General features: G+C 39.0%; 2 protein-coding genes across 2 annotated transcripts; both read left to right on the forward strand.

The window, feature by feature from the left end:
* Positions 1 to 18,234: 18,234 nt before the first annotated feature.
* On the forward strand, positions 18,235 to 146,445 carry COL21A1 (collagen type XXI alpha 1 chain). The gene is made up of 30 exons (XM_068398204.1): positions 18,235 to 18,317; positions 51,320 to 51,439; positions 53,375 to 53,926; positions 58,002 to 58,170; positions 58,305 to 58,521; positions 61,245 to 61,418; positions 64,646 to 64,723; positions 67,080 to 67,088; positions 69,212 to 69,295; positions 71,578 to 71,640; positions 81,349 to 81,402; positions 82,332 to 82,385; positions 85,851 to 85,904; positions 86,777 to 86,830; positions 88,411 to 88,464; positions 88,543 to 88,596; positions 102,845 to 102,898; positions 120,171 to 120,215; positions 120,575 to 120,628; positions 129,581 to 129,634; positions 130,946 to 130,999; positions 131,513 to 131,584; positions 135,507 to 135,542; positions 136,504 to 136,548; positions 138,612 to 138,644; positions 142,244 to 142,390; positions 142,487 to 142,541; positions 142,813 to 143,013; positions 144,468 to 144,545; positions 145,303 to 146,445. Exons 2-30 carry the CDS (start codon positions 51,352 to 51,354, stop codon positions 145,488 to 145,490), a joined length of 2,874 nt encoding a protein of 957 aa, XP_068254305.1. The 5' UTR covers positions 18,235 to 18,317; positions 51,320 to 51,351; the 3' UTR covers positions 145,491 to 146,445.
* Positions 146,446 to 214,229: 67,784 nt separating this feature from the next.
* Positions 214,230 to 270,214, forward strand: BMP5 (bone morphogenetic protein 5). The gene is made up of 7 exons (XM_068402656.1): positions 214,230 to 215,397; positions 237,904 to 238,096; positions 245,149 to 245,297; positions 255,741 to 255,938; positions 264,028 to 264,104; positions 265,950 to 266,060; positions 269,611 to 270,214. The coding sequence occupies exons 1-7, from the start codon at positions 214,914 to 214,916 to the stop codon at positions 269,758 to 269,760; spliced, it is 1,362 nt and encodes a 453-aa protein (XP_068258757.1). The 5' UTR covers positions 214,230 to 214,913; the 3' UTR covers positions 269,761 to 270,214.
* The last annotated feature ends 18,144 nt before the right edge of the window (positions 270,215 to 288,358 follow it).

Consider the following 288,358-nt stretch of genomic DNA (forward strand, 5'->3'; position numbering starts at 1 on the left):
GAGGTAGGTTTTGTTCTTGAAATTTTGATAGTTGAGGGAATAAACAGACTTGTACAACAAGGAATTTTCTTTGCTTTGCAAAACGATGTCTAAGATGAGAGATATAAAAATAACATCAGAATACATATATATATATATGCATTCTTAGTATACATGCATGCACTAAGAAGAGCCTTGTATGATGTTACCAAAGCCACAAGATATATTCAGTTTACAGTGAAACCAGAGTTTTCCCAGATTCACCTCAAACATGGCCCTGTTTTTCTCATGCATTTTTTGGTCAACATTTTTTGTCTTCTTTCCCCCCTTTTTTTTTCAGGAAAGATGCCTTTTTTTTTTTTTAAGCAAAGCCTGCTTCCTTTAAAAAAAAAAAAACAGATTTTTTTTCCCAGTTAAGTCCTAGCACAGGACTGCCATTAAGAATAAGAAATGTGAAGAGACCACGCTGAGTGTATTTACCTTGGCATTCTTTGTTCTGAGCTTCCCACATTGTCCTTTGTATCACTTTACCCGGGATACTGGGGAGGAATCAACAGCAAAATTGACTATTTGAGTGACCATTTGCTCTATTTACTTCATGAAACCCTAGGACAGAGATCTTCTTTCTTGCTTGTGGTGTTTATTTTTATGGGACTGTATCGCTTATGCTGCTTGCCATGCTCTAACTGTGGTGCAAAGAGCACTCCAGGAGACAGCTCTGCAACAGGCATACCCTAACATTTACAGCAATGTCATCTTACAAGGCTGGTTGCATTTGCCTGCTGGATCATATATTTCCTATAAGAATATATTTTATCTGTGATGCTTTCCAGTAACAGTAAAATAAACAGCTTGTACACTGGGCTGGAACATTTTAAATGAGTATGCATATATGAAAAGTTAATTTCACTGCTTATGTAATACAGCTTTTGTACCCTTGCATCCTTAAAGAAAATGGTTTAGTGTTTTCAGCTCTGTTCCTTTTTCTGTTCTCCATAGCAGCTGTGAGCCACTAGCTCCTCCTGCAAGCCGTTGGAAAGGTCATGTCTGCCAAGCTGTTCACAGGGCCCTGACCCTAGCAGCCCCTCCTGGGTGTGGGTAGCTTGGAGAGGAACACAGTACGTGTTGCGGCAGGGAGGGAGGTATTTTGGGGAAGCTTTATAGTCTAGAACACGGGACTGGAAAGCAGAAAATCTGTTAACATTCCTAATTGTCATGTACCAGATACAATCCAGCAAATTATGGCTTTAGGTAAGTTATTACCAATTATTGGCCTCCCTTTCCTTGTCTATAAGGTTAAGTTTATGTGATAAGTTCCTATGGATCTTCACAGGAGGCAGAATATAAAAGTGCAGAACAGCTACTTTCCCCCAGCTCTTGTATAAAGTAATCTTTTGACTCTCAGTTACAGCTGTAAGGAAAGTACTTACATACAGGAGAATATGTACGTATTCAATATAATATTCTTATATCTCCAGAAGGACAAATCTGTCTGTGTGTCCACTTTGTATGCCTTGGTTGGAGTTCATTCTTATTTGAATTATTGACTTCTGACTCTCCCACTTTCTTTTCCTTACTGTTTATCACATACAGAACATCAAAGCTGCTCTTCCTGTTGGTCTTTGAAAGCTTGCACAGCCTGATTACTATGACCCTGGTGTGGAACAAAACAGCAAACACAAAAGAAAAGGTCATTCCTTGGTTGCAAGGTGCACCAGACTTCCTCCAATCTCCCCTACATCTCCTGCTATATAACAGTGGAACAAGACACGATTCATGCTTATTACTGTAACATGGGTGTATGAGATCGGGAGAAACAGGACCATTCAGGAAGGGTTAAGTTCATACAGCTTCATTCACTGTTTTGGCTGCCAGACCTGTTGCTGTGGAAATGATAGCTGAGATACTGCATTTTTTAGATCTATCTTCCAGCTTGAGTTAAGATTTTCCCTGATGAACCATAAATTTGAAGCTACTGGACAAAGGGAAATGGCAGTTTAATCCTTTTAAGCCACTAGCAGACATCTCTCTGTTCTGGTCTTATTAGCATCCCTCTCTGCAGTGAGACTATCAAGGGAGAGAGGAAGCTGGGAATAACAACCATCCCCAAACTTTCCCCTTGGGATGCAAGACAAACTGGAGACACATGTCTGTGAATACCATGAGACTGAGTTATGAGCATTAGGAGCAAACGGGCAGGAAGGATCAGCTGGTTCAGGAAGGTCCAGGAGGGGATCGGATGTTGGTGAGTGCAGGGTTTTTAAAGCTGCTTTAACAAGACAGATGAGGATATTTCCGTGTTTTTCCAAAGTTATCTTATCTGTTTTGGAGATTTTTATTTCCGAGTCAAGCAGAAGTCAGAGAAGCAACTAATAAAAGTGTAGTCTGCTCTGAACTGCTGCATGTGTGCTAGCACTGTCCAGGACTGAATGCCATCTATTCCAGAAATAATGTATTTCATTATCTTAACCTCACCTCAGCAATGCTGCAGGAGCAATTCCTTCTGCTTTGGAGGCAAAAATTACAAATGAGTCAAACTGAATGATGTGATGGTTGGCTGAAGAAAATAAGATGAAAAATTATTTGTTAACATGGATGCACCTTGAAGGTGTGCAGTATAACCATGATCTTCTGCAAAACTATCACAACCTGTTCAACTGACTGATGATAAACAGCTAGTGAAAATAAAGCTGCATTAAGCGATTCCGCTTTTGTAGGAATATATATGTATATATATATACATTAGAGCTTTGTCAATGATTTCTCCTAAAAGGGTTGTCTTCTATTATTCATTTGGGAGAATGGGAGTGAGAGTGACATGCATTTATTATTTTAGTTTAATAGTAGTCTTAATATCTCCATTTTCCCCATCTTAGTGAAGAAAAGTTCAGCCCATAGACTGGCCTCTGTCTGAATGTGTAATGGGTGGATATATGAGAGACTTAAAATAAGCTTTCTTCTGAGTCCTAGTCCTGTAAACACGAAATTGGTCACACAACAACTGTTATGGCTAGTGACGCATAAAGATTTGCTGAGCTAGGTAATGATTTCAGAGCCTGACCTTGTTCAGAGTCTTTTGTAATGCCTTCCCTTTTTACATCTGGTATTTGTGGGGGAAGATAAAGTAACAGCTAGGATTGTTCCATTGATTTATATGAGTTTTAGTAAGTTTCAAGACTTTTAGATGGAAGATGAATTTAATTTCTATTTTAACACAAAATGTCCTTCTTAAGAATATTTTCCATGTTGGAAATTAAAATTTTCCAATGTTAGGAAAAGCCCAATTCAAGCCTCTTTGTATTTATTATGGTACAGCTTTGCTTCAGTTAATTGCTCAAAGCACAGAATAGATAATGCTACCTTAGGAATAGCTTTTAGATCTTTTGTTCACTTCAGTATGTGGCTCTAGGTGTTCTTATTTGATGATATTTGACCTGCTGTTAGAAAAAAAAATCATTTATCTTCAGAAGGGCTTTTATCAGGCAGCTGTTGCTGGAGTGTCTTCTCTGCTTCACAAAGATGAGTTAGTTTTATCTGATGTTCCATTGCATGGCAAAGGAACATTTTCATCTCTCCTTCACAGACGTGAAACTGAGGAATAAAAGGACTATGGTGGGGAAAAAAATGCCACTACTATGATATTAAAAAACACAGCAAACTCCTGAAATTTGTGTTGCAGAGTACTTAGCTTTACACAACCCATTCTCCCTGATCTGTCAATTCGATCTGATACTCACCCTAGGAAGCTCATGCTTGGTGGCTGCTCACAGAGACCCTGGTGTTAGCTACCTGCTCAGAACCACGCAGACAAGGACGTGATTTCTAGGACATCTTTTAAAATAAACCCTAAGGGGAGTTTACATATGAGCTATCCACTGGGTGGCAGAAGTAGATCAGAAAAATCTTACTTAAACATAAAGAATGTAAGAGGGATGTATAAACCTAGCCATTATTTAAAATATTTTGTAACAGCTCTATATGAATCTTCTACCTGAGTTGGATGTATTTGAAAATAACGTATCTCATGAGGTAATAAATTGGAAAGGCTTTTTTTACTCTTTTCCCCTTTCCATATGTGAGCAGAAATAAACTTCTACATGCCCATGTATTTTTTTGTTTCCTTACTAACAACAGGGGAGCATTTTCAGAGGGGAAGAGGGCTTGGGCTGCCCTGCCACCTCATCCTTTTCTTCCCATCCCTTTTGGTGGAGAACGCTGCTGCTGAAGCTGAAGGCTTTGCTGTGCTCTCTGCCCCAGCTGCTGTTCTCCCACTCCTTTATGAGGAACTTGCTGCCTTGGAAAAATGACATGAGGATGTGTCTTAAACCTTCTCACGCTCCAGTGTTGCTACAGCTAAAAGAAATGGTCAGTATTGAGGATATCAAGATCCCTTTCCAAGATACATGTTGTCAGGTGATCCCAGCCCTTGAGCTGGTCTCTTTTACCAGTAGCTCTCCCTTTGTCTTGCCTGGGTTTGTAACTCAAGGCGGATTTGCTAGCTTAAGGGAGGAGTCGAACCAGTTGTAAAATAGTGGGTGACTACTTAAGAGACTGAGGGGGAGCCGGTAATTTTAATAGTGATTAAAAAAACTCAGTATGATTAGCACCCCACAAATGTTAGTTGAGCATGGTGAAAATGGAGGTGAAGGGGCAGAGGTTATGGACTATAACCTTCACCTGGCTTTGAGGTCAACCAAGATCCAAGAGGTACGTTTTCTTCTTGAAATTTTTCCTGCTAGAGATACATTTAAAACACAGTCTATATGATTGCTTTTGTATCTGTAATTCTGTCAGAAGCAGATCAGCCTAAGTTAAGACTGTGATCCAGTATGATTCCCCATGGGTGTGTGCGTGCATCCTGTTGTGAAAACTGAACACCATTCCTCTTTGGAAAATAACTTGAAATACATAATCTGTCCACTGTAAAGCCCCAAAATCCTCAAACTGACCCAGGAGATCCTGAAGGTTTAAAAGAATATACTATTTCATTTCACCTCCTGTTTTTCGTTTGTTTGTTGTTTTTTTTATATGCCTTCTCTACAATATATGTGAGAAAGAAATACAACTAGTGTTGTCACTGCTTAGGATTTTTTTACAGTGGATTTGGCCTTGTTGCCAAAACTTGTCCTTTACATCCACCTGTTCCTCTGCCCTCCAAATAGCCCTGCTTCAAAACTCCCTCTATTCCCCTTCTCTACTCTTTCTGGCGCTCTTGGCTTCTTCCACTGCCTGGGCAGGAGAAAGATGCAGTAACCAGTACGGTTAGTCCCCATGAATATTTTTGTGCTATTAAACTCCACGTCCAAGAACGTCTTTATTATGTGTTTTATTATTCTGAGACTGTGAGGACTGTGGCTCTTTGAAAGACATACCACCTTGCAGGTGGGCAGAGCATGTGGTGGAATGGGTTGAGCTCGGCATCTGGAGGATTATGTCTAAATATGTGTAGGGCGATTGATCTGGAATGCTTTTAATTTGCAAGGGTAGTTCCCAATAGTGTGTTTCTAGCATTCTTTCTTTAGAGGAAAATGAATGCCAAGTTGTAATAACTAAAATGAGGTCAGCTATATCAGGCCCAAGCTATTCGACAGCACACTTTGAAATCTCTGCAATGAATTGGATGAAAGAAATAAGCTGTTGAATCTTGTTCCTGCATGACTCTTACTCCCTTTTTTTAACTAATTATGGCAGTATTATTCCACTTTGAACGCCACTGCTAGATGTGCAAAACATTCTGAAAGTTTGTGTTTTTTCTGACATGCATGGTATAGATGCTTATAGCTATATTTTATATAATCTTTGAGTTAAAATCTGAAGATATGATACCACTGAACATGCATGGTGGAATACACAAAATTCTGTATTCTATACAAATTTTATACACAACTTTCTTTATCCATATTTGAAGATCAGTAGAAGCTGGTAAGTAAAAGTAAGCACTCTGCAAACAGATGTGATATGTGCAAAGAGTGTGTTTGGTATGTTGGGGTTTTTTACTGAATAGTAACAATCCTGGTACAAACAGACAAGAGCAGTAGGGAAAAGAAAGAATGTTTTCCAATTTGGGTTATTGCCAGATGTAAAATAAGAAAGGTAGTTTGCTGGGCACGCTCACTGAAGCCTTGCACATTAACCAGGTCCAAGTTTACTGGAAGGAGTAACTTTTCCCAGCCAGTCTGAGTTCTGGGAGTTCTGGCACAGAGAGACCAAAGCACTGCTCAAAAGAAATAAATATTCATACATATCGTATTAGATGCATTGAATAGTTTTAGATATAACTTTAATATTTTATGTCTATACATCAATGCTAGGTTCATGTATCAGGTCACCACTTTTCTTGTCCAGCGCAGAGCCAAGAAGATGATTAAGGGAGTGGAACATCTCCCTTATGAGGAGAGGCTGAGGGAACTGGGTCTCTTTAGCTTAGAGAAGAGGAGACTGAGGGGTGACCTCATTAATGTTTATAAATATGTAAAGGGCAAGTGTCATGAGGATGGAGCCAGGCTCTTCTCAGTGACATCCATTGACAGGACAAGGGGCAATGGGTGCAAGCTGGAACACAGGAGGTTCCACATAAATATGAGGAAAAACTTCTTTACGGTGAGGGTGACCGAACACTGGAACAGGCTGCCCAGAGAGGTTGTGGAGTCTTCTTCTCTGGAGACATTCAAAACCCGCCTGGACGCGTTCCTTTGTGATATGGTCTAGGCAATCCTGCTCCGGCAGGGGGATTGGACTAGATGATCTTTCGAGGTCCCTTCCAATCCCTAACATTCTGTGATTCTGTGATTCTTGGATATCACTTAGAAAATGCCCAGTTTTAAAATCTGAATGAAAATTGGAATATTATTTAAATACCTCAGAAAATTAACTCCAAGCACATCTTGTCAATACTTATTTTTGAGGATGCATAAAATGCTCATCACAAAATTTGCTTGAAGCAAAAGGAGCATGCCAACTTAACAGACTTAAAAATAAAGAAAAACCCCTTGAAGACATTAAATACACAAGAAGAGAGCTCTGGTATTGTGGTTTGTTTTTTTTTTTTTAAATTCTAAACATATAGCTGGGGATACTCAAAGTGCCCTACTGTATTTAAATATCACATGGTAAAAATATGTTTACTTTTCTCCCTTGCTTTCTTTGGTAAGGAAAATTAGACTTTAAGACACACTGCACTTAGTTATTGGGATGGAAATATTTTTTTATTTGTGGAACACATATAATTATCTTTATTATCCTCTGTGCTATTTTTGTTTTTGTTTCCTTCACTACTTAAAGAAACAGCAGAAACTTAAGACAAAAGTTTAGCCAAATTGGAATGCAATTCATTTATACAGAAGCTGTATAGAGTACTCATGGGCTAATGCAATTAGCCCAGGAGAAGTTATGGTCTTAATGACATTGTATGATGCTGACATGGGCTTAGGATGTGCAGTGGTTTACAAAACTGCTTCTAGTAACTTGAGCATATACATTTTCCAAGGAAATAGTCCAAATTTTCCAAATAAAAATTGTTGAGTGAAAGGACATGCTGGAATGAGAGAAAAAAAGCCGGGGTGTGGGAAATGTTAACTCACAGAGCAATTGAGTAATGCTGGTTGGTCCCTGTCCTGTTCCCCACTGACCTTTCAGTAAATGAACCCTGGGATGACTCACCCTGCAGTCCCACCTCGGCACCTTGTCTGCCCTCCCTCCCTTTGGGGCTGCTGAGAGGTTGCAATGGCAGTCACCTTCATTTGGCTCACTCATAACAGCATTCTGGTGTTTGAGTTTTTTTTTCCCAGCTCCTATGCAAAAACATCCCTTCCCTTTCCTTGGGTTAAGGTAGAATTCAGTATATTGCAATGTAAAATTCCACCCTTTCAAAAAGAAGCTCATTCTCAGTTCTGTTCTTCTCTAAGGTTCATCTTAACACATTTTTTTGAAGTTTCTTCAACTGAGTTTTGACTTCTCAACTACGACCCCTTTAATTATTTGATGCCAGTTTACTGTGATGTGGGTACTATCAAGGAAAAACGGCTCACTGTCACACAAAACATAATCTGTCATCTTTTTCTCATATGCCAACGGGCAGCAACCAGTGATGATGACAAGAATATTAATATTTGTTGATCTTGAAGGAAAGTATTATTGTTGCTTCACTTGCTAAGTTTCCAGAAATCAAGTTCCCAAAGACACTGGAATCAGATTTTATGCTACAGTCACAATTTTATTGCACCAGTTTATTGCCGAACCTTGTGTAATAACAGGATGGACTTGATTATACTTAGAGCAGTAGCAATTGAAAGTACAGAACTGGAAAGAAAATTCATGCCTGTTCTCTGGACTACCCCGGGTCCAGCAGACTTGGCAAGGAGTCAGAAAATCATCGAGACGTTGCAGAGAGCTATTGGGGATCAGGCAAGCCTTGCGGCACTGAGTCAGCATGTCACTTTAGGAGTCTGTATTTTCTCAAATGCAATTCAATTTTATGTACCCTTTCCTGATTTTTCCCCCCATGCTTTCCATGTTTTCCTGGCTCTGTGTTCACATTTTAGCTCTTGAAAGAGAAGGGGGAATAATCCATTTACTTAGTGGGAATTTGTGTGCGTTAGGCAGACTGAGAGGGGAAAAATTGCCATTTCTGGAGATGCCACAAGGCTGATATGATGGAGTTGTTCCAGGTATCTCTGTTAAAAATATGCATTGAATCTTAGACTCGCTTTGAGCATTTCTGATTAACTGAAATCTATAACATCCTTTGACAAAAATCTCCATTATCTAGTTGTTGTAACATAGTTATTCCCTTGTTTATTGTCCTTTGACAGTTGTGTTTATATTTATTAAATTACATTAACTGAATGGTTGACAAATTGTTAGGAATAGAGGTAATCAGTATAAAATTAATGTACAGTGGCTGTTTCTTGGAGCTGGCAAGAGAAGCCTAATAAAAACTGGGTGCTTAAATATGTAGTATTAGAATAACGGAATAAGAATAAAAAGCCTGTGTTTCAGTTATAAAATCTTCTACTGGAAAACAATGCAAACCTTGAATAATTCCCAGCACTATTATCTATAGTACTGGAAATCATGAGTTGTACTTTATTTGATATAAACTTATAGATATATATGAATTTTCAGTAGAAAGTAAATATATAATAACTTAATCTGACAGATTGTACAATATGATGGGAGTACTTTTCACACAGTTCTATTATACTTTAGTAATTATAAAACTTTAATATGGAAGGCTAGAACATGAACTAGAGAGTTTACTTAGGTAGCAATGTGATGCTGCTTAACATTATTTTCTCACTTGCTTACAACTTACAGATATTTGAAAAACCTGAACAAAGGCAAAAGCAGGAGAATAATACACACGGAAGAGGGACTGCCTGAAAAAAAAAAAAAGATGGAGAGGGAGGAAAGAGAGTGGAAGATGACCCTTTGTTTAAATCAAGTCATTGACAGGGAAATACATCCCCCTGCTTGAAGTCCTTAAGGAAACCTATGGCAGTTCTGTCCCTGTTTTTCAACAGGACCGGATTTCATCCATACAAATTCTTTCTCTACATCAAGAATCAGTTCCTAGTGTCGACCCAGCTGTTGCACAGATGCAGTATTTTTCAATGTCTGACATTGACTTTACTCCATTTGGCTTCTGTAGCTTTAATGACAGTGGCACATAGGTTATGGTAAGAACTTAGATGTTATTAATTCCTAATTAACATGAGAAAAATGTTGCTTTTAAAGTGCAAACCAGGTTTTTAGTCGATATTTGCAAAGGCATGTAGCAAATAGGACTATTTTATTGGTCTTAAAAATGGGAAACTGAAAAAAAAAGTATTAAAGATGATCTGCTCTTTAAGTCAAAAGTGGATAAAATAATAGTAGTGGGCATAACATGTAATACAAGAAAAAATAAGGTTAGATAAGAAGAAAAGCTTTTAACATACTGGTAAGTAAAGTTGATAAGAGATTGCCTGGACAAAGTAGGAATTCTTTATTGTTGGACATCTTTAAGAGTAAATTTGGCAAACACCTTGTGGAAAGGATTTAGGACAGGGACTATGATTTCCTGAGGCTCCTGAGAGCCTCTTTTTTTTTTTTTTTTTCTTTTTTTTTTTTTCCTGTTTATGATTCATTGACTTCCATGCCCTCAGCTTGCCTTAAGCTATCATTTTTAGGAATTAACAGTAATGGATGATCTTTTCATTGACTTTCACCTAACTATTTTAATAATTAGTGGAAATTTATTTTTCAAACTGATTTTTTTCTGTAACCCTTAGGAATGCACATGGTCTACCATCTGACACATGCAGCCACGTTCATCTGCCCAGTCAGGTTCAGCATTTCATTACAGGTTTTACCTGTTGTTGGACTGAGACTGATGTGATCTAGCTTGATATTCTTTGAATGCTTCCATTTGCTTTGTGGAATTTTCTATAGAGGAGACAGAGTACAGCTGCTCAGGTAGCACATCTGACTTTGTCAGCTGAAAGCCTTCTCCAGTGCTGCTGAAAAGCCACTTATACAAAGCAACTGTCATTCTTAGAAGTCATTCCAAGATAGCAATGAAGTCACTTTCACCGGGTCTGTAGCTGAATCTAAATAAATAAACACTTTTCCCTTTCCAGCACTGTGGTGTTATTTGAATGCACGTTTAGGCAGCTTGTGAATTTGCAAACATCCTTGGAGTCACTCCACAGTCTGTGGTCCATGTACCTGTGAGTTCTGTTTCCAGTATGTGAATTTATGACAAAAATGGAGGATCTTCATTTCATAGTAATCAAATAAATGAACTTTTGTGGTTCTTTAATTTTTGGCCTTCGATAATTTTTCTTCTGTGCCTGTTGAACTTGACCTTTTTTAAATTTTTTTCAAAGTACAAACTTCACAGAAAACTTTGACTTATAACAGGTCTATGGCAAGTAGTTGGGATGATTCAGGCACAACATAATTTAGAAGTCCATCTCTCCTTTAGGATTAATCTTTTCACTCTTTCTCAGTCCAGAAGAGTAGCTTGTATTTTCTGCTCTGTAAAAATTTTGTACAAAGCTGCTGTAGAAGTCACCGTGCCTTCCTCACATATGTAGGAACTTTCCATTATTTTAGTCTCCCATGTTTTTGGACATAAGGCTCCAGCCCACCATCACTGACTTTTTGTCCCAGGAAAATTGTGTGATCCTTTGTAAATTAGCATTATTTCTTACAAATTTAAACCCTGGCTCTTAAAAAGTTTTGGAGTACTTTCCACTTCTACCAGATGTTCCACCCATGTTTTATGGGAACAGATGAAGTCATTTAAGGATGTGAGGATATTTTTTGATCCTCAGAACTTGGGCTATACTCTTGACAAACATCTGAAATGTCCCTGGTGCATTCAAGAGTCTAAAAGGAATTCTGCACCACTGAAGTAATCCACAGGTTATCGTAACAGCTGTTTTTATTTCCCCCTCCATCTCTGAATGATAATTCAACCTGAAGGATATTCATGTATTGGATGAGTTAAAACTGTGAATATATTCTGCTCCTTACCTTTTTTCCAAAGTGTCTCTTGTATAATAAGGTGGATGATCTTGGCCTTTCTGTGAATGAAGACTTTTATAAACAGAAATCTTTATGTCCCTTCATGTCTGTATCAGATGTTTGATAGAATTACAAGTGTGGAAAATCATGGTGATTGTTGCTTCAAGCCATCCTCTAGCATGAAATTTTATTTCTTTTTGACTACTATGTGAAATGCTAGGAAATCCAATGGGAGCAGGGCTGCTGCATCCCAGCAATATTCCATGAATTATGCTTCACTGCTGCTCTTCATCGTATGTGCTCAGTTCTTCATTATACTTGGAGAAAACAAGGTACAAAATAATTGCTCTATTCACTTCCTTTCATTGCTTTCTATAGACATTTCTGTTGGGTCTGTTCCTAGATTTTTTGATTCTTGGGTTGCTCCACTGCTTTTGAGTTCTGTCTTTCTAAGAAGCTCTGAACCACCAGCCCCATTGTATACTCTCCCCATGACTGGCTTTTTCTTTAGCTGCACTTTCTCCTAGTCATTCCTTTCTTTTGGGGCTCAACCCTTTATCTAGCTTGAATCAAAGTTCTGCAAAACAGCAGTCCCAGTTTCAAACAGTGGTTCTTAATCTTACAGAGGTACTTGCAATTGCTCAGAAGAGAGAGTAATGAGAGAATGTCCTCCTTGTCACCCTGCAGGCAAGGCCATCGCTTCAGGAGGTCACACTTCTTCCTGTTGACATTGAGCGCCCAAATATTATCCAGAAACCACCTTATTCTATTAGTGCCCTGTGGAGTCTCAAGACTTGGATCAAATCCCTTACCAAAACATCTTGATTAGAAATGTTAATACTGTAACAGCACAAAACAATTTACTGCGAGAGGAAGCATGCAAAGTAAGTTGCATTTCTCTTTTCTGCAGTGGCAGAGGATTACTATTAAGCACAACTTCTTCAGCCCAACCACCTAAGCACTGCTTCTCTTGTGCAGGTCAGTAACCAGTCCAACAGCTCTGCCACTTCCCAGCCATGGCTGGCTGTAAAGAAGTGGTGCAGGAAACCCAGAAGGTGTGGCATTGCCCAGGTTCTTCCAAAAACTGCCACCAGCCCTCCAGTAACACTAGATTTTGTTCTCCTGGAAGGAAGGTGGTACTCCTCAGCAAAGGCTGTTCTACTATCCGATGCCTCTGAAGTCTACTTCACCTGTAATTACCGTGTGGCTTGGAGCCAGCTAAGAAACTAATTTTCTCACTCATCTGGCCAGTGACGTTTTTGTGAGATTTCTGCACCTTGACATTTTTCAGTACTTTCTGATTACATTGACAATCACTCGTGTTTTGCTTCTGGAAAAAAATTGCTTCCATGAAGTTTCCATGACAGTTTCTGCTCATTGCTTGCAACTCTTGATCATTGTTTTATGCACTGTCTTCTCTTTCTTCATCAGGAGCCATCTACAAAATTACTTTTCACTGAAGCTTCAGAGTCTATCTCTTGAGCAGACTGTTACAGGAATTGCCCAATCAGCCAGCTGCCTTCCTTTGCATCTTGTCTTCTACTTGCAGTGACAATGGCAAGCTAGGCAATTATTAAAGTTACAGCCTTTCCATATTGAGAATAATCTATAAATTAAGATTAAAAAGGACTAATACTTAAACACATTCCTTATATATAGTACTTTCTAAATGCTGCTTATTGCTTCAGTTCTTGAATGTTCTAGATCAGAAATCCTGTGCTGACCTGACTTGTTTTTTTCTTTTTTGTGCAGAAGTTACCAGCCATAACTGTTGTGAATGGCAGGGCAGCATTTTAAGGCAGGACTGAACTTTCTTCTTGCTCCCCTTATATCCAAAGCAACAACAGTGAAACCACTGCTAAAATGAAGCACTTCTCCATGGAGGTTAGATAGGGCTCCTAAAGTGGACACCCAGCTTAGGTGTTTGTATCTGCCCTGAGTGCTTACATTATCATCATTAAACTATGAAGAGCTATCACTTTAACTATGGAAATGCGACTTTCCAAACATCAAGTTTTTTTAAGCAATGGCTTAAATGACAGGCATTGTGGAAACTTCTGTTTTGCAAATCCTGGGCTCCAACTACTATTTTCCAGTTGTTTATTTCTCATGCATTAGCTCTAGTTTCTCTTTTCCCAGCCCCAGTCCTTGCTCTCATAATGATAATGCAGAATTCATTTCAGAATCTTGGCTATGCCAATTTGGTAAACCAAAGTATATTTATTGGAGAAGGGATGTAAAATACAAAAATGCTGGTATGCAATAAGGTTGTCAAACTTCTGTCCCTTAAAAAATAACCTGATCTTGAAGACATGGTTTCAGAATATGGTGTGGTTGCTGACAGCAGAATTAAGTAAATGACTTGCATTGCTAGTTTTCTATAGCATAAATTCTAAGATGTGTTCTTACTACAGCTCCTGTATTTACTGAGATTTCATATACAGCTTAAAGTTACATCTGTCTAAAATGCGCTGGACCTCTTTAGGGTGCAAAGTGTGATCCTGGTGTCCTAAACTCTTACTAAATATTGCCATTCACAGGCAAACATATGTTTTTCAGAAGTGTAAATATTTATTAGGCATCTGCTGAGGTTAAAAGAAGTATTCTATTTACCAAGAGTGGGATTGGTCCCATGAAATTTATCTGTCATACCTGGGTGTAAATTGAGCTGGTCCAGCATTAACACTTACCTCTGAGCTTACTGGTTCCTGCCTGGATTCCTACTATTTATTGCAAACTTGTAGGGATGGCTAAAAGTAATCATCGGCACAGAATTTCACCGAACTTCAAGCCAGACAAACCTGAAAACTAGAAATTATGTTTGAAGCTAGCAGAAAATATTCTTAACCATTCTGAAGGACAGTTTATGAATTTAAAAGATGCTGTTTCATGACCAGTCTTTCATGCCCCACCGTTTCATGTGCTCCATTTGTCCCACACCAAAGGGCATGGGAGAGGGCCTTGTGTTGCTGCTGCGAGGGAAGGAGAAGGGGAATTTGTGGCTGGTGAAATGGGTCTTGGGAGAATTGACCTTCATATGATTTCCACAATGATGAGTCATTGCACCTCCATGACTCACATTCTCACGACTATGCCCTGCAAACGCTAATATACAAACACGCACACCATATAATTCTTTTGAGTAAAGCTACTAGTGAGCAAGTCGTTACAGAAGCAGACCTATGTAATAAAGAACTGTTTATTAATGTACATTTTACCTTTTCCAAATATTTCTCTTCAGTTAGGACAGCAAAGTTATGTTCCTGTTTATTCTGTCCTTTAAAACTTCACTGAGGAAAAAATGGCAAAATAAGATTTTTCTTGAGTGAGGAAGAATAAGGGCTGCAGAATGTGATTTCTGATTCAGGAGGAGAAAAATGGACATAGAAGAATAGGTTTTGAAAGGTACTTTTCTTAATCCCAGTCAGTAAAGCTTGAATCTTCAATATATTTAGGTAATAGGGATTTAGCTCAGTGTAACTCCTGAGAGTTTCCACAAGGAAGCAGTTTTCTGTCCACACAGACTTGGCTAATGTAACTTGTTTGTAGAATAACCAGAAACTTCATTTGAAACCACAGAATCCTGAGACAAAGAAGGACATCGAGAGCTTTCACAGTGTGGGAGGAGGATGACACAATTTCTGATAGCCTGAAGCAAGAACAAGAATGTAGCAGAGACCTTAAAATGACTAATTTGGACACAATTCGTGCTTAGATTTCAGACTGGATTTTTAATTTAATTTCTCTTTCATATGGCCCCTCTGGGCACCATATCTTTTTTATGCTTTACATAAGAATTTTTTTTTCCCTCTTCACACTTGGCATCTAACAAATAATATCAAATATTATTGATAAATAATCAGCCAAAAATTCACCATTTTCATAATTTAATGGTAGGAGCATCTTAATGGGTGAATAAACATCATAATGGCAAAACAATGGTCTACTGGGGGCTGTGTTCACACCCACTTTCGTGCGTAATTTCTTCTAATATGACCAGCCTAAGGGCTAACAAGACTTACCTTTTTGCATACGTTAAACAAAAAAAATCATTAGTGAAGCCTGGGTGGTCACTGGTGGATTTAAGTCATATGACAGCTAATTGTGATTGAGACTGTTGCTTTATTACTCTAATTTTTCAGACTTCATTGTAGATTCTGTTAAAGGCAAAGTTTATCTATATGGCATTATAATGTTTCTGAATTGATTCCCGGGAAGCAGATTTGTTAAACAGAGCATCATCAAAACTTGCAAATGATTCACGTTTAAGGCATCACAATACTTTGACCTTGAATGGTAGAAAATTGTTCATGCTTTTAACAGAAATATTCTCTTCATACGAACAATAGCCCAGAGGTGTTACATACTGAAAAATACTGATTCTGTTAGATTTAAGCCCTCTTAGAGCTGGCATTTGCCATTATGTTCTCTGTCCATGGTATAGTTAAACGCTATTAATTTTTTTTCTTCTTGAACTTTTTCAGCCAAAATAGGTACTGTCTACTCTATGACAGTTCATACACAGAATCCCTTAAATATCTTTCTTCTAGAGGCTCTTCTTTTAATAGGAAAAAAAAATACACAAAATACACATACCTGCGTGTCTTTAGGTATGTATATATGCATATTTATGGATGAATTCACTGACAGCAATCAAACTGCATCATCGCAAACTGAGATATACATCGCTTCATTGCTGAGCTGCTCGGTTTTCCGACTGTGTGGTCAGAGCGAGGATGGGAAACATGGAATTGTTATCAAAGACGTTCCTTTCAGATGTTCCCAAATAGTGCCTTCCTGGGATACGATTTAGAACGAAAAGCAACTTTTGATCCTTTGCTGTGTTTGGATAGCCAGACAACAGCAGGGTTGATTTTTTAATTTCTTTCTTATTTGCACTTAACTGGAAGGCTTTTTCTGTCAAGCATGGAGATGTTCGCCTGAACTTTGTCTCTGTGTATGAGCATGCAACACAGACACGTACCACCTTGTTCATTCACAAAAAGCTCCTGCTGTTAAATGATCCTTAAAAGAGGCTACGTGTTAAAGCATATCGAGCCTATGTCTGAACCCAGATTTGCCTCCTGGCTGAATGAACTATGCAAACACAAGCTTGTACTCAGGCATGGGTATAAGGCAAGCCTGAAAGATCTGCGGGAAGAGAAGCTGACGTCTCTTAGTAATGTGTGCCCTGACTACAAAATAGGTGAACTGGTCATGGGTACTGCTGTGCTCACAGTACAAATAGCCCACAACATCTTGGAAAAGCACGTTTAGCATCAAGAAGACAAGCTGGCCTCAGATCCTCAAAATGGCAGTGGCAGAGGGGGTGAGGACCTTGAGTACGAGAGAAAGGAGCCTCCATTTGGGACTACTGGCATCCATAACCCATACTGCTTTCTAATGTAGGTGTCTGTTATGTTTGGGAGAACATATATATTCTTCACAGAGAACTAGTGAAGCTCTATTCCCCTTCCTCCCTGCCAGCCTCGGATCCCTGTTAGCCAGGCTTCCAGGCTGATGAAAGCTGCCACTTCCATGTTGTTTAATTAATGTTTTTCTCCATATGCATTCCTTCACAGCAGGACAGGGCCTACGTGGCACAGCTCTGAGGTTCCTCCAGGACCTTCATGGACATATAGGGGAAGACATGAGGAACATCACCGAGGTACAACCTGTGACTAAAGAATAATTGGGGAATGGCCCCAAAGGTCTTAAATACTGCTTTGCCTGTGCCAGGTTTGCCACACCTCTCTCAAGTGTGGGGGTTCTTGAAGTTTGTGTAAAGGCAGCAAAGGACACCAGCTCCTGGCTTTGTTGACACCTCTCTGAGTGTGAAAGTCATGCACTCACTGTCTGGTCATCCAATTCCCAAAGCCAAAGTGTTCCCACTAAACTGTTTTCTGGACACAGCAGTCACTGAGGTCAGGGCTTGCAAAAATCATCTGTCCCATCACCTGGAAAAAGAAGTGCCAGATGATGGGCAGGAATTTATTCAAGGTGTACATCTAGGCATTGCCTTTGTAGCTGCAGGATTAGATCTATTCTTGACAACTTCTTGCAGAGTGTGTTGTCCAAAGGGGTAAGGGGGCGGGAGGCATTTGGGTAACAAGTGCCGATAGTTTTGCATGGGCAGAAGAAGGGCTGCTGCACCTGAGCTCTAGTATGGGTCGTGGTACCACAAGTGTGGATGAAAGGGTTGTGTGGTGATTCCTGGAGGTTTGTGGGACAGCTTCACTTCAGAAACTGTGAAACCTCATGTGCAAGAGAAGCGCTGAGGTGCATGGCCAAATAATATCTAATCTCGCAGTAAGCTCCCCAAACCAAGTACTTCCTTTGAAATGAAAGGTGCGTCATCACCAAGTTACTTCGAACTACTGCTCTGTCCCTCTTGTATCAGAAGATTTGCTAATCCCAGATGCTGCCCGGGGTGGGGATGCTGTTCCAGACCGGAGAAAGCCTGTCCGACCCCTCACCGGGGACCGCGTGGGATGGCAGAGGGCGCGCATTTTGGGGAGCAGGGGTGCACAGGAGGCGCAGGAGGGGAGCAGCAAAGCAGCTGGCTCGGCTCGCCTCCTGCGCTGCTCAGCGGCCAAGGCGGGGCGGTGCGAGGGCGCGGGGCCGGGCGGGGGGTAGCCCCCCGCCGCCGCGTAAGGCGGGCAGGCGGGCGGGGGGCGGTGCTGCCGGCGGGGCGGGCTCCCGCTGGCGGCGCGGGTCGGCGCCGCCGCCGCCGAGCTGGCGTGGGGCAGAGGCGGGCCGCAGCGAGCAGTGCCCTGCGGCAGGTGGACACCGCGGCGGGCGGAGCGAGGGTGTGCGGCCGCCGGCAGGTCAGCGGGGGCTCCCGGGGGGAGAGGCGGGTTCCCGGGGGCGCTTCAGCCCGGCGGGGCTCCCCTCACTCGGGGGCGGGGGGGGGGCGGCGCGGCTGGAGGGGCGGCGGAGTGGGGACAGGCAGGTGCTGCTATCAGGGCAGCCTCGGCCCCCGCCTCGCAGCCGGTGTGCCCCCGCGGGAGCCCGGGCGTGGGGACGGTGGGCGCCAGACAGCCGTGGGTCTGAGGTAGGGAAATCTGTGCCTCCTTTTTAACAGGGAGCTGAACGTGGTCTGTGTCACTGATGTGGGTTTTTTGCAGTGCGATTGCAGTTTATTGGCACGAGGTGAAATTATTTATATCACGCTTTATCATTCTGTGCCATGCAGAAATCTGCTTTATTCTCGCACCACGGGTGAAACGAGTTACTGACTTTGTGTATTAACTTCTTTGATAGTTTGTGGCATGAGAGTTCAGACGTTATGATAGTAGGTAAAGTAGAAGCGTTCATAATAACTGTAATTATACTTGTTTCCTTACCTGGAAAGAAAAGTCTGCTCTGTGGGCTGCTTCTGATTACTGCTATTCAGTTGTGTAATGCTTAGATGTGTATGGTACTTACTGTGCTGAAAGGATCTGGTCTCCGATTCAAGGATTTCACAGGCTGGAAGACCAGTCCACGGGTTGATTCTGAAAGTCTTCCAGCATTCAGGCACCTATGAAAGCCTTGTGGGTTTATTAGACTTAGTAAACTTCCAAGTAAGTTTTCCCCAAACCTTATTGATTGTGGGGGTGCTTATTGTATATCTCTCAAGTATTTATCTAAATACATAATACTTGAACTAAAGAATGGGTACAAAATATTTACTTGAAGAACTGTTCTAAGTAGGAGATTTCCTAAATTAGGAGATTTAGTTTTCAGCATGAAGACTTTTTGATAGGATACAGCATATTAGAGATGTGCAAAATCAAGACAAACATCATCCTGGGATGCATAACAGGAGTGCTGCAGATGTGTGATGGCATCTCTTGGTAGTTGTGACTTTGGGGTCTGCGACTGGTATCAGCACTGGCTGGGATTTTGGACACCATAGTTCGAGCAGAGTCTTACCAGTTAGGCAGGAGATGAATAGCAAAGGTGATCAGAGATTTAGAAAACATAACCTATGAGAAAATAGTGAAAGAACTGGAATGTTATAGTCTAGGGAAGCAAAGACTGATGAGAGATGTGATAACAATCTTCAACTGTGTAATTGGTTGCTGCAGAGTGTCGGGAAGCAAACTGTTCTCCGCATCCAGTGGAGATGTAACAAGAACCAGCATGCTGAACTGCCGCAGGAGAGAGCAGGTTAAATGGTAGGGAAAGTCCTGTCTGATTGTACAGGTAATTGAGCATTGGATTGTCCAGGTAAGGTGTGGAATCTCCTTCAGCGGAGCTTTTAACGATCAGGTGTAACAAACATTTACCAGAAGTGCTTAAGGCAAGGGTGGCTGTGCCTTCCTGTTGTTGGAGACACTACGTGACCTCTCCAGGTCCCTTACAGGCTCCAGGGGTGGTAGAGGCTACCAGGAGGCCAGGCTGTGAACTCAAACTCGTGGTGACAATCATGCATATCAAAGAAGTGGCTTTGTAAGGTAAATGCAGCTCAGTAATCCATTTATAATATTTCACTCACATGCCTGATTTTTATACTAGAATTTGTGATTCTTCTTCCTTCTGCTCAAACTGAATTTACAGTTGAAGTCTAAGAGCAGTGGTGGATCTGCTAAACAACATCACATCTTGATTTGGCACCATCACAACCAGTAAATTGGCTTGTTGGTAAATGTTAGGAAATTTGAGCTTAGTTTCAAAGTACAGTTCTGTAAACTGTGTCACATTGTTCCCTTCAGGTCATCAGGAATACAGGTGTGTCTCAGGCAGCCCATGAGGCAAAACTACCTCGGTTTAATTTAGCTCTATCTTGGCTATGATCATCATCTTTTAAATTACTTGGATTATAATTCAGTTCTTAAACACACTTTGAAAAGTGTAGCTTGTCCTACTGCATTAAATGAGTCCCATTATTAGCCCAGCTAATTACAGAAATAGCTGGATGTAATGAGACTTGGTGTTTTTCTTCCCTTACCTCCATTACCTAGAGATTTTTGCTGCTTTGCTCAAGTTTTATTGTTTTATTGTGTTATTCTTTCTGTTGTTATTATCAATTTACATAGTAATTATTTTTAAAATTCTACCACATTCTTTGCTTCCAGTAACTGCTTGTGAAATTAGCTTCACAGTCCAAAAAAGGATCACTTAAGTTTTTTGAACATCCCTGTTTTATAAGAGTAGGAAGAGACAAGGCCTAACCTCTCTTTCTAGGTTATTTGTTATTATTTCGTGTTCCTGTGTTCTGCCCTTACTATTTTAGAGAGGCATTGAATAAAGCTGATCCAATTTTTCCAGTGTCTCTTTATAAGACAGGCCTTTTTAATGCTCTTAGTCATCTGTATTATTAAGATGTCTTTGCTTCTGCCTTTTTTCTCTTCTTTGAGCTGGCATGACAAGAGCTGAGCCCAGTAACCCCACTGAAGACACGCTGTTCACACAGCATCTTCTGCTGCTGCTTCCCCCTCAGCTGCTTCGCTTGCTTCCCATCGCATGTGCTGTGACACAGTGGTGTAGAGTGCTTGACGAGACCAAAATGCGCCTTATAAAAGGCATTATCTTGCATTTAGTTTCTCTGATGTTGCTTTGTTGCATTGTACGCTGTCAGAGTTTCTCTGAATCATCTGAAAGGACACACTTTGTCAGGGCACAGCAGTGGCAGCTCCCCACGGAGGGGCGGCAGGGCAGGGCCTAGTGGCCGGGGGGCGCCGGGGCAGACCCAACCCCACACACTGGGCACCTCCCTGGGGACAGGGACAGGCTGAGGCCGGGCCAGGCCATGGGCCTGCAGGTGGGCCCAGCTTGGCAAGGCCCATGGCTGTGCAGGGCAGGGCTGTGGGGAGCTGGAGACTGGCCCTGCTGCGGTGTTACTGGGGCAGGGGCTGATGACCCCGCGGAAGTGAAATGGGGTCCTGGGCCGTGGGCAGAGGCCAGTAAAGGCCTGTCAGTGCCATGAGGGCCCTGACACATTTCAAAGCTTCACTGATTGATAGAAATTTTGTGTTGAAAATGTGTGAAATCATAGAATCATCTTTGTTGGAAAAGACCTTCAAGATCATCAAGTCCAACCGTTAACCCAGCACTGCCAAGTCTACCACTAAACCATGTCCCTAAGCACCACATTTACATGTCTATTAAATACCTCCAGGAATGGTGGCTCCACCACTTACCTGGGCAGCCTATTCCAATGTTTCATAACCCTTTCAGTGAAGAAATTTTTCCTGATATCTAATCTAAACCTCCCCTGGCACAACTTGAGGCCATTTCCTCTCGTCCTATAATTTGTTACTTGGGAGCAGAGACCAACGCCTGCCTCGCTAGAAATCTACCCATTAGCACAGTCGTGGGTGTCTGTAGTATCCAAAGATGTGGGCTTTAGGAAGGGCAAGCCTACAGAGCCTGGAAGGCAAACTTCGCTATCTATCCCAGGGTGACAGTCACAGTGAGATTGCCGAAGAGTTTATCTGTCTCCCCCAATGACACAAAACAGCAAGGTCTCTAGAAGAGTTTTTTGCAGTAGAGATGTGTGTGGTTCAGCAGCCTGTCCTTCTGCAGCACGTCCTTGGCTTGCCTGTGCTGGAGCATGTCGGGGCCTAGGGTTTGCTGCCCCATGTGCATCCTCTGCCTGAAGAATCCAGTGTACCTCCTTGAGCACCAGCGGTGACCGAGCACAGGTCTTTGCATTGGAGATGGCTCCATCAGCTCACATCTGCTTGTAAGTAGCCAACTCCACTAGTCCGGAGTAAAATTTACGGGTAAGCAGAAAAATGTTGAGGTTGCTACACCATGGCAATACATATTGCTTTGTTAAATAAAAAAAAAAATCAAGGCTTGGCATTTCTTCCCTGCTTTTGCCCATGAAAATAGGCTGAGACCTGCTTCATTTAGAACTGGACTGGCTGTGGAAAAAAGCAATATATGGTAGAAGAAAACTTAGACCCATGGGGGCATAGATAAAATGGCTTGAGCAGCTTTTTTTCCTCTCTCTTGTTTCTATGGTACTGGGGTACTGTGAGACTTACAAAAGAAACTTTTATAAGTTACCATTAATCTGCACAGACATTGTTTTAAAGCAGCGCTGATTGATTTGGCCTTCCAGGGTAGATGTCAGGCTCACTATTCGTGATTAAGAGCAGATAGAAACCAGGGAGATGAGCACTGTTGATCATACTGAATAATGTTATGAATGGAAATAAGAGTACAAAGTAAATACATGTCAACCTTTTGGAATTTTGTGTGATTTATATCATCTCAATGTTGGATTGAGTAATTGATCTTTTTATCAGTGTGTTTTATGCTGTAATAAAACAGGATTTAAATAGGGAGAAGTTAATAGCTGCTCTAAGTAAAACACACAGGCACTGGAATGAGACACATTCTCTATAACTAAGAACATGCAAAAATTGCAGGGAAGTTTGTTTGAACTTGATGTGGTGAAAAATAAAACTATCATTCATGCCAGTGAGAGATTTACATTTTTCCTTGAATTCTCTGTCAGTTTAAAGTAAGCCTGTTAAGAGTACTGCATTAGCACATAGGAAATCTAAATTTCCGCCTTGTATATTAGTACTTTAAGGCCTCTTCATAATTCAGACTTTTATATTCCAAGATTTTTCTCTTTCCTGTGATTAGTTCCAGTAGCTTGCTCTGAAGCTCTGGTTTGAGGCATGAGACACTGAACTAATAACAAAGAGAGGCTGGAGGCTTCTTAGCGACATAGACGGAAATAAATACTGATGTGGCAAAATGAGTGGGTTCTGGAGATGGTGGGGGAAAGACGAGGGGCTGGGATCAGTCGTAGCTCTTCTGAGAAGTGGCTGGAAGGGCCACCTACCTTTGGCTGTGGGAGTAGGGGCGGGGGTCTTCTGGGAACTGACACCGGAACAGAGGTATGAGGAGGGCTTAGGGCATTTTTAGGACAGGGAGGGTTTGGGGGAGCTTTCTGGCAGCAGGATCTCTCTTATTGCCTCACACTTTTCATCCAGACCAGTTCTCCTCATTGTCTTCTCCACTGTCCTGTGTTGTGGCTGCCTCTTATCACCTCTGAAGCTATCCATTTTTCTCAGGCTAACAGTTTTCCTTTCCCTCTTCATTGGCCCCTGCAAACTCTCCTCTCCCTCCTAGGCTTTGGGAAAAGGGCTGGGGTCTCAGAGTCACTTGTTCTGGCCGTTGGGAAGGGGATAAAGGGAGGTATGAAGAGAGATGAGGGGACTTTGCAGAGGTGACGCCAGCACTTCAGTAACCTTGAAGAGCAAGGTTTGCTTCTCTTGCAGTCCTGCACGACGTGAGAGACACGTACGGCAGAGGGGTATGCCAGGTCCTGCTACTGCCTCATGTACACTCATCTCTGTCCTTAGAGGTGGTGGCAGAAGTACGGTGTAAATAGGAGGTGCTAATCAATGGTTTGGGAATTAGCTCTGCCATCCCCATCTTCTTTGGCATAGGTGAAATCTGCTGGTGGAAGTGGACTACTTGCTTACAAGCGTGCAGGTTTGTGTGTGGGTGTAAAAGACCTTTACAAAGAAGTGATTGTTGTTTTTTTTGTATGTTTTAATTGGGAAGTTAAGATTATCTGGGAGGGCTCTAAATGTGTCTGTCTGGGCATGGCATATCCACAGCTGAAGCGGCTGTAGCATGCTGTGTATTTGCTGATGTGACAAAACTTGTAGGGTTTTAAAAAAGATTTTATCTGTGGAACATGCTAGAAAAGCATCTTTATCCAAGCTGTCTTTGAAAGGGAGAAATTGAGTTGTTGGAATGAAGAGTGTCCCAACTTCTTTGGTTGGAGTGTACATTAACACTGATATTTGGTTAGCTCAGAACATTTTTGTATATTTTAAAGATGATTTACTCCACCCAAAGCTCTGTATTTTTTTGTATTTAGTCCAACTTATCAAATGTACAATGCTGATTTGTGTTATCCAAACTGTCAATTCTTTTCCCCTTTCTTTTGTGTAAATCTTCAGACACATGGTGATGACAAAACATCTTCTAACTTGCCTGAACTCATTTGTATCCTACATCAACAGAAAGTGGAAAAAAACCCTCCTGAGCTCTAGTTTGAGATTAAGCCAAAAACTGTTAAAGCGTGCCAGCTTGTATTTTCCAAAATATTTTATAACAATCTGTACTTTCTTCGTTAAGTATAGTTAATGATTTCCAAAAGTTTTCTTTTTAGTCAAAACTGTTGCAGCATATAAATATGAGCCCGATTAAGGTGATTTGAAGACATGTAAGAGAAGAGTGCTGCAGCTGGTATAACAGCAGGAGTATGTGTAGGCTCAGCCTTTAGCAGACACTTGGGAAGACTTTGTTGTCAAGAGTATCTTGTGCTTCTTTTGGTCTCAGTAGGTAATTCCAGTTCTCACCCCCTTATGAGTTCCCTAATTCCACAACAGCTTGCAGTATCTTACGTGGCGAGGTCAAGATAACATTACATAGTTGTATCAACAGTACATTTTATTAAAATGCCAGATTATTGAGTTCAGTTTAAAATCTTGTGGTATAACCATTGCTTCACTAAAGTGTGCAAAACTGTGTGAACTTTTGCCAAACCAGCAGGGGAGCTGCCAGAGAGGGACCACATGGTCCCATGATGAGCTTTCTAGACTACCAGCGTCACGTGTACATTTGAGGGAAGATGTATGAGGTGGTACTTTAACTCTTTTCCTGATATCAGACACTTAAAAGGTTCAAATTATAGGTGCAGTTAGAAAAGCACCTACTGCCTTCAGTGTCCCCAAATGTAATAGTTTCTTTTTCTTAGTCTTTTAACCACCTGGGGTCTCCTGGATGGCTTTCTTGGAGCTCTGGCCTAGACAGACTCCATTAGACAGAGATCTAAGCAAGGCTGTTTAAATAAATGTCTCTTCCTTTCATTGCAGCTCTTTTTGACCAGATCAGCATGTTCCTACTTACTTGCACTTGGGATCTGACCCTGGTTTCCTACTATTTCCCCTTTCCTCATTGCAAGTAGGGAAGATTGAATCATATTCCCAGTTAAATATAAAGGCAGAGTAGAAAATAAGCACTGTGAGTGTAGCTACAGTGTCCTATGTGGAGAAGAGGAGGCAGGCACATCTGTGCAATAACGTAAAGGGTGAGTGAATTATGCGGAATACGACTTGAAGTTGGAAGAATCGGGAGTGGACTGTTGCTGGACTGTTAGGGTCATGAATTCATTCCTTTCTCAGCTGTGGGAAATGTTTCAAAAAAAAAAGCAGTCTGTGGGGAGTGGTGCTCTGAGATTAGTCTTTATGCCCACGTCAGAAACCTGGGGGAAAGTTATATAATGTGGAACTTCCATTTAATCGGAGGATTGCTTGCTTATGGGAGGTGGACATGGGAGTCTCCAACTCCTAAAATCTTGGCCTTGATAGCACAGGACTGAAAGATAAAGTAGATCACTCCTGGCAGAATATAAGCTGAACTGAAAGTCAGTATCTTGGGAAAGGAGGGCACACAGTTCCTTACCAAGTGGAATGGTATCTGCCTAGTTATCGCATTTTGTTTAAAAGATTTCCATTAGGAGAGGGCAAAACTGGGCCAGCAAAAGTGAGAGAACTTTTGACATACACCATGAGATTCACCATCAACTCGTGAGATAGAACAATGTGGAAAAGTACAGCCAAGAGCGTTAGAGCTATGTAAAGAGTGGAGCCCTTTACTTCATAGCAACTTAAAACAAAGGAAATGCAAAAATAAAAGGTGTTAATATGTTGAGGGGAATTTTCAGAGACAACCTCCCCTAATTATCTTACTGAAGGGAAACTGAGACTTTCACCTACTGCAAAAAGAGTGCTCTTTGTCCTTCAGAAGCTCTGTAACTTGTAGAGAAAGTGAGGTTCAAGTGGCAACTCTAAGCAAACCAACCAAATAAATGGCTTTTTGAATAGCCCTGGCTAGAAGTTGACAGAAAAAGAACAGGGAAATAACGGCAATTAAGAGACCTGGAGGAGATTCTTCCTATGCTGAAAAGTAAAATTGAGAATCCTTCAGGTCCTGTGTAGAATTGCACAGATCATGCGAAATCACTGATGATAAAATGTATCTAAATGCTGGCAATCTATTACACTGTGAAAAAGATACTCCTGCAATATAATAGAAGATAAAGTCATGAAGGAGTTTCTTGCTTTTTTACTGCCATGGAAAAGAATGAGGGGTGGGAAAGAGGAGGAAGATTTGCTGAATAGGAATAACAGCGATTTTTTTTAAGGTCCTAGACAATGGAGTTTTATGTTTGCTATTCCCTGATGAATTTGCAATGAGGAGAAAGGAATGTAATTGTATGCCCCTGTGATTAAGTCCATTTGCTGTGCAAAGAGGCCCACATGGTCATGGTGTGCTCGTGACTCAGCTGAAACGAACATTGACAACTTTTGCCAAAAAGGGGAGGGAAGCCAGGATGCAGAGGATTTCATTAAGGAACTCAAAAGAGAGGACAGCTGCACCTAATTTTCAGAAGCACAGTTGTCTTCGAGGAAGCCAAGCAGTACCAAGAAAAAAAGCCTAATTTTTGTTTCTTAAAGAGTAAAGGCATTCCATTTATTTTATCTCTTATTTTCTTTTCCGATCTGGATTTAAATAAGGTATCTGCCCTCAGAAGAGGTGTTTCTAGCAAAGGAGAATTTCTTCTTTGTGTATGCATGCATATACCTACTTATGCTAAGTAATCACTATAGGTAATAGGTAGTTCATGCTTTGATGGTACCTGACAGTAGTAGCAAGAAAAAGGCATTCAACAAAACCGTCCTGGAGCTGTCCAATACAGAGCATTTCCCTTGCAAAAGTTTTGGTGCTTTGCAGAGGACCCGATTACAGAATCACAGAATGTTAGGGATTGGAAGGGACCTCGAAAGATCATCTAGTCCAATCCCCCTGCCGGAGCAGGATTACCTAGACCATATCACACAGGAACACGTCCAGGCGGGTTTTGAATGTCTCCAGAGAAGGAGACTCCACAACCTCTCTGGGCAGCCTGTTCCAGTGTTCGGTCACCCTCACCGTAAAGAAGTTTTTCCTCATATTTATGTGGAACCTCCTGTGTTCCAGCTTGCACCCATTGCCCCTTGTCCTGTCAAGGGATGTCACTGAGAAGAGCCTGGCTCCATCCTCATGACACTTGCCCTTTACATATTTATAAACATTAATGAGGTCACCCCTCAATCTCCTCTTCTCTAAGCTAAAGAGACCCAGCTCCCTCAGCCTCTCCTCATAAGGGAGATGTTCCACTCCCTTAATCATCTTCGTGGCTCTGCGCTGGACTCTCTCTAGCAGTTCCCTGTCCTTCTTGAACTGAGGGGCCCAGAACTGGACACAATATTCCAGATGCGGCCTCACCAGGGCAGAGTAGAGGGGGAGGAGAACCTCTCTTGACCTGCTAACCACACCCCTTCTAATACACCCCAGGATGCCATTGGCCTTCTTGGCCACAAGGGCACACTGCTGGCTCATGGTCATCCTGCTGTCCACTAGGACCCCCAGGTCCCTTTCCCCTACGCTGGTCTCCAACAGGTCTGCCCCCAACTTGTACTGGTACATGGGGTTGTTCTTGCCCAGATGCAGGACTCTACACTTGCCCTTGTTATATTTCATTAAATTTCTCCCCGCCCAACTCTCCAGCCTGTCCAGGTCCCTCTGAATGGCTGCGCAGCCTTCCGGCGCGTCAGCCACTCCTCCCAGTTTTGTGTCATCAGCGAACTTGCTGACAGTGCACTCTATTCCCTCATCCAAGTCATTAATGAATATATTGAATAGAACTGGTCCCAGTACCGACCCTTGAGGGACTCCGCTAGACACAGGCCTCCAACTGGACTCTGTCCCATTGACCACCACTCTCTGGCTTCTTTCCTTCAGCCAGTTCACAATCCACCTCACTACCCGATCATCCAGACCACACTTCCTCAGTTTAGCTGCGAGGATGCTGTGGGAGACCGTGTCAAACTCTTTACTGAAGGTCTTCAACCAGACCCTCCTTGTTAGTGAGGATAAGATCCAGCGATGCTCCTCTCCTAGTTGGCTCATCCACCATTTGCATCAGAAAGTTATCATCAATGCACTGGAGGGACCTCCTGGACTGAGGATGGCTGGCTGAGTAGTCCTCCCAGCAAATATCAGGGTAGTTGAAATCCCCCATGACAACCAGGCCCTGTAATTTAGAGACTGCTCTCAGCTGCCTGTAGAAGGCCTCATCACCCTCCTCATCCTGATCCGGTGGCCTGTAATAGACACCCACAACAGTATCACCCCTGCCAGCCTGCCCCTTAATTCGCACCCACAAACTCTCAACTCGCTCCTGATCTGCCTCTGGACAGAACTCAATACATTCTAGCTGCTCACTCACATAAAGAGCAACTCTACCACCTCTCCTTAGCGGCCTGTCTTTCCTGAATAGGACATAGCCATCCATGACCACATTCCAGTCATGCGAGGCGTCCCACCAAGTCTCTGTAATTACCACTAGATCATAGCCCCCCGACCGAACACGGATTTCTAACTCCTCCTGTTTATTCCCCATGCTGCGTGCATTGGTGTACAGGCATTTCAGGGAGCGAGCTGAGCACACCGATTTCACCCCAGGGGGATGGGAGGCCTCCTGGTCTGCCTCAACACTAGAGCGTTGCCCCAGTGGTGCAAGCCCAGCTACTACCCCATCCCCCTTCGAATCTAGTTTAAAGCTCTCCGAATGAGCCCTGCTAATTCCTGTCCCAGAACCCTTTTACCCCTACGACATAAACCTTTCCCATGTATTACCGTCACGCCTGGTGTCTTATAAAACCAGCCATTATCAAAGAACCCGAAGCCCTGCCTGTAGCACCAGTCTCGTAGCCAGGCATTAATAGAGAGAATCCTACCATTCCATCCCACGTCATCACCTGAAAATGGAAGGAGGGAGGAGAAAACAACTTGTGCCCCAGACTCTTTCACCAACCGTCCTAGGGCCTTGTAGTCTTTCTTCATCCCCCTCAGACTAGGGGATGCAGCTTCTTCCCCACCTGTCTGGAAGATCAGCAGGGGGTAGTAGTCTGTGGCCTTCAGACCACAGGAGTTGGGGAGTTGCCTGGTGATATCCCTGATTCGGGCTCCAGGCAGGCTGCAGACCTCCCTGTGATGGGGGTCAGCTCTGCATATTGGGCCCTCAGATGCCTTTAGGAAGGAGTCTCCAACCACTAAAACTCTTCTCTTCTTCCTTGTGGAGGAGGTAGCTATACGCCTGTCAGGTTTTTCTGACTGTGGTGGGACCTCTGATATAGGTTGCCTCTCCACCACATCCCCATTGGACCGGCTGTATTCCACTAGGGCTTCATATCTATTGCTCAGAGGCACCTGTGGAGGCAAGGTAGGCAAGGAGGACACTCGCCTTTTGCCACAGCCATAGACTTGCCTCCACTCACTCCTCTCCTCTAGGTTATTGTTCTCCTCTAGGTTATTGTTTTCCACCTGAGAGGGGCAGAGTACAGGGGTCCCTTGATCCTGGGAGCTCTCTGGCAGGTGCTCCCATTTTTGTTGCAGGGAGGGCAGAGCCTGGCTCCACCAGTCTATCTCCATTTCAGCCTCCCGAATGCTCCTTATGATTCTCTCTGCTTGTCAACAGTTGGCCACATACAGTGTTGGATTTGTTTCCTGGTTCACTCTACCTGATTTTTTAATAGAGCTGTGGTAATGTATGTCTTCTACCCCTGCAGAGGTATTTATAGGATGCCTTTGGAAAGCTGGGCAATTGCAGGCAATGAAATCTTGCTCAAAGCAAAGTGATGTGAAAGTTCTGTTATATGGTGATTTCATCCTGGAAACTCCACTACACTACCACCAAAATAGGACTCAAGCGTGGATGATTGACACCTGAAGTAAATACATAATCACTTTAAATAATGAACTTATTTTCTTGTTTGAATAAACAGGAGGCAGCCTTTCTTTCCTGAAAATGAGTAGGCCAAGATGTAAAGAATATTTTGATACCATGGAAAATATTCATAATTTTTATGATAATTATTATGAAATAATCCTGTTATCTTTTGTGACATAGACATTTTGCCACCTTTTTCCTGAGATGGTTATTTTCTGGTCTCATCTGCTTATACATTTTTGCTGGTTGATATTTTAAATCTATTTTAATTGTCATGGAAGCATATTTTATAATATGGCTGAAAGGGAATTGGCGTTCTGTGTTTGTGTATGTGTTTTTTTTCACCTTTAATACTATTTGAGAACCAATAAACATGTGTCTAGATATAGAGTTCATCTTTAACAAGCATTCCAAAACACACATGACAGCATTTGATTTTAAAGATCTAAGATATAAAGCAATGACTGTGGATTATGATATAGTTGCTAGTTATTATGGCTAAATTATAGCTAAATTCTGTTACTTGCAAGTTGATTGTGAATCTTGATGAATTATACAGCCCATATAAGAACAGAGGATATAATCACACAACTTGCAATAAGGCAAGAAAATCCACTTTAGTCAAACTGTGGATCAATTTCTTGTAGCTTAAGTAAGAGAACAGTGTATGGTATTATACACACCATCTTTGGATGTTGATACTATACACCAGAGATTCCTCTGATGAGACTTTTTGGAGGGGATGACATTTTTATAAAATCATTCTGAAGTGGTAAATAAATATATGAAATTAATTAACTTGTTGTGTGGAGTAACTAGAATTCACAGACCACTTTTATAACTATTGTGGTCTTAAAGTACTTGCAAATACCACCATTGTTGCACTGGCAAATATAGCTTCTATGAAATGTGCCTGAACATATTAAGTTAGTGTTCTCATAGTATTCAATATTTCAGTAGTTTTGTATTTTGTAAATATAGTATCAAAATAGGAGGAATAGAATTTCAAAGAATGCTTTTTGAATTGTGGTTGTTTCTTTTACATGAAAAGCAATGTTAGGTGGAGGTTAGAGCATGGTTTATCATTCTGTAACTGGAAATAGAATAGCTGTTATTTAGAGTTTCAAGTTGTACAATGTAATGTGTCCGTGTATTTGTTTTGTTAACTTCCTTACTTGTTTCATTTGGAGGCCCAGTCCTACAGACAGTGCTGTGTTTATTTAGGCCTGAATGCAACAAATTACAGTCCAGGTATAGATTTTATGTTCCATTGAGATCACCGTTAATTTATTTGGGGTTTTTTTTTTGAGTGGAAACAGCAGTCCTCTTGGTCATTTTAAGTTAAAGGAGTGACACTGTCTCTGCGATGATTGCTTTTGTCTAAACCCACAGGTTCTGGTTTTACAACTTGCAGGTAAATGCTATATTTATTTTACATTTTTATTTTATAGTTTGCATATTTTTTATACTTCAGCATAGAATGGAGACTATAGTATACTTCCTTATATAAAGATACATTGAACTTTACTGAAAAGGAATTTGTCTGTCTCTCCCTTAGTATTACATTCTGTACAAAATTTTCTATATACTTTGGTGCAGGTCAGGTACTATTTCTATTGGCTTGTGCTAATGAATGAAATATTAATGAATGGACCATCAAAATCTGTATAGAACTGAAACCAGTGAAGTGTTTTGGGTGGGTGGTTACAAATTTCTAAAAACTGGTCTTACTTGTGGGCAGACAGTGAGGAGCGTAGTGATGCAGTTGAAGGTAAATGAGTGATATTTGCCAAGTCACAGTAAAGAAACTTGATTTTCAGGTTTCCGTGGGACACATGGAAACACAGAAAAATTGGAAGAATGAACCTGAGAAGGAGAGACCAGTGAAATCAGGATTTCTGGCAATGTAGCTTCAGCAAACAACACCTAAGTTAAATTTTACATCTCTGTTTCGAAGCACAGAATCTACTGCAGAGCATCTGCGTTCTGCATTACTATGTTCTGGCTTACTTAGATGAGGCTGCTCTCAGGTACAGAAATGAGTCTTGAGTATATCATTCCTCAAAGGCCTAAGGACTTTGGTATGTGACTTCTACTCCAGATGCCTAGGTCAAACATTTAAATGCCATAGAGACTCTTGCTTCTACTCAACCCCAGGGGTAACTGAAGTCATTATGCCTACGTTTCTGTCAATAAAAATTCCTACACACCTACATGTCTGATGCTAGGCATGCCTAGAACTGTGTGGTACAGTAGGCACCTAGAACAAGCCCAATTCCTAGAAAGATTTACAGGGTAGGAATTCCTCTGTCTCACCTGTGGATCCTGATCCATCAGGAATTTTTAAGACATGTTTTTGAAACAAGCTCTGTGAAAAGCAGTATTTTTTACTCTTTGTCATGTGCTTAGAGCATTAGTCAGAAAAGACCGGGGTTTAGTTCCTTCCTCAGTCTGAAGCAGTTTGAACCATTTACCTTGACATTTCTGGTAAATGTTTAAATGGTGAGCTTCTGGGTAGAGGTGAAATGGGAGAGGAGAAGTATGAGATATGGTGTAACTATGGGTAGTAGTAACCATGGGCAGGGACACCTTCCACTAGACCAAGTTACTCAAAGCCACATCCAGCCTGGCCTTAAACACTGCCAGGGAGGGGGCAGCCACAGCCTCTCTGTGCAGCCTGTTCCAGTGTCTCACCACCCTCCCAGTAAAGAATTTCTTCCTAATATCTCATCTAAATCAGTTTAAAACTATTACCCCTCGTTCTGTCACTACACGCCCTTGTAAAAAGTCCCTCTCCAGCTTTCCTGTAGGCCCCCTTCAGGTACTGGAAGGCTGCTATAAGGTGTCCCCAGAGCCTTCTCTTCTCCAGGCTGAGGAGCCCCAACTCTCTCAGCCTGTCTTCATAGGAGAGGAGCTCCAGCCCTCTGATCATCTTCGTGGCCCTCCTCTGGAGTTGCTCCAACACGTCTATGTCCTTCTTATGTTGGGGCCCCCAGAGCTGGATGCAGTACTCCAGGTGGGATCTCACAAGAGCAGAGTAGAGAGGCAGAATCACCTCTCTTGACCTGCTGGCCACACTTCTTTTGATGCAGCCCAGGATATGGTTGGCTTTCTGGGCTGCAAGTGCACATTGCCAGCTCATAGAATCATAGAATGGTTTCAGTTGGAAGGGACCTTAAAGATCATCTGGTTCCACCCCCCCTGCCACAGGCAGAGACACCTTTCCGCTAGACCAGGTTGCTCAAAGCCTCATCCAATCTGGCCTTAAACACTGCCAGGGAGGGGGAATCCACAACTTCTCTGGGCAACCTGTTCCAGTGTCTCACCACCCTCACAGTGAAGAATTTCTTCCTAATTCTTCATCTTGAGCTTCTCATCAACCATCACCTCCAAGTCTTTCTCCTCAGGGCTGCTCTCAATCCGCCCAGCCTGTATTTGTGCTTGGGATTGCCCCGACCCACGTACTGGAGCTTATAAAAGGCAATACATTTTGAAACTCTTCATCTGGATCCATTATGATCTCTTTTTGTGTATGTTGTCTAACATAAATTATTTATTGCTATATGTTGGATAAGTTGGGAATAGAACTTTTTTTTTCTTTATTTTGTTCTGTGTTTGTTTCATGATTGTTCTTGCCGCTGGCTTACTATATTTTTGACGGTTTATGGATCCCACAATTTAAAAGCTAATAGATATTTTATAATAACACTATAGCAATGAACATGAATCTTGTGCATCATGGAGAGCAAATACAGAGCAAATGATTTTATGTTGGTGCTCCATAGCATAAATGCAGGCACTGAACTCTGCTGAATCTGGAGGTTTTGGTTTGTACCATGACAGGCACTAGCAGCACCTCATTTTGTAAATAACTACTTTGCACCTAGTATTTCAGAATTAACTGGAGCAAAAAATGTAAAAAACCTGCCATTATTACCTCCAGCATCTTTAGTGTTCTAGTGATAAATGGTCAACCTCTTAGAAGTGCTTGCAGAAGGCTAAGGATTGCATATAATTAAAAAGGATCACTCCCAGAAGGGAGGCTGTGGAACCCCATGGTCTGAAGAATCTGTGCTAATAATGCTTCTAAACCATGGCTTTTCATTTACTGTAAGAAATACAAATTGGAACTGACATTTAACAGATGAATTTATCTCCACAAGCCTTCTTTATAATGAAGTCACTAAGACTGCATGCATAGTGCTTTTGTCCAGCTGTATAATCCTTAGCTTCAAGTGCCAGAATAAACCTTGGAAACACTGTAAGTGTTTGCTCTGAAACACTCTTAAGTGATGCTCGAGATTTTGTGTTCTTGGGAACACAAAATATATTAGAATTCTCTCTTGTATATAAATTCAGTTTTTTAAAACAAGCAAACAACCAACCAAACCAACCAACACCAAATCTACCCATTTTTCTAAGACCACCAGTTTGACATTTAAAAAAAAAAGCCCTTCTCCACTTGAATAACTCTGGAATATGTCTGAAAATGCATCTGGCATCTTTAGAAATGTCAAATTTCTGGCACGAATAATAACATATTGTATTCCTTTCACTTTTTTTGAAAGCCAAGTATTAGAATTTATGACAATATAAAATCTGCCTTTTTAATTTGTGTGATTTCTCTGAAAGGTAAGCTATACACCTCTTTATGCAAGAAAGCATGACCTGTACTTTGTTCAGGCCTATCCCATAGCGTCAATATACAGTGTAAGCAATTTGTCAAAGGTGCTAGCAAGTGTGCCACGTTGTTTTATGCTGTATTTTGCAACCTATGTTGGTGACAGTAGACATTTCTTAATGGACTCTACGGAAAATAAGTTAAACATGTTTTCTATGTTTTGAGAGACTGGAACTACTTTGGAAAAATTCATCTGCGCTTTTGAAAGAAAAAATGTTGCCTGAACTGCTCTGACCTCTAATGGTGATTTAATTCACCTGTTGCTAATTTAAATCAAGCTGGCTGATTCAGAAATGTGATACTCCTGAATTATTAACACATTCTAGGCCCCTTAATGTCAAAAAAAACCCCAAAGGGCAGAACTGTTTACTCTGTTCTCTTGAACACGAAAGTTGCAAGTGGAATGGCATGAAGAAGGCGGAATAGGAAAGCCTTTGGCTATTTACTGTGTCAGCTATAATATTGTAAAAGATATAAAGTGTGAGAGTAGTCTGAGGTAGCATGCTATTTATGCTAAATAATATTTAATTATTGCGCAAAAGAGGGAAAAAAAAGTGCCTTATTTCTTCTGGTTCCTTGGTGGAAAACTAAGAGGTGTGTGGGTGAGGACTGCTTATGACTGGGATCACTGCTGAGTATAGTAGCAAATCTCATCCCTGGGGCCCAGATGACTCTCTGACCCATATGTTAAAGATTTCTTCATAAACATAGAGTGGGAGGAAAGAATTTGCCTTCTTCCCATGTGCTGTAATGTGGCAAGATGGAACAGGATGCTGCCCTCCACCCCCACTCCATCCTTGCAGTGCCAGCTTGTGGGGAATTGTTTGGGACAGCTGAGGAATAATTTTCCGCAGTTTTGAACATTGAGATTTCTGAGAATTTCCAAGTACATAACAAACTTGCATGGCCCTGACTGTTGTAATTGTTGTAAAAAGAAACACCTCTCAGACTTGAGGGTAGTTCTCATGGTATGCTGGAGATTTGGAGTTGTACTCCTATTGTACTGTTAAATCCTGATTAGTGAATATCTGAAGATTAACCAAGTGGCCAATAGCACAGGTTGTCTGGAGTGAGAGAAAAGAAGTAAAGACATTGGATGTAGATGGTTATACCAGTATTACAGGGTTCAGGAACTTTTTCATAGGGAGAGATGAGATGGTACTTACGGTTCTGCTAGCTTAGTAGTGGGAGAATCACTCCCCAGCATCACAAGGGCATGGCTTATCATAAAACAAGAATGCGATAGCTAGACAGTTATGATACAGATATGGAGCTATGTATCCAACTACAAAGTATCACATGTAAAAATGCAAGCACACAAAGACATGTAGGGAACATTTTTAAAATGTAATACAAGCATTAACCCCTAAACAACAAAAGAGAAGAGCTGGAGTTACTCATGGAAGGGGAAAAGCCACCACTACTTGTTGAAAAATCACAGGCAATAAAAGGCCACTTTGAAAGTTGAAAGCTGAAGAGCTGGTGGATGTCTGCTACAAAGGCTCCTATTCCCTCTGAGCACAAGATTAATTTCTTCTTAAGCACCTCTGAGGTGTCATAATAAAAAAAAAGTACTATTTTGTTATTGCTGACTTCAAACTGGAAGACATTTGGTAGACGTCTCATGTGCAGGAATATGGGTGTATATTCTGTGCATGTGGTGGGGGAGATTTGGAGTAGCTGCTGTAGTGTGGGGTGTACTCCAAATACCCAAACCTTGTCTGCTGGTTAATCAGTTATCTGCTGGTCTTGTTGCCAAGAGGAGAGGTAAAGGTATGAGAGGTGGCAGTGGCTACCCCTGAAGTCCCGTTCGGCCCTCTGGGGCAGCAGGAGGGCAGGGCTGCCTGGGCATGCTTTCGTCACCCTGTCCCACCTCTTCCTCCTGTCTGCTCTTTATCACACTCTCCTCTTACCTTCCTAGGCCCTGTTCTGCAGCAGAATAGCTCAGAAAAGCAAACGGCTTGGAGAAGAGTGATGTGCATGAGGGATGGTGGCCGTACACCTTGAGGGCAAGTGCCCTAGAAATTGTACTCTGAAGAGTGAGAAGGAAGGGTACTGGAAAGGGACTGCAGAGATACAGAAACATGGAGGTTGGAAGGGACATCCTGGGATTATCTGGTCGAGCTTCTGGTCAAAGCAGACCCAGTTAGTGTAGGCTGGCTAGGGTCTTGTTCAGTCCGGGTTTGAATAACACCAAAGATGAAGACTTCGCCACCTCTTCTAGTGTCTGGCCATCTTCTTGGTAGAAAATGTTTCCCTTACATTGAGTTGGCATTTCCTCTGTTGCCACGTGTGCCCATTTCCCCATGTCCTCCCACCGTACGGCTGTGGGGAGAGTCTGCCTCCATCTCCTCTACACCTTCCCTCTAGGTAATTGCAGTGTGCACTGAGATCTCCCTGCAGCTTTCTCTGCATTTACAGAATCACAGACTGGTTAGGGTTGGAAGGGAGGCTGGGGATGGGGAGAGAGGAAGAGACCCTGATTTTATTCCTGTCTCCCACTTACACTGCCACAGCCCTGGAACAATATTGACCAGGACTGCATGCAGCTTCCCCACTCCCCAGGAGTCCTACAGAGTCATTCCAGACATCTGACCTTCCCCTCGGTTCTCTCTTAGTGACTTGTAGCAATGCTGCCCCTCCCCCAAGGAGCTAAATTGCTTCAGCAAAGTCGGTTCTTTAAATAGTTAGAAACAAGTTCATTAGCAGATGCTGAGGGATACCTACAAACAGCAGTACTTCTGAGATCATCCTGAATAATTATTGTCATCAGTTTATTCTTTGTTGGTTACTTAAGAGATGATGGTATTTTTGATGTCACTATTCAGTAGATAATCACCTCAATATGTGCTGTTGCTCCAGGGCTGGGACAAAACAGACCAGCATGTTTGGATGTGAAGTACAAGGCTTTTGAGTAGAAAGAGGGAATTAATCTGGGATCTTACAAGAACAAGCACGCTAAAATATTGTGCCCTGTTCTATGTCCATGCCTCAACAACATTATGTCAAAACGAGAGTTCAAAGGAAAGGAACAAAAAGTAGAAGGGATTTGGAAAACAAGTATAGCAGTGTGAATCTTATGAGTCAAGTTATGAAGGACAGGACTGAGTGGTGGCTTGGACTGTGTATACATATAGATAGAAAGGAGTTAGGGGGGGACCTTTTGTTTTTGCTGAGAAAGTCACAGGCAGAACTAATGGCTGGAAATTCAGGCAAATTCATCTTTGAAATAAGATGCGGTTTCTTAAAAGTGGGACTGATTAAACAGTGGAAGAGATTAAGGGGGTTAAGGAGAGGAGGGATGCACCTGGGTCATTAAAACAAGATTAGATATTTTTCTTAAAAATGCAGTTTAATCTGGTTTCTTGTAAACAGTCCATAATTTATGCATACAGGGGTGAAACTAGATGACAACAATATCCTGGGTGAGCCTTTCTCTTCCTGAGATCACACAGAATGACTTTGACAAAGCAGATGAACTTTCACTTAACTGTATGGATGTTGAAATGGCATTTCTCTTCTAAATGTGTGTGCTTTCATGTACACCTTAAACCAGCTTCTTTTTTGGATGCCCATCCAGGGGACTGGGAAATACTGGTGTTTTTCCTGTGTCAGAAAGTGATTTGCAACATCCACGGTGAGGTTTGTATAGTATCTACCGGCTTACTTCATACTTTTTCTTAATGCTATTTACTAGTATGAAACAAAGCTGAAAGCAGAGAGGAATACACAGGAGTTTTTTGGGGAGAGAGTAACACAGAGACACGGGTTGTGTAGTGCTGGACGGCCCTGGCCTTCTCCCCACCCTGCACCTTTGCAAAACCTTCTTGGTGTGGTTTGTCCGTTCGGTAGTTTCTCAACTCTGCAGCTGCTGTGTCCTTAGTTGCTTAGTGGACTGAAGAAAAACGTGGGGTAGGGACCAGGAAGGAGTTTTATACTTTATGAACGTAATAAAAATAATTGTCTTCATATAATAGGCTATAAGAGTCATCGCATTGTAAAGAAAGTGAGCTTGAATATTTGCTGGAATATCCTTAGTCTTCTTCCAGGTGAAAACCAGCTAAGCGTGTAAATTTTGCATGGTTTTAATTTTTGCTTGGGATCATACAGTATCTGGAACTGCGAGTGTTTCTCAAAGTACCAAATTTTGGATATACTTGAAAAAGAAGATGTTTATGTTTTCCTGTTTGAGCATGAATGTGCTGAAGTTCTGTTTTCTTCCGTCGAAAAACTGTTTAAAATATTAAGGGTCTGATTTAGCTCCACTGAAGACAACTGGAGTTGTTTCAAAGTTTTCACTAGTTCAGGTCCTAAATTCCTCTAGAATTTCTACTGTTTCCATTCCTTCAGCAATCACAGCCTCCTTTGAATGACTTGTCAATATTTTCAGTAAAAACAAGACCAAGTAAAAAAAAGCTATAATTTTAAAAACATAGAATTGGAAAACCTAAAATTCTTTTTTGTCTGATTACCTCATATGGCTCTTCTTGGTTTAATGTCAGTGAGTTTATATATCATTGTCAAAATGCTAACATATAATCAAATGTTTTAAAGACCAGTCTGCTTCATGATACCTTTATATGTAGTCTAAAGGCTATTGTACTAGGTTAAATGGAATAAACATCCATTCATTCTATAGCATAAAAAAATAAAATCACGTTTTGAAGCTTGAACAGAGACTTTAATCATCTTTTCCCATGGCTACGGATTGCTATTAAAAAAAAAAAGAAGAAAACATGAATGTGTTTTGCCTTTTATTGAATGTTTCTGAAAATGTGGGGGAAAAGAGGGAAGACAGTTAAAGAATTGTAAAGGACTATGCTTTCAAATAAAGTTTTGAAACTTTCAAGTAGGGGTCCATGTCAACATTCTTATCCTCTCCAGCATTTGGCAGTACTTAAATGAACACTGAGAATAGCATTAAGTATAATTTGTGGAAAAAGACAATCAATAACACTAATGGGCTTGATCCGTTGTGCTTGATGCTGGAATCCAAACCTGTTTGAGGGATAAACAAGACAAATGAATAGAAGAAAAAGATAGGAAGACAGAAAATGTAACTTCTGTTTCTGATGCTGGCCCTTGCTTGCAGGAGGCAAACAGAGCTCATAGACTTATTCTTTCCTTCACATAGCGAACTTATTTTAAGTCACCTGTTGTGTATTTCTTACTGCTTCTCTCTTATTTTCACAGCAAATGTTGCAGTAATCACATTGCAAATAACATCTTAGCTAAGCCAGCCCTACCCTCCCTTTTTTAAAAGTGGAGAACAAAAATAAAAAAATAGGAAAAAAAATATTAGGGGAAAAGAAAGATGTGAGTGAGGAGCTATTGTCAGAAATGTGTATCTGATGTATCAGGACCTAGCTGAATTTGGTAGCACTGACAGTGTTTCTGAATCCTTGTCTGGCTTGCTTTTCTGAGGACTTTGAGACCACAGCAGTAATAGAAGAGCAGTTCTGTGTATCTCTTGTCAACTTGGCATGATCGTAACATAGTCTTTAAATTGCATTAGAAGTTCTTACTTGGATTGGTTCTGTTTTTGTGTTGCCTTTATGCCTCTTTCTATCAACATTCATTGTTAGAGATTGTTGTATGTTTCTCTCAGACTTGAGCCAGTTTCTATAGTGGTTTCATTGCTAAATTATACATGATAATATGTGATTATATATAATTATTACATATAATTTCCAGTTATTGCATTATGTGCCCCAATGGCTGTTTTCCTTCTGTTTACCAACAATTGTCACTGGCCCAATTGAACCCTATATTCCTTAGCTCAGACAAAATGGTCTCCCAAACTATTGTCTGGGTGGTCATTTGTATTCAATTGTTTTCTGTTTCGCTGTTTGGTAACATAGATACATATATATGTACACACTCAAAATTCCAACTTTTGGATTTCCTGTAGGAGTAGGTTCAAACATTTCTTACGCAGAATCCCGTTATCGTATACTAGGTTAATTTCAACTGTATAATTTGAGTGTCAGATTTTATCCTATTGATTAGCTGGTTTGTTTTCCTTGGGTCCGTTCAAGGAGGGAAAATTCTATGGAATCTCAAGTTGCTTGATAAAGAGAGAAATAACAGCATGGGCTTTTCACAGATGGGATGAAATCATGGTTTCCAGGGAGACCTCAGATTCAATTGTTGCAGCCAGAATGTGGAGCTGCCAGCTGTGGTTGCTTACATAAGTTGCCCATCCTATATTGTTTTCCAGTCGTGTATCAGTCAGTCCAGCAGCTCAAATGCTGTGGTAAGCCTCCTTTTTCTTTAACCCGTAATAACTAATTGCCGGCACCTGGCACAGGGTCCTCTTAGAGTGGGAACAAATCCAGCAAAGTGCAAAGTGCCAGAATAAATTGGATTTAAAAATACAAGCCTTCTGTGACTTCAGATGTTGGAGCATGAATACAAACTTTCTCTGCTGTAGACTGGAGGAGTCTGTGGGTTTGCTGTGTTTTACTGAATCGGATGAAAAATAAACAGTCAGCCCATCCCACTAACAGGATTCTTAGCTTTCAGAAATATGTATCTTCTTGCTTGGATTATAATATATATCAACTGCTTGTGTTGGTCTTCGATGTACAGCATCAAAGTTGGTATAAAGCCTTTATTCAGTTGATACGAAGCCTTCTTTCCGAAATCTGCTGAAAATATGGTAATTTCTTTAATCCTCTGCTCCTTTATATAATCTGCATAGTACTTTATGGAGTATATATATCAAAGCTGTAAATATGAAGTGTAATCTTACCATGTAGTACTAATTCCTGTGAGTTTATTTTGTTTATATTGAATACCTCTAGTAGTGGAAATTGTAATCATGTTGCAGAATAGTTTCATTTAAACTAACGGTCCATTTTTTTCTTCTTACCTATCCCTAAAATGCCTTCTGGAGTGAAGACTGAAATGCTTTGCTTTGTCAGTAGTTTGGGCAATGCTCTTTTGACTATTAAGTCAGCCATTTTTAATGAGAGATTTAAATTGTGGCTGTGGCACAAATGAAAGAAATATGAAACATAAACTTGAAGTAGTTGTTAGTGCCTTTACTAAGCTTTGGGGGAGAAATCCAAAATACCGTTTGAGCAGCAGGAACAGATCCCACTAGTGCATACTTGAGGAACCACAGATGTACATGCAGAGACAAGCGAGACTGATTTGTGAGAATGCAGGCAAGATGTGATGCTACTGTGGCATGAGCGAGACATGTGGTATGTCAGGAGTTATCCTGTGTGATCTTACACGGGGAAATAACTGGAATAAATTTTACGGTGTGGAGCTTGCATGTTTATTTGTGTGCCTTTTGTAGCCTCTGGAGTGCTACTCACCTGAACGCTCACAGAAGCCCAACTGATGCGGGTGCACTTCCATTTCACTGACCTTTCTGAATGGTCTACTGCTGCTTCTCTGAGGTCTCCAATATTCATTCACTTTCTGCAGGCACTTGGACATTCACCTTCAGCTAAGCCAAGTCGCTTTGCCATCAACGCTGCGCAGCTCCCGTTGCTGCAGTTGTGAACTTGATATACTCACTTACTCAGCTGCAGTAGGTCTTTGCCTCCATCTCTTCTCCCTTCTTTAATGTGTTTCTCCAGCTCTGTCTGGAGACCTCTGTTCTTTAGTCTGTCTATCAGGTAGGCTTTTAGACTTTTAGCGGGAGGGGAAACAAAACTGTGCCTCTTATCCTTGCCACTGTTGTAAAAAGAAAGACAGCAAAGGCAATGGGAATGGTGGGGAGAGCCCAAACAAAAGCCCCTTTAGCCTTTTCTTTTTAAGGGAGTCCAGGCAATGCTTTCTGCTTGATTTCAGGATTAGGAAGTAAAATGTCTCTAACTGTGTGCTCTGTGTACTTTGTGTAGCCATGTACTCTTACATAAAATAAGTATGGATGGTTATTAGCCAGAACAGAACCATTTTACAACTACTTGTTGCACTAAATACTAACTATAATAAAAAAAGAAAACTCACAATATGTGTAACTTAAATACATAATTCTCTTTCTTGACCCCTCAATAAAAACTCATCTGAACTACTCTATAATCATATATTCAATGCTGTAGAACACTCCTGCTATGAATGTAATTATACTGGTGATTGTGCCAGGAGTTCATTCCAACATAGCAATAGAAAGAGATGGTATGGGGAATACTAATGTACTTGTCACTGTAGGAGATATTATCTATATACAACCTTGCATTATGTACATATATGTACGCGTAAACCAAGCTTAAATTAATGATGTCTTCACAGCCTCGCCCTTCCCAGGAAATGCTGTTACTCTTTTAAATGTTTGCAAGTATAATAACCTCATCAGTTATGCCCACCAAGAAAAATAAATGAAGAAGAAGAATATGTGGAAAACATGAATGCAGAACTGGACTGACATCCAAGTGGAAATACATACAGATTCAGATGTATTACTTGTTAAAAGTAACTGACCTGGAGTAACCTCATAGACTTTTTGAATGTTTAGGACTGGTAGTATAAGGTAGAGATAGGAATGAATAGTTAAATGTAAATTGCCTTAACATTTTATTTGTAAAACCCATTAATTTGGAAAACAGAGAGAACAAATATAAAGAGAAGGTCATGCAATGTTGCGTTACTTTTCCACATTATTTAATGCATATAAATCAGGATTTTCAGGTTGCTTTTCTCTTGCTGTACAGTTTCTGTAGTATTGCATAAGTTTTGGAAATGCAAAGAATCTCCTGTATGTCCTTTCAGTCATTATTATTGTAATGTTTTAATATTTGTTCCTTTGTAGGCCAAACCTAACGATCTCTAGATGAATCAAGAGATGTTTATACAGTGATGTAATATGAGAGAAGTGTTAATTTATACTTGGAAGGCGAGATAATATATATAACCTTTAGTCTGGTTATTTTCTTGGAATGCTGGAAAAGGTTAAAATCATACCCTTCCTGGCTTCCTTCTTAGGAGTAACTAGCAATGGGAAGAAGTGAAGGAAGGAACTCCTCCTTTCAGTAGAGTTCTTTGGTGTAGTTCTTCAGCAAGAAATCTTCATGCAGCAGAGAAGCCAGGGTTTTCACAGAACAGAAATAATCGCTATCTTTCCATCCCCCAGTTTGAATAGTGACAAAATTGCACTAAAGAGCAAATATTTTTTTTATTCTGGAAGATTCCAAATTGCTCTGAAAGGAAGGTTTATTCAGAGAGACTTCCTGAGAAGAGTAAAATGATATGCTTATCTGGGTGCTGGAAAGATGGGTATGGAAAGACTGCGTCAGTAAACTGCCCTTTGAGATACAGAAGGTGTTGCTTTTAGGCATCTTAAATGCAAAGTGGAAATACTGCCTGACCTGCTTAGGCACTTAAATTTCCTACTGAAATCTTAATTTGGATGTGAAATTATTCTGCTGTGTATGCATACAGGAGATGCTGTTGTTTGAACCTCTGTGCACTTCTGTGTAGCAAAGCTGTTCTGGGAGTTGCATGCCTTTGCCATCTAACACACTGGCAGCCTTGAATTCATTCAAAAATTGAGTAGAGGCTATCGGTTTCATTAGTGGCTGTAGCAGATGTCCGCTGTGTAGGAAACCTGAGCTGAATTTCCTTCCCAGTCAGAGGTGTTCTGTGGCCCTGTTTGTGCAAATGCTGCTGCACAGCAAAATTGCAGCACCCAGAAGCAAGCAAGCAAGATACTGCAGGAACTGTCGAGTTGGTTAAAGCTGCCTAAAATGACACAGCATGTAGGTGCGTCCACATGTCACCAATTTCCAAACTTCACTGCGTTTTCCTCCTATGTATGACAAAAACTGAATATACATTGGGGAGGCTGCCTCTGACCGTGCACTTATAGGGCATGGGCTGATGCAGCAAAGCTTTATTGTACCCCCTTTCTGTCCTGCCTTTGGTGAACATAGAACTAATACTCTGCTAACTCCTCTGTGGTGGTGAACAGAGTAACTCATACTACTGCACTGCGGGTCATGGTTCAAAGGGCTGATGCTTAGTAGCACTGCTATGGTTTTGCCTTTCATTTACTTTGAGATGCACAGAAACTTCCCTGAGTCTTGATGCAAGTCTCAAAGATACTCAAAAATATCTGGTGTACTCTGTAACCCCTCATTTCAGGGGCTCAGAGCGGGGGCTTTTACATAAGATGTTTGGGATCCCTCTGTGCAAGACAGACCATTTTACCACAGGGTACTACTCCCAGTTTCCACTCACTCTAAACATCCCTTTTGCTATCAAAGTGGCCTGTAAAAAAACAAGATAAAAAGCATACAGTGAAGAATGGAAGAATGGCCATAATGACTCACACTAAAGGTCCACCCAACCCAGTATCCTGTCTCAGTTAATGTCTGATAGGCCCTTGCAGCTTTAATTTAAACAGTTTTGTGGAGCTGGGAGATAGCCAAAGGCTTCTCCTGCCACCCTGTGCATCACCAGAATTACAAAGCCTCCGGGTGCAGTGCACTGTCCCATTTAAGGTGGAAAAATGAAATAACCATGGGGGATGCCTTGAAAAATAAAGTACCACATATGCTATTTCTCCACGAATGCTCTCTGAGTTTGCAACCCTTTACTTGAGCTGGATGCAATATATGTATATTTATTTAGTAAACCTGTATGGATTTCTCTTCCATGAGCTTCCATATACTAAAAGTGCTTTGGTATAACTGAGAGGTGGGAAAGCAGTTTGATAAATGTGTTTTCCTGGTTACGTTTGGTAAAACCACAAACTAATCGCAACAGATAATTTGGAAGAAGACAGGGGCTAAAAGTTTATTTAAAATATTCTTTTCTGTTTTTTTTTATTTTTCACATAGCTTAGCGTAATATCATAGAATGATAGAATATCTCGTTGGAAGGGACCCATAAGGATTGAGTCCTGGCTGCTGTTTGCAGATGCAGAGGAAATAAGGAGCAAGCATGAATCCCGTGTCCCTCTGCCTGTGCAGTGCTGGGACAGATTTACCATCGCTTAGTGCTTCATTGAACAATCTGACCCAGCTTCTACAGCTCCAGCAGCAGAAGTTTGGCATGAGGACCCTGACTTCTTGTAGCAGCCAGCAGAGCTCTCGGGGCAGAGTAGAAAGCAGTGAGCACTTCCATGGACTACCATAGAGGCAACTTCCTCTTAAAAAAACATGGAGATAAAAAGGGCATGATCAGCAGTGATGAATTTTGGCTTTTGACAATGTCAATGCAGAGGTCCTAAACTGATATTAATGGTGGCCTCTTCATGGTAGCAATAAGGCACTTGGGCAAGTGTTTTCTGCAAGTACTTTCAAGTACATTTCTGTTGGCTGTGCTATAATTACTGTGTTGACAAGACACAGAAGTTTGGTCTCTGGAGTTGTTGGTTTGGCATCTCTTTTGACTCTTAAAAGTGCAGTGCTATATTATTTTATTTCAAATAAATTGAACACTGGATAATTCCTGGAATCCTCGTTGGCTGATTGCTTAAGTCTTGGGTTTATCCTTTTAATTTTGGTTTCTGTTAATAAGTCCATTTTGGACTACCAAATAGTTATTTGGCTTTATACTTATACTGAAGTTCTGAAGTTCAGTATCTCATATTTTTCTTACTTTGTTGTAAATGAAATACAGAAGGACTCTCGCAAATAGATGGAAAAATTGATCCATTGAGGGAATACAATTTGATTCTGCAAATCAGATAAGCCTGTTTTGCCAATTATTTTACTGATTCTTTTTAAGTAATCTAAGTTGGAGCATGGTTTTCACCAAAAGAAATCTTGCTGTGATGTGATAGTTTCATTACTTTAATGTGTTTCAAGATTAAAGATGTACACTGAAGGCTGCTGTAGCATTCGCTAGTGAAGAATGGGAACTCTTCACTGTGAGAAGTGAGACGTATAAGATGCCTGCCTTGTAATTCCCTCCCATGCTCCCCCACACTGATGCCTGATGGCTTGTGAAGGTATTCCCAGTATTATTTCTTTTACCAGTAGAGCGAGAGCGAGTTTGGATGTGCCCCTCATGCGAGGTCAGGGCTGCACGGTGAACAGCAGTTCTCTCTTGTTTGGGTAGGTGGGGCTGGGGCCAAGAGGAACTTGCAAATGTTTCTTCTTTCTTCTACCTTTTTTCTTCTGGGACTCCTTTTTCACAGAGTTTTAAGACAACTTGATGAGAGCTGACCAGTGGGGTCATAGGAGGGGTGTGCCATTAAGTTTTGCCTGTTGTTTAAAAAATATACATGAGTGAGATGAATGCAAATGAATGCTAGAAGGAGAACACAGAAGTGAAAAGTTCAGAGGACAGCACGTTTCTTTCGGGTGTGTGCATGGAACACAGAATATCCCTATGAATTTTCCTTTCCTTACTTCTGGTTCCCTTATACCATCTCTAATGTGCAGTGGTTTTGACATGACCTTTCCCATCTGCTCCTAAACCAGGCTCCCTGATGCTGTCTGTACTCCAGGACAGCCAGTAAATGCTGCTTTCACACATACCTCTCCCACGGTGAAGTGTTAGTGCTTCTGCGGAGCAACTCCTTCCTCAAGGGCACAGGGCCTCCTTGCAGCCCCCTGCTCTCCCCTTCCTACCCAGCCAGCTCTGAGCATCTTCCTCTTCCCTGTAGCTTCCCTTATTCCTGCTGATCTGGGGCCTTCATCCCTGAAGGTACCAGTGGGTAAGTGTTTGTGGAAAGATGAGCAGAGATGAAAGGGGGTGGTGCAGTTTAAGGAAGGCGTTAATGGCTTCTGCAGGGGTTGGTGAAAGGAAAGCTGTGCCAGTGAGCAGGATCCCGGTGTCCCCGCCTGACCTGAAGTGCTTGCGCTCATGGTATGGAGCACATACAAGTTTTCTGCTGCAGGGAGTGTGTTGTTAAAATAGTTCTGTAGATTTAGTGTGCTGTTTTATTTTCAAAAAAAAGATGCAATATGACTGGTAGCAGTCCCTGTACTCTTTTTAGTGAGGACTGGTGCAGTGAAGTCACTAAGTTGCTTTATTTTCCTTTTACATAAATTCTATGGATTTTACATTAAATAACCATTTAGACAACCACAGAGATGACAAACACCAAAAAATTAGTTAAGGTACTGTTGTGATATTTTACTCAGTTGTCTTTTATCTATTATTATATATTTTAACTATTCCTTACAAATTTTTTGGACCTTTTTCTTTTGGGGTTGTTGCTGGGAGGAATCTATGTAATTTTATAGTTTGTTGGAGCCAGCATTGTGTTTTTTTTATACATATCAGCTCTCTGTACAGTAGTCTGTCTTTTTTTTTCAGTTATAGGCTGACATTTTTCTGATATTCTCAAAGAATGCAGTTGTCTGTCTTTGGTTACCTGCTGTTCAAATTCCCACATAGATTTATTTAATATGTTGTTCTTTGGTATCACTCAATTTGGTCTTGTGAGAGATATGTTTTACCCTTCAGTAAACACTTGCCATGGAAAAGGCTGAAAGTGATTTTAAAATGCTGAATCTTACAAACCATCAAGTCTGAAATAATTCATGTAAATTGTCCACTGCTACTATGGTAAGATTTTCTCGTGTGTTACATACCTATTACTTATACACTTAATTTCATAGTTCAAACAGATCTTTTTCAAATAGCTGGGACAAGAAACTGCCACTTAATCTATTAATCTTCATTAAATGAAGTTGACATCCCAGTATTTGTGTAGCATTGTTGGAACAATGCATCTTATGTCCTATCCCATAGACCCCAAAGTGCTTCATCTGGTTTCCCACTCATTCTGATGTATGGTGATATGAATAACAATGTATGGCGTTACCTTGGAACTACCTCTAATCTGAAGGTGATTATTTAGTAACATAATAATTATGTTTTTTGCATTGTTAACTTTGAGGGATTATATTAGGTAGGAGTAGCATTTTCTGGAAATTGACTTTTGTGCATCTGTTGAGATTGTTTGTGGAGATTAATTTTTTTTTTTGGTTTTAATGGAGTGAGTGCTTTATAAGCAGTGGAAAAAGCAAAGCAGCTGACTGAAAAGCCAGAGTAAATCAACTTACTGATTTTAGTGGCACATCTTCTATTTGGCAATTACAGATCATGAATGTACTAGAAATAAACCTGATATTGAAATTGCTACCTCTCTACTAGTTATTGTCTTGCCCCTCAACTCTGTAATCTGTTTTTCCCATATCATTTTCCTAAAACCATCATGTCAAGTATATACATCTTTAGAGAGAAAGGTCTACATTTAATTGCTGCAGAATTTTGTTGCTGTTAACAGCTTACTGGCTGCTTGATGGCTGCTCAGTATGTTATAGTGATTAAATGGCATTCTCTTCAGTTTACTCCCTTGACTGGTGTTGGAAAAGAAAATGGTCACTTATTTCCATTTACCTATTTCTTCTCCTAAGAGGCACTTGCAATAGGCATGCTGAATTGTGTTTTGATGTATTTTTGGAGAACAGTATTTTCCACCACTACAGAAGTTTCAGAACATCTGCCAGTACCTTATTACTGGTAGTGTGGTGGACACCTTGCCTCCTTGAAGAGTTCAAAATTAAAGGTTAGCAATATAAGAAGGACAAATACACACAGCTTTCACCCCATCCCCAATATATTGACTTTTATTTTTGTTGTGTAATGAATATTTTCATTTACATTTGACCTTTTAGTTGAGTGTGTACTTCATTTTGGTGTGGGCATAAGTAAAGGTTTATGATGACTAGAAGAAAAAGATATGAAAAGGGGAAGAGTCTTGGCCTTATTCAAGGAAGGCATTTCAATTCTAGGAAATGGGCTGAAAATAGCAAGAATGTTAGTGATAAACTGGCGTGTAATAGATAAAGACTAGCATGACTGACAAAGCAAAGCCTGTAGAGAGAAGAATTTTTAGTCTTCTGGCTAGATGTAGAATACTTTAATTAGTGACACTGAAGGGTAGTACAATGAGTTGGCACTGAGCTGCTACTGAAAATTTGTCCGGAATTTAGCTTCTTTTTTTTTCATGGTTTAGAGGTTATCTCATAAATATGGGAAAATTTAAAAGCAGTAGGCTGGTTGTCCGATTACTGAGCATCACAAAGACGATGTTGTTCTGAATGCAAATCAAATAACTCAATGGGGAAAAAAGTTTCTGTTAAAATATGCAAAGATAGACATAAGCTATTGTAAAATTCTATTCTCTGTTATATTCATGACATTTGATCGACCAAATCTCTGCTTACATGGACAAGTACCACTTCACAGATTTTAGTAGAAATCAAAGGGTCACAGAATGGTTGAGGTTGAAAGGGACCTGATCATCTGGTCCAAACCCTAGAGCCAGTTGCCCAGGTCTATGTCCAGAAGGCTTTTGAGTATCTCCAAGGATGGGGACTCCACAGCCTCTCTGCGCAACTCATACCAGTTCTCAGTCACCAGTGCATGCACTTACTCAGACCAGCAGTTAATTCTCCCTTTTTCTGTCAGGGTATTCATGTTTTGTAGTGGCGGATAAAATGTAGTTAGAAAAATTGCATTTCGCATTGGAGGATAAGACAGAACACAAGAGATTCAGTATACTTTTTTCCTTTTTCAGAGTCTTGAAATGAATGGATCTCTAATACAGTACTCCAAAAATGTATCTTGTCCTATTATGATTCTATTTTTTTGCAATAAACATAAGTAATAAATATGGCTTAATTTAAGTAAATTTGTCAAATAATATTTATGATAGCAACATGAGACCAAAATTACATGTTTACTTCAAGACCCTTCTGGGGATATTCTGGGGAGACCATGAAAACAAAGGAGACATAAATAGAGGAAAAACCCAAAAATTGCAGATGCATGCAGTTTATGTAACCTTTGATGTTACGGTGCCCAGTCTTCAGCCCTTGGCTCTGCTGGGAGAGGGCTGGGGCTCGCTGAGACCCTGACCCCTGGTGGCAGTCTCGGCCCTGGAGTAGAGGAGTGGGAAGTGTCCCAGATGCTCTGAAGTAGCCAGGTGTGTGGGTTGAGACTGAAGTAACATCTCCCCACCAGTACCTGATACATAAACACTTGCCATATTTTGGAGCAGTAGCTGTCAAGTCTTTGGATAATGGCTGCAGAGTGGGGTAGTAGTTGGACAGGTGTGACTGGGGCTGGGAATGTAACCTACTCATGCATGTACCTAGCAGGAGAAATACATAAATGTGTCTTGGTGACAACTGAGCTTCCACAGAAAGACTGGTGCGTGTTGTTGAGTTTTGAATCTCAGTTTTGGACTTTCGTGCCTGACTGACACTTTTGGGGTCTGTGGTCCGTTGCAGGCTGGCCTTACATCTGGGCTTGCAGATTCAACTCAAAGTTGTTCCTCATGCACAGGTTTTAAAACACAGCAGTTTGGATTTGTATTGAAATAAAATGACACTGTATTTTCTTTTCATTTCTTCCCCATCTAGTTTAATCTCAAGACTTTGAAAATACAATACACATGGCACAGATTGTAACATTTTTTCAGATGCTATTAATTCTGCTACTTCATGATTACATCTCAACTGAAGATGAGGAAACAAGAGCAAGTAAGTCTTAATTTTTATGTTTCACATAAGGGCAACTTCAAAGCATGCCTTGAATTTATAGTATCCATTTTCAAGTCCACATGTACACTTCTGTTAATGGTGATTTTTTTCCAGTATAATTTTCCTGGTGAAAATGCTATAATATATGATAAGTAACTTAAATATCTTATTTCTCCTTTAGGAAGGGAATATCTTTATTTCTTTTTGTGTCTTGGGAATGCCAAAGGGGGCAGATGGAATTGTAAAGCTCTAGTCTTGATTTAAACCTGTGTCTTGAGTATTTATGTTTTCATTTCTTCAGGAGTCATGTTTTGAATAGCTTAATGTTATGTGAGAAATTAAATATGTAAAATAAAGTTCTGTGAGAGGAAGCTGAGATAACCACAGCTTTGGGACAGACCTTCTTGCATATTCTTCAAAATTAGCATCTCAAACCCCACCAAAACAAGTTTTATACTCTAAATCTGGTTTATGGAAAAGTTAAAGCAAGGTAGCGTTTTGAAAGACAAAGTGGCTGAATTAAAAAGTGTGGAAAACTTTCTTCTGGCCACAGTGATACTTTCAGGGTAGGTCTTTTTTCTCCAGTTTTGCTCTTAATCCAGATATTTTCAGTGTTTTACAACAAACTCCATAAAATTCCTTTAGGTCCCTAGAAAGACAATTTTTTTTCAGTCCACCTGCTCTAAGTTGGGCCTGCTTTCAGCAGGGTCCAATGATGTCCAAAGTTCCTTCCAACTGAAATTACCTTGTGATTCATATCTACAGACCACAGAGTGACACACTCTACTCACCCCTTGATCCTTCTCCCAATGTCTTTTCTCTTCTCCACCAGCTGCATTGCAAAAGCATCTCTCCAGCAGACTGTGGTCACTTGCTTTCAAGGAAGGTGAAATCCTGACCTGGCCAGAAGTGTCCATAGGCAGAGGTCAGGACAAGGCAAAGCTCTCCTTCCTGTGGTGGAGCTGCAGCCTTTCACAAAACAGAAAACACAGTAATACATAGCAACCCCTATGGCCCCATGTACCATGGGATCAAATTAATCTCCTGGTTTGGCCATCTCCTTGGCACCTCGTGTGTCAGTTATCTGAGCTCCTTTCACAGTCAATGGAAGGTGATTCTCTCTTCTAGAGAGTTACTCCCTCCATCTGAGGATGTGCATATAAAATGAATAGGACTGTCCTGTAGAAGTGCTTGTGTAAGCACATGGCCTGTAGTGGCAATTTAGTCTAAAAGCTCCATTTATAAGTGGCTACACCTAGGAGAGCTGAATCCATGCCTCAGTCATCATGCAGTTACATTATATTTGTTAAATGCTTATGTGATCCTATATTCTGGAGGTTGAGCTCATTCACTGAGAATTTTTCTTCTACTAAAATCAGAATATGTTACTAGCAACATTCAATCGAGACTCAGAACTTTATAATAACTAGTTCTATAAGTGCCATGTAGAAGTGTCAGAAATCAATTAAAATATATTTGTAAAAGGATTGGATATTGATGCTGAATTCTGGAGTATTCAGACTATAGCCTTCCTCTGCAGTGTGCATGGTTTGCTAACAAAAATGAGATTTTATGTTTATCATCTCTGCAGAGAGAGAGATATGGAAAAAAACAAAATATATTCCTTTCTGCTGATTACATGAAATGTAGTTGCCAGCTAAGGAGGAACTGAATTCCAGATTTTTTCATAGTTGTTTCTGGTGATAATGTAAAAAACAGAAAATGGTATGGTTTTCAGATACCAAGTTAGATCTGTGTGGCTTACAGAAACAATCTTGTTTTCTCTGATAAACTTGACTGACTTTTTTTTAGTTATTTGCCAAAACAGATTCTAATAGAAACAGTAATTGATACGATAAATACTTTAATGAAGTCTTCCATTTTCCTCTTCCACAGGAAATTATTTGTTTGATTTTTTTTGTTGTTTTTTTTTAGGTTGTAGAACAGCTCCGGCAGATTTAGTCTTTATCTTAGATGGCTCTTATAGTGTTGGCCCTGAAAACTTTGAAATAATCAAAAGCTGGCTTGTCAATATTACAAGAAATTTTGACATAGGGCCAAAGTTTATTCAAGTTGGAGTTGTTCAGTACAGCGATTACCCCGTACTTGAAATTCCCCTTGGAACTCATGAATCCACTGAGAACCTTGTCAGGGAAATGGAGTCCATACACTACTTGGGAGGAAATACAAGAACAGGAAGAGCTATTCAGTTTGCCTTTGACCATCTTTTTGCAAAATCTTCGAGATTTTTAACAAAAATAGCAGTTGTTCTCACTGATGGAAAGTCCCAAGATGAAGTCAAAGATGTAGCAGCAGAAGCAAGGAAAAATAAAATCACTTTGTTTGCTATTGGTGTTGGCTCAGAAATTGAGGAGGATGAACTTAAAGCTATTGCCAACAAGCCTTCATCAACTTACGTATTTTATGTTGAAGATTATATTGCAATATCAAGAATTAAAGAAGTTATAAAGCAGAAACTCTGTGAAGGTAAGAAGTGATCATAAAATATTTCAGAAGGTGTGCAGAACATAGTTCTGTACCCGTATTTATTTATATCACCAGTAGAATGTATCAGTAATGTAACCTAAGGCACCTGATCATCTTTGCTATGATCTTCTTTCATTTGATGTTGTTTGCAGAAATCCCTCCCAAAATGTTATTTTCTCCATTAAACACAGAGTTATATTTGGGAAATATATGGTGTATTAACACAGCGTGTGTTTAATTTTGGTATATAGGATTTTGCCCTAAGCCCCACATTTTTTTCATTGATAAAGTTTGGAAACCCTAAAATAGGTGAGGAATTCTCGTAGTGCTGAGAATATAGGGCCTACCTTATCCTTTTCCTAGGTACAGCTGACACTCATCCACAATCCAGCATTTCTTCTTGACAGCTGAGAGGATAGCCTCTCATTGCAAACAGGAGTTCTTCCGCTAGTATGCATTAAAAAACCCAGAAGAAAGACTCTTGGCAAAAGCACCTGGAGTTGTAATAAGCTGTTATGATCTTTTTTAGAAGGATTTTATGGAAGAATTAGCCAAGACCAACATTGTAAAATGACTTTTTAGCTTTAGAATGCTAGTGGCATTACTGCCTTGATTTTTCTGATAGTTCTGTAAAACAATGGCTTTCCCATATACATAAAAAAGATAGCAAATTGCTTCTACAATATATCACTCAGGACTCTATTATACAGCAAACATTTATCAGTGTTATTTTGTACATGTTTTATTACCAAGAAGTGATGCAAGTCATATTTCAGTTGTACCATATTTCTGCACTTAGTAAGAATGAAAAACAGTTTTCATTTGCTCTCACTTTGAGTGTGGGACTTCATTGAAAAAATATAGTGATATTTATGTTGAGCATAATAGTATTTATTTCTCGATACACTTATGAAAATCATAATAATTCCTTGTGTCTGATGTACTAAGGTGGTCAATCCAAAAACTAAATCAGCTAAGTGCAGCTAAATTCTTTAATAAAAGTTCAGGCAGGGAGAAATTCTCTAAAATAAACACAATATTTTCTTTAAATAAAGTTTAGAAGAAGTGACATATTTCATCAAGATGGATTTTCTGCTTTCAGAATTCAGTTAACTAGTATCCTTTAAGATACTGCTGTGATATTTGACACGACTCTTACAGCAGTAATCTGCTAATGTTGACTACATATACAAAGTGTACTTACTGTTTTACTTTAAGTGACCCTTTGCTTCCACTCTGACGTTGCGCTCTTCCCTTGCATTAGCATTGAGATCCCTCTCTCAAAGAGCAATCAGAGCCAGTTGGCAGCTTCTTTTCTAACCGCGATGTCTTTAGCAGGTGAACTGAAAGACTAGTAAACTGGAAATTTTATATCTGAGTGGTGGATTATTTTATTCATGTTGTTAATATTCACTTTGACTCTGGGAGAGGAAGTTCCATGAGGGCAAAGCAGCAATGATTTGGCTGTGATTAAGCACGTGAAACTGCCTGAAAATTTTGCAGTTCTCTCTTGACTGTTTTTGTTTTAATGTCTAAAAAAATGCTAGCCTTTCACAGAATCACAGAATGGTTAGGGTTGGAAGGGACCTCTGGAGATCATCTAGTACTCTATGGCATTTTTAACTTCATTATTACGTGAACATAGATATAAGAGCATAGGGGCAGTATTTCTTTTCTGGAGAAAGGAGGCTGAGGTTTGGTGGTTTGTGTGGCAAGCAGTGCTATTAGAAACTGTCTTGGGGATGGAGGGCTCTGGTGTGCCTTTTGGGAACTCTAGTATTCGTTTTAGTGTATGGCAGGGTGAAAAAACCTACTGAACCTGTCATCCAGAAAGGACAGTGTGGCTAAAAGAGTCCCCAAATATTTAAGGAATATTTAATATTTATTCTGGAAGTCAAATATTCCTGTAGTATTAATATTCTCTAGCAAAAACATAGAAAAGATTGTATGTCAGGAATGCATTTAAAAACAATACTCAATGCAGACTTCAGAAGTATGTCTGGAGGATGCTGATAAAAGTTCCTTTGCATTAGGTAACAGGATTTAACATCAAAAAGTTATTCCATACTTCAGGATAGGAAAAACAAAGCATCATAAAACTATATATAAAGCACTAAAAGGGAACAAGATTTCAGTATAGGCTAGAGAGTTGCTGTGACTGGTACTATGGACTGGAAACACAACCCCATTTCCCTTGGAAGATAGTTCTTAATTTTGCCACTGACTTCTACACCCTGTATAATGGCTCAGTTTGTTATCAAAATAGTCCTGCCAGAAGATGATCCAGAAGACCCAAAAAAGATCTACCTTACTAAGAATGTTTTTAGGTAGGTCTTCAATGTGCCACTGCAAATAAAGAATAGTTTCTTAATGTATAATATTACACATGCTTAATTTATATTGTGTTGATTTGAAATAGTTACTTTGGCAGTGATCCAGAATAATGGCCCTCTCACATAAAGTAATCCTATTTCTGTATTTAGGTTTTGATTTTACACCAGATTTCTAATACTGTAACCGATAAGAGGTTCATGCGTTCATTGTCTTGTCAGTGTGTATGACTATCTGTAATCTGTATTAATGGCTATACGACCGTTATCCAGCTTTGAAACAAATAAGTTTAGAACATGCTTCCATGGTAACACTGCACAGTGAAGAAACCTGAAAAAAAGAAAGTATTATTCTTAATATTGTAAGTATGTTGACTTAAATCCTGCATCTGTGTTTTGAGAAGAGTAAGAAGGAAAGTTGTGTTGGACTTTGTATTTTCTTTTCTTTTTTTTTTTTATTTTTTAAGCATTCAGAAGTTAGACATTTTAGTTTCCATAATGTAGGCAGGGAGTTCTTGCACTTCTTTCTTATAGAACCAGACAGATAACTTTTAATATATTTTTAATTTGGGAGTCAGGTGTCATTTAGCTGTGGGGAGGAAAAGAAAACCAAGGGGAGTGTATGTGGCTGCCCCAAGTACCTGTGGCATGTCACCTTAGGATGGATTGTCCTTTCCCACTATAGATAGTTTGTGCAGACACTTAGCTGAGTTTTCTTAGATTTTATATATCCTGCCTCCCCAAACAGAACAGGGTAGCTTCTGGCTGCCCTTGGGTTGGCTAGAAGGAGCAGCTGTGCAGTGTTGCTTGTATTATAAAGAGAAGCCAGTCTAGACCTTTGAGCTGATAATTCCCTGGCACTGAAACATGAGTTTTCCATCCCGTGGCTGGTCCAGATGGAGATGAGAGGGCTCTCCACCCCTTCTTTGGAATGTATTCCTAGCCTCTTCCCTTTCTATGAACTGATGCTTCTCTGGAGAAACAATGGAAAATGAATAATGAAAATGTATTTATTGTAATTAGTTTAGCATAATGTTACTAAAACAAAAAGTCGTCTGCTTTCTTTTTACTGATTTATTACTCTAATACAATGTCGACTTTAGCATTAAATTTCACTCTGTCTCACTTTTGTTTTACAACAACTTAGGTCCGCTGCCTAGTATTGTTTTTGTTTAAAGAGAATTAAACAGAGATAACATTCAGCTAACTTTAGTTTCCACAGAAAATATATCACACAATATTTGTCCACTGAGAATAGCTTCAATCAGATTTCAGTGTAACAGGCAAAATAGATCAGAGTCCATTTTGAGCAAAAGAAGGTGAAAAAATAGTTGTAGATTATTCTACCTTTATCCATTTTCAACCTGATTTTATAGTTGGGAGGAATGCTGGGTTAATCCCAATTGTTAGTGCATTGTGGACATTAACATCTATAATTTTGTGGCACTTTGAGACCATGCATTTTTTAGAAATTAAATCCAATATATTTTTAGTCAAATATTGTAATACCTTTTAACTACCATTAGTCATGATTCAAAATAGTATGTGAACCTGGTAAAATATGACATCTCAGTATTCTTGCTTCATGTCTCTTAGGATTCTGCATGTCACCTCTCTTGTTCTAAACTGGCAATTCTCAATTCTCTTATTTCTTGAAAGGCAGCTACAAAAAACTAGGTAGGTGGGAGGTTACTTTTTGAAGGTTTTAAATCATGTTTTGAACTATTGCATTTATTACTTTGCAGAATCTGTTTGTCCGACAAGAATTCCAGTGGCAGCTCGAGATGAAAAAGGATTTGACATTCTTGTAGGATTAGGTGTGAAGAAAAAGGTCAAAAAGAGAATTCAAATACCAACGACTAATGCAAAAGCTTATGAAGTAACTTCACGTGTTGATCTGTCAGAACTGACAAGGTATTTCCATTTGTAAATACACCTCTAAATTTAGTAAGGTGGTTTTTTTGTTTGTTTAAAGTGAGAGAAACTTGTTTTAAGATTTATAGAAATGTTCAAGTATTCTCTTTTTTTCCCCCTTCCCTCTTATTTAGGAATGTGTTTCCAGAAGGTCTGCCTCCATCCTATGTGTTTGTTTCCACTCAAAGATTTAAAGTAAAGAAGACATGGGATTTGTGGCGAATTCTAAGTCTGGATAAGAGACCACAAATAGCAGTCACTATTAATGGAGAAGAGAAGACACTATCATTCACTACAACAAGTTTAATAAATGGCACACAAGTTATTACTTTTGCTGCACCTCATGTAAAGGTAAGGAGCAGGTCATCATCATGCTGGAATACTCCAGTGTCCACAGTGGTCATTGGTGTAAGTGCTTTGCAGGTGGTTTCTACTCAGCACTTTCCAGCAGGTGCTTGTGAAGATCACAGAGACTTTTTTCACACAGCTCTTTGCTTAACATAGGCTGGGAAGTATTTTCTGCCTTTGATATGGAGACTAGAAAATGTGAATGAAAATAGTCCATTTTTGGAGATAGTTTTTGTTAAGTGTCTAAATTCCTTGAAAATACATAATGACAGAAGGTACTTTTTTCTCCAGAAGAGTAAATAGCAGCTTACAAAATGAGAGTACAATCTGGATTTTCCAGTTCTCTGTTGAATAAAAATTCCTTTCAGCTACTTATTTTTCTCACTGAAGAAGGGATTCCCCTCTTTGTGCAAACCAATTTTATTGTCTCGTAGTATAATCTGAAGGTTCCCTTTCAATCTTTTTTCAGTAATTTCCAGTGAGGTGTTCAGCTGTGTAAGAAAGATTATCTCACTTGCAGGTGAGACAGAGGGAAGGAGATTGAATGTCTCCGCTCTTGCATTTGTAGCAGGAATACACAGCCTGGAGATTCCTGTTCCTACCTCAGGGAGTATTATTTAAGTGAACAAAGAGGGATACTTCAGCAGACAAAGAGTGGGAAAGATTTACTGCTGGAGCACTTTGTGGCCAAGTGGGTTCAAATTTTCTGGGAAGCGGTGGCCTACATTTGCATCTTACTCCAAATCATGCTGAAGGGATTTGAAATATAAATCCTCAGAGAAGGATGGACTCCCATCCAAGAGAAGGTCTTAACTACTAAGCTTTTGTTAGGGAGAGGTATTTTATTCCTTTATAATGGCATGGAGAGTTTTACTTTTTCTTTCCAAATTTCCTCTGTCTTTTTATAAATATTTGTAGGTGAAATAATTATTTTTTTTAAAGAAGCAGTGTTAAACGTGATTTACTGGAAATTGTTAGAAAATTCAGTTTCAAGTCAATCTGAAAATTTTTAATTGTTTTTGGCAGCTACAGTGAATAATAATAATGTTCCTTCAGTCCCAGGTATCCATGGACTTCACCATGAAAAGATGACTTTTGCTTTTTTTTTTCTTTTGTATTTCTCTGTGCTTGTATTGCTATTAAGGAGAACAATAATTTTATACCTTTTTAGATCTGTATGTCTCTATAAACACACTACAAATGTCACTATGCTTTTAATGAACCTTTTTATTTAATAAACATTTATGATAATTTATCAGCTTTACTCAGGAAAATGGAAATATATATTCTGATCTGTTGTTTATTTTATCTTGTAAGGAGAGCCATTGTGAATAAATAAAAACCCAATCTGCAAGTGATAATAAAATAGAAACAGAGGTGCTATCTAAGGGTGTATACTGTTAAGTGAAGTAAGATTAATTTCTGTTTATGTCTACAAAAGGTAACAAATATATAACATACTGAAAGATATCTGTTTTGATTTATGTATACCAATTTAGTGTGGGATTAATCTCCATTAAACTTAGCTATATAAAAGGTAAGCATCTAGTCTAGTCTAGGTTAAAGAGATAGATTGTTTTTGAAATTAATGGATGGGCTCAGGAAGAAGGCATTTCTTCCCATGTTGAAATTAATTTCTAAGGTTGGTGAGGTAAATACTAATTTTAAGGCATCTCTCATTTTCTGTTACTTATAGCACTATGCTATTTGTTTAAACCAAATCTTAAGCTTTAGAAGCCTGAGGCTTTGTGAAATGATGAATGTGACATTTAGTTTATTCTTTGTAATATTGTGATTCTTTTTGCCAATATCATGTCATTGTTAACATTTTTTTCATAAGAGATTACGTACAAAGACTTTCAAGTACCAGTTTGTTTTCATCATAATTTAAGATCTGAAGTGTTTGAGACATTATACTACTGCTGAAAAAAAGGCCTGCGGCTTTGTATTTTTAACAAATACGGGTTTGAACATGTTCAAGATCATAGACTGAAAAAATCTATGTGAGTTATAAAATAATTCTGAAATAGGGATTAATTATTACCAAATATCATAATCTCAATTATAATATTACTTGGCAAATACTTTTTTGCCTATACAGTTGTCCTGGTTTCATGGGGATAAAATTTGTAGAATCACTTTTCTGTTAGATTTTGTTTCAGTTTGTGGCCAGCCATGGTGATCAAGGCCATTAGCAGTTAAACCCAGGGCAGCTGACCCAGGCTGGCCCACAGGTGTATTCTGTATCATTAACGTCAAGTTCACTATAAAAGGGAGGGCTTGCGGGAGAGGAGTGGGGTTTATTTTGCTTTGCTCTATTCTCTGCTCGTTCTTTTTCCTTCTTATCAATGATTGTTCATCGCTGGAGTGACTTGCTACAACTCTGTGGGTTAGGTATAATTTTGTGCGTTTTCTATTACCATTGATATTGGTTTTCTTATTTTTGTATTAAATCTGTTTAAATTTTAACCCATGAGTCTCCCCCCTTTTCCCAACTCCCTTTCTCGGCTGGGGAAGGGACATTGTGTGATAGAACAACTGGTTAATGTTTAGCCCCAGGTACAGGCTAATGAAGATGACAGTTTACAATTTTTTGGTGTGACAAAGCCTGGAACACTGATAATCTCAACCATTAACAATTGTTGAAGTGTTGAAATGAAGTTTTATTGTTATTTAAGTTGAAGATACTCTGTTTTAAACAATTCTGTTTTCTTTACTTTCCTTAGATGTTGTTTGATGAAGGCTGGCATCAAATTCGTCTCTTAGTAACAGAAGACTTTGTAACTTTGTATATAGATGACCAAGAAATTGAAATGAAGCCATTACATCCTGTTTTAGGTATTTACATCAGTGGTCTAACCCAAATAGGAAAATATTCTGGAAAGGAGGAAACTGTACAGGTAAGCATATGCTAAAACCACAGTAGTTCAGAAATCCTACTGTAGGTTAACATTGCATTGGTGCCTTCTGTTCTCTTGAACTTACTCTTCTGATTTACACTAGGCTCAAATTTAATATACAAAATCTTAATATCACAGAATCACAGAATGTTAGGGATTGGAAGGGACCTCGAAAGGTCATCTAGTCCAATCCCCCTGCCGGAGCAGGATTACCTAGACCATATCACACAGGAACATGTCCAGGCGGGTTTTGAATGTCTCCAGAGAAGGAGACTCCACAACCTCTCTGGCAGCCTGTTCCAGTGTTCGGTCACCCTCACCGTAAAGAAGTTTTCCTCATATTTATGTGGAACCATCCTGTGTTCCAGCTTGCACCCATTGCCCCTTGTCCTGTCAAGGGATTGTACTGAGAAGAGCCTGGCTCCATCCTCATGACACTTGCCCTTTACATATTTATAACATTAGTGAGGTCACCCTCAGTCTCCTCTTCTCTAAGCTAAAGAGACCCAGCTCCCTCAGCCTCTCCTCATAAGGGAGATGTTCCACCCCTTAATCATCTTTGTGGCTGTGCGCTGGACTCTCTCTAGCAGTTCCCTGTCCTTCTTGAACTGAGGGGCCCAGAACTGGACGCAATACTCCAGATGCGGCCTCACCAGGGCAGAGTAGAGGGGGAGGAGAACCTCTCTTGACCTGCTAACCACACCCCTTCTAATACACCCCAGGATGCCATTGGCCTTCTTGGCCACAAGGGCACACTGCTCATGGTCATGGTCATCCTGCTGTCCACTAGGACCCCCAGGTCCCTTTCCCCTACGCTGCTCTCCAAGAGGTCTGTCCCCAACTTGTACTCATACATGGCGTTGTTCTTGCCCAGATGCAGGACTCTACACTTGCCCTTGTTATATTTCATTAAATTTCTCCCCGCCCAACTCTCCAGCCTGTCTCGATCTCTCTGAATGGCTGTGCAGCCTTCCGTTGTGTCAGCCACTCCTCCCAGTTTTGTGTCATCAGCGAACTTGCTGACAGTGCACTCTATTCCCTCATCCAAGTCATTAATGAATATATTGAATAGAACTGGTCCCAGCACCGACCCTTGAGGGACTCCGCTAGACACAGGCCTCCAACTGGACTCTGTCCCATTGACCACCACTCTCTGGCTTCTTTCCTTCAGCCAGTTCACAATCCACCTCACTACCCGATCATCCAGACCACACTTCCTCAGTTTAGCTGCGAGGATGCTGTGGGAGACCGTGTCAAACGCTTTACTGAAATCAAGATAGACCACATCCACAGCTTTACCATCATCTATCCACCGGGTTACGTCCTCATAAAAGGCTATCAAGTTGGTTAAGCATGACTTCCCCTTGGTGAGGCCATGTTGAGTGCCCCTAATGATCCCCCTATCCTTGATGTGCCTAGAGACAGCACCAAGGACAAGTTGTTCCATCACCTTTCCGGGGATGGAGGTGAGGCTGACCGGTCTATAGTTCCCCGGGTCCTCCTTCTTGCCCTTTTTGAAGACTGGAGTGACATTCGCTTTCCTCCAGTCCTCAGGCACCTCTCCCATTGCCCATGACTTAGCAAAGATGATGGAGAGTGGCCTAGCAATGACTTCCGCCAGCTCCCTCAGCACCCGCGGGTGCATCCCATCAGGGCCCATGGATTTATGGACATCCAGATTGCTTACTTGGTCCCTGACCCAGCCCTCATCAACCAAGACAGATTCCTCCTCTATCCTGACTTCTTCTGTGGCCTTAGGGGTCCAGGGCTCCTCAGGACAGCCTCCAGCAGTATAGACAGAGGCAAAGAAGGCATTCAGTAACTCCGCCTTCTTTTTATCCTCTTGTCTCCAGGGCCCCTACCTCATTCATCAGTGGGCCTACATTGTTAAGAGGGAACATAAATTGTCAGGAGGATTCAGCTCAACTGATGTATCCTGTGTGGTGGGTGCTTAATTGGTCTCACTGACTTCAAGGGCATTTGTTTTTGCTGCAACACAAATTTGATGCAATGTGGTCACCTGAGTTTGGGAAATGGTGTCTCAAAGCAGGGGATTTCCTCTGTGCTTGACACTTGCATATAATTTGCTTCCATCAGTGTATGGGTTATGCTGGCACAAGAGGGAGAGAACAAAATTTTGATAGTTTCTTTCTCATCACTAGCTGTCAAGAAAGTACAAAGCATATCAACTCTGTTTCTGTCATACTGCAAATATTTGGTACTCAGACTGGCACTGTTTGATTCTGCTGTGCTGGAAGAAAAACCCTGAAAACCCTGTACTGAGATTCTCCTCTGTTCTGAGGAACGTTGAACTCCTTTTGCCTTCAGCTGTAGGCAGACACCAAAAAGCTGGTTAAAACTTCAGCCTGTAAAGGCAAAGGCTGTATGGATCAGTGTTCCAGATGTCGGCTAAATATTGTTTCCTTATATTTATAGCAATGTAGTAATGACATTACTGATTAGACTGAAAGTAATGGAAACAATACTAAGAAATACTGAATTACATAAGTAATAATTATTTTTAGTTATTTTGAAAGCTATGCTTTTTTGTACTCTCTTGATCGTTACTGCTCCTATTAAAATATATTAATGTGTTTTGCATCATTTTCATTAACAGGTTTCAGATGTCTTTACTCAGTCCTGAATTTTGTGTATTTGTCGCCAGACTTCAGTTCTGTTATTACCATATACGTTTTACGTTATACAGCTAAACTCTAAACCAAATTATTTCAAGCGTCAGGGATGCATTCTGATGTTTCACCAAAACGTAGTAATCTTACATCTAGTAGAGACAGGTCAGTGTAGAAACATCTTCCCAGGACTGTTAAGGTAAAAAAGGAAAAGGTTGGCTTTGCTTGTGCTGTTGTAACTTATTTCCAAATGATATTGGCAGCCAGTATGATTCGTGCTGTGTGTGTTCGGATTTATTGCCAAGGATTAGGGGTGGTGATTTCTGTTACTTAAGAAAACAAAATCTTGGTTTGATTATTTTTCTTTAAATAATTCTGTTACAGAATGTTTAATTGTGAGTAGCCTGACTAAAAATTTTTAATTGATTTTTAACTGTGGTGGACACACAGAGCTTCCAGTTTCTCTTGCTTTTTAATATTTTTTTCCATTTTTTTAAACTTATGGAGGATACAATTTAAGAAGAGTATAGTTTAAATTAACTTAATGTCAGACTATTAACACTATCACTAAACAGTCTTTTATGTTTTGAATTATAGTTTGATGTACAAAAACTGAGAATCTACTGTGACCCAGAGCAAAATAATCGAGAAGCAGTCTGTGAGATCCCGGGATTTGTGAGTATGATAGATGAACTTTTGAGGACTATTTGGCTTTTTTTTTTTTTTTTTTTTTTTTTTTTTTTTACAAATCACTGACTCAATGAATTCTTAGAATAAGTAATACTACTTTGATTCACCTGGTGCAAACAAATGCTTGTTACCTGTGCAATATCAAGTGGCACAGAACTTGTCTGTTTTCTTTCTGCCTTATTTTTGCACAAACATATTTTAAAAGTATTTTTAGCTTAGCTATTTGATGGTGGAAATTTGACAGCAGTATAAAAGAATCTCAGAATCTTCTGTTACAATTTAAGATTTTGAACATTATAAATTAATAAAACTGCTAGGTTTCAGCAGTGTAAAATACTTCAAATATTACTTTTTAACTTATCTGATATACTTCTTGCTACTTGTCAGGTCATTTTATCTCTGAAATTTTTGTACATAACCAACAAACCTTTTTCCTATCAGAAGTATCTATGCTGAGGTCTGTGTTATATATTCCTATTAACTGAAATGTTGCCAAGATTTCATGAAGTGTGTTATAGATAAGAGAAAAATAAAATCCTATTCAGGATTTTGATTCATGTACACAATTAGGAAGCTTATGGGGATCCTTTGACCCTCTCTTTGCCCTCTTACTTACAGTTAATTATGCAATGAAATGTTAAACACATGCAAACAGATTTGGAAACCATTCATGACACACAGAGCCAGATTTTCAAAAGCATTCAGCTCCCATCTCAAAATATAAGCAAGACATTGTTTTATACATACAGGTTTCTTCAAAATGTCCTCCTTTGTTTGGTGTCTAAAACAAACTGAGCTAAAGATAAGCAGACATCAGTGTCTTACTACGTGAACCAATATTCTTCATGTTGTGATTTGGTTTAGTATTAGGACCATTTTGCCAGTTTGACAATAGATCCTGTGATTCTTCAACATCCAGATATTCTATTTTTTGTCAGGCTTGCACAGACCCCAAGCTAGTTTGTTTTTATTCTGTTTATTTGGGGCCAGGGTGTCTACTGCAATCAGCACCTGTATTAGGGCTTTTTCAAAACTCACAGCTTTCATTTAAGCAACGAGTGGGTGGCTGGATTGTTAGCTGTTCTGAAATCTGACTGTGTGTGTCAAGAACTAATGGGTTCAGGAACACTTTTATAAAGTTAGCTTTAAATCCTCAAGTAAATTTAGTATTTGGCTATTTAACTGCACCACATATCTTTTTGCTCTTTACAAAACAGAAGTAGATATGAAAAGTAGAGAAATTAAAAAAATTTTTGCATAAAGAAAGCAAACACTAAAAAGTCTATCATATCTTGTGTTCTCTATGATTTTGGAAGAAGTCCAAGCAAAAAGATTGCTTTTTGCCAGCTTAGTTTCACTTGCTGTTGTTGTAAATTGAATTTGGACTTTACCCATGAAATTCTGGACTCCAGGAAATAAAAACATTGGATGATCTCCAAGGAGGAATATGTGGTTTGTGGTTGTGTTCTGTCAGAGTGTGGTTGTGTCAGAGCTCCTGAACTAAGCAGGGGCTGTATGTACTAATTACAGCCTGAATTCAACCCCTTTCCCAGAGATACCTGGCTGCATACTAATTTTAAGTTCCCTCTATGATCTGTGGAGAAAGATAACCTTCTCTAGAAGTTGCCTAAGATGAAAATTGAATACAGAGGACGCTCTCTCTCTCTCCACAGACTGTGTATGAAGTCTGTGGTGACTGTGTGTGTTGGAAAACTCCTGTACACGGTGCAGCTAATGGTGGCTACTAAACCATTAAGACAGACAATTTCGTGGTTGGTATGCTGAAGTATTTGGAGTTGGATTGTTCTGTGGTGTTGCAGATACTGGAAGACTCAGTTCAGTTGATAGCAGAGTCTAATGCAGTCACACAGGAAAGCGAGAAAAAGGCAGCCTTACCTCTGTGCTGCTGTATATTTTCCCAGATGCTGGATGCAGGCAGAGATGAGAGATTTTAGAAATATTTCGGTACATTCTCTGACATGAATGAGTAAGCAGAGGATTTTTTTGATGAGAAGTTACTCCTGGCAAAAGGTTTGACCCAAATCAATATTTAGTCTGTAAATATTTACATGGTTGAGTATTAATTCTAGTTTTGTCATTGCCTTTTAAAAATTGTTACTGGTAGCTCCTGTTGAAAGACCCTTAAACAAAATGAACTAAAAGTTCATATGCATTGATAGTAGCTGCACACAAGTCTGCGAAAGTCTGAAATTTTGAGTTACAATTCCTTGACAGTTACAGCCCTAATTGATGATTGGTTTTGGTAGTGTTTTACAAATGAATGGATTTTGCTTGCTGCAAATATTGCTGTACTCTTAAACTGTGTTTTTTCTTGTTTCAGAATGGCGAGGTAGGCTCAATCCTAAGCTGCTCAAACTCAGTTTAAGGTAGTATTTGACTTTATATAAGCTGCTTATTATTCTAGGGAATATACACTTTCTTTTGAAAAGTGGACATAGGTTTGCTAAACTTAAAACTGCTGGATTTCCATTAATTGAACTCTAGTCAATAGACAAATTAAAAATCAGTTTTCTCAAGAAACCCACATTTATTAGAATAAATGGCCTGATTTTTTTCATTCTTCAATTCAATTGCTCTTATTTGCAGGGCTGGATGCTGTTGCAGAGTGAATGGGGGTATGCACAGTGAGGTAGCTGTTACCTGCATCATGCTAATGGGAACTCCCTGAAGGGGAGCTTGTTTGAATTTCCCTAACCATCCTCCTAACTCCACTTGGTACCATTGCAAAGGAAACGTGGATTTGTATTTTGATCAATCATTTGACCCTGAGAAAGAATTCTATTCAGAGAACATTGTAAAAAGTCTGCATTATTTTAGAAAATATGAGTAAAATATTATAGAAAGTGTTTTAGATAATAAATATGAAATCTGCTTTTTTTGTGTGTCTTGTATTCTTAACTTTTTGCCTTTCCATAGCTCTAAGAACTTGCTAGGTGAAAAAGAATTTGCTGAATCTAACTTCAGCATATAGATTTAGTACAGATGCACCTAAATTTTGTGTGCCTGACCTTGGACAAATGGATTTGATCTAGTAGCTCTCTGCTTGCCTACCTTCGTGAAACATTGAAGTTTCATGTGGTCTCAATGGTGAGAAGTAGATACCTAAAAAAAAAAAAAAATCTCTGGAGGCTGATGTGGTCTGCCAAGGTTTAGTGTTTACTGCTGTTTGTTTAGGGAGTATAGTTTGGAGGATAGTTTGGGGTCCTAGTGGACAGCAGGGTGACCATGAGCCAGCAGTGTGCCCTTGTGGCCAAGAAGGCCAATGGCATCCTGGGGTGTATTAGAAGGGGCGTGGTTAGCAGGTCAAGAGAGGTTCTCCTCCCCCTCTACTCTGCCCTGGTGAGGCCGCATCTGGAATATTGTGTCCAGTTCTGGGCCCCTCAGTTCAAGAAGGACAGGGAACTGCTAGAGAGAGTCCAGTGCAGAGCCACAAAGATGATTAAAGGGGTGGAACATCTCCCTTATGAGGAGAGGCTGAGGGAGCTGGGTCTCTTTAGCTTGGAGAAGAGGAGACTGAGGGGTGACCTCACTAATGTTTATAAATATGTAAAGGGCAAGTGTCATGAGGATGGAGCCAGGCTCTTCTCAGTGACATCCCTTGACAGGACAAGGGGCAATGGGTGCAAGCTGGAACACAGGAGGTTCTGCATAAATATGAGGAAAAACTTCTTTATGGTGAGGGTAACTGAACACTGGCACAGGCTACCCAGAGAGGTTGTGGAGTCTCCTTCTCTGGAGACATTCAAAACCCGCCTGGACGCGTTCCTGTGTGATACGATTTAGGTAATCCTGCCCCGGCAGGGGGATTGGACTAGATGATCTTTCGAGGTCCCTTCCAATCCCTAACATGCTGTGATTCTGTGATGGGCACCCTGGGGGCCAGGACTGGTGAATTGGTAGGTGCTGGTGATAGCAACCATGCCCCACCTTTCCTCAAGTAGCTTCGTAGTTGGGACACACACCCAGCAGGTGGGCGACTTGCGCTTTATCTTCTTTTCAGGCTTGCTACAAACGATAGCATGCCCATCGGTTGTGGTCATTATGCTATACATAATATTTATTAGATTCTTTTTACAAACTTTAATAGTTATATTTGATAATGTATCACACTTGAAGTGGTGAATATCAATTTGTTAAGGAGAAGAGTTTTGTATGTTGCCAGATTTAAAATTACCAAACTATATGACAAAATATTTGTGGAAAAGCCAACAGAGTTTCAGATATCAGCCCAATATTGGTACTTAAATTCTTTTTTTATTTTTCTTCTGGGTAAATAATGAATTCATGCATGCAAAGTAGTTGGAGGGCAATATTCAGGTAAGCAGAAGTTCCAGCTGAACAAAGGAGTGAAACTCAGGATGTGTGCAAGGAAAATTAGGTCCATATAATGTTATGATACGTTTGTTGAATGCTTTTGGCATGTGTATTGATGGCTGGTTTCACTCTTCATAGTGCATGAATGGTCCTAGTGATGTAGGCTCAACGCCTGCCCCCTGCATGTGCCCGCCAGGAAAACAAGGACCTCCAGGCCCCAAAGTAAGTTTCCATTCTGTCTTATTGAGTGAACACAGCTGCTTTTTTTTTTTTCCTTTTTTTTCCAAATCTTATGTTGGCCAGTCATAGGCAGATTAAAAAAGTAGGGGAGAAGTTCTTCTAGTTCTGGTTTCCAGTGCATGTATATAGTGATTAAGACCCTCAAGGACAGGTTTTGGTGCCATAACTCCTAATAACACAAATATATGTTTTATTTTTTAAGGAAAATGCTCATGGATGTAAAATTGTATTTCCTTGCTGCTCTTCAGCAAATGATCTTGCTCTGTTAATTGTTTGAGAATGAAATGGTTTGCTAATAAGTCTTTTAATGGAGAGGGGTTTTTTCTTCTTTGTTAAAGAAAGGACTAGGTGCTTACTGGGGGAGTTCCACCTTAGCTGTTCTGATGACCTTCCTTCAGTGTTGGTTAAGGATTAAAATGAGAACCAGGCTTGAGTCTCAGATGTGTAACAAGACAAACTCAAATCCCTAGTATTTGGCTGTAGTACCTTTCTCAACAACTGTGCTAAGCAGTGCTTCCAGAGTTACTAGCTTACCTTATAAGGGTAGACAAGTAAACCTCAAACTGGTTGTCTTTCATTAAGCAAATGATTAAAAACACTCTACCCTCATTATATAAGGGGTTAACAGTCTGCTGCAGGTACCTCAAGTCAAAGGGCTTTTTGCTACAGTGGTAAGGGTTTCTCATCAGGGAACTGGAATCCACAAGACAGAGATCATTGTTATTTCATGTAATAGAATTTTTGTGGTCTTTTACCTTTTTTTCTCTTTAGCATATTAGAGAGAGAGAGAGAGAAGAACGTATTTACCATTTTAAAAAAAATGAAAGCCACATCCTGTAAAGTATGAAGGAGTATGAAATCTCAGAATTAGGGTGACTTATACAGTTTTATTTAGAACCTTGCTTCATGTGCAATTTTTTAATTGCATTGCAGTATAATATTTGTTTGGGGATAACTGAATAATACAGGTGACAAGATGGTGCCTAACACAAAAGACTGCAGAAAAAGTGAGAAGGAAGCCAATTTAAGGTTGTATAGGTTATCGTAGTTACAGTATTTTGTAACTTTTGAATACTGGACTTTGGAACCATATAAATTTAAACTTAATTTGTGTGTTTGTGATATTAATGAAGTAACATAAAATTAAATTAAAACAATTTGAAAATACAAGTAACTGATATTTTAACCTTTTCAAGTTAAAGGCATAAAATTTCATACTTCAGATAGTATATTTAAAAGCAAATTTATTTTCACTCAAATCTCAAACCTGAACTTGTTAATTTGGACAATGTATTATTAATTTAGCAAATTATAACTGTAACACTTTTCTAAAGAGACTTATTCTATATCCATTCCCATTTAGTTCAGCATTACATTTCTGTGGTTTATATGTGAAAAGATGTTTTTTCACACTCCCATTGAAAGCTAGTTTCCTGTTGCCCTTCTAATGTCCTCCCTGTTTATAACAATTCTGCAGTTGTAACTGACCCGCAGGTTTGTTGATGATTCAGGCTGAAGAAAGTGGTACCTGCTTAGTGCTCCTGTAAAATGTTTTTGTAGATCAAGTCTTACTGGATTTTGCTGGGCTCAAGTCAAGTCCATTGGCAGAATAAACAGAGAACTTTAACACACTAGGAGGATATATTTAGTAGGAAGCTAAGTTCCTGCTTTCTTACTATGAACATGAAGCCTGGGGAACCAACTTTTCCTTTAACATGGTCATAACAGAGGTTATAAAAATAATTGCAAAGGCCTTATAAGAAGAAATCTAAAAATATATTTTTTAGACAGCAATAAGTGTGTGGAGGGGAGTTTAGTATTTAGCAGGTTTTAATCCTGGCTCCTGCCTTTCCAGTGCTTTTGCCTTAAGAACTAGACTCAGCCAAAGCAGGTGAGAGTCTTCTTCAGAACTACTAGATTAACAAGGTTTTAATAAAGATTTTTTTTATCTATTTGATGAAAAGTGTTTTTATTTCTGTTGATTAGGAGGTTAAAAAACTTGAAAGCATTTGAGATGATGGGCCAAACTTGTGCTGTAACTGAGCGTGGGCTCACGTCTCCAAGTCCTGCAAAAGTTTGGGAGAATCTTCCCAGGGAGGGGGTTACAAATCAATTCCTTTTTGCTATAGGAATTACTCCTCAATAGCAGGTATCTGGGCTTGCAGCCACTGTTTTGTGGAATGTATTAGGATTAGGATTGCTCTGTGCTAATTTAAAAATGCTCTCTCATATCTTTTGTGTGTTAACATACTGCTTCTCCACAGGGTGACCCTGGGCAGCCCGGGAATCATGGTTATCCTGGTCAGCCTGGTCCAGATGGTAAGCCTGTGAGTACTAAAAACTTAGTCATATATTGTAAATGCAAAACTAACAGGAGAAGAGACATGTACCACTGATATCAGATTTTTGAAATCTAGATGATTGTCTCCATTATTTGAAACTGTGAATGTCACTTAAGTGCTATCTGAATGTAACAATTCTATGAATATGTTCATAATAGGATTTTTGTTTCAAGCTAAAATATCGTAAATACGATAGCATGAGTTAGGCACTGTTGTAAAGCAGAGAACAGGCTATGAGTGCTCCTGTTGGTCTTTGCATCAGTTTGCAGCAGTTATCACCTTCTGACCTTCAATCTTTACTGCTTAAGAATTTGCATTAGAAAGCACTTCAAGGCAGCTAAAATCCTGTCTATTTTGTTTTAGGTATTGTTTCTTATGTTTAAGCTTGGTTAATTTAATTTCTTTTTAGGCTGCCTCAGTAGTCCATAAAAATACAATATACATATACAATGTTAAAAGTATAGATATTTTGCAGTTCTAAAAATTATGTGTTAAAACATATATCATAAAAATACCTGTATTTTTCCTCTTACCCTAGATTTTAATTTTTAAGCTAGCATTCTATTAGTATGGATGGTAAAATATGGAAGAAAGTAGATGAATAATATATGTCCCTAAAATGAAAATGACAGATTTGGCAATGGCTCATCTGGGCTTCATGGTTTACATTTTTTTATTGTAATAAAAGCAAATAAATATATAAAAATAGCCTAAGGTTTCATTAAAAAAATACATTAGCTCTCTGAATGTAATTGGAAGCCTCTAAGATACTCACAGCCGAGCTTCTCTGTTGACTAAGGTTTTGTTAACAGCCTGTAGTCTCTGTATCACCAAAGCGGTGGTATGCATGTTCTTCTGGTGTCTTAAGAGAAGGCAAGCCAAAAGCTGGGAGACTTGATCACCCATGTTTCTTTCCTAAGAATGGGGCCTCTGATGTTGCTTACTATTCATTAGAAGCTATTTTGTTTATATTAAAAAAAAAAAAAAAAAGGTAAAAGACAGTTGGGAGCATTAGAAATAATTTGCTTCTAAAAAGAGGATAATTTCTCTGCTTGGATACCAAATCCAGGAAAAGAAAAGTGCAGGCACATACTAGATATTGTTAATTCACTGTAGCTTTTCATTCTTATTGTGAGGACTAAATTTTATGGTTAAGTCCTTAGCCTGTAGTACTGTTTTGAAATCTCCATGGTGACGTAGAAGAGAAGGTAAGCATCATGTCTTGAAATCCACAGAAAATAAAATTAGGGAGGAGTCCCAAATACTATTGAGAATAAAAATATACAAAGATGTCCCAAAACATCAGAAAATATAAGTGGATGAGTGCAGAGAAGAAAAAATCATTTATGAAAGAAACATTGGATTGTGGACTGGGAAACTAATAGTATATGGGCTTGGTTAAGACTGAGAAGCGATATTAAGTTATTTTGGGCCATTTTGGTCCACACTTGACAAACTAAAGAGACTTCAGGGAAGGGCAACAAAGGGCTGGATTGGACCTTTCAGCTTCACTCTGTTAGTAATTTTTCTGTCCTCTGGAAAGTTTTATGAGGATATTGTAACTAATCATCAATCTTTCCTAAATCTGTCCTTGATTATCAATTTTACTACCTCTAGGATGCTATTCCTACTAAAAAGGCACTACCCACCAACTTTGATGGCTTCAAAAAACCCCTAATGTTCTATTTTTGTTAAGAATTTTTAATACTAGTAGTACATTTCACTTCTATGTCAGCTAGAGATGGAAACAGTGAGATTGGTACTTACTTGGAAGTGCGTATGCTGTAAGGGTAATAAATATTACCAGTTACAAAGAGAAAGCTCCATGCTACATGTTATAAAATGTTCACATTTCTCCTATTTTGTTGCTTAGTTACATGTTGGCCTTTTTTTAGGGATAGCAGCTGATTCATTTAACTGTGATGATTCCTTTTGGAAGCAGAGTTAGTTTGATAGGAAAAAAATAGGCACTGAAAAGAAGTGCAATTGCTTCTAAAAATTGAAAATTCCTCCGTTTTAAAATACGGGTATTGGTGTATTGAAACCTGGCCATGGTAGCCCTGATGGCCTAGGAGAGCCGTGAGTACCTGAATTTTTCTGTAATTCCATAAGCAAAGATCCTCATTTTTCCTGTGATCTAAAAACAATTTTATACTTTTGTTTTTGTTTTAAACAGCTTTTGATAGCTATTATTATCAAAGTTTTTTGGAACTAGAAATAGAGTAAACAATCTGAATTGAAATTGTCAGCGCTATAAAATACGTTTTGGTTCCAGACAACCATGAAAATACAGGTTTTAAAATAGGAATGGGTGGAATCTGAGCTGGGGAAGTGTGATCTAATCAGAATAACTTTTCAGTTGATTATTGATGGTGCTTAAGCTTCTGAAGAGCAGTCCTGTTCTCCTATGCAAAGACAGATATACAAACTGTCTCAATCTGGAGTTGCATGGGAGAAGGTGTCCATCACAGTTTGACCATGCTGATTGCTAGAACTAGACTTGCAGTATGGATAAGCATAGGAGAGCTGTCTTTAATCCAGCAACCCTGGTATTTTGAAAAACAAAGTGATACTGTGTGAGCTTTAGTGAAGCCAGAATGGACTGGATATTGGTAGGGAACTGTCAGTTTCCGTTCTCTCTTTTAAAAAACAGATTAAGACTTTATTTCGGAAGTGTCCACTCCGCTGCAACAGCATTGTTTTAGAAACAATGTTATGACTTTTTCATACATTTATTAACATGTTTCCACTTCAATGCTGTGTATCTCCCCATAAGCACTGAAATTTGTAACAGTGTGAATCATGAAGGAGAAATAAGTTGATACCGTAGTCTTTATCTAACTATCTAATCTGGCAGTTATGTTTTTTTCCTGTGAGTGAGTCATCATGTGCATAGACAGGCATTCTCTGAACATAAAAAAGATTAACAAAAGTATCTCAGACAATTAGAAGAGAATCAAAAAGCCTCGCTAAAGGAGAAATTTTACCACTTTGCTGAATTGAAGTTTGTATGCTATTTGAAGTGCTTATACCTATAGCTTTATTAAGGGACAAATTTTTTTAAAAAATCAGCTGTAGCTTTTTGCACTTTTTCTTTGTAAGGACATAATTGCAAAGCTATTAGATCATCTGCAGCTCTGGCCAGTACATTATCGTTCCTTACAGTAGATTCTTGAGTGCTTTCCAGGCTAGCTTTTAGCCATGAGCGATGGGAGACCCTTTAGATACACTGTGCAGGAAACCAGATTCCTCTCTCTGTCTTTTTCTTTCTGTTTTACTTATTCATTTGCTAATATGACTTGCACTTTTTCTGTGCTGTCCCTGATTTTTCTGGTTTGACATACCTTTGCTCCTGTGAATCTTTTTAGCAGTATCCCCTGGGGAACTCTGAAAAGCAAGCTGTTAATTCAGACAGCACAATAGGTTTACAGGTAGTTGTGTGCTCAGTGTTGTTTAATCAAATGGCTTTTGCATGAAAAGCTTTTCCTGGAAAGTCAGTCTTTTCTGTACCCAAACACATTTTTATGTTCTTCTCTAAAGTTATTCCAGTTTGCCTATCTGGTATTCATTTTCTTGGAACAGTATAACTGGTCAACAAAATGTTTCTTCCTCTGAGAAAGGTTTTAGGCATGCATTTATATTACTATATGTAACTGATTTTTAAAGTAAAACATCAAAGAAAATTTAGTTTATTGTTTGTGGGCTGGCTAGATTGTTGTAATACTTAAAGTTAGTTTTAGTCCAGAAAAATTCAAAACAATTCCCATGAATATCTTCAATATTACTGGAAAAAAATTGTTCACCTGGTGTTACCCAATAAAATTGTTTGCTGCAATATTTGGGGAAGTGAACATAAACATGACTCATTTTCAGTCATTCTTTAATTGTTTTTTTAAATAGTTCTGTTTATAGGTTCTTTGATTTCCATTTAATTGCAACCTCTGTTTATTTTTCATACTCTGCTACTTACAGAAAAGATCAACTGAAGTAACTGGAGAAAAGCACAGAAGTGAGAAACATAATAAGTAATGAAAATATGGTTTTTTTCAATCAAAAATGTCATTCGGGACCTGAAATGATTAAATAGTCTTGTCAGGAGAAATAGCACTGGTAAATAAACACAAGGGTAAAAATAGTATTTGCATCTCAACTGGAACTCATTTTAATGGGTATTATTCATCAGAAAGAAGCAACTGGAATGGTTGCTGGCTCTGAGAACACTCAGCAGCCTGACTGTGTGGTCACAAAGCCATTTTTTATTCCAAAGGATACTTTATATGTACTAGGGAAAAACTCAAGTTAAGGGGAAAAATAAATGAACAGTCTGTGCAGTGATCACTTGTGGTTAATAGAGGTGATAGGTTATCGGTCTGCTGAAAGAAATGAAAAAATACACGTATTCATCAAATTTGAACTTTGAACCACGCGGCTGACAAATCTGGACAATTTTCCAGTGTTCCATCTAGTTTCGTTCTTGAAAGTTTGGAACTATTTGCCTTGTCTTTACAATGTCCACAAGCAATAAGCAGTTTTAAAAATAATCTGGTGAGACTGACTTTACTGATATACCCAGATAGAGAGTTCATAAGGTATCAAAAGCCTCACATAATAAGTAATTTCTGATCATTCCAATATTTCTTTTTAAAAAACTATAGAACATCATTACAGCTATACTGTCTAGAGTTTAATAATATTTGGTGACCAACTGAAGGATGAATGTTTTACGATGAACTTAGTATAATGGCAATGGCCAGCTATTTCAACAGTACTTTTGGAATAAAAATAGGTAATAGTTTCATGTATACATAGGATTACCTGTGCTATTGGATGGTTTGCCTGGGGATTTAAGTTGATACAAACTCTGCAGCTATCTTTCTCAGGAAACTTTCACAGACATAGTTGGTAATTCAGCTGAAAAATGCTGCTCAATTCCAGAAAAATACATATTCCTCAGCAACACTGTGACCTTGTTATTCTTAGAGGAAAATATGCTTGCTCCATTCTAATACAGTCATGTAGTGGCTTTACTGAGACCTACTACTATGAAATCAGGGTGATGCCTGATACTGACTTGCATTGCATACAGCTATACATTTCAGACAAAAGACCATATGACTATCTTCAGCAGTGGCCCAGGGCAGATGATGAGGATGAACATCTAAGCAGTGAGCAGGAAGTTACACACCCTTGGTACATCATACTATCTCCCAGAAATGTGAAGCTCGGGAAGTTTTTAAGCTGGATTTATGACCTTTGATTTATTAATCTTGATGGTGTTTTGGTTTTGGTTTTTTTTTTTTTTTTTTTTGGTCTGTGGTATTTCAGCCCAGAACATCCTGTTCAGGTAAAATATACTGTTAGTGGCTCTGAGCTATGAAAGCCTTGGCAGATGATGGAGTAGCCAGTGGAAGCAAGTGTAATCAAATGGAGAAATAATTAAACAGGCCAAAATAAAGCAAAAAAAGGCAACAGACAAGGCAACAAAAACTCTTTTCTGTACTTTTCTCATAGTAATGTTCACATGATTACACATCTTTGATCAGGAGTCACATCCAAATTTATGTTGAATGGTAAAAGCTGTGTTTAGTTACCTTTGTGTCCAGACCTGCCCTTCATTTTCATGTTTTGGTATGTGTAGACAGTGGGGCTTCACTGCAGAGACAATTCTGGCAGCCTGCAGAAGCAGGTGCCACAAGAAGTCCTTCTACAGGGCCATGCTATTTAACAGAGGGAGGAGAGAGGAGTTGATACATGTTCTGAGCTCCTGACTTACCACTGCTTAAGAAAGTCCTAGGGAAAGGAGTAAGGTACAGACCAAATAGACCTGCTGGAGAGGACCACCTGACTGATCCACATGTCCAAAGGGGCAGGAAAAAGAGAAACAGTAGGCAGATGAGTACAGGCTTAGTAAGGTGTTAGAGAAGGTTGTTTGGGGGCAGGATGGGAAAAAAGCTCCTTGAGTAAAGGAGGAGGAAGGGCCTGAGGCAAAAACATTAGATGACGAACAACTTCTCAGAGAAAGGCTAAAACACTTAATTCAAATACATCAAGTACTTTCTAACATTTCTGATGCTACCCAGGATTTTAGTTACTGATATTGCCAATGAGGGAGAAGGTCACAGCATGACTGCAAATTTGAGTTTAGGTGTGGATACATGTCTGAATAGCTATAAGAATTTTTGTCCTTTAAGATGTAATGTATTTTATGAAAAGGGTTTGAAAACTTCTAATGCTTTAGATAATTGTGCTTTAAATGTACTAAGGATTTTCTGCAAGAGACTTCCACAAGAGGTCCACAGACCTCTCTATCAGGATGTTTTCTTAACACCAAGTTAAATTTTTCTTTGGCAGTTGAATTCCATTATGCTTAGTTACATCACCCTAAATAGTTCTGTTTACTTAGTGTTTACAGTCCTTGAATATCTTTAGACCATTACTGTTGATCCTTGACTATTTCCTAGCCAAATTGAGCTTGTTTACTTCTCCCTTCTCTTTCCCAAGTAGTCCTCTTGTCATGTGTTTGTCATTTATGTTGTTTAGTGACTCCCAAAGCTTTTCAGTAAGGAAGCATGCAGTGCAGTTGTCATTGCCTTATCAGTACGTACTCTATTTCTATTTTATATTTGTCTGATGTGATACCCGTATGAATGCTGTCTGAACTTTTGTCCTTTAGGCATGCAAGTGTGTTGAAGATATACTTCTGAGATTTACTCTGCTATTGCACCTAAAAGTTCTTTGGAATTAATACTTGTCATATGTCCCTCTTACTCAATTTTTTCCTTACAGGTAAACTAACTTTCATTTTCCAGCAAGACTCTTAAATCACTGATGATGACAGTATTGCTAATTTGTCTGTATCCTTTGTGTAAGTTCTTTGGCCTAAGTCTGTTCGAATTTTCCCCTTACAATTATTTGTAAATTATTGCCATTTTCTTTAAATTCCAAAGTTACATTTTTATCTGTGATTTTTTTTTTTTAAATACCCAGCCATCTGGTACAAAACTAAGCATCTCAATATCTTGCTGTTTATCACTTTACCTTTACAGATTTTCAGGCACTAGAAATTTATCAGTACTGTTCCCACCCACAACAGAATGAGAGGAAGATTTCGTATAAGCCTGAATTGAGTTGCACTGATGTAAAATAATGAATGAGAATATAAACAAAGTCCTGTGGAGTAGAGCTGATTGATAGTATTGATGGAACATTATATGTGGGATTCAGTTTAAGACACTTACATTTAGTGTTTATGTGTGTACAGAGACACTGAGTATCTGAATTCCTGTATTAGTCAACAGATATTTAACAAATATGCCCCAAGAGGTATGGGTTTCTTAGGCTGTAAGGTATTTTGTCTTGCCCATGCTGTTTTTCAAAAGGATGAATGCCTCCTAAAGACACTGTTTTCTAACACTGGGTGGGTGTCTAGGGAATCTGAAAAGGCAGGAGCTGCCTATGTTTAGGCAACTGGATTCAAAACTGAGTATCGAATTCAGGGTTAGCTATAATACTTTTCACGCCATTTGTGTGTTTTCTGAAAAGTTCATGAGAGAAGTCCAAGTCCAAATAAAAAGAATTATTTTTTGTGGCAAATTCAGTGCTTTTGCCTTATTTGAAAGTGAACCTTCAGTCCCGAACTTGTCTGTGTCAATTGAAAACGGAATTTTCACTTCTGTTCCTTTTACATAAAATGTCAGCTATGGCACAGTTGGTCTTGGAGCATATGTATGTATGTCACATATGTACTCCTGTTGAGGGCTTTGAGGTTAGGGAAAGAGAACTTGAGCTGACTGCAAAAAAAAAAAAAAAAATTGTAGGTGTTAGCATATAGATTGATGATCCGTACTGCAGAACGAATAGTGATACAAAGGCATTCTCAGTTTTTATGAAAGCCAGTTTTTGTAATTTATAGAGGGTGTTTTTAACTTGTACAAACAATTGCGATGTACTAGACAGTGGTTCTTATTTTTGTGACCTTCTGTGAATTTCCTTTTGAATCTTCTCTGTTCCGGCTTTCCATTAAAAAAACACACTAACAATGTATTTGATTTGCTCTGAAATCACATTACAAGATCTAGCTCTGAGCTAAATACGCAGTTTTGTAAGCTGAAAACTCTTCTGCCATCCTCCGTTCATCTCGTGAATTTTGAAATTCAGTTCAGCCAGGAAATTGTCCTCCTCTACTTCTTCCCCTACTCAGTTAGAAGGAGAACGAAGGGAAATTGCATTTCGGAGATCTAAAATGTGAAAGAAAGTTTTATTTATATAGAGTTATATCCTACAGGAAGTCATACAAACTTTTTGCTTTTTTTGGTTGAAGAAATAAAAGGATAAGCTTTTAAAGGCATTTTTTGGCTTGGTGAATTGTTTCAGCTACCCAGGAGGCTTATAAGCAATCTGGGAATGCTACACCATTTGAACTGCCTTGAGCACTAAAAGTGAAATGCTTGATAAAGGATCCATGTACGACAGAGACCTAGAATTCTGTTTACTTCTATACTAAACATTACCAGCTGGCTCGTTGGGCATCTGCTCAAATGTCTTTTGGGAAGAGGGCACAGCAAGTACTCTTTTGTATCTAACCCAGCAAATAATTTTAGCTCTGTTTATTATTCCCAGGAAGCTCTGACTGATTTACAGAAGAAATCAGGCATACACATTGCCTTCCTTGTATTGAAAAGGTTCTATTAGCTCCTTTTTACCAGTGTGAAAATCCCCCCATTAAATTTTGTGCTAAGTTTTTAAGACTGCAACTCATTTAGAAATAGGATTATTAGTTCTTTCAGTTCAAATCAAGATCAAATTCTGGGTATTTGAAATTGGATAGTCCATTTTACGGGATTTCTCAAATTTAGTTTGGGCTGTCTGTTGAAAGGTGTGAGCCAAATAGCCTCAGAGCTTTATAGGACAATTTCTCTTGTTTTATGTGTGTTCTCAAAAAAACCCTTCTTGTGTCTCATTTTGTCCATTGGAATGACATGTTTTTAATGGTGCTGGGTAAATTCCTATTCTTCAGTTACTTGCCTCTGTTAAAGGATTCTTCTAAAGCACTTTTTAGAGCATTCCTGAAATTCTCTTTTCAACACATGAATTATTTAGTATTTCTTTTCATAGTCCCAGTCATTCAAATTATTTTTTTACTTGCATAGCCTGTTATATACCTTCAAATTCATAGCTAAGTGCTTAGTATTGAGAATGGAATTTTTATTATTTAGAGCTATTATAAAACTAGCTGCATAATGTATCAGAACATGCCTTGTTTGTTAAAGTTTGTTCCTGTAACTAGAAATAAGCCTTTAAAAGTCCTGGCATTTTTCAGCTGGTTTCCTTGAGAGAGAGAGGAAAGAAAAAGTGTCTACATATGTGGGTTAATTTGTTCTTTATTTTTCCCCCCAATGGTGAATAAAACAATATGTTTGTTACTTTCTCATGTAATAATTCTAAAATAATGGATTTTAGCATAAAGTCTGGAGGCTGCAAACTTCAGATGCAGAGATGAAAGCTTCTGAAAGCTGAAATCTAAATCTCAAGTGTATGATCGTGATAGCAGTTACTGAATTTTGTGACCTAAAATGACAGGGTTGTGACAACAGTTCTCTAGTAACAGGAGGATTGTTTTTTCCTTAAATAGGTGTTTGGAAATTTGTAAATATAACTTAGGAAAAATCACAAGTCTTGATTTCTTTTCCTTAGGGATATCAGGGATCAGCAGGAACTCCAGGTATCCCAGGAACTCCAGGGATTCAAGTAAGTGTCTGTTTCATTCCTAGAATTGGAAAATCTGGGATAAATCCCACCAGCTCTATCCCAATATCCATTGTTTGTCATTGAGAGTTGAGGTGTGGGGAATGAAAAGGGCTTAAGGGATGGCCTGAAGTCAGGGGCCATCCTTGGGTGAATTGCTTTGGAACTTACATGGCTTTGGGGGTTGTAGGTAGGCTGACAATTAGACTGCAAATCTAATCATTGCTAGGTAAGGCCTGTAGGAGCGGGACTCAGCTGGGGCTTAAACATTTTCATCCTAATCTGGAAGCCAAACAGTAGTTCCTTCCATTTTTCTATGAATCAGTAACAGTGATGTGAAGCCTTGTCATGGTGATTGATTACCCACAATTCACATGTCCAAAAGAAGGTTTCAGATAAAGCCCAGACTGATGGAGGAGAATTCTTTTTCTTTCTTCATTGTATTAATTTAGTAGCCCTTACTGGGACAGTTACTGGAAATCAGTGCTGTATTTTCCTTGTGGCATGATCCAGCCTGGCTGGATAGTTGAGGACCTATTTCATGTGTTGAATTAAATATCTGAGAGCATGTTGGGGCCAAGAGTGAGCCTGCAACATGGCATACGTGAAGGCTGTCTGATGGACATTTGAAAGGAAAGGGCCGTCTCTGGTCTAGTACAGGCCATGTGATGTTCTTTTTTCCTGGGGTGGTCCTTGGTTAGAGCGAAGAATTATTTTTGGTGTTCCACAGTCATTGGTTATGATAGTGTGCCATATTCATACATGCTGGATACATTTCATGCTTGGTTCTGCTTTTATATCCAGTTACCAAAACGTTGTGATTAGCCAGCTGTCATATCAGTCCCTGGCTCATGTTGGATTAAATTTCTGTGTCTCATTCTGTATCAGATTGTATTGGTATTTGAGCTGGTTTTCTTTTTTTCCTCTCTTAGGGACCACGCGGCTTACCAGGTATCAAGGGAGAGCCGGGGAAAGATGGGGCTAAGGTAAAAAAAAAAAAAAAGTAATAGATAAAAAGATTTTACTCTTACCATTTATCATTTTTGGTTGTACAGTTAATAGTATCAATATTTTCACATGATGCTTCTGTGAGAATTGTTTACTAAAAAGGTAATAGAGAAGGAACAAGAATCCTAAGTTTAGAATGTTGCTTCAATTCTGAATCTGGTCTGCTTTATTTAATAAAGTTTATATAGGCTTTAGCACTGCCACTAACACCTTTATTGCACTGAATAATTTATATTTAGAAAGCATATCTAAATATGGGTACATGGAAGCATGATACAGACATCTGTCAGAATGGTTTCTTTCTATCCCCTCTTCACCCCTTTTCTCTTTAAGTGAGCATTCAGATGAGCTAGGTAGGAATTTTTGGATGGCACTTTTTATCAGAAAACACTGACTAACTGAAACCAAAGCTTTTTGTGGAAAAAATCTAGCTGAGGTGTAGCCAGTAGCTTGGAGCTGCAGACAGATGTCTGTTTATATAAATATAACTCCCTTCTGGTAATCAGGATAAACTTGAGTCTTGATCTCCTGTATACACAGTGAATAAACTAGCCTTTGGCTATTGGCAAGTCTCATTGATATGTAAATATCTGTGTCCACACTTCTCTCACACTTTTGCCCTATGTTTAGAAAAGCTTGAAGTTCATTGTGATAAAAACTCTTTAATATCTTTATCAATGATGTGGACGAGGGGATTGAGTGCACCCTTGGTAAGGTCACAGATGACATCAAGTTAGGCGGAGGTATTGATCTGCTTGAAGGGTAGGAAGACTCTGCAGAGGGATCTGGACAGGTTGGATCAGTGTATGAGGTTCAACAAGGCCAAGTGTCAGGTCCTGCACTTGGGGCACAACAACCCCATGCACCGCTACAGGCTTGGGGAAGAGTGGCTGGAAAGCTGCCTGGCAGAAAAGGATCTGGGGGTGTTGGTTGATGGCTGGCTGAATATGAGCCAGCAGTGTGCCCAGGTGGCCAAGAAGGCCAACAGCATCCTGGCTTGTATCAGAAATAGTGTGGCCAGCAGGACTAGGGAAGTAATTGTCCCCCTGTACTCGGCACTGATGAGGCTGTACCTCAAACACTATGTTCGGTTTTGGGCCCCTTGCTTCAAGAAAGACGTTGAGGTACTGGAGAGAGTCCAAAGAAGGGCAGGGAAGCTGGTGAAGGGTCTAGAGCGCAAATCTTATGAGGAACGGCTGAGGGAACTGGTGTTGTTTAGTCTGGAGAAAAGGAGGCTGAGGGGAGATCTTATTGCTGTCTACAACTACCTGAAAGGAGGTTGTAGCAAGGCAGGTGTCTCTTCTCTGAGGTAACAATTGATAGGATGAGAGGAAATGGCCTCAGGTTGTGCCAGGGGAAGTTTAGACTGGATATTATGAATAATTTCTATGCCTTAAGGGCTGTCAAGCCTTGGAACAGGCTGCCCAGGGAAGTGGTGGAGTCACCATCCCTGGAGGTACTTAAAAGACAAGTAGATGTGGTGCTTAGGGACATGGTTTAGTGGTGGACTTGCCTAGTGTTAGGTTAATGGTTGGACTTGATCTTAATGTTCTTTTCCAACCTAAATGATTTTATGATTCTAAAAATGTATTTTGTTTATTAAAACTTCAGAGTCTTTTTTATAAAACAAACCATTGTTTTCCAAACAGATTTTACTGTAGAATTTCCTCCTTCTGAAGTTCACAATCTTAAAAGCAGGTCCTTAAATTCATCACTGTTCAGCAGAATTCTCAAATGCATGATTAGAGATGAAAAATATGCTTACGTGTTCTGTGCTTTAGGCATCTCAATCTAATTGATCTTAGATGTTAATCTAATTGGTCAGTATTGGGCCATGTGCAGAAAGTAAGATACTGATGATGGAAAACTCTTCTCCTGGCAGTGCAGGGTTGTGACGGATAGAATATTTCCTAATGCTCAGTCCAGCCTTGTTTAAAATGTGCCAATAGGGCTTCCACCACTGTTTTAGAAAACTTCTTCCATTATAAAATAGGTCTTGCCATTAGAATTTTTTTCCTGGTGATTCAGCCCAAATTTTCATCTCTTAATTTCATCCCATTACTTGTAAAGTTTCTGTAGCAACTAATTTAAAACTGTTTCCATTGCCAAGTGTTTTAGTTTATCCAATAATTGAATCACCACTTCTGAGCAGGAATTGAGGCTCCATTTTTTTTTAAGAAGCAATGGATGCATGAAGTGTTTATTTTGTAATATTTGCTCATTTTTTGAACTCCATTCCATTGCCTCTTTTCAATACTTATTTGTTGAGAGATATTTTGATAGCATTAACCTACAAGCTGTCATTCCTGTGGTCATGTTCCTGTCTTCCGTGAATATGTGACAGACCTCTCCAAATCTGCTTAGACATGAATGGTTTTGATAAATACCTCTGAGACATGTTTTCTTTTTACCCTTTGTCTTAGAACTTGAAATATTATATAAAATAACTTCCTGAGCATAATTTACTATTCCTCCTTTATGACTGAAATATATTAAACAAATTGAAATATATTGCTCAATATAAAGTTAGATATTAACAGAGAGAAAACATTGTGATTGTCCAAAAATGATTTTGTGATTGGCTTTTTGTCCTGAGTGAAGTAGATCCAGTCTACTGAAACAAGCAACTAAGCTTGTTTTTATTGTTTCACGTCAGGTAGTGCCAAGTTATAATTTAGCCTTTTGTTGTAATCTCTCAAGGGAGCTTGCAGACAAATTGTCGGATAAATATCTTCAGTACCAATAGCAAAAGTTTTCGAATTCCTGATATCTGACACCTGTGAGGACAATAAAAAGAACGGATGTTTTGGCTTGTGTTTTCAATTGTCAACTGCTTTTACCAAAGTGGATTCTTTCTTCCACTGAAATGAGAACTCATTTGTCAAAGTGCTAAAGTTGTTTTTTCAGTGTATTTTGGTTTCATTTTGTTTATTTTTTAGAGAAAGTACTTAATACCTTATTTTTTAATACTTCACTCATCCAGAGTAAGCTGGTGAGAAATTTTATAAAGTCCATAGGTCTTTGATATTTTCAGTAAGATGGAGGAGGAAAGCCATCCCAGATTTAGGGAATTTCCTTGTTCTTTGGGAATAAGGAATGGATGGTAGAATTATCACAGCTCCTACAGAGATTTTCAAAGCTCATTTCAAAGCTTTTTTTCTCTTGTCGAAGCTAAATTGCTACATCTGAACCACCATAAACCTTAATGAGAGATTACAGTAAAACTTATTCTAAAAAATATAGTGATAGTTTAATTTTTTCTTTTGTATATTGAGTCTTGTTTAAAGATCGACAAACTCTCATCAGGCAGTGTACCAATGTTATGTAGTTGATATGGTGATACATAACATCTTTCCACTATTGATCATTGAGAATATGAATGTTACTGTAGTATATGACTACTATTTTAGATATAAGGATTTAAAATGTGTTTGCTCTTTTAGGGTGACCATGGACTACCTGGTTTTCCTGGATTACATGGGATGCCAGCACCAAAGGTCGAAATTTAAGATTTTTTGTTACAATATTCATGTGTTTCAGCTTGCTCTATAGTTTAATTTAAAGGGAAAATAAATTTATATACAATATTATGTCAGTGTATTTGATGAACTACATAAAATGAATAGATATGATGCTGAAATTGAAGGAAGATACATACCATGGGACTTCATTACATACATATCAAGCAATGAAAACCACCTGTTTTTTTCATTTCTCTTCTGTTCTATGGGATTCTATATTAATTACTTTGAACTTCAATTTTACTGCTACATAGAACCTTCTTCATCACAAATAATGTGTCAAAAAAATGAAAATAATTTTCTTGATATGATTTGCTTGAAGTCATTCAATTTGAGTGACAGCATTTTGAAGTGTAGTTCTGGTCTAACCCAATGCATTTATTTCATGTTTATGTTCCCCAAAACATAATCAGCCATGTCTTTTGCTCTTCTGTGTTAGTACTCAACTGAATTTACTTCTTAGTTTTTCCAAATTTGTGTTTTAAACTTTTCAAGTAAGGTCTTCAGAAGAGTGCAGCACTTTTCAAAGAGATGAATTTTCACGTAGGTGTACCTACCTATATTGAAGCGACCAGAAACTCAAAGTGCCTTCCACTGAAAATAGAAGCACTAAGCCTGCAAGCTGTGGCTTGTCTCACCAGCAGTGTTGGACATTCTGGGCTTGTCCCCTAGGAAAGCTTGGAAAACTCAAGATTTGCATTTACTGTCTTAAGAATGTTTTTTTTATATCAGATGGAGCTCTTTGCCTGCTTAATTTTATGTCTGCTATACATATATACTTTGTATATATATATCTGTATAACTACTTCTACTTTAAAAATTAACTTATTCGCACACATTTTTTCTAGGGAGAAAGGGGTCCTAAAGGAGATCAAGGAGTGCCAGGAATATATGGAAAAAAGGCAAGTAAATTTATAATCGTAAAATAAAGCAAAACGTTATTGGTATCTGTGGTGGGGTGACCTTGGCTGCCTGCCTGATGCCCCCCCAGCCACACTGTCATTCCCTCTCCTCAACAGTACAGGGGGAGAAAATAAGATGGAAAAGCTTGTGGGTCCAGATAAGGACAGGGAGATCACCTACCGATTACTGTCGTGCGCAAAACAGACTCGACTTGGGGAAAAGTGATTTAATTTATTGCCAAGTAAAATAGGTTTGGATAGTGAGAAACGAAGACAAAAACTAAAACACCTTCCCACCACCCTGCTTTTTCCCAGGCTTAACTTCAGTCCTTCATGGGATGGAGAATGGGGAGCAGGGTGGGGTGGTGAGCCCATAACTTCCTCTTTGCTCTCCTTCCTCCTCACACTTCTCCCCTGCTCCAGCGTGGATCCTTCCCACGGGCTGCAGTCCTTCAGGATAAACCTGCTCCTGCATGGGGTCTCCATGGGCTGCAGCTTGGCTACCACAGCTCCACCATGGGCCTCTCCACAGGCTACAGGAGAATCCCTGCTCTGGTGCCTGGAGCACCTCCCCTCCTTCTTCACTGTTCTTTCACTTTTTCCCTCACTTCTTACTTTGCCTGTGTCATGTTTCTGCCCTTCCTTAAATACATTTTCCCTGAGGCACCACCACCGTGGCTCTGTGCCCTGCGGTGGGTGGGCTGGAGCTGGCTGGAATGGGCTGTGTCCGGCCCAGGGCAGCCCCGGCCTCTCCTCACAGAGGCTGCCCCGCCGCCCCCGCTGCCAGCACCTGGGCACCTGCACCCCGTACAGTATCATTTACCTTTTTATAATAGGTGTATTCACAGAGAATTTAATTCTGCAGTCCTAACTCACAAAAATTTCTACTGAAGTTACTGCATGTGCTTGTCTAGCAATGTTAAACTCATGCTCTGCTTATTTGGATTTTTTGAGAACTCTCTTCATCCTTCTGTTAATGGATTGATGTTAATTCATTTTAACATAACACAAAATGATCATAAACGTATTTTTTGCAAATATGTCTATGCCTTTAATATGCGATACATGTAATAATTATATTGCAAAGAAGTCTGTGCTTTTTAATACATATAAATGTACATGAACCATATAACTGAAAGGGAGAGAGGGAGAGGAGAGGAGCACACGGATGGAGTGAGACTGATAGCGGCCTGGAAGAGAGATGTTGTTTTAATCCATAATTTATGTAAAGCAGGGTGTGCTTGTATGTAAAGATTTATATTTCAGAGAGCATATTTTGGTCATCCAATGTTAACAGTTACATTTTCACCTGTCCTTGTATTTTCTTAATGTATTTATTGGTCTAGATTTTTAAGCAATTTGAAAGAGGATCTGTGTTCACATTTCTGTATTTTAGAGCAGATTTATGTTTCTGTAATGGGGTTAGTTAGTAATTGACCACTGCCTGTGTTAAGAAAGAAACAGATCTTCCATACATTTTCAAAATAAGAAAGAACACACATGAATTACAGGTTCAGGTATACTGAATTTGCAGCATAAACATTGGGCACTACTTACTTTTGGTTTGCTGTATTTCTCAGGGTTCAAAAGGAGAGAAAGGTGATACAGGGTTTCCAGGAATGCCTGGGCGATCCGTAAGTTTTGTGAAGACAATTTGCCTTTAACTTTTACTTGTTAATTCATCCACTGATGACTGTTAACTGTTGCCATAGGGAGACCCTGGCAGAAGTGGGAAAGATGGATTACCAGGAAGTCCTGGTTTCAAGGTACGTACAAATGTATATTCATATCTAGCCCAAGTCTTCAGTAGCATTGCTATTGGCCTAAATATACCCAGTTTATTCTGTGAAGAATTGCTGGAAATTAAAATAATGTGTATTACTGGGAAATACCAAAGTTTACTGCAGTCAATGAGTAGACTTTGTGGATTTCAGTTGATTTGTGAGCAGGGGCAAAGCTTTTATTAAGAGTGTATTACTGATCATCAGACATTGTTTATACTTTGTCTCCCTTGTCCTGTTTGTGTTTCTCTAACTGTGAATCTGTTAATGAAATCTATATACAAGCATAGGCTTCAGAACATACCTGTTGTGTACAGTTAAGGAGGAAGTAATCTAATTATTATTGCTTTTGAAGGGAGCTGGATGAAAGTTAGGGGAAAACACCTTCAATATTGGATTCATGTTTATGTTCATATTCTCTTCACTGTGCAGTGCCCTTTATATTTAATTTACAACAGTTTTTCAAGTGGACTAAATATCTGTCTACTGTAAAAAAGACTACAGGATCTTATATTTCTATAATGTATTGTAGTTTGTGAGCTCACTGGACATTTTGTTTGTCCAGTTGTTGTTTGCCCTGTTCTAATTTGTGAAAAGATGGACTTAAGCAGTATCAGTTTTCAGTTCACAGGAAGAAATTTTTGTTAATATGCAGTGTAAATATTCCATTGGCTTGATCTAAAGAAGCTTTTTAACAGCAGCTTTGTTCCTATAATATTTTTCTTAATAATAATAATGAAGTGATCTAAATTAATGCTCAAGATTAATGTTCTTCAGTGTCCAAAAATGCAAGTGTACTTTTTAGTGCATTTGTCTGAATTCCTGTTAGTTGTCCCGGTTTAAAGCTGGGCTGGCTATTAACCAGGTGGCAGATGCTCTCTGTTAACCCTCTCCCCCCCCCACCCTAAGGGAAAGGGAAAAGGGAGAGAGACTTATGGGTTGGAAAGTTAAAACAGTTTTAATAAACTATAATAATGAAAAAGAGTATAATAACAATAATAATAGAAATAATCAAATATATACAAATATATACAAATATATACAAAACCAAGACTGAGAGCTTGGAAATCCTCCTCAGGCAGAGTAGCTCCCCCCAGCACAGGCAGAGGGGAAAATGCAATAGCTCCCCCTGCCATCACACCTGCAGGCTTTTAACTGGAAAATTGGCAGAGCTGGTACCAATCAGTGGGAGACAGGAGGGCCCCTCCCTCCTGGGCCCCACCTCCAGGAGGCAGTGGGTTAGTGATAAATAGGAAAGTGAGAATGACATGTATGGGATGGAATACCTCGTTGGTCAGTCTTGGGTCACCTGCCCTGTCTGCTCCTCCCTGCAGGTGCGACCCCCCTTCGGCTCTTCACTCATAAGCAGTGAGGAATTTAGCAGTGACCTTGGTTTCTCTAAGACTAATTGGCCTGGTTTGGGCCAAACCAGGACATTCCACCCCTTATTCCATACCATTCACGTCATACTCAGATCACCACTACCTTTTCATTTTCAAATATATATACACATATCACTAGTTTATGATTCATCTCTATACAAAAAGTTCATTAAGTTCATTTGGTTCAGGATTGTGGGTTTCCATCTGGCTAGCAGTCTCTCAGCAGTCTCTCTGGCTAGCAGTCTCTCTTTTGTCATGGTTCGTGCCCACGGGTTGCAGGTTAAAGATGTCAGACTCGAGGAGGTTACTGGACGCCACTTGATGAAGCTAGTTCCGGTCTCATCACCACTGTCTTAACCTGAAAGACACTTATGCAGCAACAACATACAGTTCAGAATTAAGTATTCTCACCCAGAATCAGATCACCTTCAGGGACACATCAGACTTCACCATCTTGCAACATCTCCCACCAAGTACATCCAGGTCCCTGAGCAAAAGCAATCCCACGAATGGGTTTACCTTTGCCCGTTACAGGAAGAATCCAGACAGTTTTTCCCAATAGATTCCTTTCATGCACCACAGGGACTTTATCTCCTTCTACTGTATGTAGAAGGTCTGACTGAGCAGGGCCAGCTCGATTGATAGATCCCCTGGTGTTAACTAACCAGGTAGCTTGTGCCAGATGTTTATCCCAGTTTTTAAAGGTTCCACCCCCCATTGCTTTCAGGGTAGTTTTTAACAGCCCATGATACCGTTCAATTTTCCCAGAGGCTGGTGCATGATAGGGGATGTGATATACCCATTCAATGCCATGCTCTTTGGCCCAGTTGTCTATGAGACTGTTTTTGAAATGAGTCCCATTGTCCGACTCAATTCTCTCTGGCATGCCGTGTCGCCACAAGATTTGCTTTTCAAGGCCCAGAATAGTGTTCCGGGCAGTGGCATGGGGCACTGAGTATTTTTCCAACCATCCGGTGGTCGCCTCCACCATGGTAAGCACATAGCGTTTACCCTGGCGGGTTTGAGGGAGTGTGATATAGTCAATTTGCCAGGCCTCCCCATATTTATATTTCAACCACCGCCCCCCATACCACAAAGGTTTTAACCGTTTGGCTTGCTTAATTGCGGCGCATGTTTCACAATCATGGATAACCTGTGCAATAGAGTCCATGGTTAAGTCCACCCCTCGGTCACGAGCCCATCTGTATGTTGCATCTCTCCCTTGATGACCTGAAGTGTCATGAGCCCACCGAGCTAAAAATAGTTCACCTTTATGTTCCCAGTCCAAATCTATTTGGAACACTTTAGCAGCTTGATCTGCTTGTTGGTTGTTTCGATGTTCCTCAGTTGCCCGACTTTTAGGTACGTGAGCATCTACATGACGTACCTTCACGACTAGTTTCTCTAGCCGAGCAGCAATATCTTGCCACAATTTAGCAGCCCAAATAGGTTTACCTTTGCGCTGCCAGTTGCTTCGCTTCCACTGCTTTAACCACCCCCACAAGGCATTTGCCACCATCCATGAGTCAGTATAAAGATACAGCCTTGGCCACTTTTCTCGTTCAGCAATGCCTAAAGCCAGCTGGATGGCTTTTACCTCTGCAAATTGACTTGATTGACCTTGTCCTTCTGTGGCTTCTGTGACTCGTTGTATGGGACTCCATACAGCAGCTTTCCACTTCCGATGCTTTCCTACAAGACGGCAGGATCCATCGGTGAACAGGGCATACTGCTTCTCATCCTCTGGTAGTTCATTATATGGTGGGGCTTCTTCAGCACGTGTCACCTCCTTTTCTGGTGGCATTCCGAAGTCTTTGCCTTCTGGCCAGTCCATGATCACTTCTAAGATTCCTGGGCGATTAGGGTTTCCTATTCGAGCCCTCTGCGTAATTAATGCAATCCATTTACTCCATGTAGCATCAGTTGCATGATGGGTAGTAGGAACCTTACCCTTGAACATCCAGCCTAGTACTGGTAATCGAGGTGCCAGGAGAAGTTGTGCTTCAGTACCAATTACCTCTGAGGCAGCTCTAACTCCTTCATATGCTGCCAGTATCTCTTTTTCAGTTGGGGTGTAATTGGCCTCGGAGCCCTTGTATCCTCGACTCCAAAATCCTAGGGCTCGACCTCGAGTCTCCCCTGGTACTTTCTGCCAGAGGCTCTAGGTAGGACCATTGTCCCCAGCTGCAGTGTAGAGCACATTTTTAACATCTTGTCCCATACGGACTGGTCCAAGGGCTACTGCATGCACAATTTCTTGTTTAATCTGTTCAAAAGCCTGTTGTTGTTCAGGGCCCCACTGAAAATCATTCTTCTTTCTGGTCACCTGATAAAGAGGGCGTACAATCTGGCTGTAATCTGGAATATGCATTCCCCAGAAACCCACAACGCCTAAGAAGGCTTGTGTTTCCTTTTTGTTAGTTGGTGGGGACTGCCACAGTTTAAAGCTGGGCCAGCTATTAACCAGGTGGCAGATGCTCTCTGTTAACCCTCCCCCCCCACCCAAGGGAAAGGGAAAGGGAAAAGGGAGAGAGACTTATGGGTTGGAAAGTTAAAACAGTTTTAATAAACTATAATAATGAAAAAGAATATAATAACAATAATAATAGAAATAACCAAATATATACAAATATGTACAAAACCAAGATCAAGAGCTTGGAAATCCTCCTCAGGCAGAGTTGCTCCCCCCAGTACAGGCAGAGGGGAAAAGGCAGTACCTCCCCCCAGCACGGGCAGAGGGCAAAATGCAAAAGCTCCCCTGCCATCACACCTGCAGGCTTTTAACTGGAGATTTGGCAAAGCTGGTACCAATCAGTGGGAGACAGGAGGGCCCCTCCCTCCTGGGCCCCACCTCCAGGAGGCAGTGGGTTAGTGATAAACAGGAAAGTGAGAATGACATGTATGGGATGGAATACCTTGCTGGTCAATCCTGGGTCACCTGCCCCGTCCACTCCTCCCTGCAGGTACAACCCCCTTCGGCTCTTTACTCGTAAGCAGTGACCTTGGGTTCTCTAAGGCTATTTGGCCTGGTTTGAGCCAAACCAGGACATTCCACCCCTTATTCCATACCATTCATGTCATACTCAGATCACCAGTACCTTTTCATTTTCAAATATATATATACATATCACTAGTCTATGATTCATCTTTATGCGAAAAGTCCATCAAGTTCATTTGGTTCAGGATTGTGGGTTTCCATCTGGCTAGCAGTCTCTCAGCAGTCTCTCTGGCTAGCAGTCTCTCTTTCGTCATGGTTCGTGCCCACGGGTTGCAGGTTAAAGATGTCAGACTCGAGGAGGTTACTGGACGCCACTTGATGAAGCTAGTTCCGGTCTCATCAACACTGTCTTAACCTGAAAGACACTTATGCAACAACAACATACAGTTCAGGCTTAAGTAGTCTCACCCATAATCAGATCACCTTCAGGGACACATCGGACTTCACCATCTTGCAACATCACCCACCAAGTACATCCAGGTCCCTGAGCAAAAGCAATCCCACGAATGGGTTTACCTTTGCCCATTACAGGAAGAATCCAGACAGTTTTTCCCAATAGATTCCTTTCATGCACCACAGGGACTTTATCTCCTTCTACTGTATGTAGAAGGTCTGACTGAGCAGGGCCAGCTCGATTGATAGATCCCCTGGTGTTAACTAACCAGGTAGCTTGTGCCAGATGTTTATCCCAGTTTTTAAAGGTTCCACCCCCCATTGCTTTCAGGGTAGTTTTTAACAGCCCATTATACCGTTCAATTTTCCCAGAGGCTGGTGCATGATAGGGGATGTGATATACCCATTCAATGCCATGCTCTTTGGCCCAGTTGTCTATGAGACTGTTTTTGAAATGAGTCCCGTTGTCCGACTCAATTCTCTCTGGCGTGCCGTGTCGCCACAAGATTTGCTTTTCGAGGCCCAGAATAGTGTTCCGGGCAGTGGCATGGGGCACAGCGTATGTTTCCAGCCATCCGGTGGTCGCCTCCACCATGGTAAGCACATAGCGTTTACCCTGGCGGGTTTGAGGGAGTGTGATATAGTCAATTTGCCAGGCCTCCCCATATTTATATTTCAACCACCGCCCCCCATACCACAAAGGTTTTAACCGTTTGGCTTGCTTAATTGCGGCGCAAGTTTCACAATCATGGATAACCTGTGCAATAGAGTCCATGGTTAAGTCCACCCCTCGGTCACGAGCCCATCTGTATGTTGCATCTCTCCCTTGATGACCTGAAGTGTCATGAGCCCACCGAGCTAAAAATAGTTCACCTTTGTGTTCCCAGTCCAAATCTATTTGGAACACTTTAGCAGCTTGATCCGCTTGTTGGTTGTTTCGATGTTCCTCAGTTGCCCGACTTTTAGGTACGTGGGCATCTACATGACGTGCCTTCACGACTAGTTTCTCTAGCCGAGCAGCAATATCTTGCCACAATTTAGCAGCCCAAATAGGTTTCCCTTTGCGCTGCCAGTTGCTTTGCTTCCACTGCTTTAACCACCCCCACAAGGCATTTGCCACCATCCATGAGTCAGTATAAAGATACAGCCTTGGCCACTTTTCTCGTTTAGCAATGTCTAAAGCCAGCTGGATGGCTTTTACCTCTGCAAATTGACTTGATTCACCTTGTCCTTCTGTGGCTTCTGTGACTCGTCGTATAGGACTCCATACAGCAGCTTTCCACTTCCGATGCTTTCCTACAAGACGGCAGGATCCATCGGTGAACAGCGCATACTGCTTCTCATCCTCTGGTAGTTCATTATATGGTGGGGCTTCTTCAGCACGTGTCACCTCCTTTTCTGGTGGCATTCCGAAGTCTTTGCCTTCTGGCCAGTCCATGATCACTTCTAAGATTCCTGGGCGATTAGGGTTTCCTATTCGAGCCCTCTGCGTAATTAATGCAATCCATTTACTCCACGTCGCATCAGTTGCATGATGGGTAGTGGGAACCTTACCCTTGAACATCCAGCCTAGTACTGGTAGTCGAGGTGCTAGGAGAAGTTGTGCTTCAGTACCAATTACCTCTGAAGCAGCTCTAACTCCTTCATATGCTGCCAGTATCTCTTTTTCAGTTGGAGTGTAATTGGCCTCGGAGCCCTTGTATCCTCGACTCCAAAATCCTAGGGGTCGACCTCGAGTCTCCCCTGGCACTTTCTGCCAAAGGCTCCAGGTAGGACCATTGTCCCCAGCTGAGGTGTAGAGCACATTTTTAACATCTTGTCCCGTACGGACTGGTCCAAGGGCTACTGCATGCACAATCTCTTGTTTAATCTGTTCAAAAGCCTGTCGTTGTTCAGGGCCCCACTGAAAATCATTCTTCTTTCTGGTCACTTGATAAAGAGGGCGTACAATCTGGCTGTAATCTGGAATATGCATTCTCCAGAAACCCACAACGCCTAAGAAGGCTTGTGTTTCCTTTTTGTTAGTTGGTGCGGACATTGCTGTTATTTTGTTGATCACCTCTATCGGGATCTGGCGACGCCCATCTTGCCATTTAATCCCTAAAAACTGGATCTCCCGGGCAGGTCCCTTGACCTTGCCCCTTTTTATGGCAAAACCAGCTTTCAGAAGAATTTGGATTATTTTCTCCCCTTTGTCAAAAACTTCTGCTGATGTATCACCCCACACAATGATGTCATCAATGTATTGCAAATGTTCTGGAGCTCCACCCTTTTCTAGTGCAGTCTGGATCAGTCCATGGCAAATAGTAGGACTGTGTTTCCACCCCTGGGGCAGTCGATTCCAGGTGTACTGGATACCTCTCCAGGTAAAAGCAAACTGTGGCCTGCACTTTGGTGCCAAAGGAATAGAGAAAAATGCATTAGCAATGTCTATGGTGGCGTACCACTTGGCTGCCTTTGACTCCAGTTCGTATTGAAGTTCTAGCATGTCTGGCACAGCAGCACTCAGCGGTGGCGTAACTTCATTTAGGCCACGATAGTCCACAGTTAATCTCCATTCTCCATCAGACTTTCGCACCGGCCATATAGGACTATTAAAGGGTGAGCGAGTCTTGGTAATCACTCCTTGATTTTCTAATTGTCTAATCAGTTTATGAATGGGGATCAGGGAGTCTCGATTGGTGCGATATTGTCGTCGGTGCACCGTGGTAGTAGCAATTGGCACCTGTTGTTCTTCAACCTTCAGCAACCCCACAACAGAAGGATCTTCTGAGAGGCCAGGCAAGGTAGACAGCTGTTTAATGTCCTCAGTCTCTACAGCTGCTATACCAAAGGCCCATCTATACCCTTTTGGGTCCTTGAAATACCCTCTCTTGAGGTAGTCTATGCCAAGGATGCACGGAGCATCTGGGTCAGTCACAATGGGGTGCTTTTTCCATTCATTTTTAGTTAGGCTCACTTCAGCCTCCAATACAGATAACACTTGAGATCCTCCTGTTACTCCTGAAATACTGATAGATTCTGTCCCTTTATGATCCGATGGCATTAGGGTGCACTGTGCACCAGTGTCTACCAAGGCTCGATACCTTTGTGGTTTTGATGTGCCAGGCCATCGAATCCACACAGTCCAATAAACTCGGTTGTCCCTCTCCTCCACCTGGCTGGAGGCAGGGCCCCCCTAATTAAGAAATGGATTCGTGCTGCTCACAGGGACTGGACCTTCATTTCTCCTATTCACACTTCGGAAAAAGTGATTTGAGGCCCATCTACCCTGACTGGGGTCCTGCTCACTGGTAACTGGAGCAGCCATCCTCCTAGGAAAATTCTCTCTGGTATTTCTTTTAGCTTGCAACTCACGTACTCGTGCCTGTAGGGTACTGGTAGGTTGTCCATGCCATCTGTTCATGTCCTCCCCATAACCACGCAGGGCAAACCACAGGATACCTCGTGATGTGTTCCGTTTCCTTTGAGCTGGTCCTGTAGGAGAGCGTTTTCTCCTAACAGCTGCAACGCGTGCCTGTGTAGGTAGAGAGTCAAGTTTATTCTCGATCCTGGACAGTTTGTCTGACAGTTGTTTAAATGAGTCCTTGTTTTCCTTAGTCAGTTTTTCCACAGCCGAGGCACGGGCCTGCAGTGGGGAAGAAATACTATCTTCATACTGTCGCATACAGTTAGCCATTTTGCCCACAGTAGAACGTGCCATATCATCTTCTCCCCATACTAATATTGACAATGTATGGGTATATGTCGGTGGAGCACTCTTCACAACCTTCCGGAACATGGATCGGTTGCATTCCACTTCATCAGGATCTACAGGATCTACAATGTCCCGTGGGTGTCTATAAATAATCTCTTGCACAGCCAGTTCTCTAAGGTAGTTAATACCTTTTTCTATAGTGGTCCATTTGCTTAGGTGACTCATAACATCATCTTTATAGGGATACCTGCTCTTTACAGCTGACAAGAGTCGCCTCCAGAGACTGACAGTGTTTGACTTTCTTGCGAGCACCTTATCAATACCACCATCTCTGGACAGGGATCCCAACTGTCTGGCTTCTCTGCCATCTAATTGCATGCTATCTGCCCCATTATCCCAGCATCGGAGCAGCCAGGTAATAATAGGTTCACCGTCATAACGGCTGAAGTCTTTCCTTATATTTCTCAGGTCCTTCAGGGATAAGGAGTGGTAGGTTATCTCTACGTCCGAGTCCTCTTGTGATAGTTCTGCTTTAGAAGGACCTTTCTTCTGTGATGGGTCTGCTTTAAAAGGACGATTGAGGAAACCCCCATCTGTGTCAGGCCCTAACTCTGCCTGAGAAGGGCCCTCACCTGGGTCATATGAGGCTCTGAGTCATCATCCTCCTCTTCACAAGCTGATTTCTTTTGGTATTTCTTCCTGGTTATAGGAGCAATTGGTACAGATTCGATAGATGCTGGGGTCTGAGTAGATGCAGTGGCTGTCGTGGGAGTGCTGAGAGTCTGAGTAGCTGCAGTGGCCATCTTGGGGGGTGTAGCAGCTGTGGTACAGGCTGCCAAGGCTTCAGTGGGTTTAGTGGCTGTAGCGGCAGTACACACTGTAGGATCTGAGGTGGCTGCATAACACCTACAACTGTCCCTGCACCGATATTTAATCTTATCCCACATCAGAAACACATTCAGGACAACCGAAAATGAAAACATGCCACCTAGACAGCACCATCCTAATTTCGCAAAATCTAGTGGAATCAGTTTGGCAGAAAAGGAGAAGGTACTATTTCCCAAAGTAAAACTGGAAGTGTAATCATTAACAGAATCAGCTAAAGGATGCCTGGAGCGTGCAGATGAAGTTGCTGCTAGTGATTCGTGATTAAAGCTGCCCATCATTGTGTCATAGAGATAAGAGATCTGAATATTAACTGCCCAGTTTATCACAGCATAAATCAGTATCAAACCCCATACCAAAACAATACATTTTGACCAGCGCCCACTGCTAAACTGCATGTAAACATTCATAAGAAGCAAGCAATAACACAGTGCCCACAGCAGGTAAGGCATCATTGCAATACTCAACTGTGAAAGAAACTCCATAAAAAGATGAGATAACACAGCATTCAAAAATGACATCATCTTCACTATCTGTTTTAATTTCCAACCCCTTGTAAATCTCAAAGGAAGAAATCTGATACTCTCTCAGCTGAGCTCTCTGTGTCTCCTCCCACCAGAGCCAGGATTCAACTTATCAGAGCAACCTGTTGGAGCTTCTCTCATGCCCCACCTTGGGCACCAATAAATCTGTCACAGTTTAAAGCTGGGCCAGCTATTAACCCAGTGGCAGATGCTCTCTGTTAACCCTCTTCCCCCCCCCCCCCCACACTAAGGGAAAGGGAAAAGGAAAAGGGAGAGAGACTTATGGGTTGGAAAGTTAAAACAGTTTTAATAAACTATAATAATGAAAAAGAGTATAATAACAATAATAACAGAAATAATCAAATATATACAAATATATACAAAACCAAGACTGAGAGCTCGGAAATCCTCCTCAGGCAGAGTTGCTCCCCCCAGCACAAGCAGAGGGGAAAATGCAGTAGTTCCCCCCAGCACAGGCAGAGGGGAAAATGCAATAGCTCCCCATGCCATCACACTTGCAGGCTTTTAACTGGAAAATTGGCAAAGCTGGTACCAATCAGTGGGAGACAGGAGGGCCCCTCCCTCCTGGGCCCCACCTCCAGGAGGCAGTGGGTTAGTGATAAATAGGAAAGTGAGAATGACATGTATGGGATGGAATACCTCGTTGGTCAGTCTTGGGTCACCTGCCCTGTCTGCTCCTCCCTGCAGGTGCGAGCCCCCTTTGGCTCTTCACTCATAAGCAGTGAGGAATTTAGCAGTGACCTTGGTTTCTCTAAGACTAATTGGCCTGGTTTGGGCCAAACCAGGACATAGTGTAGTTGGAGATCTGGGTCTGTCTTCCATTTTGTGACCATGCTTGTCTAGAGCAGTTGGGGAAACTGTGGCATATCTTGATTTCAGGAAAGCGTTTGACCCGGTCTCCCACAGCATCCTCGCAGCTAAACTGAGGAAGTGTGGTCTGGATGATCGGGTAGTGAGGTGGATTGTGAACTGGCTGAAGGAAAGAAGCCAGAGAGTGGTGGTCAATGGGACAGAGTCCAGTTGGAGGCCTGTGTCTAGCGGAGTCCCTCAAGGGTCGGTACTGGGACCAGTTCTATTCAATATATTCATTAATGACTTGGATGAGGGAATAGAGCGCACTGTCAGCAAGTTCGCTGATGACACAAAACTGGGAGGAGTGGCTGACACAACGGAAGGCTGCGCAGCCATTCAGAGAGACCTGGACAGGCTGGAGAGTTGGGCGGGGAGAAATTTAATGAAATATAACAAGGGCAAGTGTAGAGTCCTGCATCTGGGCAAGAACAACCCCATGTACCAGTACAAGTTGGGGGCAGAGCTGTTGGAGAGCAGCGTAGGGGAAAGGGACCTGGGGGTCCTAGTGGACAGCAGGATGACCATGAGCCAGCAGTGTGCCCTTGTGGCCAAGAAGGCCAATGGCATCCTGGGGTGTATTAGAAGGGGTGTGGTTAGCAGGTCAAGAGAGGTTCTCCTCCCCCTCTACTCTGCCCTGGTGAGGCCGCATCTGGAGTATTGTGTCCAGTTCTGGGCCCCTCAGTTCAAAAAGGACAGGGAACTGCTAGGGAGAGTCCAGCGCAGAGCCATGAAGATGATTAAGGGAGTGGAACATCTCCCTTATGAGGAGAGGCTGAGGGAGCTGGGTCTCTTTAGCTTAGAGAAGAGGAGACTGAGGGGTGACCTCATTAATGTTTATAAATATGTAAAGGGCAAGTGTCATGAGGATGGAGCCAGGCTCTTCTCAGTGACATCCCTTGACAGGACAAGGGGCAATGGGTGCAAGCTGGAACACAGGAGGTTCCACATAAATATGAGGAAAAACTTCTTTACGGTGAGGGTGACCGAACACTGGAACAGGCTGCCCAGAGAGGTTGTGGAGTCTCCTTCTCTGGAGACATTCAAAACCCGCCTGGACGTGTTCCTGTGTGATATGGTCTAGGTAATCCTGCTCCGGCAGGGGGATTGGACTAGATGATCTTTCGAGGTCCCTTCCAATCCCTAACATTCTGTGATTCTGTGATCTGTGACATCTGCTGCGGTGGGGAGATATGACACAAGACCTATGAGAGACCTAAACCCTTCCAGGCAGCAGCTGCCAACAGAGTGGATCTAGCAGGATCCCTGGCTTGCTCAGGCTGGAGGGGACTTTGGGGCATGTCCTGGACCAGCCTCCTGCACACAAATGGGACAGCACTGGATCCATATGAGGTTGCTCAGCTCAGTCTTGGTAACCCCCGAGGGTGGAGACTGCACAACTGGGCAGCTTGTTCCATCCTTGACTGTCTTCATGGTGAAAAATTTTTCACCCTTATTTTCAGCAGGAAATGGCTCTACATGTCTATGTGTGGACAACTGAATTAAGCTCTTAGTAAAAATAATAAATGGAGCCTCTAAAGTAATTGCTGCAGATTGGTTAACTGCTATAACTTTTATGAGATCACTCATAAGTTTGCAGTCCTATTTGCTGTTTCTGGGTACCCCAGGTGACCTGTAAGTGCCATTTCAGAAGGGCACAGGTCTCCTATAGGTGGTACCTGCCAGCTTGATGTGGAAGCCTTGGCTGCCCTAGAGCACCTCAGATAGCACCAGGCATTTGCGATTAGGTAACTAACTGAATGAAGCCCCTGTTAGCTGTAATGGGATCTTAGATCCCTAACATATCTCTAGACAACGTCAGGTAGAAAAATACATGTAGGCATCTTAATTTGAAGTTAAAAGGGGGAGTTATCACTTACATACAGCACTAAAATAACAGCATTTAAAAAGGGCATATAAAATCTAACTTTTACAGTAGGTAAACTCAATATTTCCTATTTTATTTGTTCTCTGTGGCAGGCCTAATAAGACTGTGCTAAAAGGTAATGGAAAAACTTTATTTTATGTTATATTGGTGTACTGCTTTTTTTTAACTGCTCTTAAGTTTATGCCCTTAAAATATGTTAATAAAAAGTTATAAATCATAATTATGGAAAAAAATATTTTCTTACTGCTCATATATTTTCAATATATAAATATACACACACACATATATATGTATATATACACACACACACCTCTCAGGTAGGTGGAGAAATTCCTTCTCTGGTGCTATGGAAAGTAGAAAAAAATAATTAGATATTAGATTTTTTCCTCTCTGGTATTTGACAACATGGACCCGTAATAGTTGCAGTTGTTTAATATTAAAATTTTAACTGTCAATTATGGCCCTTTAGAGTGAAGTATTATGTTGATAAAGCATGAATTTGGAGAGTATTTTGATCTGTTTTTATGCCTGTAAACAATGTACAGGTAATTCAGTGTATTAGTTGTGTGAACCTGTGTACATTTAAACTGAAAGACATTTTCTTGACTATTTTCTTAGTTTAATTATTGTAGTACAAAAATATGACATACTCATTAGTTTTTATTCATTTTATAGTATAATAGTTGACAGAAGCCATATTCTTCATTCAAACATTTTGTCAGCTCGACTTCAACATCTGCTTGGTATAAAACATTGCTCCATTCTAGGTTTCTAATCAGATTCAGAGCAGTAACAAACAGGCTGTCTTTGAAAGAAATTTGTGCTGGAGCTTTCCTGTTTTCTTACAATATTCCTTCTGGGAAAGAATGTGGGGGAAAAAAGCATGGTTTGAAACCCAGATGTTACTTCAAGTCCAGTTTTTGTAATTTTAGGTTAATTATTAGCAGATTATTTCATATATGTGTATAAATTGATCTTTGCATTTGTTTTATGTACTTTTATTTCTGGAATTATTCTTCAAATTTTCAGAATATTTTTGGTATCATACATATTTTGAGTAAGGATATAAAGATTTGGTTATAGAATCATAGAATTGTTTTGGTTGGAAAAGACCTTGAAGATCATCAGGTCCAACCACTAACCTAGCACTGCCAAGTCCACCACTAAACCGTGTCCCTAAGCACCACATCTACACGTAATCATATCTGGTACTGCTGTGTACTGGAGTGCTTTGAAATAGTTTTCAGACTATTAGTGGTATTAACAATAGCAATTTATTACTGTGATATGCTCTTCTTCAACCAGTAATTGCTGTTCTGATTCAAAAGGCAATTGTCTGTCTCTCATCTCTTCCTGCAAACTGTCTGACAGCTGTCTGTTGGATGCAGCATGAGGGAATATCGGATTGACAACACTTTTTACTGTGTTTGAAACTTTTAAAGATACATTTGTTTGATGAAGCCTTGATCACGTGTATTGGTTTTACATGTTACTTATATTAAAAATAATAATTTACTATTTGAAATAATTCTTTTTATAATGCAAAGGAAGGGTTTTTTTTGAATATTGTATTTAACAGTCTTTTTTGTTTTAAAGGGAGAAGTCGGACAGCCTGGATCTCCAGGCCTAGAAGGACGTCGGGGACAGCCTGTAAGTGATTAAATTGCTCACATATCCTTGTGTACTGATTTGTTTGGGTTTTGTTTTTTTTTTTTTAGTTAATGGATATTATACTTCCTGTTTCATCCATGTTGATTTGAATTGGTTGATATGTCCATTTTTGTAAAAATGTGTTTTTATTTTCTGGGGTTCATCTTTAAATTTGGATTTAGTAAAATAAATAAACAAGCCTTTAAAGTCAGAGATGCCTAAAAGACAAAATTCTTAACTATATTGCTGTTATATACAAATTTGTATATATGTTATAAAATTGTCTCATTATTGACTTTCCTATTGATAGAACGGTATGGTTAGATATTGATAGTTACTTACATGAGGAAAGATTCTGAGTGTGTTTAACTCTCATTTCTGCAACATGATATATGTTCTTTCCTGTACTTAATTGCACTTTTAAAGTTTATTTTTTCACTGTCTACCTCTCCCTCTCCTTTGTTCAGTTTTATTGGTCTTTTACTTCCTTGCGTCTTGTTACGCTATCCACGTTATCTGTCTCTGTTCTTCTTGCTTAGCTGGGGAACATGCTGCTGCATTTTTGTTTTGCATGTTTCCAAAGACATTGTTCCTCTAATGGTGTTTGGGCAACTCCTCAGGGCAGCTCATTTTTCCTCCTCTTTATATGTGATAGCTAGGCTTTGTCCTCCTTGTTTCCTTGTTTGGCTCTTTAAGGCCACCAGACTTCGCTTGAAGCAGAGAAGCCAAGATATCTGTAGAAACAGGTGAAAGGTTTGAGTGCCAAGAGAGAGCCAGCTGTCTTCAAACCATCAGTAATTCTTCTGTAGGCCAGGAGCAGTAAATGGAGCTCAGCTGGTGGAGCACTGCCTTCCAGATGAATTACATTCTGAATTACATTTTGAATTGTAAGATAAGGAGATACTGCATCTCATTACATTGAATATCACAAAAATTTCTGAATGTAGAAAGCTCTAAGTGTTATATGGTACTGAAATCTGGTAGAGAGTTTTGATAGCTATGATGGAAATACACTCCCAGCTGAAAAATTCTCAAGCTCTTTCACTTACAATTTTTATATATTCACCAAAACCTCATAAAATGCTGTGAGTAGACTGCAAAACACTGGGCACGTATTCCCAAGAGACTTTCTTCCCACTTGGCTGGCTTAAGTGAAGAACACACATAATTCCTCACTTGGCTTTATTTTTTCCTCTTTTTCTGCCGCAGATAACTGTGAGATGTATTAACCTTTTACAATCTATGGTATCTTCAGATGCAAGAGGCTGAAAGTGAATATTAGTTAAAAACCATAAAATACAAGTGAATAGGTTTTGGTATATTGTTAGTTAGTACACCATAACAAATGTGCTGACATAATAACAAGACTTCTGTTATTGTCCCTAGCCTTTTTTCGTCTCTTTTCATTTCTAGAAAAATGTTAGTTAGTCATTGTGATTTTTTAAAAAAATTAATCTAAAAAATAGGAAGGAGAAGGCATTTCTGACCTAGGGAAAACTAACTATTTAATACTTTAACAGCTCTCTTTCTGATCTGATAGCTTTGGTTAAATCTGACCTATAACTACTAAAGAAATACATTTTGGTTTAAAATTAATATAAATGCTTCACAATATAACGTTTTAAATAGCAATGTAAACATATCACTTAAGTCCCATACTTTTGCTTTAGATAAATGAAGTGGCAGATTTAAGACAGTAAGATCACTAAGAAGTCTTTTCAAATCACCATAAAATCATATAGAGGAAGAATTCCAATATATAAACAACTATAAAATATTTACACAATCCTAACAGGGCAAGCCAGATTGCACTATATGCTTCATTTATAATCGGTGGAGGTTCTGAAGAGCAGAAAGTCTATGTGCTGACCAGGAAATTGCCTCAAGGTAACCAGTAGGAAATGTAAGACACCTAGTCATGCCTGCTTGGCTGTTTCTGTTGCTGGTGTAACACCACATTGTGTGTGCAAACACAGTGCTCCCATCTTTTTAGAGCCTGGAGGAGGAGCAAAGGCATTTCTGTGCTGCAACTTTGTGGTAAAAGTGTGTGCTCGGGCTTTGCAAAATGAAAGCTATCCTCAGCAATGGGATGTGTGGGCTCCCCTATTCAAGTAGAGGGTAGTTGGCTTTCATCCGATGGGAAGTGAGCTGGATTGTGAGGGCTGTGAGGGATGTCTTGCGCAACTTACTGCTTCTCTTGTTTATGTTGTTCCTCCAATGTGTATTTGATGTATAACGTGTAAACGCCTCCTCTCTGCTGCTCTTCTGTGCAATTCAGTGTGATCTTTGGTGGGATACCCTGGTAGTTAGGGCACTGGTGTGGAAGACCAGGACTGAAGTCTGCTGTGCTTTCCCTGTAGTAGCCAAATAGGCTGCCTAAGCTCAAGACAGGCTTTGGATGATACTGTTGAAACTGTGTGGCTCCATATTGTTAACCAGCCAGATGCATCTGTGGCTCTGGGACAGCTCAGCAGGTTGCACACAGACCCCACATAGAGCCACATTAGTGTTAGACATGGTCTAATTTGTTAACGTGGTCTTTTTAAAAATAGCCATCCTATGATACCTCTGATGGTATATAAATAGAGCATGGTTGCGAAATGAATGCATCTTGAGACAACATCTAAGAGGCAACTATCTAGGATGGAGACCACAGTTGAACTGAACTCCCATTGCCTCCAGCCTCTGAGAGGTGTGGTTATCTTCCGGACAACATACTTTCTGGTTTATTATTGCTCTTATTAATCCACAAATTTATGAACAGGAAAAGGTAGGTTGTAAACCGAAGTAAATAATTCCAAATGATGTGGTGGTTTTCCCTCAATAGTACTATCTGAAACTTAAGTTAGCCAGGCCATCCAAATCCTACCCATTCTGTGTAAGAACAACAGTTGACAGTATGGTCAGAATAATTTCGGTAACATTTAGTAAAGCTAGTAATCAAGCTCATTTTACTGATGATAAAAATAGGCCATGCTGTCACTTGAGTAGTTTAATGGCTAGTCATCTATCTTACTGATGACAGGCTGTTTTGATAAATACGGTTTTTGAGGGGCCAACTGTCTAAAGGACAGAATAAATCGAGATTTATTTCAGCTTAATTTCAGCCTGACTGTCCTTTTTAACATAGGTAGAGTTTTGTCAGAGTTTGATTTCAGTGGAAGCTGTGTTACACTTCTCCTTGTGGTTACAAGGAGATGGGAACTCTGAAGTGAGTGCTTGTGGGTGAAGCTGGCAGGACATTTATAGCACTCTTCTAGGCCTAGCATATGCTGTTCTGCCTCAAGTAATATGTCTGAACATTTGGAACTGCTCATGTTTAATCTCCAGAAATCATATTTTTCAGAAATACAGCTGCAAACACTTAAAATGGTAGAGTTTGCCCTTAATATTTAGGTTACATCCCAAGACCTTAGATGTGGCCTTGTTTGTTTACAATCTATGGTATCTTCAGATGTAAGATTCAGATGGGATGTTTTTTTCTACATAAACAGCTGATGCAGTAAGGCTTTGGTAGGCATATGCCATACGTGATTATTTCTTTACGAGTAGGTTTGGTTAGTTGAATTAAGTTTTTTAGTGATTATTTCTTTATTTCTTCTTCTAATTTCTGAATTGTTGGAGTAGACAGGGCAGAGTCTTGCTGATGACTTTCTGATTGCTGGAGCTACTATAACAGATGTTAGTCTTGTTCCCATTTGAGGAAGTGGGACATGACAGCTTTGATAGCACAATACTTTCAATAATCGTTCTTCGATTACTCAGTGCTTGCTGTAGGCTCAGCCACATTTTTTTAGACTGAATGCAGGTTTTCCTGTCAATTATAACTTTTAGGTCCACTTTAGGTGTATATATTTTTAACAGACTTTATTTGCAACCTAGGTTATCTTCATTCTGACTGACAAGTTATTTTAACTAAATTTGTTCCATACTACATTTTCAGCAGAGTTAATTGCTATTAAGAAGATAAATACGAGAATGGTGCTGTAAAGAAACAGGTAATTAAAGACTTTTGGAACTTCAGGCAGACTAGTCTGAACTACTGAATTATTCCCAGTTGACAAAAATGATGTAAGACATGACAGCATAGTTGCTGATCCAAAGTGTATTGAAGTCAATGGAAAGATTCCCACTGAATTCAGTCTGGACTGGGGCCCACAATAAATGCTGTAATAAACTTGGACCCACTGACCTAATGCAGCTTGGAAAATAATGCCTGCTTTTCTAAGTTGTAAAACTAACAGTTCTCCCCATCTAATTCTGACTTTCTGTCTGTTCCTAATGATTTCTAATTTTTAATTTTCTGTCTTCACCCACTATGCAATTACATTACTTATATTAGTTTTCTATAATTCTATGTTCTATAATTTCTATAATTCTATTTTTTATTTTTACTTTGTCTACAGAGACTTAAGAAAGTATTATTTTTGGATTTTTTCAGTTAGTACCATTTCAAATTTGATAACTTTCGAAAATCATGTGGAGAAAAGGTGGCATACCTTGCTGACATTTCTTTGAGACTATTTTGTAGATGCAATGTTAACAAAGGCAATTTCTTAAAAGATGTAAGGAAACACAAAAGGAGGTGTAGTTGTAAGCCTATTATGGACGTGAATGGCGTGTGCTATAAATAAACAGTACTCAGAGTAGTCTGGTTTATGCTTGTATGCTGTAGTGACCTTTTTATGGCTATGCTGGCACTTTTCTTACAAATTCATGTGCTGATAGAAGTTACATACCAGCATTCCTTCTCCATTGCAGGTGTTTGTAAACATAGTGATAGCCTCTGATCAATACGTTGTACCAATTTATCGTAGAATGGTTTGGGTTGGAAGGGACCTTAAAGATCATCTAGTTCCAACCCCCCTGCCACAGGCAGGGACACCTTTCCACTAGATCAGATTGCTCAAAGTCCCATCCAACCTGGCTCTTTAAAACCTTCCTACGGACTTGCTGAGCTGCATTACAATAAACAGATGCTTGTCATTTGTTAAAATGTCTCTTAATGATTTGTTAATCTTGTATTAATTAAAAAAAATCTGTTAAAACAGCATGATTCTGAAAGAATTGTACTGCAGCAAACACTTGAAGGTGCAGCTTTGTTAAAGAGTGAAGTAACTATCTTCTAAGCACAAAATTAGTGGTACTGCTTATTTATTTGTATTCCATGAGTGATTCCAATGAACTAGTCCTGTTTGTACACAAAACCACAAGCTATTCTTAAGAATGTAATTTCTTCTATACGTTAAAATAATTTCGGGTATTTGTTGGAAATTTTCATGTAGAGACTTTAAACTTGATATTATACTTATTAGTTACCTGTACTAGAAAGTGAGCTTTAATTCCTAGATGAAGTGCTTTGGCATAAGCTTAATACTGTCTGCAGAGTAAGAGCTGTGACACACATTGTTCCATCTGTGGTTTTTCCCATTGAGGGAATGATCATATTCACTTCGTACTGCAGCTTCAGCCTTTAGCTGTTATGTTCACAGCTTGGCTAAGATGAATTCTGGAGATCCAGTATGAAACTAAGAGTGAATCAACTTGGCAGTGTGGTTGTATACAGTACACATCAGATATCCCCCTTCGTGGTAATATTACTATAAAATACATATAAATACTCATTTAAATGTTTGTGCATTTAGGAGACTGGAGACCTTAACATTAGTTGCAGAGTGCAATATGCACGTGCCTAGAAACATCACTACCTTTTTTCTGAGTACCAGAAACAAGATTTTCTTAGTATTAATATTGCAGTGGACCTTTCTGTAGAGATGGTTTATCAGTATTGGAACATTATAGCTATATAAAATCTGACTTTTAATGTATTTTAAGTGAGGAAAAAGTCAGTTTACTGTAACTGATTATCATTCAAAAGCATTTCTGGTGAGTTTTATGTTATTTTGAGCATGATGTACAGATACATTTCAAGAATATTAGCTAACATACTACTGCTTGGACTGAAAAAAAACCATTCTAAAAAATCACTGGACTTGATCAGGTGGAGATTTTTGAGGAGCTGAATGGACAAATACTTACAACTGTAAATGGATCCTGTATTCTTGATCAGAAATTTCTTTACTCCTAAATCTCAGTTAAAAATGTGATAAGTTGCTGAATCATCTTAGACTAAAGAATTGAAACTATGTAATCTGTGTGTGTGTGTGAATCCAGTTTGGCTCTGTCTGGGTGGCTGATCTGAGTTAGAAAGTTTAGAAATTCTTTAATAATTCTTTACAGTCCCTGTAAGTTTACTAAATTATGTGTTTGCTTAAGTGTTTCATCGAATTTGATCTGATCTAATACTTTCCAGGCATAATGGGTTAATTCACCTCACTAAGAAGAGAATAACCAGTAAAGATCTTGACAGTTATATAGTAAAACTGGTATAAAATAGGTATGCCTTAAGTGATTAACATATAAATATAATGTGATATTTAAAAAAGGATTCATTTGCATTCTTTTGGATCCACATGATGTCAATAGTAATACTTAGGGCATTCCTGAACTTGTGTGCTAATTTTGTACATCCAAGAAAGGCTTTTCTGAAGTAGGAGATGCTTGAAGAGAATGTTTGGACTGGTATATATTGTGTATGGGGCTGACATCTGCCTTCTAGTGCCAGCAAAGACAGTGTTTATACTTCCAGTAAACAACGTTACACGTGTGCTGATTAATCTTGAAACAGCAACATCTCTCCATTATTCTTGCCTTGCAATTTTCTTAACTCCCACAATTTTCAAGGAACACTTCAAGACAATGTCGCATCCTTCAGTAATATAGATAACATATTGGAAATTACATCTTTCACAAAATGGATTTTATATATTCCTCAACAGAAACATTATGCCTGGGATCCAAAATATAAATATACACATAGGGAAATACGTATGAATTTGAATGAACTTCTGAGAGCCAAAGTACCCACCAGTCCCTATTGGGTGGCACTATCGTCACATGATTTTGGCTTGATTTAGTCACATATGCATCACCTTTTAACCAAAATATGATATAACAAAGTATTTGAAATCATTGAAGTAACATTTTTGTAGTTAATTGGGAAAGAATTGCAAAAAAATGAAAAAAATTCTTTTGTAAAGGAGAAAATATTTCACAACCAGTGGAGTAAACATCCCATTTGTGGATTGTGGCAGAGGAGTTACAAGTAAGTAATATGCAAGATATTTTTTCTTTGTGTTTAAATATTTTGCAGCAATGCCAGCTTTATTATTTGTGTATTTGTCTATGCTGATTTTCCACTCTCACACATATTAAAGAAATAGGATATAAAGTATCCCAGTTTCTAGTATCTATACTAATAGAATTAAAAATATATTTAGTAATGATAAATGGTCATTTAGACAGTAGATTTTATGCAAAAATACGAGGCGTAGAACATATTAATTTAGTTTACCAGATTAAAAATAAGAATGTCAGTGTTGCATTGCTTTCATCTGTAATTAACAGCAATTGTGTTCAGATTATTACTCAGCAGCTGTGTTCAATCACACAAAAAGTGTCGTGTATCTTAGACTGCGAAATGCATGAAGATGTAATTAATATGTGCCTGTCCTAAGTGGCAAGTCACTAAACACTGTGCTTACTGTGATCTTTCATTTTGTCAGGTCTCAGAAGCAAGCTATGGAAAATAAAGATGGATCTGGATTTTTTGGCATTGTTTTAACATGTGCTGCAAAATGGAAATGTTTTGAATCTTTAAATATTTGTCAGACAGTAAAGTTTTAGCTCTAGGATTATCATTGATGGTGAATGAAAGCAGAGTGTGTATAGGTCCCCCCCCCCTCACATTTATGGTGTATAAATGTACTGTACATTGGTAATTCCACGTAGTTACGGGCAATGCTATAGGAGCTAATGCTTCACAATGCAATTTCTGTGTGTGCAATTTCATATTTCATTTTTAGGCACACATTTCATTTTTAGTCACTGGTTTGTATCATTGCATTTTGACATAACAAAGTTGTGATTTGAATCTTAGTAGTATGGCTCAAGGACAAATTCCTAGATGTATTCAAATGTTGCTCAATAGTGCACAGGGATGTGGTGTTTCAGCTTTCTAGGGAAAGCACCCTCTTCTTGGTATGAATTGTGTCTCTGTTAATGTTCATGCTAGAGAATAATCAAAAGGAGACATCTGAATGCCTTTAACACATCCTCTAAATATTTCTATCTTCCTTTCCTAATACACTGTGAACACTAGGAATTAGCATTTTACAGTTTAAGTAAATATCTACTGTAGTTTCCAGTGACTCTGGAGACCAAACAGAAACTTCCCTCAGCTGATTGCTATACTTAGCCTACTGCCTATGTTTGGTTTCTGTGAATGAAGAAGACAGAATGTAGCATCCATAAGTATTTATTATTTCAGTTTATTTTATTTACACATTGCTATTCTGTTCTATGCTTCTCAACATGTTTATGGTGAGTTACTTAACTGCAAGTAGAAAGAGGATGACCAAAAAGATGTTTGACTTCCCTTCTTCTGATCCCACTTCAACAGTGTAGTAACAGGGTAGCCAGTTTTCTTGCTAGTCGTCATTCTTCTTCAACATAAGGGAGAAGCCAGAGAAAAAATTCAGGGCACCTATGTCCTCAGAAGGTCTGAGTTGCAGCCTTCTTGAGAACTGTGGTCAGGGTGGTGATATGAAGCAATCTAGCTGTAACTTTTTCAGGGCTTTAAGTGCTGCATCTGGGTGTCTAATCTATAACCTATACTCTGATAGTTATCCAGGATAGTTTTTGTTTCACCTCATGTAGGCAATTAGACATATTTAGTCCATCTGTGTCATGGTGGTTCTCTGATGCAAAATTAATATCTGCACAGGATTCATCCCATCATGAAATACCTGTCTCAAATAGGAAGGGATCATTTTCTTCTAAAGTTGCCTGTTTCTTTTCACTGGCTTAGACAGTTTAGATTTTTGGATTAGTTAGAATTGGTTGAATTGAACCCTTCCAGAAAATGTGGAAGAGGAAAACAAGCAAACAACTTAAAGCAGGACTTCTTTGTTATTTTTGTGCTCAAGTGGTAGCTGGGCTGTCCCAAGTAACTTGTTTCTTATTATGCTTCTTCCATGTGTCCTTCATGATCAATATCCTTGCTATAAAGAAGGTGATAAAGATAGTTTTGTAACAGATCAGTTGGGTCACCTTTATTCAGGAAGCAATGAAGAGCTTTAAGCCTGAAATTGAGAAGTTCATACTCAAGTCTCAGACACTCAAGTAGATACAGTGCTAGAAAATTTGGGGAAATTTGGTACAGTCACTGTTCTCATTTTTGTAATCTTTACATATTAAAATTACAGTGAATTGAAGCTATGGAAAGTCTTGTCTGAATACAGGCTGGCTTCCCATCCATAATGAAACAAAAAACTAAACAATCTTTAATCAGAGTGAATTTAACTTCATTTGTAATGTTTAATTAATGTTTCTGCTAAGATTAAAATATCATGATGGCATAAGATCTTTCCTTCCCAAACTGAAAAAAAAACCCCCTTGATAAAGGTACGTATTTTTTTGTGTACCACATGTTGTTGTATTGCAAGTCTTCATTATGATGTATGTTATGACCAACATTTGTTTTTTTTTTTTCAGATAACTTTAAAATTTTGTATATTTGTGCTTAGCCATTGTTCTAAAAAGATTACATATCACAAATCAAATATTACTCTAGGCTAATGAAGGACAAGGAATGCAGTGCTTATGGGATCCTGTTCTTAGGTCAAGCTTAAAAAAATTGACTTTAGGATTTTGACACATTTTACTCATATTGGACCAATATGGAATAAATTACTACAGGACCAGCAAAATCAAGGTTATTAGATCCACTAAGACCAAGACTAAAGAAATGTGCTACAGAAATATTAAACAATTTAAGAAACAACCTTTGACTCCTATTGTGCAAATTAATTTTTGCAGTAATTAGTTTTAGTAATTAAATTTAGCCTTAGTGATTCCTACATGAGTCAGGGTGTGATTTTCCTTCATTGTGCTCTGGAAGGGTTTGATCCCAGTCTCTGCATCAACTTTTCTTAGCTATTTCTTAAACAGATAAGAACTGCCAAGCAGACCAGACTAAAGGAATTATCACAGAACTTTTTCTCTGACAGTGGATAGGAGTATGTAGAAAATTATTTTTTTTTTTGCCTGTTATCTACTGCCAGATTCTGTCTGTCAGAGCTTTTGGGACTTCCTTAGCCAAAAATGCATGCTGGCCCATCCTGCTTAATAGCCAGCAATGGACCAATTTTCTAGTAATTTTACAGTCCTTTATGGAACACATTTTTACTGTTTTCATTTGCCACATCCTGTGACAAATTTCACAGTATGCACCATATGTAAAAAATGCATAATTTGTTATTAAATCTACTCTCTGCTAATGTAACTGAGTGGCTCCTTACTACAGGAAAAGGGGATGGCTGCAAATTGCATTCTTCCCCATCAGTGTGACCTGTGTGAATGGAACTGCGATTCTTGCAGTGTCCGACAGCCGGGCATGTTGCATACAAGGAGCAGAGCAGCAGTCAGTGCCATTCGAGGAGGCTCTGCTCTCCTCAGCCTGCCCTCTCTTATGTGTGCAAGGTATTCAAATTGTGTGACCTGTCATAAGCTTTTCTGCATAATTTATGTAGTGGAGAAATTTTAAAACATTTTGAAGGCATGTAACTGCTTGAATATCAGTGTATTTACATGTAAGTGTCAAACATGGGGCAGTTTGTCAGCTTTTAGAGGTCAGTGTAAACTTTTTAGACAAATTGCATGTTGGTTTGCACAGTCTGTAGGGCTGGTGTCTGGCATGGCAGGCAGAGGGCATCACATTGTCACCTGCAGGGCTGTGGGCTTGGATTTTGTCTGGCCACCTTTGGATCCACAAAGATTTGGCAAGTCTGATCCTCGTGTAATTTTGAAGGTTATTTACAAGAAACAGTGTCACCAGTTTCAGCCTATGACAGGATATACACAGTTTTAATTTTCTATTAGTATTTACAGCTTTCAAATTACAGTTTTCCAAGGTCTGTGTTGTTGGCAATGCAACAGGGGTCATCGTGTTCCACATTTAACACGTGTGTTTTATTTTTAATAACTGATTTGCTAAAAAAAGTGTTTGCAAACTCTGTTCTTATAACTGCAAAGATATTGGTAATGCTTTTTCATTTCCTGCATTTAATTTAAAGCTGCTATGCTAGTCCGGTGGATGCTCGTTATGTCTGTGGGAATGCTTCTTTGTATTTAGCCCATTTTTCTTTGTCATCGATTCCAACTACTCAGCAGGAGCAGATGCAGCTTCATTGAATTCCTTTTACATATATTTTGCTACTTTTCCCAGTAGAAAGTTTTATCCATTATCCAAATTGGGTTTGTGTCTTTCATTCTATTAGGATTATCAAGGATTTGCTGTAATCTTTTAAAAAGTATCTTAACTGTTGTACTTTTATCCAAATTATGGCTTGACTTGTACTTTTTTGCATACCTCTACTAAATCTCTCATGTATCATCAAGTGATGGCTTTTGCAAGTAAGGATCAGTAATACATATAGTCATATTTTTCAGGTGTTTAAAGGGATCATGGGAACATCTGGGTAGATAGATGTCTTTTGTGAATCTTGCTCTGTTGCTATAATTCATGTGATGTCTTTTAGTGTCTTCCCAGAATCAGAATTGCAGATTTTTCAGAGTGGAAGGAACCATTTGATTGAAACACAATTCAGAGAACTTATATACACTAGAAAAAAACACATCTTTTTATCAGTAGTTACAATTTTTATCTGTTTTAAGCCTGATCCTTCAGCTGACCGTGATTAACAGTTACCCTGTTGAAGAAAGAGGAGGGCCAAAATTAGCACCATTCTGGCAATCTTCTTAAAAAGCCTATGGACTTTTTAAGACTGAAACTCTGATTACAGTTTCTCAGTGCCTTGCTAGGAGTCTTTTGTGAGGCTTTTGTCACTGCCTGAACTACGAATGATCGTTAGGGATAGTTTGAATTTTTGTTGTGTAAATGGACAACAGCCTAGAATGTGGCAGTCTTTTAAGAAAAGTTTCTAAATGTTACTCAATGGATCCATTTTTTTAAATTAATATAATTTAAACAAGGTAAAGTCACAGCAAAATAACCTCCCTGACCACCCTAATAAAAAATATAAAATATAAAAGCAGATACTATCTTAAGCCGTAAAATAAATCATAATATTTACCAGTATTCAACAACAGTAGTAGAGAAGCTGGTAGATTTTTTTTTTTTGCCCCAAATAAGACCTCTGAAATAAAGGTTCTATGTTTACCTTACATTTTACTACTTTTTCATTTTTTCAGAAGCTCACTGTTTAAACAGGAAGTATTGTTTTATCATAACTTTTAAAATCATGACCATTTTTAATAGATAAAAATGATATTATTTCAGGTATTTTTGTCTTGATGTTGATGGAAGAATGGATAGTTTGAAAAGCTATTCCATAGTGATTTGTCCTAGACAGTATTTATCAAATGTTTGACACATTACAAAATAAGTCCAGATGTACTGTATTCAGTGAGGAGCCTGTTTAAAGCAGTATGTTGAAAGAGCACAGTTTTGTATACCTACCCTAAAAAAAATAAGATAATAAGATAATTATACTAATGTTCTCTCAGTCTCGGGGAACTGACTGCCAAACAGTTTGCTTATAACAGAGAAGCTTTTGGAAATATTGTATAATTTTGCATCTTCCAGAGATAGAATTTTATGATAATGGATATGTTATCTGTAGTCTAGAAACTCGCACTTTCCATACAAGGGCTCTCAGCCAGTATGGAAGAATGAAACCAGGCACTGAAGAGATGGGGAATATTAAAGACAATAGCAGAAAATAAAGAATAGAATAGGCTAATAAATATTCATTTTAGGAGTAAAATAGTTTTTGGGTTTTTTTGTTCTGGAAAAAGTTTTTATGCATGGTTCTTCTGCTGTTTGCAAGCATGAAGTTAAGCATGAGGGAGGTACAAATAGTCCATAATACTAGCTAGAAAAAGTGGGAAAAATATTTTGAGAAATGTAACTTGTGGCTTAAGTAAAAATGGTATATAAGGCCTCAGGCAATTTACTTAATGGATTTTTTGTGGGGCTGCATGGAAGAAAATCCAGCTGTTTAATATCATCCAAAACAAAAATAGACACTTAATGATTAATGAAAGCTGCAGGAAAGATTTTCCAGGGATTGTGAAACCATGTTCCTTTTACAGTTAAATCCATTGTATCTGCCAGGTATTATCAAAGAATGGAAGACTTATTTAAATTGCTAAAACTGGGATAAAATAGAATATTTATACAGAATTGTGTGTCATCATTGAAGCTCATTGTCACAATAGAAACACATTCATGCTTTTGTTATGTTCTGAAGTCCCAGCTGTGGGAGCTGCAGATGAGGAAGGCTGCATCAGGGGATTTAGTTGCATACCCAAATGAGCTTCATTCTGTGATGAAGCTGTGAGGCCCATGGCTAAGCATTGCTATTTCTTGCAAGTAAAGCATGCCTATAGCTGCTTTTACTTTTGGATATCCTAGTTTACACTTATATGTGTTGTGATTCCTAGCCAATGACTTTGTTGGAAGCTTTTGCTGTCTGAGCCTATAGAGACCTATCACACCAGGCATATGCAAACAAGCAAAGAAAAGAAAAACAAATAGATAATTTTTGCTCCAGAGAATGAGACGTCAAGGTGTGTGGGATTTGGATGCCTAGGCGTTGGCCCAGAGCCATTTGAGATGTACGAGGACATCTGCAACATCTAGCAGGTACGACATAGTTCTTTGAGCAGACAACTTTTTCAAGGGGTAGATCAGTTATCCCACAGTACCTTCAGTGACACCAGAGACGATTTCAGTTGCCTACGTGGCATTCAAGTGTCACTTTAGGTCCTGGGGGTACCCTGCAAAGCCTCCCCAGGTCTGTAACAATAGCTTAGAAAGCTGTCAGGCTTCTAGGTACACATAGGTAACACAGAGTGGAAAATAAATGATTAAACAGGCAAAGGAGGCTGATAAAGGGTAAAGACAGCAGTGTCTCAATAAAAAAATCTCGGTTAGCTGCCAGACTGATACATGATCACAGTTTTTAAGCACAAACTCAGCAGTGTGTGATAAAACTGCAGATGAGAATCTTTAGAAAATAGACGTGTTTTTAAACCAAGGAATTAGGTTTACTAGGCTATCTTGCTGGCTTTAAATTGCAAGTGATTATAGCACTTGCTGATTAAGGCTAAAATAATGAATATTATTACAGGCTTTTATGGAGTAAGGGAAGACTTCCCATTTAAGGGAAGATTTCAGAGAAAGGAGGAAGGCATTTGAAAGAAATTAAGGTAATTGAGAAAGTCAGATTGATGATGCTGAAAGAACTAAGGCAGTGATAAGGCTTGCAATAAACTTTATTTTTAAATATGAAGAAATACTGAATAAACCTTACATGAAATTTGATGTAAAAAAAGAAGGGGAACAGATAAACTGATTCAGAAGTGTAAGATGGTCCAACTCATGTAAGAACAGAAATCACTAAAATGCAGTAGATGCTTTGATTTTTAGCTATTCTGGCTAGAAATGTAATGCTGTGTTTTATTGCTATTATAACTGCATATATGATAAATACAAACCATTTAAAATAAGTTTTCTGGAAAGACAAAGAAAAAAGAAAATCTAGAATTACACCCCCTTTTTCTTATTGCATATGAACAAAATGTTGCTTTATAGCTTTGCAAAGGACATCCCCAAAGGCAATTTTTTTCCGTAGGCCAGTGAATCATGAATTATTCCATAGCATTGATTCTGTTACTCCCAGTGGGTGGCAGTTTTCCCATTTGTAGTAGTTCCAAACATTGTGTTTCCCTTAGTTGCAGAAAAATTGCATGATGAATCTGTTTCATATTAAGTTTTGATTAAACACAGGCGTTTGTGATAATTTTAGTTACAATATACTCCTCACAAAAGTTACATTTTTATCTTACAAATGGAGTAAAACTAGTTGCTTCACCTCATGATATAAAGTAAGAATACATTTTTGATAATTAGAGTAAGGTTTCTTTGACAGTTTGATTAGTGTTATGTCACCCTATTCAACATAACTTCCTGTTAAAGGTACCTTATTACTCACAGTGGCCAAAAAAATACTCAGATTCTGAGGCTTTGTACTGCATGTGAAATCTGTGTTTAGGAGCAAGATATATTTCCATTTTGGATTTTGACGTAGAAGTTAGGGAAGAGAGTCAGGATATCTAAACTACTTTTTAACCTTGTCTGCTGGGAAAGTGCAAGTGATTCTAATTGGCATAACCACAGATTATCCATGTAAAAGGAAATAATAGATTGTGACTAGACAATGAGAAGGAAATCAAATGTAACTTTAGGCATCCTGGACCTGATTCTACAGAAACTAGTCTTCGTAATTACTGAACCATTGAAGCTGTACAGAAAAATAACTGTCATGGGAAAAACTCATACTTTATGACCAAATTAGCCACTTCATTCTCCTCCTTTTGTGCCAGCTGACATGTGGAGAATAACTGAAAATCCCTACTCTGTGTACTATGAGAATCACTCACATTAGCGTAAGTGATAGATTCGTTCCTAGCTGAGTGAATGTCAATGAGCCATAAGAGAATTTTAAGGGTCTGGACCCGCTCCCACTGAAATAGGAGCTTAAGTTCCGTGTACTTCAGTAGTGCAGAGTCAATCAGACCAAAAAAAAAGGAGGAAGAAAAAAAGGAAGTATGACTTAGTTTTACAATTGTTGTTCTTCGAGTTTTATCCTTCTTTGCCACTGATATAAGGGGTAAAGTTAAATGTCTTGTATCAGCAATTTATTTTAGCCAAGAAAGTTCAACACAGCTCAGCAGGACATTGTGTTTCTTTTAGGAATACTTATATGATGGTAAATCATTCACTGTGTTGGTTAAGTATGTGGAACTGTCTTCTCTCAGCCCTGCAAACAGCATAGAAACGTAACTGTGAAAAGCTTGGTACATCCTTTCAGTACAAGAAGGTTGCTGCCTAGTGGGAGGGTTTTTTTCAGCATATATGAAATTCTGTTTTGGACAAAAGTTTAGCAAGAAGTGTTATGCTACACAGTGTGAGTAGAAGTCTCAGAGTGAGGCATTGTTTTCCAGTTCTTTTTATTATATTCTTTGAACTCTTATTTTAATGATAGGTACATTGGAATTTTGATGACCTGTAAAATGCTCAGGATGTCATTGTTAACTTGTTCCATTGACCAATGAACTGTTTCTGTTTGATGGGTTCATTATTAACGAGAAGCTGGGTGTAAACTGCAAAACAATGGAACTGTCTTTTCCAAGCCAGTGTTGCACAGATGTAATCCATATGGAAACTATCAGGTTATTCCTGGTTGTTACATTCATGTTAATTTTTTTTTCCCACAGAATGCATTTGTTTTGTTGGTGTCTAGAACAGTCCTATTGTTTTCACTTCAGCATATTAATTTCAATATTAGATTAAAATGTAAAGTCTGTAAGCCAAAGTCTTGCTGCAGATTAATGGTGTTACAAGTAAGAACAGTGTCTGTCCAATAAATTTGAATAGTTTTACTTGAGAGAAAAAATAGATTAACGAATGAGACTACAGTTTTAAGTATATATGGAGTTTTGTTTTAAAACTAAATTTTGTTCAATTAAATGACCACTGTAAGAAAACTGTGAGAGATACTGTAGACCTAAATGAGCAAAGATGCTGAAGAAATGACAGAGATCTTCAAGTATTTATGGAGGTAGAAGCTAGCATACATCAAATATAGCTGCCTCTTGTGTTCTGTTAAAGTCACTGTATTTTAGATAGGAAAATAGGATTTGTCATAATCGTGGTCCTATTGACCAGGACTTTTGCTTTATCTTATGTGGGAAGTATTATCGATAATGAAAAGTGGTTTCTTTCCCTGTGTCCGTCAATGTTTTCAGTAAAGCACTGCAGCCCTTGGTGGCAGCTGGGAGCATGTGAGCCTGCCCAGTGGCAGACATGGACTTCTGGCACGAAAGCACTGGGGAGCAAGTGAACGTTAGTGTTTCACTGTATCCCCAGAAGAAATAGTTTGCGTGTTTCCAGCTGAAGCTCTTTTCTCTTATGTGTTTTTTTAATTTTCTATTTCCTGTCCATATTTTCAACCCAAATCATATGGCAAATGTTAAATTTATGAGGACATGAAGGGGAGGGTTATATATTATTTTCTGGATAAACTATTCCATATATTTAAAAGGTTTTCTTTTTACCCCTCAGGGAATTCCTGGAATCCCTGGAAGTCAAGGACTAAAAGGACAAAAGGTATTATTAATAGTTCAAAACACAGTTAAAACCTGTGCATATATATACCCATTCTGAAGTTAAGGGTTCAGTCTATGCTCAGAGGAGAGTTTTCGTAGTGGAGATTTAGGACATCAAATCGTGCTCCAAAGGAATGGAGACATGCTCCAGATTCTTTATGGCATATTTGAAAATCTCTCCTTAGGTTTTATTTCAACTATTCCAGAAGGAATGAATAATTTAAAAGTAACAAAGTTAATTTCATAATACTTTGAGAAATAATCCTAACTAAATAAATCTGCGTAATTAAAGACTTTTAAAAATTTGTTAACTATACATACATTAATCACAGAATTCTTCTCTTCTTGTAAAAAATATAGGGTGAAATTGGACCGCCAGGTCAACCAGGAGCAAAAGGGTCACCAGGGGATACTGTAAGTTTTCAAAATGGTGTTATGAACAAATTCTGATGCTGTCATTCTCTACTTCTAATAAGCAAACAAGCAACGGGAAATACATAACAACCTAGTATTTTCAGGTTGGCAAATATGATCAGACTAAGTCTAATTTCTGAATTCCCCCCCCAAATATTATATACCCACTTTTCTTTTAAAATTGATTATTTCCTGATGGCACATTTGATAAACAAATCCAGCAAACATATTAGTCTGAGTTTACTCTCTGAATTAATTAACTTTGAATTACCTTTGAAAGTACTCAAGTAAATTTATTTTGAAAGTTAAGACTGACTTAAACATTGTCATAATGTGCAATGGATTTCTGAAGATGAATTTCAGGATGCTTTCGTGATAGTGCTCTTTTGACAAAGACTGTGAGTATAGCAGAGATCACCGAATTCCCAGACTGCTTAAAGAGAGATTTTTTATTTTGGAATGTAGGAAACTGAAAATAATTCATTCTTTTTTGACAGTCTAGCTTACCACGTCTTTGTTACTGTCCGAGTAGGGTGATTTCCATGTTCTTTATAATCCTGTAGAAATTACAGTAGTAAAATAATTGTCCTGAAAGTTGGTGCAAGTATATGTAGACTTTAAAAAAATGGAAATTTTAAAGGCAAAAGGGACAGCTGCTTAAAACTAATTAGAGATCTTTCATTAATTAGTAGGAATTTCATCATTGGTTGAACATATGCTGCCTTAAAAAATAATTATCTTTTCTATTGAAAAGTTCAACGTTTACATGGTTCCATTATTAATCGTCCTCACAGTTAACATGTCTTTTTGCAGTTTTTGTTTTGTGCTTGAGATATTTTATCTTCTTTGCTGATACATTTTATCTTCTTTGCTTACTAAAATGCTTCTGACTTTCCTGAGAGATACATGGCTTAGCATCATAAATAAGCTGTTTACTCTGACTTTTTACTTAGTTGAAGAACCTATGTTTCACCCTATGTTCAACATCAAGCAGATCAGTATAGACTGTTACTGCTAGAATGTAGTAAATACTGTAGAGAATTAAGTACAGAATTAAGATTGATTCTATTATCTCTATGGACAACGGAGCACTAAATGACTAAAAGTTTTAACCTCTAAGAAATTTGTTGTTTATTCTTAGCGTATATAGCCATATGGTAGTAAAGAGACTTTATGCAGTTGTATTCAGGCTACAGAATTAGTAACACTTCTCAGGGAAAAAATTAGATGACATTTCTTGATTTGTAGCTGAATGGCATATGCAAATGTTTTAATGTGTAACAACAATGGGACGAAGATAATTTGCTTTTTTCTTGCCTTATTGCCTCATCTTGAGATTCACTATATATTGTGCATGTAACAGTCTTGACCATGCCCAGTCCAAATAGAAGAAACTTTAAGTTTCCCAGGAAGCCAAGGAAGCAGTTCAGTGAAAATATTTAATTGGAAAATTTCAGCATTTCTATAGTGTTATTACTGGGATAAACATGATTACATGGGAAACTGTAAGATACTGCTTAATTCCTTATATTGGAAAACGCGTTTGAAGATAAATAATCACTGAGTCCAACTCTGTGATTTTGATTATGATAATAATAGTAAACAGTTTTCTAATACTTGAACTGAGAGAGGTATCAGATTCTTATAAATGCTTTGATAGCATTGCTTTGGTAAATAAAGAGACTAACATATAAGCACTTTTACAAAAATTAATCTCGGAGCAATAATTCTCTTGCTAATTATTTCTATCTGAAATGAAAGGGTAAAAGGAGGTAGTAAACGAAGTTATCTGGACAAAGCTGAGGGACTGGAATAGCAGCAAGAAGGAAATGCTCTGGACAGAGCTTGAGAAAAATCATTAGCAATAAGCAGATGGCATTTGTGAAATGGAAGAAGAGACTGAGAAGCTTGGATAGTGATGCCTGTGTTGTAGGTACAAATGGACTGACCATTTTATTCCTAAATAGGGAAGCTATGGTTAGAAGTTGCAATATTCCTTCTGTCAGCAGCAAAAGACAAGGCTATGGCAAAAGTAAGGTTTTTAGCCCAGCGTCAGATTTGAAGTGTGGAAATTGTGGATGAAAGCTGTGAACTGTTCTCTCTGCTGCCCTTGCTGTTAAGCCTCTTGATATTTTGGCAACAAGTGAGAGAACATTGCTGTAGGTTCTTGGATTTTGGTGATGGTTAACAGATTATGTTGTTCAGTTTCGTAACTTGTCTGTGTCTCAGTTTATCTACCCCATCTCATTTGAAGGTCTTTTGCCTGTGAAAATGCTTCATCAGTAGTGAATTTCCTCTTGACATCCAGCCGTCAGGCTGGATTTCGTCCATTCCAAAAGACAGAGGGGTTTCAGATGCCACTTTGTGGTGTTAAAAGTAGACAAAAGGGAGAGAGTTCATTCTGAACTTAAAGAAATCCATACTTATCTCTACAAGGTCAAACACAGGATAGTAATTGGCTTCCTAAAAGGGGCTTGATATTCATTCTTCAGTTATCAGAATGCCTACTTTCACACTGCTAAGGCCATCTTACTGTCAGTATCTACCTTTCATTGCAGTACAGGGATAATCTTTTCAGGGAACTTTCTTTTCTGCTCTCAGTGACTCCAGTGGTGTTTAACCAGGTTGTTGTGGTAGCTTGTGCCTCATTTTGGTGGGTGACAGGAACCTTGAAGGAAGAAGATGCCAAGGATCTCAGTGTGGACCTTTTGATCCTCTGTCTTTCTTGCTGAATCTCTCTAAAATCCTAGTTAAGGTTACTATCTTCTACAGTACATAAGGGCAGATCTGATACCAAAATTATTTGGGGCTTACATCCTGCTGCATCATTCCATGTTCTAAAGAGAATCTTTGTTTGGATGGAGGTCAGCAACACATACATCTGACCATCTTGGTACGTGCAGTCTTGCGTAACTATGTGTTGCTGCATGCCAAATTAACTTCTGAGTGTGAAGATAACTACTAGCATAAGGGTCATTTATATACTAGTGCTGGAATGTTCCTCAGGGTATGGCACTTCTCTGTCCAGGTTGTTACAGGTGTATGTTTCCCTCTTAAGACAGAAAGGGTACCCAAAACCAGGAGTCTTTTTTTCCTACAGAGAAAAAGAAAATATACATTGATGTATTGGAATTCAGAACTTTAGGAGGAGTTTGTTTATGGGGAGCCCAGGTTAAGGGCTCACTATAAGCAAATAGTGACTGAAAACATGATAGTTTCCATCCCCAAGCAAAGTAATAAAAGGGGTTTTCTTCTTTTCTGGGAAGACACAGCAATTTTTTTGTCAGATATCTGAGTCGCATATGAGTCTTGAACATGATGTCAGACATTCTCATTCACTTTAGAAATTTGAATCAGGAGTGGGAAATTGGCTCTTGATGTCATTTTAATGAATGGGGTTTTCCAAAATTTTGTCTCTTTTGCTTTCAACTGAAAGTACAGTCTGCTTTCCTTTAGAGTTCTACACTTTTGGAGTTGAAGTCACAGAGAGAGATAATGCTTTATGCCTTTTCCCTGGTTGTCTAAGGATCACCGAAGATGGAGTCAGTTGCAGTTTATCAGATTTTGCCTACATCTGGCCATCTAAGACAGTTTGGGCTTGTGGATTTTCTGAGCTTGATGATAAGGAGTCCCATGCTCTTCTCACACCCAGCAGACCTGACAATAAAGGATTTAGAGAAGACTCTGTGCTCCAGTTACAACACATGTGGATGCTTGTTGGCTCTTTATTTCTAGAAAGAGCATGTTCTTCTCCAGTTACTCCTGGTAATAAAAGCAATAAATGCCTGCCTGGCTAAATGGAGCATGTACTTGGCCTAAGGTTTATCTAAATCTGAGTCCTCTCTATCCTTGCTTTTTTTTATTATATCTTAGTGTTGAAGTTTTGATTATGTGCATCAGTTCAGTTAAAGTCCTTTCAGTATCTGTAACTCCCACTGCCCTTTCCCTGAAAGCATGTCTGTGTTTTTTTCTGCCCCAAATTTATTGGGATTTTGTCATTTTATATGGGATTATTGGATTGATTATTTGGTGAGAGGGTCTTTGATTTAATAGAATTTGATGTCTATTGTAGGAAGACTTCTTGTTGTTTTTCACTGGGCATTTGTTCTCTATTTTTCTGTGAAGGTTGCCTTTTCTTTCCAGTCAAAAGGTGGATGAACTTCAGATGCTTAAGGCTGAATAGTAGTCTAACTTTACTTTTCAGAGAGAATATATTTGCAGACCCCTCCCAAATTTCCCTTTGATCTTGCATCTGAATTGCACTTAAATGAGGTGCTAGACTTCATTTGTAATCAGTCAGGTTGTTCAGACCTCCAAAGGGGGTAATGATCACACACCCTGTTAAGTCAAGGCTTGCTGTGTGTCTGTCCAGTAATGTATGTCTATCCCATAACAAGTAAACCTCACTGTTTTTGAGGTGGTCTTTTGGTTTCAGTTGTGCATTTGTCAGAATGATGCTGAGGTCATTAATTCCACAAAGGACTCTTAAATCTTTCCTTCAGCATGCTCTGATTGTGCTGAGTACAGCTTAGTCATGTAGAATCCAAATGGATATGTGGATTATCACTTGAAGAAGCTGAGGAGGTTATAAAACCGTAAATAGCCTTTTCAAAGTTGTACAGTTCACAGATCTCATCTTCTCTCCTATTTCTTTTCTTAATTTTTAAATTTGTTTTATTGTTTTTCATCAGAGAAAATTCAGAAGAACTAAGGGTGTGGTTTGTGCTTTCTCCTGTATCTCTGTAGATAACCACAGACAAAGGAGAAAGCCCTGAACATGCTCTCTGAATAATGCTAGGTTTAAAAAAACTTGACTCTGGTTTCCAAATAACAGAGATTATATATAGGCATATGAATGCCTATAAACGTATTGAAGAGCTCACTTATTTTTCCATGCTCACAGTTCCTTGATAAAATATATGATCAATTAAAACCAACGCAGTCCTGGTTGGAGAGAAATATTGAAACCAGTTTTGGGTTTTACGAGTTCTGGACTATTCTGTCACTCAATACATTCAGAATTTCCTGCACAATATACAGCTACCCTGCATCCACCCAGCAGCTCTTCCTTTCCTGACTCTACCACAGGCATGACTACTACATTACAGTTAACAGAAGCCCTTTTGTATAAAGTGAGTGTACAGGTTAATTTTCTTTTCATGAACTTAAAGGACTTTTTCAGCTGCCTAAAGATCTCTGGAAAGAATAAATTTCCTTGACAATTCCAGTTAGTGCAGTTGGTTAGATCAAATTTGGATGAAACATTACCTGAACTAAAGTTCAAATGTCCCTACTGCTAGTTAACACATGGACATTTGGTCTCTCACCTGTCTCTCACTAATTTTTATCGCCTATTGCTGGAAACTTTTTCTCCCATTTCTTTCTGAACAAAGTTGAACAAAATGCCAGAGGGAAGGCTGTATCATCAGCTATAATAAAGCCTTGTGGGATGCCAAAGTGAACATATTTATTCAAGTAACTCACCTACCATGTTTTCTTCAAATTTTATTTAGATAAATAGCATCTGGTTCTTGATACACTGGAAAATAATTTATTAATTTTTCCTGTCAACTCATTTAATGTATCTTTTGTCACCTGATAAAATAAGTAGGAAGTTGATGCATGGAATATTTGAATATGTTATATGGCATTAGGGAATTTCAAGCAGAAAATATAGTGGGATTTTCCTTGTGTTAGTCACACTGAATATGTTTGTTCCAGAAAAAACAGATGGGAAGCTTGTGGATGGTCTATTAATACCTTGGGAAAATTCTTCGGTAACAAGTTCTTCTTCAGTATTAACTATCCCTATTACATTGCCAGCATCAGTAATTTATTAATTTATCTGCCACATAAATAGTGTCAGCTCTGGAAAATGAGGGAGTAATGGTATATTTTATGTCCTTGAATTGTTCTTTATTTTTATTCAGGACACGCTCTTCTCTTTTAATTTTACATGGCATAGTTTTCAGATTATATTCTCAAGATTTTCCCATATTGCATCTGGAAGTTTTCTTCTTGCAGCATACTGATTTCATGTAGTCATCTTCCTGTAATTTTTTAAATGAAATACGTTAAATATAGTAATGAAAGTGCAAGAAAGGAAGTCAGGACAACTGGGTTTTATTTCTCTCTTTCCTGCAGATGTATGCCTGACCTTTAGTTATACTAAACGTATTTTCTGGTTTGTCTTCTCTAGTATATGTTTGCAGGTCAATGTGGATATATACACATAGCTGATTAAAAAAAAAAAAGCTATTCTGTACACATAGTATTTCCACTTTGTAGAAGATTAAATAAAAAAAGGGACATTTGTGATGAACACTTACCACTTCTGTAATCTAAAGACTGGTGTGGGCATAAACTAGAAGTGATCTAGTGTGGAGTTGCTAGAGGGTAGGCTCTCAACAGCGTGTTATGTGACTTGAAACACAGGGCTACGCTGAGGTGGCAATGTGAAAGGAGCTAGAAATCCCCCAGTCACATTTTTCATCCCTTCCCACTGTCCCTCCCCAAACTTGTGCTTGCTTTTTTCTACTGATTAACGTGCTAGTAATGAGCACAGAACAAGAATCTGAGGAGAAAATAATAATTGCACAATGTTTTGTGGAAAAGGAAGATAGCCTTCAAGGATGCAAAAAAAAATCACACAATGAAGAGAGCTTTATTTCAGAAGTGAGGAGGTCAACAGATAACATGAAATTTGCTTTAAAACAGCCAAATTGAATTAAGCCTTACAGTTAAATGAAAATTAGTAAACCCTTATTTTGCTATGTAAATAAAAAGAGAAAAATTGAAGAACTGGGCCTGATGTGCAAGTAAATTAAGACAGTCTTAATCTGATCAAGGTTAAGTTCCAAAACCAAATTAGTATTTTCTTACGCTTGCTGTAATAAAGCTGGCACTGAACATAGGCTGTAAGCAAATGGTCAATGGAAATACACTGTCTCTTAGGTTATGAGTGAAAGCAGACCTCAGAAACTTTACTCCAGCTGGAGAGGAGTTGGTAATTTCTGTTCCAAAATTATGAAAGAAATTTCATAGGGTATAGTAAACCTTTATTTACCAAATAATAGATTACACAAGATTAATTGCATCATCTTTGATAAGATGACTGATTTTCTATGTAAGTAAGAACAAGAAGATCTAATCTTCAAAGTTCAGTAAAGTGCTGGAAATTATTTGATGTATGATATCATTAGTTATTTTAGAGAAATTGAAGTTTAATAGAAGAATTTTCATGTGCAATTGGGCTGAACAGGAAAAGTCTGAGACTGAGGAAAATTGGCAGCAAAATTACTCAAGTTTTAGTCTTGTGATTGATACCATTTATTTGTATTCACAGACCTGTATCAGTGGCCTAAAGAGTAAGTTGCTATGTTTATTGATGGAAAGTTTTGGTGACCAGTACTTTCCTATAACACAGCCGGAAAGAAACCTGAGTTAATCTATGCTGCCTCAGTTAACAGTAAAGCACAGGTGAAATACCAGAAAATTGATGAAATGCTGAAAACCTTGGCTACAAAGAATTACTTCTTGTTCCAAATATTTTGAATTTTCTCTTGTATTTGTAAAAACAAAGCCATACTTTTAGTTTTAGCAAAGAAAGTCAATAATTGTTTTGGCAAAACTGAGTTACAATCTGTGTAACATTACTGTAGACATACATTTATTTTTGATCACATGTAACTTTTGAAGGAGGTCTGAGATAATGTCATGGAACTGAATAGTTACTAACATTTCATACTAAATGGAAGGTGGTTGTTTTTATCTATATGAAAGCAGAGATTAAATAATAAAAATAGTAGTTTTTGAAAATACTATCAATTATAATCATTGATAACACTTATTCTCTGACAAGTTAGATTTCCAGGCCTTATTTAATTGTTTGACTTTCTGTATTGTTATGCCTTTATTTTATGCTGTGTGTTAAATACGCTTTTATAGCAGAACATATTTCAGACTATATATGCAAGTCCAAATAAAACAATAATAATATATTGTTTTTATTGACACGTGCAGTTCTTGAGTCAAAGAGAAGTGAGATGAAGTGGTAAGAAAGACATATTAACACCAGCTGTGGAAAATACTATAAATGGGAATTCCTTCCTGGAAAGTATGATTTTAAAAAAAGATTTATTCTTTTCCAATGTATACTTGAGAGTAGCTTTAAACAGAAATTAAGAAAGGCAGCCATTTGATGGTTTAATACCCTTTAGCTCTTATTTTATGTATGGAACGAAGACAATTAAACATGCCTTTATCAACACGTTTCCATGAGAGGAGTCCAAGGGACTGTTTTGGCAATGCTCTGGCTTTGTACATGTGCTGAAGTGTCATGATCTGAAATGCCAGAAGCTATTGGGTTCTTGAATGAACAGTTCAATCCTGAAGATTCTGCAGAAGATGCAAAGGTGTGGGCCCAAAGTTAACTGCTCCTGATAAATTTCTGCAAAGTTTGCAAAAGGAGTCAAGACATGGCAACCTTTGAGGGACACACGATCAGAAAGAAGGAAGAGAATTATGAAATGCCACATATACTTTTGCTGGTTTTGGGAACACTAAATGGAAACTAAGAAACTTTTGTGTCGCTTGTAGTTATAGCTAAGGACATATTAAAGATATGTTAAAGATTAGATCACACAGATGGGTTTTGAGTTGCAGAATTTTTTCTCTCAGGAGTATTTCGTGACAGCGCTGTGCTTTTTTTTCTGCATGTTTTTTTCCATTGCACAGTAGCCCTTAGGGTATAGAAGGTCTGAATAACCCACTGTGCTGTGTCAGAGCTACAGACTGTATAGTAACATGATGAAAGACATTATATTTCCTGTCCTATTTATTTCACTGTATATAAATATAATACTAATACTAATAATACTAATACACTATACTGGAGCTGTTATTGCTCTAGCTTAGTACAGAAATATCTCTGCCTTTTTCACAAATAAATAGGGTTTGATGGGACCAGAAGGCTCATTTGGTCTACCTGGAGCTCCTGGGCCTAAGGTAAGTGCTTGTGTTAATTTACTTGTGACTTTGATAAACGGCTGCTTTATAGATGACGAAATGCCAGGATTTTGCAGCTAGTTTTTTGGTATATTGAATATTAGTGCGTAGCTGTATGATTTTTCCCTGTATTACCTTATATGATAGTTCAGTCTCAAGAGACCTTAATATAGCTCAGTAAATGGTGCCTGTCATCCCGTGAGGTTTGAAACAATTGCAGAAATGGTCATGAGAATGTTTCAGCTTCACAGTCCTGGAAAATGTTCTGCAGTGCTGGAAGCCAGATAATTCTCAGTATACATCAGAACTTTCTGCCCATGTTACATTTATTTATATTTTAATTGTGTTAAATAAAGTTACGTGCTGCTTTTTCCACTCAAGGAGCCAAATTTATTTCAGATGTAACTTTATTGATTGCACTGCAGCTATGGCAAGAATTAATTTGACCCATGCTCTCAGAAACTAAAATAGATACTATAAATCCAGATCTGTTAGTGTAACCTTTTAATTTAATCCAAGATGAATTTTGGCCAGTAAGCACTGAATTGTATGTCCTAGAGAATATGTAGGAACATAGAATCCATTTCCCGAACTTTGTATTTACATTTAGCTCCATTTCCACCCGTACATTATTTTGTATCCAAAAGTACATATGTATTTATTTAAAATTGTATGCTGAAGGTAACATTTTTTAAAGTGGTCAATGTTTGCTGTGGTCAAGAAGATTGAATACCTATGAAATGACTAAAATTAATTATCTTTATTTTCATTTGCTTTTGTTTTGTATATTTAGCTCTCATTCAGAACATAAGCTGATTTTTACAGAATCATTCTTAATAAGCTCATTATTACAGAAGAGCATCATGAAGTAATCAATAATTCTTAGATTTTAATGAAAATCCTCCTGCTGAATATATACCTAATTCCATAGGCTACAATAAAAAACAAAGCATAAATAAATATTTTGGTTCAGACAGGTCTAAGGATTCTTAGAGTTTTATTAAATAAAATGGTGAAAATGTGAAGTCAGTACACACAAACATGGTATGACTGGACAAGGGAAATTAGGCAGGTTGGGAAGGAACAGGTGAGCAGAGGCTGGCAAGTCACATTTTGTCATCAGTATGTCACCTTTCATGAGATAAAGTTGAAACTTCGGGTTTCCTGTAAGGGAGCAGAATTTTAGCCTTTCAGTCACTACCTGTGCCTATTTTTAAGAGCCAATTTCCCAGCAGTGTCTATGTTTGCTAGTCATACCACACATGACAAAACATACTGATGTATCAGGCACATTCTTATATTGTTATATAGGGTGATAAAGGCGAACCTGGAATACAGGGGAAACCAGGATCATCAGGAGCCAAGGTAAATATGAATCTGGAAGTATTCTAATCAAAGAAGGGATTGATTTACTTTTCCATGATTTACTGATTCCATTATTAGTTATAAGGCAGTTTATTTCAAAATAAAACAGTAACTAACATAAAATTGCATCAGAATCCATTTGATGGCTTATTCTTACTAATTTTACTAGATTTTAGGCAATGTAAGTCAGCTGTTCATGAAGTTCCAACCTGCAAACATTGCAATTACTTTAGATAGTTTTATTTGCATAATTTTGAAAAATCAACATCAACCGTATTAAAAAGCAATTTAAAAAGACAGATGCTGGAAAACTGAGGCTAAGAATTAGGAGTCCCTTTTATGTCTTCTCTGTATTCAACATCCCGTCACAAATTCTCCAGACATTTCAATCATTCTCAGATATAAAAGTTCAAAATATCATAGCCAAAACACATCATGTCACCTTGAGAAAACATGCAATATATATTTTTTACACACAGCACATCACTGACACAGAGCTACTGTATTACTTAGGGAGAACCAGGAGTACCAGGTGCCCCAGGTGAACCAGGCTACCCAGGCATTCCTGGTACCCAGGGCATAAAGGTAAGTATGTTTTCCAATTTTACATTAATTGCATCTTTTATTGGAAGTGCTTTTCTTGTAAGTGATCTTTATTAAAGAAAATTCTTTTTCTAAATACATCATTTTTATTAGAGAATAGTGGCTATATTTTGGAAGGCCCATTCTTTAGAAAAACAATAGTTTTTCATAGGGAGGAGAGAATGGCCAAAATAGAGAAACTGTAAACATAAAATGCTACAATATAGGTGATAATGAAATTTCCATTGTGAATTATAGTACGTAATGGTATGATCCATGATTCTATGTTTACTTAATCTTATATCTTATAGCAAGTGATATGTCTATAAAGTCTGTACAAAGTCTTTTGTGGACCTCCCGTAAGAACTGGAGCAGTTAACCATAGGCAACTGTGACAGATTCAGCTCAGTTAGCCATAGCCATTAAGAGTTATCTGATCTAACCAAGATGTTCAGGTTTTCTCCATATTTAGCTGAGAGAGTCTGAGCTCCATGTGGAGTCATTAATTCACATCTCTACGCCTTTCTTTGGCTGTAGCTGAAGCCTAGACAGCTAAATTAAATGTTGAAATTTTAGATGGCAAAAGTTAGGTTAGATGGATCCTTCTTCTACTATACAGATTGAAAATTCTTTCTTTTCAGACGAACCTGTGTTTATTCCTCTTGCATACTGAGTTCTCATAAAGATCATGCATTCAACGATATCACCATCTCTTGGTGCAGCCTTACATCTATCAAACACTGCTATAGATGTGGTTATGTTGAAATTCTTCATCGCTGAAGAACTGTTTTGTGAACACATTGTAAAATTTCTTACTGATCTTTGGCTTATCTGGATAGTCATCCTTATTCTTAAAGTGTAGGTATGCTGGATTTTCTGACAGCCACATGTCTTTACGGAGTCCCAGGTTGAAAAGACTATAGGCAATATTGTTCTCTGGTATGTTTTGAAATTCAAGCACATAGCTTTTTGCATAACTTAAAGCTGTAATTAAATTACGTTAAATGCTTTCCTAGAGACACTATTCTGTAAGATGACAGCGTTCTACTAAAAATCTCCTGTGTGGTTGAAACCTCTCAGTTTTGTCTCAGCCAATAATGCAGAACTTTTTGTTTGAACGGAAGCTGGAAAGCCACTAGAATATTTCTTGTTTTAAAATACTGGCTTATTTTTATCTTACTGTAACTCACAGAACTCACTGGAGTGTAAACTTGAGTCTCTTGCAGAAAAATCAGCTATGCTTTGTCTAGAATGGGATTTAAGAACCTGAAAATTAGAAGTAATTGAAAATCATTACTCTTCATGCCCTGTGGGTAACTACAAAGAACTTGAGATGTGTTTTCTAGATGATGTTTTTTCAGGACAATAACTTTTTTCTATATAACTTAACCAAGAAGCAGAGAAAAACCAAGAATTTATAATTTACATATGCTATTAGGCAAATTTATGTGAAGGAAACACTACATGTTCATTTGAAACAGCTGGGGAAAAATATTCACTGTAATCTTCAATAACATGATTTGAGGAGAATTTCAGGGTTGAACACCTGTCAGCTCTCATGGTTTGAAAGTGGTTGAAGCCAAATTAGTCGCATTGCTGTATATCAATTAATTTTAATTGTAACTGAAGCTCTGACTTGCATCCATTACGTTTTTCGTCTAAATTTTAATTAAGATTTCTTTATTCTGGAGACATTTAAAGCAATAATATGCACATCCTGAAAATTAAGTGTTTCGTGGCTTTGCAAGATAAGGAGTACTGCTATTACTTTGATTATTTTATTGTAATTTTATGGAAAACATGACAAATACTTTTTTTTTTACAGTGAGTTTCTTAATTGGCATATAGGAGTATAAAGCTTATTTTAACGTTATACTGTTTCTTTGGAGAAATATGAGTGATCTGATGTCATGTAATAGATATCCTTGTTTCCTTAAGTTATAGTTTACTATAATTAACAAGCTTTACCTGTAGCTATTCAAACTAGGTATTATTCAGGCAACAAGTTGTCGAGGCTAAAAATGTTGCTATATTTGCTGTCAGCCCAAATTTAATGTTTAAATGTAAATTTTAAATTTAAAAATTTAATATTACTTTTAATTAAATGAACACAAATTAATATGTTAAATCAAATTTTAAATTATATTTGAACTGATTTAATAATAACTTCACATTTGAATATATTAAAAATTATATAAAAATAAATTAAGTGTGTTTAGGTAATGTATCTGACACTTGTGTTGGAAATCTTGCAATGTTTTCTGGGAAATACTGGAGTCTCAACTAGGGCAAAGATTCCTCTATTACGTATTGAAATTACAGATTTCAGAATAAACAGGAAATCCTGTAAAAGCAAAGGAAGCTCAGGTAAGGCATCAGATGGAAATAAGCAGTAAAAAATGATAGTGCATCTGTGTAGTATTACCAGCAATGTAGAGGACCACTTTTGAAGGATGAAGCTGTTCATATAAAGGTATTACAAAAATAGAGTTGAATCAGGTACTTCACTATGGAAAGAAAGGTTGAAGGGTAAAGAAGCACTAAGTCAGAAGGGTGCTGTTATAAAGTTTTATGAAAATCCCATGCAGAGGTATTCCACTAGACTTCAGCTTCTGCTCCAGAAGGGCACAGGTTTCCTGTATGGCCAGTGTCATATATGACAGCAATGTATGGATGTCTTAGGTATGCTAGAGTATTTCAGATGTCAGTAGACGCATATGGGGATGCCTTAGGTTGCCTAGAACATCTTAAATGCCTATGTTTAGGCAACTGAAGCAAGTCCATGGTCAATGGAGGCTAGAGAATGATACGAATTTGGATGAGGTTCTCTCAGCTAAATGAGATAATGGAACCTGTGTTCCGTTTTCTAAGATGAGATGTAGAAAAATTACTGTTTGTGTTTGGCTCTTACAAGAAAACTGTCAAAGCAGATACAAAAAACTCCATCCCGATTCTTTTTTTTATTAAATGCAGTTTTGCACACACCTCCCACAGATCTGTCTTTTGTTTCATGAGTTGCTGTGTTCTCAACCCAACAGTTTGATTCATGTCTTTTTAAATAGAGTGTCATTGATTTACGAGGTCAAAGCTGGGGCAGGAGCCATCTCCCATAACTTTGAGTTTCCTTTTTAGTCAATGAAGAGAGAGAAGCATGTTCTGGGAGTGCATATTTTATACCTCTGTTGTTAATTAGCATGAATAGTTTTCAAGAGCTGCCTGTTTCTCTCCAGTGTCAATTAGATGGTGTTCAGACAACTTGATAAACCTGGATACCTGCCTTTTAAGTACCATTTACACCACCTGATTGCCAGTTACCCCACTAATGTTTATTTACTATAAGCATTGCAAAGAAAATTAAAAGGAGTGGGTGGAAGTAGAACTTAGTGCTTACATAGTTTTGATTAAATTTAAATATATATTTTTTCTGATTAAAAAAATGTTTTTCTTTGGTGTGTCATGTATAACTTCTGCATTCAACGGGTTTATAGTAAGTATTACAGAAATTATTTATACTCTACTCTGGATGAAGGCAAGCATACTTAGTGGTTAGCATTCAGATGACATTTAACCCATCAGAAATACTGCCCCCCTCCCTGCCTACGTCCTCTTCGCTCCTATACACTGAGTGGATAAAATCCTGCTGGATTTGCCACCTGATTATGTTGTATTTTTAGATTTTAACTTGGTGTGAGTATCCACTTTTCTTTTTGATATTTCTTTCTGTGACAGATTCCCTTCTTAGTAAAACTTTCTGTACTTTATCTCCATGTACACAAATACTGATAAAAGTAATTTGTTTTTATTCAGTATAAATAAAAACTATTAGATGCTTCTCTTGTATTTACTGTGTTAAATTAAAACACAGACTACATGTCCTTGAGATGATTCATGTTACAATGGAGACTCTTCTTCTAATATTTTACAGGGGGACAAAGGAAACCAAGGCGAAAGTGGTATCCAGGTATACCAACTTTGTTTCTAATGAAAACATCTGACAACACTATTAATACAAGTCTTCGGTGTTAATTCAGGAGCTTTTTTTTAAGATTAAGCTCCACAGAAGGTTTGGTTGAAGAATAGCAGCGGTGAGCCCTAACTCTTCTTCAAGGAAAACTGCCCAGTATGCCCAGTATGAATTTCCAGCTGTGTTTCTGGGGCTGAGCAGGCTATTGATGTTTGGTGCAGAGCTGTGTGGTCCTAGCAATGGTGCGAGTTTAGGGATGTGGGTTATGCTGCTGCCCCAGGGGGCTGGGACATGACCCAGCACTGTCCCAGGATAGGTTCTGTCCCTGCCTGCCCCAGGCGCTGTGGGATCACATAAATGCTCATAGTCAAAGTAATGCCACCTGGCCTCTGCCTGCCTACTATATTATAACAACTGGGATTTTCCTTCTTGTTATCTAGAAGTCGTGGAAATACGTACAAGAAAAAGAAGAGTATCGTGTCACTACTCAGATCCTAACTTGGCTCCTCTGTGTTCAGAGTAGAAATTGTGTAGTTCTGCATTTTTTTGCTCTGAACTCTTGAAGAGGGAATGGCCTCAAGTTGCACCAGGGGAGGTTTAGATTGGATATCAGGAAAAATTTCTTCACTGAAAAGGGTTATCAAGCCTTGGGACAGGCTTCCCAGGGAAGTGGTGGAGTCACCATCCCTGGAGGTATGTAAAAGATGTGTAGATGTGGTGCTTAGGGACATGGTTTAGTGGTGGGCTTTAGTAGTGTTAGGTTAATGGTTGGACTTGGTGATCTTAAAGGTCCTTTCCAACCAAACGATTCTATGATTCTGTGAAGACTAACTTTTCAGATTGATTTGGCCTGGTTTAGGATGATATTTTAGCTTTCACCTCTGTGTTATTTTTGATAGTTTAATTACGTCTCCCAGGTAAATGTATATTTTAAGAAAAATGTGCTTCTTTTCTGAAGGGACTGAAAGGAGAAAAAGGAAGACAAGGAAATCCAGGCTTACAGGTACTGTTAAAATAGTGATTCTAGTTCAAGAGAGGCACGATTCATATTGGTTTCTTAAGATTACTTCCATCAACATGGATAGTTCTTTGCATCAGGTGAAATATGTTTATATATAACATGATTACATAGTTATATAAATGACCTCTTAAACAACCTTAGTAATTTTAAAATAACAAATACAACACACATAGAGAAGATGGAGCCACGCTTTTCTCGGCTGTGCACAGTGGAAGGACGAGAGGAGATGGACACGAGTTGGAACACATGAAATCCCAACTTGGTATATGGGGAAAAGCATTTGCTTTGAGGGTGGTCAAAACACTGGAGCAGGCTGCTACAGAGATTGTGGCAAAACCTGTGTGGACAGAGTATTGAGCAGCCTGCTCTAGCTGGATCTGTTCTGAAAAGGAAGCTGAACCCATGGAGGTCCCTTCCAACCTACATGTTTCTGTGGTTCTGGGATACTATGTCTTGAGAAACACACTGCAAGTACATTTTTCTGGATTATTTTATTAAATCCTTAATTATGGAAAAATTTAATGAAACAATTATAAATAATATAAAATGCAGGTAACAGCACAAAGTGGGTTTTGTGTAAAGGTTATAAGAGTGATGCTTGAGATGTTAAGATTTTGCATGTACCATGCTACACTTTCATGTAGTTCATTACCTCCTAGACTGTATTGGGAGTCATTATTGACATCTTCTGTGCTCACAAATTACAGATGTTTCCTGTTTCAGCTGCAAATCAGTGAGATGCAGTTGTTTCTCTTTAGCTCTGAGCCAACGTATTCTGATTGTGTCATAGTTGGCTATCTTGTTATACCACAGAAAATAACTGTTAGTATTTATAAATACTTGTTAACTACATAATCTATGTCGTGTCTGAACAAAGAAGTATTTGTTAGAGGTACATATCTAAAACTAGACTTGGAAGGAAGTCACAGTTGCTTTTTTCAGAATTACGGCATCGATACAGCTGCCTGTCTAGCCAGAAGGAGCTGATTCCAGTGGAGCATGGGCAGGAGATCTAGATTGTATGTTAGCCTAGTTTTATCACTCTCAGGGGTATGTAGGTTGACAGGAGTCCGGTAGTAAAGCTGAGCAGATATTTTTGAAAAGATGTAGTTTAAACTAAAAGGCCGATGATTGTTTTTAACCAAATGTAATGTCCTACTCTAACATTTTACAAATTAAACTTTACGGGTTTTCCTTTTGCAAATAATGGACAAATTTTTTCATATATTTACTATTTTAATCATAAGGTAAAAGAAAGTGGTAGTGAAAGAAAACATTTTTTTTTCAGATAGAATTATGCAACTGAATTGCTGTTGCTTGCCTTTTTTTTTTTTTTTTTTGAGAAAGCTGAAAAAAATAATACAGTCTTGGTCAGAAATTGTTTCCCATGCTTATCTAGTAGACAGCACTAGGTCCTTCCAAGGTTTCTCAAGCCTCCAGGACTTCTCGAAGTTACAATACAGATTCCCTTGTCCATAAGAGTATATATCAGAAAAGTGAATAAAGCCTGCCCTGAACTGCTGTCTTACCGTGGAACTTAATAATCAGTAACACCATTGAACCATTTGGCAGAAATGACACCTGAAACCATTTGCCAACAAGCAAAATCTTGCTTACAAACTGAATTTGTATTTCAAAGGCTCTAAACTTGATTTCTGTCTAGTGAAACAGTATTAAACAGGTCGAATCAGGAGTTTCCCTTTGCTAGAACACAAACTTTATTTCTTTTATCTTTTGTAGAGTGAATAAGGTTTTGTCTATATGTCTACATTATGTCTGTTTGTTTATAATACGTATGATATATTCCTAACATATCCTTTTGGTATATGGTATTAAAGGTATTACCTAAGTGTTAATTCGCCATGATGTACATTTTTCATCTTTGTAAGCAGTTTGTTTTTTTGTACAAATAGCAATCACGGAATCTTTAAAAACTGACATTTGTGATTAATTGTTAAAAACAAAGGACAAAAATATTATTTTTTGATTCCAAGTAATTTGGCTGAACTTGATTTTTTAATTTTTTTTCATATTAATTCCTAAAGGGAGTAGAAGGATTGAGTGGAGAACAAGGAGAGGTAAGTATTTTGTAATGGCAAATATAGTACTACAAAATTATTCCATTTGTTTCTGCAAATTATGTGATCTGTAAAATGCATGTTTACAGTCTTATTTCCATACTCATATCTATAAGCAACACAAGAGAAATGAATTGAGAAATAGCAGAGAAGATAAAAAACTATTAGTTAAAAAGACATAGTGAAATATGTATTTCATGAAATGAAAGAATAAAAAAAAATGAAAGCCAAGTATATACTTTAAGAGAATTAAAAAAGCAAATAAAAAAAAGAGAAAGAGCTGGCTGAAGAAAGCAAATAATTAAAGAAAATAATCTAGAGATTCTAAGTTCAGTGAAAAATAAAAATGTATTCATAAAAGAATACAGAATACTTGATCAACATTATCCATATTGTTCAGCAGCAGCCAAGAATAGCAGGGCAGGATACAAAAATAAGGAACAGGATATGCAAAGAAGATCCTTCTTTTATACCTTCACTCTTTTTGGCAGTCAACATATTAGGGGCACTTAAGCTAGAGATCAAGACTGTTGTGTTTGATGTCAATCTTGAATTTGCCTAATTAATTTTCAACTGTGCTGACATACTGTACTTTCAGCTTCCATAAAACTCTGTGGTAAGGACTTCCACAGCTGAACTGTGTCTTGTGTGTTTTAACCTTCACCAGTGAGATTTCTTTGTGTGCCTTTATTTCAAAGCTAATGAAAAGGAATATAGTGAAGCCTTTACAAAGGGGTTTTTTTTTTTTTAGAGGATTCTGTCTTTGAGACTGACTCAGAAAATGCAGGGCACAATTCTTTCTCTCTGCTACTAAGTTTATACAGGAATAATTCAACTCAGCCTGAAACTTGAGGGGCATAAGGGGAAGCTTGCTTGGACTGCTCTTGGTCTGTCAGAAACTGCATTTATTGCTCTATCCAGGATATTTTTAGAAGTCCCATTTTTTTTTTTTTTATTCCCCTTGTGTTTGGCTGGTGTAGACATGTTTATGGCCAGACCTTTTAATTTTTGTGTTGCATGTTGTTTAAAAATTGATATTTAAAAGATTAACTTAGTTATTTTTTATATATTCCAATATTTAGTGAAATCAGGGTACATACTGTCCCATTAATATAATTCTCCTTCAACTTATTTAGTGGTTTCTTTGTTCAACCATTTTTCGTGTAAAGCATTGTTGCAATATCAATAGCTGGACATATTCATTGGAAGCTCAATTCTGATAATTAAATAATTTTATGCACTTAAACATATAAATTACCATATATGCTGCTGTGGTTCTATGAAATACTTAAAATCATGGTTTGGCTTATAGGTGTTTTGCTAAATCATTGCCTAAAGTGGTAAAAGATTCCTTGTACACTATTGAACTAGCCTCTTTAAATATTGTAAATCATAGTAGTAATATATTTCTTCTGAAAAATCCTTCTAATATTCTTACTATATGCTAAGATGGAATGATGGCATTGTGTTTACCTATCAGACCTATAAAATTAGTTTATTTTCTATTTTTATAACATACATTGTCTTTTGTTTGACTCTCATAAAAAGTCTCTTCAGTCTGTAATTCTCAACACATTGTGCTCTTTTCCTTTTTTTAATTTTCCTTGCCAATAGCAAGGGTCAACAGACAAGGCCACACATGGGATGTGGCTGAGCATTACAAGACCAAGATATAATACTGCAGAAAACGTTCCCTCAGCAGTTTCATTTGATTTTTGGCAAGCTCTGCAGGCAGTTGTGCAGATGCTTCCAATGTTTTGTCCTGGTGTTTTTATACTGGCTTCTTGCCTGTGATGTTTTTCTACAGTAGATGCCATTTTCCCAGTATTTCACTGGTTCTTAATGCTTTCTAGCCCCTTTAGCATTTAGTCGAAATAAATCAACTTGCAAGTCAGATGTCTTTTGTGTAAACATAGTCCATAGCTGTAAAAGTAATTAAAATTTAAACAAATAACTTCTAGCTACAAGAACAGCATGATTTTCAGATCCCAGCACATACAGCTTCTAGTATAGCCACAGGCAGCTACATATTCTCCGTATGTTTATCTCTGAGCCTTGCTGACCCTGTTAAATGAGAAAAAAACCAAACATTTGTAGTTATGCAATAGAAATGAACAAGTACAAATCTACATGGTGTAACTCAGAGTATCAATTCTCTATGACTACAACATTCAAGTTGAACAGTATCAGGAAAAGAAAATACAATTACAACCTTGAAAAAAGTCAGTTCTGCGTTAGTGTATAACTTCTGTTGCGGGAAGAGGGTATGGACTGCTGTTCAGTTCATGCATGGCATCTTACTGGTGGACCATCTTTCCAGCAGTACTCTTAGGCACTTGACTGACATCTGTCACATTTTGTCTTGTTTCTCTGTTTTTTTAAGAGGAAAAACTACCTGCCTTATTTTAGTGGCTAGTTCTCTGCATAAAACTGAGTAATCCAGTACTGAATTTGAAGCTTGCTACCCTGTAATAATTCATGTGGAGAACTCTGGGTATTGTTACTAATTCAGACCAAATCAGAAAGTTTTGAATTTTTGTGATGTAAAGAATTTTCATAAGTACTATATAGAATGATACAAAGTAATATAAATACACTGAATTTTAAATTATGGTAAGTCTATGAAGACTGTATGCATGACTGCTTCTTAAACTTGCATTATTTGCTCCATTGAGTTTTGTCATGTATAGTAATCCTGCTGCCTAGTTTCCTTAATTCCATCTAAAAAAGTTGGAAAGGGCGAAAGAAAATTTTAAAGCAGCTGATAACTTTATGCAGAAGCTGTGCAAAAATGGAAGTAAAAGACTCATCAGGGAGCAAACATAGTATACTAACTGTAGTCTTGGGCACGTACCAAATTACGTTGTACTGATGTTTTGTTGGCTCCAGCATAGGGAAAGAGTTCCACATGAGCTATTGCAGTAGGTAATTCCATACATAGAAGAACCATTGCTTTTATGAAGATATATCAAAATATTTTCCAGTATTATTTTAACCTTTTCCGTTGAAGCGAATGGACTACAGTTGTTATCAATCGTATGGAGAATAAATGTAAGTCAGAAAAAAGCCACAAAAAACCGCTGACTGAAATCAAACTATTTTTTTCCTTTCTCTTATATACTACAGACAGGTAGTCTGGGTAAAAGTCTTGATTATTATAGTAAGTTTGCCAAGAAATTCAGTGATGCCAGAATTTCACTTCTAATTTTTCCAGCCTTCTGAGGATTTTAATGTAGTGTAACAAATTATCTAATTCTTATGGAAAAGTGAATAAAGCCTTTCCTTCCATATGTTAATAAGGAAGACTACTTTGTTTTATATTAATTAGTAAGTAAAATGTGTCCTTCAAGTTTTAAAAAAATATAATGATAATTTAGTTATATTCGGTAAATAATTGTATCTGAAACAGTTACTAAAGAATCTGAAAACTTCATTTTAGTAAAACAGATCTCATCAGTATCAAGTTAATTTTCAGTGTCAACTTATATTCATTTATGAAGATCATCAATGAGTATTTTCTCAGAATATGTTTGCTTGGTGCTACCTAGCTTCCAAGGTCTGTGGAGAGACAATTGGCTTTTCCTTGGTTTTCATTCCAGAAAGGTGAGAAAGGAGATCCAGGCATTCGAGGCATCAATGGGCAAAAAGGAGAATCCGGTATCCAGGGTTTGGTTGGACCTCCTGGTCTCAGAGGTCAGCCAGGAGACAGAGGACCCCCAGGACCACCTGGATCAGATGGAAAACCTGTATGTATAGGACCTCTAACTTGTAATTTTGGGTACCTTAAAAACCCCAAACAAGTGCATACTATCTATTTTTTTAACTGTCTTTGTTCAATTCAGGCACGAGAATTTTCAGAAGAATTTATCCGACAGGTGTGTTCAGATGTACTGAGAAGTAAGTTTGAAAGCCTCTTTACTGTTCTTTCCTTGTTTAAAGTGCTAAAGAAGTTTCCTGATAATTATAAAGATGTTTTCTTGAAAGCAAGATCAATATTGCTGATTTATCACTTGTTTTCCTACAGGTTCCATACTTTACCATCTTGTTTCCTAAGGGTATCATGTTCTCAAAAGAAAGCAAACTGGTTTTGAGTTAGTGGCTAGGGGTCAATATTTTTATATTTTCTTGTTACAACACTCTAAGCAATTTTTTGTTTGAATTCTCCCAGCTCAGTTGCCTGCCATCCTCCAGAGTGGAAGGCTACAAAACTGTAACCACTGTCAATCCCAAAGTTCTTCCCCGGGACTTCCAGGACCACCAGGTCCAAGAGGCCCTGAAGGCCCAAGAGGGTTTCCTGGCTTACCAGGAAACGATGGCATTCCTGGGCTGACAGGCATCCCAGGTCGCCCTGGGGCTCGTGGGACAAGAGGTACTGCATGAATGTGGTAATGGCCTTTATGACTTTGTTTTCTGCTTCCAGTTTTGAATGGGATTAGTGCAAGGTGGAGTGAGGGAGTAGCTGGGTTTGTATCACAAAATGTAATTGAGGACATGGTGCAACTTCAGTGTTTCACTGCTTATGAAGAACGCATGTCAGAAGAGAAAATACACGAACGCAACAAGATAGCTAGTGTTCGGTTCTACTATAGTGAAACTTTGTTTTGGTTTTTTTAGAGAGTTCTTAGTCTTACATAAATGTTTTTAACTGCATGTATATTATTTTTCTTAGATCAAATGCACTTAGACATGGATTTCAGTGTATTCCCATGATTTCTGATTCTTCTCTTCCAAACTTCTTTGTTTCTACTGTTTTAAAGAATAGTATTTATTCACTGGCTATTTACTATCTGCTACTGTGTAGGCTGATTTTTGGCATGCGACAACTTTTATGCTCCCTGTGATGTCCTGGGGCTTTCTCCTTTTTTCTTTTTATCTCATAAGAGTTTTTACTCTGTTCTTTATGCTTTTCTTAAACATTCTGGTTTCTTTTTAGACAAGCTAAGGTTAATGCTTTCAGGTAACTCATCTGCCTGAGCATTCCAACTGATTTATGTGATGTATTTGCAGACTTTAAGTATACATATATAGTCTAGAACTGGACCAAGAAACTGGGTGAAGTCCATAATTTGGTAACTGGTCCCAGCAGCAACTGTGTTTCCTATAGCATCAAAATAATCAGGAAAGCTGTATGGAATACAGCTAACTAGTAATGTGCCAAGGGTATGCAGGCAAATGGTTGGTAAATATTTATTTTCTTTGTGACCTACTAACTGTGACCTAGCACATCAAATTAATTTTGGATGTAATGATGATTTGTATGTAGTGCTTTTATAATTTCATCTCCAATAGGAGAATGTGCAGTTTTCCTCTGGAGCTGACACTAACACTTCTGGCTATTCTGTAGGAGATGGAAAAAGATATATCTGTTTCTACGAAGAAACTGAATTTATTGGATTGTACTGGAGTAAGAAAGCACATATTTTGCCCCTCTCAGCATTTCTTTGGTGCAGATTTAATTCTGCCATGTGTTGTGGAAGATTGTCTATATATTCTGTATTCCACAGGGACTGTGGTGAATACCTTACACTTCCTTCATACAACTTCTTAAAAACATTGCCAATGGAAAGGCAATAACAGCAAATTTCTTCACTGCCCATCATCTGTTCCCTCAAGTCATAGTGGCTCTTTGCTTAACAGGTGGTACATCAGCTCTTAATTCGGTAGAAATGAGAATACAAGGAAATGCTTATTTTTCATCCCATTATTTGCTGTTGAACTGTAACTTTTTTTATTCAATAAGTATTATCAAATGCTGACTTCCTAATTCATTGGATGAAAATAATCTTAGTGTTCAAAGATATACATGTGTTTTCTAATTCACAGGACTGCCGGGGAAAAATGGCGCAAAAGGCAATCAAGGAATTGGGGTTCCTGGGATCCAAGGCCCCCCAGGACCTCCAGGTAAGGGATGGGTCAGCTGTGCAGATTCAGTGCATGCTAATAATTTTAAAAAAAAAAAAGTGGTTTAGAAAAAATGTTGTTATAATTTGCAAAAACTTAGATAGTTTTTACACATCTTAATTACCATATATGTCTTACAGCTAATGCAGCCTCATGCATGCCTTTTAAATTGTCATATAATACATCATTTAATATAAGACAGATGTTGCAGAGATTGGTACCTGAGGCTGCTGTTTCTTGATAGATGGATCTTGAAGTCAGCCATTATCTGAAAACTGAGCCCTGATATAATCACGTGACTTGTAAACATTGCTTAGTGAAGGAAAATGTTCTTCCTAACAGCAGCATATTTATGCAAAATGCAAAGTTGAGCATTTGGAAGAGATATTAGAGCCTGATCCAAAGCCAGAGAAACAAATAGAAATAGGAAGAGTCTGATGCCGTGGTGGTTCCAGATTATATGATAAAATATAACAGTGTACTAAAGTAGATTTTTGTATTTCCCTTTAAAAGGTATTTTTATTTAAAGTGTTTCCAATGTGCTTTTCAAAAAAAAAGTCTTAATAAGGTATCATGTTGTTTATATAAACACATAAGCAGCTTGTGACAAGAAGTGTCTTTTTCAGAAAATGAAGTTTTCTTTATCTGCATACTTCACCAAAGAGCAGGGGGTTTTTGTGGGTCCATACTTGCTCTTGTTTTAATTTTAATAAAAATACTCTGTAATGTATTTGTTTATTGCATGTGTGTTGTTAAGGTCCTGAAGGTCCACCGGGTATGAGTAAGGAAGGACGTCCTGGAGAGCGTGGGCAGCCTGGTAAAGATGGAGATCGTGGCAGTCCGGGAATGCCAGGACCGGTTGGACCCCCTGGAATTTGTGACCCATCACTATGTTTTAGTGTAATTGTGGGGAGAGATCCATTTAGAAAGGGACCAAATTATTAATTTGTGATACAGTAATTTAGAGGAATAAGTATGGTGCTTGTCTTTTATGGTCTTTCAAGTCTCAGGAAGGTGACCAGCAATAATCCCATAAGTAGGAACAAAAGTACCTCTGACATTATAAACATTACAAATAATGATCCCAAAGGTTCTATGTTCCTTTAGAAAAGACACTCCAGTAATTTTTTTATAACTTTCATTGAGTGAATCTCAAGTGTTTTTAAAGAAATCATCAATTTTAATAGGAATAAAATTAACTATAGTATTTGGTATTTAGTATTTAAGTGTCCTATCATATTCCTGTTACCACTGAAGTCCTTTGCAAACTTGCTGGAGATGCCACTGGGAGCAGGATTAGGCCTCAAATGGTATTGGTCAGGTATAAATTACTGTGAAATTTTTCACATGCAGCCGACATATACAATATTTGTTTTTGAAAGAATGTAGCTGGCTTTGACTTCATATGTGTGTGAATCTCATTGGCTTGTGTACATTTCATATGTCGTAGCTCCAAGTGTTTTGTGAGAAAAAGAATATATCAGATTTTTATAAATTAAGAGAAATATCTGGACTTATTATGGAAGTAATATCACCTATTTTGCCAAGCAACTTTTTGCTTAAAACCAAGGTGAAATGCAAGGGTAGAACTTCTGGTTCAAGAAGGACCAAGGTTTTATTGAAGAGGGTACTTTCAGCTACAAAAGGTTCCATGTGGATGATTCAGCTTACATGAAAATAGCATTAAAAAATAAAAAAAAAAAAGAAGAAAAAACTGGTATAGCTGGCTTATAGCTAGGATTTGATTAAAAAAAAAAGAAATATTTGCACAATGCAATGTAACAGTTCTGTGTAATTAAGTTATATACCCTTTGCTGTTTCTCCCCAAGGACTGCAGTTCCCAAATTGAAGAAGCAGGTTTACAAGGAGAAAGGTCTAACTGCTGGCTGACTAGCTGCAATGTTTGTTATGCTGTTTCCTTTTTCATTTTAAGCAAGCTATGTCTAATTTTCATTGTATGCTTTGTTAATGAGGTGTATTGCTTGCTTTTACATAAAGAGCAAAGGCACAGTTCCCATGAAAATTTAAAATCCATTTCTTAAATTAAGGCAGTCTTGTATTGAACTTAACCAATGCTTTATAAGTGGCTTTTTCTAATGTGTTGTTTTTCTGTTGTCCTGCTATCAGAGATTGGTAATATGCTTGACATTCAAGGTAAAATAAAATTTTGTAAAGAACTGATGGTAGTTTGAGCAATTGCAAGAGTTGCCTGTGTCCTGTGTTGCAGAAAAGAGTGATGCCTGTAATACATGGAGGGAAAGTTCCACGTTGCACCTGTGCTTTTTTCCGCCAGTGTCTTCCTGTTTCACCTGAAGAAAGCACCATCCCTGGGAGCAGCATGTTTCTGCTGGGCTACCACAGAGCTGCACTGTGCCCAATCGCTGCTGCCTGCCCAGAGCTGCAGCCCATGGAAGGGTGCTTGCAGTAAGTAGCTTAGCCAAACCACAGCTTTGGTTATAGCAGAGTGCAATCATTAGCATCTCATAAAAACCTAGTCCAAAAACCTCCAAGATGATTTTTGAAAGATACTGACGTGGACCTGAGAAATGAAGCTATGCATAAAGTTTTCTCCCCAGACAAGTGTTCCTTGGTACACACTGTAGGAGTTTTTTCATGTGAACAAGTATTGACTGAATTTGTGGAAGAAAGAATCTAGAAACCTCTTATTTTGTTGCATTCAATCTCTGAAATTGTTTGAGAGAAAAAAAAACCTGTTTGGTTTTTGAGAGCTGGAAGTGAAACACGTTGCTAGGTCAGGAAGGAATCAGAATCCCAGCGTGTTTGTAGAACCTTTCCGAGCTGTCTGCAGTGCGTGCTAATTGAAATCCATGTTGAAGACACCTTTTCCAATAAGATGTGTGGTGGTGTGACTGGTGAGCCTGGGAGGAAGCAAAAACAATGAAAAAGAGCAAGTCAGAAGGACTTCTGACTGCAGCAAATACAAACAGAAAACCAGAATTCCTTACTTGGAGAAAATCCCAGTATTTGTTTTCATTATAATTTAAAATAACACACATATGTTCTTCCACATCAGAAACATGGTGGAAAAGTTGGAAATTTTTGAGTATTTCACTGTTTTTTGCATTCATTTAGGCAAAACATTTCCTTCTATAACCAAACGGTTCAGTTTTATCAAGAGGAAGAAAAAGTTTAATGTAGTGCATTTGACAGGAAAAAAGTCTTGATTTATCAGCCAGTCTGATTTTTTGGTAGCTTACGTTATGATTTCATTTGATCAAATTCACACATATACCAAGCCTCAATTTTAAAAGTAGCAGTAGTTTTGTCACCCCATTAGTCCTGTTGGAGGGTTGTTTCTGAATGATTCTGACTGAGGATCTATATGTAATTTCCAGTCTGCTTCTATTAATGGCCATTTCATATACCTTTATTCTTACGCTAATGTTGTCTGGCTTGAGTTACTCCTTTTCTTTTGGCATCTTTTAGAAAACCAGTGTTCCCTGACAGCCTTTCGCCTACTAAGTTAGGCAAGCAAAACTTTTGTTTTCCACCTGTTTGAAAGGCTCTCCACTCCCTGTTCATCCTTGTAGTTCTCTGCTTCACTTTTCTGAAGGGGAATAATTCCCTCTTCTATTTTTTGTAGCTGATGAACTCCTATAGGATAGGGCAATTCAGGTTGGAGGGGTCCTCAGCTTAAAGTAGCTGTGCTTATTAGTTCTTAGGTATATAAGCTCGCAGTTTGTAGCACTGCGTTTCAGAGCTTTTTTACTGTTATAATTCCAAACAAATTCCTCATGTGTTTTGATCCTTCTTTCTTTTGATCCAGTCTTTGTTAGCGTACTCCTACTTTTTGTGTCAACGTCACTACAGAAAACAGTACTGTTGATCCAAAACCCAGTTCTCTAGGCAATCTACTTTTTACCTATGCCGGTATTTCCCTCTGAATACCCCTCATCTACCTTATTTTCTTATTCATTTTATTGTTCCCTTAATTGGAAGCCTGTGTCTTAAATTATTTTTTTTTGTCTATGCCGATAAAAGAGAGACTTTTACTTTTCTCCTGGTATCTAAGGTAGCTCAGTCTGGCCTAGCATGAGTATTTCTGTAGAGTGCTGCTCAAAGCGTATGTTCTCAGCTAGTACATGTCTTTGTTACAGCATTAAAGCAAAATCTCCTTGTGGAGCTATTTCACTTTGTATAATAAAAAAGTAAGAAAGCCTGACTTTGGAAACTAATTAAGAAGCTTCACTGAATGTAAAACAAACTTAAAAGCCTTGATCTGCAACAGGAGGAGATTTGAAGCTGAATCTATTTGATTGCCTTAACTGCTGAGCTGTTTGGATGCTTTGAGCTTCAGTACTGCTATAGCTTTGGTATTTTGCTCTGAACTTGAGTCTGTGAACCTGTCACATTTCTACAAAAAGGACTTGTTTTTGAGAAGCTGGAATTTTCCAGAGGAAATGTTAAGCATCTAACCTGTGCAGGTGCCTCTTTGAAAGCTAATAACAGTGTAGCCTATTTAAATGAAGGCAAACACTTTGAAAATCTAGTTCTGTATGATTAAATAGCCAGAAACTATTAGCAAGTGACTTGCATCCCATTGAAATGCATACGTTATAGCCTAGGAACCTGTGATTTAGATAATTGCTCCTTATAAGATTTTATCAAGCCAGAATTTAGCTGACTTCATAATTATTTAATTTTCTGACTTCATTTGACATAGTGGGATTGTACAGTAAATGTAGGTGTGTTCAAGATCATATCTTGATTGGATCCTTTCACTGAGAATATGAGTATTTTTCCACATCTTCAACTAATTCTGAAGTAAGAGGTTAAACAAATGGTATAAACTTGAGTATTATCAGATTAATGTTCCACAGTAGAGAGACTCTTATTTATTATTCATGCAAACTATATGAGGTTCTTGCGGGTGTTGATCTGCAATCAGAAGCTGTGAATAAAAAAAAAAATCACTGTGAAGCTTGTCACCATCTAACTAACAGATATTGTCTGGAAACAGTTATGAGAAACTCTGTTAACTGACATTTACTTACTCTCCTGATGATAGTCTTTAAAACTAGATCTTGGGCTAATTTTTAAGCAGAGGGTAAGATGCAAAAAGAATTTTTGGACTCTTTTGTGGAAGCATCTTGCTGTGTGACCTTGAGTTAAAAAATATACTCCCTGTTTGGTCTAGTGCGTGTTGGTGGAGGAACTACAATTCACTACACTATATTTTGAATATGACTTCAACTCGTAATATCTCTGTGTGTGTAAAATGAATTTAAAATTTACCACTTTACTATGGTCATTGATTGCTGTTGCCTCTTAGATACTGAGGCATGTACTTGGACATAAAGATGCAGAATTGCCAAGTATTACTGTGGGAACTGAATTTCTTAATGAAAGCTTAGTGGTGTGTGGAGCTCAGCAATTTGCACCTCTGAGAATTGTGATCTTCTTAGGAAAGTTTGGAGTAAATAGATATGGAGTGATGTGTCTGTATATACATATACATAATTTAGTAAAAGACCAGATGTCACAGATGGATTCCACATGTGCAGATTTATTTGGTGAATATATATATATAGTGTGTGTGTATATACATGTATATGTATATTTCTCAGTTCTTCATTTGTTTAACTCAACGATATCATAGTTTTCCAATTAAAAATGAAAAAGTAAAAGAATAAAATCTAGTCATCTTGTAAGAACTGAACTATTACAATCCTGCTACTGCTTCAGAGCCCAGGTGTCATTGTTAGCTTCAGGTATAGCCAGGATGTTTCAAGGTTGGTCGACCTCTTAGAGGAGGAGCTGAGAATCATTAGCTGTGCATCTTTCAGAACTAGAGAATCTGATTTCTCAGAAAACTCTAGGTGCATTAAAATGAAATTTCCTATCAGTGCATCTGACTGTCCTGGCAGTGAACACTGTCAGGATCTGTCATTATGGTTCACACAGATTGAATCAAACCCCTGTGAAAAGAGACTGTAGGGGGGGAAACATAGGTGATAAATCAAAATACATCTTATCCATATTCAGCAGAGACAGTAAACCATTTTAAGAACTGTTGCTTTCTGGGATGCTGTTGAAATGTTTAAAACTTAAATTAATACAAAAAATATTTGTGGGTTGTTTTCTATGTGGGCTCTGGGGAGACCTCATAGCAGCCTTCCAGTACTTGAAGGGGGCCTACAGGAAAGCAGGAGAGGGGCTTTTTACAAGGGTAAGTAGTGACAGGACAAGGGGGAATGGTTTTAAACTGAAAGAGGGTAGATTTAGATTAGATCTTAGGAAGAAACTCTTGACTGTGAGGGTGGTGAAACACTGGAACAGGTTGCCCAGAGAAGCTGTGGATGCCCCCTCCCTGGCAGTGTTTAAGGCCAGGTTGGATGAGGCTTTGAGCAACCTGGTCTAGAGGAAAGGTGTCCCTGCTCTTGGCAGGGGGGTTGAAACTAGATGATCTTTAAGGTCTCTTCCAACTCAAACCATTCTATGATTCTTCTGTTGATAAGAAAGATTTTCTCACAGAGGACATCATCTGTGTATCCTGGAGAATCGAAGTCCATTTTTACAATGGAGAAATCATTATTATGTGATTCCAGCATTTTTCTTTACAAGCGTCTTCTGCCTCTCAGTATTTACTATATTTGCATAAAGTGCTTTTTGGTAACAAAGAAATATTCCGGTGATCATAGTATCATAGAATAGTCCAGGTTGGAAGGGACCTCGAAAGATCATCTGGTCCAACCTCAAAATTTTTATTTATTGACCGCTCAGTAAGTTGGTTTATGACTTTAGTTAAAGACACAAGCTCTGATTTGCATCCAGAGTTACAGTTTTTGTTGGTAGAATGATTTCAGGAGTGCATATCTCAAGCATTTTCTTGAAGATCTCATTTATTTTCTTAAAGCTGGGAATTAAGAATTAGTTGACTATCGGCATGACTTTTTAAAATAACTTCCTTCAAAAGGTCTTCAGAAAAGGCTCATCACCAGCAGGTATCACTGCCCAGTTTATTCAACTGGAGACAAACACTCTACCTGCCATCCGGACTACAAAGACTACACAAAGGTTTGTGTTTTTTTAAATATTAAATTAAAAAAAAAAAAGAGATTTTCTACTTCCATTTTGCTCTCCCTTCTATTATGTGAAAACAATTTACGTGCTTTCAGACTCCAGCTACGATTACTTTGTTTTCACTTCATCTAAATGCCATGAATAATCTTGGTCACGGCTACTGAGATAAAAGCTAACGTTCCAGTATATTGTATTATTCTGTGTTATTCTTTCCTTTCTTGGCAAAAGATGCAAGCATTAGAAGATGTTTTTCCAGAAGCGGTGTCTGGCCACTCAGCTCGCTCTCCAGAAGGTATATTGGCGGGTTGGAGGCTCCTTGGTTGTCTGCCATAGGCTTAAAGAACTAAGTGCTCTGTATTGATTTTTCTGACACCTTTTGAAGAGTTTTCTCTTGTCACTCATAAAAGTACATAGTATTCTTCCACTTAAGGAAAAGGTAGGTGAGAATTCATCAGAAGATTTAGCAATGTAACCGTTATGGCCATATTGCCTGCAAAAAGTATCTTTCTCATGTTGGAACCTCGTAAATTCCAGAGTGTGTTCCATTTGTTGTTTTCAGTTTTTCCTTTTGTAAAGCATGAAAGAAAGTCATGGTATCTCTGTGACACATTGAATTCACTTATTAAATATCATGCAAAAAAAGGCAATAATGCCTAGAAACTATGTTTCAAAGAAATAACTTTCTTGAGTTGTTGAAAGATATAAAGCTACCTGACAGATGAAGGAAAAAAAAAAAGCTCTCTTCTAACTGGGGCATGATTCTTAAGTAAGGTTCTTATTGAAGTGGGAGAGAATGCTACCTTTAATGTAGACAAGGGAGAGCCTGAAGAAAACACTGGCTTAAACAGTGCAGTGGCCTGGGTAGCAAATGAAGGAGAAGGAAGAGGTCATTTATTTTATTCCTCTGTTCTAATATAATATGTTTTGAATGAATCGTGCTTCTCCTTGTCCTCCTCAAAAAAAATTACAAGAAAGTACACCGTGAGTATAGCACCCCCCTTGATATGAAGTGACAGACCTCCCAGAGGTGAAAGCTTAAGACAAATGTGTCAGTGCTGAGCACCAGGAATCTCTGGCAGCTGGGACCAAAGTTCTAGATGAGAATTCAAGAGATCATAACAACTGTCCCACCCCGATATTATCTAACTCCTGCTCTGGAAATGGACAAGCAAATGCTAGCACTTAGCAGTGATTGTGTTATGAAAGTTTAAAGAGATTTTTTAATATACACAGTAAGTCCTTTTACAATGCTGCTTAGAAAAAAAAAACCAAAAAACCACAAACCTAACCAAGGAGAAAGAATCCTAGCTTTGTGTGTTTGTGTGTTGTGGTCACAAAAACATTGTTCTGAATATCCTGAGCCATCTGTGCTGGGGAACTGGGTTAGTTTGCCTTCATGAGGAAGGGGCTGAACTGCCATTCATAGAATCCCCCACACTTTCTTTTTTACCCCTGCACTAGAACTGCTGTTATACCCAGGCATCCAGCAGGCAGCAGCTTTCTCAAGGGCAGTTCCTTCTCAAGCTAACAGAAACACAAATATCAGTATTCATTTACAGTATTCACTGTAAACAGATCACTGCTAAACTATAAATCAAACCTTTGTGTGCACTAGTGTTTATTGGAGGTGCCTGCCATGTATAGGCCGACAGGCATATACACCTCTGAGCTGATAAGTAGGCAACTACTGGTGGTACCTGCAAAGTACCACTTGGCAAAAGTAAATAGCCGTTAAAAGTTACTATCAATGCTCCTTTAACAGGTAGGTGTAGTAGATAATAGTTTTGTGGATAAACTCAGGCAGGGTCTGCCATGAGAATGTAAATTTTATAAAGCTTGACATAGAAGTAGATTAAAATTATATTTCCTCACAATTACATCATTGCCTTAAGGATGCATTTGCATTACGTGCATACTGGCAAAAGCTTGAGAAACCTTGGAATAATACTTGGATAGTAACCCACTAATGAATGAATCATTGTGATAAGTTCTACTCGTTGAGAAGTTGATAGCATAGCCCCGACCACTCTAACATCTTTTATTAAAAAACTGGATGAAGAGCAAGACAGCCAATATTTACCATATACTTGGTGATCAGCTGACAAGAAGTAACTTGGTGCTATACTTGATAAGGGAGCTTGTATTATGGCTGTGAACATCCTGGTGACTCCTGGGGGGAGACTCAAGCTCCTCTTTGTCACCAGCTAGAGCCCTTACTGAGCCTGCATGTGGTAGGCATCATGAGAGATTAATTCCCAGCAGGCTGAGGGGTGTTGCTGCTAAATGGAATGCAGCTGAACTAAGTTCCCAGCTATAATGGAAAAAGGGAGAAAGCAGTAACCTGGAAAACTGTGTCAGAACTAAGCATTTTGGGATGTTAAAAAGTTTCTGACAACAAAGAATGGCTCTGTGACAAGAATACATGCGGAGAATTTTGATGCATATTTGACTTATGACAGGTTTGTCTTCAACAAGTGTTCTCTTTGTGGAAGAGTTAGTTTTCACCTGAGTTGTTAGCAAACTAGTTGACCTTATAGACCAATTGAAGAGGAGGGCAACAAAGCTGGTGAAGGGTCTGGAGGGTACGTCCTATGAGGAGCGGCTGGGGGAACTGGGATTGTTTAGCCTGGAGAAAAGGAGGCTGAGAGGAGACCTTATCACTGTCTACAACTACCCGAAAGGAGGTTGTAGTGAGGTGGGGGTTGGCCTCTTCTCCCAGGCAACTAGCGACAGGACTAGAGGACATAGCCTCAAGCTGCGCCAGGGGAGGTTCAGGTTAGACATTAGGAAAAATTTCTTCACTGAAAGGGTTATTAGGCATTGCAGTGGGCTACCCAGGAAGGTGGTGGAGTCACCATCCTTGGAGGTGTTTAAGAGAAGACTAGATGTGGCACTTAGTGCCATGGTCTAGTTGACACAGTGGTGTTAGGTCAAAGGTTGGACTCAATTACCCCAGAGGTCTCTTCCAACCTAGTTGATTCTGTGAAAAAAATGGATAACAGCTAATAAATCGTGGCTATCTTTCTGCCTGTGGACTTTGTATGAGTAGTTTATATATATATTTAGCTGGAACAGTGTAAGCTCTCTATCTGTGGGAGTGCTGTGCAGCTGGCTAGCCAGGAACAGAGTACCTGGTGTAGAAATGTATGTCCTGCTGACCAGTTAACTGGAGAAAAAAATAACCAAAACCTTCTCATCTCCTCTCCTAGTTACATATGGCATAGGAATATGATTAGAGAAGAAGCATTGATGTGGTAGAAAAGAACTACTGCCTAAATCATCTCTTTCAGACCTTTTAAGCAGAGTAGAAGGCAGTAGGGACAATGTTAAAATGAGAGAGGCAAATTCCACTGAAATTATAAATTTTATACAGTTAATACTGTTACAGCGTGAAGTCTAAGAAAACGAAGATACAGTATGCATTTTGGGTTGGGATTTTTTTTTGCTTTTTACCAGTTAAAGGCCAGATGGTATCTGTATGGTGATCTGCGGAGTGCAGTCTACAGAAGTTTCATTATTTTGATTGGCTTTCTCTCTCTTTCTGCTCTCTTCCCCCAAGTCACGCCCATGGCCTGTCTACTTTGGCACACGTATGTAACTTGTCTGTTCACAGGGTCCCTACAACATATTCTTTCATTTCTTTCATGGGATACTTTATTTGTTTGGGTTTTTTCCTCTATCTGCAAATGGCTTTTTTTAAATCTTATTTTTTTTTTTAAATTACATTTCTGCTGTCTTTAAGCTGTATCACACTGTACTGTCTGCGTGTGTCTTTATCCATGTCTTCCTTCTACTTCAGTCTCTCCTGGTGTGCTTGCAATGCTCCTGTAAATAGGAGATGCAAAAGCCAAGTATTTCCTTGGGTCTTGTATAAAGTGAGTTACTGGAAGATGCCACAGGCTGTAGCCTCACTGTTGAGAGCTGCGTGCATATACCATTACCACTACGTGATCATTCCCCTTGTGACTCATCTGGTTGCTGAGTCGTGTGAGAGGGAAAGGACTGCTTGGAAAAGGTGGCAGATGCTGAACAGATCTGCTAGCAGAAGGACTCACATACTCAATGTTGTAGGAGATCTTTAGCTGTGTGGTAGGAAGGAGCTCTGGGATATCGACAGGGGAAATCTTCACCTTTCTGGAACCACTGCCATTTTCTACTTTGAAGCTGTTACTAGAGCTGGAAGAATATGATAGTAAAAATAGTTACTCTCTGACATAAACTTCTTACCTGTTTGAACTTGGTTTCCTACATTGTGCATATGGCAAATATCAGGCTCAGAACCCTTACTGTGTACCCGTTCCTTTACTGCTTAAAAATTGAGGCTGAGTTTTTCTTTTATTAAACAAGTTAGATTTGGCTAGATATGTAACTGGGTGCAATCTAATAGACTGCAATATATAAGATGTCCAACAGTCTTTTTATCCCTTCAAATCTAAAGACTTTGGTTTGCCTTTCTAGTGTAACAAAAGAGACCATGCGAAGGGCTGTAGTTGCCCTCTAAATATGACAGGGTAAACAGTAGTGAGGAAAAAGAAATACATCAAAGGACAATGTTACTGTACAAGCAGATGGGTATAATCTGACCACAGGTGAACTGCAATGGAAAGCAAGTGGAGAATGACAACAGAGAGCTTTGCCTCTGTTAGGGAGAAGAGCCTGTGGCAGCTGCCAGCTCCTCATGTGTAACTGTTCTTGTGATAAACACTGCACCTATGGATCTGCAAATGCCTGGAACAAACCCAGGAGTGTATGTCATGCTCCTAATTCCTTGTCTCTGTTTGAGTAAGTCATGTGGTTATGTATACAAATACTTCTACTGGTTTTCTCCAGAACTTGTACCTTTTGTTTCATGTGTAGAATTTCTTCTACAAATATTTGTTAACTGAGCTGTACCAAAGTAAATTTCTGAGCAGAGGTAGGCAAATATTTTCGAATGAAACATTTTTCTTTGTTCAGATAAGATATCTTGTCAAAATGGAAAATGAATGGGAAGGTCTTCACCGGTTGCATGAAGAACGGTATTGTTCCTGTGTGTGCGAGAGCCAGCAACTCCCAGCTGTGTGGGAACTGAGTTTGTATGTGGGTTGTTGAAATCATGGATGATATTCAACTGGTGCAAGGCCTTCTCTGCTTCTCCATGCCGGTTCCTGCAGTACTGTTGAGGCTGTGGTAGGCAAAGTCTGGTGCCTTCAATTTGTAAACTCTCAACTTCAACCTGAAAATGAAACAATTTATTTTTGAAATATTACATCTCTGTGAAATTATTTAAAAATGTTTCACGCAAAATTCTATATTTAAGTTCTACTGCTTTTAAATAGATCTTTAGGAACGTAGTCCTAAAATACTGACATTTCTGGTAATGCAGATGCCTTTCATATAATGCGGATTATCTGAGAGATAGTGGGATTGTTGTTCCTTTTCTCATCCTCGAATTAAAAAGTCACTATATCAAGCTACTCAAAAAGAGAGGTTATTACTGTGGGAATGACAGATAACCTGAGTGGGGATCCCAGGTTAGAGAACTCTATAGGTCAAGCTCAGTATAATTCTAGTACTGAAATGCCTGGGAAGGAGAAAACTTTTATTATGTCTGGAGAGTGCTCTGTTATACATCAGTGAAGATGATATGAACATTTATTCCTTGCAAGGTTATGCAATGTATGCATAAATGGTATTACGTACTATTGACTTCAAGGAAGTCAAGCAGGAAAATCTTAACATCAGTTCCAAACTCTTCAAAATAGAGAGTAACCTTTTCTCAGCATTATAGCAATTTCCCATATTTACTCCATCTGTTGCGCCCATATGCCAAGTAAAGAAATACTGTGTTTGGAAGAAGTGAAATTTCAATTTCCAGTAAAAATATTTGGATTCCGCAGAACTTTATATATACATAACAAAATGTTCCTCCATCTAAATGCTTAAAACAAATGTTTAAACAAATTGTCATCTGTTAAAGTGCCCTGAGAGCCCTGGGCACTGGGTGTTGACAAATGGAAATTCATTTTTATAGCAAGTATACTAATGGGAATTCTTTTATGGTTATGGGAGGTGTTCCAGCATATTCCTGATGGTCAGCAATCTTGTTTGCCATGCTGGATCATCAAAAGAAAGACATATGCTTGTGTACTTTTTACTTCTTACCATATTTACATACTAATTTTTAAAGAAAACTAACACCCTTTATGATACAATTAGGAATCAGAAAGGTTAGAACCAGCAGGTTGGAAATACATTGTCTGCCTGCAAGCACTGGTTATGGGGTTTTGTGAAGAATTTTGTTCATAAATTGCTGACCTCTGCCTTTGACAAGTTACTTGAAACTAAAGGAGCGAATTTGCTTTACTACAGCATTTCTAAAACAAAGGAAAACATCCCAATGCAGCTATTAGTACAATAATTTAATGCCATCTTTTTTACTTTCTCACTCTGCCTTAGGCTTAATGGCATAGCACAAAAAATGGGATGGATAAGCAAAAGTGTCATCAGTGATTTAGATCTCTGAAGGAGCAACTCTGAAAGTTGTCTAATGACATTCCTAGGTAAAGCTGCGAACAACTTTCAAGTGAGCAATTTTCCATGCAATAGAGAGGTGAGTTCTTTCCCCTTATCCCAGCAATGGTCACGACCTAGCTGATTGCAGGAGAAATTCCTTTATGATCTAAAGCATGATATTGTGTTTAAAAATATGTTCAGAAAAAATATAAGTCAAGAGACTTTGTTACCATGAGGAACACTTGTAGACGTTGTCTGCAAATGCTATTTGATGAGGTGGACCTCATCTCTGTCTCCTTGTTACTATGCTGAAGGTAGTGAATGAATAGCTCAGCTTCAACTCTGTTAAAAGTTCACCTTTTTGTGAATATTCAGTGAGTTATGTACTTTGCCATAAAATTCACTTCTCAAACTGTTTAAGATTATTGAAGTTCAGTCCTGCACAGAAGTCAAAGACAGTATCTTGTTTTTGTGCTTTATCTAAATGTTCATTTCATTCAGAAAACAGATGCAGCTCATTAATTTAAAGTGCAAACATTTCTGAGCAGTTTAGCAATTTCCATTCAGCTCTAAAGAGTATCTGTTCAGTGCTGATATACATGATAAAGTTCTCTTTGTAATATCTTTCTCATTTGATAGCTCGTTTAACACAAGGTGGCATCCACACCAATGTATGCGAAGTCATGCTGTCTGAAAGACAGTAGCTTAGTGTTCTATGTCTACTCATATATATATATTAGGTTCAACAAGGCCAAGTGTCAGGTCCTCCACTTGGGACACAGCAACCCCATGCACCGCTACAGGCTTGGGGAAGAGTGGCTGGAAAGCTGCCCAGCAGCAAAGGACCTGGCAGTGTTGGTCAACAGCTGGCTGAATATGAGCCAGCAGTGTGCCCAGGTGGCCAAGAAGGCCAACAGCATCCTGGCTTGTATGAGAAATAGCGTGGCCAGCAGGACTAGGGAAGTACTGGCACTGGTGAGGCCGCACCTTGAATACTGTGTTCGGTTTTGGGCCCCTCACTACAAGAAAGACATTGAGTCTGGAGTGCTGGAGCGAGTCCAAAGAAGGGCAACGAAGCTGGTGAAGGGTCTGGAGAAGAAGTCTTATGAGGAGCGGCTGAGGGAACTGAGGCTCTTTAGTCTGGAGAAAAGGAGGCTGAGGGGAGACCTTATTGCTGTCTACAACTACCTGAAAGGAGGTTGTAGTGAGGAGGATGTTAGTCTCTTCTCCCAGGAAACAAGCGATAGGACGAGAGGAAATGGCCTCAAGTTGTGCCAGGGGAGGTTTAGATTGGATGTCAGGAAAAATTTCTTCACTGAAAGGGTTATCAAGCAGTGAAACAGGCTGCCCAGGGAAGTGGTGGAGTCACCATCCCTGGAGGTATTTAAGAGATGAGTAGATGTGGTGCTTAGGGACATGGTTTAGTGGTGGACTTGGCAGTGCTAGGCTAATGGTCAGACTCGATGATCATAAAGATCCTTTCCAACCAAAACAATCCTATATTTTGTGTCCATTAAATAAAATTTTAATTAGGGAGAAAGAATAAGTTGTTTATGAGTTAGTGTACTCTTTTAATATGAAAGATAACCTAGAATTTGGAGAGGAAACACGTATGCTAAACCTATTCAGAAAAAGCAGAGCTTCAAGTGTTCCCAGAGTTACAGCTGAAGGAATACTGCACATGCAGTTCCCTGGTTCCTCATTAGAACAAGTGTCTGCCCAGTAAGGAAGGGGTGAATTCCAGGTCTAAAGGGATGCTTGCCTTTCTAGATGAAACTGTTATGCTGGTTTTCTAACTGATTTTTCTTCAAATTAGGGGAGGATACAAATGTATAACCAAGTATTTCCTAATTCTTTGGAAAAAGAATTAATCTTTTCATGCTATGAGTAAATGTATAAGGCTCGGTCCCTAATTAATGAATCAAATGCTATAGCTAAAGCAAGCAGGGGTTGGCTTTAATTTGGAAGAGAGATTTCTTCCAGACCGACTGAAGACCAGGCTTGAAATTCCTCCGATTATGACACTGAGCACTCAGGAAAACAGCTCATCCAAGAAGTGAAAATTCTGTGGACTCACTCACCACACCGTTCTGAGAGTGCGTGTAGTCGCTCGGGGAGCTGATGTGAAGGGGCTTAAGGGGTGGAAGAGAATTGAGCCAGATCCAGTACAGCCAGTGGCCTCTAGAGCTGGCTTCAGAGCCCTGGGTGAGGTACCTGGGCTTCCGGAACTAGTAAGTAGCTCTTAAGAGTGAGCTGAGAGGGAAAGGTTGTGGAAGGAACAGCCTTCGGTTCTGCCCTGGAGGCACCTCTTTCAGTGCTGATGAGGGCAGCAAAGCATCCGTCCTGTTAGCCACATCTGAAGTTACACACAGTTTTCTTGCGATACATCCCAAGATGACAGCAATTTCTCTCTCCTATAAAGTGGGCCAATTTTCAAAACACTCATCCAAAATATTGGTGAGAGCATTTGATTCCTGCTTGAGATTGAAGGGTTCGATTGGGCTGCAAGACGGAGCAGGAGGGAGAGAATTACTGTACAGCCCAGGCTATGGGGCATCTACCCAGAAGCTGTGTGTGTGTGAAAGTGGAAATCCTACTCCTGCCCCCAGAGAAGTTTACACGTTTGAATGCCCATTGCCTGGAGAAACAGGTTTTGAAAAGAGAGCCGACTGCACTACTTGCAGTTAAAAGTCTTAAAACTCAAACCACTGTGTTGTGCTCCCACCCTGGTGCAAATGTTTACAGAGTGGCATGAGTTAAACAAGGAGCAACAGCACTCCTGGCTAGTCTTTGAGCTGGTGTTTTGCCTGGGAACTTGAGCGTCTTCAAGCCAAGAGGGTTGAAGTTCCTTCCTGATTCCTAGATGCTTCCTCTAGCGCCTGGGCCACGATGGATGCTGCTGCAGTCATCTTGCAGATAGGCCACTGCACTTTGGAGGAGATTGTGAGTGGCAGATCTGGCTCCAGTGGGGATCCTGGGCTGAGGATCAGGGCAGGATTTCTGCAGAGGACAACCTAGCCCAGGAACCCTGCCTGGCTGAGACATAAGCCAGGTGCTGAGTTTCTCTACTTTGCCGGTGTCAGAAGGCTCCTGGCACATCTTTTGCCGCTACTGCCCTGCATCCTGGAGCTGGCCGAGTCCTTCTGGCTGAGCCTGCTACATCCTTTGGTCCGAGCCTGCTACCTTCATACCCCCTCCCAGACAACCAGAATTTGAACTGACAGCGCATGCAGTCAAGGGGGAAAGTTTCTGCCTCCCTTTTGTGGCAGAGTGGGGAGCTCTGAGAGCATTGTACCCCCCCAGGGGCACCCGAGATGTTTGTAGGTAGCTGGGCCAGGCACCAACCCCACCACAGGGTCAGCAAGGCTGTTTTGTGCCAAAATCTTCTTCTTGATATGCCCATGCATGGATGGTGAAGATAGGGCTTGAATTCAGGCACCTGATCAGCTTCACATCTGCTTTTAAGCAGCAGCATCACTGCTGTCTAAGTGCTTGGGTGACTTCAAAGGAGAAGGTGCAGCTGAGCTGCTCTCTGCTGCAGTGGCTGGCTGGGGAAGGGGGATTTCAGGATTGTGGGGTTTCAACTGAAATATTCAATTAGTTGTTTTGTGGGTTTAGCCAGTTCCAGTCCTGGTCCTGGGCCCAAATGAGCTAAATTACTGTGCACGTAAAAGACAAAAACCTCCACCCCGAGGTTTATAATTATCCTGTAAAAGTCCTATAATTCCATCCTGAAGGACCATTAAATTGTTATGTTTCCTTTGGTTCACAGCCTGGTATGTTTTTTCATTCCTGAAAAATCAAACAAAGCTTTTGGAGAGAAAAAAAGAGATGAAAGAAAAGGCAGGGAGGGGGAAGCCAACAAGGCAGATAACCCATTACAATCAAACAAAATGCATATGTGTATACAAATGGGAGACATTAAAAAAGGCAGTCAGAAGGCCCAAAGCCTTATTCTCTGCTTCAGCCAAAACTTTTGTTAAATAACAGCACCAAAAACTAGCTGAGAAATTACATAGATAAATACTTAATTATGTACTTATAATTTAATTATGAGACAGAATCTACATGAAATGAAAAACAGCTGACTTTGCTAGTTAGAGGGGGCTGCTATTTTCTTTCCTCTTATTTATTTTTTCCTTCTTTTTTGGGCAAAACAAGAAATGTATGACCATGAAACACATCATTTCTGTGCTGGAAACTGCAAAGAGTGTTTTACTTGTGTCCCATTTCTCACTCATACTGTTTTCATTCCGTCATCCAGCTTCCAAATTTTCTATAAACCGGATATGGATTCCTCACTGAACTCACCTTTTCTAAAATGTCTGAGTTAAACTGCTCAGCTTTTCCATACTCTTCATGATTTTGTAGATCACTATCACATCTGTCCTAAAATACCTCTTTTTCAGGTGCTAATCTACGTAATGGTCTTTTGTACACGAATCTTTCCATATCATCCTCATTGCGTCCTTCCCTGAGCTTTTCCTAGTTGTGTGATATTGTGAAAGGCACAATGTCATGGCATGATGCAGTGGTTTATGTTTTCTATATTATGTTTACTGTTTTCTGATGTGTTTTCTTTTATTTTAGTAATTCCAAATGATATTTGACTTTTGACTGTGGCTGAGCTTTGAGTTAATGTTTTCACAAATATATTCAAAATAACTCTCAGGTCTTTGAGTAGTAATAAGAAATTCAGACACACCTTTCTGTATCTATGCTTAGGAATTTTTTTCTCCCTACATACATAGTTTTTCACTTACTGGATAATGACTTTCATCTTCAAGCAATTTAATTGCCTTTCTAGTGAAAACTTTTTATTGCTCTATTCAGACAGTTTTAGATTCGATGATCCTGAGTAACATCTATGTCATCTGTGAACTTGGCAACATTTGTGAACTCATTATATTTATTCCATTTTCCACATAACTTCTGAAAATGTGGAGCGCAAAAAAGACCTGAGAGCAGATTCTTCCTGTCTCAGTGTATTTATTTATTTCTGTCTAGCTTTCTGTCTTTAACCAATTACTAATCTCCTAGAAGAGTTTTCTCTTAGTGCATGATAGTTTCTTTTCTTCAGATTACCAAGGGATTTTGCTGAGAAGCTTTGAAAAAACAGGCATACTACATTCCAATGATCATCCTTATCTGCATTCTTATTAATGATTTTTGCTTGTCTTGCTCTGGTTTTACATTTACAATTTTAATATTTTTCCCTCTGGTTGGATGTTGATTTCGTTATTTAAACTGTTTTCCTCACTTTAAATATTTTTATTTTCTCCTTTTCTACTATTTATCCATACTTATTTTTTTTGTTTCTTTTGCTAAGATCCTAACTTGCAGTTTAAAAAAGTCTCCATCATGCTTGCAAACCTTTTTAGCCATTTATTTTATTTTTTTAATGAGTCTTCCTGTTTAATTCTTCTCCTCAAAGTTAAAGTAGAAGGAGATCTGGGGGAAGGGAAGAAGGATTTTTCCATTCTACAAGGATGCTGAATGTACACTGTGCTTGTTACATTTTTGTGTAACTGCTTGTTGATTTTTGCCCTATTAATTACTCAGGAAACTCCATAGTTACTTTTATGGATTTTCTGCCTAGATTTTGGCAGTCATGTAGTCATATCTTGTTTTGCTTGAAATTTCATATTTTTCTATTTCCTCCCAAAAAACATACTTTAAGTTATATAAACCTGTTGAAAAGCGTGAAAATAGTAAACAAGATTTTCTCCATGGAGTACTTTGAGACTTCTGTGTTACACAGTCCACATGTACTATAACGTAGTAATGTTATCAGCCAAGTCCATATGCACTGTGTCTCAGAGAACATCTTTAAACAATAAACCCTTCTTATTTCTTCTGTATGTCCAATGTGCAGCATAAAACACCAGGGGGGACCAGGCCCAGGCAGCATGGGTTTTAGGAAAAGGTCCTGCCTGACCAACCTGATCTCTTTGTATGACCAGGTGACCCGCCTAGTGGATAAGGGAAAGGCTGGGGATGTGTATACTGGGACTTCAGCAAGCCTTTGATACTGTCTCCCACAGCATTCTCCTGGATAAGCTGGCAGCCCCGGCTTGGACAGGTGCACACTTCGCTGGGTTAAGAAACTAGCTGGATGGCCGGCCAGAGAGTGGTGGTGAACGGTATCGCATCCAGTTGCGTCCGGTCACTAGTGGTGTCCCCCAGGGGTCAGTACTGTGCCCAGTCCTGTTTAATATCTTATTGATGATCTGGATAAGGGTATCGAGTGCACCCTCGTAAACTCACGGTTAACACTGAGTTGGGTGGGAGTGTTGATCTGCCTGAGGGTAGGAAGGCTCTGCAGAGGGGAGCTGGACAGGTTAGCTAGATGGCTGAGACCTATGGCATGAAGTTCAACAAGGCCAAGGGCCAGGTCCTACACTTTGGCCATACAACCCCATACAGCGCTACAGGCTCGGGGAAGAGTAGCTGGAAAAGCGGCCCGGTGGAAAAGGACCTGGGGGTGCTGATCGACAGCCGGCTAAACATGAGCCAGCAGTGTGCCCAGGTGGCCAAGAAGGCCAACAGCATCCTGGCATGTATCAGGAATAGTGTAGCCAGCCGGTCTAGGGAAGTGATCGTCCCTCTGTACTCGGCACTGGTGAGGCCGCACCTTGAGTACTGTGTCCGGTTCTGGGCCCCTCACTTCAAGAAAGACGTTGAGGTGCTGGAGCAAGTCCAGAAGAGGGCAACAAAGCTGGTGAAGGGTCTAGAGGGTATGTCCTACAAGGAGCGGCTGGGGGAACTGGGATTGTTTAGCCTGGAGAAAAGGAGGCTGAGGGGAGACCTTATCACTGTCTACAACTACCTGAAAGGAGGTGGTAGCAGGGTGGGGGTCAGCCTCTTCTCCTGGGCAACTAGCAACAGGACTAGAGGACATAGCCTCAAGCTGCGCCAGGGGAGGTTCAGGTTAGACATTAGGAAAAATTTCTTCACAGAGAAAGTTATTAGGCATTGGAATGGGCTACCCAGGAAGGTGGTGGAGTCACCATCCTTGGAGGTGTTTAAGAGAAGACTAGATGTGGCACTTAGTGCCATGGTCTAGTTGACACAGTGGTGTTTGACAGGTCAAAGGTTGGACTCAGTGATCCCAGAGGTCTCTTCCAACCTAGTTGATTCTGTGATTCTGTAAAATACCTTAAATGATATATTTAAAGCATGTAAATTTTATCTCTAAATAGAAGGACTTTTCTCTGTGATTTGAAGATATGCCTACTAATACTCTGTTGCGGAGGAAAAAGGGAAATATAGTAACATACAAGAAATATATCTTCTTCCAGTCTTCAATGACTGGAAAACTGAAGAAATCCCACTGAAAGCAGAACAGGCATATTACTATGCTTTAAAAAGGGGCATAAGTGTGAGGCATGTGTGCAGGTGTAAAATCAGAAAGGTGAAGATACAAATAGACTTAAAATTATCAAAAGACAAAAAAGAAAATTTAGGTTCATAGAAAGTTTGGCTAAAACTAAATGTTTTATTACAATTCTTATTATCATTAATGTTAATAGGAATATGGGACAGGAAAGGAGAAACGTCAGCAAAAATCTAGATAAATTAATACAGTATGAGAGGAGAGTATAGAGTTTACTTCAGGAACAAGACGAAATGAGTTCTTAATCATCATGCTCTTCTTGGGAAACTCGTGGGGGGCTGGGGAATCCTTGAGAACTGGAAAAAGGCAAAGAAATTACATTTAACATAGAAGGAAAAGTAGGTTTGCATCGGGCCTATTTGCTAAGAAAATAGTAAATTGATAAAAAAGCCAATCATTGATTGTCAATAAAACATCTTCTCAAACAAATTTTATGTCCTTCCTTGATGGAGCAAGGAGTCTAATGGACAAAGGGAAACAACATTTATGATACAACTTCTTTTATGTAGGCTTTTGGTGTGCCCCACATGGGACTGTCATGAACAAATTAGGAAGTATGGTTGACTGCGAGGTGGATACAGAACTGTATGGAGACCTGAGGCCAAAATGTGTTTCTGGTAGCTGGCTCTTAAGGTGGCATATCAATGAAGTGAAACCAGCCTCCCCTGGGGCTAGGGCCCTTCTGAATTTTCATATGTGATCTGTACTTGGCACTGGAGAGAAACAAGATGTTTGCAGAAGACAGACAACTGGCAGAGGTTAGAGAAAACACGACTGCAATTCAAAATGGCATTGTGATTATAATAATAGTACCAGCAGTCACTTTGCAGCACAGAGGAGGAAGCCAAAGTACTACCAGGATGGGTATGCACATAACCAGGATAAGTTTTCTCTTCCCTCTGCTAACTGCTTTTATGTTGTCTTTCTGTCCCTGAAAGCACGTGCATACATCATATTATCCCAAAGAGGTCAGTCATTGTCTAGCTTTTTCGTACATATGAAAGAGTTGAGGAGAATATAATCTGAGCCTCTCGCTCTAGTAATTTCTGAGCTCCTTACTTTTAGTCGCAGAGGACGCATCAGTGCCTATGAGGGCTAGTAACATGGTGGAGTGGTCTGTGATTCAGATGAGCCTTGGCAGCTTTTCTGTAGTGGTTTTGGGGCCCTTTGCAGTGGCGCTGTCTGATACTTCACAAGTCAGCAGATCCATTCTTCCAGCTTCCTCAGAAATCCTGCTTCTGAGTCCCAGAAGCACTGCTCTTTGAAATGTATAAGAACCACTACAAAGAAGCAGCAGGGTCCTTAGGGTATATATTTTTTTTTAAGTCAGTAGGGTAGATTCTTTGCTGGTCACCAAGATAGCAATCTGTTATTGGCCTTGGCTGCTGGAGCTAAGCAAGCAGCATTTCCTGCCCAAGGAGCAGCCACATTCCTTCTCTCCTGGTGGAGTTGCTTCAGATACCCTAGATAACCTAGAGCCTTCACACTTCCAGATCTTCTCCTGCTTCATGCAAATATATATTTCTCAAGTTTCAGTCTGCCCACTTCCTTCTCAAGCTTTTCTGCTATTCTTGAGAGGGTCTACTAACAACAACTCTTGTAATGGACTTTTATTTTCTTCTCCTTCCTGACTTTCAGTGGATGTAAGAACAGTCTTTAAAAAATTCTATTAGTGCATGGTTATATTTATTAGAATCCCTGTTTGTACACAGCTTTCACGGAAGCAGTGGAAGATCTGCCAAGGAGATGCCTGCAATGAAACATTGCGGGTGCTTTATTTTTATCCTTGCATATTATTGTCATCTTCATTTTCTTGTTCTGTAACTCTGACAGGAACCTTCTTTGCAGCTACCTCTTCACTTTCCTTTTTCCATGGTTTTCTTTAGGTGGTTACAGAGAGGGAAGTGCTCACTGGAGCCTAGAGTATGTTCCTACAAGACAGTGATTATGGAAACGCATACAAATAAGCGGTTATTATAAATGGATCTCTCCTTTGGGAGTTTTAGTGAATGTTAGCCAGGATCTCTTTGCAGGACAGAGAAACATAGAATAATTTAGATTAAAAAGGACCTCTGGAAGTCATCTGGTCTCTTTGCTCAAGGAAGGGCCGACTTTGAAGTTAAATCCAACTTTGAAGTTAGATCAAGTTGCTGATCCATAAGATCAGCAGTTTTATTAGGGCTCTTTAGTTATGGACAATGCTTCCTATTTCATGTGATGGCAGAAGCTATTGTTTTCTGTTAATCTTCTGTACCCAAAAAGTGTATTTTTATACATGTTTTATAGAGTCCTGTCATTTGATGCAATACTGCAATACTGGATATGTTAAAGGCACAGTGTAGAAGGGACCAAAAACCAAAGCAGAAAAGATGCCCAGGAGTAACAGACAAGGGTAGGAACAGAAAAGCTGAGATATTGTTACAAAACCACTCATCACCAGTACAACAATCAAGGCAGAAGTAACAAAGATAATAGGTTGGGCAAGCTTCCCTTTATTGACCTTTTGGATTGTTGGAGGGCACAGTTCCTTCACCCAAATCTAATTTTCTAGTCATGTTATTCTTGAGGGAGGCGAGAGAGGAGGAAAATAGGAAGGGCTAGAATGAGCCTAGCTTTGGGCAAGTAATAAATAAACTAGAAGGGCTCCATGCACACCACACATTCCTGTAAAATATGTGCATCAAAACAGCCTTGGGGTGAGTGATCTGCTACAAACATCTGTATTTTAGCCTGACCTCGGTGCCAGGCAAGGTGATGGAACAGATCATCCTGAGTGCCATTACACGGCACATGCAGGACAATCAGGACAATTAGGGCCAGCCAACATGGATTCATGAAAGGCAGGTCCTGCTTGACCAACTTGATCTCCTTCTATGACCAAGTGACCCGCTTAGTAGATGAGGGCAGGGCTGTGGATGTAGTCTATCAAGACTTCAGTAAAGCATTTGACACTGTTTCCCACAGCATCCTCCTAGACAAACTGTCTACCCAGGGCTTGGATGGGTGGACTCTTAAATGGGTTAAAAACTGGCTGGATGGCTGAGCCCAGAGAGTGCTGGTGAATGGGGCAAAGTCCAGCTGGCGGCAGGTCACTAGCGGTGTTCCCCAGGGCTCAGTTCTGGGTCTGGTGCTGTTCAACATCTTTATGGATGATCTAGACATAGGGATTGAGTGCACCCTCAGCATATTTGCAGATGACACCAAGCTGGGTGGCAGTGTCGATCTGCTGGAGGGTAGGAAGGCCCTACAGAGGGATCTGGACAGGTTAGATAGATGGGCCGAGACCAACGGCATGAGGTTCAACAAGAACAAGTGCTGGGTCTTACACTTCGGCCACAACAACCCCATGCAGCGCTACAGGCTGGGGGAAGAGTGGTTAGAAAGCGGCCCAGCGGAAAGAGACCTGGGGGTGCTGATCGACAGCCAGCTAAACATGAGCCAGCAGTGTGCCCAGGTGGCCAAGAAGGCCAATGGCAACCTGGCCTCTATTAAGAATAGTGTAGCTAGCCGGTCTAGGGAAGTGATCGTTTTGCGAGCTTGTGCAAACTCATTTGGAGCATGCTCATGTTTGATGCGTGCTGAACCCGTTATGCTTTTGGTTGCACTGAATTCTGTACAGTTATTTCCTTTCTGCTTTAGCTTTGCTGTTGTCAGATCAGGACACCAAATAAAAATGCAGTGAGTACTCAGAGCTACTGCTGTAACTAATAACTACTGTTATCCAAACCAATAGCTAGCATCCTAATGGTAAAACTATTTGCTGGTGACATGGCAGCAAAATCTTTGGATTTCTTTTGATATCTCTAATTATTAGCCAAAGTGAATCCTACCTAATTTGTGAGAATTTACATCATAGTGTAGATCCATCATAGGATATTCCAAATGAACCATGAAGGAACACAACAATGTCATAAGTCTGTTGAAATCAAAAGGTGATCTCAGAACACCATTATAGGCATCCAAGTCCTCAGAACTTGTAAATAACCATACTCACCAGAATTGGTTGTTAGCTGTTATACTGAAGATTATTTTATTGTAATGTATTCTAATCTTTGCTACTTTTCCTCTTCTTTTTCTTTAATTGTTCAAATACGTTGAGGGCAAAACAAACTAGAAAGTTACTTAGCATATGTTCTTCCAAGCACTTAAAATTGCCAGGAACCATCTAATTTCTAGCCAAATTATTCGCACAGTTTGCTGGGTTGGAAAAAAGTACATGTAGCTGACACAAAATTAAGCAGCTCCTGTGTGCAGCTGATCTTTGGGGATTCTGACTTGAAAACTCTGAGCTAATAGAACTACCACATGTGTTGGCTACCAAAATGCATCTTGTTACTTGTTGCTATGGTCATTGGCTATGGAAATTTACTTTTCTGCCTAACATTAAAACATAGCAGTTCTTTCTGTAAACGTGGTAAGGAGAACTGGAAATTTCCTTACTAAGACACATTATTATAGCCTTGGACTGTATTTTAACATGATGTGCTCTAAGTTCACGTATACTGTCTTTTTTAAACATGTAATTATAAATATACTGCTTTGCAGTTGAAACACTCCCTGCAATAATGGCAATATGCAGCAAAGACTGTTTCTTTGATTTTTTGGTGCTCTCCAACATGCGTCCCTATTTCATAAATGTCATCAACTTGCTTTTGAAGAAAATTATTTGGATGATGCAGTCCAAAATGATATAGATAATATGTCAAATCCTTACTACTAGAGTGAAAAATACATACAATACTTTTGGAAGCTGAGTATGTGGAATTTAGCAGAGAAATACATAGGTCATTCAAAATGTGCTGCTTTTAAGGAGCATAAAAGGAACGTAGCTTTTTCCTCTTGAATTATTAACCAACAGGAAAACTGTAACCCAGAGGAAAACAAGAACTCTTCACTTTTCTGGTCATGGTGCTCCAGGGAGCATCTGATTGTTACTGAGCACCTTGTATTACCTTTTATCCAATTCAATTTATTTTTAAGGTTCTACCAACTCAAAATGGCAATCACTCAGTATTTACTTTCCGTTCATATAAATAACAAGCAAAAATGAACATAAATATGCCATATTGAATCAGATCATCTGTCCATCATACCTGTTTGTGGTGGGTTGACCCTGGCTTGATGCCCACCAAAGCTGCTCTATCCCCTGCCTCAACTGGACAGGGGAGAGAAAATATAACGAAAGGTTCATGGGTCGAGATAACGGACAGGGAGAGATCACTCACCAGTTAACCATCATGGGCAAAATGGACTCAACTTGGGAAAGTTAATTTAACTTATTACCAATCAAATCATAGTAGGATAATGAGAAATAAAAAAAACAAATCTTAAAACACCTTCTCCCACCCCTCCCTTCTTCTCAGGTTTAACTTTACTCCCAATTTTCTCTGCCTCTTGCCCCCAGGTGACGCAGGGAGACAGGGAATGGGGGTTGCAGTCAGTTCATCACATGTTGTCTCTGCCGCTCCGTCCTTCTCACATTCTTCTCTTGCTCCAGCGTGGGGTCCCTCCCACAGGAGACAGTCCTCCATGAACTTCTCCTACGTGAGTCCTTCCCACAGGCTGCAGTTCTTCACAACTACTCCAGTGGCTTCCTTCCAAGGGGTGCAGTCCTTCGGGAACAGACTGCTCCATCATGGGTCCCCAACAGGGTCACAAGTCCTGCCAGCAAACCTGCTCCAGCGTGGGCTCGTCTCCCCACAGGGCCACAGGTCCTGCCAGGAGCCTACTCCAGCACGGGCTTCCCATGGGGTCACAGCCTCCTTCAGCCATCCACCTGCTCTGTTGTGGGGTCATCCAAGGGCTGCAAGTGGATATCTGCTTTGCCGTTAACCTCCATGGGTTGCAGGGGACAGCCTGCCTCACCATGGTCTTCACCACGGGCTGCATGGGAATCTCTGCTCCAGCGCCTGGAGCACCTCCTCCCCCTCCTTCTTCACTGACTTTGGTGTCTGCAGAGTTGTTTGTCTCATATTCTTACTCCACTCTCTAGCTGCTACTGGTGTTGTTCAGCAGTTTTCCCCCCCATCTCAACTATGTTATCACAGAAGCACTACCACTGTCACTGATGGGCTCGGCCTTGGCCAGAAGTGGGTCCATCTTGGAGCCGGCTGGCACTGTCTCTTGTCGGACATGGGGGAAGCTTCTAGCAGCTTCTCACAGAAGCCACCCCTGTAGCCCTCTGGTACCAAAACCTTGCTACGCAAACACGCTACGCTGCTATTTTGTGCCTCACAGTGACCAGTAACAGATACTTAATATAAATTTGATAGAAATAGAGTATGCTTAACCTGCTCATTTGCCTGGAATGAGTTCATTTATGATGGTTGTAAGCATTTCCTGAACTGTGGGTCTCATCTGGACTATTGTGCTATGTATCGTCTGACAGATCTATACTCCATGAGGAGTATAATAATGCCTTTTGGAACCTTTTGGACTTTTGACCTCCACAACAGCCTGTGATAATAAGTTCCACAATTTAATTTTGCATGATATTTAATTATGTGTGAAAAATGTCTTCCTTTGTTTGTTTTAAACTTTCTGCCTGGTAAATAAATTGGGTACTCCCTGATTATTATACTAAGAAAAGCAGTGAATACTGCTTCTCTATTCAATTTCTCCACATATTTCATGTATTTATAGACCTCTAGCACATCTCCCTCTTGTTATCTCTGTCCAAATTGAAGAGGCTGTGTCGTCTCTTCTTGCATTAAAATGACTTCATATCTTTGTTCAAAGATGTGCAAGGATACATAATGATGGAAAGGTGAAGGTGATGATGCTCTTCATGATAATAACTCACACTAAAATGACTGTGACTCCATTCATTTCCAAATCAGTGAGACTTCTGGCCAGCCAGTCCTTCTGACTACTGGACTATTTTAAAGTCTCTGCTATATGTATAATTTTCTCAACCTATCCCTAACCAGGCAATTTCCATGACTAGTGTATGTCTTTAACTTCAGAGATGCTGGTTAAGTTTCCACTCTGGAATTACTCTGTCACCTTTACTTCCCTCTCTTCAGTCTAAAATTGGTGTACGTATCTATGATTTTTTTTCTAATCTAAGAATTTAGAAGTGCCATTTAATTGCTAGATATTCTAGACATTGTCTGACACAGTCACTACTAAAGCTACACTGTGTCTTCGTGACCTGCTTAGAGATTAGTAGGTTAGTAATGCAAGTACCTGATGAACAGAATTCACACCTACCATAAATGAGATTTCTATGTTCAGCCGCTTTGTGTCACACAGCAAAGATGTCCAAGTCACCTGATTTGCAGCTGCTTTGGGCATTGCTGTCAGCCACAGGCTTTTGCAGAAGGGGTTGTGGGAACTGACGGAACCAGAACTTCTATTAAAAGTGCTGTGCACAGAGAAGTAACTCAGATCCCAGATGTGCTGTGTTTTCTTGTATTCCAAACATGGCACTTTCATTCATAACCAAAATGATCATAGCTGCAACAAACCCTATTTTTATCATATGAATGCTTTTACCCTGTTTTGTTTAAACATTCTATTTTATGATAACATTCAGAATTCTTTTCCATTAAGGTTTTTCAGATGTATACAAGTTATAATCTGTGAAAGAAAGCAAGTGTGGCGGGGGGGCAGTCACTGTCCCGGTGACATTAAAATGTGCTGACACCTTGTCAATGTGAACCTCTCTGTGCTTTGGCTCTTGTTATATTCTCAGGCCAGGTTCCCTAGGTTTTGCCAGTCTTTTGGTGATTCTTGGTCATGGTCCATCAAGTTGGGGCCAAGTTTTAAGTACTGTGGAAACTGGACTTGGTTCAAACCTTAGAATAATTTATAGTTCGGTACAATATATCAGCCAGATTTTGGTGGATTTGTATGAGTTTTATTTCTAGTTTTATATCCTGTTTGAATGGATCTATGTAACTGGAATCTGAAGCTGATGAATGCATATAGTTATGGAAAAAAAAAAAGAAAAAAATGCTTAGCTTAACTGGAAGTACTAGCTAGTTTTGCTTATTTCCATGAAGCTAAGAGTAGAGATGAGTAAATTTCTTCCATTCTACATTATAAAATTAACAAGGTTCAGGAATCCATTGCAATATAATAGTTTTCTGGCAAAGTGAGATGATGTTCTAATAGTATCACACTGTGATGTTAAATTGTTCTGTGCCTATAGGGGCAAACATATGTGTTGTACACCTAACCTGTCAGTATGAATCTCTCCATGATCCTCCTACATTATCTAGAAATAATGTAGCACACATGCTAGCAAACATCTGAGATCTATTTTGGAGTGGAACATGTAGTTTTCTCGCACACAACATTTGGAATGGTTTGCCTCTTCCATGTTAAAATGTTTCTCGCCCAGATGGAGGTCGCATAGACCAGCAAAAGAATTTGGCTGAAGGCCTACGTCTGAGGGAGGGTGTACAATTGCAGAAGCCCACAATATTGTCACCAGTGGCTATGTTGCTGGGTGGCTTCTCACTGGAGGTTTTCAACTCAGCCTGCAAACAGTTCCTGAAATAAGAAATAGAGCCCAGAAGTCTAAAATGTAGTCTGTGTAAAAGTCCATGGTGTGCCTAGTGTAAGTGAGATAGAGAGGCTTGGATGTGAGGAGGCACAAGGACCTGTGGAGCTGGGGCCAGTACACACTAGAGGGTGCTGCTAGTGTAGAGGGAAGACATCAACTGGTCCAAAGGATGCATAAAGAATCATGAAGGTAGTATAGACATAAGTGATTAATTATTCTCTGCAAGGTTAAGTCAGTTTTCAAGATCAGGCTTCTTCGACTTAGCACAGTTTAATTCAGAAACAGACTTAAGACAATGGAAATTCCTCAAGAATTTTTTTTTTAATGCAAACTTTATCTCAGTTTGCTTTGTAAGTTGCCTGCAAAAAATTTTCTCAGATGTAGATGCAGTATTTATTTAGTAATTTTGTAAAATCAATATTGATCAGTGGCTTTTGTAAGAATGATTGCAGTGTGTGATACTAACAGCTGCTTCAGTTTGAATTGAGAAGATGACAGGTCTGTTTCTTTGAAAATACCTTATATGATTGGATTTTGAGGCTTTGAGATTGTAATTAAATTCTTTCAATTAATATTCTGTAACAATTATTTAAAGTTAATCTTTGAGATGCAAACTGAAAACAGAATGAATGCAAGCATAGTTGAAATGAGCTATTACAATATTTTAAAATAACCATGTCCTTACAAAAGGGACATAAACTTTTAGAAGCTTAGAATTCAATGGCATTTAATCTTATGGGGGCAAATTTTGAAAGAGGTTTACAGATACATACAGGGGTACACATAGGCTTGAATATATGTATGGAGTCCCATCAGGCTGAAAAATTTCATAATTTATGTTTTTTTCCCCATTAGTGGAGATGACTTTACCTTGTTATTCACATATCCACACCCAAACTATACATTAGATGATTTTGCCTCAGCTGGGCCCTCAGTTATTTACTGAAGATTTCTTGAGGGTGCAATTAAAATGTATTGTAGTTGTTGCAGGTGTTATCTGATCTGCTATTTCATGTGAACACAGAGACTACTTGGGTAAAATTTAATACTTGGCCAGGTAAGCCCAGAAATGAGAGAAATTTACTATTCTCTAGAACATAGTTTACAAAATCACCTCTGCTGAAATTATCTTTCGGGTTCATCACTAATATGCTGGGAAGTATAGGTGGCTGGTACTTCAGTTCTTCTCCAGAATGTTTCTCAGGAATGTCAGTGTTAAATTAATGGTACTTATGATGAGATTACTTATTTGTGATAATGTTATGTACTTAAACTTTACTCTGACATTTGTTCTTTGTAATTCAGAATTTGATTATCTTAAATACATTATTTAGTCCAAAAGGAAGAATACTCCTTTGCTTCCAAGACCACGCAATGACTTCTGCATATCCCAAATGGTACTAGACGCCTAAGTGAGGACAAGTGAAGCGAACCATTTGTATTACTGAAAAGAATGAAAATATTTTCCTTTGTTTTAGAGAGATGTCTCATTTGAGAAACAGAATCGCGTAAAATGTTCACTTTTTGACTTACACATTTTATTCCCATCTCTTCATCTATACTCTTAACATAGGCCCTTGAAAAATAATTAAGCTGCTATCCTTCAAACACTTATCAAGAGGAAGCCTTCAACTCACAGTGTATGCACGGTAGTCACAAGGCTTAGTGCCTTCTCCAAAGTCAGTGGAGTGTAACTGTTGCTATTTCCTAACCAGAGAGCTCTTTGGGGAGAAGAGCTGTGGGAAACTGACAGGAAGCTCATCTGGAGTCCTAGGCAATCTGCCCTAGTGTTACTACCTCATCACTTCAGTTGATATATTTGACCCCCAGACTTATTAAAGTAGCTGGAAAGACTCCAGTAGACTCCAATGGGCTTACATCAGGCGATCACACGATTGCTGGAGGACTGGAAATTGATGGATTTTTACTTTAAGCAGAAGTTCTTTTGAAATCAATGTAAAATTGTACTGCCATTGCTGAATATTAAGGAGAGAATAGACTCAAGGTTTAATCAAATATTTCCTTCTAACTGAGTCGGGCAGGGGTGTAAGATTTCCAGTGTAGAAGTGCGAGGGAGCTGGTACTGGCACAAGACCACAGCCGCCTGCCTTGTGCACACACAGTGGTACACTCACTGACGCCTCCAGGCACTGGAATGGTCTGGTGCTGATCGACAGCTGGCTAACATGAGCCAGCAGTGTGCCCAGGTGGCCAAGAAGGCCAATGGCATCCTGGCCTCTATTAGGAATAGTGTAGCCAGCCGGTCTAGAGAAGTGATCGTCCCTCTGTACTCGGCACTGGTGAGGCCGCACCTTGAGTACTGTGTCCAGTTCTGGGCCCCGCACTTCAAGAAAGATGTTGAGGTGTTGGAGCGAGTCCAGAGGAGGGCGACCAAGCTGGTGAAGGGTCTGGAGGGTATGTCCTACGAGGAACGGCTGAGGGAGCTGGGGTTGTTTAGCCTGGAGAAGAGGAGGCTCAGAGGTGACCTTATTGCAGTCTACAACTACCTGAAGGGAGGTTGTAGTGAAGTGGGAGTTGGCCTCTTCTCCTGGGCAACTAGCGATAGGACAAGAGGACACAGCCTCAAGCTTCACCAGGGGAGGTTCAGGTTGGACATTAGGAAGCATTTCTTTTCAGAAAGGGTTATTAGACATTGGAATGGGCTGCGCAGGGAGGTGGTGGAGTCACCATCTCTGGATGTGTTTAAGACAAGACTGGACATGGCACTTAGTGCCATGGTCTAGTTGACAGGGTGGTGTCAGGGCAACGGTTGGACTCAATGATCCCTGAGGTCTCTTCCAACCTGGTTGATTCTGTGATTCTGTGGAATGGCTGTTTTCCTAGTTTCAGTATTGCTTTTCTGCTAAGAGAGTTTCCTTTGTATTGACAAATTGATTGTCTGACATAGACAATTGCAGATCTAATTTTCATTACATTGTGAAAAAAAAAAATTAAAATTTACTATCTATCTCAAGCAAGTCTTAGCATTCTGTATTCCCTGAATGCCAGGTTAGTATCCAGTCTCCTCACCTCTCTGTGTCTGAAGCCATGAATTAGTGCAGACTTCCCCGTGGCTTGTTGGGAATAGCTCACAACATGTAAATGATATGTTAGAAACAATTATCCACTCCTAATTTTCCCCAGGGTGTTCTGAGCCTTCTCATTTAAACATATGAACTGCCTTATTGAACTCAGTGAGACTACAAGGAAAAGCTTTAGGATTGAGCCATTTGTAGTAGGTTTGCTCTTCAGGGCTTTCTCATTGATTTATTTCCGTTTATAATGTGCTGTAAGCTGGGCAGTATATAAAACACTTCTGATGTAATATTAAAAGATGAAATTGTGGTTTCAGACTATTGCTGGCTAGAAATTTTCAGATTCAGAAATAAATATACTAAAGTCAGAGTCAATCCAAAAAGCAATCCCATTGGCATGTTTGTTTTCTGGCCAAGCATTGTAGTCTATCTATACTGACACTTTGTGTTCAGGTTTAGAATTTCCCCAATGGGCAATAACTTCTAACAAGACAGATTTTTATTTCTATCTTTTATAGACTCTCCATCTCTCTCAGGAATGCCATGAAGATGTTTTGCAGGATAAAAGGTTAAGTCATGAACCAGCATTGACATTTTCAAATGGTTTTGTCTGTAGTGGTCTGCCATATATACTATACAACACACAAAGAGTTAATACAATTTCATAATGTGTGCTGACTATAAGGAATTAGTGTTGACATTTATGCATGCTTATTTCTATAAGAAAGTACTTCAGTTATTGCCTTTGTCTCCTATTAGTTTCCTTTCCTTTTTGCCAAGAAGCATGTTTTTTTCAAATGAATCACTAATTTTTTTTCCAACACTATTATTTTGTTTAGCTATATTTTGAGGCCCTCTTAATAATCTGGAAGGAAATCTTGGCAAGAAACAAAACAGATCTTGAATTAGTTGTCTGAGTCCATTTTTACACTCCTTTAAAAAGACCAAGGAAACATTTCAAAGTAGTTCAAAGAGAGGGAGTAGAACATTTGGTGCAGATGTGACTTTATGGCATGAGACTGGAAATGAATGGTAATGCAAAATGTACATTTTGACTATCAAATGTAAACAGCTTTGTTTCGTATTGTTTTTAAGGGTGGTTTTTCTCCTTACTTTATTTCATGGCATGTATTGATTGCATTTCAGCAGCTGGAGTGACTCTGGGTTTTGGATTATTTAGGTTTTTTTATGTGACCTTAAATCAGCATTGAGTGTTAAGTATTCATTATATGCTTCACTACAGCTTTCATTCAGTTACAATTATTTTAATAGGTTATGTAGTATTTATAAATTATAATAGCACATAACTCTGTGAACATAGTTTCAAGCAGTTGGATCTCTTACATATTTGTGTCTTGGGTAGATATTTGGTAAAAACTGAGATGATGCTGTAGCTTTGAGGCATTAAAAAAATCTGTCTTCTGTTGATGTGCTTATTTCCACCAACTTCATGAGCTCTTTGCCAAATTTGGTTAACTTTTGATTACCTTGAGATCAAGAGTTTGTGGGTAGGACTGACAGTATACAAGACTGATTTTTTTCTTTTTCATAAATATCCAGACAAAAGAATAACACACCAGTACTGAGCCTTATCTTGCTGTTATATGTCCCTTCCTCTTTCCTTAGCTTTTGGCAATCAATGGCTTAGGGATTTCCTGAGCTAGAGGCAGCATCTGGACCATCATATTTTAATAACCACCGGTAGACCCTTTCTCCACGAATTTGTCTAGTCTTTTCTTTAACTCCGTTTATGCTTTTGGCCTTAACATTCTGTGGCAATGAGTTCCAAAATGTAATTACGTGTTGTGTGAAAAAGTACTTCCTTTTGTTGGTTCTTAAATACTTGTTATGGGCAAAGTGCGTTCTCTGCTGAGTGATAACACTGATTTCTTTGCTGCACTGGGAAGCAATCACGCCCTGGACAATAGGTGTTCCCAGCAGTAGGCCAGTGTGGTTATATGTGGACTTCAGTGAGAAGAGTGACGGGAGACAAGAGAAGTGTGTAGTGACCTCAGGTTTATTTGGCTTTATTCTGTCATGAGACTGGATGTAAGAACATTATACCCTTAAATAGGAACTGCACTGCTGGGTCATTTATTGATGATGTTTAACAAAGTGGACAAGTGTTTATTGTAGACTCTTCCTCTTCCCTTAGTGTGCAAATGAACTGAAACATAAACTCCGATTTACCATACATGGTTAGATGCAAGTTTCCATTGCTCTGTGTTTAACAATATACAGTTAATACATTATGCACTAAACACTTGTGTTTGCAACATAGAAACGTTGTTGTCTGACCCACGTGATGCACTTAATGTGTCACAGACTTCAGGGTCATTTTTTTATGGCCAAGAGCGCAAAAGTAGCAGCTGCGTTGCATGATGTCGTTATCAAACTGTACCCCTGAGCATCAGGATCAATACTTTTGTAACTAAAGATGTTTTATTTGGTAATAAAATCTTTACCAGATATACTGGTTTAATTGGAATTGCTAAGTGCTTAGAACTTAGGCTTTTTACCTATGCAGCAAAATAAGGATAGAGGAAACTGTAACCCGAAATTAATAAAGAAATCAGTTCCTGAAAGGCAGGAAAAATTTTTATGTATTTTGAATTATATCAAGTTGTTTGAGCTTACATTTGGAGAGCAATCCTACACATTTTTAAGAGGAAGATTCAAGAACTAATGTTATTGTAGAAGTAGATGAAGGTCACTCTTTTCACCTGGGTTTTGAAGACTAGAATGAAATTGTTATGGGGACATACCTGACTGCAGTATAATGTGATCTCCTCTTTCACTTTTCATTAAATTGAACATTTATTTAACAATTAATAAAGACAAAAGGTCACCAAAAGAATGCTTTATTTTACTTGTAAAGGAAAATGAGATATTGCTTTATGTGGTGGTGACAAAGAATGTCATAATATCGCTAACCAGTGGAAGTGTCTTGAACTGAAGCCATGAAAATGCAACAAATAGTCTATATTACTAGAATATCTTTTGGGGAGGGACATATTCTGTGTTGCCAAACTGTAGGCATCTAACTCAAACACCTAAGTAAGAGGGCAGTCTCCCTGTATTCCCATGTATAGGAAACCATAAGAGAAAGGAAGGAATTCAAAGAGAAGCTTAAATTAAATTCGACTCCTATGCCAAAGAGAGACACTACTATAGGAGGTAATCCAGTGCACCTGTTCAGAATTACCCTTTGGAGGTGCCTGTTTCTCTCCATTAGCTGTATGCAGATGTTAGCAAAAAAAAGCTATTTGCCTGAAGTTTGGTGATGTGAATTTCCTCCCTGCAGGTCTCACTTGAGGGAAGCGTGAACTCTTTTGCAGGTGCTAAGGGAATTCAGAATAGTGTAGAAACGAAAGGGAGGGAAACTACAGCATTCATATGGACTGTGGGATTCAGTTAATGAGGAATTTCACTTCATTCTAGATGTTTTTCAAGCACTTGAACTTACTGCCATGATTTATGCAAAGTTAGGAGGTCAGAGTGTGATAACTTCAGTCAGTACCATTTAACTTAAATTTCACACACAAAATCATTTCCAGTGAAATGTTTTATTCTTTTGCTTCAAAGGAGACTAACAATTTTCGTGTTGGTAAAACACTCAGCAATAAAGTCAGTTGTTTACAGCCTGGCTTGCCAGAGGGGCTCTAGAACTGTGCTTACACATCTTCTCCTTTAAAACACAGTGGTCAGAGGAATCAGGACAGATAACTACAACCCACAATGTGGTACAGTATAGTCCTCAAATCTTTTCCTAAAATTTACCAGGAAAGTAATAGGTTTTTTAGTGTTAAATATATCACATTGTCTTTCTTGAATATCTGATTTCTGAAATAAATAAAACCTTGTTACTTAGGAAATGTTACATTGTTTGATCTAAATGGAAATTGCTGAGTACCATTTTCCAGAATTGGCACTGCACACATAGGTCTATTCATTTACCTCATGGTAAACAATTTCAATCTAGTATTAAAATAACGTATTTTAATAATACATTTTTTTATCTTTTTGCAGACTGTATCTGATCACCATAACCTGAGGTAAATTGCAGATGATGGTAATTTCTTTGGTACAAACTAATTACCTAATTACTGTCTCCTATAAAATGAAGACATGGGCAGGTTCGAAAGGGGCATGTTCTATCTGTCTCTTCTACAGAGTCTCCACTTGGGAGGACCTGGTACAAAAGGCCCATATTCTCAGGAATGACTAATAACCTTTCATAACCAATTTCAGATCCTTAAAAGGATTGACTTGCAGTGGGAGGAGTGGGTAACTGCACAAATTTTCTGAAAATCAGGTTACTTTATGATACTCTGTGTTGGTTATTTACAAATGGATGTTTCCTGAGCCATGACCCACTTTAATAATGGGAGCCCACAAGTTTATCTGCCAGAGTATTTTGCTATTTTTGGCAAACCCTATTCACTGAGAAGAGCTAAATGTAGGAGACCTGAGAATAGTGACATTCAAAAAGGAGAAACACTATAGCAAGTATAAACCTGTCAAGCTTAGCTTTCTGCATTTCATTCAGCAATTTCTTCAGTTATTCCCTAGTGCTTTTAAAATAGATGGTCAAACTATTAAAAAATACTCATGCAGTTAAAATGTGACCCCATCTGTGCAGGCACAACTGAGCTTGCTTAGACTAATTGGCTTGGGTATGGCTAACAGCCTTAGCCACAACAGTGATGGCAGTATGAATCAGCCACCAACATTTTCAAGCAGGTTCCCAGCCAGGTTTTGCCATCTAAGTTAAGCTCCCTGTCTTTATGGTTGGACTGTAATGAGTACCTGAGTGGGTTAGGTTAAGACTCAGGAATGTCCCACCTATAGCTGCAAGGGTAGGTATAATCAAAATATATTGTGTGTTATACAATATTTTCATCTCAGAATCACAGAATCACAGAATGGTTGGGGTTGGAAGGGACCTCTGGAGATCATCTAGTCCAACCCTCTACCAAAGCAGGTTCCCCCAGAGCATGTTGCACAGGGTCTTGTCCAGGCAGGTTTTGAATATCTCCAGAGAAGGAGACTCCAAAACCTCCCTGGGCAGCCTGTTCCAGTGCTCTGTCACCCTCAAAGTAAAGAAGTTTTTCCTCATGTTGAGATGGAACTTCCCATGTTTCAGTTGGTGCCCATTGCCCCTTGTCCTGTCACTGGGCACTACTGAGAAGAGTTTGGCCTCATCCTCTTGACACCCACCCCTAAGGTATTTATTTGTAAGTATAAATACAATATACCTGTAGCATTGGCTATGCTTGTTAGGGCTAGATGAAAAAAGTTATGAGGTCAAAAATGTTGCAAAATGGGAGGAAAATATTGTTGCTTTGGACGCTAGCTTTTTTATGTAAGTGGTCAATTTTTATTTTGGACTGCTACAAGTATATAAGGACAAAGGAGTTGGAGCTGGGTTAAAATAGTCACAGCTTTTATTTCTTTGACCTGGACTCTTTATATGTCCTTCACAATTATTGGAATTGCATTGAATTTTCACACAATGCTCACTGCATGTACATTATTTTTCCAGTTTCTGTTATAGATTTTTATTTCCCTGTTTGGAAAATAACATAGATGATAAATAAATGTTACAATTCATATTGTCCATTAAAATCAAATCTATGAACAAATGAACTTGTTATTCTGTGAAAACAGAAGCTGGACTCCCCTTGAGGCTTGGTAGGATTCTGATTACACACCTAAAGACAAAAGTGTATCCAAAATCCCTTAAAAATATTACAGCATAGGGGGAATGGTGTGATTCTGTGAATGGTGTGTCTAACTAACTGACACGTTAAAAATATTTAGCTTTTAAATAAAAATCAAGAAATCCCTGTATTAGGAAGAGTAGGGAGGGTGAATAGCACAGAGGATTTATTGGAAAATATTTGTAAGTGTTCAGGATAGGCTTCGAACTTCTAGACATATGGACAACCTATGTATACACTAGCAGAAAAAAATATGTAGTTTCCACTGTCCAGGCACATAGAATTTATTTCTTAAATGCATTTTTAGGCCAATACTTGTAAGACATAATTACTCAATAAAACCCAAAGTTATTTGTTTATTGACCAAAGCAAGCAGGAAAAATCAGCATTTGCATTAGCAAAACTGAGATGGCATCCCATATGACTCACTTTCTGAGCCCAATTTTTTAATAATTGAGAGTAATGTTTTGAGGGAGAAACAGTAAGAAAAAAAATATTGTTTGTTAATATATGCTAAAAATGGAGGAAAATGAACACACTTTTGAAAATATAAGGATTTTTTAGTGGATTTGGGTTTGTTTTGTTTTGTTTTTAAATAGTGAATATCTTTGTTCATAGCATTTCATTTTAAAGTTATGTGTTATTTTTTTTGTAACCTGTTGCTCCTACAAATGTGTCATGACTTGAGTGAGGTGCATCATGACCTTAACAATAGTTCCTGGTATCTTACTCCTAGAATGGACTGTTTCTGAAAGGAAGATGAGTTTAAAGACATAATCAATCCTGACTTAGATTAGTCATGAAATTATTACATTTGCAGGTTACCTGATACATTTTGAAAAGTACCTTGTCATTCTTAGCAGATTTTTTTACTATTATTTTATTTGTTGAAGGGTAGTTTCACATGACCTAGAACTATTTCACGCAGAGACAGAAAGAAGTGCTGCAGTACCACTCACGCAATCTGTTGCAGCCTCCCTAGACTGACTGGTACTCTCTCAGCACGTATAGTCATGTCAGGAGCAACATAGTGGGCAACCTGGAGAACAAAACCCTGCCACAAAATGAGGAGAGGCCCAAGACAGGTGGTGTACACATCTACGTACAGCTGTGGAGAGGAGGTCAGCCACTGAATCAAAAACGTCAGTTACTCGTATAGCTTGTCTTTTATATATTTAGACATTTTCAAACTAGGTGCTAATAGCTGAGCATTTCAGTTGCTGGTGAGATTTTAATTTTCTGAACTTGGTTTTGGGGGTTGTTCATTGTATGATCTTCCAAGTGAGTGAAAGGTTCACAGTTCTCTGCACTGGATTTAACTACATTAAATTCCCTCCTCCCCACCCCTATAGCCATGACTATCTACTTTTGGGTTATACATATTTCTCAGGGATTTTGGAAAAGAGGTAAATGTACACTCTCAGGTATAAGAACAAGCTGCAAATCTGTGACAAGCAGGGCTGCAGTCTATCTGGGTGGAGCTGATAAAAGGTGGTGAAAGGAACCTGAAATTGCACTGAAACAGAGCTGTTGTGATAAGCAGGATTAATACTGGCTTCCAGCTGGGTGACTAAGATGGGACCTTTGGAAGATTCCCAGCCATCGCTGTAGAAAGCTGAGATCTGACCAAGACCCTAGAAGAGAGCTTGGATCCACACTGAGTGTCTGATGACACATAAGTCCCTGCTACTGGAGACAAAGATCACAGGAACTGAAAAAGAATGTTTGGAGATGGTGAAACTTCAGTTGCTGGAACAAACATTTGTTTGGATTTCTTTCCATGAGAAATGGTGTAGTTCTCATTACTGTGTTTGAGGACTCATTTCAGTTTTCTTCCCCACTGGAAGAACAAGGCTAAAAACAATTCACTGCATGGAGGTGGAGAAAGGAATTTATGTGAGAAACAGTTTTAATTGTTATGGTGGTATGCTAAATACTTATGCGATTTTTAGACTTAAGCCTCTATTTCTAGAGTTGTAAAACATGCAATCACCAAGCAAAGCTTGTGCCAGTGTGGCTTAGCTGTTAGCTATGTTACTGCTGAGAAGAAAAATCTAAGAAATACATTCAAGATTTTTTCTTTTTTTACATAGAAGAAGATTTGTAGTGTTTCGCGTATGCCTTGACCTCTTCTTCTGTTGAATGTTGCTATACACCTTTCTTTGACAACATTTTAAGGATGACAAGGTTTAGTACAAGGTTGAATGTTGTCAGATGAACCCCTGTAGACTTACTGACTTGCAGCTGAACACTAATGCTGTTTTACTGCAGCTTTTTGTTTTGAGCATCCTTTTTTCATGAGACTGTTTTAGAAACTCTCAAATAAAAAGTGCCTACAAATAACTGCTCATATAAATCTGGAATTTTAACTTCAGCAATTGAAGTATATAACACTAAAATTGCACTTTTGAAGGGGGAAGTTGAAATTCTACCTGTTGAAAAGAATGTCCTCTGCTGAGACTTTCATGTGGAGAGTCAGATCTGCTCATCAGAGCAATTGGATCAATGTCTTCTGGGTTGGTCTCATTTCCAGTGACAGGTTAATCAGTACAGTCCTATAGATAAACTACTCGGAAATAAGCAGCAATGATCTAATGACCTCCATGAAACAGTTTGTTCAGCCATTTTTAAGAATACATTGCCATCTGGTGTACAAAATTTTGAATTTCTTTGCCCTTACTATTTAAAATCTAATGTCCTTGAGCAGAAAATCTTTCATCATTTGAAACTAACTTCCTGGAATCAACCTATTGACCTCAATGAAACTAAAACCTATTGTACCATTCAATGCAATTGTGTTGTAAAGGTTTCTGAACCTTTGTGAGTTTATGCAATGGAAATAATACATTTAAATTGTTAGAGACTAGTTATATTTAGGGGGCTATTGGTTCCTTGTGTGACTGAAATATCTCTCTTGTTTTACCTCTAAGCTAAGAGAGGAAAGTTAACATAATCCTACAAAAATAAATTGTGCTTATATTAATAAGACAGGCACTGCACTGAGGTGTGGTATCCTTACTGGTTGTACCTTGTGCAAAGGGAAGTTTAAAAATAGAGGGGCATATCTTAATCCCAGATTTTATAGATTTTAGGGGATGTTTCACTAGTTTAAATTAAGTAAAGTTTTGATTCCTAATATCTAGTTTGACTGAATTGCATCCGTGTCCAGAAAAAGTGTGGTTAACAGCAGATTTTGAATAGTTGCTTTCATTTGATCTCCTAATAAGCAACTCTGAGTTTGTATTACCTCTTCAGAATATGTCTTCGGCTCTTCCGTAAGGGCTGATCAAGGATGATCATGGTATTACAAAAGTTAGCAAAAACAGCTCCTCAAATATTACATTTGTCACATGGTAGACATCATAAAATGATTTTGCTGCTAAAAATACAGACAATCTGAAAAAAAAAAAGATAGCTTGCATAAATGCATACATTTTTCTGAAGTGTAAATAAAAACCTAAAGTGTCTTAAAAACAAACAAAAAACCACATCAGCCCCTGCAACCCAGTCTACACCCCACCCCCAGTTACATCCAGTCTGATAAGTAATGGAGCAGTCCCTATTTCAAACTTAATTATGTGATTGGTTCTGAATATCCATATAAAGAATTTTTTAAATTATTCTAACAAAGTTTTAAAAAGTTACCTTTTTTTAAGAAATGATTTCTAGTTTGGATAAATTTTAGGCAAACTTTCTGAGTGACTTTCTGACAATGGCAGTATACTTTCTGCTCTGTGCCTCTACAGTGTCTACTACAATGGGGTCCAGCTCTCCTTGGTCATGAAGGACTGCCATGCTAATAAACGTGTTTAATACTTATCTTTCTTATCTTGGGTTTCTGGGAACCTCTTTTTCTCTCCTCATGGAATCTGAGGAACAAACATACGAGGTTACTGGGTCAGGCTCTAGTCCTTCTAACAATGAACTTTGATTTGTTTAATTCCTCTGTCAGGATTTGTTTGGCTTTACATAATTACTTCCAGGCTTATCTGTGATAACTTAATGGCTTACTTTTGTTGTGACCTTTTTGGTAAGGTTGTATATAAAAAAAATGCACTGATTGCTTAAGAGGATGTGGGCAGTATTAGAAAAGACATTTGTTTGATTAAATGATAATTAAAAAGGGAATGTAACTAAAAATACAGTTATGACCAGCTCTTGTTTGGTGTGACTTGTGGAGCTTAAAGGTCAGTCTATGCTATTGCTTAGAGTGGTTATTACTGTTTATTACATGTATGATAGAGTAAGCACTGCACAAATAAAAAACTACAAAATAGTTCTTGCATTCCCTTTACAAAAAATTACTGTCTAAAGTAAACTTCTAGTGAATTGCATTTTAAAACTCTTCCCATTTTTCACCCTGATGTTGCTTGCTGCAGTCAGGTTGAAACTCGCAGTAGAAAGCTGACCCTTAAAAAGACGGTAATTTTCAACGCAGAAAATTGTTTCGGCACATGCTGCAGAAGGCTAGAGCTGCTTTGATTTTTCTACATTTTTTTGGGGGATAATTAGTACTTCAAGGGAAGCTAGTCCCTGCTGTGGATGAGGGTATAAAGATATGGTTGCACAAGTGTGGGAAGACAGTGAACGTTTGCATGTCCTAATGAAAGAAGGAAGACTCCCCTAGATCCTTGTCTCACTATGACAGCTTTATCTCATCCTTATTAAACTATGCTTTGCACTTGATTGCAGGTGAGTCAGGAAAATAAGGAAAAAAAATGCTAGAGATTAGAAAGTGTTTAATTATAAATGTAAGTAAGAAAAAGCTAAAGCTGTCTGATTAGGCAAAAGAATCCAGAAAAGATGTCAGGTTGAAGATCAAGTATAGAACTTTATTTCTGCTTCCTCATCAGGATGATTTGCAACATTATCTCTAATTCTATGATCACATTATAATTTTTAAATAAGACAGCAATGTGTGGTTTTCCAATAACCCATGCAATCATTAATCAAGGGATAAACTGATGCATTTTTTTTTTTCTCACTGAACTGCCTTTTCGTCTGGGACAGAGGCTAAGGCTGGAAAGCTGTGAAGTCTTGATTTCTGTTTCCACCCTTTTCTTGTTAGGCAATTTTAATACATTTTAAAAGTCTTATCTTATGAAGCTTCACAACATGTCAGACATGGCTGCAACACTTACAGGCTGAGACAGTTGAGGCTGTTCAGCCTGGAGAAGAGAAGGCTCTGGGGAGACCTCATAGCAGCCTTCCAGTACCTGAAGGGGGCCTACAAGAAAGCTGGAGAGGGGCTTTTTACAAGGGTAAGTAGTGACAGGACGAGGGGGAATGGTTTTAAACTGAAAGAGGGTAGATTTAGATTAGATATTAGGAAGAAATTCTTTACTGTGAGGATAGTGGGACACTGGAACAGGTTGCCCAGAGAAGCTGTGGATGCCCCCTCCCTGGCTGTGTTTAAAGCCAGATTGGACGAGGCTTTGAGCAACCTGGTCTAGTGGAAAGGTGTTCCTGCCTGTGGCAGGGGGTTGGAACTATATGATCTTTAAGGTCCCTTCCAACCGAAACCATTCTATGATTCTATGATTTAACAATGGTCTCAGAGGCATAGAAAATTGAAATGACATGTCCATCCAGAATCTTGTTGCATAAATTGAAAAAACTTCCAGATCTTGGAATGAACTAGTTGTCGTTATTCTTTTCAGTCTTTTATTTTGATATTATTATTTTGTTCCTACATAGTTTTCAGGGGGAAAAATGCTTTTAATCTACTGGCTTCATTATGTTGTCTGTGAATAGTGGCTATTTGTGCTTCTCTGTCAAAGATTTGTAATCAGCCATGAATGGCAAGATAGTTCAGTTCATTTGTGTTTGGATTTTCAACCAAATAAAAATCTTAAAGAGACTGACAATATTAAAAAGAAAAGAATAATAACTTTTGTGCAGGCTTAATGCTAAACTTGGGTTCCCTTTTGTGTTTTGCTAGTAGAGTTAGCTGTAAATTCATCTTGGTCTATATTTTTAAAGAACTTTAATATTGCAGTGCTGTTCCTAATCTGCTGTGCCTGTACCAGATCTACATCTCTCCTCATCTGTATTTCTTCTTCTGGGGTTGAAATCCTAATTCAGGCCAGCTTCTTAGGTAGCTAAGGTCTAGCTTTTTTTTCAGCTGTTGAAAAATAGCAAATAGTAGTAGACACTCACTGTGGATGTGGAAGATTGGCAGCTGAGTCTCTGCTCTAAATAAACCGTGAGCTGTACCAGCTGTAGCAGGTATTCACATGCCAGATGAATCTCCCAAATATTTCTGTGTTGACCTTTGGCTGTAAGTATGCTCTGAGCAAGCCTGTAGGTTTGAGCTCCACTAACAAATTGGGTGTGTTCTATAATCTTACATCTGTAAATGACAGGAACTGTAAATTGCTTGAGAAGCTCCTTAGTGGAAAGCATACCTTCCCACGTGACTCGAGAGGACAGCAGCTTTGAGACCTAAGATAATGCAACTTTGGCTGTCCCTTCCTTTCTCTGCTGCTCATTTTCTGTTGGAAGAAATATATGATACGAAGTTCAGATGTCAATACAGAACAGTTTGTTTCATCTCTTCTTTCCATTTGGCATGCAGGGCAGTTGGCTAATCCTCACCTGAACGTTAACTGCTAGCCTTCAGTGCTAACCAAAGCCATCTTCTGGTGTGCCTCCAGTGACTCCGCTTGCCCCCAGCCCTATCCGGCCACCTGAAACAGGATTGCTCCTGGAAGGAACAGCTGTGGCAGGTACAGAATCACAGAATCAACTAGGTTGGAAGAGACCTCTGGGATCGTTGAGTCCAACCTTTGACCTAACACCACTATGTCAACTAGACCATGGCACTAAGTGCCACATCTAGTCTTCTCTTAAACATCTCCAGGGATGATGACTCCACCACCTCCCTGGCTAGCCCATTCCAATGCCTAATAACCCTTTCTGTGAAGACATTTTTCCTAATGTCTAACCTGAACCTCCCTTGGTGCAGCTTGAGGCTATGCCCTCTAGTCCTGTTGCTAGTTGCCTGGGAGAAGAGGCCAACCCCCACCCCACTACTTTATGTACAGGGACATAAAGACAAAAGTTCAGAAATGGCGGTTTCAGGTGATTTTCTTGTCTCTGTTTCAGGATTAGAGTTCACAAAATGGCCACAGAGAAGACGGCTGGATACTGCTTTCACACATGACAGGTACGCGACCCAGTAGAAATTAGTTCAGTGAGCGTATTTGATTTTGTTGTTGTTGCTTTTACATTTGTTTGCTAGATTTAGTGTAAATGCTTAGATCATTGTGTCAATTGAAAAAAGGTGGGTTTGAGCCAGACAGGAACAGCAAGTAAATATTTCCCTGATGCTTTTAGTTACTAGGGACCCCACGGAGGGAAAACAAATAATGCAACAAACACACACATGCGTGGTTAACCTTACTCTAGTATTAATTTTATTTTTACTGTAATAAATAATCTTCCAAGGTAGGATGTATGATTTCCTTTACTGCTACTTTCAATATTATAAAAAATAACTAATTAAAACATAGATGAATATTAATCAACTCCTCTGGACCCCAAGCTATATTGTGTGTAGACGCCCAGGCGCTGTCAGCAGGGGCTGCGGGGTGGCCTCTGTGAGGAGAGGCCGGGGCTGCCCCGGGACGGACACAGCCGGTTCCAGCTGGCTCCAGCCCACCCACCACAGGGCACAGCTCAGCCGGTGGTGGCACCTCAGGGATAGCTTATTTAAGAAAGGGCAAAAACGCTGGAGGACACACAGGGGAAAAAGAGAGAGAGGGAGAGAGGAGGAGGGAAGCGAGGAAGGAACAACAGAGGGAACAGCAAGGTCAGAGGAGTAGGATGTGCTCCATGGCAGAGCAGGCGCATCCCAGAGGGACCACAGCCCATGGAGGACAAATGCTGGAGCACAGGAAAAGTGAGAGAAGGAAGAAGTGGCATAGAGCAAACACCATGCACTGACCCTCCTCCCCTATGCCACCTGTCACCTCACCAAAGGGGCTGAGTGTGACCTGTGGCAAGAACAAGGAGGGAGGAGAAGTGACTGGAGGGAGGAGAGGTGTCTGAAGTGAAGTTGAGCCTGAGAAAGGAGGAGGGGTGTTTTTTTCCCTAAGTGCTTTGATGTTTTTATTTTTTGTTTCCCAGTACCTGGATCAGTAATTAAATGTTTATTTTAATTGACAATAAAATTAAGTTCTCAGGTTGAGTCTGTTTTGCCCATGATAGTGCTTGATAATTGATCTCCCTGTCTTTATCTCAACCCATGAGCTTTCCTCACTCCTGTTTGTCCTCTTTTCTCCCTGGTCCCACCGGGTGGGAAGCGAATGAGCAAGCAGCTGTGTGGGAGCTTCACTGGCAGCTGGAGCAACCCACCACACAAACCCTTTGGTAATGGGCTGTTACTGTGACACCAGGGTCTCTTACACCTTGATACTGAAGGTGAGTCCTTGTGGCCAGAATTCAGCCCAGTTCTGAGGTCAGTGAGGGATTTCAGAGGAATAATGCCTACCTAGTCAGTGGTATAACAAGGATAAAATGTCCAATTTGGATAGGCCTGAACTGTGATTTTTCATAATCAGATATGGATCAGAACGACCTCTTCTCTGCTGAATTCAGGGCTTCTGAATCTACCGTTGGCCCTTCTCTGTGTGCAGCCTTTGTGGATTTAAGATGTAATTTTCTTTATTTCTTGACTGCGGGAACGTGGAGGAATGTTGCAGGAGCTCTTTGGGTTCTTGTCACTTCCCTCCAACAAAAGTGCCAGCACAGCTTTCCAAGGTATACTTCAAGGTCAGGATTGTGACTCTGTAAATACTATAATATATTGCATCTTAGGACTGACAGTTCTGGTTTGTTTATGTGAGCCATTAGATTCCTTTGAAGCCCAGCTAAGAGGAAAACTAATGATCAGCTATGGTACTCTTACGATATCTTCTGGTTTTATTTGGACTAAATGTTGTAAAATTCTCATCTCATTATATACTGGAGTAAATATTTTTTAAGTTGGGCATCCTGAATGTAACAATCTACAAATAACTGGAAAGATTTTTGAAAGCACTGTACCATTATTTGGAAGAGGTTTTAACCAGTATATAGGTACACTGCCTTTCAGTCCTTTGCATTTTGACAGCAAACCATCTCAGGCTTTTCCTTGAAACTGAAACATTAGTTTGGATTCCTTCTTCAGATTGTCTGGTACTATGGCACTTTGGTCTTTGGTATATACCTGATATGCTTAACTTTAAGTATACCCCGAAGTACTTCAAGAGATAAAGTTACGGTATTAAACACATCCAACGTTTAAAGTCTTCATTCATAGAATCCAATAGTAATGAAAAATTTTCAGGAGAAATCCTTATATTAAAGAGGATTTCAGATGTTGCTAATTGCATAACAATTACAATTACTTTTCCAGTCAGTGCAAATTATTTTTTATCTTCTACTTCTCAGAACATCGTGGAAGAACCTTCCCTGAACACAGCCTATGAGACATTTTGGTCACTAGATGGCAGAAGATACTTTGGACCAGAATATTCAGCAAGATATACAAAAATTACAATTACTGGATTGAAATACTGGGTTTTGCCCACAACTGCAGAGATTTTATTTATTAAAAGCATATCTGGTCATACATTATCCAGATTCCTTTGAGTATATAGGCCCAATCTCTCTGCAAATAAATGTTAAAATTCAATCACAAAGGTTTGATTACAAAACTCTCTTGTACTTATGTGGCATTGAAATCATACATGGCTTATAGACATTTCTATATGACATAAATATATAGAAAACCTACTAATCCAAAAGAAGCTGCAAAGGTGAAATGAAACTAGTGCAAATACTATCATTATAATATTTCCATTATAATGTATATCATGTTTGAGACTGTATATATAATACACTATATATATTTTAAGTGCTTTGTATTAGGTAACCTATTGAGTTGCTATGGCAAGCTTTTTACCCAGTAATAGTTTTCACTAACATTTTCATGGATGTTCAATTTAATGTGGTTTTGGTACAACACAATGACAAAGCAGTAATCTTTGTTTTGTCAGCTCTTCCTAGACCATTTGCAGTTCCAGCAGCTGGAATCTTCACTGAATAACACAGCAAGTATGCACTGCACATATGCATAGAAATCTCCCTTTCTCTAGCATACACACATGTATGTAAATATGTATCCATGCTTTGACTTACTTTTCCTGAAGTGCTTCTCTGACCATCAGGCAAATGCTGCAGTTGCTAACACCATTGTTTACTGTGAATATTTTCCGTATTAATTTGGCTTCAATAAAATCTGCAGGCTGGAAACATTGAAAAACCAGCTACCTCTCCAGGTTGAGGATGATATAATGTCTTCAGAAACATTCAGTGGAAAGCAAAAGGGTGTCAGAGACCTTAACTCCAGCAAAACTTACCCTATTGTTTTATATCCTCAGACCAGATGAACCGCTGAGTATCAGTAGAAAGTTTCCAAATTAAAAAAACACTTGGAGCTCAGTTAGTTTGCCTTAATTAGCTCATACTTGTCCTTGTCCTTGTGACTTGAAAAGTTTCCTAGATATTATGTAAATCATATGTTATTGAGAATAATAGAATCACCCCTACTTTGTTGCCAGTTATAACCCCCAGTTTTCAGCCTCTTATGATTTTCTGAACCGTAACACTTCTTCAGGGTAGTATTTTATATCCTGGCTGTGCCTCAGGCTGAACTTTTCGGAAATTTTTGGCTGAGAAGATTCAGCCATTTCCAAGGAAGCCTAGAGAAAATGAGTTATTTATTCCATGTTTTAAAAAAATAAAATCTGGGATCTTTTCTTTGACTCTTTCTGTCTGGTGCTCTGAAGTTAGAATTTGAAATTACACTAGGGAGGAATGGGTAAGAAAAGGCAATTTAGAGTCAGAATATGACCTTTGCTAGTCATGGGAAAATCTGGTACAGGCCTTTGCACAATCGGTCCTTGCACATAGGTGGTATAATCTCCCTTGATTTTCCTAGTGAATGTCTCCAGAGAGCCCACATGCCAGAGAGGGCACGCAGCATCCCCGCAGCATGAATGAGAGTGCTGCCCTCCGTCACTGCTCCGCGTGTGTCAGCTTGATCCGTGTAACGTTTCACAGGTGACTGAGCATATGCCAGTCCATGGGACTGCGGCCAGAGACGGGAAAGAAGTAGGATGGACTCATCACTCACGATTTCAGATGTCTGCATCTGTGTCAGCCACTGCATGTTGCTCCCTGGATGGGCTTTCTTAGGCACAATACATATAATCTCTTTTGAACTCTTAAGATCAATTGCTGCCAGTGGGTGGGGTAACCTAGCTAAGATATATATATATTTCTAATCTGGATGAATGTGATCTGGCGACTCCAGTGAGAGAGTAAGATATGCAGTTCTGGAGAAGGAAACTGGGGCTGGCCTAGCATAAAGAGGGTACATATTCTCAGCATAAATTGGTTTCAGGTACCTTGTTTTGCTTGATAGAGGAGACTTTCTGACAGTACCCAAAGGCACCTCTGTACTTTTGGCATCAGGCACAGTGCCCAGAGTAGCTTGTGCAGCTTAGTGACAATCCTGTCCCCCAGTTCCTGAAAAAAAAAACGTTTCCTTGGCGTGCTTTGAGTATGCTGGTCCACCTTGAATAAGAATTCACTGTTCCTTAAGAACTCCTAAACTACCACAAACGTTTAAGAATGGAAGAAGTCTCTTTCATTCTGTTAAGATAGAGGGTTAAGCATTCATTTGGATGAAAGGAAACAGTTACCAAAACACAGGACAGTGATATGCTGCTGGAATTTAACTAAGATGTTTTCTCTCCAGCTTGTCATGAGCCTTAGGAAGGAGAATGTGTTCTTCCAAGAATTGTCTTGTGCAGAATGAAGCCTGAGAAAACTACCCTAATGCTACCCCAAAATTTCTAAATTCTTACCTTGCATAAGGAAGAACAGAACACAAATGGTTTTTTTGAAGGACATTCTTCCCTCTGTTGCATAGATTGAAGAAGTCCATTGTATTACTTTAAACTACTGAAACCGTGTGCTGATACAAGCAAATTGTTTTTTAACTTATTAGAGCTCGCCATTTATTTTGAATATTTGGGTGTTTTTGTGCTCTCCTTTCTTCACCCTTTTATTAGGCAGAAAATATAAACACTGTGAAATTTGTTTCCCTTGTTTTAACTGATGTCTCTTTTCTTTTGTAGAAGCAATATGCTGTTAACTGTATTTCTTAAATGAGCTCAAACTTGCCTTCTCAGCTAGAATTTTCAGATCTAGTATTTCACAAATCATATATCTCAAGAAACAATTGTTATATCAGTATCTTAATAGTACTGTAGAAATCAACTTTTCCTCAACAGTTCACAGAGACCAATTAGTCTAAATAAACATATTTTATTCCAAAATTAGAAGAAGATTCTCTGGATAGTATAATGCTTCTCTCTACACTGCTTTAGGGAACTGTTCCAGTGGGGTCTGTCACACAGAATGGTATCATGGTCTAGAAATAACATTTCTTGTGTATGAAAAGTTGTTTTAATATATATATATATATAAAGAATTTCAGTAAAATGATTACTTAATGATCTTTTTTCTACTTTTCTGTTGCTAAACATAAAACAGAGACAAAGTGTTAAACAAAGGGAAGTGTTAATAGTTCCTTCTGTGAAATAGCTTCTTCTGATGACATTTCCAACTGATCTGAGACCCCCTAGAGTTCTGGGCAGGTTGGGGTAGCTGGTAATGCTGCTCTGTGGTTGTGGTTCTAAGCAGATTTTAATGTTCTTGCTGATACCATATAAATATTCCAAGAAGTCCCACCCTTGAAACCGGTTAAAAAATCAACTATGTCATTTGGGGGTATATTTCGGTCTATATTCCCTTTGTTGTTGCTGTAAAAGATAACACAGCACTCCTTTAAATATATGTTTCCTGTCTCTCATAAAAATCTTGGCTCTTAGTTTGCTTTCATGTTAGCAGAAGAGATTAGTTCCAAATGACATTAAGAATCAAAGAAGCTCAGCAAATTAAGGTGCCTTGAAAAATCTGTCAAATAATTCCAATAGAATGGATTATTTGGTCTTGATAGTGAAACAAAACAAACAAAAACAACATCCCATGTCTGCTAAAATTTCAGTATGGTGCTGGAATAGAGGTCAGATCTTCCTCGATATGAAAAGGAATCCTGTTACTGGGATAAGTAATCAACCACCTGGGAGAATATAAAACTAAAATGAGAGGTGTCCACAGAGACACAGCGGTCCTGCCAAGTTAAAGATTTAAATCCAAATAAAATATTACAGTAGTCTCAGGTGATAGCATCCATAGAAGTTTGGACCTCATTAGGGGAATTGAAAAGCTTAGAGCTGTTTCCAGTAATAACACTCAATTTAGTTGGTTAAATTAAAGCCAAACTAATCTCCTTTCCATGAAGTGTTTGAGCAAGTTGTAGAAAACTCCCCCATCAGCTTTCTTGTAGGAGAGAAAGAAGTCTCATATAAATAGTGCTGCAAGACTGAACTCAAACTCTTTGCACCAACCTGGCAATTCCCATTTACACTTTGGTGTGGTCATATCTCTTCACCTATTAAACAAATCTAAGACCTCAGTGTTTCATCCTTCATCAGATCTTATAAAATCAAACTTCTGGAGAGTGTTTGCGTTCAAGAGTGTCAGCTTTACTCTCGTAAAGAAAGTGGTGAGTTCATGATTTCAACAGAAGCTGATGGAATTTGGTTTGAAAGAACTGGAGTAGAGTTTTCCTTTTCATGTGGTGTCCTCAGTATTTTTTCATGTAGTCCTCAACCGCTTATAAAGATTCTTAGGAAACATTTAACTAGCCAGAATTAAAATGAAGAGGTGACTTTAAAGAAAGTATTGAAATAAGAAACAAAACATGTTCCATACATTAGAGATCAGTATTAAACTGAAAATGAACCAAACTAAGCAAAAGCCATACTTCTTCATAATTTAAGGAATATCCTATACAGAAAAATGACTCTGTACAGTGTATGTGAATATCCTTCAGCAAAGCCTTTTCTATGAACCATGCTCATAACGTGTCAGTCAAATTATAAATTCCGGTGTTTATTGGTGGTTAAACTTAATCAGTGTCCATCTCAGTCTTTGTCTAGCTGGCCTTAAACTGTACTGTTTCCTCTCACCCTTTGTAGTTTTCCGCGACACTTCTGAAACAAGTGTCAGTGGTACAGCAAATTTGTTTTTCCAGTTTTCCTTGGCATTTTTGAATATTTATATAGCCAGACTGAATAAATTGTCTATGTTTAGATTTACCAAGAATTTTACTCTAACTAAAATCAGAGCGCTACAGCAAATGTGAGTTTGGTATCATAATAAATTGAAAGTTGTGGACACCATGAAGGCAAAATTACCTTGTTTTGTATACAGAGTTTTAGTAAATGCATAGAAATAAATCTTGAAAAATATGACATATCTGTTGGCATTTTGTTACTTACTGTATTCTACAACTTATCCCAGATCCAATAAAGTACTTAAGAGGAATTCACCTCAGTGAATTTCAGCATGTATTTAAAGGTAAGCATATGCTGGAGGGCTTTGCTGAACTAGACTTGTTGCTTGTGTCTTGTGATTTACCACACTTTTATTATGCTTTCTAAGTTTCTCATGCTTGTCACTTTTGCTTTCATAGCTTGCTTAGATTATTTCTTACGTTAAAAATTCTCTTTGCTCTTGATAAGTAGTGTAAAATTTCACTTTTCGAAGCAAAAAGTGTCCTATGGAAGCTGTTTACAGCAGGGACGAGAAACAAAGGATGAGAAGACCAACATCAGAACTCTTGAATCAACAGGACCAAATTCAAGAAACTGCTTGCTTATCTTCTGAGCTAAGGAGGCATTTTACTATAAACCAGCTTGTTCCTTCAGTGTGCTGGCACCATCATGTCGAAAAACCTCTAATGTGGTCCATTTGAAGCTTATTTGGAAACGTGCTAAATGTGCTCAGGCATGAGGACAGAGTTCCACGAACATTCAGAAATTAAGATATTGCACCATTAGGGATCCAGACCCCCACAGGGCTATTCTTGGGCAAGTTATGGCTGCTTTCCATAGGAGGGGTAGAAGATCACATGCACATAGCATAGGTGCTTCAGACTGATCAGTCCAAGTTTCTGCTACTCTGCATGTGTCCACAGGATTCACAGGCTGTGAAGTTTAACTGTGGAGGTATTTAAAAGATGAGTAGATGTGGTGCTTAGGGATACTATTTAGTGGTGGACATGGTAGTGTTAGGTTAATGGTTGGACTCGATGATCTTAAAGGTCCTTTCCAACCAAAACGATCCTATGATTCCATGATTCTGTGACTATGTTGTTAACGAGGGAAAAGCTGTTGACTTTAGGTTGTAAAACTTCATCTTGACATGTCAATCTTGCAGGTATAGCCATGTGGTCACTGAATGGATTACAGTGATTTCTGAAAAAACAATTTCTGCCTCGGTCATAGATGGGCAACCGAAGTGTGGGATTGTGCTGCACAGGTTCGACTTAGCAGCCTGGGGTGTGACAGGAGCAGAAAGACTCATTCCCATGCCATGGATGTTTCCTTGCTGATCTACCCTGGCAGAGCATGACCAAGATATTGTCAATAATACCCCAAGTCTTGAGTAACCTACCCATGTATCTAAACTACATTATTATAACTGCCTTAATAGCTTGAAAAGGTGTACAGGAAAAAAATAAATAAAATAAACAGCCTTGTTTAAAAATAAAAAGGTAAAAAACAATGATAGAAAGTTCAAAGGTTAAGCTGATATTCCATGTCAGATATACTCTATTTTGTGCGACAGTTGAGGCCATTTATGTTCTACAAAGTACCTTGTGTTAAAGTAATCTCTGTTACATAACACAGCCCTAAAGACATAACGATGCTCACCTCACACTGATTCGTTGATTTAGTGGGGTGTTTAGCCAGTACTCTCTTCCTTTCTATGCCTTTTTTCTTCTCCTTCTTAAACTTTCTTTTTGTCCTTTACAAAGTCCACTGGTACACAAACTGAAGTGGCATGAGGTAATGAAATTAATTTATTTTTCTAAAAAGCAGTTGATCCAAAGTCCTCTTCAACAGTCATTCTAAATAATAAATACTACAATTAAGTTGTACTCATTTAAAAATTCCTCTATGAAGAGCTCAAGCTGGCAACTTGTGTTGAGACAAAATCCAGTGGAAGCTGTGCCGTTGAAAGGAATGCACACTTGGACCCCAAATAATCACAAAATTATAATATGATTTCATTTTATTCAGTGCTCCTGAAATCGCTAATCAAAGAAATTAAATTATAGGATTGAATCATGTGCTTACTGAATACAGCACATTTGTGAAACTAATTTCTCATTTATGCTTTATTCCTATTGTATAGAGAGTCTAGAGAGTTTTGTTTTTTTTTTTTTTTAATAACCATGTATAGCTCTCTTAAACTGTGAGAGTCTCTTTGGAATATAAGCCTGTTTATTTTATTGTGCTCTGTTTAGTTATTCTGAAAAAAAAGTTACAGACACATAATTGTAGCCATCTGTTGTGTTTTAAGTCCAATCTAGCCCAAAAGTCAAAAAAGTCATGGCAACAACTTATAAAAACAATGGCAATAATATGAACTCACTATGGTTACTGGTGAACCTTTATTTCTCCCCTCAAATGAAGTAAGCTTCCTCAGAGAATTATTTTAATGTTTGATTTATTTCTTTATTAAATTTGCCCACAGTATGACCAGCTTCTCTATCAAGATTGTCATATAGCTGTCTCCTTGATAGTAAATCTGTGTTTCTCCAAAAAGGTGAGTTCTGTTATTATACAAAACCAAGCTCTAAGGGAAACCCCAGTGCTTGCCATATATTACTCTGGCATAAGCGAGCAAGCAGGATTAAGATTGTTTGAGAAAATTTATTAGTGGGGCTGAATAATATTTATCATATAATATATTTAACCCATACTCTGACAGATTTAAATTCATTATTTAGAGATTTTAGATATTTGATATATTTGGTTTAATAATTCACTGAGATATTTAGTAAATAGTTTCTTCAATTAATTTCATCAAAATGTCAGTGACTTTTACGAGAGGTTGTTAATTTTCAGTATTATCCTGTCTTCTAAGCATATCCAGTTTGTAAGTGTACCACAGTTATTTTAACTGAGTGATGCATTGCATATACATAGATACTTGTACTGTGAACAATAAATAGCACGTGTGTGTTGAAAATGACCTCTAAATGTATTGGATACAGTCAGATAGATGGATGCTTTCTGCTACTGCAGATGGCTGACATGGTATATTTCATTAATTCCCTTTTCTCTGGATTTATGGAAGAATCACAACAGAAATCCATGCACAACTGTTTTTACGTAGTCATTCACACACCTACCTCCTGTTAAACAGAAAAGCTGAAGAGTGTTTGGGAGACAGCTCTGTCCTTTTAGGAGAATTACAGAGCACAGAATCCTAGTGGCTTGTAACTCCTTGAGAAAGGTGAGGATGCCCAAGGCGTGAAACATATCCTGGCTAGACCCATTTCTCTCTTTTGACTATGTAGAGCCTGGCCTTACGATGGTCATAATTTGAAGCCTCATGCAGTGCTTTCCATTAGGCAGGATGGATATGACCCCAGGCCACCTCCAGACAAGAATCACGTTTCCTCCAGGTGATCAAGCAGTGGGCATTGCTCTCTGTCCTACAAAGTTTCCTACCTGGGTTGTTCCTGTCAAAGTGAAGAGGAAAAATAAGAGAGATCAGTTTCCAGTTGTTTAAGCCACCTCTGTGAAAAATAAGAGAAGTTGTAAGTAAAGTCTGTAGCTTTTTTTATTTAGCTAGCAATAATCTAAATAGAACGTAAATGGGAGGTGAAATCAGAAATGTAAATGATGGTGTATGTGCAAACTTCATTCACAAGTATAAATGTCATGTAAAAGCCAACTGCTATTTTTTCACTTCTCATTTACTGAGCTATTTAAGATTGTGGGTGGGTGGCTTTGCTTTTACTCCTGGTTCTTTTGATAAATGTACCTACTGAGCATGGGAGTGAATGCACTCTCATTAGTATCTGCCTCATACTACCATTACAAGCGATGGTGGGGACTTGCTTTTACAGGCTATTGCTAACTTTCTTTTTTCAAGAGTGTACAAAAAAAAAATGGTTTGTAACCTAAAGATGACATATTTACAGAGTGACAGTAACCACAAAGCTTTGGGCCAAAATATAAATTGTGATTTTTTTTTTTTCCTGAGAAACTTACACTGAACAATTATTTACATGGTCAGACTTTCCCTGTGTTTTCTTGCATTAAAATGACAAACTTTCTATACAACATCATCTCTCATTTAGGAGTCCTTGGAGACCCTCCTCCTTTTTGATCTCCTACTTTTGCTTTTATCAGACTTCTGATTCTCTCCCATTTGAATTTTCCAAGTATTTATCATTATTTCTTGTTTGTCTATGCATTTGTACAACTGGAACTGTCTGTAGCTACTGTCTTTTGAGTCTTAATGCCTGAAGTTATCTGGTTTAATACATTCCTTTTATTACTTTTTATCAAACAGCACAGTAACTAAAAATCAGCTTACTTTATATCATCCATACACAGCACTCATTTGTTTACTACTTTATTGTATGAATCTTTCTCAGGCTTCTTGTATTAGCAGGTCAATATGTAAAAGTAGGGCATGCCCATGGTTCAGAAGGCAAAAGGTGCGTGTGGCTGCGAAAAAGCAGCTGTGCCGGACTGGAGTCTGATCAGTAGCGCCGTCGGTAACCTCACTTGGTCATCACCCACAGGCAGCTGGGACTGCGTTATGCAACTGCAAGAGTTTCTGATTTTTTGGAGACTGTGTCATCCACAGCAAGTAAGAGAAACAGTTTTAGAAAAAGGAAAGACTTCAGGATGTTCTCAGTATGCAGCTTAGAAGCTGAAATACTGATGACACTAATTTAAATGCAAGTGGGATGGTTTAGGATGACTTAAAAACAAGGATATTTTTTAAAAGATTAGTAATCCCAAAGATCAGAAGCTTAAGTTTCTAATCAGAGGTCTCATCTGTTAAGCAGGTGGTTGTACAAACCATTTGAAAAGTATTAGCAGGATCAAAATATCACAGTTGTGTGTGGCAAAATTTGGAATGTCAATTCGCTCTAAACCTCTCTCTCCTGTTTCATCTCTTTCAGTCTCTGGTTAATATTAATCCGGGCTAATGGTGCAAACATTCTGGGTGTGATGCAACAAGGCATAAAAGCATGTTCATAATTTGAAGTATTTGACTCATCCTTTTAACTGATAAGCATATTTAAGTGCTGTGCTGGAATGGGGCCAGAGTACATTTTACTGCTCGCTAGAATGAGTTTGCTCGTGCGCTAGTAGCACACACCTTTAAATCTGACTCCATCCCTACGCAGGATGGAGTTGGTACATCATGGACTGGATTGTTATTGCATTAAACATCCAGTGTTCAAACCATTCTCCTGTGCTGCACAAAAGAAAAAAAGAAAGATGGGAATCATGATCTGCAACTAAGTAAAGAAACCAGGCCAATTTCCACAGTTCGCATGAAGAGAAAATCTCCCACTGACTTAATTAGGTGCACTGCCTGACTAAAGCCTGCATGACTTGGCCAACTTTTCCTATCATTCCAGTGTTGTGACAGAAGTCACCAGAACAATTCCAGCTGAGAAGCAGTCATGCTCCACACTACATTTGCAGAACGAATGGAAGATGATTGCAGAACCTGCACGTGGATTAACAATAGCTAATGGTACCACATAATCCTGTTGCTCAGCTTCTGTGGAGCTCTCAGATTTAATGCCCCTTCTATTTGCACAAGGATATGAGACAGAAAAGGTTTCCTGTCAGGTAAACAAAATGAAGCTTTTGCTCTTACGTCTTGTACATTTCGTATAGGAAGTTGTGTTTTGACAAATCCTGTAAAAATAGTGTTTTATTTCCAGTAGAAGCTCTTAATCTTTTATTCTATTCATTATTTTTTTTTTTGTCATTGATATCTGGTAGCAGAGATTTACTTTCATTAGTTTCCTATTTGCATATCATTCTTGTGAGACTGCTACCTAATTCTGGTTTCTAGCAATCACTCCCATAGTATTTTTAGTTATCTCTTTTCTTCTTGAAAAGTCTAAATCTTGACAATAACTCAAGTTCACATTACCAGACGTTTCAAGAGGAAAAACTCTTTGTTTTCAAGGACTTCTGTGTCTGTAGCTGTCCTCCTCTTGGTCATAGAAGACAGAATTATCCTCTTCCATTTGGTTTTTCTGCCACACCTCCTTTTTGTAAATTTTATTTCTGAAATACATCTTCCTTTTCACATTTTTTGCTGGTTTTAAAAAGGCCTTATTAACTTCCCTTCTATAGCACACAATAACAAAGTGCTGCAGTCAAAATACATACTCCTAGGAGATGCGCTCTATCGGTTTCTGCTTTCACATTTGTAGGCATCCTTTTCTGGGAATTAGAAAAAGGCCCCAAACCCCGAAAAACATGTGGAATCGATAAACATGATGTCAAGGCAATCAGTCTAGTCAGTTTGGATAAATGAGTCAGATGATGGGGCTGGTGTTTTCTTTCTTTTTCATTGTCACACACAGTCTGTTTGTTGGTCCCTCTCATTTCCTGCATCATGAAATATTGTTTGAGCCATATTTGGAGGATCAGATAAAGAAGTGTTTTAGCATATAGCCAAGCAGAGAAAAAATGATGGAACTGAACCTACAGTAGCACTTACTGCAATAATTCTTCATTCTCAGTCCTCAAATCTACTGACATTTGCACCCCACACTGCTTCCTTGCTCTCACCTCCACTCCCTGCTCAGGTGGTACTGGGTGCCTCTCCCTCTGGACAATCTGAGGGTGCTCCTTCCCTCGCACAGCATCACCTGATTGGAACGTGCTTGAAATCTCACCTTAAAAGCTTCGCTCTCTCTTATGATTAAAAGCAGAGTGCAAATCAGCATCCAGAAAATGATCCACCACTACATCAATTGGATTTTGCTGTTCCTGGGGATCTCACTGGACCTTGGCTACATGTGAGTATCCTAGGCTCAGACTGCAGCCTTTCCAGTAATCACGTAGATTATTGCTTGTTCACCAGTTTTTCTGCCTAAGCATTATCACTGAAGTGTATTTTCCAGCCTTTTTTCCTCACACAGTTGAAATCAATGCCACCTAATAAATAGCTGGTGAAGAGTGATATTTGAGATGCTTGAAACCTCAAATATAGATATTTGAGAAAGGCCTGTGATATAATTTCTGTGCATTTTCTATAAATTTTCTTACTGTGTATTTCTCTCTTGAATTTCTCTTCACTTTACATTTGTTCTCCAAGGACACAAAATAAAAACAAATACTGTGTTTCCATTTTCTTTCAGCTGTTTGGCCATAATTATAACTCTTTGGCAATGTAATACCGAGAGCTGTTTCATGACCCAAAAGAAAATTGTAAGACAATGCCATTATTTTCTTGCTATTTTTTTTCCAAACCATGTAGTGGTAGATTATCTCCTATCCTCTTTTCCCTGTGCTCCACTTGGAAGACCCAAAGGCAGCAAAGACTTGTTGAAGGTCTTCTTGGCAGGAGGCAAACTTCTGTAGGAGGAAGCAGGGAGAGATCTGCTGGTAAGGCTGACTCCATTATCTCTTTTCTTAGCCTGGGAGTATGTTGGAGAAAAGAAAGGAAGTGACATAATTAACTTCGATAATCTCTCTCCGGTTGGTAGATAGTCCTGGGGGAGAATGACTGAATAGTGTTTGTTACAACAGTGTCGTTCCAAGGCTAAGCAGAGAGAAAGAAAGGGGTTGCAAGCAATGCTTTCAGCCAAATCTTTGCTGTACCCAGTGCCAGTCAGGCATAGAAAAAAGAAATAATATTTTGAGAAACATATTCTTTTAGTCCTGGACTGCTTCAATTCATATCTTGTTTTTGAGTTAAAAATGTTAAACACTTCTATTGTTCTCGTTTCTGTATGTGCCTGTGTGTGGTACTACTATTACAGCACGTTAAATGACACATGTGCTGGTGTGACCTACTTAATTTTGTGCATATCAAAGTCCTTCTCTGAATATCTAATTACCACTGTGATTTTCCCATCAAAATTAGACACGCAATACCTGTGGACCATACACATCATAAAGAGTGAATGCCATTTGTCACTGTTGGCTGTGGGAAGACACACACTCCAGGAACATGAAGAACTGAAAAGAAATCAAGAAACAAAGGCAAATCCCAAAAACTGATGGAGGATGTCTGCAACAGCAACTGCTGCAGAGGCAAAGGGTGAGGGAGAGGGCAAGGTGGGTGAGGGGAGCGTGGCTCCCAGCGGCCATGGAGGGCCAGCAGTGCCAGGAGCTGGCAGCATCCTGTGCAGCATCGCCCCGCTGCCCACCCGGCCCTCAGCCCCACCGTTGGCAAACAGCTGATGTTTCTTCGGCTACTGGCATGCTGTGGTTTTTGTTCCAGCGACATATAACAAAAGGAGCTTTTGTGCAAGTAGTAAATACCACTCGTAGTCCAGGAACTGAAATTCTCTCTAGCATCTCAGCAGAGATGCCACACAGAGGGAGCTGCAGTGATGCCCTTGTCAGGGCAGTGTAGAGAGGATCTAAGTGTTTTTGTGTCACTGGGTAACAGAGTCTGTAGTACCTGCATAGGGCATTAGGAGAGTACAGCCAAAGAACATCCTTTCTTACGGTAAGGCCTGTGTGGTACAGATCAAGGCAGCTAACACAGATACTATAGTAGTATACTTCTCAAAGACCTAAACTATAAATCTTCCTGGTCACAGATGAGAGGAACAAAAGTCTCCATTAAAAAATATAGAACAACTGAAGTCACCAAAAGACAGTTAATAATGACCTATAAAATGCATGCAATCTTCCAGTCAACAATATAAAATTTATTTAAAATATTTAACTGAGAAAGACTACTAGAGGCAAACGTCTCTTTTACAAGGGTGTCCTGGCAAGAGGGGCAGCATAACAGTCAATTATTACAAACAAAATCCAGGTTTCTTAATTAAAATACAAAATACTGGCTCTGCTGCGTAGCCTGTAATAAGTTATGTCTTGAGAAGACTGTAATTATGCTGGCGCCTGCTAGTGCCGCCATAGTTAAGTCTGTCACCATTTCCATTATAAACCCCATTTTTAAGCAATTTATAATGTAGCCATAAAAAATAATTTTAGATTGAAACTTGGCAAAGAAATTCTTAGACCAAAAAGTTTTGTTTCTTCTTTTTTTTTTTTTTTTTTTAATACAAATAATCTGTTTGGTCATCTTTATGTTTTTTAGGAGAGCACTAAACAAGCCAGAAGTTTTATGGTTTTGAAGCTTTCTGGCCATTCTGTAGTATAAACATATTTTCTTTTTTTCATCTGCATCAAGAGGATCTTTCATTGCTTGGAAGCAGAGGATTTTAGTTCTTTGAAAGACCATAAATACAGGAAAACAAACTTCATGATTCTTTACAGAAATAGTGAAGACTGATTAACTTTGAATTACAATGAAGAAATGAGAACAAATAGAAATCAGTTAACCTTGGGCTTCAGAATAAATCATTGCAAAATGTTTCTGCCGTGAGACAGACCTCAGCTTTCCAGCCCCCTTCTCATGCCAGGGGAAGATGTGGCCGGAGCTGGAGGCAACAGCATCTCATAAGTCTCGGGTGGACAGCAAGGCTGAGGCTGAAGCTTTCATGGCAGCCCATTGTGTCTGCAGCTTCTGGTGATGCTGATAGAAGGATAAAAAATATATCTGTCCGAAAGTCATAGAAAATTCTCATTAATTTGTCCCAGTGCACATTTTATCTCCAAAGGGTGATAAAGAGGAGAAAATGAGCACAGGAAATATTGGGCATCTGCTCTGAGAAATCTCCACGAGAAGGTACACCTGTGTGCTTCGGCTATGCAGAAGTAAGCTATACCTGTTGAGCACTGTTGATATAGTGACTGAGTAAACTAAAGAAGTTCCCCATATATCATCCTAATCTAAGCTATGAATGAACAAAATCCAGTTTATTTTTATGATCTAATGCTGAGCTTCTAGAGAAGCAGGTACATTTTTTTGATGAGTAGCACTGAATGACAAATAGTAAAACCTATGAAAATACCATTGTAAATCCACTTCCCAAATGAAAAGACTGATCTGCAGTCCCAGTCTGCATCTGTAACTGTCTTATAATTTACATGTCTGAACTAGAATTCCTCCAGGAAATACCATTTGTTCCAGACCAAAGGTCTGAATGCTCAGGAAGGAGCATTGAAGGTAGCAAAGATAAAGAAGCAGAAATGAAGGACTGCTCCTGTGTCTCCACCACGTTTAGATTACAGCGCAGTTTTGGATGCAAAGTTTGCTATGTAAATCATGCTCCTCTTGCTTAAGCCTGGTTCACGAGGGACATGGATTATTCTATTTAACACCATGCAGATCGTGTTTTCAGACCTCTGGATACATAAAGGAAAGTTTAGCAGCTAAAGTGATCTTTCAACTTCAATGTACAGATTTTGGTTCAATGGAAGCATATACTTTCTCCAATATTTCGGTTTTTCTCACCACCGTAACAAAGCTCTGAAGGAAGCAAATGGATTTTCTAGGCCAGCAGCATACACTGGCTTTTTGCTCTATTCCTTTGCTTTGCCAGCTTAACAAATTCTGGCTTGAACAGGCGGTTGTAGTAAATTTTGGCAACGATTACCCGTTGTTGATTAAATAAATTTCATCAGCTGGGGCCAATTGTAGTCATTTTGCAAGATAAAGGCATTACATGCTAGAAGGGAGTATGGTCTAATGAGAGAAATTCAGGAAAGCAATATGTGGTTTTAAAGAATTTTCATAGAATCATAGAATCATAGAATGGTTTGGGTTGGAAGGGACCTTAAAGATCATCTAGTTCCAACCCCCCTGCCACAGGCAGGAACACCTTTCCACTAGACCAGATTGCTCAAAGCCCCATCCAATCTGGCCTTAAATACTGCCAGGGAGGGGGCATCCACAGCTTCTCTGGGCAACCTGTTCCAGTGTCTCACTACCCTCACAGTAAAGAATTTCTTCCTAAGATCTAATCTAAATCTACCCTCTTTCAGTTTAAAACCATTCCCCCTCATCCTGTCACTACTTGCCCTTGTAAAAAGCCCCTCTCCCGCTTTCCTGTAGGCCCCCTTCAAGTACTGGAAGGCTGCTATGAGGCCTCCCCAGAGCCTTCTCTTCTCTAGGCTGAACAGCCCCAACTCTCTCAGCCTGTCTTCATAGGAGAGGTGCTCCAGCCCTCTGATCATTTTCGTGGCCCTCCTCTGGACTCGTTCTTGACTTCTGTTATGGCCATTGCCACCACACTGCTGCTGCATGTTGGCTAATTGAATAGACACAACCCTGGAGAGTTTAAATGGTTTCTGTGTTGTGGTCACACACCTGCCTGTCCCAGTCTGCTACCTTGTTTTGGTACAAACACATAGGGTACAAATAATGTCCTTTCTGACTGAGCTAGTATGGAAACAGTGCCAGCAGAACACCGTTTGCTAATATTACTGGACAATTAACAAAATCCCTGGTATTGTACTGCTGCTTCTTAGTTGACTGTGACATTGCCTGTTTTCCTGAAAAAACTGTTGTGGTGAAGACTTCACAGCATTTTGCATCTGGGTTGTTACCAGTTCCTCAGCTGGCTCTGGGCTGCCTTCCTGATGGATCACCATGCCTGAAAAAGTCCATGTAGAAAGATCAGTCAGCACACCCCAAAGATTTTAGGGTGCACACAGTCCAGCAATGGTCCCAAGCACATCTTTTTCTTTTGCAATCCTCCTCCAATAGGAGGAGATGACTGGTCTCTCAAGGACTGCGTGATTCATGGCAGTGCTCGCTTAATTGAAAGTACTTGAGCAGTAGCTCCTCTTTTACTGCCTGAGAGGCCAGCTGATCTCTTACAAAAGGGGAAACATTGCTAAACAAAGGAAGTCATTTTAAAAGAAGAAAATAACATCTGTCTACAGATATGTGGGGAGGGAAAGAAGAAATGTGAAAATGGAGATGGTGGGGGAAAAAGGCTTAAAGTTTAAAAAGCTGAAAAATAAAGGCCATGTGGGATCAGAGACAGCACATCCAAATGGTAGACCAAATGTAGAGAGACGTAATGGGAGGAAGTATAGGAAAGAGAGGGAGAGCACGTCTAAAACAAAGCACAGGAAAAAGGTATAAAACTCCCAAAACTAATTTACAGAGGTTGAGAGACTGCTGCATCATCCAGTTGCCAGCAGAGGTGCTAAAGCTACAGCTATAGAACTTAGTAGCAAAATGCTCAAGGGAAGAAATAAATCCTATATTTAGATAGGTAGAGTATTTCAAGACATGAACAATAGTGCAATGCAACTACCTAGAAGGCATCTGTTTGGGAATGAATTTCTATACGTCTCTGTAGTTGAAAACAGAAAGACAGCCAGCAAGAGGCAGAAGAGGTTCCCTGAAAAAGAGCTGGGGCCAGCCCGGGAACACCGCAAAATGCTTATGACCGTGCTGCAGCCAGAGAACAATGAGACCAGCAGGTACCAGTCTGCAGCTGGGGCACAATAAAACCCTTCTACAAGCTGAGCCAAGACTAATCTTCTTAAAAAGTGCTATGCTTTGCTACTTACAAATGTTGCTCTTGTCCAAGTGTTTTGTATTTGCTCAGTGCAGTTCCTTTTGTTCTTCTTTTTTTTTTTTTTTTTAACTAATTAGAGGGTTATTGTAAACCAAAGGGGATTTCTGGGAGCTCTTTGGGTTTGTAAATTATGCAAATGACAGCACTCTGATGTTGGATCATATTATTAATTGTATATTTTGCAGTTCACGTATTCTGAAGAGCATGTGTGTAACAACTTTTTCTTTTTTTTTCCAGTCCTTGAACACAGTAAGTTTAAAAAACGTCTACAGGCAGATTACAAAATGATTTTTCTCCATTTTCTTAATGTTAAAGAAAAGTATATTTTTAATGATGCACATTATTCTGTGCTGATAGCTTTACAACATTGTGCGTGTTCTATGAATAGAACAAACTTCACAGATGATTATACTTAAAGCTGGAGGTCTTTCTGTAAATTTTGAACAAAGTGTTCTATTAAATGCCACCTATAAAATGCTTGATGACTTACCTCCTAGGCTGATTTGTGATTTTGCCCGAGCTTTTGAAATCCTGGATGAAAAACTCTTTTGCTACAGGAAACGGGTTGGTAACTGAATAAATAGCACTATAGTCTAAGTATTGAACACTTCCACATAGCAAGTATTATTTTACAATGCATTCCTCTGCCTGCAGCATAAAATGGAAGTACTTCTCAATATAATGCCTAACGATCCGCAGGAATACGTGTAAAGCGTATAGATGTTGGGTAAAACCCCACTGGTTATCCTAAAATTCCCCCGTGGCTGAGGAGCACGGCTATCTTTGTGGTTCAGGACAGCTATCTTTCTGTCCTCATATGAAGTTAAATAAAGTAATAACATTTAACAAAATTTCTGTTCCAAAAAATGTTAGTGTTTCTGCATCTGAAATTATTCCTGTTTATCAATAGCAAATGCTGTGAGATTATTTGGAATAAAAGAGGTTTATATAGATATGCAACATTTACAGATATCATACTCAATTTATGTCTCAACTGCCAATTTCTGCAGCTAATTCTACGAGTTTTCAAGCTATGTTCATTACAAACGGAATTCCCTTTGCAATAGGAGACATATCTTTCATTGATACAGAAGAATATATTTGTGTTTCTTTCTTATGTTTGCAGGGTAAGAATACAACAGGCATACAACAACCAACTCAATAAAATAAAAAAAAAATGGAGTGAAAGATGTCATACATGTTTTGTTGATTGGATATTTGGAACATATGAACATATGCATGCTTATTTCCAAAGGCTCATACGTACACCTCATGCAGTCCACACCATTGTAAATCTGACTTGGATACAGGTAGTATAACAGGTATGCCTAACTGTGGTGTCTGTGTAATATTTCTGTCCCAGGAAGAGTCCAGACGACTTGCTTTTTCCTGGAGAATCTATAGTTTTAATCTCTGATTATTTTCCTGCTCTCATGAAACCTTTTCATAAAAGTCTTTCTCCATGTACCTTTTGCAGCTATAGACTTGCAGAGAGATAACAAAGACAGACTTACACATCTTTAATGCTGGAACATCTGTTTATGCATAATATTGATCTGTGTGCCAAATTTTACTGGTCATTAAGAGGGAAAGAGCCAGCAGAATCATTCAGCGTGCATGCCTAGGTTTCTGATTTGGACTGCAAGTATCTTGGAGAGGGTCTGCATTTTAGTCTATTTTGACAGGCAGTTACAGAGAACCATTGCTGTGGGAAATGACCCTCAGTTGATGTGACATTGAGAACCCAGAGGGATTCTGCATTCAGTTGCCATCCACTGATTTTATATATTTTTGAGTAGTGGGCATTGCCCAGAAAACCAGTTACACCCTCAATGATTGCAATGACCTGCTGGGTAGTTAGAATTTTTTTCACTGTTGTAGTTATGATCCATTGGAATTCGAGATTGGTGAGAGCTGGATTCCCAGGTTTCATTACTTCCCTTATGATATTTGCTCTAACATTGTTTAGGTTAGTACAAACACAATGAGCTCTTAATTCACTCATCATGTACAAATATGCTACATTGTTTAAGAAATTCATGAAACTGCTTCCTATCTCTTGCTGCCAGGGGTCCCCTGTATGGCTGCTCTGCTGCTTCTTCTGCCTCTGAGACCCTGCTCTCCAGGTAGCTCCGCTGGTTACATCCTACCTCTGTCAGATACCTGTCCCTAATAGGACCTCACTTCTGGATCATTTTAGTTTTTCGCTTTTTTTTTTTTTTTTAATGACTGGATAAGGGCTGGTCAGGTGATTTCTTATGTTGCTTCCAGGTTGAGCATCTGGAGAAGAAAGAAGGTCTATCTGTATGGAGGTTTTATATTTCAAAATTTCAGTTTTAGACGCAGGGTAAAACTGGAATCTCTGAGGCATCATGTTCAAATCCCTGTATTTGATTTTGGGTCAATACTTTACACTGACCCCAACTGTTATTTAGATTTGAGTGCATCTAAAAAGTGGTTGTGTGAACATGGCATTTCTTTTAAGTTTCACTATTATGCAAACAGCTCAGAATAATTTTTTTGTTGTAAAACTTGAAACCTAGATCTAAGGTGACTTTGAAACTGAACTCTAACCTAAACTTCATCCAGATATCCATGACAATCTATTTTTATGTATTTTCAAATAAAATATCTTGACATGCTGAAATTGTATGTGGTATTTATTCTTTAGAAGTAAACTGATTCATACTGGAAATATGAAATGGGACCTATCAGCTATTACAGATCTCTTCCATTTCTTTATCAAAGGTTTTCATTTTTAGAACTGGCTGTATCTCCCATGTACAAGATATCCATGTTAACAATGATTGTTTATGGGACACAGGCTTATTACAAAAGGATATTGCATTTATATTAATAAAAACTATTTTTGTTTTCATGTTCTAGTCAAGGACCTTTGGTGCCTCAGTGTGGCGTAGGTTAATGTAAAATAAATCCTTTGTGTTTAGGTTACATGTTTGGTTGTGGCTCCGTCTGAAAATAACAGGAGCTTTTTTCATCAAACATTGATTACTGGTTTACATGTTTTCTTACTCAGTTTCTGTCTGGAAAAATGTTTACAACATAAAAGGCATCCTCAAACTTGAGGGCATTTTTGGCTTTTTAAGTGGGAAAAAGACTCCAGACACTCTAGTGGGATAGTGTAGGAAGGTTTCTATTGCTGGACGTACTGATAGGACTGAGAACTTAAATTCTCTGAGCAATCAATCCATTGGCTTTTATGAATGCTTAGGTGAAAAAAAGGAAATATATTGCTGGAAAAGAGAAATAAACCTTGTTGCAGGATATGTGATGGCCAAATTCAAAACAGACATAAGCATGGTAAGTCTCCTGTATCATTACAACTAGTCTGAGAGGGACAACTGAAAGCAAACAAAAACAGGAAACAATACTTTTCTTATAACAAATGAATTTTGAGGGAAAACCTCAATGAGGAAAGAAAACTTATTCTGATTCTGACTGCTCTTCTGCTGGAACAGGACTTTGGCTAAATAGCTTCGTAATTAATTTTTGGTGTTAATTCAGTAGGTCTAGTATGAGATAAATCCTTCATTGGTAGAAGCATTGTCTATTACATGTGCTGATTTATGAAAGAGAATCAGCTATATTTTTGATGATAGCTGGACTAGACTGTAAATATAGACTAGGACTCACAATATATGAGAAAAGCTCGTTTGTGCTTAATATACTAGATAAATTGTTCCTAGCTCTTAGGGTGTGACTATACTTGCTGTCACACTCCCAAGTTTACTCAAGAACTGTGTGATTTGCTGAGTAGCTGCTAGTCATGTAAGGCAAAACCCGACGGGATGCATTTTATATACCTGTTTTTTTTTCCTCAACTGTCATGTATTAACCTTTCTGTCCTTTTTTTCTCACCTTCATCAAAGGAAAGTTTCCTCAAGACCAAAGTCAAATTATGGGAATGGGGAAAATGACCACCAATAATCTGAGCAATATGAATTTTAACGCTGCGATTTTGTTTTACTGAGAGGAAAACACCAGTTGCTGACTGTCATAAAATTCTACGCTGAACTTTAACTTCATGAGCAGCAGCTTTAAAATCCATTTAATATTTCTTATTTCTTCAGTTAAGCTGTTTCTTTCTCCAGTTAATAATAGGTTGTGGGATTAAATCTTAGCTTTTGATATTTACTGGGAAATGTAGTAAAGCGATTTATGAGTCAAAGTGTACTTTGAATAAATTATCATTGCAAATTACAGTTTATGAAAGTTGTGACTATAACTATAATTACACCATTGGCTATGCACAACTTGAAATCTCGGTTGCTGAATAAATTTGTTTTCATTCAGGTTGCAATCCCAACATTTTTAGAAAAGAGTGAATTGAGCCTCACCAACAAAATTTCCTACAGAGTTTATTAAAAAGGTCACCTTTGTTTGCTAAACTTACCTTAAATATAAACATTTCTTGAATTAATGAGAGGCTATTTTAGTCTGTTGTGGGTTTCCTATTCAAGTTTACTAAACTAGAGACTCATAAGGAGACTCACGAGAGCTTCCACGTTACGCCATGCCTTTAGCTATGTACATATCCTAAAATTGTTAAAGTTAAAATTGATTCTGCAGGCTGTTAGGAAAAAAACAGCCGATAGCCAAAGTTAGGGTTATTACTGTAAATTAGGGGGGGGGGAGAGGGGGAAAGAGGTTTAAAGCTCTGTCTGGCAAGAGAAGGGTTAAGGACTTTTTTGCTATACCCGTTTCAAATTACAATGAGAAGCCTCTTCTTTCCCAGCAGGGTTGTGCTTACATTAGTCTTTAGATCTCTCTTGAAGAGAGCTGTTATATTTGTGCCTGCTAGAGTTGGAAATAACAGTTCAGAAGCCGAAAAGGGTTGAATGGATTTACAGGGTTTTTTTTTTCAAGTAAATTCATGGCAACACATTAATTTGATTAGTACATGCTTTAAAATTACTTTACACTCAAGCGATTGAAAAGATGTTAAAGTTATCACCAGGCTGCTGGACAGATATGTATTACACCACCAAGGTGCAGATCAAGACAAATCTGTGACTCAGGATTTTATCTTGGGAAGAGCACAAGGTGTACGAAGAACTCAGAATAACGAGGGAAGATAACTCTGGGAACTACAATGTGTCAGAAGAACAGCTCTTGCTAATACAGCTCCCGCTAACACAGCTCCCCACCAAAGACCTGGTTATCTAAGGTTTCTATAGGAATGCCTAAGTCAGCTGACAAAATACTGGTCTTCTGCTCCATAAATGCAGAAAAAACGATAACAACAGTGGAAAACTGGAAGTCTGAATTTCAGCTTTCTTAGAAATAACTGCAACCTGACACATTCCATAATATTTAAACAGGGTGGAGGGAGAGAAATCACCAAAGATGTTATGTTTAGAGATGACATTGACATGAAGAATAGGTAAATTTTGTTTTTCAGCCACTGGGAAAGCAGACCTCATAGGAACTCAGAACAAGTAGGAGAAAAGATTTTTTAAATTTTTTTTTCCTTGTTCTTTTTCTTTTCAAAGATGAACCTACCTGCGCTCAAAGCTTTCGTGGGCTTGCTCTGGAATTGCTGGGTTCTGGTGGGTCACGCACAGGGAGGTTTAGGAGACAATCATGTCCATTCGAGTTTTATTTACAGGAGGCTGCGGAACCATGAAAGAAGGGAGATTCAGAGAGAGATTCTCTCTATCCTGGGTTTACCTCACAGACCCAGACCATTTTCACCAGGAAAGCAGGCTGCTTCTGCACCCCTCTTCATGCTGGACCTGTATAATGCCATGACAAATGAAGAGGAACATGAGGAGCTGGAGTATTCACTAAAGGGATCAATGGCAGGGGAGAGCAGAGGGATACGGAAAGGATACCCTGCCTCTCCAAATGGATATTCGTGGAGAATACAATTATCTCGCATGACCCCACTCGGCACACAGAATCCTCCCTTAGCCAGCCTGCACGACACCAACTTTCTGAATGATGCTGACATGGTCATGAGCTTTGTCAATTTAGGTATGTGGAAAAATTTTTTGTTTCTGCTCTCTTTGACAAACTGTTAACATGATCTCGCAAGGGGCAAACCTCTCAGCCTGACTGTAACCTGTTCTAAAACGTCAGGATCGGGCCCAGGCTGCTGTGCCACCGGTAAAAGAAAAGTCATATTGATGGTGAAGTAGCTACGTTGTAGGTGGCCATGGAAAAAGATTTTTCTCACTGTTTATATAGTCAGTTTCTATAACTCCCCTCTGCTGGCTTCTGTTTTCCTTCTTTCATTGATGTAATGAAAATTCTAGCCTCAGGCCAACTAACTCCTTTTTTTTTTTAAATCTCAAAAAATCAAACACTTATGCCTATTGCTAGGTTATTTCCCTCACTGTTTTGCTTAAAGCTTAGACATGAACAAACACCAGTTGTTAATATTTTAAAGCCTAGAATGTTATGAAAGGGGAAAAGTGAAGCTATTTCCGAAAAAAAAAAGAAGATTTCTTAGGTTGTTTAGGGTATTTTTTCTGTTGGTAAGAGTCAGTTTTATTATCTTTTCAGCTGGATGGCTGGATTTTAAGTAATCTGTTGCTGTTTCTTTGTTATTTCTATTTAATAACCACAGACTGTGTTTTATTATACTGCCATGGTGCTCAGAGTCTGCAATGGTTCTTATTTGCTGTGTCATAAATAAATTAAGTAAGTAGAGTATCAAACACCAGAAACATGCAAGCAAAGAATGCTTTTGAAAATTAAATCAATTCAGACACAAAACCTGATAAAACTAAATTATATTGGCTTCTGAGTATAATAAACGTGCTTACCAGTTACGTTGCGGTTGAAAAAGCAGTTACAGATTTCTTTAATAGAAGGCAACTTAAATCTCATTAACAAAGCTGCAAATAATTAATGAAATGTATTTACTATTTTTATAAGTATTTTAAATGCTGCAGGACTCATAAAGCTAGCTAAAAAAAACCCACCACCCTTCTCATTTGATCTGATTAGCAAGAGATTTAATTGAAAACTTGAAGTTTCTCAATAAACTGGTACAAAATCCGATGAACCCTTGCTTTCCAGGATAATACTTTCTGTGGAAACTTTTTAAACAACGGCATATGTTCTGAAATACCTTCAGATTATCACACACATTCTGTACTTTTATGTCTACCAGGTCATTAATCCTTGCTGCGGATTTAAAAAATGTTTCCAAACACTAAAATCCTCAACAACTCGAATTTCTAGAAAATGACACCCTAGAGTTAGTGTCATAATAATAACTTTAAATTAATTATTTGACAGATCAGGAGGTGTTCAATTCTGAGATCTTTTTCCTTAGAGTAATTTCATATCCACAACTCTAAATACATTTGTTTATCTTGATACTGAAATAGCAGACTAGAAAAAAGAGAAATATCTGCTTTTTTAAAATGTGTTCCTCATCCTGAAGAAAGAGTTACATATTATCTATGTTTTAACTTTTAAGTTTATCACTGTATACCTCGTTTTACCCCGAGTGTCTGGAGTCAGTTGAATTTGAATGGCGCAATGTTGTAAAGGAAAATAGGAAATGTTCTGATGTCCTAAGCATTAGTCGAGGTCCTGAATCCTGCAAAAATTTTCCTCATGTGTCCTGAGAAATACCCTCAGTAAATATGTCGCAGACCATTTCACCGATGGCCCTGAGGACTATTTACACGGACCCTAGCCTTTGATTCATGAACATCTTTGATTTCACGAGGACTTATTGCAGTGCATGAGTACAAGTCTTTGAAGGCTCAGTGTCAGATATATCCTAGCCTGATCCTGCTGCGTTTCCCCAGACAAAACCCTCTCTGGAAGAACGCAAGTTTCCACTGAGTGTCTAACCTTGACTGGGAAGTTTCTAATATTTGTCTCATTTTGGAAGCCAGTGGTGCCTTAAGAAGTAATTTTGAGAAGATAAGCGTATCATTACATTTCAAAACTGTGAAAAACTGGGGATTAGATGCTTTGTTTTCTAGTGTTTATGATTAATAGGACACCATTAACTTATACAAAAATACTGTGTAAATACCAGTTTGTTGGCCTCTGTAAAATTAAAATCTGTCTTGGCTCTAAGTGAGTCTAAATTCCTAATTCACTTTAAATGCCCTTCCATACATATTGGATATTGTGGTTTATCACGCATTCCACCGTATAACATGCATAAGAAATATTGATGACCAATATAGACTAGCTTCAACATTTTTATTAAACAATCCTATGTTTCAGTATATTAACATAAAAATGAAATAAATCATGGAAACAGGTAACCATTTTATATTGATTCATGCTGTATAAGATTTGTGACAGATGAGGGCAAGCTCTTTTAATGTACAATGGGGAAAAATATGCAGTGATAAGTGAATGCTAACAGTGTACCTTAAAATCAATAAATGCTGATGCAGCACAGCAATAACTCAACTGGTTTTAGATTTGAAGCCTCAGTCAACTTGCATCAAATTAATCTGCTCTGGAAATAGAATTCACCATGTTCATACTTGCACACCATTAATTACGTAAGGTTTAATTATAAAGCTTTATTAATCATGATGATATTTTATATTGAAACTTTTGTATATAGTTGTAGCCAGTTATAGTAACTTAAGACATATATATTAAACCAAGAAATATGTAGCTGACGGTGTTGGATAGGAATTATTAAGCATAAGATTGAAAAGGCTGAATAAGATTAAAGGTAAAGTAAAAAAATAGACAAGGACTAATAATCTTATATTAAAGAATAAAAATTGAAACTTATATGCTAATTTTGATAAAAATCAACCTGTCAGAGTTGAAAATACCTCACTTTCAAAACAAATTAAAAATATTCATCAAGGGGACTGCAATTATAATTCTGTCAAGCAACCAGGGAGAAAAACAAGACTGCATTTACTTGTCCTGAAGTTAAAATTGTAAACACCTGCTCTTTATGCTGGAATTTATACAGAATTTCCATTTCTTTCTTTCTTGAAAGATATGAGAAGACAGAGAGTATGTCTTGTCCCGTATTTTGTAGAAGACTGTGTGCGTTGGCAGCTTTCCATAAATATTGATGAGTGTAACAGAAGAGTTAACTGGGGTTGGTCCAGCAGTCAAAGAATAAATTCTCCACTAAATACACTGGGGTTTTCAAAGCTCTGATTATATCACCTACAAGTTCAGGACTTTGTTGTACTCACTGGGTGTTTTTTTATCCTGTTGTTATATTTTATTATATTGTTGCAAAGCCCTGACTGTTTGGCATTCTGCATCTTCTTTTTGGGCCAGTCTCCCAAAATGAACATATATAGGATACCCCTGTTCCTCAGAGAGCAGGCAAATACTACTCATGTAGTCCTACTCACTGTTCTGCTCACTAAAATTTAGTTAGGAAGGGACTTTGTATAGATCAAATGTTAGTGTTCCACTCTTCACCTCTCACCAAAAGAGGGGATGGATAAAAAAATATGTACATGACTGAGGCTTGTGAGAAACAGCAGCACTTTAATAAGTTACATTTAAACATTTCAAGGACTGAATTTTCCATTAGCATCAAGTGATTAATTTAAATCCACTGTACTTAAGTGTTCCTTCTCTAGCAATTCAAATGGTCTGTATTTTCATTTGTTTACAACATATCTGTAAATTTTTGTCTAAACAGATTGCTGCATTTGCTAAGCAACTCTCTTTTCTTTCTCCATGGATACAATATTATGGAGATTTTTAAAGTAACCGATACACCCCAGAAAGACACCTTTTCTTCTTCACACGCAATGGGATTCTGCAATCTTAATTATAATAATCCTCAAACCACACGTGCTGTGATCTGTTCTTAAATCAGATGCTGAAATGAAAAGAAATTTTGCCTGTTTGAGGCACAGAGGACTGTTCATATTTCTCCAGCTTCTCTACCCCAAGTTTGTACACTGTCTTGAAGATTATGTTCTTCTTTAAAACCTGAATCACTAAGCAAATACATAAATTCACAAGATTTACAGCCCCTTGTGTTCATTAGAAAATGCTAACATGGCAGAGAACAACTTTTATACAACTACTTTGAGAAACCTACAGTACATCAATCCACACTGAATACCTGTACAAATATATTTTCGTTACGCACAAAAAAGAAAGGATTCCTAACTGCCATCAGATCTTAAGTGTATATAGTAGCTAGTTTCTTAAATTAAACTAATGCAGTTTCTACAACCCTCTACTCACAGCTAACATATCATCAGCGAGGGATACCGAGTGCTAAGCTATAAAATGCCAGGAGTTGTGGAAGGGGAGCTGGGTTTGAAGGATATACACGAAAAGGCCTCGGGATCATTAACGTCTCTCCTCAAAGCCTAGGAATGAGCACACTTTCTTTCTTTTCCACTGGATTTCACATGTTGCGGTCTTAATTTTAACCTTACGTGAATTTCCTTGGCTGAGGTACAGTTTTAGTCAGTAAAATGCAGGCTTCTAATGAAAATATTGACACAGGCTTAACTGAAGTGACTGAAATAGTGTTATTATCTTGAGTTGGACAGAGGGATGCTATTACAGAGATAAAACTTGTTAAATAACAAATAGACCCCATGTCTTTAATTGTGGAATTGGACCAATACTGAGAAAAAAAATGAGAAAACATTTGTGAAGTTTTTTTTGAATGACACCCAAAATCAATAAGATGGCATTTTTCACTCTTTTACATAAAATTTAAAGCAAATTACATCAAGCAGGTCTCATTTAGTGTTCACCCAAGCAGACCTCACTTTGCATCTTGAAATCCTAAGATTTTTTTCCCTTAATAAAATTTTCGTTACTCAGGCAGTGAGCTGAACTAATTTGTTGTGACCTAGGTACACAATCAGGCAGTAGAAATAACTATTAATGACAAAATAATTTTCTATGATCAAATTAAATATTAAGACAGCTTTTTGCAAAACAGGTTTATTTATTTCTAGAACAAAAAGACTTTACCCACGGGATGACATTCCTAAAAATCCTCACCCAATCCTTATAATTCGTTAGGCAGTTTTAACCAATTTTTGTGCGATGACAGAGCAGGTTGTTAGAGATTGTTTTTGATTTTGAGCAAGAAATATTCTCCATATTCCTTTTTGGAATTACACTACATTTGTTGTTTTATATTGAAATATTTTATATTTCCTTTGAAATCTCTCATGTTACAATGAACCTTAATGAACTATATAGCTCTACCTCAAAATAGGTTTGTGTGTGATCCATAAATATCATCTACAAAATAATGTTTTTATAACTGTCAATTAATTTTTTTGCCAAGTTACACTTTAAACACCAAGTAAATTATTGTATCTACTCAGCCAAAACAATGTCAAGCTCTCCATTAACTGGGTATAAAACTGTCTGACTTTCATTGCCGACAGATTTGAAAGAAATTGCAGATAACTGAAAAGAAACTGATTTAGAGCAGATGGTTAGATGTGCAGGGTGAAAGCTATATATATGTATGGATATATAAAAATATATATTATTAATATTTTTCCCACTGGGAAGAATGGCATGACCAGTTCCTCTTCTTCTTTAGAAAGTGCTCCTTCCAGACTAAACACAGACTTTGGGTGGGGTTGTGGGGATTGTATGTATTGTACAGTAGCATATTTTCCCAGGAAAACACAATCTTGGAGTGACTCTGGCTAGCCATGAAAGAGAAAGAGGGAGGCCTTGTGGAGATGTCTCTATGCGGAGGATGTTAGGGGGAGGAATAGCTTGCCATGGAGTGGATGGATTGCCTCTTGGTTCTCCTTCCTAAACCCTGGGTTATTTTCTTAAATAACAGAACAACTTTAGCACATATGTGTTTTCCCACACTTATTCCTCCTGTTATTATTTTCTCTGAATGTTAAGTTATGCAAAGAATTTTGCAAATTATGCAAAGAATTTTACCACGACTACCTGCCGACTTACTGCCTGAGTTATGGAGGTAATTATGACATGGGCAGTCCCTTTTTCTTCTCTTTTTAGCCATGGCGGTTCCTTTCAACTTGCTTTCGTAGGCCCACAAACTAATAGTGTTTTGCAGAAAATTGATTGATTACAGTCTGAGCATTCTAGGTGTTGTCTGGTGTTTCCACATAGCTGAGAATGAACAGTTTATGAAGTGCCAATTGCAGCCTCCAGCTAAAGAAAGGCTCCCCAGGGCTTCAGGAAGAGGCTCTGGCTCCTACCAGATTTTATAATTATTTCCCACACTTTTCCCCATCCTCTCTTTCTTGTCCTTTCCCTTGTCTCTAACCCCTGCCGTCTAGGCAGGGTCACTGAACTTTAATTTTATGTCAGTGGCATTTGGCTGCAGAAGGGATTAAAGGCCGAGAAGTGGTGAGATTAGGTGACAGCAGGGGAGATGGAGAGGGAAGGAATAAGAACAGGCATGAGAGAAGAATGGCAAAGCACAGACCAAGCCTTATAGGGAGGACAGCCCTCTTCTTCCCAGAAGGCAATGGCCAACATTCAGGGCTGGACACAGACCTGCTGGGCATGGGAAAGGTTGACAACAGAGAAACAGCCTCTGTAGGAACTGGTATTACTGGGAGAATTAGTCCTGCTCCTCCATGCCTCACATGGAGAGTGATGTTGTAGTACGGAGAGCATTTCCCAGGCAGTAGAGTTACAAAAGTGGAGGGAAGATCAATGTGATAGGGAGAAGAAGGTGCATATAGAGAAAGGGCAAACCCAAGAGAAAAGGAGGAAGAACATGATAAACATAGATAATGTGCAAAGGAAAGATAAAATTAGTCCAGGTATAAGTTTCCTCTAGTGAGCCCTGCATGTGAAGGGAGCAGTTTTCTTCTCAATCCCTTGTGGCCAAGCAACTACCTCAAACTCCCAGCCACTTGGCTCCCCGGGAAGAATTCTTCATCCTTGCAAAATAAAACGCAGCTCCCCCCACACTTCAGTATGTGAGTGCAGGGAGTACACAGACAGACTACTAACATTTGCAGCCATAAATAAAGTAGAAGCTAGGTTTTAAAAACCACAGGTTAAAGGATGAGGGCTGCCATGACGCACACAGAGAGGTTGAGATCAGAGGGCAGCTAAAAGGGGTCGGGAGAAACAATGAATCCCTTTGTTCTGAGTCATATTTATGAGTGCTCCATTGCGCCTGAAGTTCATATTTTATTGGCTAGGCCATGGGGTTTCCCCATTTGCTCATCTCTTAAAATAACACCCTTGGTTAAAATTTCCTATAAAACACAGAAATGCTACAGCAGGCAGAACTTGTCAACTGTGACAGCTACATTATTTAAGTTTGTGGGTGGGGTACACCAGGCAGGAGCTGGTTTTTGTTTTGTACTGAATTCTGAATTTGTTTCTCTACAAAAAATGACTGTAAAACAAGTAGAAAAGGAGAGGTTTTACAGCTCAGCTCTCCACTCAGAAACTTCCCACTATTATTGAGAGATGCTCCAAAAGGTCAATCTAAATCTTTAGTTCCCAACTGTTTTTGAGCAACTGCTCTGGTGCAATAGATTGAGAATTTGGCTTTATTGACTGCTATTATACAACTCAATGGCACGTGTGGTGCCTCACCAGAACGTGGCTTCACTTTTTTTCCCACTATAATTCAGGGCAAACTGAGACAGAGCCTAGAAAACTAATCAGGACAGATAGTGATGGTACATGATATATATCCAGAGCTGAAAACCAGTGGCTTTGCAGAAGCAAAATTCCACCTAACTCTCTTTTTGGAGGAGAATCAGAAGGGAACATGAATTTGAACAGCTGAAATTTCTGTTAGGTTTATCTTTATCTGACTTAGCAATATTATCCATTCAGACCCCATGAGAAGGTTCTTTTCCAACCTCAATGATTCTGCGATTCTATCCCCTTGTAGACCTTGTCTATCAAATTAAATTATTGTTGTAATTCTCTTGTGTTTGACTGCAGTCAAATTAATGAAGCTATATTCATATTATCTAGAAATGCTGTATGCATAATAAAGAGTAATTATTCTAAATTAATAACAATTTGTCTAGGCATATTCATTTAAAATATCCCTTTTTTAAAAGTGAGGGGAAATGTAAGTGGGATATTCAATTATAAGGTACTGTAAAATAATTTCAAAAAAATCATGTGTTGGACTTTTACTATATGAATAACAACAGTTTTGGAGGTAGAGGTGTTAAATTCTGTCCTGGCAAACCTAGACTACAGAAATGGAAAGAGCAGGGACACTGAATGATTTGTTAGTCTGGTTTCGGAGCAGTAAGTGGATGGCACCTGATGACACCTGAAACCTGGAGCCATAGGATTCTAGTGGTATGGTTTGCAAAGACTTTAGCTGAGAAATCAAAAGAGTGGGTGAACAGTAGTGTGGTTGATAAAGCCGTCGGAGCAAGAGCAAGCCCAGCATACAGCCCCATGATAGCTGTAGTCTTTGTGGTGATTTACGAGGGCTGAGATCCAGCAGGAACACAGCTTTGGGAAGGCTGTTCCCAAGGTTACCTCAGCTGGGGTTTCTGTCAATAACTACAAGTCATAACATGCTAGTGATCCAGAAGGTTAATCTGCTACTCCTGACCAGGTTACCTTGCTGTCTCACACATGAAATGTGTGCAAATGTTTTGCAGTGAGCCTGTCCCAGCCCCAGCCTAGCCTAAACCTGGAAGTCAGAGAGTGAAATGTCTGAGCAGCCAAATAGGAGAAACCTGAAGAGCCTGAGATCGAGAATGAGAACAGTGTGCCACTGTTTTTCAATCCATAAAATGAGGATGGGCAAATACTTCTGTGTTCATTTTCACTTCTGTGCACTCTTGTTCTTTGACCTTGCAGAGTACTAAGAATAGCTTTCTTCTTGTGAAGCCTCTTTTTACTCTGGCTGTGTGCTCTGTAAAATACCTCACTCCTAAGAGGCTCGCAACACCTTGCATTTCCTCCTGGTAACCTCAAGCATTAGTTTAGAAAGGGCTAAAAAAAGCCCTTCTGTAAGGGCAACAAGTCTATTTACTCCTCTTAAAACAGATGGTTTTACAAAATAATGCAAAAGAAAAAGAAACACTGGAATTAAAGCACCAAAACTGAGATTTGAGATCTGGTGCAATGGAGAGATGATGTGGGGTTAGTCTAGCTCTTGTTCTCAGAGTACAGACTCGTGCCTCTCTGAGGCATGTGTGCATGCATATCAGTCTGTGTGCATGGCTTTGTGGGTGTAATGTAGAAAGCATGTAAATCTCTTCAGTTTAAGTCATTGGGATTTTTTCCCCCTTAAATCATAATATTCTTTCCCATCAATACTATGTGGCTTTAGCAGCCCTGACCTTTCAAGCTGCCTGTTTGGGCCAGTGTTTATCAGATGACCATTTGACCTCCTTGTTAATTGTACTTAATTACATCCTGTTGTAACGTTTTGAAATAAGGAGGAGAGTTTATGGATCTGCTCCAAAGAGCTGAAGACTAAAACGGCAGCAGAATTCAGTGGTATGAGGTGCTGAGTAATCTCAGAGTTAGGTCAGTAAGAGCTGTGCCTTGTCCAGTTGATAGCAAAATTGGATCCTTAAATAGTTCCTTTTCCATTTAGGATCCTTGATACTTCTGAGACCAAAATAATAGAATTTTCTTTGTTCTGAGAAGGGCTGCTTCTTTCTGATTCCCAGTTTGGAGCTTTCTCCAAAGAGATCAAGGATGGAGTGAGAGGCCCATCAACAGTACTGCAAGGGCTGAAGTTCACATATGATGATATAAAAGAGACAAGCCTCTGTTGCCACAAGTGATGTCTCTGTGGTTTTCCAAAACTTCAGAGTTCCTTATGCTTCCCTAAAATTGCCAGTTCTCATGAACTTTTTGAGACTTGTATAGTATTTTCTATGAGATTTTCTGTGCATTGATGATTTATGGGCACATCTAAGGTTTCATTAAAGAGCAGCAATTATCCCCTGTAGTTGCAGAAAAAAACAAAAACAAATCAACATCCAGAAACAGATGCAGTTCTTGAAAACCGGCACTCTAAAGGCTCAGAAAGCAACTTCAAACACTTCATACTTTATAATGCTTTTCATATAACTGATGGCTTTTGAAACATGGGGGAGTTGTCCATATTGCTTCTCTTCTCACTAAAGATTATATGATTTATAAGATTATAGTAAACTTGATTTCCTAAAATGAATGAAGACAAAAAGAAATAGAAGCTATAAAACGAATAATATTGTGAAAATTCGTTCCAAGTGAAAATTTTCCAAGTGAAAGTCTAGTCCCCGGACTTTAAGGATCACGAGGCAAGAGAATACACCTTCGATTTTATTTTATTAAAACACTGATAATTAGACTCGTTGGATAATGAAGTGCCATGAAGAATTAATTGTCCGTAGTAGTAAACTACATATAATTATGGTATTATTGTAAATGGTTTATCATCCAGCATGAGTCATATTCTAGATAAAAAAGACAAGTTACTTAGTGCTGTGCTGTGAGACTCTAGGCTGACACAGTACTGCCCATGATTATCACTGTGAACTGAGCAGTATTGCTGTGAAAACTAAAAGTCTGTACTAAGTCTTTTAGGCCGCAAAGGTTAAACCCACAGTTCAACTACACACAATTGCATTTACATATTTAAATGTTTTCTGCATGTTGATCTAAGTTACAAGCTTATATGTTTAGAAATAAAACACAGGATTTGTTTATCAAAGTAGTTCAAAATTAGGTATTATTTCAGAAAAAAGATCTTTCTTTTCTTTGATTCTTTGGTGTGCTCCTTTATTAATGTCATCTTATAGCTATTGACTACAGGTCTTCAAAAAGTAGTACTTTTTTTTCATCACTTCTTAAACTATTGAATTAATAATAATGTTTACTGGCTGTATATCATAATGAGATCATATTTACAAGGAGATTAGTTTATATAAATATAAACTTTTTAATTTAAGTAAATATATTTAATAGTATTTTATAAAATGTACATACATATATCTTTTTTTTATATATATATATATATTATATATGGTAATGGAAAATCCAGAGACAGTTTATGCTATGGAGTGAATACCAAGTAGATCATGTTCATGTTGCAATTCACTGGGTCAGTATAGAGGGAGTAATATCATTAAGATTAACAACATATCGCTCCCTTTTTGGTTTCCCAGCAGTTGTGTTTTGCTTTGTCCATATTTGTATGTATTCCTTAGAAATGGAAAAATACAAAGGATGTGCTTACTAGCATATGTGTGTGTACAGGAGAGACCTAATGCAAAATAGGTTCATCCCAGGACTTGAATCAATGAAATAAGCACACCTGTGAACCAAAAACTTGGCTCCGTGGGCACAGCTCCCAGATAAGTTATGACCTGTTCATCCTATTTTTATATAACCATCTGCTTCTGGACAGGAATGAAGCTTCTTCATTAACATAATATCACCTTGAGTCAATGAGTTTTACCATGAACTCTGTTAAACCATGCTGCTTCAGCTTGTCCACAGGTAGGGAGTGTGCTCTCATCAAAATGGCAATGAAAGCAAGCTCCCAAAAGAACAGACTGTGATACTTCCAGTTTTGGGGATTGTTCTAAATTACTTGAAAAAGAAACCTATCACCAAAGATTAGGGCAGTAGTCACTTCTAGCCCTAGTAGAGAGAGAGGTTTAGCAAAAACATCTGCAAAGGCAAAGACTGATCAGTCTTTTATTTGGCTCTAAAATACATGCCAAATATTCTTAATAGTGTTGTACCAAAAAGATTGCATTTGAAATAAAAGCACTATGTTAGTGGTCAGGTTCCCACTCCCTGTTCATTCTTACCCTTTGCTCAGAAAAACACACAAATTTTGTCTGAGACACATCAGCTCAACTACTAGGAGTGGAGAGAAGCCAGTATTATAATATGTAATATGAGCTCCAGGAGATCATCTTTGCTGTTCCAGAGATGTGTTACACCTACAGATACCTCTAAAATCAGCCTAGGTATTGTGCTTTTGAGTACTTGGTGAGGAACATGAGAAATGCAGTCCCAGGTGGAATAACAGTGAAAATGGAGGAATGATACAAGCAAGTCCACGGTCCCGGGCAACCAGCACTACGTGGCCCTGCCTGAGCAGGGGGGTTGGAGCAGATGACCTCCTGAGGTCCCTTTCAACCTCAGCCATCATATGACTCTGTGATAGAGTGGTTACAGAGAAGGGGGATCTTACTCGTCTTGTACATTGACATCAACCATTCCTACATTTTTTTTGGAGTGGAGTGATGATTTTACTCAGCCAATTGTTGGTTCAACAGTTCTGTGTGCTCAAAGTGTCATGCTTTTTCTTTCTACTTTGGAAATTATTTTCTTGCTTTTTATGTCATTTTGAGACTCCCGGTCTCTCTCCCCAAGTCTATCCAAGGTAACCCACTGTGAGGGACCACCACCTGTTGTCATGTTACTTGGAGTTAATCTGAACTCTTTCACTGCATAAATATTGTTTTTGAAGACTGCTTTTCCTTTCTTCTGGCAGTGCAGGTGTAATGCTGGATGGCCAACCCAGAGATCTTTTAATTCACTAACCATCAGTGAGTTTCTGCCCTGAAAGAGGGTCTAAATGTTCATTAACTTTGGTAAAATTTAAGTTTCTTTCAGGAAAAAAAAGACCATGTGTTTTTTCCTTCTTGTTGAGGGGACTTATTCCATATGGGGGGTTATATGGGGATGAAATAATCTTTCTTTGTGAGAATAAATCATGATCAGATTAGACTACCAGAGCTGCAGAGGAGAGGGTGCAGTTTGAAGGAGTATAACAAGCTGTTAAAATCACAGCCAGCTCCCAAACTGGCTGTTAAAACCTGTTGTCTGAAAGTGCCACTCCTCACCACCGCTGCCCAGCCTCCTGGCTGCTCTTCCTCCTCATCTGCCTCCTGTTTCCCCTCCGGACGTAATGTCTGGGAGGGCCCGACCCTGCTGTGCTTCTGGTCCCATAACTCTGCTTCTCAGCACCACTGCGTAGGCTCTCCTAGGTGGGTCCTTGGTGTTGGCCAATAGCAAGCACGCACAGAGCAAACCTTCAAAACAAGGGCTAACAATTTACATAAGATGAAATGCCAGTCTCTTTACATTTTTAATTTTTAAGGTGGTGACTCAGTTAGTACAGCAATTAGCCCACTATACACTTGTGCACACAAAGTATAAATGTAAGCAACTGTGAATTCATTTGAGCCATGTTGAGATACCAGCTAAGCACATGGCCTGTGATCAGCTATTTTGCAAATGCATTTAATATCCTACCCGTAATATAGCATATCAAAATAATTTTTAATGTATTATACATAATAAAGCATTTTTCTGCACTGTAAATGAGATGCTCCTGAGGGTTCCTTCCTCATCATTGTTACAGCTGGACTGTTTTTTTGTGGAATGTTTGGTCAGTGTTAATGGGTATGGGTAATATTAAATACGCAGATGTGAGCACAGAGTAAGCAGAAAATAATGCCCATCCAGTCATATCCAGTTTGGCATGCAGACACAAACTTCCATGAAAGCCTTTATGACAAATTCCACGGTGGGAAATGGATGGAGTTTTTTAGATGACATATGTGCATGGTAGGATGGCCGAGTGACTTGGCACCTGTGGGTGGAAGTGAGCAGAGGGTTAACATGAGCAGGAACTAAGGAGATGTGGAAAGATAGAATGGGCTTTAATGTTTAGCTTTTGCTCCCCTGCCAGTTGCCCTATGATGATATATGCCCTTTCACCCTTCTCAGAAGTTATGTTCCATCTGTATGCTTTCACAGTGTCAAAACAGTTATAACTTACACCTATTTTCTGACCATTGGATCCCAGAGGTATAACTTTTGTTCTTATTCAGTTGCAGCTGAACCCAAGAGGGATCTTTTTTTCTGTCATTTGTTAACCTTGAGGTTGTGTTGATCTGACATCCTGACTTTCACACACAGTCAGAAACCTGGGAATAATTGTTAGTTTTCTTTGTGACGATCTGTGATTAGAGAAAAACAAAATTAAATATGAGAAAAAATGGAAGTCTATTGATAGATGGTATCAAAACATACTGGCTTTACCAAAGCCCAGGCAAAATAGACATCATTGAAAATGCAGACAAAATTAACAGTCTCGGACATGGTGGTGTAAGGATTAGCTAATTTATCTATGTATTAGCTCAGAACTACGTAACACAGTGATCTTTTCTCTGACCTGTTCTATTCTTTCAAGTAAAGATTTATTTATCACTGATGAAAACGAACACAACCAAAAACCTAGTGGATATGCATTTTTAAAATAGGTGTTTGTGACTAGAGTGCCTTTGTAATATAATGTGACTTAAAACAACAAAGAAATCAGAGGGTCTGTACTTGTTACGTTCAAAACAGCAAACTGCAAGTGATGTTTTCTTCATTGTCTCCTCCTAGACCCTTGGTTGCGGTGCTTCTCTCTTTTGGCACATATTTCTACTGACAGCACAAAATAAATCCAGAAATAACCTGTTACTGTTAATCCTAGAAGCTGTGACCAGCTGGACTTTCAACTTTAAAATTTATGGAAGAAGATCCAGCTGAGATTCATTCTGCCACTGTTAGTAGAGTTAAAAAGCACGTATATGCATTGTATCTTCTGTTGTGCTTTGTGCTACAGCTGAACAACTCTAGTGAAAGTTTTGCATTTGGGAGGTTGAAGGATACAGTGCATTATACTGTTGGAACCAGAAGAAAAATTAGATTTTGAGGAATCACTTTGTCAACTCTCTTTTATATTAGGATCATGATAATACCCAGACTTAGGCTCTCATAATTCTGTTCACTTCCAAAACTCAGTCTCTATATTCTGGTTACTTATTCCCACTGCTGCATTGACCAGGATCAACCAGCATAAGAAAAGCAGAGTGTTACTTTTCCACTTATTCTATATCAACAACAGAAAGCCTTACAGCATTTAATTATTACTGGAACAGCTGCAGCGTAACACTTGTTTTGACTTGTCAAGCAAGTGCATTTGACTTGGAAGACAGAAGAGTAAACTGAATGAATAACATGTTTACCAATGAATTTTTCAACAAAACATTGGCTATTGAATGAAGACCAGCAATTTCATTAAAACATCTATTTTATCCCATATTTCAGTGTGAAGTAACAAGAAGGCATCATAGGTAATCTCACGGTGTACAGAACACCTGGGAGTTTACACATGAGAAAGCTGAGCTCAGTTATGCCTCTTTGGTCAAGGCATTTCTTTAGGTCTGTGCTCATAAAAGTTGCTAGCACTGTTATGTCGTTCCTGGGAACTCTTTCTTGCTCAGGGTGAATGCTGAAAGCTTTTCTTTACTGAGTTCTAATTCTTAAAATAATTCATGAAAAAAAGAAATTTATCCTTTTACATATTCACTTATATTCTACCATGTTTTTGTAACTTCCATTATTTGCCTAGTTGCTGCCTACCACTTACTAAAGTTGAATACATTGCGTGTACATTTTGAGGGGATTAGAAAGTAGAAATCACATAATTTCAAAATCCACCTTGATAATAATTTAGTGTTTCAAACTATTTTGACTTTTTCAAATGTATATTTTGTTTCTTGGTAAAAATCTATCAGTTCTTATTGACTACAACAACAAAATAAAAAAACTTAAAATTTTAATAATAGAACAGTGCTTTCCTGGTCATTCTCAAAAGATGTAATACTAAATGCTTGGGTAAGATACATGAATATTCTAACTTATTTTTTTATAAAGTATGAGACATTGAAACACATTTCTGCTATGAGGGATAAAGAAAGAAAACCAATATGTGCTTGAAAAAAGTCCAGGCATTGTATTATTCTTTTTTTTTTTTTTTTAAATTATGGTTTTCCTTTTCATTCTTGCTCTAGATTCTGTTGCAGTCACTGAAGGTTTTCTCATTGACTTTATCTTGACTTGAATTACTTTGCAATTCATATAGTTCAGTAATTCAGTGCAATTATGGCAGGGATATTCTACCATTAAAAGTCTGGATTCAATAAACAATAGATGATTTTTCATTTATTGAAACTGCCACTAACTGCACAGTATTTCATCAAACAATTTCAAACTGTCCCTAATTTAGCTAAGCAAAATAGCCAAATGTTGCTCACTGATGTCAGTAACTGACTGAAAATAAAGAATTTAGTGAAATAACTCTAAATCTACAGCAGTGTAACTTGCTTCAGAATATGACCTATCAAGCTTTCTACTTTGTGTTTTAATAAGAAAGTATATTTTATGTAAAAGCAATTTACATCATTCTTTCAAAACCACATCTGTAAATCTATAATTACTTTAAATACAACCAGTCTAATAATAATAAATACTGAGAAACTCAAATATACAGTACTGCAATAAAGCAGTTCTTAAGAAACAGAACTATAGCAATGAAAAAAAAGTAAAATTTCTGCAGACTTACCCTCCCTAATTAAGCAAAATTCTCACTGATTACGGAAATAGTTTTGCCTCATTTGGAAGGGGATCAGAATATGGATTAAGATTCTGACAATGAGTTTCATGTTTAAGATAGGATATGTGTGGAATGTAATTTTGGGGACAGCTATTTTCAACTTCTGCCTACATTTGACTTTAGGGATACTTATATGCCTGCTCTTGGGCTTTGAGTATGAGCTGATCCATTTTGGTTGGCGAGGAGTTTCCAGAAGATCTCAGTTCAGAAGGTGAATTCTGAACATCCCCAAGACACATGGACAGACATAACTGAAGCCTGTGCAATGTATTTTCCCACCTTAGCCTGGGGAAGGAGATGAGGAGGGAAATGAAGGGTTATTAAGCCTAAATCACCCACTTTCCCTTACTACTGGCTACAGAATAGTCAGGGAGGCACCAGCCCTCCCTCACTCTGCTGATGAAAATGAGTAAAAGGAAATGCAGAAGACTTGGTACTAAAAGGAGAACAAGCAAGTGGGCACATGACTCTGAAGCTTTGTAGTTAAAACACTGAGCTGAATGATTACCTAGTAAATGCCTAATATCAAATGAATTTAAAAAAAACAGATGTGGGAACAAAAACTTACTTTGTTCTCATTTTGAGCCCCAACCCCTGTATTTTTTTTGTGCAGCAGCCCAGGATGTCCCACTGCCAGGCTACTCAGCACCCTGGCAGTTAGGATAAGGTCATTGAAGCAGCTGATAGGGATTGAAAAGTCCTTTGGCTGAGCAAGAGCTATCTCTTAGTCCTATTCTCTGGAGCTGCAGATGTGGAGGGGTGGAATGTAGACAAACTCCTCTGTTCTTCCTACTGACTGGTGCAAGACAGTTAACCTTAACAAACACAAGTGTCTCTCCACTGACTGTATCAGGCAGCCGTCTCTGGTGTCCGAAACAATCCTTTAAGGACAGGTGACTATTTTTATCAATTTCAGTGTCTAACTCAAAATAGATTTCCTGAGTTGGGATCAGGATTCTTACCATTCTATAAAAATGATTAAACCTATTAAAGCAGTAGTGCTTAGACAAATATATGCATTGTCTCCTAAATAGTTTTTTTTTTAATAATCATTTTAGGAAAGCTTAATCTAAGTTTCTGAAGTTAATGGCTGTTTTCTACAGAGTAAAAGCCTAAACAAAGTTACAAAGCTTTAAAATATATTTTTAAAAATCTGTTATCTGGTCTTCTCAGCTGAGAATGATGTTCTGATGAATATGCTTCTTAGCTTCCCTCTGATGCACTTCGTTAAAATATTTACACCTAGTATAGCTGGGGTTTTTTTTTAAATCTTCCATTGTGCTCTAGGATCACATCTTTTCTCCTATCCACACACCCTACAAAACATTTGTTGCCTTATTTTGTAAAAAGTGAGTGAGTTTAAATAGTCTCATCGTGGAAGAGAGAATGTGTTTCTAGAATTTGGATGTTAGAGAGAAGAGCAAGAATGAAGTAAACAGCTATTTGGTGTCTGTCTTTTCACAGTAGCACAATAGCTAATTCCTAGGGCCTCTGACCTTTTAGTGTCCTGTAACAGAGTACTTGCATTAATCTGTTGCTTATCTGTCACCTACCACATTTGATATTTCCAGCCTCTGCTTTCAATTATCAGTCATTTGAGGCAGCACTGAGTAACTTCAGGAGAAAATGCCTGGACCCTTTGACCTGTTTTTGTCAGATAACCACAAGTGTTCACTGTAGATAAACTATCATTTCATTATATTCAAGATGTAAACGAGTGTCGTTTGTAGTATATCAGCTTACTGTAACCTTTATCACCTTGAAGTGATTAAAACTGACTCGTTTACTTAGTGCTTATACAAAGAATTCAGAGTCAAACAGTGAAATTCAGTGAGATTAGTGTAAATGGCTCCTTATAGTTACACCCTCTGTAAGACCCTCTGTTTTGCGTTGACATGTATATTTAGTAGTTAAAGAGTGATGTGAATCCAGTTAGGATCCTGGGATCTTACACTGTAAACAGCTTATTACAACATATCTTTGGTTTGTTCCCTGGTTTGCCAAGCAGCTTTCACTTTCCCTATGTGTCACCACATACCAACCTCTTCAGGGAAAGCAAAGTACATGTCAGTGGGGAGCTAATTACTAATGAAAGAGAACGTCTAATAGTCCCTCATGCACTATGACCTAAGCTCCTTGCTAGTACTTCTTATATTTTTTAAGCTCAGTCACCAGTTAATCAGACATTTATAGCTGAATTGGTAAAAAACCTGTTACTTATTATATTGTCCATCCATATATGTGCTTTGTATTTTTTTTCCAGAAGACAAATACTTTTGTTAATGAAAATTAGTACATGATATTTTCTCTTGCTGTAAAAGATGACCTCTTTTCCAAAGTATCTTTTCGGTGTAAATTTGCCTTCCTTCTTCTTAGAGTTGGGCTTAGTGTTAATACAGTACAAATATTTCATCAGTTTGCCACATGGGTGGAAAATATCATTCTTTCCCATCTTACACACAGGTGTTTGTGATATTCCCCTGAGTCACTATTTGTCTGATGTAACCATAGTGCTGAATATATTAGTTTCAGGTGGTATAAAAATAGCATTTAATAAAGTTGATGCTAAGAATCCTGATCAATGAGAGCAAATGAAGAATTTTGTTCTAATCAGCATTAACTGTAATATTTCAGTTAGTTTTATTTAGAAAAATTATATTCCTTCAATGGTTAAAAAAGGACTTCCTGATTTTCTGGTCAACCGGTTTTTAGATGCTGTGATCGGTCCCACAGAGATGCATTTTGGCAGATGAACTGAGCAGAGCTGGAATGACATGAAACCGCTCTGGAAGAACTGAACACTTAAAAATCTTAACCTGTATTTTTCAGGCTGCCAGTGTTGAAAAGCTCTCGCATGTGAAATACAAATATTTGAGCCACAGTACCCCCCCACACACACTTCATGCCATTTCAGCAGGGTAAATGTCCTGAGAGATACCCTAATGAGCTTTCACAGTCTTCCCTGACAAGGCATTTATTAGATCAAGACTTGTGTATTATTTTTGGTATAAAAACTCTCAATATCATTAGATAACATTTTGCTTTTATAACTTGGCTATTGGTCTAGTTATTAGTCAATATTGCAACATCACAGCCACTCCTTTTTTTCAGTCTACTATGTAATGCGAGATCTTAACTTGTCTAAATCTGTAAAAATTGTTTTTATGTTTTGTACGTTGGCTGATGAAAATCTGCAGTTTGAGATTCTGGTTTTGTTGTGGAGAGAGGGACGTCCCTGGACTCAGGGTTTTCCCCTGGACTCAGTGCCTGCTTCCTACAGCCCTTCATTTCTGCAGGCTGTTGCTACTCCCAAGTCCTGGTCTGCCTGTAAATGCTGTCTCAACCCAAGGAAGTTTTGAACTTGTGTCCCTTTCAGATGGCAGTACTGTCTCTTCCTTGGGTATACATGGAAACACCGATAAGTACTATCTGTGTGAGCTGTAATAATTCTGGGCCGGTCAGGAAGCGGCTATCAGTGTCCTTTCAGCAGTTGTGAGTGGTCCTGAGAAAACCCCACTGATGCTACCTCAGGGTATTGTAGAGGTTTCTGTCCAAACTATAACATATAGGGAGAGAGCTGCTGTTTCCAAACCAATGTTACTAATCAGAAGGCACTTGTAAGAAACTAGACAAAAGGAAACCTCAAACACAAATAAAAATGAAGCAGGCCAAGAGTACTGGCATATAAACCTTTTATTCAGCGTCTTATTCTCCAGTGCTTACTCACAGTGAGTAGTGCTTAGTTACCCACACATGCTGATAAATACTTGTTGAGGAAATACTAACCAGAGATATCAGAAAGGGTTGCTACATTAAGTCTGCCTTTAATATAGTTTTCATGTAAAGGTTATTGACATATCTGTTCAACATTAGCTTCAAAATGCTGAGTTATAACCTTAGAAACTTGCAGCAGACTCTTTGCACCAGAAAAATCTTCCCCGGTTCAGTGCATTTGCATATGCTAATCTCTGCCAAGTTCTCTCCAAAATGAAAGGCTTTACATGGACATTAAAAAAAAAAAAAAAAGGCAAACAAATGCCAAACCTCAAGTCAGATCTCTGTATATATCTCCCAGTTTAGAATGGGGCAGTGGAGCTGCTAAATAGTCTGTATCCTGTTTCTCTTCAGTAGCAGCCCATTCATCTTCAGGTACAGAGCAGCCAGTTTACATGCTTCTGCCTCTTCTCTGCTTTACTTTTTCTACATAGTGTACGAAGGCAAACCTATGTAAGATAAATACACACTTGAGCCAAGGAAACCTCACAGTTAGTAGGCAATTTTCCTTTTGTCAGCCAGGAGAAAGTTCATTTTCACTGAAGATGAAGTGTTCTTATAGCCTATATATTGTATTTTCGGTGGTTCTCAAGGCAATAGAGATTTGTACATTTAAAAAAAAATATGCTAATGAAAGCAAGGATAGTTTACATTTTTGAAAGGGTGAAAGGGAAGTGCATTGTAAGGGACTACCTACATGGCCACAGGTGAATTAACTAGTAACTACTGCCCTGAAAATAATGTCAATACTTTTCCTTCAATAGCTTTCACTTCAATATGTCTGTAACTGTACCCTTATATGGCAAGCCCAAAACATATTTTTTTATTTTAGTGCATTTCTATTTTGCACGACCACATATACATTATAATAATACACATATGCAGGTTTATATATAAATATTTATATATATTTATACTCATATACAAACACATACGCATTGCGTATGTAGACAAAATTGCATAAGTGTACACATATATATGAGCATATAAGTATAAATGTACATATATATTGTAATTATATACACATTTTATTATTTATACATGTAATATTTAGTAATCTAAATATGCACTTTTTCAGAACTGACATTGTTCCTTCCTCAGATCCAAGGACTGTTAATATTAAAACGCAATAAAAGAGCAGGGATTATAGGAGGGGGCATTTAGTGGACTTGGGTGCGGTCATAAATATTTAGCCGGTTATCCAAACCAAATCCCGGCTCTGAGCATTTTAGGCTTTGTTCACCGTCAGTAAAGCAAAGCACCTATCTCATGAGGCAGGTGGAACTTCTCCAGAAGTGAGAAGTTTGTTCTTCTCACAGAGAACAGCTACTTCACAGGTCAATGATACATTGCACACTGTGGCAGTGGAAAACATGGCTCATTTTCCTTTCCACATCTATAAAATCTGAAGTATTAATCCCATGAGATGGTCATCAGCCAGTACTGTGGCCTGTAGGTTCCCTTGCCACATCAAAACACATATTCCATTGCAAAAGTTGCTCCTAACTCAGAGTCAGAACTGCAGCAGACAGTGGAATTAGCCCCAAATCAGTTGTAAACTCAAATAAACTAAAATCCTGTTTACTCCCCCTCAGAATTCTGTGCAATCTTGAACTAAGCAATGATGAGGTTAACTTTTTCATTTTAAATTGTGGCAGTGCCAGAAGCAGTGGTAGCTGCACCTGCCCACCTACAGCACATTTGAGGGGACTTCTCAGTCCAGGAGCGGTGCTCCCTTTGCCACGGGGGTGCCAGAACCACTCAGCCCTCATTCATGGCTCCTTCTTCTGACCACTGGCAAGATGATGCTTATGCCGTTAGAGTACAACATGTGTTAATTTATATGATGTAACTGCTTCTTAAATATATCGTTGTCACAGTTCAATTCAGCACCACTTCAGAATTTATTACGTTAAGTGGAAATGAGCAGCATTCCTCTCATCTGCCTGGTTATTAGTGGCAATTAGTGTTTTCCAGAGTCAGCTATGGCTCTGACATTACTACTGCTGTGCTTATGACTACACTGAAGTCCTAAATCCTTTCACAGCTTTTAGTTTGTCCATATTTCTAGTTACTTTACAACATGCCCTCTTTCAGCTTTTTTTGATATTCTTTCCACTCCAGCTTCTGGAATTTGTATAAAAGCCACTGAGGTTTTTTTTTCTTTTGAACTGAAGACACTGGGCTGGTGGAATTTCCTTTAACTGGAAGTATGTCTGGGCTTGTGGTTTTATTATTTGCACAGTTTTATGTTGTGCTGTTTGTTTACTCCCCAGCACAGGGAACGCTCCATTAATCATGGGAAACAGGCATTCGTTTCACCTCTTTAATTTACATTCAACTCTTTCTCACAGTTGAAAGGGACAAGGACTTCTCCCACCAGCGACGGCACTACAAAGAGTTTCGCTTTGACCTTACTCAAATCCCGCACGGAGAGGCAGTGACAGCAGCTGAATTCCGGATATACAAGGACCGAAGCAACAGCCGCTTTGAGAATGAAACAATTCAGATTAGTGTATATCAGATCATCAAGGAGTACCCAAACAGGTACCATGTTGGCATGAACGTATCGTGTGTTGAATAACTTCTCATGTTTCTGTCTTAAGTAGGGAGACAACAGCTGATCGTAAGCGTACCCTCGGTAAGGCATCATTGCTATCGCTGCGGTTTGTGCAATACTGGTTCCTAGCAATGACAACAAATACTGAGCAAGAATAAAACTTATCTATCTTCAATGTAATTTATTCCAGGCTTATGGAGAGTTATATATCCAATCTCACCAAAAAAATCAGCCCATGCACAGAAAGGGTTAGGGTTCGTGTTCTCAGTGAGCAAATGGTGGGGTTGTATGCACAGTTTAAGCATCTGGATTTGGGAAATGCACCATTTGCTGACACTGAGGTACTACCAGCCAAGATTCATTTAGCTCCTTAAAGTCAGATAGATGATTCAACTTTGCTTATATTTGAAGGAGCATGTTTTTTTATATGTGTTTTCATGTTCTGCTGAATAGAATTAAAACAGTCATGCACTGACTTTAAGATGACATATGCACACTTAACACATGCTGCTCACCATGACTGAAAATTAAAACAAATATGACGTTACACATGAGCAAATCTCTGAATCTGAGTTTGCAGAGCTCTGTGTGTGACATATTTCCAAGTCTTTGCAAGACCCGGATAAACTACCAGATTTCACCAGGCAAAGTAGTTAAGCCTCATCCAATCTGGCTTTAAATACTGCCAGGGAGGGGGCATCCACAACTTCTCTGGGCAACCTATGCCAGTGTCTCACTACCCTCACAGTAAAGAATGTCTTCCTAATATCTAATCTAAATCTACCCTCTTTCAGTTTAAAACTGTTCCCTCTCGTCCTATCACTCCATGCCCTTGTAAAAAGCCCCTCTCCAGCTTTCCTGTAGGCCCCCTTTCAGGTACTGGAAGGCTGTTATAAGGTCTCCCCAGAGCCTTCTCTTCTCCAGGCTGAACAAGCCCAAGTCTCTCAGCCTGTCTTCATAGGAGAGGTGCTCCAACCCTCTCATCATCTTCATGGCCCTCCTCTGGACTCGTTCCAACAGCTCCATGTCCTTCTTATGTTGGGGGCCCCAGAGCTGGATGCAGTACTCCAGGTGGGGTCTCACGAGAGCGGAGTAGAGGGGCAGAATCACCTCCCTCGACCTACTGGCCACGCTGCTTTTGATGCAGCCCAGGATATGATTTGCCTTCTGGGCTGCAAGCGCACATTGCTGGCTCATGTTGAGCTTCTCATCAACCATCACCCCCAAGACCTTCTCCTCAGGGCTGCTCTCGACCCATTCTCCTCCCAGCCTGTATTTGTGCTTGGGATTGCCCCGACCCACATGCAGGACCTTGCACCTGGCCTTGTTGAACTTCATGTGGTTTGCAAAGGCCCATCTCTCAAGCCTGTCAAGGTCCCTCTGGATGGCATCCCTTCCCTCCAGCATGTCGACCACACTGCACAGCTTGGTGTCATAGGCAAACTTGCTGAGGGCGCACTCAATCCCACTGTCCATGTTGCCGACAAAGATGTTACACAGGACCGGTTTCAATACCGACCCCTGAGGAACGCCAGTTGTCACTGGTGTCCACTTGGACATTGAGAAATTGACCGTAACTCTTTGAGTGTGACCATCCAGACAATTCTTTATCCACCGAGTGGTCCATCCATCAAGTCCATGTCTCTCCAATTTAGAGACAAGGATGCCATGCAGGACAGTGTCAAATGCTTTGCACAAGTCCAGGTAGATGACATCAGTTGCTCTTCCCCTATCCATCAGTGCTGTAACCCTGTTGTAGAAGGCCACCAAATTTGTCAGACATGATTTGCCCTTGGTGAAGCCCTGTTGGCTGTCACCAATCACCTCCTTGATTTCTGTGTGCCTCAGTATAGTTTCCAGGAGGATCTGCTCCATGATCTTGCCAGGCATAGAGGTGAGACTGACTGGCCTGTAGTTCCCTGGGTCTTCTTTTTTTTTCCCTTCTTGAAGATGGGGGTTATGTTTCCCCTTTTCCAGTCAGTATGCCTCTGAAAAAAGCTACATAGACCCAAAATTTGGGTTTTGAAAGTAAATTGTTTTATGTCTTTTCTCAGAAAAGTGGACAAAAAAAAAAGGTTTTTTTTAGACAAACAAAACTCTCCCTCATCTTGGAACAGATAAAACGTTTCTATCATGGGCCTGTTTAGCAAAAGCAAAGAAAATGGCAGCCTAATCTTGCAGAGTATTCTGGAGGAAAAAATGCCCCATCACCAGTTAGCTCGAAGGCTGGGCCAGAGTTCAAATATCTTTTCTGCTCACAGAAACTTGAGCTTGTACCTTTCAGGTGAGATATCTGAACGTCAAGTTCTATAACTTTCATGGCTATAAACAGGGAGTCATTTTATACCAATGGAGCAGAAGCAACAGGAGGGAAAGCACTCATCCTTCCAGAATACTTTCTTAGTAAATTTGGGCAGCAACAGAACAGTGCAGGATTTCTTTTTACCCCTGTCTTCAGCTTGCAAAATTTCTTTTGACGTAGGTTCTAAAATAAACTTCTTGGAGGAAGAAATGAAACGGGAAGGAAAAAAACATATCTTTTTAAAGAGCATAAGTCAAGGCTAGGGTGATGAAAGCTCTTCACCTGCAAACTCAACAGATTTTTTTTTTAAGAACTAATGGGAAAAGTTAGTTTTTCTAATCTATTTGATGTTTTCTTTTTTTTTCTTTTTTAAAATATTTTCCCAGTAAGTGGTTTCTATGCTATTTTAGAGAAAGCAAAACTGCTTACTACTCTGAAGCAAGATCACACTTTAATATTTTCTGACTTGTTAAAATGGCAACTGTCTCTGTGAAACCATTAAAGAATGCTCTTGATTTCTTTCAGTACATAAACATAAACTTATAAAAGTTTTATTTTTCCATTTATAAACATAAATCCCCATGTCCTCTGATGGAAGCATGGTGCTGGAAAGGGGAACATGAAACTATATACCACTCATTTGATTTCACCAGTATAACTACAGAAACTTCACGTGTAGATTGTTTCCCTCCTATTGTTGATTTTGCCAGTCTCTACTCATATATGGAGTATATAGAGGCAAAAGCCTCTGTGGGACAGGATGGGAGACGACCACAAGTTCTCCACTGTTCGAATTAGAAACAAAGAACTTTTCCCACCTGCTGCTTGATACCTCCAGACAGAAAAGCTCCCAAGAATATTTTATGGCTTTTTTTTTTTTTTTTTGCAATATAGCCACAGCTTTTGCTTTGGAGCCCAGACTTCATCAGTGTTATTCTTGACTTTGTCACCTCAGGTTTGTCCTACATACGTACATGAGATATTAGGTGCAAAATTTTCAGAAGCTGCAACTGCAAAATGTGAGGGTGAGAGAACTGTGAGGGTGGTGAGACACTGGAACAGGTTGCCCAGAGAAGTTGTGGATGCCCCCTCCCTGGAAGTATTCAAGGCCAGGCTGGATGAGGCTTTGAGCAACCTGGTGTAGTGGAAGGTGTCCTGTCCATGGCAGGGGTTTGGAACTAGATGATCTTTAAGGTCTCTTCCAACCCAAACCATTCTATGATTCTGTGATTCTGTGATGTCCCACACTCCTTACTCATGCCATACCACAGGAAAACTGCTGGGTTTGACCCTGCTTCTCCACCCTTCTTTGCTTTGAATGGGAAACATGGGTGTCTGACAGGGCTCTGGAATCCCAAATGCAGTCCTGTTGTGCTTTGAGACAAGGAGTAGTCACGGTTTAGGATTTCTGAGTTGCAGACTAAGGATTATGTTGTAGTCTCGGACATTTTTCTGTATCTGTGGCAGCATGGCCGCTGAAGTGTGTGTCTATTGAATTTGCTCAGAGTTTGCTGAAATTACAGTCTTTGGGATTGAAGTTTTCTGTTTGTTCTAAGGAAGCGTATAAAGCACAGCCCATGGCAAGGCAAATTTTCCTACGCAGCCCTGCCAATGTACTCCTACCCGGATCTTTTCTCATGAGGAAAGTAATGCAGTCCAACAGGCCAAATCCTTGTTGATGATCTGGTGGCAGCTAGCCACTAATTTAACTAAACCCCAAGGATTCTTCCTGCATTAGGGAATCCTCAAGGGGCATTAAGGTACTAAAGCAGCCTTCTTGAATGAGGCAAGAGGTGAAGCAGCATTACGGGGATGGCCTATTACATAGTAAACGTGATTTGATCTGGTTGAAAACTTTGCTGGGTTTCAAGGAACATATAGATGGTTTATTCCACCTTTACTTCATTAAGTGACCCAGGAGACTTGGAGCTTCTTAGACGTTCTGCTTGAAGCCTCTTTGCTGAAATTCTCGACCGTGGTAGCATTTCTGCTGTAGACAACTGGCCGTTTGGGACCAGACTGAGATCACTAAACTTAAACAGCCCCCATAAAGGTAAAACCAATCAGCTGTATTCTGCCTGAATGTGTTCACTGTTGCATTTCAGGCTATTTACGACATAATGCTTTACTTTTTTATTATGTGTTGTGGGCTATTTTTTAAATAGAAATATTTTTTAAAATTAGAGCCAGAATTTGCAGCTGTTTTTCATTTTAAATGGGATTGTTTTTTTTCTTTTCACAGAATAAAGGAGAATTTTAAAATTAAAAATGTCACAAATTGTGATGAGAAGTTTGAGTGAATGACACCAGCTAATGGGAGAATCCTGATCCCAGAGTTCTCACTGCTTTCTCAGGGTTCAGGTTTTCACCCTGTGTTTGTATAAATTATGAAAAAAAATCTTTGAATTTCTGTAGTAAATTGTTGATATGTGGGCTAAATCATTAGCATTGGTCTGGAGACATTTTCTCTGTTCCAATATGTGTTCTTGCGAATCAGTTCTAGTTTTCTCTAGTTACCCACATCTAATTTTTGGTTCATTTGCTGAGTTAATGGGTAAGAACAATCTGCCTCTTTGAGTCTATTACGTTAGCCACATCATTATGCTTGTAGGAAGGCAGAGAAGAAGATTGACATATCAATGCCAAAGACAGTTTGGTGTGAGCTTCTGCTGCAGTACAAAATAATAAAGTCACACTGAGGAGAGATCCATAGGCGAAATTTGTCCTTTCTAGGGATTTCTGGACTGTACTATTAGTAGTGCCCTGTTCTGATTTGGCATATGAGACATTGTGCATCCTGACTTTTGAGAACATGTATCAGTCACAGCAAAGTTTGACGCTGACAGAATCTATATGGGAAAATGATTGTGTATTCTGTCAGGAGAAAAGACACATGTGAAATCACAGCACTGTGATATTGTGATACTTTATATTCCAAACAATTTTATAGTTTTCTATTAAATCTACTGAGCGATACAAGAAATATTTATAAACATCTTAAAGACTGTCACATTCAGAATTAAACCTTTCAGCTTTAAAGTTCTGATAAAACTGCTTATTAGAAAAAACCATTGGTATTTAAGACTCCAGAGAGTACTATTTATGAGCTTGTGGTACGTTGTTAATTTGTTCAGTGCTAGCATAGCAGGTCAGGCTCTTTTGAATTGCAAGACTGTTTTCATGTTAGCTCCAGAGGGAGAATGTATGTTTTCTCCTTGTGTGGTCATTAGCACAGTTCTATTACAATGGAAGTGATAAGAGCCCAGCAAAAGATTATCCTTCAACAGAAGAAAAAAAGGTGACTTGGAAGAAACCCCTTCCAATTTTATTTTTTTTATTAAAAAAACCCTCCTTTATAATTTCTGAGCTCTTTAGCCTGATTCTGCAGATGTTTCTCACATGTAAGTAAACATATGCTTGTCATAGCTCATTTGGTCTTATTTTCCTGAGTGTTAAACAACCACAGTTTCAAGCACTACACGAGATGTTTTTTTCAGTATTAGACCTTCTAGGTGCATTTACAGTGTTTAGTCTAGATAAGCCAGTAACTTCCTATGATGTCGTTGTGATTAAGCAACATAAGAATACAGTGACAGGACCATCATAATTTTAAATCCACTTTTTATACACAAAGCCTGTTATTTCTCTCTATTTTACCTCTTTAAGCATATATTCCTGCTGTCTGTAAGGTAACAATAGGATTCCAAGGTCTGCGTAAGCCAAGTCTGTCTTTAGTTGACTTGGACAGTCAAAATTTAGAATAAAATATTTTTTCTTATATATTATTGTTTTGATTACTATTTACGGCAGAAAAGAAATAAGTTTCTATAACTATAGATTTAGGTTTAGAAGGCTAAATGCTGAAAACAGTTTTTAATAATGCATGCTGTTTTGTAGAAGCATGTAAAACGAAACTGATGAGAGTTAAATATCTTGGGTTTAGTGTGGTCATTGTAGTAAATTATTTGTAATACAGATGTGGTTCTGGAACCAATTGTGTCAGGAGATACGTGAAAACAGAACAAATAAACGATCCATGCTAAACATTTAGTAACATGATTATATTAACTCCCCTGAGCAGCCCTTCTGAATTACTGGAAGATTTCATGGGAACAAATTTGAGGATATACCAGAGAACTGAGGGCTAAAATGTAATAATTACATTATTGAATAGATATATAATTTCTACTTTGATATAGAGACTTATTTTCTAAACATCTGTACTAATATGAAACTGTCTGAACTGTCATCTATTCATGTTTTTTCACATGATATAGCTGCTGTCATATGTTATTAATAACGGATTTTTTTAGCAACACTGTGCCTTTGAATTTTAGTTGGAATTGGAACGTGATTTTGACATTTTTTGTCTTGTACATTGAATAGTTTATAAAAGTTAATCTTCCTGAGACATTCTAGTACTGAAAGATGAATAGTTTACACACAGCCTCAATTATATATTCTGTGTATTTATATCAGGAAGCTGGATTTTTCAGATTTTCCAGAGCTGTAGTTTTCACATGCTGAGGCTCATTTCAGAAAGGTCTCTCAGGGAAAATACCTGTATTATACTTAACAATTCCATGTTAGCTACAGCACATGCTGTACCGTGTCGTGATGAGGATATGTCAAAGGTTTATTCATTTGGACGCCAGGAAGTTATTGTCAGCAAGGAAATTAAGGACAAAAAAAAGAATAATATTTGAACGCCTTAACTCTCTATTTTCTTTAACTTAGGGACGCAGACTTGTTCCTGTTAGACACAAGAAAGGCTCAAGCTTCTGATGTGGGCTGGTTTGTGTTTGACATTACTGTGACCAGCAATCACTGGGTGATTAATCCACAGAACAATCTGGGCTTGCAACTCTGCGCTGAAACCGGGGACGGTAAGATCGTAACTGTAGATCGTAATGCCGAATATACCCTTGTCGTCTCTTGCTGGAAACCTTTTCTGGACGGGTGTTTTTTAACTTGACTGGGTGACAATTCACTGAGAGTTTATAAGCAAAGAACACAAGTCTTATCCTGCCATAGCTATAGTCTGCCAGCTTTCTATTATTCTTAATTCTGTAGAATATGGCAATTATAAAGCTAACTGAGTCAAGTTAAATTAAATAAAGTTTGGGATAAAAGCTCCTACATACAAAATGAAGTTCCATTTTAATGTTCTTCCACCGATAATTACATTCAGAGAACTCAAGCAGATTTGCAGAATTTTTATTTTAGAAAGTTTCTAAAGATCTTTCTGGGCTGAAGCATGGAGAGAGGTACAAAAAAACCTCAGGACAGTTCATGGGGTACCTCATAACCATGGGAATTAAGTTGGAGAAGGGTTAACAATAGGGCAATGTGGGAATTGGTTGAAAAAAAATTAATTTCAAAACTTTTTTATCTTGAAATAGGTTAAAAATATGAAGTCTTGAAAAATCTGATTAGCTGAAAATTAGAAAGAACGCTATCAAAACCGAAGTCAGAGCTGTGGGTTTTTTAGTACAAATTTACTAGTCTGCTACATTATTCACAGCTGTGCTCTTCATTAAAAAGTGAAAATGCATCTCAATGCAAAATAATATTTTTAGAAGAAATGTTCTTTACTTAGACTTCTTTAGAAACTAATAAAAAGAGACTTATATACGTTTTTTTCTGTGATGGTTCACTTAATCCGTACTTCTTTACAATCAAACTTTCAGATTTAGCTCTTTCTTGTCAAAAAGCTTTTTATGTCAGAGGTCAAGGGATCTATGATGCCAGTTAATCTAAACCTTAACTGACATAATGTTAATGAGTAGCAGAAGAAACCCTGGTGTAAGGATTAATATTTTTTTCTTCTTTATTTGTTCTGGCTACATTTTCTCATTGTTTTTGATCTGAATTCTGCCTCAGGCTCAGCTGGGCTTTGAATAAAGCCTCTCATACTTTTTCAGCAAGTGCTCTGGCTGCTGGAAAGTTAGGCAAAAACTGTCCTCCTTTAGGTATGATGCTTAAAAAGGGAGTTGGCAGCCTTGAACCAGAGTGAATGGCCATTACACCTAATATTGCCTATATAGTCAGTGGAAAAGGGAAGCAGCAATGCAGAGTAGACCACATTGTTGCTGCGTTCAACCAGCCTTCAAAGGCACCGCACCTGAGCTCGAGCTTTAAGGGGAGCGGCTCTGTTAGGCAGCTTGGTTTTGTGAGGCCATTTTTAAGCCCTTAAAATTCTGGAGAGGTGACACCTCAGTCAGGCATCCAAATTAGGTGGACTGGCTTCTGGCCAGCTTTCCTGCTCCAGAATAAACTCCATCCTTGACTTTTTTTTCCAGGAGATTCAAATACAGAAATTCTTGAAAATTAAATATCCATGAAAGGCATTCATTAAGAAACCCTGGAACCAGCAATTTGTTGGTTCTAGCCTCAAAATTATATCCGTTCAGTAAACAGCAGGAAAGTTTGTATGGGTAAAAGGAAACCTTTAGCTTGATACACTGAAGAAATTGTAAAAGAACAGTTTATGTAAATATTTCCCCTGTCCTACTCCCAAGATCTGAAAGGTGATAGATAATTTTCTATTTTAAATTCCAAAGCCACAGGCAGCTTTATCTTCTGCACCTCACTTATTTGAATTTCTCCACACAGCTGCTTGAGTGAGGAGGGAATTCCCCTCTTCCCTCACTTTCTGTTCCCTTTTCAGTTTATTCGTGCAAGAAGAGTGCCCTTCTAGGGACTAAAGTTTTCAAAACTATAGGGAAGACCTGTGCTATACCACTTCAGCTTAGCATAAGGAAAATCATCCTTTCATGCTCTTACAATTTTGCTCTTAAGGATTTGATTATTTTTATTGGGTTGCTGTTACTTCTGGAAGCTATTAGAAACATCAGCAGTTGAATGACATGTTTGTGTACAGATGGAACATGAATTTTTATACATGACTCAGTATGTAGTGGACTCAGTTTGTAACCCAGAGAACCCCACCCACCTTCCCTCTAACCAGTTTTCTATGAATGCTCAGAGACTGGTTCAAATCAACTGAAAAACCTTCCCTTGGCTCAAACGAACTTTAGGCCATGCAGGTCTGAAGCACATTTCTTCATGCCTTCAGCTGTTCACTGAGTTTATGGGAGGTAGAGGAGTTCTGCCCCCGTAACTGGAGAGACATTTATGATAAGACCTGATCCATTAAATTTTCCATTGCAACAGACCATTAAACTAAATGGGATTTTGTTAAGTCAGAGGATCCCTGTTTGAGGTATTCAGGTGTTGCACTGGGGCTCTGGATAATCAAGTCTGTAAATACATACTAATTTTTAGATTTATTCATACAGCACCTTTAAAATGGGCTGCCAACAATTACTGAGGCTCCAGAGTGCTACTATATTGTTAATATTACCATTAACAGTAATCTTTCTTACAGTTATCTTTCAGTGACTTATTAGGCAATTACTTTTGTAGTTATGTTTCTTTGGTGATCCCTGAAGATGGTGAATAAATAATAATAATGTCTACATGAGGAATAAAAAAATTTGTAACTATTTAATATAACAGTGTGACAAAAACAACTTTGGAAGAACGTCTGGTTGTTGTAATTCATATTTTTCCCCCTTTGAAAATGCTGAAAAGTACAAAAAGCCACATGACATTGGAATGTGTTTTCTTTTTTCTTTAAGACAGTATTTGGTATCATACGCCTCATTTTAGCATGAAATGTAGACTTTTTCTCTTAATGGGACGTTTTATTTTGAACAGTAAGAATAAAGGTTTGCATGACACATATGGAAGCTGTCAACATATAATGCACTGTTTCCCTGGGGCTGTGGTAAATTAAGGATCAGGTTTTTTTGATTCTCTTTTTTAATGTCTCCTCAACATTCTGCAGCATCCCCTTTTGGCCGATTCCCTCCTTTTGACACCAAAACTCTCCGTGGTGTTTAAAATGAGAGGTGATCTTTTTCACACTGATGGAAGTGGGGGTGTTAGATGAATTGCAGCATAAAATCAATGCAGGTGCAGAAACAATCCGAAAATCTCCGTGTTGCTTTTCCTGTATACATACCATATGTCTCCTAAGACTTAAAACATGTTCCAGTGAATCAGCATCTTTGTATTAACATTCAACATTTTTATAATTGGAAGTTAGCAAAGGTTTGAACATCACTTTTACTGGAGGAGTATAAATAGCTGCAAGAATATTCCTTTTACTGTTTATATCATTGCTGAAGAGAGCCTAGTGTTGTCTACAGAAAATGGGAGAGGAAGATAACGTGTAACGATGACTTGATGATCCACAGAATAAAACAGTTTCCAAATATGCAGCTCTCAATACAACATCCTGGGTAGCACCCACAGCCATGTAGTTCTGTGCCTTTTCTTAGATTACTGCAGCTCTCAGTTATTTTCCATCTGCCTGCACATCAGAGGGGAAGAAACTGGTGGTAACTTTGAAAAACCTAAGCTGATTAAGGTGATTTCTGTTACCACATAGTCCTATGGAAGGTTTCTTTGGGCTTTCTTGCTGTTTGAGGTGGGCAGGCAGCAGAATCCTCAGCTCCCTGACTCTGACTCTTACTTCAGGCATTTTTTTTCCTCAGAGCAAAGGGAAACTTGAAAGAAATAGGTTCCTTGATCCAAGTGAAGCCTGAGGAAGGACAATTCTCTCTCCAGCACGTATTTGGGTACACTTCGACATCTGTCACCTGGAAGGGGGTTTGCCTCGTAATCCTACATACTGCAGGAAGGATTGATGAGGTCCTTCTCCAGCGACGATGAGGGAGACATTAAGAGACACACACTCTCTTTTTTAGCCTCCCCTCCTTTCAGCCTCGGCCTTCCAAGGTCTGTTTCTCCTACGAAGCCTTCAGAGAGGCAGCATGGCCGCATTCTCTATGTCGCAGAGGGTGGCTGGCTTGCTTTCAACCCATAGCAACCTGTGGCAGCATCCTGGCTTCTACAGGTAGTTGGCTGCGTACTTTACGTTGGCCTTGGCCTCACCTTTACAACACTAAATGATATCAATCTCGTCCCGAGGTTGTCCCCAGTCAACCTTGGCACCTAACTTACATGACCATGGTAGCCATTGGGTACTCTGGAGGATGCTGCTGGGTTGTTACATTTAAGTGTCTTGGTGGATCTGGTATTTACAAGGCAAAGTATCAGGAGTGAGTTCACCTTCATTAGTGTCCTTACAGTTGGGGAATTTAGGATATATATATTTATATTGATATATATATGGACTTTGGCAGGCCATAACTCTGACTAAATTCTGAGCCATCTGGAAGCCATATAGCCATGTTAGCACAGCACTGAACCCGAGCTAATATATCCTGCCCCTCAGCAGGTTTTATTAGCTTGGGCTCAAGCACTGCCTAAGTACAGCTACATGAGTTCTGGTTCAGAGCTGACTTTGGCCAAAGTTAAACTAGTAAATTAAACATGCTCAGGGATACTGTGGTGTGAAACGAGCCAGAGGTATAACTGTCTCAATCTCCAAAACAGGGTGACCCCATGGCAGCTGCCCCTCTGGGACAGGTCCCTGCAGCACTGCCTTGGGGTGCTGGGGACCCTGCAGTGGAGCTGGCATAGGACATAAGTGCACAAGGAGCACCCTCCCACCCTGAGCAGAGTGGATGACCCAGCTCCAGCAGCTGGGAGCGCTCCTGGGCACTCTTCAATTTACTCAGATAGGTGTAACCCCTGTTTCCAGCTGGGTCAGAAATATAGTCAGCATTTTCTTGTGCCTGCTTGTAGCAAGAGATGTGAACACATCCTTTGTTAGTAAGGGCACACTTTCAGCAGGAGGGTCAGGGAGGTGAGATGGGCTCCTGCACCTTCTCCTGCCACCACTGCATACTGGTGCATACTGGTCCTGGCTGTACAGCTATGCAACTCCCCCTCCACCCTGCTCCCCAGACAGATGAAAGATACATCTGTTTCTCAGAACCAATATTTTAGAGATAATAGCATTAGTGTTTCGTTTCATTCAGAAGACTTTTATCCATTTTATTCTTTGGTGGATGAACAATTAATCTAATCTCTCCTTCGTTTATCATCTTCCTGAAAACATTTTTAACTGTGCAGAAAAGCCCTAGGACTCCCACAAACCATTCACAGTTTAAGTACATTAAATTGAAAGGATAAATCAAGTACTTAGCAAGTGTATTTGTGTATGATTACATCTGATTTTTTGTGTAAGCATACATGGTACTGCCACATTCTACAGCACATCATGGGTCCTAACACATTCCCAAGTGCTTTCTTCAAGAGCTTTATGAATACCAAAATCAACACAAAAAGATACACAAAATTCCTTCAACTGAACTGAAAAGAACCAACAAAATGTAAGATTTTAAAAACAAAAGCTTTAGTTTTGACAAAAGCTGTGAAGCCTAGGAAATGCAGAGCAGACCATCCAAGGCCACCCATTTTTCAGAATTCCTTAAAGCCTCGAGGGAGAAAATGAGTTAATAAAACACATGAAGCTTGTTTCAAGAGCATGTTTTATGTTGATATAGATAAATGTGTCCACCAAAGGAAAAGTTTGTGTAACACTTTATGTAGATGATACAATGGAGACAGTATAAAATACTTTGGAGCTGGAGTGTTGAGCATGTCTTATATATGGACTGTCACATTTGTGTTGTTAGGTTTTCTCTTCTCCTTTTTTTTTTAAAATAAGTCTACATTTTAGCTTTGGTCGCCAAACTCTACCTCAATTCTTTTGTTTCTGTGAAGTCTCATTGTTCTCAAGAGCACTGTTCAGGCGTGAGAAACTACACTAGTTTCTATCCAATTTTGAAAACTACTTTGTGAGCTTTCAGACTCAGAGCCTCAGGACAGTTTTTGCTCAAATATTAGATGTTATTGGACCTTGTTACTCAGGGTCTTTCTCCAAAAGGACTTTCCCAATCCTCATTTCAGATATCACTCCCCACAAGGAAGAAACCATAGGTGTGGCATTGGAAATTTTTTTTTTTCAGCAAACCAGAAATGAATTCTCAGCATCATTAAAGCTTTCATTTCTATCTACAAATATATAAAATTATTACCAAAATAACTACTGTGACCTAGCAGTAGTGGTTAATCTGTAAAATGTGTTTTGTGGCTTGTTGAACACTTTTGAAAGTAAATAAGTGCTTGTTTTTCATAACAAAATGAGTGGTTTGCTGCAGTCCGATGACTCAGGAAAAAATAATGGATCTTGGAATCACTCATTGACCTGTGCTGCCAGTGTAAATCTGGCCAAGATGCATAATGGCTGAAAGCTCTTGCAAAATTAGTGTCTGCTCAATGCCTTACGTAAAATATATACTGCCTGCGGAGAGACAGCCAAGTCGCAAATCTTACCACTGTTGTTGGCATCCACACTGGCTATCTCAGAAAAAGTCAGCTTTCTGAATGTCATGAAAAATGAGGCGATGTCTCCAGGTCACGACCGTGAGACAGATTGTTATTGAAAGCTTGAAGGGCTCTTGCATTTCCATTTGGAGCAGCTGGGGTTGAAAATGAACTTTTAAGATAGAACTTGATCAGTTCATGAGAAGAATTGTGTGATATGACTGCACGAGACAGCAGAAAAGTGGACGTAGTGACACAGCAAATAGTTCCGCAGTTAACATCCTGAGTGCTATTCTTATTTTGTGGTTAAAAAAAGAAAGAACAAAATCATCAGGATTGTCGAGGTAGGACCTTTTTATAAGCTGGACTTCAGTTATTTTTGCAGCAATGATTCCTTTATTATAAGGGGACAGAACATGAAAAGGCAAATAATATTCATTCAGCTCAGTCAGTCAAACCATCACTTCCATACAACCCTTTATGCAAACTGCTAAGGGCACTCTACTATCAAATAGAATAAAAGCCAAAAATAAATTTGAATGCCAAGCCAAACAAATACATCTTGCCAAAGACTCAAAATCATATGAATAAAGACTAAGGAGTTCAGCAGATTTGGAACATAATGCTTTAAATAAGTCTTAGTCTCCAAATATACTTGTCAATATGCAGAAGAGATAATAAATTATCGTAGGAGGATTGAGAAGCGCGTGCCAGAATATCAGGAATACAAAGGCTCTGGACTGTCCCCGCACACAGTAAGTCCATCTCTTATGCTTTTTTTTTTCCCTAGGTGTAGGGGCAATTGCAGTGGTGAGGTTCTGTGGAGCAGGTGCCAGCTGACTGCTGGTTTCTTGCAGTTTCTTCTTCTTTTCTTCTAAAGTCTGAAGAAAAGTCTCTGAAATCCTCAGAATTAAAGACATGATGGAAGTATAAAACCAAACCCATTTTTCTAAATGCTTGACCACATTCAATTCTTGTTCAGAGATGCTCAAGAGAAGCAGAGACACAGCTTGCTGTTTTGGTTTTACCAGTTTCATGTGGGTGAGGCTCTGAGGGAAGGTGTAGTTAAGCAGGTCAGCCTGAGTCATTCAGATGATTTTAGAAAATATTGCTCTAATACCACAGCGTGGAACAACTGTGTGCTGGAGAGACCTGGATTTTCAGTTGTCATCGAAGCCAAGAGTTTTCTAAATGCACACAAGAAACGGTAGACTAAAACCACTTACTAAAAATGAAGCCCATGAATGCTTCTCATTACAAAGGCCAATTCAGGTTACGGTAAGAATTTTCTTACTGTGTTCTGAAATCCATACTATAAGCAAAGGCGAGGGCTACCTAACAAGACCATGGCACACAGATGGAGCTACTGCTGTGGCAGAAAGCTTGATGCATTTCAGAAGCAGGATACTTTGAAATACCTCCTGTTCAGGAAGCGGCAAAGCTTCGTGTTCTTAGACTGAAGGAAACCTCCCCCACGCACAATTTGTTTTTTAATAAAAGATAATAGAAGTTCTGTAACTGCAAACTCTCCTTTGCACAGAAGCAACCTGAAATGGAGACAACATATGTGGTTTGAATTTCCAAACCAAACAGTTCAGAGATCATCCTCAGAAGAAATATAACGTCTCAAGGGCAGTGTATATTTTGATTGCTTCATCTTCTGAAAGTTGCAGTTAAGCTAAGGTATATGATAAACCGAGAGAGAAAAGTTTAATGATGAACCCACAGAAGTCAATAAAAGTTTTCCTGTTGACTGCACCAGAAGCAGATCCAGTGCATATACCATTCATGAATTGAACAAATGAGTCCTAAAAACTCAGGCTGGCTGCTTAAAAGATCAAGCAAATAAAGGAATAAAGTCACATAAGCTGTTTCTGTGTGTAAAAAGGCTGTGGGTTACAGGATTAATTTTTTATAGTATATCTCTATACCCTGAATAACCAAGTAAGCTTTAACTTGTGGAATCTTAATAGCCATCTCATTGCTGAAGTTTAAAGGAAACCCAGAGGAAACTTAATAATATTAAAAGTTATTTTAAAGGGAGTTCACATTGGTTTGAAGGGTATTTTGCTTCGCACACAATATCCACCATTGTAAATTCAGAGAACTAGATTTAAATTCAGAAAACCTCCACACATCTTTACAGCCCTCAGCATATAAATCTAACAGTATTCTTAAAATGTCCACCAGTAAGGTATTAATCTTTTACAGATAAAATTAAAATTCTGAAAGTCATTGGAACAAAAAATAAAGAAAAATAGTAAAAATATTCCCTCTAGAAATGAGGGGAAACTTGGAACTTTGTGGTAAGAGGCTAGTTTGTCCATGCTGCAATGAATAGAGAATAGTCCGTACAGTTTTTCATATCTGATTTGCAAGAGAAGATTGGAACATATAGAAATTAATGTTACTGAATTATTTAATAGTAACTCAAACACATGAAAATAAGAATTAAATGCAAGACTGAAAAGCCATTTAAAATGAAATCAGAAGCTTCAACAAATATAGTTTTACCTTGCAGTCAAAAAAGTAATTATCAAAATTGTTCAGAATATGTTGCCAATTACTCTGCTCCATAGCTGCTAACTTTCTCAGTTCTTCTCTTGCCTTTGCTGGGCTCTCTGTCACTGGAAACATCTTAAACCAATTTAAAGTGCTACACCTGAATAAACATGTTGTAAAAGTGTTTATGTATTGAAGTGGGTCAGTTCAAGGTATGGTATTTGGCTGGAACTTCTAATTTCTCTTTTTACTGCAAAAGGGCTGCCAGAAGGAGGAAGTCTGAGCTGAATTAATACATTTGTTACAGTGGAAGTAGAATGGAAACTACTTTAACCACAAATCAAACTGCCTCTTTCATTTACGCCAGTGATAGAGTTTTTCTAAGAAATATAGACTCTGGCGTACAGCCACTGTAAGTTTGTGTTTGAAAAGGAAACCTATATGCTTATTTCTCTAAGGTTTACTCCTATGCTTATTTGCAAGTTCTTTTTTCAGGATGATTGAGTTAACAGCATTATACGTTTGCGAGGCAGATGCTCCTTCCTTTCCCGTGTAGCAAACTTTTCCAGTTGGTTTAGAAGAATCCCCAGGCACCACGATACCATGCAGCGCAGGCAGTGCCTGTGCCCGTACCTTCCCGTTTAAAGGACCTCTGTGTCCCCCACCCAGCACAGCTGCACAGCTTCACATGACACTGTCTCATTTTCTGACGGTTGAAGGACTCTGCATAATAATGTACGCACAAAAGTGTTTATGCTGCCAAAATAAATTCTGTTAAGAGCAAGGGTTTATTTGCTAAAATGTCACTGATGCAGTTTCAGTGACTTGTTTTGCTTTCTTTTCTTTTAGTGAGGTTTAGATCCTATAATATAGTGGGGTTACCACACAGTCTTGACTGAACAAATATTTTAAAGAAATATGCACATCCCCTGGGAACAGAACAGAGTCAATAATGGGCATATTTCAAACTGCCCTCTTGAACGACTGAATGCCTTCCTACCTTTACTAGTGAATGAACATCAGTTTGAGTAACACTGCACAATATTTATTTTTAAAGCAGAAGTGTATTTATTATCTACACCTCTCTTTGCTACTGATTTGCTTTGGGGATATAAGGTTCCACATCTCACACTCAAGTGATGCAAAAATTAGATGACCGCATTACGTTATTCTTTCAATAGCCCATGGACTTTGACAGGGCTCATTTATTTTTCATTTCTATGGATGTGTACATGAGACGACTGAATTAAAATACCAGTGAAACGAATAAGATATATAGCACACAGGGACTGCAATTTTATGCAATGACAAACTACCTGTAAAGCTGTTGAAACTTTTGTAAATTGTTGAATTTTTTGTCTTTTAAGTTCCATTCACCAAATGCAGTTAGGATTCTTAATCACATAAATTCAGGATTACGGGCAAAATCCTTGCCATGCTTCAGTCAGCAGCTGAACCCACTGTGGCTTCAGGAGTGGCAGAAGTTCACCTTCTAACTTACGATTTCCATTACTTTATAGGTCGAAGTATCAATGTTAAATCTGCTGGCCTGATTGGAAGACACGGGCCTCAGTCAAAGCAACCATTCATGGTTGCATTCTTCAAGGCAAGTGAAGTGCTTTTCCGTTCTGTCCGAGCAGCCAACAATAAAAGGAAAAATCAGAACCGCAACAAATCCAGTAGTCATCAGGAGTCTTCTAGGATGCCAAGTGTTGGGGGTAAGATGAAGCTATGATTTCCTAGTCTGTTTAGAGGAGTTATGGGCACCTGCTCAAATGCAGTGGAGTCACAGCAGCTCAACAAGATACTGCTCATTGGCTGAACTGTCAGAAACTGTGTTCCTGCTCCATTTCTACCTGCCCGCCCCCCCCGCCCCGTTTTGCTTAAACCTCTTTCGTTATGTTGGACCTGAGCATGATCTACCTTCTCTGAGTCAGGTCACTTGTGACATGTATCACGGGCTCCTGAATGGTGAAATGCCCAAGTAGTTTGGGAAAGGCTGTATCTGAGCTTGAATCTAGTCCTATGTTGTAGGCAACTGGATGAGATCTTTGCTACACATGACAAAAAGGTAGAGAGAGTAGAGAGAAGTGTTGCACCCCAACTACTTGTCTAGGAAGCCTCAGCAAAAGACAGTGTTTGGACTCTTGTTTAACTGCCTTTCAGCTGAAAAAGCCAGCGTGTAACACAAAAATCTGAATACTGGAAATGAGAAAGCTTAACCAATCTGTGAAAGTGTCAACTGTTTATGAGTTCAGACCAGCTGACATGTACTGATGTAAATACACAGTGTATCCCTGAACGGAGTGAATTCGATCCCTTATTTACTTGAAAGGTAGTGACAATAATGCATGTGAAAGCCTTGTTAGTCCTGTTAGAGCCTGGAATAAGTTTTGGTTCAGTTCTTTCCTGAAATGCTCCTTTCAGCTGGAGTCACAAAGTCACTTTATAAATATTCTGACTTTTGAACAAACATTTCTACTTTTCGGGGACAGGGTGTGAAAATGTATCTTTCTAAAAGCATGGCAGATCTAATACCAGCATATCAAAAGTAATTTTTTAAATTATTCATTATTTATAAAGTTACATTGACTAAACATTCTCTCTTCATTAACTGCTTAAACTTATTCAGATCTTTTGAAACAATGCAGGTTAAAAACTGACTGAGCATCTTGTAATTCAGATGTGGTTTAAGCATGCACATCAGTTAAGCTTGCTAGCTGATGCTTGCTCTGAATTCATTCACTTCAGTAAAGTAACTGAATCTGAATTTTTTCTGCAGAAACTATTACCTTCTATTTTACTGCTATGGCATGATGTGCTTCCCTATTTTCATAAAAGGGCTTTGGACTTAATGACACAACATGAGGGTGGGGTTTTGGGTTGGCTGGTTTGTTTGTTTGTTTGTTTGTTTTTAAACACAGTTAAACATGATCTATGCAACTGCATTAGCTCCAAATACAATCTCTTACCTCAAGGGTAAGTAATATTTTCTCTGTCCAAAAAAAAATATTAAAAAAAGCTTTTTCATATTTCCTGGAAAATGTCTACTAGTTTTGAGAATTACATTATTTTAGGGGAGGGGAAGATCATCAAAGTACATGTTACACACAAGATACCTAAATATAAGTATAATACTTTCAGATTGACTCCCATCTTTCTAGTCCGTGAGGAAATGAGAATTGAACAGACTTGTTAAGCCTCCTTAATTATAGCAGGAAAGCTGAACAGAAGCTCCCTGCTGGTTTAACCTGGGAAAAACTCAACCTTAACACATGCCAGCAAGTTGCATCAGCATGAAAATTACCTCAGGAAGAGCTGTCTGTATGTCTCAAAAGACCAGTCAACCTCCGGTTGGAGAAGGAGAAGATCCTGCACCATGGCAAATCATCTTCCATGCTCTTGCCTTGTAGTTTGCCTCAACAGCCCCCATATCACAAAAAACTTCTTTTATCTGGGTGCCATTAATGATCAGTGATGGGACTTTTCATGGTATAAGTAATTCAAAACACTTTTTCTTTTAATAACTATTGCAACTACACTCATTAAAATCTGCAGATGAGCACAATGATGGCTACCAAGGCAATGTGCAGATTCTATTCAGATGCTCCAGTGTGCAAAAGAGATGTGAAGGAGAGAACGCATTCTTATTCGCAGATCTTCACATCTTCACATAATACAGGCAGAGTTCTTCCATGGGGAGAGCCTGTTATCAGGGAAAAACCTGTAGTCTTTTCCTCCTATTCACCAGCCCCAGGAACTGTGCAAGTGCAATGGATATGCTGCACCCCTGCAGGCTTGTGGGAGAGGGCTGATTCTCCTTGTTCTCTGCATCTTCCAGTAATGAGCAGTGCTTTAAAAGTAGAATTAATTTCTCCATATTTAAACCAAAGAAAACCCAAAGAATTCTGCCCATCATCTTCCTCACGACAGCCTGTCAATAGGCCATATTCAATTCCCATCTACCCCCTGATGCAAGACACTGTTGATGTAAATGACAGTGATGGGCAAACATAATTGTGTGATGTAGGTCCTTGTTTCTAAGCTTATTACATAATTTTATATCTAGAGCATCTATGTCAGACACTGACAGTGAAAAATGCTCATCTGCATGGCTAGAGGTTATGCAGCCAGACCCAGATAGGTATGCTGTCATTTATATGTCACAGGCTTTCGTTATACTTCTCTCTGCACATCAATCCCAGCTTTACTACAGTCGTGCCTTCTTTTTCTCCTTGCTTTTTTCTTCTTCCTTTTCTGTATCTTTTTCCTCCTTTTTTCCCTTTTTCTTTTTTCTCTTTCTCTTTCCCTTTGCCCTTACCTTTTTTCACCTTCCTTTTGCCTCTTGCCTTTTGTATTTTGCCTTCTTCCTTTTGCCTTCTTCTTTTCTAAATTCTTGGCCCTCCTTGATTAGCTTTACTGTATTCTCAGCACATCAAAGAGAAAAGCCCTACTGGGCAACTCAGTTCTTTCCTTCCAATGGACAACACATTTTTTTAATTATTCATGAAGATATACACAAACATAACATGAAGAAAATAAAATCTGTATGTGTCAGTTAAGTGCCATGTCCAGTCTTTTCTTAAACACATCCAGAGATGGTGACTCCACCACCTCCCTGGGCAGCCCATTCCAATGTCTAATAACCCTTTCTGAAAAGAAATTCTTCCTAATGTCCAACCTGAACCTCCCCTGGTGAAGCTTGAGGCTGTGTCCTCTTGTCCTATCGCTAGCTGCCCGGGAGAAGAGGCCAATTCCCACTTCACTACAACCTCCCTTCAGGTAGTTGTAGACTGCAATAAGGTCACCTCTGAGCCTCCTCTTCTCCAGGCTAAACAACCCCAGCTCCCTCAGGTGTTCCTTGTAGGTCAGACCCTCCAGACCCTTCACCAGCTTGGTCGCCCTCCTCTGGACTCGTTCCAACACCTCAACATCTTTCTTGAAGTGCGGGGCCCAGAACTGGGGTCAGAAGTGCGGGGTCCAGAACTTTTTGTCAAACTGTAGATAAAAGGAAAAACAAATCAAAACCAAGAACACTTGTTTCCAAAGTACATAGAATCACAGAATCACAGAATCACAGAATGGTTTGGGTTGGAAAGACCTTAAAGATCATCTAGTTCCAACCTCCCTGCCATTGGCAGGGACAACTTCCACTAGACCAGGTTGCTCAAAGCCCCATCCAACCTGGCCTTGAACACTGCCAGGGAGGGGACATCCACAACTTCTCTGGGCAACCTGTGCCAGTGTCTCACCACCCTCACAGTAAAGAATTTCTTCCTAATATCTAATCTAAATCTACCCTCTTTCAGTTTCACATAACTCTTCCTTAAAACAAAGTCTGGCTAAATTTTTTTATTTTGAACATCATCTAAAAAGAATTACAGTGTAACTGGGCACTAGAGGATAGCCACATTTAAATACTGAATAGTGACTTACACCAGGAAACTCAAAAACAGATCTACACAATTTTTGTTCATAATGCAGTGAGATATCAGAAAACAATACTTAACTCTGTATTTCCTGTATTTTATTGGTTGGTGTCACACTAAATAATCAAAAATACAGTATTTTGTGATAGTATATATAGGCGTGTCTATATGTCTTTATTTCCTTTGCAAAAAAAAAACCTCATTGAATTTCTTATAAATATATTTTCTTGCCCTCCTTCCACAGTTCTTTCTTCTACGTAGGCATTTGGACCCCAACTGCAGTCCCTGAATAGCTGAGGAACAATGTTTTTTTCTTAGTCACAATAGCCTACAGTTTTGAGTCTTGACAGAATAAGCATATGGGCCTTGAAGCTACAGTATGCGAAACTGGATCCTTGGCACCAGATCTGATTATAAATGTCACAGTTGATAGTTCTATGAAATGTTACATTACATGCAATGTTTGTCTCATATGAAGGACAGAATTCAGGGAAGGAATACAGACTTGCTCGAGTCTCACTTTCTTCATAGGTGTATGGGTTAGATGGTTTGCAGATATATCTCTGCGTATGAAACGCAGACCACCTTCTCAGGTGTTCTAGTGTGACCGCTCATCCACTGCTGGTTAACCTATATTTGAATAATTCAGAGTATCGAGACAACGAAGACATCTATGTGATGACTTACATATTTATTATTCAGCCTTCCTCCTTTAACTGTAGGGACATCTGCTACATCCTGATGCTAAACCTTCTGTACATATTCTTAAATATGAAAATTTCATGACTGAGAGAAAACTGGCAAAAGCACAATCTCCAGCTTTTGTTTGTTTGCCTGCTTGAGTGCTATCTAAAACCACGTTGTGACTTTCCTGGCTTTCTCATATGCATTTCTTTCCCACATTTTTCAGTCATGGATTTTTTGCAGAGTGACTTGCATTCTATATCACTGAATTTTAAATTCCCACTAATAGCTGAAGCAGAAAAGCTCAATAGTTACCTCCTATGAGCACTCATACTAGTCAAAATCAGTATACAGATCCTTGTAAAGAGCGATCAGTGAAACACAGTTCAATTTTTTTAAGTTAAAGTTCCTTTACTCTCTACTACCTTCACCTTACTTCTAATCTGTGTGCAGAACATACTAGATGATTACAGACAACTCAGCACAAAGGATGACTAAGAGTTCTTGGTTATATTAAAGGCATATAGATTTCTGAAAACTCATAGTGTCCTAGGGTATCCTTCCTTGCTTCCAGTGGCTACTCCAGAAAGACACAGGACTCCCATAGGATGTGGGTATATATTTTAACCCTACATGCCCTGGGGCAACTGAGAGTATCTGAGATGGCAGCAGGTAACTAACTACCTGTGGAGAACCTTTAATGACTGTCGTTGAGAATCAGCCCATGAAGGGCTAGGAAAATGCTATAGGAAAGAAGGTAGTATTCATCTTCAAAAGGGAATGATGATTTGAGGTATTATGGCTTAGAAAGCCTAACATCCCTAGTGGTACTAGAACAAGTTATTTACTACTGCAAATGGATATATCTTGACTTGTGCATAGCTTTTGACACGGTTTTGGGAGATGTATTGGGGCCCAGGTATATTCAACTGAAAGTAGGTACACAGCATGTTAAAAAAAAAAGAAAAAGCATACTCAAAGAGTATGTTACCAATAAGAGTAAAATTTGGTGGGTATTTCAAATGACATCTCATTGAGCCTCTTCTGGATCTGATTCAGTCCAACATTTTATTGGTAATTTGGATGATTGATCACTCCTCCCAGATCCGCTATCCTCTGTGAACTTTCAGAGAGCACACTCTGTTCTATTGTCCAGGTTACTAACAAAGACATTAATCAATATTGGCACCAGTACTGATCCTTTACGGACAGCCCTAGTAACCAGCTGCCAGCTGGACTTTGTACCACTGATCACAACCCTTTGAGCCTAGCAGCCCAGCCAACTTTCCACCTATTATATACTTTACCTATCCAAACTGTATCTGACTAATTTGGCCCTAAGAATTCTATGGGAGACTATATCCAAAACCTTCCTAAAAGCAAAGCAAGCAACACCCAGTGCTCTTCAAAAGCCCACAAAGCTAGTCAGCTCATCACAAAAACCAATCAGGTTGGTTAGGCACAGTTTGGACTAATAAATCCATGCTGATTGTTCCCAAACACCTTCTTGTTCTTCACGTGCCTGGACACAGCTTCCAGGATGATTTGCTGCACAGACTTCCCAGAAACTGAGGTTAAGATGATTGCCCTTCTTGAAGACAGGTGTGACATTTTCCATTTTTGAATAATCAGAGATATCCTCCAGTCACTATGAACACTCAAAAATCGCAGGGAGTGACTTTGCAATGATGTTGGTCAGCTCATTCCCCACTCTGAAATTCATCACTTCAGCTCACATGGACTTGTGTATCTTCAATTTGCTTAAGTGGTTCCTAACTCTATTTCTTTTACTGTGGGTAGAGCTTCAGTCACTTGTCTCAGGGACTTGGGACTCCTAAGGGTAAATCTTGCCAGTAAAAAACAAGACAAATAAGTCATTGAGTACCTTAACCTGTTCTGAGTCCTTGCCACCAGGTCCTCTGCCCTGTTGTATTTTTCTTAGTTTTTCTTTTTGCTCTGAATGTACCTATAGAAGTCCTTCTTGTTGACCTTCACATCTCTTACAAGTTTCAAATCCAGCTAAGCTTTGGCTATCCTAACGTCCATCCCTGCATGTTCAGGCAATGTGTTTATATTATTTCTGTGTAGCTCATACACATGAGAGTGCACTTACCTTGTGCTTCTCTCAGAGGTTGTCCTGGAAGATCAATCAGCTCTCCTGGTCTCCTTTGCCCTCCAGGCCTGTTCTTTATTTATTGATTTGCATCAATACAACATAAACTTAAGGCGACTAGGCAGGTGTATATATAAAAAAAACGATCTGAAGCTGTTAATTTGACAGTGTGGTTTTGCTGCAAAACTCCTGTTCTGGGATATACTGCTAGAAAATAATCCAGAAATTGTAGGAAATAATTATTTTACTTTATTTGGCACCATGTTCAGTTTTGGCCATCACATCTTCAGAAAGACACATAGAAACAGAAGAGAACCCAGAGAAGCAATTATAGCACAGATCAGGACAGCTGAGAAGAAGCAGTTGGTAAATTTGCAGAAAAGCTCCTTTAGGCCAGCTATTTGGAAGAGTTTTCTGCAAGGATAGTGAAGCACTACAATGGGTTATCTCACAGGCTGTAGAACTCCCTTCCTTTCATTTGATGTGAAAAAGGCCTCTCTTAATTTTCCAGGAATTTTTCGACAGAGAACCTCCCATCCCAGCCTCAAGTCTTTTAAAGTTAAAAAAATATTCCTAAAAATTATCCTATTCCTGAAAATGAAGATTATGTTTCTTTTTCAGTGTCTTCCTTGTTTGTATGGGTTTTGTTGTTGTTGTTGTGAATTTCAGCTGGGTTTTTTTTTCTGACAGAATGGTCATTTTGGTCCAAAAAAACCACTTTAAGCATTCTTGAAATGGAACCAGAAGAGACAGCCTGTCCTCCCTGCTCCATCGCATGCCTCACTGATTACATCACTTGAAGAGCACTACAAACCAACTCTGGGGTGCTAATGTAGTGAAGGCATGACCCTATTCCCTTCCTTTCCTGTTACTCGGGAATAGTATGGAACAAGTACTAGATTTTCTCCAGCATTAAGATTGTCCTGGAGAAGCTAGTATGAAAGGTTTTCTGTGTCCTTCTGTCCTGACACATCTCTGACAGTGTAGAAACATTCAGGCCTTTAAAAAGCATCTGTTAGTCTACTTGTTTACGTTAGTATTACCAACTAAAGATCATCAAGTGGTGAATATTTCCAGAAAATATGGTAAAAAATGAAGGAGTACAAAATGTGCTAATATTTAAATAACAGATTTTTGGAAATTCTGTTGTTTCAGGACAATTTTTATCATTGTTAATTTATATTTTGAGTTGGGCTACTTTTTTTACCTGGTAGTTAAACCTGTGCCAACATACAGAAGACTTTCCCTTATCTTGGATCAGACTTTTTGTCCTCCTTTGATTACCTGTGTGCATATTATAGAGTTGTTACCTAGCTAGCCAGCAAACAGACATCTTGTAAATCTGTTTCCCCTAATGCTGAATGCATTGTTTTATCTGTGTGCACAAATCGTATCAGGCTGACACTGCTGATTCTGTATTTCCAAGGTTACACTGCCTTTACGAACAACCCTAGGAATATAGATGACAATATGCTTGTTCATTTCCTTTGTACGGTTTGGTCAGGAGCTCAAAAATAGCTAAATCTTGTTGGTTCTAGCAACGCTTCTAAACATTTTATTATTATTATTTTCTTCTTGTAGATTATAACACAAGCGAGCAAAAGCAAGCGTGTAAGAAACATGAACTTTACGTGAGTTTCCGAGACTTAGGATGGCAGGTATGATTATAAATGCTGTTTCCTATCAATTCAAATTGGGACAATCTTTTTTACAGTCCCCCATTATTTACAGTCTGTTTTCTTCATGATAATTGGTATTTCACTGATGAGAGACAAATTCCTTAAACGCATTTCGTAACTAATCCCTATTGCTATCACTTTACCTTTTTTGGATGCTGTTCTCTCAAAGACTTTGCAAACATTAATGTTTTGAGATCTGGATTCATTTACATAAAGTTAAATCTGAACTATTATTCAAGATATGAATAACACTGCAGTAAATGAAACCAAAATTCCCACAGTGAGCAATGGAACTTTTGAAATTTGCACTTGAATTCTCTCTGGTTCAATGCTGTCTACTGCAGGTCAGAGAGATTTCACTGGGGTAGGGTCCATAGGGAACTAGAGCTTGGATCACTGCTCAGTGATCTTTACAACACCATAGCTAAGTTTATATAATTTCTAGGAAAAATTCATCCTGCCACACAGTAACAACAAAAAAGAAGGTACTTGTAGCAAAAGGTCGTAAAGACAGAGGCAGGGCATTATGAGAAATGCAAATAGAGATCAATCTAGGTTTTTTTTCCAGAAAGCAAGGAGCTCTCTATAAAGAAAAAACATGAAGGCCATCAGCAACCTATAACCTAGACATATTACATATGTAGGTAAGAACTCAGAGATGGCTGTCTGTGCCTTTCACATTTCTCAGAATTATTTTGAAACAATTCTCCATGAGCAGAACAAGTCTGTGAGGAGAAAAAGTGTGCTACATTTTTAGTGACAGCTCATCCTTTACATACCTAGCTCAGATTCTCATATGGTCTCATTACTCTGCCTGACTTTTTCTAGTATGTTTATCCTAACAGCAGCCTGAAGAAGTAGGCAGAGGCTGTTTTTCCAAGTCTGCAGAGCGTAATCACCCTGTCCACGGCCACAGAGCAGGCTTGTGGTATTGACTTGAGCTCAGGCTACTGAACAAGTGAGCTGTTGTCTCTCTGTAGATCACAGATTTTTCCAGGTATCACCAGTTTTTTCATTTTTTGAAACAGTAAATTCTGATATGCCCCAAGATGTGCAAGGCTCTCAGATCAGTGGATTCAAGGTGGCCACAGAGAAAAGAAAATCTATTTTTTTCACAAAAAAAATACTTGAAGCATTCAAAGTTTCATTTGGAAAGCCAAAGCTACACTGTACAATATTTCATCAGCGAAACTCAGGGTGAAACGAGATAAACAGAATCAAAACCCAAGAAGTAGGTACTTGATCCTCTCCACTCTTCCCACAGCACTTCCATTACCTTTGCCTGGTAAAGGAGAAATTCAGCAAACTAAACATATAGCTTTCATTAACATTTTAAAGTATTTTCCCTCTTGTGGTCTTTTCTCCATGCTGTGTTGCTAGAAATACTCAAAATGCATGATTCAGTGACATTCCAATGGATAATCTTCAACCACCCTCAGTCTCATGCAATAGTACAATTAATGGTACTGAGTATGCTGAAGAAAGAGCATGCATTTTAATTGCTTTTGTTGCAGTGCTCAAGATTTTCAGTCTGGAAAGAAAAGTATTCTGACAAAGATATTTGGATCTTTAATTTCCCTTACAGCCTCATTAGCTGGTATTCAGTACAGATTTCTAAGTTTAATTTAATTTTCGTCTGAGTTTGGCATGAACAAAGCAAATACTTCTTTTTTTTTTTTTTTACAAAAAAATAAGTAAATTAACATGCCACATTTGAAGTTAATTTTGTCCTTGGACAAGTCTTAGTTAGTTTCATATAGTTTGAAATTCTCTGAGTGAGAAAAAAAAATAAAAATTGAGTGGGTTTATTTGTTCTTGTTTTAGGATTGGATTATTGCACCAGAGGGCTACGCTGCATTTTACTGCGACGGAGAGTGTTCTTTCCCCCTCAATGCCCACATGAATGCAACAAACCATGCCATAGTTCAGACTCTGGTATGCCTCTGCCTATGTTGTAGTTGCCTGTTTTGCAGTTGCAAGTGTCTTGGGACAGGGGCTGTCTCTTCCCCTCTGTTTGCTACTATTGGATTTTGATTGTTTCTGTGTAAATGTTAACCCATTTCAAAGACATGCTTTGATCATTACGCTGGAGAGAGGATGAACTGTCCAGAGTGTCCTGTGTGGTAGGTTTCCCTTCCATTTCAAATGCCATAACACATGAGAAGACTGTATCATATAACTGGAGAATTGTGCAGACAGGAACAAAAGGGGCCCCCTGGTCCTACTTCCAAGAGTTTTTTGCAGCTTATTGAAGCTCCATGTTAACATCTACTTGCTGTACCTTCCAGAAATGTTGACGCTTGGCCACTCTGTGGACCTCTGTTGTCAACTGTTGGCAGAGATACTTAAACCGTAATTTAATGTGAAGCTTTGCAAGCAGATGCATTTGCATGTAAGAAATTGTGTTCAGTCATGCCTGGCTAGCAAATGCAATTTATAAATAAGTGTGTTTGGATCTGTTGCTCTGCCTGGTACATGTAAAAGGGGATTTGCAGACAGCTTTCTGCCTCTGCTAGTTCTTACGTTAGTCCTGTGCATCAACTGGAGCAGCCAAAAAGATGATCTTAGTTGAAGCAGCTGACTAGGCCTCCTCTACCCCAGCAGCATTCAGCTATGGTTCAGAAAACACAGCACCTACAGAAATCAAGACCTTTAGACTATGCTTAAATGCGATGCTGTGAGTCTGATGTTTGGTCGTGATTTTTTACGTGTGCCAGCTGAAGAACTGGCTCTGAACAGTGTTAGCAGAATGATTAAGAGGCAGAGGAATGAGAGATAATACATGAGGACAAGGGGGAGTAGGAAATCAGAACAGGAAAGAGTTGCCATCCCTAATTAGTTTCTGGAAAGGTCAAGGCACTTGGCTGCAACACAGGTTTAAAGGCTCCCTCTGATTTAAACTGATGACAGGGAAGTATCCTGACCACTAGACTATGCTGATGAGTCTGTCCATGGATGGTGATCTTGTTCTCTGATTTTAACATAAAAACCCTGGGCCTGAAAAACTTTTCCCCTTCAGAAATGAGTGCAGCTATTACCCTTCTGGGGAAAAAAAAAAACAAAACCAAACCCCCACACTAAAAAAAACCCCACAAACAAACAAACAAAGTTTGTTTTCTTTCTGATAGGACACAAGTTCTGCTTGTGAAAGTGCCAAGTACTTCTACATAAGAGTGACATTTTTAAAACCTTAGCATGTGCTGAGACCTTTTCCTTTCTATTGACCTTTTCATTTCCATACATTCTATAAGTCCAGCCACTAATGAAACTTTATTCCTCTATACCAGAATTCAAGTCAGCATGATTCACAAAAAGAAGGGAAAAAGTCGGAGGCTGGAAATAAACAGAATTGTGGTAAGGGGTTTAAGTGAAGGGGAATAGCAAATGCTACTTGGCAAGGAATACAGCAATGTGCCTAGGAGATGATGAAGAACAGCATATATGCAGTCCTGAGCTGAAAAGAAATAGGTCAGCAAAGCAATAGTTTAGCATTATGCAAACACTGTCCAGAAAAATTGCGAATATCAGTGATATTCCCACGTTAGAGTTCCCTCCTACAATTATAGACTGTTAAATAAGAAGTGGCCCAGTGCTACTTTCTCTCATGCATCTATCCTTCCCAAAAACGGTTAATTTCCCATGGTTAAGAAATTTGTGTAGTTTGTCCTATTTTTAAAATTGGATACTTAAATTTTCCCTCCTTTTTATGGCTTTTTTGGAATTGTGTGTCTCCCTCTGCATGTACTGTACATGCATTCAGTTGTGCAGCCAAAAAATCATGAGGCTAATTAAATTTTAACTGCACATAAATTAGATGAGATAACAGTAGTTGAATGCTTTCTGGTTTAAATTATACAAAATTCAGATTTACACAAGGTGTGCACATGCGGATGGCTTGGGAAACAATTATTCATACACCCCACCCTAATGCAAATGTAATCATCTCCCAGCCATACTGATTACACCATTCTAAAAAAGCCCACTCTTTGGGTTGGGAAGTGATTGTTCCTTGGTACCCCTCCAAACTTCACTGACTCTTTCTTTTCCTTTTGTAATAAGAATAGGAGAAATTCTGGGCCGGTACCTCTCTCTCTCTTCTTTTTCTGAGACCGAACTTAGGCAGACAGATGATACAGATCCATATAAATACACGATGGACTGCATTTAATAAGTTACATAAGCTTTCTTCTCCTCTCTCACTTCCCATAACCATCTGAACAGGCACTGGAGTAACATTGACCTCCTGGTCATGCAAGTCAGTGGATCAGCAGGTTGACCCGCACTGACTTTCAGTCTCACTCTTGAAAAGTCTGTGAGCATTGCTGTTGTGCAGGGCTAGAAGGGTCATGGAGCTCCCAGCTGGGGTGGCAGGGGCTGGTGGGACCAGGAGTTATGGCAGGGCAAACATCTGCCTAGACGAGGCACAATCATTCTTTTCTCCAGCGCTTTGCTATTCATTTGTTAAACTGTTTTTAAATGTGTGTCTAAACCCTTACTAAACTGCTACTTCAGGATTTATTATTGTTCATTTCAAAAGACCTTCTCATGGTAACAGTTATGTAAAAATCATTTCCTGTTGTCTGGCAAAGGCTCTGGGCTTATATCACTGCAAGACAGATGGCTCTAACAGCTTTACAAAGACTTAACATACAAATGAAACCTATTACTGCTGAAGTCTTCATCCATGCCTTAATAATCTCTTGTCCTCTCTATTACAACTCCCTCTTTTCTGGCCTCCCCAGTTTCCAAGTCTTCAGCATGTGTAGAATATTACATCCAACCTTCTTTCAAGTACAAAGAACTTGTATTTCCCCCATTTTCAGATATTTCCACTAGATCTTATTCATTCTGGGATGCTGTTCAAAACTCTTCCTTCTCTTTAACCTTTCATTGATATATTTCAGCCTAGCGTACATAAAGCCTTCTCTGCCTCAGCCCTTTGCCCAAACCTTCTGTCCAGCTGGCACCCACCTTATGAATTGATTTGGAGTTCAGTGGAAGTAGAGTTGGATCCACGGATACCTAGATAAGACCTTAAAACGCACTCAGGCTGTCTGAGAACCCACATCTTACCATTTCATAGGCTGAAAACAGTTTCGGTATGAGCCTTTGCTGTCGGCAAAAGACTTTCCTCCATGCTGAGATCCTGACACAGGAAGGTATTGTAGCACATGCTGGGGTCCCTGTGAGACCTGGGACTTGAGTATTTTCCTGAGCAGCTGCCTAACTCCAACTCTTTCCTAAATTTCATCTGAAAACCGACTTTCTGTCTTGGCTGCTCCTCCCCATTTATCTCTGCATCTGTTACTATTGTATAACTGCTCACGTGACTGAAATCAGAGCAACGTTCTGGAGGTAAGCTGGGCTTTAAAGTTGCTAACCGAGGAAAATCTGTGACCACAGCACTCTCTGAATCGTAAAGACGTGTTTTGCGCTGACATTGTCCTTGTTTGATATATGAGATATGTATTTATCTGTCTTTCAGGTTCATTTGATGTTCCCTGATCATGTACCAAAGCCATGCTGTGCACCAACAAAACTGAATGCAATCTCCGTGCTCTACTTTGATGACAGTTCCAATGTTATTTTAAAAAAATACAGGAATATGGTGGTGCGTTCATGTGGCTGCCACTAGAACAAGTAAAATAATCGAAAGCAGAGGGTTTTATTCAGAATTGTAATAAAGTCAAGATATGAGCCTTGCTGATGAAAAGGCAGTCCTAAATTTATTCCATTTCATGTCATCTCTCATTTAAATGTACAGTATAATGTATATAGTAGCTTTTATTTATTTGAAAGTATATAGTTTCTTTTGTATGAGCAAAATTTCAAAACCATTTATTTTATGGGTCACCTCACTATGCAGCAGAATTTCACAAACTAATTCTTTGTTTGACCATACTGGAATCTATTTCATTCCATTTCAATATTTTAAAGGAAAGCCTTTGTATAGATTTTTTTTTTTGAAGGTAGAAATTCCAGAACTTCTGTAACAGCTTCATGTTGTTAAAGGAACTAAAATACATTTGGTCATATTGTGCCAATGAAAATTGTGGCGGGGTATTTATTTAGAGAAAGGCACAGAAAAAAAACCTAAACAAAACTGCTTAGATAAACATATTTTTTATTTTAGACGTTCTGCTCCATTAGAAAAAGTGAAATGTTGAACAGTGTTTAAGTAAATAAATAGTGGATAGAAAATAGAAGTGAAAAGGTTGCACATAATTGTTATAACTATTTTCTTTAACAAGATGAGTGTAGCTGGAGGAGTATGCTACTTCTTGGCTTGTGGGCTGCAGAGTTTGCAAAAGGCTCAAAGCTTCGGGAGTTCTGTGGAGACTGACTCTTGCCTCTGTCTATGACTTTCCAAGTTAACTCTAAAAATTGAAATACAACATTCTTACCTCAAATCACATCAGTCTATTATCTATTACACTGCTCTGGCAAATATTTTTACAATAACAGCACAAGGTAAAATAAAAAAAGACCACAAAAACAAACACACAAGCCTTCCCATTCCATAGGCAAGTTACTATACACACAAAATACACAGAAGACAGGGTATGGAAGGGCTTTGCTCCATTTAGCTCCCACTTCTGGACATGTTTACTGAGTGCACGAGGGAAGGCACAGGGGACGCAGCAGTTGCTTGCAGCAGTTGTCATCTGTTTAATTGAAAACCTTGTCCCTGATGGTGGCTCTTCTCAGGGAGGGATAGAAAAACCACCTTTCCTAACAAGCCGTTGGGTAGTTTGCAGCCTACTTTCAGTTCCATCTTCTTTCCTATCAGGTGGAAACTGGTTTGAAACATGAGATTTAAATCATAAGATGGGATACCTTTCCCTTTTTTTCAAAACTATCGTAACTTTGAAAATTCTTAAATCAGTACAAATAATTTTAATCTCCCCAAATTTTTGGCCTCAAATGAAATCCTATGGTTGTGAATTGCACAGCTAATTACAGATTATCATTCTCCGCCACTTATCCATATGCTTATTTTGAATTTACCACATTTCATGTCTTTGGACAGCCCTTTATTTTAGTGCTATGAAAATGGGAAAACAGAAACTCTGTTTTCTCTTTATTACATGGCTAATTATAATATATGCTTTTATCATTAATTGCCTTGATTAAAAATGCTTCAGTTAAACAGTTCTCAGAGTGTTGTTAAAAAATGAATAGGACATATCAGTTTCTCCTCAGACAGTCTATTCATGTAAACTCTGATTTCTCTGGTTATTTAAAGCATATTTCAGAAAACTCAGATTATTACAGACTGATAAAATCAGCGTGTGTGTGTGTGCGTATGCATGTGAATGTGCAACTGTCTTTTTTGCAGAAACTAATTTATTTTATCTTGCTGTTGGAGTAATACATAAATCCTTTTTATGCATACACTCAATTTTTCTGAAAAATGAACAGTTCTAATTTCAGTCTTGGGAGCTCTTTCCCCTTAATACAACAGTTCGATTTTATACTTCCATCTCTATTTTATACTGACATTACCTACATATCTATGTTTAGTTGCAGTTCATGCACAAAGGTGTATAACAAAATACAATGTCTCCAACTGAATTACCATTTTGGAACAGTTAAATTCCTGGGTTGTCTTCAAAAAATTTACTGGTTTCTGTATAAATCGGGTAGGTGGATATGCTTTTTTGAACTCAATTTAATCTAAATGGAATTTGATGCAAACTAAATTTTGGGTACATTAAGTAATATATTTTTTAAATAATGGTGTACCATTTTGAGAATAAGAAACTGAAGATTATTGTTATATTATTCTTTAAAATATGCTGTGGGAATATATTTCTATATTTTGAGACATAATAAACCTGTAATACTATTGTCTTCTGCTGTGATTTTGCTTCTGAGACATGACAAAATGACACTGGCCTCATATATTATTTTAAAGGTAAAAGCAAGAGATCACTAATAATTATGGATAGAATTTGTTGCCGTTCATTTTTAAATACAGATATTTTGTAAAATCACTTTTATTTTATTACTTCTTAAGCTGCAGCTGGTGAACCATCTACACTATTAATAAAAATCATGCCTCCAATTCATACCTCCAGATGCTAATACTCTACTCAAAATATACTAGAAAGTAGAAAAAGTTTTTAAAAAAATCTCCATAAACTCCTAACTGGACATTCCTCTGTTTGAAAGGAAGAATAGTAGCACCATACCTTCTGCATGCTCTGGGTAAGTGTGTATATGTGTTTTCATATAAACTTGTTCAGGTAAGCGCTCTCCAGTAATACCTAATACTTCTTGTTCTTTTGCTAGGTCCTCTCAGATCTCTGTTATTTTATATATACATAATATATACACACATATAATGCATATAATATAATGTGTATATAATTATATTAAATTATATTAAATATATATGCATAGGTATTTATTATATATATATGCATATATCTATCTATATAGTTATGAAGACCATTCCATTATCATTTAGGCCACGACAGCTTTGTTCTTTTTAAAGCTGTTTAAGCTTTCTGCATCCTTAACAACCAGAAAGAATCTAAAGGGCTAAAACGCAAAAAAACAGAAGCAGCTCTGTACAGAATTAATGTTACGTTGTGGGTCAGAGCTTCTTAGTTTTTAACTTACTCATAACGTTAACACCATTGCTACACATTCTGTGCCAAAATCAAATGTTTGCAGGATGTTACTAGTGACCACTTCTATGACCCATTGGAAATCAGAGTTGAGAGGTGAATGTTATTCCAGCAGTGATTTCATCTCCCTTTAAAAGCACGTAGTTCTCCGAGTGTGATTTTGATGTCCAAGACAAGGTGAGCTCTGACTGACTGAAGCATGGAGCATTTATAAGTTCTCTGATGTGCTAAGCTGTGAACCCACGTAACAGTCTTCCTTCGGTTAGACCACCTGATGGACATCTCTCCTTTATCTGGATGCCCATTTCCATGAAGTATTTATAGGGTCAAGTTTTTCTGATTTTGGCTAAAGGTTTCAAATTCATTAATTAGAGACAAAGGGTAGGAGATGCTTGCTGATAGTAAAAAATGTGCTTGTTTGGATTGCATTAGCCCTTTTTTGGATGGGATCAAGCTAAAAATTAAATTCATATAAGGCTGGCTGGTAGCTGACAACATAGCAATACATCCAATCGGGACAAAACTCAGCTAGAGATATGTCAGAGAGGCATTGGCGTGGATGCCTCCAAACAAAAAGGATGATCATCCCTTGTTCTGTTGTGTATCTGCCTGAAGGGCTGTCCTGACTGACATGTCCTTTACAACCCCATGAGTCTTCCTTCTGCAGCAGCCTCTTTAGGCTTTTAGGAAAAGATGCATTTGTGTTCAGTGATTAGGTAGGTAATAAAAATGGTGCCATATGAGGAGCTGAGGTATCTTCACGAATAGGCATCCAATCCTTTATACCTGCATAGGACTGTGCAGCTGTTTATTTTACATGCTGGCACATATAGGACTATAGAACTGTAGTTAGTCTTTATATTATGATACAAGTCAATTGTCAGGCAATTTAGGGCCTCATTTTATTAAATGCTATATATATGACTGCTGTGAGTTACATCTATACTGTAGACACCAGAACTGAGGCTTTCTTTAGGGACAACATAGAAGAATTGCAGTTTCAGATTACAATTCACCTATTTCCCTCCAAAGACTACAACGGGTTTAGGACAATGGTTCTGCTAGAGACCTTGTCTGGGCAACTGTAGCAAATTACAATCCCTGATACCTTTAGAATAATGTTACATTGTTGAAAAAGTTTAACTGGGATATTTAATTGGGATGCTGAGCTTTCAGAAATCTTTTGTTATCATGATGGGATGTCAGACACTTCCATTCACAGAATCACAGAATCACAGAATCAACCAGGTTGGAAGAGACCTCTGGGATCATCGAGTCCAACTGTTACCCTGACACCACTCTGTCGACTAGACCATGGCACTAAGTGCCATGTCCAGTCTTTTCTTAAACACATCCAGAGATGGTGACTCCACCACCTCCCTGGGCAGCCCATTCCAATGTCTAATAACTCTTTCTGAAAAGAAATTCTTCCTAATGTCCAACCTGAACCTCCCCTGGTGAAGCTTGAGGCTGTGTCCTCTTGTCCTATCGCTAGTTGCCCGGGAGAAGAGGCCAACTCCCACTTCACTACAACCTCCCTTCAGGTAGTTGTAGACTGCAATAAGGTCACCTCTGAGCCTCCTCTTCTCCAGGCTAAACAACCCCAGCTCCCTCAGCCGTTCCTCATAGGTCAGACCCTCCAGACCCTTCACCAGCTTGCTCGCCCTCCTCTGGACTCGCTCCAACACCTCAACACCTTCGAAATATCATTTTCTGTACCATTTATTTGGAAAAGGTTGCATTGCTGACTGCATATTTCTTCTGGTTTTTTTTTTTTTTTTGTCAGTTCCTCTTTTGAAACAGTTTCATAGTAAATTGACTTTGACTCAAAGATAGTTAAAAAAAAGGTTTAGGTTGTACTCATAAGATTCTGAATTGTTTCAGCAATTTCTAATAACTAGGACTTTAAAATCGTGTTCTTTGTAATCTCTCCCACTTTTCTGCTTGTACATTCAGTTGTGCAGAGGGAGACTCTGACATGTGGTGCCTGAAAGATGAACACGCCACATGTGAATTATACAGCATTATCTTTTACTATCTCATCGTCAGTCACAGAACTTGCAAACTGTGATTTACAATGTGTTACTGAATTCTTACTCATATGGCTTGAGCAAGAGATTGATTAAAAACAAAAGAAAACTAAACAAAAAAATCCAACAAAAAACAGTGAGAAGATGTTTTCTTGCCATCTTAATTCAAATAAATCAGCACAAACCGTGGTACATGAGGGATCGGGAATCTCATGTGACTTAAATGGGCCTTTTGTATTCTGTTTTCCATATTTACAACACATGACACACACACTTCTCCTGCTATATTTCCAGCTAAATACTTTGTGTTCTGTTCCTGCACTTTTTTGCTTCCAGATGGGCGCCATCAATTATTATTATTATTAATATGAATGAAGATATTTTCATTGCTTTAGCAGATGTTAATGCTTTACAAAAGAAGTATGTGTCATTAGTATTGCTACTTTACAGGTACAGAAAGGTGGAGACACTTGCCTAAGAGAAGAGCAGATGAGAGGCAGTATAGGGGAGACAACCAGATCTCCAGTGTTCCAGCACTCTAACCCCTGTCCCACACAGTTGGTGGAGTGGTGCATACCCTTGATGCTCCTGTCCCTGCAGCTCATAAGTGTGATAGGCAATCTTAGGGGTTACCTGGAACTATATTTTGCATTTACCAAGTACTTTTCTAGTTTCATGATTGTTTGTGGAAATCTGGGCAGTGACTGATAAAACCGAGGCATGTGCAGGATGCAGACCACACCTTTCCGATGTGGGGGTGGTTATATTTTAAAGCTAATTCTATGGAACCAACCAAGATCTCCTTGAAGCAGACATTGGAGCACCTTTTCAGCAGCGTCATAAATCTGCACCAGTAGAGTCGAAGGCAGTGACGCATCCCTCCCTTTTCATCCTTACATTTTCCTCCTGCTCAGTGGGGAGTTCAGCAATGCGTGAAGACTGAGACTGTGTTAATATCTGTAGCAGGGGATCTCAGCGCAGATGTTGGCTGGAGATATGAGAGCAACATATTTTCTAGGGAACAGTGCTCTCAGAGAATAATATTGAAGCAGAGATGTGGGAGCAGGATCTTCTCTGTATAGCTTGTCCTTGTCTCTTCTGGGTCTCCAACTGACTTATGAGCAGAAACATTTGTAAAAATGAGAATGCTCTGTAATTAAATTGTGAGGAAAAAATTTGAAGGGGGGTCTTTCTGGCACCTCTGTCCCATGTAAGTCCTTCTGCAAAGGAGAAATCCAGGCTCAAACCTGGAGCTACTCATCTGCACAGAGATTAAAAGTTGGACAAGACATGGTGGAGAAACATGGTACATATATCAAACTCCCTAAACTGATCTAATTGGAAAACAAAGCTTTTCATGCCTGATTATTTTCTTGGTTGCTGAGCTGTCTCATATTAACTTGCCACAAGAAAGCGTGTTCCCTTTTATTTGGGCCAATTATACATCCACCACTGGGATTCCTTTTCAAAATTAGTGTTTCTCCCTTAACCTCTGAAACGACTCTTTTCAGCCTTCTCTGCATGTTATCTGGTTTATTATTCAAGACTAACAGCTCCCACAGGGAATGCTCTTTCCTAGACTGTGCCTCAGGGATGGAACAAAGACAAGATCTGCCAAGTCAGTTACTTGTTTAATTGGGATGTGAAACTTTGACAAATATTTTTGCTCACTTTTTCTTTCTTTTTCACATGCATTTGGGATTTTTCTTGGTTTGCTATCATGGTATGAATTCTTGTGAATAAAGATAAGTAGGTAAGTGCACAAAGTTCCACAAAACCTTCCTGTAAAAAGTATTCACGCATTTAGCAAGAAACAAAACATTATAATTGGTTTTATCTTTAAAAATGGAATCGATATAGCTAGTAAAAAACTTGGATTCCCAATAAGGAAACAAATTTTAGCAAACTACTGAGCCTGATTACTTTTCATGTTTTGAAATCTATTAATTTAGTCAAAATTAAAGAGTTGCTAGTTAGCAGGACCTACAACGCTTACCTCAGGACATATATCCAAGGACCAGATTTTTATTCTCAGATACATTGGTGTAAATACAAAATCTATCAAAATTAACAGGGCCCTTGAAATACTTGTAAACATACTTCTGATTCTTTCTGTTTATCTGTATTGGACAGTGAAGTTATTCATGCCAAAATACAATTAACTGCTTAATTCTCAAATTTCTTCTTATAACCAAGCCCTTATGCTTTTACTCTTTCCTCTCACCCACCCACAAAAAAAAAAGGCTGAAGGTCATGACGTAAAATTCTTGGGAAATAATTTTATGCTTCAGAATTGAACTGAACGTGGAAATTCTTCTTAAAATCAGAAGTTTTAAAAAAAGATCATGAAAACAGTTTTTTAAAAATTTTGAAAAAGACTATTACTGATCTGCAGAGCCAACATCAGTGTTGTGGAAGTGGCCACTGGGGCAGGGGAGCCCAGGCTGTGTCCGTAGCTCACAGAATCCCCAGCAGCCTGGCAGGGGCTGCGACTGCGTGGTGCCGACGTACCCTGACGAGGAGCCAGCAGCCCCGGCGACTGCGAGTTCCCACATTCGTGGAAAGGAGCCTGGAAGCTGCAGGGTTCCCTTCTCTGACACAGTCCAGACATGAGGGCTGTCCGGGAGCTCTGCATCTTCGTATCCAAGGCAGGCAAACAAGAGAGGTGTCTTGCAGAACAGTGCACGGTAGAGCCCGCTGAAAACGCCTGCGTTTAATCAGAAACGTGCTTAAAGATATGGCTCTGTTTCAACGACAGAAAAGTATTCATTGTGAAATTCCCACACTGGCTAAAATTTCTCCTGACATTTCTGAGTGAAGCTTCACTGGCATTTTCACAGAGATTTGCTCATTTTTGGCAGGAAAGAATTTGACCCCTCTCTTCAATCATGTTACACCCCATTTCCACTGACTGTCTCTAAGTCTTTTACCATTCTCTTAGTTTTTCCGATGATGTAAAGTCACACTGCAGTAGAAGCAGTAGTGTTCCTCTGGATTTACTCTAGAATAACTAAGCAGCATTGCAAAATGCTTCCCACAATGTTTTCTTCTCACTCCTCTAATTCCTTCCCCTTAACTGACCTCTGCTGCTGAAAATGGTGTAAGAAATGAGCCGCACAATAATTGTCAAGGCAGGAATCGGGTGACACGCATTATTTACATTTTTTTAATTAGGTAACTAAATGTAATCCACAACTACTATATCCCTCTCCTTTCAGTCACTAGTTACAAGGCACTGCCCTGACTCCAAGCACTGTGGCCCATCAGCCTTCCAGGAGATAGGTCTGCTTGAGCGTTCAAGCAATGTCAGGTTAATCAACCTGTTTCAGCTCACAAATGTGATTTTTTGCATTTTTTTTAAACAGAGTGGTCCACTAGAAGTTTACTCAATGCAGTAATGTCCTTCAGAAGGGTACTGAAGTGCTGCCAAGAATGGTAACCTCTTCCATTAACATACCTGGATCATGACGAGGACACCTGTTCCCACTTGGATTTTCATTACGTAAATGTGCATTCTTTGTATTCTATATATTAAAAATGACACTATGTCTTATCTACCAAGAAAGAGAACTCTCTCAGACAGTAAAACCCATCTGTGGTGTTTTTTGCCTAATGGTTCTGCCTTTTTCTCTATAATCTAGTTTCCACAATTGGCCAAAGCCTGCAGAATCCATCTCACTTATCATATCAATTACTGCAATTAGCTTTCCTGTGGACTACTCTAATGTAATGTATTTCTAATCACTCATTTGCTATGTGGGTAATGACTGCACTCATTTACATACAACCAGATGTTTTGGTAATTATATTCTTGTTTGCTCATTTTCCCACTAACATCAGCTTTTTCTCCTTCACAGTCACACTTTAATCTTTTGACACTGCAGAAAATTTAGTATTCTGTCTACAAAAATTTCAGCAACCTCCATTTTTTCCCTTAAAAAGAGAAAAGGAAGTGTTTCTAAGGCTACTTTTATGTGACACAGAACAGCAGTTCTATGTAGATACTTGAGCTAATCCTGCTCCAGAGGCAGAGCAATTGTGTTACTGAATATTTCCAGGTTGTTTGCAATACCAGCAGCAATTCAGTCAGAACATATTATCTTGATATGGAAGTACACTATATGGTGTAGAAATATTGAAAAACATTGTTTGAGGGTCTCTGAAATGAGCTGGTAAGATCCAAATGAGTTTGCAAAAGTGTGTGAATGCCAGTTTAAAGTGTATGTTTTTCTATGCTTTCCCCTTTGATGTGAACAGTGCAAGCAAGCCAAGGCGTAGAATCAAAGGGTCTTTCAATGAGTACGTTTCTGCAAGGTGTATTCAGTGAGATGCTGAGGATCAACTCGTGTTGAAATCAACTTTCAATTTACACTTGGGGTTTACTGTCTCTTGAGCCTGTCTTGCATGCTTTGGTTTCATGTAGAGCTCCAGCTACCTTAGAAGTTCTGCTATAATAGCACCATCTTCTGACTAACGTCCTTTCAAGAGTACTTCTGAGTATTTTTATCTTCGGTTCATTGCATCTCTGAGGGTCCCACTTTTGCGAAAAGGTGACTTCACCCCTGCATTGCTCTGAAGATGCAGTGAAGTGGTTAACCATGCTAGATATAGAGCAGTACAATCATCTGTGAAGAGATGAGAATTCCTTAACTTTGGATGCCTGATATTGAAATGTAAGCACATTTCCAATGAAAATGCTGAGAGAATTAAATGAAAATATAAAATGTCCCACTGAACATTTTTGATGCTGGCTCAGTTTTGTATGAGTAAGAGCCACAGACAGCACTTGTCTTCTCAACCTCTTCCTAGGTCAAGATTGTACGGTAGATATTTTAAAAAGTCTACTACAGTATAAATACAGTCCAGCTAGTAAAGTTTTAACCTTATTTAACCTTTATTTTGTTATGCACAAAGATGTAGATCTTCAAATCAATAAAAATGGCTGCAGTTATTTTCCTAGAGGAGTCCCTTCATTTGTATAATGTTCATATCATATCTACTTTAACTCTTGGCTGTGTTCTAGTACAGATGAATCCTTTCCTCCCATTTTTGTCTGGACAGTAAAGCAAAAACAGTAGTGACTGGCAGCTGACTATCAAACCTATTTAGTTAATTAATTTTGGAAAGGCTGTGGACTGATGTTTGAAGTCACATATCCAGTTCATTTCATGTAAATTATTAAAACTTAAGGTACAGTTTCAAGGGAGTAAAACCAGAGTCATGTGCTTCATTTGCATGAAAGAAAGAGAAGGGCTCAGAAGTTCTGGAATGTTTCCCTGCTTCTGTCACTGATTCACTATGAAACTCTGCAAAACAAATACTCCATATCTATATGTATTTGTGATGCATTTATAAAGGTCAAGTGAAGTGAATTAGCTTTTGTGAGACATTTTTATATGCAAATCTGTTGGGCAGAGCAGAAACACTGCTATTTTTAGCATTAGATGTTGTTGGTTTGTTTCCTAATTCTAGTCTACCATACATTTCTTTGTGTGATAAGCCAAAATTTTCAAGGATATGTTTACCTTGTTCAGTTCTCATTTGTAATACAGTAATAACAGCATTTATCAATATCACAGGAGAATTAAGAGGATAAATACCGTAATAATAATGAGGGACTCAGATACATCAGTGGTCATGTAAGTGCATGTATGTTATTTGCATATACATGTCATCTGATGTATTTCCTCATTAGAAAATTGTACCTGTTACTTACCTGGGATCTTCTTTTCCAATTTTTGTTCTAATATGCTCACTGAAATTCAAGGTAGCAGTTTATTCCATCCTAAAGAACTCCTTTAGTCATTACCAAAGGAGGTTATTTGCTCAGGTTATTAATTTTTTCTTTTTTTAATTCCTTTCAAGTGACTTTCTCCAGTCTGAAATACTAATGTTCTTGTTCTCTGAAATTTCTACATATTGTAAAAAAGTCTGAGAAACATAATGTGCATAGCTGATGGCTCACTGGAACTGAGAGGAATTCTAACTAGTGACATATTGGATGATTCCTTGCATTGCAGAACTCTTCACAGAGGTGTACATGCTGATACAAGGTGCAGGGCAGTAGAGAACTGAAATAAATGCCTAAATATACATTGCAGTTGTGTTGATCTTTATTTCCCTGATGACATTGATCTATAAGTGAATAAGCCAGAGAGAACTACAGGTGTTTATAGTAATATTCTTTACTGTATAGCTCCATTAGGATATTTATTGAGTGTCACTAGAAACTGAAGGGTTTGGGGTTTATGCACACTCAGTGCCATCTGCAATTTTTCACTTTGGAAGCGTATCTCCAAAATCATGGTGACCTTGCTGGATCAGAATACTCACTGCTACCATTCCTCCCTTTATTTTCAGATCAAAAAAAAGGTAGATGTAACCATAGACATCATCTCAAAGGTCATGAGAAAGAGGAGAACTGTCTTAAAATAGCTTGGAGCAAGAAGACTGTGCATTCAATTAAAATACTGGTGATGTGATATCCCCAGATGGGTTTAGTTCTTGTTTTGATTTCTAGCTATACATATTTGTTTCATCTCCTGAACCACAAGTGGTAGACTCAGAACATCCTGAGGGACCAAAGCCCTTAAGGAAGAACACAGATGCCCTGAGAAACATTTTTGTCATAATTTTCTTCTTAACTTTCCAGCCTCTAGCCCTGTTTACACTGGTGAACCATAATGTATATTCAATACATCTACATTAGGGATTCTATCATGTGTATCCCCTCAATATGTAAGCACTTGAAGTGCAACCCCACCACCATCATCACTAGCACACATTAGGTCATTTTCTTGTTGAACTGGCTATCAAAAATCATCACCTTCTGTACTATGGCCTGTTTGAACAGTTACTTGCCTGACCAGTCTGTTCTTGCTTCTTAGTGCACCTCTCCTCATGCTAGCTGTTAAGATGCCTACCTTGCAGGCAACCTTGTTTGACAGCCTGCTTTACATGTGAATATTTCTGTACCTTTTCTAATAAGGTCATCTCCATGACCTGATCCACAAATCTGCCTCCGATTTTCTTCAAATTGATCTTCAAGCTAAGCTTTGTAGAGAGAAAAGTTAAGGCAAAACAGGTGGGTTTTGGGCAGTACAAAGTTCAAGAGGGGATGAAATTGAGGAAATACAACATCATCTCTTATTCTACACAGAGTGGCAATGCAGATGTCCATTTTGCTGCAGTACCATCTGTTCTTTTAGATTAGTGTGTTATAAAATATCACCAAATATTTATGAAAGCCTATTTCTGTATTTGTTACTTTAAGCCATGAGATTTGGCATAAGTTCTAAATCACGATCATTCTCCCTTTACTGATTTTACCCTTCCCAGAATCACTATTTGCTCTGCCATCTGTCATTTTCCTCTTCACATGCTATTGTTGCAAAATGGTTTGAGATATCTATTTGTTAGCATATGTTCTCATTATTTGCATATCTGCGTGTCTTTCAATGTGATGCTCATTGTTCTCATGCTTTATTTGCATGTATAAATAAAGAAAATGTCTCCTGTCGGGATACAGATTGGCCTTTGAAAAGCATGTTAGCCTTCTTTTTCACTCAATCTATTTCAAGTAAGCAATGTGCTGTTGAGGGCAACAAATTGGTTTATGGACTCAGCTTACCACTGGAAAGGCTAGAACACAACGTGATGGTCCCAAGCTCTACATTTTGCTTTCAGCTTTCTGAATTCCCTGGAAGAAAGGTAAAAGTCAGATGGAAAAAGTCAAGTCTCTCTGGATGATGCCTCTGTTCTTGGCTGATTTGTGGCTCCTCCCAGACAGTGTATGCAGTGTGTTCAAGAGTACACGACTTCTCCCTGAAAGATTGCACAGGTAGTGCATGGTTTAGGGCTCCCCTGTCCTCCGTCAGACAAGTTTTGCTGTTATTTTGGGATTGCTGAGCACAGGCATCGTGCCCACATGTATCAGTTCATTGTCAAAAGGCAGCACTGTCTTTGCAGGAAAACAAGAGTGTTTGGGCTGTATTTTGTTACTACCGTATATTACTTTGCTTTGAGATGTTGTGCATGTACTGGTTTTGGCTGGGATAGAGTTAATTTTCTTCATAGTAGCTACTGTGAGGCTATGTTTTGGATTTGTGCTGAGGACAGTGTCGATAACACATGGATGTTTTGGTTATTGCTGCACAGCGCTTATACAGAGTCAAGGCCTTTTCTGCTTCTCACACCACCCCACCAGCGAGTAGGCTGGGGGTGCACAAGAAGTTGGGAGGGGACACAGCTGGGACAGCTGACCCCAACTGACCAAAGGGACGTTCCATACCATATGACATCACGCTCAGCATATAAAGCCGGGGGAAAAAGAAGGAAGGGGGGGACGTTCGGAGTGATGGCGTTTGTCTTCCCAAGTAACCATTATGTGTGATGGAGCCCTGCTGTCCTGGAGATGGCTGAACACCTACCTGCTGGTGGGATGGAGTGAATGAATTCCTTGTTTTGCTTTGCTTGTGCAAGGCTTTTGCTTTACCTATTAAATGGTCTTTATCTCCACCCACGAGTTTTCTCACTTTTACCCTTCTGATTCTCTCCCCCATCCCACCGAGGGGGAGTGAGCAAGTGGCTGCGTGCGGCTTAGTTGCCAGCTGGGGTTAAACCATGACAGTGCATAAGACTCAAAGCTTCGGTCCTTGGGCTAGATCTGCAGCTGGTGCATTTTGGAGCAGCTTTATTACATTTGACTGATATCACCTGGAGATTTGACACTCTCATCTCACTGCAGCAGTGAAAAATGAAGTTTTCCCATGTCACAGCACACTACGACAGTGCTGTGGACACAGAAAGGAAAGCTGGATCTGGAATTTATCCAACAGCCAGCATATCACAGAATCACAGAATGTCAGGGATTGGAAGGGACCTCGAAAGATCATCTAGTCCAATCCCCCTGCCGGAGCAGGATTGCCTAGACCATATCACAAAGGAACGCGTCCAGGCGGGTTTTGAATATCTCCAGAGAAGGAGACTCCACAACCTCTCTGGGCAGCCTGTTCCGGTGTTCGGTCACCCTCACCATAAAGAAGTTTTTCCTCACATTTATGCGGAACCTCCTGTGTTCCAGCTTGCACCCATTGCCCCTTGTCCTGTCGAGGGATGTCACTGAGAAGAGCCTGGCTCCATCCTCATGACACTTGCCCTTTACATATTTATAAACATTAATGAGGTCACCCCTCAGTCTCCTCTTCTCTAAGCTAAAGAGACACAGCTCCCTCAGCCTCTCCTCATAAGGGAGATGTTCCCCTCCCTTAATCATCTTCGTGGCTCTGCGCTGGACTCTCTCTAGCAGTTCCCTGTCCTTCTTGAACTGAGGGGCCCAGAATTGGACACAATATTCCAGATGCGGCCTCACCAGGGCAGAGTAGAGGGGGAGGAGAACCTCTCTTGACCTGCTAACAGCACCCCTTCTAATACACCCCAGGATGCCATTGGTCTTCTTGGCCACAAGGGCACACTGCTGGCTCATGGTCATCCTGCTGTCCACTAGGACCCCCAGCTCCCTTTCCCCTACGCTGAAAAATAATGGAAAGATGCAAAAAGCCCAGATTTTAGTCCCATGGGTTGTACTGGAAATTGAAAAGTCTTTAATTTCTATGATTTCTAAACTTACTCATGTTGTTTGATAAAAAGCTATATATGTAATAAGTTAAGAAATTTTTCCTAATATCCAGTCTAAACCTCCCCTGGCACAACTTGAGGCTGTTTCCTCTCGTCCTGTCACTTGTTACTTGGGAGAAGAGACTAGCACCCTCCTCGCTACAACCTCCTTTCAGGTAGTTGTATGTCTCCCCTGAGCCTCATTTTCTCCAGGCTAAACAACCCCAGTTCCCTCAGCCGCTCCTCATAAGACTTGTGCTCTAGACCCTTCACCAGCTTCATTGCCCTTCTTTGGACTCTCTCCAGTACCTCAATGTCTTTCTTGTAGTGAGGGGCCCAAAACTGAACACAGTATTCGAGGTGTGACCTCACCAGTGCAGAGTACAGGGGAATGATCACTTCCGTAGTCTTGCTGGCCACGCTATTTCTGATAAAGGCCAGGATGTTGTTTGCCTTCTTGGCCACCTGGGCACACTGCTGGCTCATACTCAGCCGGCTATGGACCTTCTCTCCCAGGTCCTTTTCCACTGGGCAGCTTTCCAGTCACTCTTCCCGAAGGCTGTAGCGTTGCATGGGGTATATGATTAATAATAAATTACAGTGTATGAAAATGCATAAAGATATGATCCTCTATTGTCCTTTTGGCTACCACTTTGTGCTGTGGCTGCTGTACTTGCATTTTAAACTTCCTCATGAAGGTCTGAAGAATAGGTAAATTATGGGAACAGTAGACTCTCCTGGCTTTGCTGGATGTTCCTTGGGGTCTTTGTCCAAGGAGGATCTCAGGAAGTGAGAGAAATCTACTCAAGACTCGGATGAAAGTGCCTTATGGAGAATAAGACATTACATATTGGGTTTTTTATAATTTCTTTCTTAAGAAGCAGGAAACAAGACTGCATGAGAGTAAGTTAATAAAGCAAGCACTGTAACATATATAATTCAGAAATGATTCATAGAAAGATCTTTTTCAGCCACTTCTAGCACTATAGTAATAATAGTTATCAGAAAAGACTGCTCTCAGAGAACTTGTGACAATCATAATGATAATCAGTCTTCCAAGAAAGGTCTAGCTGAATATGACATAATATGGTACTTAGTATTATACTGGAGTTGGAGTCAGGAGTCACTTGTAAAACACAGAAGTTTTTATAGAATTTACAATTGTCCTTGAATGATTTAGAAATATAATGGCTAAAATCCTCAAAGATACCTGGGCAAATCAGGGACTTTCATCACATTTTCAAAAGTAGCTTTGATACCAGGAGTTAGAAATCTCAAATTGGTCTAGGAAAACAAATGCTACAAAAACCATCTTCATCCAAATGTAAATTCAGAAAAATGTTAACTTAGGCATCATTGAATCATCAAGTTGCCTAAAGTTCTTCCAGTGAAGTTCCCTAAAAGTGCTTAAATACCTCCACTTGAGAGCTCTAGGACTGGCTACACTTGCTTAGTAGCTAGACACCTTACGCTTACAGCAAAGCCCAGGCAATCCTTACATGTTTCCTTGGCTGGTTCAACAAGCTGGTATGCAAGCATAACCTGACTAACTATTGGGTGCTAAGGTCCCACCCTTTGCCAGAGTTCTGACCTCTCCCTTTCAGAGTTTGTTTGGTCCTCTCTGTGCTGAGTCATTTCAGCATGCAAATCCAACAGAAAATGGATCTGAAAAAAGGCAGTTGTTTCATCAGTGCACTGACTGGGCTCGATGCAATGCTGGTCAAATTCTCAAGTCAGTGTAGTAGAAAGGGTGGGAGCAAAGGATGGGCAGCACCACCAGCTGGCTCACACTGCTGTGGAAACCCAATTTTAGAGCATGCTGGATTAGACCACATGAAAAACACAGGAATTAAGATGTTTTCTCCACCCCAGTGGTTGTGAAGGTTCAGTTTCCAGTCACTTAAACTGTGGAAGATTTGCACTTTTATTTTTTCATCTGTCCCTATTTGCTCATGAGCAGTTTAAGTTGGGCTCCTCTTTGGAGGCCAAATCACCTGACCGTATGACTTCAGCTACTGCAAATCTAGAATTGTCTCTGTGGTAGCACATGACTCAAGAACTGAAGCAGACACTGCCAGATCTTTCTGGGACCTAGTTGAGCATCCAGCCCAGCCTACTCCATCCTATGGGAGTCTGGGCAGCCACTGTCATCTTCCACCCATGGACTATTCCTGCAGCTCCTCCTCGTCCTCTCTGTTTTCCCAGGTACATGGCATACAACCTGTAATTCCTAGCCATATATGCCTTAACTAGATATTACAAGGTGTCTTTCAGTTCTGAAGGATATTTTGGGAAAAAGCTGTCTTAATATTGTCTGACAGAATTGTTCTTCTTTCAGTAGCATACTTAAATCTTTGTGTAGGAGAGAAAATATGCTTATGATTATGAGGGTCATTACTGTAAGGGCTGTAGAACTCATGTGGGAGATGTGATCTGTAATTCCCTCAAGCTGCTCTGAACCCCAAGCTACCGCATCTTGGTCTCTAACACTCAGCTTTTTAGGTAAAAGGGAACGCTGACATCATTACCTTTTGCCACCAATACTGTACTTTGTGCCTAAAAGACTGCAAAAATATTAGTTCACAAAGGAATTAGTGGCATGAATTCCAGCTACATGGGGATGCCTTCTCTGGCATATCTTCCAAACCTGCTTTAGCAGTATCTGCTCATTAGCTTAGTTCTCCATTCAGCTTATGGACCCCAGAGACAGCAACTTCGCTCTTGCTGAGCACTCTTGGGGATGGTGAGATATGTAAACCATCAGGGTCGTGGTGCTCAGCTTTTTGATGACTATACCCTATACAGACCAGGGTCCTGGCTGGCAAGGGGACTTACACTTTTAAGTCCCTTAGAAGCTTTTGAAAGTATCATTGCTTGCCATATTAGCTGAAAAATGTTTTATACAGAACGTGATACTCCCTGGTTCCTTCAGGATACGTAATCTGGACTCTGAACCCTGTGGTCACTGTGAAGCCTCCCATTCACAGACATGTTAAAGAGATGTAGACCAAGAAAGCTTACTGCATTTCTCTGGTGAATGTAATGTGAGATCCTCATATAGTAGCTGATCTAACGTTCGTCAGACCCAGCTCTCTATTTTGGGGGAATCTCACTGCAGAAAAGAAGGAATTGCTTATGCAACTGTATTTCAGCAAACAGCTTAAAAGTACAGTAGCTTTTTCTCCTTGTCTTGCATTGTTAACTTTAGTTCTGTTCTACGATTGCAAGTTAAAATGTTTTTCATGTGACTGAAGGAATTCTGTTGTGAGTGCAGTGTTTGAGAATTGTCTATAACTAAAAAATAGTAAGACCATGCACAATAGATATGCAAATGCTCACACAAACTTTGTCCATTTCCTTCATCTATACATTTGAAAGATATCTCTTGAAGCAGGATGGCCATTTTAGTCACTCTAACTATGTCTACTCTAACTTAAACAAGGACAGGGCATGGGTTCATCTTGTTTCTGTGTCCATCCTGTTGTCCGTCTCCAAACTGCTGGTTAATAATTGCTAATATTGTCTCTGGACATAGTTTTGGCTCATGCTAGTCAGAACTCTCTCATATCTAGGCTCAGTTCAGGGATGGTATAGGCTAGGGGACTGTTCCCAACAGGCAGTATGGGTAAGGCCATCTTGGACTTAGCTCTATGGACATGCACCATGCCAAACCATTTGTCCTTTTAGCCACAGGGTGAGCCCTGGCTCATTTTATTCATTAGTATGGATGTAGTTTCTATTAACGGAAGGAGACAGACACACCTCCAGGACGAAAAAGAGCATTCAGCAAGGATAAGATCTTTGTTTCAGCCAAAGACTGATCTTTCCAGACTTCTCAAATAGCAGAGTATAGGAAGAGTAGAAGAGTAGTCAAATGAACATGGCCATTTGACATCAGGCCATTTCATTTTTTTTTTCTCTAGATTGTTTTCCCACTTGATTTCACTCTTTT

This window comes from Nyctibius grandis, chromosome 1 (assembly GCF_013368605.1).
Source record: "Nyctibius grandis isolate bNycGra1 chromosome 1, bNycGra1.pri, whole genome shotgun sequence".
NCBI lineage: Eukaryota > Metazoa > Chordata > Aves > Nyctibiiformes > Nyctibiidae > Nyctibius > Nyctibius grandis.

Bases quoted from the DNA above. Each gene is read 5' to 3' on its own strand.
- COL21A1 (XM_068398204.1), top strand. From the start codon at position 51,352: ATGGCACAGATTGTAACATTTTTTCAGATGCTATTAATTCTGCTACTT. The intron at 53,927-58,001 runs GTAAGAAGTGAT...ATTACTTTGCAG, and splicing joins AAAGCAGAAACTCTGTGAAG to AATCTGTTTGTCCGACAAGA. The intron at 58,522-61,244 runs GTAAGGAGCAGG...TACTTTCCTTAG, and splicing joins TTGCTGCACCTCATGTAAAG to ATGTTGTTTGATGAAGGCTG.
- BMP5 (XM_068402656.1), top strand. From the start codon at position 214,914: ATGAACCTACCTGCGCTCAAAGCTTTCGTGGGCTTGCTCTGGAATTGC. The intron at 238,097-245,148 runs GTACCATGTTGG...TCTTTAACTTAG, and splicing joins ATCAAGGAGTACCCAAACAG to GGACGCAGACTTGTTCCTGT. The intron at 245,298-255,740 runs GTAAGATCGTAA...ATTACTTTATAG, and splicing joins CTGCGCTGAAACCGGGGACG to GTCGAAGTATCAATGTTAAA.